Below are 283,649 nucleotides of genomic sequence, written 5' to 3'. Positions count from 1 at the left end.
AGCCATTTCCTGTAGTATTCCAGGTAGAAAGCCCAGCATACCTGTACACTTAGCTGCCTCAACCACATGCCACTACAAGCTCCTTCTGGGTCTGCTTAGGTCCTGGGAGACAAGGAGGGACAGATGATTTTGCAGGCCTAGGGTCAGTGGTGAGCAGCCCAGGGGGTGGGCTGGGCCCCCTCTGGTTTGGTGTCCACAGGACACTGAGCAGTTTCCTAGTCATTAATTTTTTTCTTTAAACTAGCAGGATATAAGGGGGCAGGTTCCAGAGCCGATCAATTGAAAAACTGACTCTCATAGCCACACTTGGGCTCCAGAGAGCTCAGGGGGGTTCCGGGTGGCCATGGCAGAGGGGCCCTGGCTTCCCTGCTTGGAGCTGGGAGAGACTTTATCGCAGTCCCCCAAGGCAGGGAAGGGCCTGATCCTTAGCTGCAGCACGGGCAGAGCAGGCGGGCAGAGCAGCCGGCTCATCCCCACACGGCGCCTTCTCAGGATTCCCCACGCCCTTCGCCAAGGTCAAAGCAGGCCTCCAAAGCAGGGCGGGCTCTACGGGCTGGAGGCCTCAGGCACGCCCTGGCCCTGCCAGCCTCTCCCTGTGGGTCTCAGAACAGGTTGCTTGGTCTCTGTGAGATGAGGAGCTGGCAAGGAACATCGCTGGTGCCAGAGGGAGAGGGGAGGGCGCCCTGAAGGAGCAAATGACAAAGTCTCAGATACAAACCTCACTGCCCCTCAGACTCCCTGGAGCTTCTGTGGCTACAGCCACCCCATGAGGGAAGCAGGGTGCCCAGGCTGTCCTTTCCTGGCTTACAGATGAGATCCCTGAGGCCCTGAGAAGAGGTGGCCATGCCATTAGAGGTGGCAGATACAAAACTGAAGCACAAGTCCCTGACTCAGTGACTGCCCCTCTGCAGCAGCTGGGCCTTAGGCTGGCCTTGGGTGGAAGAGAGGAAACAGCGCCTGTGCTCTCCCTCTACCACCTCCCTGAAACTGGTGGTTTCTAGTGAGAGTGGCCATCTGAAAGCACGGGTGTACGCACATGTACACAGGGAAGCTGAGTCTCAGAAACCAGCTATGTGCATAGCCAGTGGTTTGCGTGGGGTGACTTCAGCTTTGCTTCTCCCTAAAACAGAAATGGGTCCCATTGTCCCACTTGGTCCTCAACACCTCCCAGCCCAGGGGAAACAGAGGCAGGATTCATGGTAGGAAATCATAGGCAGCTTTTTGCACCTGTGCTCTCCCTCTACCTCCACTCCCCCATCCCTCTGTCTATCAAGGCCTTGGTCCCCTGGGATAGAGTCCACGAAGGGCCTCAGATATAAGCAATTGAATTTAAGGGGGCATTTTTCCAACTTAAAAAAAGTGTTCACCTCATCCATGTTTTCTAAGAAGCAAGACAATATGACTTACCCAAAATTAAGCATTTAAAACATTTTAGTTCCATTTAATAACCAGTTAGGAAGAGGAGGTGGGAATAAGAAAGGGGAGAGAGTATGGAATAGAAGAAGAGGTTAAGTGGGAGGAAAGCACAGATTGCATCAGGCAGGTCTAGTCAGGAAAACAACCGCTCAAGGTATTTCAAGTAGGAAGGGATTTCATACAAGGAATGAGGTGCTTACAAAGCTGTTGGATTGGCTGGAGGAGTGAAGGCCAGGGGGGTCACTGCTACCTCCAGGCTTACCTCTGGCTTTCAGAGAACCAAGAAGCTGCTCCTGCCACCCACGCCAGACACTACAGGGAGCTGCCAGCAATGGTCCTGGCTTCCTGCAGCCTGAGGTCCGTGATTTAGAAGATAAAACATCACATCTGCCAGAGCCTACCTGTCTGCTCACGCTGCCAGGGGCAGAATAATAACGCTTCTGCCTCTCATCTGCCTTCCACATGTCCCACAAGTGCATCTCACTGGTGGGACTTAAAATGTATCTGGCAAGGGAAGTTCTCAGGGTTCCAGCCCCTGCCAGAGATATAGAAAGGGTGTAAGGGCGTTGGGTCCCAACAGACAATAGCCAGCACAGAGAAAAGAGGAAAATGGAGGGAGAGAAGGGAATACCAGCAAGTAGAGGTACAGAGCTGGAGAAGGAAGGAAACTTCTGACAGATGATGGGCAGACAACAAAGGAGGCATGGCTGAGAGCAAAATAGACAAAATGAGATGGGAGAGACAGAGGACAAGACAGAAATAGAACACGGAAGAAAGAACCCTGGGGTCTCTGGGTGCCCATGGGAGTATTAGAGATAGAGCCCAGTCGTGGGAAATCCAGTACCAGTTGAAATGATGACTTATCCAATGCTGACCAGAGTTGTTTAAACTTCTTAAACCTCTGTGGCTGTGACTCTCAAACTTTATTGGGCATAGGAATCACTTGAATAACTTGGTAAAAAAATTTTCAGAGATTCTGATCCAGAAAGTCTGGGGCTGAGGCTGGGAATCTGCATTTTCAAAGCTCCCCAGGTGACACTGGGTGACATTTCAGGACTCACTGCTTTGGCAAGTCCACTGGAAGGTGGCAGTTCTCTAGGCTGCAGCAACCAAGGTGACCACCAAATGCCCCATGAATTCAAGCTTGAGGCCTGCTCGGGTCAGAGGCCTCCCGTCAGCCCCACGCCAGCCACACTCTGCTCCCTGTGGTGTCTCCAAGATCCCTTCCTGCTACGTCCCAGCTCCCAGAGAACTGATGTCCCGGTTGATATTTACCTCTAAACAAGCTAATTAAGCAATTTTTTTAGGAGCATCCATCACTCTGACAAGGTTGTTGATTAACAATCCCCCAGCCAAGACCAAAGTGCTTAATATCCCAGCAGAATGGTCAATAATGACGACAGCAGTGGCGCTGGCTGCGGCAGGACAGGTGACGGCCGAGTCTGGGCGGTGGTGCAGAGTGGGTGATGGGCCCGATTTTGCAGCCTGCTGGAGGACGGCAGGGAGGGGAGCCTGGTGCACACAGGGGCATCTCTATCCAGATTCTAGACCACCAAATGCCCCCAGGGGGTTTCTAAGGCTCTGAACGACTCTGGCCCAGGGGAGAGTGCCACACGAAAGGGGGTTGGACACCAGGACAATGCTCCGATTTGACAGCCCTGTGAACTAACGGTTGCTAAAGGAAGAGGAGAGATGGGAAAAATGACAAAATGACTGGTTTTGGGAGAACAACGTGAGTCCGGACTGATGCATCTTTCTCTTTGCTACCCTTACACTCTTATTTTAAACACCCCTCTGGCCCCTTAAGAGGATTTACTTTCTTCAGTGCTGGAAGAATGGGCTCTGTGACCAAGCAGAAGGTGATAAAACACTTCCCCCTGATGGTCACGGTTGTTGCAGCTTCAAATCCTCCACCTTCCAAAGGGTCCCGCCCACTCGACACCCAGTGTGGGCCTCAGCTCGCAGAGCCCCCAGGCAGCCCCCACGCACCACCAGGCAGCCCCCAGGCAGCCCCACTGCGCATTATCTGAGCTGCCATGTCTGTGAAATTGCTCCATCATCTTTGTCTGGCTCCATTTTGCATGGATCCTTGTGTCACTTCTGCCATTGTTCGCATACAGATTGGATGGCCTTGGCAAGTACTCTGGGCCAAGGGGAAGGAAACTGGCCCCAGCTGTGATCTCCACTCACCCTGATTTGGTCACTGACATGCCATGTCAGCTTATGTCTTCTAAGGGTTTCCAGTTCTGTTCAGCCACAAAGAAAAGAAAACAGCATATAGTAAGTGCTCAATAAATGTTAAGAGGCTGAATGGCTGAACGTGTGTAGTGTAAGGACAGGGAGCAGGTGCAGTGGGCAGAGCACTGGGCAAGGGCTCTGGAGTCTGCGGTTCGTGTCCTGCTGCTGCCTCCACCCAGCTGTGTGCCTTTGGGGAAATGGCCTTTTCTTTCTGGGGCTCCTCCTCCAAAAATGAAGGGCCGGACTCTAAAGATCTCTAAAGTCTCTCCTATGTCACAAACTTGGGGAGCCAGGTCCTAACATTCTACTGGGCAGTCATCATTGAGGGGCAGCAATTAGCCAGAATGAAAGAGCTGCTAGCAGTTCAGCAACAGCAGCTCTGCTGAGACCCATGCTCTCTGGGCAGTGTTCTCCTCCCTCAGCCTGAGTGTAGCTGCCCCTCTCAGGATGTCTGTGACAATGGAACTTAAAAAAACTCCTCCATCCACCTGGGGTTGGCCATCAGGTAAATTGGGGGACTGTGCAGCCACAGATAGTGGTGACACAGTGACACCTAGTGGCCATCTCTACTAATCACCGCCCAGCCCTGCCGTTTACACAGCAGGTGAGCTAGCCAGCGTCGGCCCTCCCTAAGGCTAAATTAGCAAATTAACCACAGTGTGAGTAGTGAGTAGTGAAAGGCCCTGGTCATACTCTCAGTCTTGCAACTCAACTGGCTGTCTGCCCCTAGTCAGTTTCTCCAACTGGGGGTTTGGCCTGACCCCTAAATCCTTCCCTTCCAACTCCCTTGTTCCCTGAGTCTCTGTCGTGGCTTCTAGTTTACAGTCAGGGGTCCTAGGCCCACAGGGGGGACAGCATAGCCCTACCTGGTAGGAGCAGCTCAGCACTGGGACCTGGGGCTGCCACCCACACAGTCGTGCACACTGCCGTCCACACCCGCCCGCACATGGCCATGAGGCAGGACCACACAGCCAGGCCACTGCCGGCAGAGGCCGCATCTGAGGACTGACTCCAGGTCGGCTGCCAAGGGAGGAGAAAGTCACAAAACCAGCCAGAAAGAAGCCCGGTTGTGCTTTCTATTGGGGGCGGGGGACAATTCACCTGGTTTTGCTCACTTTGGATAACAGAATCTTGCCCTACTGCTAGAGACTGCAGGGTTTAGATATCCCTAAAGAATGATATTTTTAACAAATTGAACTCCCTATATTTATACCACACAAACTGTGAAGGTTGGAAAGGGGAGCTGTGGGTGGAGGCTTTAGAACCTTCCTACAGGGCCCAGGTGCCCACCCCAACTTCGTGTGGCTGAGGACATAGTAGCTGAGCTTGCTGGGTCTTTCCTGAGTTGTGTATTATTCTTATCCCAGAAGAACTGGGCTCCCTGCCTCTTGAATCATGTTATTTATCACCAGTTTTTTGTCCGTGCTTATTAGTTTTTCTCAGAGTTTAATCTGTCAGTTCTGCATGGTTCCTACAGAAGACCCCGGTGCCTCCTAACATGCCAGGTGCAGACATGCCGGGTGAGGCCGTGCTGCTTCCCTCCCCTTTGCCCCTTGTGGCTTCCCCTGCCCATCACCAGGAGCATGTAGTCATGACACTTGGGAACCTTCTAAAGAAGGAAGTCATTTGTTCAGTTTGGGGAGGGAAGCTTTAGAGTTGCCATGGTTTCTGGTGGCGTTTGACAATTTTCCCTTGCCATCAAATGGTGTATATAGACAGGCTTTTTTGGAGGGGGAGAGTGGGTGAACTACCATTTTAAAACACCTACTACATAATAAGGCCCAGTCAGGAGACAAAAATCACACCAGCAATCAAATAAGGATAATTTAATATAAAGAATTATAAACTAGTTAAAGGTGGTTAACTTCTAGATTGGGCAAAAGAGGACTCTAAGAAATACAGAAATAGTAAATGTAGTAAGCAGTGCTACCTCTAGAGCTGAGGGAAATGGCCCAAAGAAGGAAGTGAGACCGTGGATGAGATTCCGATCCTGTGGGGGGCGTAGCTACAGACCACCGGGCAGTGGAGAAGCCGCTCGGGTGCCAGCGGATTGGAGCTAGAGCACACGGGGCCCCTGCTGGGTGCCGGGAAACTTGCTGGGGAAAGCACCGCTGGACCTCGCTCTAGGCTCTATGGGCAATCACACCATAGGAAGAAGGCTGGCCAGGGCCGGAGCCAGGGCCAGGAGGAGCCCTTCCTCTGCCATGCCTCGCAGTGTCCCTCTAGTGCCCTCTCCTGATAGAGCCTGACATTGCAACAGCTGCAAAGAAGAGAAGTTTGCAGGTTCCAGCTCCAGTTTTACAAAGTAAGGCCAAGAAGGGTGGTGGATTTGCAGTTGAGAGGCACTAAATTGATAACAGGCATACCTACTCTGTTACAGGCCGTGTGCTGTGCACTTCTCTAATCTCATACAATCTCATTCACAATCCTTTGAAATAAATATTATCAATAGCATTTCCATTTTAATGTTGGGAAGACACTAAAAGCTAGAAGTAACCTGTGATGAATATGCGAATAGTGTGTGGCTAGGCTGGTGTTTACATGACTCGTGTGTGACTCTAGAGTGTGCATTTGCACACCAAGCTAACAGTGCCTCTTGCAGTAACAGATGAAGGACAGGGAGATTTTGGTCTCCCCACTGGCCCCTCCTTCTCTAAGTCAATAAGCCTTCTCAGCGGTGGCTCCTGGACTCCTGTCCTTGGAGACAGAGAGACAGGTGCCCTGTGAGTGCTCAAGGCTGTTTTCCCAAACCAGAATCACTGCGCAAGCTGGTGAAGGTAGTTTCCTGGGCCTACCTCTGGCGATTTCAAGTTAGTAGATTTGCGGGGAGGAGGGATACCTGTAATCCGTATCTAATAACCTCCTCCGAAGTCTCCAATATGCTCCAAGAGATGAGCATCGATCTCCACCAGGTTAGAAGTGGAAAGTGAGGCGCAGCCTAGCCTTTGGTGGGTGGGGGGCAGGGGGCTTCATGCTAACAAGCTCTTGCGGCCCCAGCACCCACCGAAAGGTCAATATTGTACCTGATTTCTGGAATGAAAATCAAATAGGGCACATGGATCTGCTTCATGGGTGAGGAAGTTGTAACAGCTCTAACAGAGCGAAATTGATTTCTGTTTGTCCGTGGGAAATTAGAGAGCTGGGCTTTGGGACCCCTTGGCCTCTTGCCTGGCAGCCCCTACAGGCACACTTTCTGGACAGGACATACGTCAGAGCTAGAGCAGGCCAGAGGTGATCCCACCTGGCTCGGGATGGGAGCCACCAGCTTTTGAGCCTCTATCATGTGACAGGAATTGTGCTCTATCATCTCCAGTCCTTAAACCCTCTTGCAAGGATTAACACCAGAACGGTCAGATGAGGAAACTGAGGGTCTTGCCCAGGTGGTGCAGATACAAGGGGCAGAGCATGGGGTGGTGGCACTCCAAAGCCATGCTCCTTCCACTGGCCCACACGCCTTGGGAGAGGAAGACAGCTCCTGGCCCGGGCATCCTGCTGGGGGAGACCAGGCCAGTCCCGAGAGGGGCTGAGTGTTTGCTGTCCTGGGCCAGGGAGGGCTGGTTCAGCACAGGCTGCCATGAGGGCCAGAACTTGGCCAGGAAAGCCCACGAGTGTCCCAGTGGGGAGAAGGGGACGCTGATCCCAAGCCCTGAGCCTGCCCAGACACCTGGAGATGAGGGTGAGAGGGAGTGAGAGGAAGCCTGGCTGGCACCTTTGTATAGCGATCCATTCAAACAGGAATTGTCACCTCATCCAAGTTATAATACCTGATCAATTTTCCTGAGTCACAGTAGGAATGGCCAGGTGTAAAATCACATCCAGAAAAGGAAAAATTCAGAAATGTCTCAAGTGCCGGCCTGTTAATCCTATAAACCAGACATCCTCAAACTATGGCCCGGGGGCCACACGCGGCCCACTGAGGACATTTATCCAGCCTGCTGGGTGTTTTTTGCTGCTGCTAACCATCCTGCTTAGCAGCCAACTCGTCCTGGGCCCACAGTGCGCATGTGTGGAATGTGCGCCGCACTCTCCAACGGCCCTCCCACGGTCTGAGGGACGGTGAACTGGCCCCTGTTTAAAAAGTTTGAGGACCCCTGCTATAAACTCTTCCTCGTCATGCTACTCAACTGGCACAATATGCAAGAAAACCAGGTGAGCGTCAGCTGACTCTAGGCTTGTGAACACGAAACTAAAACAAGCTCAGAGGCGTCTGTGACCCTACAAGACTGTGAGCTCCTCAAAGGCAGCAGCTGTGCCTTGCTCAGGTCGGTCTCCAGTGGCCAGCTGTGCCTGTCACATGGCCCACCCTCCGTAGGAAGTTGTGTGGCCTGGTATAGAGTCAGGCAGATCCAAGCTCAGATCCCTGCCACCTCCGGGCCGTGTGACATTGGCCCTAACCTCTGGGCCCGGCTGCCCTCCTCTAAAACGCACCTTTTAAAATACTGCCTCTCGTCAAAACCCACAGAATGTACAATACCAAGATGGAACAAAGACTCTGGACTTTGGGTGATAATGGGTCAATGTGGTTCATCAACTGTATCAGATGTACCGCTCTGGTGTGGGGCGCTCATGGGGGGAAGGGTGTACAGGAACTCTCTGTGCTTTCTGTTCAGTTTTCCTGTGAACCCAAAACTCTGAAAAACAAAGCCTATTTAAAAGTGGGGAAACAACAAGTGTTGCCTCTTCAGGTTGTTGTAAGATATAAGATGTTGGCAAAGGGCCACACCTGGTCTTCAGCACACAGTGGGGCCCATGGCGGTTGAATAAGGGAGATGTCACCCTCTTGTGACCCAAAGGACGCTGATGGCAAAGTGGGATGCTCAGCTCCAGCACTCCTCACCTCCCACAGGGAGCCCCTGGGAGTGGGGACAGGTGTGAGAACTGGGGACCAGACTGGCCAAGTGACCTTGTCAATAATCAGCAGACAGGACAGCGAATGTGGCCCACGGCTGGAAGTGATAGCAGGCCCTGGCCTGGGATTTGCAAGATCAGGCCCGCCCTCCCTCTCTGGCAGAAGAACCTTCTGACAGCCAACAGAAAGGGGAAAAGACTCGGCTGTTCGGCAAAAGCACACACCTGTCTGGGCCACTGGTCCAGTGACCCCACCTGGCACACCGGCCTCCCCTCCATCTGCTTGACCCTGCCACCATTTGGGGCACTTTTCAGCGGAGTGGAAAGAGAACACGTTACTGTCTCGAGATCTGAGTTTTAGGCTCAACTCTATGGCTAACTGTGTGACTTTGGGAACATCTCTCCCCTCTCTGTGCCTCAGTTTCCCCAGGCCAGATGCCTGCCTGCCTTCTTCCACTGAATACACTGAGTTCTGACTGTGGGCCAAATGATCTCTAAGGGTCCTTCCTATGGTACTATTATTTTTAAAGCAATGCAGTTTAAGTACACTGGAGAAATATAAAATACACACAAGCATAACAATGTAAATTAAAATTAATATTTCCTTAATCACAGTTCCCAGAGATAGTGCATTTCCTCCCAGGCTTTCCCTGTTGAATCTGCATTTCTGTGGACTCTGCGGATGTGAATACTTGTTTGGAAAGTGCTCGGGTCACTGAAGCCCGCGAGGCTGTGATATGGCCCTCGGGATCCGCTCAGGGCTGGCCGGTCTCCAGTCTCCTTGCACAGGGAGGCCAGCGTGGAGCCAGGACAAACGTGGATGTGTCCTGGACCACCGCCCTTGACTTCCCTTGAGGGTCCCTCCACAGCCATACCTGGCCCCCCAGCCAGACCCTCTGCGGGCCCAGAGCCTCTGGGGGAGACACGTGATGTGCAGGAACAAGCATGAGCTTTGGTTCCAACCCTAGCTCTGCCATTTACTTGCTGTGTGACCTTGGAAAGTTACTGAACATCTCTGAACCTTTTTGTCCTGTATCTATTTAGTGGAAAGGATAAATCTCTGACAGGGTTGTTGTAAGGATTAAGTAAAATGACACAAGTCATGTCTCTAGACACATAAACAGCAGCACCACTTTATTTAATGAGGTATTAGCACTCTCATCCTTAAATAAGATAAACCGTGTAACGTGGTAGCCGGTGCCGAGGTGAGAACGCTCGCCCGGCTAACGGCTATTATCCTCATGCTTATGGTTTTCATGCCATCTTCACAGGTTTCTATGTCCTTCCCTGCGACCTCCAGGTGGCAGCATGGGGCCGTGGAACCAGAGCCCTAAGCTGTCACCACAGACCATGAGAGCTGGCAGGGCCCTTTGTGACAAAACCCTGAGCTCTTGCCATGCTGGGCGAGTGAGGGGCACTTAACATAAGCCCCTTGTCTTCATCCTTAGGACCCCACGAGGGGGCACGGTCATCCCTGGTGTAGGTGGCGGAAACGAGGGCTCGGGCGGGAGGAGCTGCTACTGGGGGAAGCCAGGAATGAAGCCCCCCTCTGCTGCCTGGGCACCTGCCGGCTTGCCAGGCCCTCCTGGCAGCTCCCGGCCTCTCACTGGCAGTGAAGAGGGTGGGGTTCCAGGAAGGTGGGGTTCTAGGGGGGGACCAGTTCTTGGGCTCCGGGGAAGGGCTCCTGCCCATAGAGCCGAGTCTCTAGGGAGTAGCCCATCAGCACAGCCCTAGCACTGGCGTATGGCTCAGCCTGGGTTATCTGGGGGTGCCTGGGAAGCCAAGGAAGGCAGCACCCCATGTCTCATTGTCTCTTTCTGCCTTTCCCAACCAGACCTCTTCTGGTCCCCAAGTAATCTTTGCCACCAGGAGCCAAAGTGATTGGTGGGAAACTTCCTCCACCAAATCCTCAGCTAATCCTCCTCTTTCACTGAACCCCTTTGGCAATCACATCTGCTGCTTGGTGACCCCTAATCCCCCTTCCCAGATGTCCCTGGGCAAGGGGCTGGGACTGCTGTGTGTGCAGATGTGTGTCCATGTGGGGCCTCTGGGGCCAGCATGTCCTGGCCAGAGCAGACCTGTGACCGCCAGCGTGTCCCACTCGGCTCCTGCTTTTCCGCCTCCCCCGAGTCCCACTTTCAAGCAGGGTGTGTGCCCAGGGGTCTTGGGATAGGGCACATTGGCCACCAGCCCCCTTGCGTCTCCACACTGACCGACTCTCAGACGGATCCTCGTGAAGTTAGGGCCTCAGTTTCCTTTCCTCATAAGTAGGATAACAGTAGTCCTACCTCAGAGGGATGCTATGAGAGCATGCCAGGGTATTACGGTCAGTGAGCTTACAGCAGCACCTGGGACATAACAATCAGAGCCAGCCGCTGTGGTTAGCCTAGACAATCTACCTGCCACCCACCGCTCAGTGACTCCAACCTCTCCCAGCGCTGGTGTGGCCCCCTGAGGGACAGCAGCTGCTCAGCGGCTGAGTGATCCGAGGCGGGGCCTCCCGGGCAGGGCCAGCTCACTGAGGGCTTTGCAGGTTCGGGGGCTCCCTGCACAGCAACCGATCTGGCTGGGGAGAGGCCCAAGAACCCGCAGCTGTGAGGAGGTACACTGAATAAAGGAGAGGTTCGAGGTGTGGCCACCCTCGGTCTGGGGCTCAATCTCCAGGGCTAGAGAGGCAGGCGGCTGAGCAGGGGCAGCTCTGGGTCCCAGGCAGGGACTGGCCTGCCCCAGGCAGGACAGAGATAGTGGTCCCTGGCAGCGCCCAGGCAGGGGGAAGCCACAGGCCCAGGTGGGTGGCAGGGGCGAGCAGAGAGGCTGGCACAGGCAGCCCCGTGAACTGGGATGGTTTATTTAAACTCTGAGCACAGTTATAGCATTGTTTTGTAACCCACAAACCAACAGGGTTCCCACTGCCCATGAGAATGAGATAAGATCAGCTCAACATCCCTGTGGGAGTTCAGGTCCCTCCCTAGATTTATGCCCACGCCCTGTTCTCCTACCTCTGAGCTCTGTATCTCTTCTCTGGGCTCCTCAGCTGTTCCCTCCTCTCCTCCCAGGTGTTGGCTTCATGGTGGTGTCGAGGGAGGGGAAACTCTCCCTTTCCCCTGAAAGTTCACTGAAAGATCAACCCACAATTAAGATTAATAAGAGAAAGATTTATTTACCATGTGAATGGGGAGAACCACAGAGTGATTCCCAATATCCCAGTGGGATCCAGATATTTTATACATGTCTTATAGAGGGGAGGGGGGAAGATGAGGAGTACAGGTAATTCTGTTTAGGGAGAATAAATGGATGGGGGAAACAGATTGACTTGTAAATCATTCTCTTAGCAAATTAAATTAACCTGGGAAAATTAAACTAACCTGAGACACAGGTATTCTATTTAATAATTTGGACCAGGTCTGGCTGCATCTTGATCCTCCGTCCTGCAATATATTGAGTTAACATGGAGAGGAAGAGAAGTCAATTGCCCCCTTTGATCTTTTGATTGGTCAGTGTGGTCCATGCAAATAGAGGGAAAGCCCCTCCAATGTTTGTTTTTTTTTTTGAGACAGAGTCTCACTTTGTTGCCCAGGCTAGAGTGAGTGCCGTGGCGTCAGCCTAGCTCACAGCAACCTCAAACTCCTGGGCTCAAGTGATCCTCCTGCCTCAGCCTCCCGAGTAGCTGGGACTACAGGCATGCGCCACCATGCCCGGCTAATTTTTTCTATATATATTAGGGAGTTGGCCAATTAATTTCTTTCTATTTATAGAAAGAAATTTCTATTTATAGTAGAGATAGTGTCTCTACTTTCTATTTATAGTAGAGTCTCTATCTTTCTATTTATAGTAGAGACAGGGTCTCGCTCTTGCTCAGGCTGGTTTCGAACTCCTGACCTTGAGCAATCCACCCGTGTCAGCCTCCCAGAGTGCTAGGATTACAGGCATGAGCCACCACGCCCGGCCTCCAATGCTTTTTTGATCTCAGAGCCTGTGATTCAAAATACTCTTTATATAAAGGAGTCATATTTTGGGGTAAAACTTCCTGAGCTCCTTCAATAGAATTCTGTTTCCTTTCTCTATATCCATGCTACACTGGAAAAAAAAAAATGAAAACAAAACTCACACTATTCAGGGTAGAGGGTTCCAGGCCTTTCCTGGGGTCATACCTTGCTCGGCCCAAAGCCCAGGAACACATCCTGCAGGGAGGTGCAAGCTCACCCTTCACTGGCAGCACAGTGGAGGTTAGCTTCTCCCAGGTCCCAAAGACAGGAGTCTGCGCCAACGTGTCCTGGCAGTTCTGTGTTAGACACGTAAGGACATAGCTTCAGATTCCTAAGAAATGTGTCTGAATGCACCTTACCGAAATCTTTCTCCTTTCGCAGCCTAGAAATCCTCACCACTCTATTCACTGGATTTTCTCTAAGGAAACTGACATGTAAGGAGGCCAGGAGTAGGGGGTCTTTCTCCCTAATCAGCCATCAACAGTGATTCAAAAATGCATTGCATTCAATTAATAATTTTGTAAATATTTAAATGGGACAATAAAAGTTTATGCAGGAACCCTCAGTACATCTAAAGCAGTAAAAACAGAGCTGCTTGGCTGACTCCGGCAGAGGTGGAGGGAATGAGAATGCCTAGGCTTGTCTTTCTCCACCACCCAGGGGGATCTCTAAGGTACCCTGGGGTGTGGAGAACAGAAAGGGAACTAAAAAATGTCTCTCGAACCAAATGTAAGGGCATTTGGGTTAACTCTTAGGAAGATAAATGCAAATTAAAATTGCACTGAGATGCTATTTTTGCTTTATCAGATTGGCAAAGATCCAAATGTTTGGGAACATTCTATTTTGGCAAAGGTATAGGAAACAGGCAATTGTATGCATTGTAGGGGAGACTCTAAATTGGTACAGCTCCTGTAGAGGGCAATTTGGCAATTGCTATAGTACAAATGTGTGCATCCTTAGGCCCAGAAATTTCACAGCAGGAATTTATGCTACAAGTTATTTCTGCACATAAGGGAAATGAGCTTACAGCACTGTTGGTAAACAATGTGAAAGGCAGTAAACAAGCTAAATGTCCATCAATGGAGAGTAGTTAAATAAATGGTATGTGGTTAAATTAATGGTATGCTTATACAACAGGATACTCTACAACCATTAAAATGAGAAAATTCTTTGTATTGATCAGGAAAGATCTTTAAAACACATATTGCTAAGTGGAAAAAAAAGCAAAAGTCAACAGATCAGTGGAAAACACACAAAAAAGTATGCTACTGTTACCAAAAACTTGGCATTTGTCCATGAGGCTGAATCAGAAGAATGAGGACAAGTCTTTTGGGGATGGAGAAAGAGATTTATTACCTTTGCCAGCAAAAGGAGGAAAAAGCAGACTATCATCTCAGAATCCAAATTTTTCCTGAACATAGGCAGAAATTCAGAGCTTTTAAAGGGTGGGTTCTCAGCTTAAGGAAATCACTGTGGTTAACTATTCTAATCTGTCCCACCTCTGCTAAAGACAAAGTTTGTGAACTCTGCCAGCCACCCACGTAGGGAGCTGGCGCCACCTGAGAGTTTTAACAAAAGACTTAACCTGCCTTAGGGATGCAGGCCAGGCTGCAGTTGCAAAAAAAAGTGGGAGTTTTAAAAAGAGTTTTAAAGAGACAGAAAATCCTCCCCCTTTTTATTTATTGCCAGGCCATTCCCTATTACATATTCCCCACTCTCAATTTTATGCTTCATGGGAGGAGGGGTGACTGCTCTGTTACACTACCATTTGTGTGGGGAAAGAATACAGAGGCATTTTCTTGTAATTACATAAAATACAGAAAGGACAATAAGAAACTAGTAACACTGGCTTTCTGTGTAGAGAACTAGGTGGCAGAAGAATAGGGAAGGGAGAATGGGAGGCAGACTTTCTATTCCATGACCTTTTAAATATTGAACCACATGATTATATATCCTATTCAAAACTTAAATTTAAAAATATATAAGAATAAATAGCAAAAAGAAAACTATTGCATGAGTTAAAAACAAAGATGTATATTAATCTTATGCTTTAACTATGCATAGAGTGATTTGTACTCTCAAAGAATCCAAAAAGTTAAAATACAAATACCATTTTTAAAGATTAACTAACACTTCTCAATAAAGTAAGATTCAAGACTTTTAAAGTCTAAAGGCTGTTGGATTTCTGGTTCCTGCTCAGGAAAGCTTGTAAAAAGCATTTCTCTCATCCTTATCAAAAGAAAAGGTCAAATAATCAAATAATCTGCAAAATGATTTTTCTTGATCTCATAAGAGAACTGGGAATGCAAGCAATAAACTAACCTAAAATATAAGAAAAAATAGGCACTTCCAAGGTGAGATAAGACAGAAGTACTTGCTTATATGTCAGACTCCAAACAAACTGAAAAGAACTTAGCTAAACTTTATTAAAAAATTCTAAGGGACACATATGGGGCCTACGTAATTGTATAGACCTCTTGGGAGCTGTAGACAAAAGGGAAATACATATCCTATTGCAATCCCTTCTCTGTGGACAACACTAGATGCTCACAAGAAAGAGTAACAAGGTGACAGACCTGAGCAAACCTCTTTCTTTGTTCAGAGGAACAGTGCTACAGAAAAAGCACAAAGTTCCTCACAGATCCTTCACCCTGTAATCGCTATTGGAAAAAACATAAATTATTGGGAAAAGGGCACAAACTCTGTTATCTTTGGGGCATAGGTGAAGACTCACTGCAGCTGGGAGAAGGGAAGAGTAAACATGGTGGTGAAGGGAAAAAAGATGTGCAAACCAATAGTCTCCTACAGATAGGGAAGGAGCAGGATCACGGAAATATCCCCAACCCCAAGACACAGGGACACAGCCACTGCCTAGACTGAAACTGAAGCAGAATAGCAGAGAATGCCTTTCATCACCTCCTGGGTCTCCAACTTCAGGCTAATAATGTTTAGTAATGAGAGCAATCTGTCACTGGAGAACCAAGAGCATGAAGAGAAATTTTCTTGAGGATGTAGGCACAAAGGGAAGTCCTAAAGCGGATAGTGGAACAGACCTTAAGAACAACCCTCTGACAAACCACCTACCACCCTAAACACAAGGTAATACAAGAGAAATTTAAACTCTGTGGTGCACTAAGGGTAGCCATAATAACTACCAGTAAAACCCAAGGCAGTTCAACTCCAGACTGGATAGATGCTCAACCCTTCATAATAAAGGCCCAGTAAAAGACAAGACATGCACATTTCCAGCCATAAATGGTGTTTACATCAGTCTCTACTGTTCTACACAAGATGTCTGACTTTCAACAACAACAAAAAAATTATAAAGCACATAACGAAGCAAGGAAAAAACCACACTTGTTCAGACAAGGCAATCAATAGAACTATACTCAACTATGACACAGATATTGAAATTATCAAACAGGAAATTTAAAATAACTACAGGTAATATGTTAAAAGTTTTAGTGAAAGTGTGGGCAACATGTATGGACAATAAGGTAATTCCAGAAGAGATTAAAACTATAAGAAAAAACAAAATTAAAATGCTAGAAATGGAAAACAAAGAGATCATGAATGCCATTGAGAGACTCATCAGTACACTTGACAGAGCTGAGAAAAGAAACTGAACCTGAAGACAAGTCAATAGAATTTACCCAAACTGAACCACAAAGAGAAAAACAAGCTAAAAACCAGAAAGAATTGCAGACCTGTGGGACAATAAAAAACAGTCTAACATAGATGCAACTGAAATCTCAGAAGGTGAAAAAATAGAGAACAAGGCAGAAACAATATTTGAAAAGATAATGGTTGAGAATTTTTAGAAATGATAACAGACACAAAACCATAGATCCATCAATCTAAGAACAGCAAGCAGGATAGAAGGAAAAAAAGGAGAAAGAGGAAGAGGAGAAAGACAAGGAGGGAGAGGAAGAGGAATAAATCTAACATTTTCAAACAGCTGAAATCTAAGAACAAAGAGAAAATTTTGAAGGTAGAGAAAAATGACATAGAGGAATGACAAAACATGTGGAGAAACACACGAAAGCTTACAGCAGACTTCTTTTCAGAAACTATGCAAGCCAGAATATAATGGAATGGAAGGATGGAAAGGAGGGAGGAAGGACGGGAGGAAGGGAGAGAAAAAGAAAAGAAAGGAAACAAAGGAAATAAAGATTATTAACCCATAATTCTATTCCCAGTCAATATATCTTTTAAAAATAAAGAACCAATAAAAACTTTTTCAGAAAAAATAAAAACTGAGCAAATCCATTGCCAACAGATCAAGGCTACGAGAACTATTTTTAAAATTTCTTTAGAAGAAAGTATATGAGAACAAACAGAAACCAAGATCTACAAAAAGAAATAAAGAGCATTGAAAATGGCATAATTGAAAGTAAATTTTCAGTTGCTGTACAAGATAATTGACTGAAGCAAAGGCAGTTGCAATGTCTTGAGTGTTTATAGCACATATATTAATAAAAGGAAAATGTAAGAAAACGTTGGCACAAAGGATAAAAGGGAAGAATCAGGAGTATATTGTTATAAGATCCTTATGGTACAAATGAAGCAGTATGATAGTATTTGAAGGTAGATTGTAATTAATTAAATATTTATATTATAAATATTAGGGTAACCACTAAAATAATTTAAAATGAAATAAAAATAATAAACCAAAAGTAGAGATAAAACAAAATAATAAGAAATGTTCAATCTGGCCAGATGCAGTGACTCATGCTTGTAATCCTCACACTCTGATAGGCTGAGGTGGGATTATTGCCTGAGACCAAGAGTTCGAGACCAGCCTGAGCAAGAGTGAGACCCCATCTCTACAAAAAAAAAAAAAAAAAAAAAAATAGAAAGAAATTAGCTGGACAACTAAAAATATATAGAAAAAATTAGCTGGGCAGGGTGGCACATACTTGTAGTCCCAGCTACTTGGGAGGCTGAGGCATGAGGATCACTTGAGCCCAGGAGTTTGAGATTGCTGTGAGCTAGGCTGACGCCATGGCACTCTAGCCAGGGTGACAGAGTGAGACTCTATCTCAAAACAAAAAACAAAACAAAACAAAAAAAAACTTATATTGGAAAAAAATAATGGTATAAAATGAATGACTAGTCTTCCACCTTAGGAGACTAGTGTAGAAGACCAAATAAAACTCAAGGCAAGCAGAAGAAAGGAAATAATGAAAGAGCAGAAATCAATGAAATTGATGACAGAAAAACAATAGCAAAACTCAATGAAATGAAAAACTGGTCCTTTAAAAAAATGAATAAAATTGATAAACCTGTAAGCCAGATTGAAAGAGAAGACCAAAATGCCAAACACATTAAATACTTAGTTATACATTTTGCAATATATGCAAGATCTGTATGTTGAAAATTATAAAATGCTGATGAAATATATCAAAGGAGATTTAAATAGATGAAGAGAATTGGAAGACCCAATATTCAGATGTCAATTTGCCCCAAATTGATCTGCAGATTTGATTCAATCCCAATAAAACTCCCTACAGAATTTTTTATAGAAATTGACAGCTGATACTAAAATTTATGTGGAAAGTCAAAGGAACTTGAGTAGCCAAAAGCAATATTGAAAAAGAAAAAGCAACGTTGGAGAAACCACATTACTTGATTTCAGTACTTACCAGATTTATCATAAAGCTATAGTAAGGAAGTTAGCACATGGTTTTGGAGGGAAAAAGAAAAAAAAAAAAATATATATATATACATATATCAATGATACAGAATATAGAGTCTATAAGTAGATCCATATATATAGTCAACCAAGTTTTTACAGACTTTTTCATAAATGGTGCTGAAACAATTGAATATCCATATTAAAAAAAAAAGGCAAAGCTCAAATTCATACTTCCTGGCCCATACAAAAATTTTCCCCAAATAGATCATAGACCTAAATTTAAAATGTAAAATTACAAAAAATCTAGAAGAAAATCTTTGTGACTTTGAGTTAGGGCACAATTTCTTAAATTCAACACCAAAAGCACGATCCAGAAAAGAAAAATATTGATAAGTTGATTTAAAATGAAGAACTTGAAAATCTCCTGCTCTTTGAAAGACACTGACAAGAAAACAAAAAGACAAACTACAGACTGGCAGAAAATACTGGCAAATCACATGTCTAAGAGATGATTTGTGTCCAGGATATATAACAAACCCTGAAAACTCAGTAACAAATAAGAAATAAGAAAATAAGTCACCCAAATTTTAAAATGGGAAGGGCAAAATACTTGAAACAAAGCAGGTGGAAATAAATACTTGAAAAGGTGCGCAGCATCATTATAAGAAAATATAAATTAAAAACATCATAGGAATGGTGGTTTGATCTACCACTATTAGAGTAGCTAAATAAAATAAAACAACCTGACAGTACCAAGTGCTGGTGAAGATGCAAAGCAACTGGGACACTCATCCTGAGCTGGTAGGAATAAAAAGAGTACAGTTACTTTGGAAAACAGTTCACCAGTTTCCTATAAACTCAAACACACATCTGACATATGATCTAGTATTTCTATTCTTAGGTATTTACCTTAGGGGAAAACATGTGCATGTATAAATCTATAAGTGAGTGTTTATTGCAATTGTATTCATAATTGCCCCGAACTGGAAACAATCCAAATGTCCCAGCTAGGCAACTGCTATAATACACTCGTAGAACACTATTTGGTGATACAAAGGAACAAACTACGGTATGTGCAGCAGCAGGGATGAATCTCAAAGGCATTATGTGAAGCCGAAGAAGCCAGACTCAAAACGCAAAACACTGTGTGAGTCTATTTATATGACAATCTGGAAAAGAAACCGGGGTTCAGAGAGGGTAAGTGAGCTGCCCACAGCCCCCCAGCTAGTTGGTGCCAAGCCTGGAACTTCTGACACAGTGCATTTCCTGCACCCCACAGCCATAAACCTTGGTAAGGAGGACGCTGTCTCCAGGGACTCCCACACCATCTGGCGTCCTCTGTGAGCTGGTGGCCCTCCAGGCAGGCCTCCCCAAACCCAGGCAAGCAGGCGGGCGTTTGCACACTCAGCCATACATTATCAGGGGTCCTCAAACTTTTTAAACAGGGGACCAGTTCACTGCCCCTCAGACCGTTGGAGAGTGCGCACTGTGGGGCTGGGATGAGTCGGCTGCTAAGCAGGACAGGCAGCTGAGGCAAAAACACCCAGCAGGCCGGATAAATGTCCTAGGCGGGCGGCATGTGGCCCGCGGGCCGTAGTTTGAGGATGTCTGGAACTGCTGTCCTGGGAGAGGCAGCTCTGGACTCCACAGTGCCAGCACAGCCCGAGTCCCACTTGGACATTGAGCACCTCAGGGCTGGGTCTTTAATCCTCTCTTGCCCTGTTGCTACCAGCTCCCAGCCCCGCCTCAGCCTTTCTCGCCGCGGTTCCTGAGGGTGTAAGACGCCTTCTGCAGATATTCTCTAGGTCTCAAGTCTGGTCCCTTCTCTAGGTACACACACACACGCACATACATACACAAACGGCTCCCATTTTTCTCTGTTCCTTCAATTCTTTGATGCCCGAATCTGTCTGTGACTCAGCTAAGGAGACCTGGAGTAAAGCGTTTCCTGACCCCCTCCTTCTCCTGGAGACCTGCAGAGGTCCTGCAGCTCTGACAGTTCCAGCCCCAGATCACGATGGCACCTGCCCACCCTGTCGGCAGGGAGTCCCTGAGCCACGCATGGGGTGTCTGTTGTTGGTTATTTAATGTAAACACGGAACCAAAGGTGCTCATTCTTGTAACAGTTCATCTCACTGTTTCTCAGGCTTGTTCTGACCATCCTGAATCTTGCTTAGATTTCCGTCACCCCCCAATCTCAGCTTCGGGTCTCCTGCAAGTGCAGTACCTCTGTTCTCGGCGACTTCATGGACACCAGGGAGAAAACTGTTCATTCTGACCTGTCCCCCAGCCCCCAGCCCTCACAGGTGTCTCTCAGCACTTCCTGTCCTGCCTTCATCCAATTTCCCCTAATGTTAATTGAGTGTGCTGTGAATTTGAAGGTAAACAATAAATTACCAGACCCACAGTTTCCTCTGCTTTTCTCTCTGTTCCTCCTGCCAATGTGCCTTTCTGTCTATCCATCCTGGTAGATAGGTCTCAATCGACCACAGTCACGGAATACCAGCTGTGGAACGAAGTCCCTGCCTTTCTGCGCGTGTGTGCGTGTGCGCATGTGCGTGTATGTGTGTGTGTGGGGGGGTATATTTACACAGAAGATGTGTGTGAGAGACAGAAGCGGAGGCAGGAAGAAATTAATAGGAATAACATGTTTTGTTTTTTTTTTCTTGGAGTGAAAGAGCCAGAAATTACATCCGTTCAAAAATATCTTGCCTCTCTCACAGATAAATATAGCATGGTGAGTAGATGCGTCACTGAACAAGACTTTCAAAACAAATCCGGGAAGAGTCACTTGAAGGGGGTACTATGCTGGCTCTCCTCTTGCTCAAGTGCTCCCCAGACCCCCGCTCCCTGCCAGAGTCCCCGGACTGTGGTCGGGAGGAAGACTGTGCCTCCTGCTTTGCTTCTGGAAAGGAGAGAGTAGCAGAAGCAGGGGAGCTACTTAAAACGGGCTGTGGCCTGAGGATCTGAGTGGCCAGATGTCTCTCCAGTAGGGAAGAGCTCGGGGGGCCATTTCTCCTTGTTATAGAGGAGAAAGCTCAGAACACGAGGCCGGCACACAGAGACGTGTTTACCAGGTGTGCTGACTGGGGGCAGGTAATTGGAGCTAAGGGTTCATGGCGTAGCTCCAAGGGCTACAATAAAACCATTCGACCCCCAGGACAGTACAGGCAGCTACCAGCAAGAAGGGACTCCAGCCCCTACCAACAGGGAGGTATAGAGGTCATAGCACCGTGTCCCAGCTGAGCATCAGCTTGGCTTAGACCAACACACAATTGATCCTCCAGCAGCCCAAAAAGGTGTGTGTTGCCATCTCATTCTACAGATAGAGAGACTAAGAGAGAGAGGAGGGGAATGCTTCAGTGATTGATCCAGGATCCCATGATCAGTCATGGCAGAGCTGGGCTTTGTCTCCTCCAAGTATCGAGGGAGATTCCTCCTGCCTCCCAGCCACTCCACATGAAGCAGGTGAGAAGTTCTGCTAACATCCAGTGCAGCCTGGCCTGTCGGCAGAAGCCCCAGCCAGCGGATCATGGAGGGGCAGCTCCTGGTCTTAATCCCTGTTGGATAGTTGCAGATCCTCCAGGAGGAAGCAGGTGGGGCCATTTTGTAGGCATGAGCATCTCAGCTCCTGACTCAGGAGGCAAGGCTCAGTGTCTGTCCCTCCAGCTCAGCTGTGGGCTAGGACACCTCTCCTACCTGGCTGAGCAACATCGCCTTTTGCTCTGGGTCCTGAGCTCTAATGAAAAGCTTCTTAACATCTGTATTCATCTGCTCGGGCTGCCATAGACTGGGGGGCTTAAATAACAGAACTTTATTTCTCATAGTCCCAGAGTCTGGAAGTCCAAGATCAAGGCGCCAGCATGGTCAGTTTCTGGTGAGGGCTCTCTTCCTGGCTTGCAGGCAGCCACCTTCTTGCTGTGTCCTCACATGGTGGAGAGAGCGAGCTCTGGCCTTTCTTCCTGCAAGGGCACTAACCCTATCAGATCAGGACCCCACCCTTAGGTCTTCATTTAACCTTAATTACCTTCTTAGAGGCACATGCCCAAACACAGCCGTCCTGGGAGCTAGAGCTTTAACACAGGAACTTTAGGGGAACTCAAACATTCAGTTCATAATATCTTTTGGAATCAAATAGGCCTGGATTTAGTTTTAACCTCTGCCCCTCCCTAGCTCTGTGTAAAGAAAATTCATGCTTCTTTTATTACTTTCTGTTGCTGCTGGGAAAAAAAAAATTACTACAAACGTAGTGGCTTAAAACAACAAAAAGTTATTATCTTATAGTTCTGGAACTCAGACAGCAAAATCAGTGTCACTAGGGTAGAGCCAAGATTAAGAACAGGGCAGTGCTCCTTCTGGCTACAGTGGAGACTTCATTTCCTTCCCTTTTCCAGCTCCTAGGGGCTGCTGTTCCTCAGCCTGTGGCCCCACGTCGCTTGGACAACGGCTTCCCCAGACACATCTGCTTTCTGACCCTGGCCCTCCTGCCCTGCTCCATTAGGCCCCCAGATAATCCAGGGTAATCTCCCATCTCAGGACCCTTAACCTGATCACACCTGTAAAGTTCCCTTTGAAAACCAATGTACAGGTTTTACAGGTAAGGATGTAAACATCTCCAGCTTACAGAACCTCTATTTCTTCATTTGTAAGGCAGGAATGATAATCTGCACTTCACAGGTCTGCTGGGAGGACTTAAAATGTTACTATTAATGATATGGCACAAAGATAAAGACAAAGTCAAGAAAGGAGGTCCATGCCCTTCTTCCCTTTTGTGTCAAGTTCTCCGGGGACCACAGAGGCCTAGCCCTGGGCCTGGCTCTTGGTGCGGACTTAAAGAATCCCTGTTGGAATAAAACTCCTGGTGGCGACGGATAGCTCCGACCTCCCAAATGCCAACACAGGGCTGTCTGCAAGTCCGAAGCCTTCTAGGCAGCAGTGGGAGGAATTTGAGCAGAAACATGGAACGGCATGTTCAGAGATATAAATTCCAAGTTATTTTTGTTGGGGAAGAAAGTCATTCCATCCACACTCCCCACGTCAGAACTGCTCGCCCAGGTCAACTTTGGCAGTGGCCCATTCCAGCCCCCAAGCCTTCCTGGAGGCAGAGGTGAGGCTCTGTAGGGGGCAGGGCAGCCCAAGCACTGTGGCCCCAGAGGAGCTATGCCTGCATCGCTGCCCGGGCTTGGAAAGGTGATGGCATCAGGTGGCAGGGCCTGTGAGGCAGGTGGTTAGTTGAGGAGCCCTGAGAGGCTGTGTCCTTTAGGGGAGAATGGGGCAGGGAAGGGCCCAGATCCCCAGAAAGATCTCGTGATACTCCTTCCACCTCAGAGCTCTCATCCAGCACAGTTTAAACCCATTTTGATCAAAAAAGATAATCACACAAAAATAAAAGGATATAAATAAATATATATAGAAGATCAATCTTTTGCTCCTGTATCATTAGAACAAGCGAATTGGTGGACACACCCCACTTTGGAGACCAACAGTATAAACTACATTTGCATTCATCGCTCTTCTGTTTCCTTGAATCTCTTATGCATTTGTTCCATTTAGTGAGCACCTCTCCTGCCAGGTAGAGTGAGTGTCACATTTCTCTTCCTGGCTTATAAAGTTGCCAAAAACCAAGAACATTTATGCTTCAGACAGTGCAAAGTGCATGGTGCAATCACTGCCGGGGCCTCATGAAGTCAGCAAACATTTCTTGAACACCTACTGTGAGTCCAGCTTTGTGGCAGACACTTGGGTTTCGAAAAGCAAGAGCTACCAAGTCCCCACGCCCTCGGAGCACCTGGCAGGGAGAAAGGCAGGCACACAGACACCACATTTCTCCCCAGCATCATGCCTGCCGGGGCAGAGCTGCGCTCACCGAGGAAGGAGACTAACCACTCTTGCAGTGTGAGAGAACTGGGTGTTGGACTTGGGCTTGACAGGTGGCTAGGCCAGAGGCAGAGGAGCCAAAGAAGAACATGGAAGCAGAGGAGGAGCATGTGCAAAAGCCTGGGGGCAGGGAGGAGACTGTATGTTTGGGCGAGGTCACCAGGCTGGAGCTCAGGGCATGGAAGGGAGTTGAGAGAGGAGGCTGGGATACTGGGCATGAGATGGCCATGGGGGCTCTAGGCAGGAAGAGATGTGGTCAGCCTGCTTCTGTGGCTTTCCCACCCTCAGGGGCCTACACAGAGGGTCCTTTTCTCCATGTAGCTTCAACCTCAGGGTCCTTGAGGAAGGGGACCAGGGGGCTGGTGAGGAGGCAACTCAGCCATGTAGGAAAAGAGGTGTTCTCAGCCCTCTCCCACCTGCAGTGCCAACAGAAACAGTGGGCCCAGGCCAAACCCAGAGATCTGGAGATCTGGGTGAACAACAGGCTTTATACACAGAGACTTGCCTGCCACCCCTGCCAAAGCCCCCACGCAATGGCCTTGTGAAGCCACTGGAGGCTCCAGGTTGAACAGGGGCTTTGCTTGGCTCTAGTCTGGGGATCTCGCCCAGGCTGCACTTGCCAGCTCCGCACGGAAGGCCTGTTTTGGGGTCAGCAGCTCCTACTGCCCTTTCCAGAGAGTCCATGGATCAGAGCCCCTTTCCCGCTCCCTAAGTTGGGAGGCTTATGGCTTAGATCCTGGGGCAAGCTCCCAGAGCCTGGTCAGCTCCACACTGGGCTGGTCACATCTGTTCTCAGGGATGGAAGCCAGGGGAGGAAGGTGTGAAGACATGGGGCCCCTGAAGCTGGAGGGGGGGCTGTGTTTGGAAACCAGACTGGGGACTATTTTAGTGTCAGCCTCACTCCAGAGGCTGGGAGGAATTGAGGGGAAGGAGTATCACAGACCCCCAGATTCAAAGGGAAGACGCCTGTCTGAAAGCACGTGGACAGGCAGGAGAGAAGCCAGGACGTACCTGCCAGGGTGAGGTCAAAACCGTTGCTCTGTATCTCAGAAAACTGAGAGAGCAGACTTGCAGATGGTGCAGGTGACACAGAGCTGAGCACGGGGAGGGGTTGCTCTTGTGTAAAAGCACCTTGAAGCACAGTTCAGGATGACCTAGGCCAGCTTAATAAACACAGGGCGAGAGGCCACGCTGGTCCACTTCGGGGTGTTCTCAACCCACAAAGCCCCAGGATAAAGTCACCCTTGGGAGTGACCCATTTCTGTGCACTGGCTTTGAGTGGTGCTGGGGCAGGGCTGGTGTCGACAAGGTCAGAGTCCCCAGCAGGAAGGGGGAGGCCTCTAGCACTGAGTCAGGAAGATGTGTCACTCCGCGCGGCAGGGACAAGCAGCAGGAGACTCGCAGTCATCGTGTTCAGAGCCACGATGGCAGGAGCTGTCACACTGCCCAGAGGGTTCACTGAGCTCTCGGGCGGGGCCAAGAGGGACATGGGATCCCACCTGAGGCTCAGATCGGGTCAGGCCAGAGGAGAGGCCATACTGGCCGATATTGGCAGTGACCCTGACCCACAGGAACCCTGCTTTGGGCTCCTATCCAGGCAATGAGAGGGCCGCTTGTGTTCTGAGGTCCCTGCCAGCTCTGACCTTCTTGGTTCTGTCTGGGCTCACTCAGCCCCAGCCGGCCTTGTCAATCTTCCAGCCCGTCACGTGATTCGGCACCGCTGTGGGGTTTCTGGGAAATTCCTTCCTGAGAGGCAGGGGAAGCAAACTGAGCCCCGGTTCTCCCCCCACCCCACCCTCTCCTCGGTCTCATGGCCTCTGTGGTGTCCTGTGAATAAGTCTGAAAACAAACCACGGGAGGGAGGGAAAAATAAGCCACTCATCCCAAAAGGCTCTCTGGAGCTCCCCGCTGCCTTTGTAACAGCGCCGTCCTGCCATGTGGACAGGGCAGGGCCCCGAAGGCCCCTTCTGTGTGAAGGGCTGAGCTCGCAGCGCCCGTGAGGACAGGCTGGGTCAGGAGTGAGGGTTCTGGTCTGGGGCAATGGAAGAACTCCCATGGCCCAGGACGGAAGGGCTGCAGGCTTCGTTTTGCAGCTTTTCCTAGCGCAAGGACAGGTCGGGGGACAGGCTCTGAGCCAGAGGCACTCGGCTAAAACCCAGTGAGAAAAGATGTGGAGATGGAGACACGCTCCCCCTCACCTGTCACCAGGACTGAGAGCAGAGAATGAGCAGCAAGGAGCTGGACCAAGCCAGGCCATCATGCCAGCTGCACCAGAGCAAGTCCTGCCAACAAGGACAACTAGCAATGATGACTCCAGTGACCAAGGCGCTGTGCCGCCAGATTTACAACAGGGGCTGTGTGGCCCGTGGACAGAATTCCAGGGGTGTGTGGGCTTAGACGGGAAAAAATTTTACATCCTGATTTTCACTGACCTTTAGCCAAAATTTAGCATTTCCTGCTATTATGAAGGTAGTTGATGACGTTTTAGCAGCATCTCTGATTTGTTGCAAGTAGAAATAAAAAATACTGTTCCTGTCACAGTGCACGTATTGCAGATATCTTAAATTATTGTTTAAGCTCATGACTTCAGAATTATGGGAGCTGCTAGATCCGTCACTAGATCTTGTTTAACTTGTTAACAAAGAAGCACCTGTGATGAGGTAGCACAGATTTGAGGTTTTGAAAAAATATTTTGATAACTGTATTTCATTTTAATTGGTTTCCTTTATCATTCTATGTCTTCTGTTTCATGCATTTAAAACTACTGCCTTCAGGAGGAAGCCTGCCTTAACAAAAGTGCTCCCTGCATAACCTTGAACAACGCCCCCTCCCCCCCCCCCAGCAAGTGTGATGGGGGCAGGGCTGCAGGGAACCAGGTTGGCCTGCAAACATTTCTTGAATGCAGGTCCAAAAAGTGAAGCAGGAAGCCCAGCATGACATCATACAAAGACAGAGTTGCTCCAGTTGAATTTGGGGGAGGAGGTTCCTTAGCGCTGCCGTACCCCTCCACTCAACCCTGCCGTCCCTCCCTCCCAGAAACTCCATGGACTTCCTAGGTTTCCAAGGAGCACATCTGCAGAACCACCTTGTTGGTGGCATAACTTCTGCTACTGCCCTGCCCCGGGGAAGCCTGGGTGCGGGAATGTCATTTACAACCCCAGTGTGAGGCCTCCCAGGTATTCCTGGAAAAGACCAGAAGAGAGAGAGGTTCCTAGCCCAGGGAGCTCTCGCCAGCAGCATAGGTGTTAAAAACACGGGCTCAGACAGCTCTAGGTTCAAATACTGGTTCCACCACTTACCAGCTGTGTGGCATCCAGCCTCCATTTTCATCTGTTAATTAGGAATAATAAAAGTCCCCACATTAAAAGGTAGTTTGGAGGATTAAATGAAAGAATGCTTGTAATGAGCTTAGTATGACCCAGCAGAAGCCCAGGAAATGGCTGCTGCCACCTGAGCCCTTTCTCTGGGGCAGACGTCTGCACCTGCCACAGCCTCCTCCCGCCTCATCCTCTCCCTCTGAGGTGTCTCCCTGACAGAGGCCACTTCCGGGCTTGTTTTCACCCTCCAGGTCTGAAACACTTAGTCCCCCCATCCTTTCCAAACATGTCACTTGGCATTCTCCGGGTGTTTGGTAGCAGCAGCGGCAGCTCACCCAGACAGCACACACTGTAGCTATTATCTAATCATCTAATAATTAGCTTGACATTTATAAAGGGCCTCGAGGGCCTTGGGATGACTGCTGTTTTCAAATGCGAGGGTACTGTAATTCTGCACCTGTGCCAGGCAAGATGCAAACAGAAGGGAATGGCGATCCAAGCTTTTGCACGCCCTCGGCTGTCCCTTAGCTATTTAAGCAGGGGCAGATTTACCCAGAAGCTAACAAGGCATACGCTTGAAGAACTTTCAACTGCACAGTCCTGTGTCTTCTGTGACATTTGAAAAAGTAGTGTGTGTGTGTGTGTGTGTGTGTGTGTGTGTGTATTTTTTAACCTAAAGAAGCCCTCTAAAATTATGTAAGCTGCAAACGCCACAAAATCTAATCCACCTCTGGGTTTAAACCCAAGCTGTCTCTCTGTCTCTTGGGTTTTCCCTGCCTGGAAGGCTACCCATCCTATCGTTGCCATTAAGGCTGGCAAATGGATTTAGGGGTGCAAGTTAAAGTGTGTGGTTGTCTTCTGGGCTAAATTTGGTTATTTGTTAGATCAGAATACAGTCAGGACGTTCCATCATTATGGAGTCAGAGTTCCCTGCACTGCCACCTGCTGGCTGGAAGACTTGGGTGCAGCCAAATAATTCCGGGAGTCCTTCCTCAACTGCAGTTGAAGCCTGCCGTGCCTGCAGCCTGAGCTGTGTCAGTGTGCTGGGAAGGCCGATGGTGATTCCAGAAACACACGAAGCATTGGGTTAGGGATTATAAGGTCCAAGACAAAGTCCCTCTGCAGCCCCTGGCAAGCCATGCATGGCACGAGGTACATAGCCTGTGTGTGCCTTACTCAACTAAGAAATAAAATGGGGAAACATAACACTCCCTAGCCAGCCTTGGTAGGAGCACAGGTGATGGGAGGCGAACTGTGACCTGGAGTGTCACGGTTCCCCAACTGCCGAAGCCTCAGGCCTTTGGGAGTAGCCCAGGGACAGATAAAAGTTCCTGCAGCAACAAGGGCAGGCTATTGTAATTTTTGTCAACTCCCAGTGACACTTCCCTTCTATTTTCTCCATATCTAATCAATTAAGCCCTAAAATTCCCACCCTGAGTATCTGTGGCTTTGTCCCCTCCTCCATCTTTTCTCATCTGGACCATAGCGGTGGACATCTAAGACAAGGCCGCCAAGCAGACAAGCTACAGGTGTGCCAGAGTCCCATTTCATCCACCCTCGCCATGCCATACCAGGGAGGCTGGGGCCTCCGGATCAGCATCTTGCAGGCTCAGGAAGCCTCATTTGGCACTCCCCGAGTGCAATTTTCATATCATCATTTTTTATGTTGCTTCTATGTGGAAAATTTGGGAAGCACCGATCTGCCAGGTGCTCCTGTCTGCCCCCTCAGCCCCGCCCTGGGCACTGTGGCCAGATTCCTCTCCATGGAGTCCAGCTCGATTGTGCAGCTCGCCTTCAGGACCATGGTCAGGACTCAGCACCATATGAAGATTACAGAAATCCATACCTGACCACAGGACTGGTGAGAAGGATCGATGCCAGGATCTTTCTCATGGTGTGGGCCTCTGAGTTGAGATGTGGGGAAGAGGTTCCTCCTGCTTTTACTCCCGGGGCCATTGTTCAAAAATTCTTCAATGTACAAGCATCACCTGATGCACTTGTGCAAATGCAGATTGCAGGGCCTCCTCCCTCCCCACCCTCACCCTCCACCCCACCAAGATTTTCAACCGGTGTGTTTTCAGCCAGACCCAGCAATGTGCATCCTTAGAAAGCATGCCGACTGTGGATGCAAGTTGCACAGACCCACTTTGGAAACAGTGCCCCGATGACCTCAGCTAGCTGCAGATTCCACCCAGTTGGCCCAAAAGGTGAAACGCCAGCATATGGGTAGGAATTAACAGTAAAAAACTGTGTTTCAGCCTAAAACCTCAAATCAAATATATCACTTGAAAAACTTCTATAAGAATAAGGGATCATTAAAACACGGAAAGTGGCTGAAAGGAAGACCATATGGACAAACCAAAGCAGCTTTGAGGAACCGAAATAAGTTACTCAGACCCGAGAACATTCTCCCAGAAAGGCAAACCACATGAAAAATATAAAATATATAAATGTCCAGAAGAAAAAGGAGATCGAGATCTTGAGATTCTGGAAAGAAATTATTTATAATCTATCACCAAGGCAGCCCACTGGGCAAATATAGCCAACCGCTCTCTAAACTGTGACGAGACGGAAGCTGTACTGAAGACATTGACTATGCATGTGGCCAAATGTGAATGGCACAAGTTCCTTTGGGAGGTTCCCAGAGTGGAGTGAACTTCATCAATGGCATTATTATCTGCGGTGTGGACGATGCTTCAGCAACAATTCCTGCCAGCCCAGAGACCCGTCCCGTCACTAGGCTGGGTGGCTCTCCGGGCTGTCACTACCTTTCCTGATTCCCAGATGGAGGCATGGTTCGGCTCACAAGAACACCATGAGCATATCAGGCAAGAGCCACCACACATTTGAAACCCAGGCCAACCTGAAAAGATAGATTGCCCTTTCACCATAATTTCATGGGAAGTTTGAACCTCAGTTGGCAGATGTTGGCCATCCCTGCCGGTTATTCCTGCCACTCTGCTCCTTGTCCTCCTTTGGCACATCTCGTGAACCATTTCATCACAGTTCAGAGCCATGCCCAGGACGGAGAGTGGAGGGGAGAGCTCAGGGACCATTCTCGGTGTTGAAAGACTGTGGCTAGATAGAGACCCAGGAGTGACTTTTAACCAGGACAAAAGCTGGGGTCCTTCCTCTTTGCTTGGACATAGTAGAGGTCAGAGAAGACTTGGAGATGGTTCTGGAAGGGGCAGCTCCATCTGGCTTCCCACATCTCATTTGGGCTGTCTTGCACCAATGGGTGGGCACTCACTGGCATGGTTTCTCCAGAGGAAATGCGGGACTCTGTGACTTGCATCACCTTGAGATCTCAGCAAACCAGATCAACAACAATGACTCAGGAAGGAGGAGGCTGAGAACCCACGTGAAGAGGCAGTTAGGGAAGGAACATGTTTTCAGCTTTATGTGAGGCTCTATTTTTAGCTGGGATAAAATATCTGCCAAGGAAAGAAATACAACAGGCTCAAAGGGCTCCTTTAGGAGGTACACCAAAAATACATCCTTATAAATAAAAAGTGGCCAAGTGTTATAATAAATACTGAACTAGAGCCAAATATTGCTATCATAGATACTCTTTGGGATACAAGAATAAACATAAAAATGTATTTCAATGTGTAATTATTGTTACCCTGGTATGATTAAAATGTTTGGTGGCCAGACTATCTAGTTTGACTTTATAGTTCAGGAACAATAATATCTTAGCAATGTCTGCTGCACGATTGCTGCCACCACCTCACTGTGCTGCGTGTTTACAACGTTCATGGGACACTCATTCTCACGGAGGTCAGCCCGCTCTGCCAACACAGGCCGCTCATGATGGTGACGTTGTCCACGTTTCTAAGCTTTCCTTTTCCTTGAACTGCAACTGACTAAAGGCAATTCCTCTTCAACTCCTGGATATGAAGAAATCCCAACCAGGACTTCTTGAAAGACTCAAGGCATGTATTAAATTAAATAGCTAAACACGAAAGGTAGCTGTTATGGGTTAATTCTCCCCACCTGGGCACAGGGTTTACCCAGAGACTGCAGCAGGGACGCACCTACACACAGGTGTCCCCGCGTTCCCAGGGAAGGGGTGGGGTGGGGGTGGGGTGTCTGGGAGTCTACAAAAGCATGAAGCCAAACAAGTCCTTGCACTCGGCAGAGAAGGGAAGCCTGGGGGTTACGGGGTATTTCGACTTTGACTTAAGTGTGTACCAGCTGTCCTGGGCCCTGAATACACTCAACGGACCAACAGTGATTTGTTGGGGCCTACAGTGTCCCTAACTCTTGGCTTCAACTACTTAGAAATTGGGGCATGAAACAGTCATCCACCAGAAGAGTTGACACTAAATCTGCATCGTGTGTCACTGTACACTGAGAGGAAAGTGAGAGCGTAAAGGTGCTACACCCAGAAAGTGCCAAGCGTGGGCGGCTGTGGTCACGGAGGGCTTCCTGGAGGAGGTGGGATGTGCCCTGGACCTTCAGGATCCTGCAGTCGAACAACTGGCCAGAGAGAAGAAAAATTTTACCGCCAATTCCTTTGCAATTCCCAACTGAACACGCCCCTCGGGACGGAGCAAGACAATCTGCTAAACTGAAAGACAGCAGGGGAGGGAAGACACGGCATCGCTGGCCGTGTCATCACGGGTCCCGTCTCCCGGGTGGAGGCCCGAGGCGCAGCAACGTTCTGTGAGTTGCCCGAGGTCGCGGAGTTAGTTGGTGATGGGGTCAGATAAGCAGGGTCCAGTGTGGCCCGCGGACTCTGTGACACAAGCTGCCTTCCCCGTCCGGCTCCGTGGAGAGCTGGGCGAGGCCATAGAGTGAGGGGTTTGGCTTGGCTCCTTTGTGTGGGCTTTTGCTTTTTGCTGTGCTTTGTGTTGAAGGGGCTAGTGAAGTAGAAGGGTGAGGAAATTATTTCTTTCCTCTCCAGTGGCAGGAGAAGGGGAAAAACCCTCCCCTGGCTGCGCCGCGTGGGCACTGCTGTGGCCCACGCTCGGGCTGATGGCAGCGTGGCCCTGTCACCCGCCTGTTGCGCTGTAGCCTCGGTGGCTTACAGCAACGCAGGGTTATGGTTGCGGAGCTTCTCAGTCGGAAGTCTCACTGGGTGGCGGCTGGGCGGCATTCTTTCTGGCATCTCCGAGGGAGAATTCCTTTTCTTGACTTTCTGGCTTCTAGAGGCCGCCTGCCTCCTTCACTGCGGCCCTGTCACTCTGGAGCCAGGAGTGGCTGGTCGAGTTCCTCTCACGTGACATCACTCTGACCCTCTTGGCTACTCCATCTTCCACTTTTAGCCACTTTTAGGGATGCTGTGACCCACCTAATCCAGGAAATAATCTCCCTATTTTAAGGTCAACTGATTAGCGACCTTAATTTCACCCACAACCCTAACATAACATAACGTGCTTATGGGTTTTGAAGATTAGGATGTGGACCTCTTTGGGGGCAGGCGCTTTGCTGCCAGCCACAATTGCCAAGGTCAGAGGATAGAATACATTTTATTTTTGAAGATGATCCAAGTGAAAAAAAAATATGTATTTTATTTAACAATCTCTTGACTTGGTTTATATTAATAATATTAAGTATTTAGAGAGGCAGTACGTGGCCTCCACTTGCATTTTTGCCCCAGGCTCTGCAAATGTTGGGGGCGCCCTGGTGGGAGCAGTGTTGGTCCTGAGGCGGCTGTTGCTGCAGCAGCTCTTGGTGCAGCGGGGAGGAGGGAAGGGCCGAGGAGGTGCAGGGGGGAGGAGAGAAGGGCCGAGGAGGTGCAGGGGGGAAGAGGGAAGGGCCGAGGAGGTGCAGGGGGGAGGAGGGAAGGGCCGAGGAGGTGCAGGGGGGAGGAGGGAAGGGCCGAGGAGGTGCAGGGGGGAGGAGGGAAGGGCCGAGGAGGTGCAGGGGGGAGGAGGGAAGGGCCGAGGAGGTGCAGGGGGGAGGAGGGAAGGGCCGAGGAGGTGCAGGGGGGAGGAGGGAAGGGCCGAGGAGGTGCAGGGGGGAGGAGGGAAGGGCTGAGGAGGTGCAGGGGGGAGGAGGGAAGGGCCGAGGAGGTGCAGTGGGGAAGTGGGTAGCAGCTTCCCTGTCTGGACACAGTTTCTGAGGCGGCCCCAGCCCATGGGCCTCTCGAGGAGCATGTCCCCTTCCTTTTCTTATCTCTGCTTCCATCCTGGTTCTCTGCTTCCCAACACTTTGCTCTCTTTACAATGGCTTTCCTCCTAAAGAAGGCAAATTTCCAGTTCTTTTTGCTTTTCACTTTTGCATAAAAAAAGAGTAGATTCAAGGAAAGAAACATCCTACTCATCCCAGCCCAGCAGTCCAGACACATCAAAGGATGCCAAGCCCTTCCGGAAACCAGGGCTCAGCTTACATCATCCTGCAGCACATCGCTAAGCAACTGGGGGATCAACATCTGTTTCCATGGAGATGTCTCATCACCACCATTCGCCAGGCAGAGCAGGGACATGCATCAGGAGGAAGGAATATGCTGGGCTGTGCCAGACAATAACAAAAGCCAGTGGCCGTGAGCAAAACAGCTATCATCGGAGTGAAAGGAGGACGAGAGACACTAACATGAGGGACAGAAGGAGGAGAGTGGGTGCTGAGCAGGGTCCGGCAGGGAGGCACTGGCCGGAATCAGGCTGAGGTGGACATCACCTGGCCCAGCCCCCTTGTTGCATGACAGTGGCCCAGAGTTGCAGAATCCTGCCCCATCTTATGCAATGGTTCACAGGCCACGCTGGGGCCAGAACCCAAACCCTGTGCCTCCCAGCCTAGGATTTGTCCCGCTTAAAAGGAGGGCCTGAAGGAGCAACGAAGCCCTTCCTCTCGTGGGTTCCAGGCAGGCACAGGTGAGTCCTGCTCTGTTTGCGCCATCCCTGGTGCTGGCCTGCCCAGCACAGTCGCTCCCAGGGATGTGGCTCCCACTCACCTAAGGCAAACCCTGTCACCATAAGGTGTGGCCTCTGATGTGAAGATGGCAGAGAGGATGGGCGGGAACTAGCCTTATAGAGCATGTGCTACGCGGTAGTCACCGTGCCTCCAGTTTATCACAAGCCATCTCAATCCTCAGATTCCTCCTGTGAGTGTGAGGGCCTCATTTTCCAGGCAACAGACAGGCTCAGAGAGATGAAGTGGTTTATTCGGTAAGGTGATAAGAATAGCAGACACTTAGAAAGTGCCAGGCATTGTCTGAATATTAATTCATTCATCCTCACATGAGGGGAGTGGTATCATGCATCAGTTAATAGGTGGCAGGGTCAGCCGAGCCCGCCGTCCACACTGAGGATAACAGCTCAGGACGGCAAGGTCAGGCACGCAGGAACGAGTTGATGGATTGGGTGTTACAGGCTGCGGAGTGGGATTGTCCCTCGTGTCCCAGAATTGCAGCCAAGAACCAAAGCTGACAGTAAAGGGCACTGAGGACCCCGCCGTTCTGAGTTCAGAAATGCACCTGCGGTGGTGCCAGCTCCCACTTGCAGGCTCAGGAGGGGAACTGCCCGCCCAGCGCACGCCAAGTGCTCGGCCCGGCTCCCCACTGGCAGTGCGGGAAGAGGCAGGGCCCCCTGGGCAGGACGGGGCTCTGGTAAGGGGTGACTCCCCTGCAGCCTGGCGAGGGGAATGTCAGAGGCGCCCTTGCTGCTGGATGTCTGCAACAAGGGAGGCCGGTGGCTTGTTCCTGGGCTGGGCCGATGCTCACTGAGCTGCAAACCCAAAGCCAGCCGTGCGGCTGCCGCTGGAGCAGAGCCTCAGGCAATTCTGGGAGCTTGTGTCTGACGTGGGGGTTCCCTACTATGGGGAAGAAGAGGATGCATAGTAGATTTCCTTGACATTTGGGAGCTCACTTGAACCCAGAGACCAGTGCCTTCTTGTCTAGTGATTTCAAAAGGCAGAGGCCTGGCAATGTGGTCTTTGCCAGCAAGGCTCAGAGTGCAGCGATGGATGGGGTGTTTCTGGGAGGAAGATGGGGTTTTGCTCCTGCGCCAGTTCTTCTGACCTTCAGAGGGTCCACAGCACCCTAGAAGGTCCCTGGGGTCTGTGTAAAGGGGTGCTGAGGTGAGCAGGGAGCAGGAGCATGATGCAAGCAGCTGGGACAGTAATGGAGCCCCCAACTCAGAGTGGGATCCATAGGTGTTTATTGCTGTTGGGGCTGAAGGTAGACACAGATGTCTTCTGGAGGGATCTAGGACTCAGCTACAGAGGGGACCGTGGGAGCTGACCATGAGCCCCAGAAAAACCTATGCAGAGACAACCATGTCATCAGCACCCCCAGCATTGGCCCCAAACACCCAGAATCTGAATGAAGCCAGGGATACCCCCTCACTACCACTGAGGAAAGGCTGAATATGTTCCCCAAACTTCCTTGTTCTCCCCCTGGGAACCTGGCCAATGAGGCCAGAGAATAAGTCCTGGGGGCTTTAAGTGTCTGAGTGGAGGAAGGGAAGAAGGAAGTTCAAAGAGAGAGAGACAGAAGCATGTAGGAGCAGATCCCAGCCCCCCTGCCCAACCTAGGAGCCACAGACATAGACCACCCTGCAGGGCAGCAGGGAGTTGGGCTCTTGATTCAGGAGGTGTTATTTTAACTGATTGGTTGATTGATTGATTGAGTCAGGGTCTTGCTCTGTTACCCCAGCTAGAGTGCAGTGGTGTCATCATAGCTCACTGCAACCTCAAACTCCTGGGCTTAAGCAATCCTCTCATCGTGGCCTCCCAAAGAGCTGGGATTACAGGCATGAGCCACTACACCTGGCTGTGAGTTGGGAGTTTTAAAATAAGCAGAATTGAATCTAAAATGCTGAAAGGAGACCGCTGCAGTAATAAAAGTGCCTGGAAAGTGATGACACCTGGCCAGGGTATCATTGAGTGGCACCATAGAATGGGTTTTACATTTTAGAGAGAGAGGGATGGGGCAGGGGGCCTTACCTTTACAGAAAAATTTTGCCAACCCTATTTATAGCCTGATTGGGGGAGAGGGCTACTGTGGACAAAAGGTAAAACTTTCATATTTTAAATTCTATATAAATGCTTCTATTGCTTGCTTTCAGCATTGTATTTTTAAGACTCATCCATGTTAAAGACTGGCATGTTTCAATTCTTTTTCACTGCTTAAATGAATATATTACAGTGAATTTATCCATTCTCCTGGTGATGAACATTTAGGTTGGTTTCTATTTTTTGCTGTAATGCTGCTAGAAACATTCTTGCCCATGTCTCCTTGTGCCCATGGCAGTTTCTTTGAGATATTTACTTAGAAGTGGAATAGCTGGGTCAGGGAATATGTACAGCTCCAACTTTATAAAATATTGCCAAATGGTTCTCCAAAAATATAATATCAATTTATGCTTCCATGCTTAGTGTTTTTAAGTTGTCTTTCCTTCATATCCTCACTCACATTTGGTATTGTCAGAATTTAAAATTTTTGCTAATCTGATAATGCAAAAGAATATCTCATCATGGTCTTAATTTGCATTCATCTGGACACAAAGAGGATGTGCCTCCTCTCCTGTTCGTACCTTTTGTTCATTTGGGGAGTTATTCTTATTTACTTGTGTAAGATTTTTATATATTCTATAATTATGGGTTGTAAATATTTTCTCCCAATATGTGGCTTGTGTTTGGCTTTGATTTTCATGTTTTGTGAGCAACAGAAATGCTTGATTTTAATGTAGTCAAAACTCTCAATCTTTCTCTAAAGTTTGTCATCTGTCTTTTTTGAAAACTTCTTTCCTGTTTCAACTTGATATAAAATTATCTTACAACACATTTTTAAGTTCTTTTCACATTTGGATCCATCTGAAAATTATTTTTTGATGTGGCAGAAAATAAACTTTTTTTCATTCAGATGATCAAATGTTACCATCCCTTGTCACGGACTTGTAATGGCACTTCTGAAATATATCACATTTCCACCTGGCTATTAATCTATTCACGTGCCAATACCATACTGCTGTAATTACTATACTTTTATAAGTCTTGTTATCTACTCAGAAGAGTTCACCCATTACTCTTCCAAACACCTGCAATTTTTGATCCTTTGTTCATCTAATTAGATTCTAATTGCCAGCTTTCATGAAAACAATGGGATTTTTATTAGGATTGTATTGGAAATATAGACTAATTAGGAGTTAATTAACATTGTTAGGCTATTGACTTCTCCCACCTATGAGCATGATGCATCTCTCTCCTTGTCTTCTTTGGTGCCTTTCGATAACTTATTTTTTTCATAAAAGACTTGTACAACTTTTTCTAGATTTATTTCTAGGAAAAACATTTTTTTTTCTTTTTTCTTTTTTATGCCATTTATAAGAGAATGGATAGCATCCACCAGAAATCTGTAACCCTCTTCCACAGCGTGTGGTTGTTGCAAAGGCAGCTGCACAGCCAGCAGCTGAGTATCTTAGCCCTCCTGGTGTCCAAGTGTGACCAACAGAATGTGATTAGAAACACAAACATATCCTCCCCTGTGTCTGCCATATGGATGCAGAGGACTTCAAGGTGTTAGGGGAGGGTAGAACCACAAGGTGGAAGGAATGAAGCCTAAGTCTCTGAATCACCAAGAACTAGGAACACTCACCTTGAACTAACACATGAACAAGAAAATTTATATTACACTGCACCATTGATGGAAATTTGATATAGCAATTGTCTTTACTCTAAGTGATGTACTATTTGAGTAAAGTTTTGGCTTTTTTTAAAAAAGTATCATTTCTACTCAATGTTGCTGGTGAATAAAAATATGTATAAATATTTTGTGTACATTTGTATAGTTTTTATATTAAGAAAGCACACTGAAGTGTCTAATAACTGCTATTCTTAGATTCTATGTATGGAGTCCTGTTATCTGTAAAAATGACAACTTTGTTTTTTCCTGTTTGCTTCTTATGCTTTTATTTCTTTTTGTTATCTCACTGTCCTGGCCAGGACCTGACATTATTATTTCACCTCTGTTTACAACAGGAATTATCATGTTTCATCATTAAGTATGGTGTTGTCTAGGGTTAGGGATGGATACCATTTGTTGAGTTAAGAAAGTTTCCTTCCACTATTAGGTAGCCAATAATTTTTATTATGAATGGATATTGAATCTTAGCAAGTGTTTTTTTCTGCATCTATTGAGATAATATTCTTTTTCTCTTTAATCTGTTTATGTAATGAGTTATATTAATAGGTTATCTAACATTAACTCATCTTTACAATCCTGAGCTCAAATTGGTCATGAAGTATTTCTTTTATATATTAGTGAATTTCTTTATCTTATATTTTGCTCAGTATTTTTGCACTCATGTTCATAAGTGATGTTTAATTCTAACTTTCTGTTCTCTTGTTTTATTGTTTTGATGGCAGGTTTGGGCAATTTCATTTAATGAGTTGAGTAGCTCATCTCATCTGTTTCTCATCTCTAGGACAGTTCGTATTTTAAAAATGGTATATCTAGTCCTGGAATCTTATAGGGAGAAGAGTGAACCTATCAAGCCATCTAATGAGAGTGTCTTCTTACTTTTATTAGGTGATTAATTTATTTAAATGTTTATTCAGGTTTTATAGTTCTCTTTGAACAGTATTTTGACATTTTCTCTGGGATATTGTTTGTCTAAAATTTTACATTTATTCACATAAAATTGTCCATAATTTTTTTAAATCTGTATTTTTGTTTTTTTCTAATATTGTTTATTCATGGCTCCTTTTTTTCCCTTGATAAATCTTGCTAGAGACTTCTCTGTCTTATTCATCTGTTCAAAGAACCCGACATGGGCTTAATTTTTCTCTAATGTGCATTTGTATTCCATTGTATTAATTTCTACTCTTAATGCTATTGTTTCTTTCCCTCTACACGTTTTTGTATTTACTCTATTGCTCCTTTTCTTATTCTTAAGTGAGATATTAGCTAATTAATTTTCAGTTTTCCTAATTTTCTAATATAAATATTAGATTTCCCTCTAATTTCCACATTAGCTGTCTTCTCCAATTTTTTACTGTAATATTTTTACTATAGGTAAGTTATGAGAATTTTCTAATATCCATTATGATTTTTTTTATCCATGACTTATTTAGGGGTATGTTAATTCCAGATGCATGGGAAGATTTATGTTATTTTTCATCACTGATTGCTAATTTAATAATGTTGTGGTCAGAGAATATAGTCAGTATGATACTGATCTTATAAGTGGTTGAGACTTGTTAGGCTTAATCCATAGTTAATTTTTATAAATGTTCCATATAAATAAATGGGTATAATGGGTATATGAATGGATAGATAGATGGATGGATAGATACAGGGAACAAAATGAAGAATGCTAAAATTTATTCTAAGAGTATTTGAGAAGAATATGTATTCCATAATTGGAGAGAACAGAATTCTTCATGTATCCATTGACATCAAATTTGTTACTGGTGCTGTTTAAATCTCCTATATCCTTACAAGTATTTTTTTTATGATCTAACAATTATGAGATGTGTTAAATGTGCTAAAGTAACTCATTATGAATATGGATTTGTCAATTCTTCTTTTACATGCTCTTAGGCTATGTCTATTTTTTCTGGTAGTACTATAGTTATATAAGATTTCTCTTTGTTCATGTTTAATTGGTATATATTTTTCCATCTTTTTCCTTTTGGAGTCCTTGTATTTTTATATGTTGCTTTGGAGTCCTTATGTTTTTTTATATTTCTTGTCAATAGACTATAACAGAATTTAGTTTCTTTTGGACCATCAAATAATTTCTATTTAAACTAGCAAGTTTAGTCCACTTGCATTTACTGAGATGATTGAGACATTAAGATCCATTTCTGGCAAAGACATGTTGGTTTCTACATCTACTGCTTTTTTTTTTTTTTTTTTTTTTTTTTTTTTGAGACAGAGTCTCGCTTTGTTGTCCAGGCTAGAGTGAGTGCCGTGGCTTCAGCCTAGCTCACAGCAACCTCAAACTCCTGGGCTTGAGAGATCCTTCTGCCTCAGCCTCCCGAGTAGCTGGGACTACAGGCATGCACCACCATGCCCGGCTAATTTTTTTATATACATATCAGTTGGCCAATTAATTTCTTTCTATTTATAGTAGAGACGGGGTCTCGCTCTTGCTCAGGCTGGTTTTGAACTCCTGAACTTGAGCAATCCGCCCGCCTCGGCCTCCCAGAGAGCTAGGATTACAGGCGTGAGCCACCATGCCCGGCCTACATCTACTGCTTTTTAATTTAATTAATTTTGTTTTTCAGCTTTATTGAGATACAATTGACATACAATAAACTGCACATACTTAAAATGTGCAATTTGATAGGTTTTGACATACGTATACACCCATAACCATCACCACAGCCAAGATAATGAACACATCTATCACTCTCCCCATGTTTCCTCATTCCCATTTGTAGCTTCTCCTCCCTGCCTTCACCAGCTCCCATCCTTGAGCAAATATTGATCTGTTTTATGTCACAATAGGTTAGTTGGAATTTTCTAGAATTTTATATATGCGTAATCATGAAATATGAACTCTATATGGTTTAGCTTCTTTCATGCAGAATAATTATTTTGAGATTCACTCATGTTCATTCCCTTTTATTGCTGAGTAGTAGTCCCTTGCATAGATATGCTTTAATTTGTTTATCCATTAACCAGTTGATGGACATTTATTACAGATAAAACGGTTAGGCTTATTTGTGCACAAGTCTTTGTTACAGACATATGTTTTCATTTCTCTAGGTACACACCTAGGAGTGCAATGTCTAAGTCACATAGTAGGTATATGTTTAACATTTTAAGAAGTTGTCATACTGTTTTCTATAGTGGTTATACTATTTTATATTTCCACAAGCTGTGTGTAAGAGTTCCACTTTCATTTAGTAGGAGGTTGTTTAATTTCCACATTTTTGTGTAGAAATGTGAGTTTCTGTTAGGGTTAATTTCTACTTTTATTCCACTGTGATCTGAGAAGGTACATGGTATGATTTCTATTTTTTTAAATTTCTTGAGATTTACTTTGTGTCCTAGGATATGGTCAATCTTAGAGAATGTCCTGTGAGCTGATGAGAAGAACATATATTCAGTGGATTTTGGGTAGAATGTCCTGTAAATGTCAGTCAGACCCAATTATTCCAGAATTTTGTTTAAGTCCATTATTTCTTTATTAATTTTCTGTTTGGAGGATCTGTCTCGTGCCATCAGTGGGGTGTTGAAATCTCCAGTGATTATGGAGTTGCTATTAATCCATTTGCTTAGCTCAAGTAAGGTTTGCTTTATGAATCTGGGTGCACCTAAGTTGGGTGCATATATATTTAAAATTGTTATCTCTTCTTGTTGAAGTGTGCCCTTCACCATTGTATAATGACCCTCTTTGTCTTTCACTCCTTTTGTTGGTTTAAAAACTAAATCGTCTGAAATTAGAACTGCCACGCCAGCCTTCTTTTGGCTTCCACTTGCCTGGAATACTGATCTCCACCCTTTTACTTTTAGTCTATATGCATCCTTGCAGGTTAGATGTGTTTCCTGAAGACAGCATATACTTGGCCTGTATTTTCTTATCCATTCAGCCAGCCTATGTCTCTTGAGTGGAGAGTTTAAGCCATTCACATTTATTGAGAGAACTGATAGGTAAGGTAGATTATTGTTCATTCTGTTGGATTGGATGTTGTTGCTTTGATTTCCCTCTTGAGCCATTGTATTATCTGGCCTTTAATCTTTGGGTTTTGGTTGTTTTTATATTCGTGAGTTTTTATTATGGTGTTCCGTGAGTAACACTGTTTTGAGAACTTCTTGTAGGGCTGGTCTTGTCTTGATGAATTCTCTGAGACTTTGCTTGTCTGAGAATATCTTAATTTCTCCTTCATATATGAAGCTTAGTTTTGCAGGGAATAAAATTCTAGGCTGGGCATTGTTTTGTTTCAGAAGAGTGAGAATGGGGCCCCAGTCTCTCCTTGCTTGTAAAGTCTCATTAGAGAAGTGTGGTGTTATTTGAATTGGCTTTCCCTTGTATGTTACTTGCTTCTTTCATCTTACAGCTCTTAGAAGGGCCTCTTTGGTTGATATTTTGGTCAGCCTGATGACTGCATGTCGTGACATCTTCCTGTTTGCATTGAATCTCCCAGGGGTCCTCTGAGCTTCTTGAACTTGTATATCGAGATTTTGAGCAAGGCCTGGGAAATTTTCCTCTATTATATCTTCAAATAGCTTGTCCAACCCTTGAGTGCTGTCGTCTTCCCCTTCTGGTAACCCTATGACCCTCACATTAGGTTTCTTCATATAATCTCTTCAGACATCTCTTATAGGCTTTGCTCTTTTCTCTTGTTTCTCTGCTCTATCTCTGTGACTGTTTTATTTAATTGGAGGGTGTTATCTTCAATCTCTGAGATTCTTCCTTCTGTTTATGTACCCTGTTCTTGAGATTTTCCACTGTATTTTGTAGTTCCCTGAATTGATTCTTCATTTCCAGGAGTTCAGTTAAACTTTTCTTCATTGTGTCTATTTCTTTAGTGAACTTTTGTTCTAGGTCATGGAGGCTTTTTGTGGTTTCTTTGTGTTGGTTATTGAGTTGTTCTTGCAGGTCGGTGAGTGTTCTTATGATCCACATACGAAATTCCTCTTCTGTCATTTTGGTTGCCTGATTTGGGTTGGTGTCCTTTTCTAGGGGGCTGGTGCTCCTCTTTGGGGGTGTGTTTTCCATTTCTAAATGATTACTTCATAAATGAAGAAATCAAGGAAATTAAAAAATCATGGAAATTAAAAAATTCTATGAACAAAATGACAATGGAGAGACAAGTTATCAAATCCTCTGGGACACAGCTAAAGCAGTTCTGAGAGGAAAGTTTATCTCCATAAATGCCTATAACCAAAAGTCAAAAAGATCACAAATAGACAATCTAATGAAATGACTCAAAGAGCTGTAAAAAGAACAGACCAACCCCAAACCCAGAAGAAGAAGTGAAATCAACAAGATCAAATCAGAACTAAATGAAATTGAAAACAGGGAAGCTATTCAGGAGCTTAACAAAACAAAAAGTTGGTTCTTTGAAAAAATAAACAAAATTGACACGCCATTGGCTAAGCTAACGAAAAGCAGAAAAGAAAAATCTCTAATAAGCTCCATCAGGAACAAAAAAGGAGATATCACAACTGATCCCAAAGAGATATAAGATATAATTTATGAATACTACAAAAATCTTTATGCACACAAACTGGAAAATGTGGAGGAAATGGACAAATTTCTAGAAACACACAGTCTCCCTAGGCTCAACCAGGAAGAAATAGATTCCCTGAACAGACCAATCTCAAGAGCTGAAATAGAAACAGCAATTTAAAATCTCCCTAAAAAGAAAAGTCCCGGTCCAGATGGTTTCACACCTGAATTTTACCACACTTACAAAGAAGAACTAGTACCTATCTTGCAGAAACTATTCCACAACATCGAGAAGAACGGAAACCTCCCCGACACCTTTTATGAAGCGAATATTACTCTGATACCAAAACCAGGAAAGGATGCAACAAAAAAAGAAAACTACAGACCAATATCCCTAATGAATATAGATGCAAAAATTGTCAACAAAATCTTAGCTAACCGAATCCAGACACTTATCAAAAAAATAATCCACCACGACCAAGTGGGCTTCATCCCAGGGATGCAGGGATGGTTCAACATATGTAAATCTATAAATGTAATTCACCACATAAACAGAAGCAAAAACAAAGACCACATGATTCTTTCAATAGATGCAGAAAAAGCTTTTGACAAAATTCAACACCCTTTCATGATACGAACACTTAAGAAAATAGGCATAGAAGGGACATACCTAAAAATGATACAAGCCATATATGACAGACCCATAGCCAACATCATACTGAATGGGGAAAAATTGAAATCATTCCCACTTAGAACTGGAACCAGACAAGGCTGCCCACTATCTCCACTTTTGTTTAACATAGTGCTGGAAGTCTTGGCTACAGCAATCAGACAGGAAAATGGAATCAAAGGTATCCAAATAGGGGCAGAAGAGATCAAACTTTCACTGTTTGCTGATGATATGATATTATATCTAGAAAACCCCAAAGATTCAACCAAGAAACTCCTGGAACTGATCAATGAATTTAGTAAAGTCTCAGGATACAAAATCAATACACAGAAATCATAGGCATTCATATACCCCAACAACAATCAAATTGAGAACCAAATCAAAGACTCAATTCCCTTCACAATAGCAACAAAGGAATTAAAGTACCTAGGAATATACTTAACCAAGGATGTAAAAGACCTCTACAGGGAGAACTATGAAACACTGAGGAAGGAAATAGCAGAGGATGTAAACAGATGGAAATCCATACCATTCTCGTGGATTGGCAGACTCAACATCATTAAAATGTCTATACTACCCAAACTGATCTACAGATTCAATGCAATATCTATTAAAATCCCATCAGCATTCTTCACAGATATAGAAAAAATAATTTTATGCTTCATATGGAACCAAAGAAGACCCCGAATATCAAAAGCAATTCTAGGCAACAAAAACAAAATGGGAGGCATTAATATGCCAGATATCAAACTATACTACAAAGCTGTAGCAATTAAATCAATATGGTATTGGCACAAAAATAGGAATATTGACCAGTGGAACAGATGTGAGAATCCTGATATAAAACCATCCTCATATAGCCATCTAATCTTTGACAAAGCAGACAAAAACATATGCTGGGGAAAAGAATCCCTTTTCAATAAATGGTGCTGGGAAAACTGGATAGCCACCTGTAGAAGGCTAAAACAGGACCCACACCTTTTACCTCTCACAAAAATCAACTCACGCTGGATAACAGACTTAAACCTAAGGTATGAAACTATCAGAATTCTAGAGGAAAATGTTGGAAACACTCTCCTAGACATCGGCCTGGGCAAAGAGTTTATGAAGAAGTCCCCAAAGGCAATCACAGCAGCAACAAAAATAAATAAATGGGACATGATTAAACTACAAAGCTTCTGCATAGCCAAATAAATAGTCATGAAAGTAAACAGACAACCTACAGAATGGGAGACAATTTTTGCATCCTACGCATCCGATAAGGGGCTGATAACTAGAATATACTTAGAACTCATGAAAATCTGGAAGGAAAAACCAAATAACCCTATTAAAAAGTGGGCAAAGGACTTGAACAGAAACTTTTCTAAAGAAGACAGAAGAATGACCAACAAACATGAAAAAATGCTCAACATCTCTAATCATCAGGGAAATGCAAATCAAAACCACAATGAGATATCACTTAACCCCAGTGAGAATGGCCTTTATCAAAAAGTCTCCAAACAATAAATCTTGGTGTGGATGCGGAGAGAGAGGAACACTCTTACACTGCTGGTGGGACTGCAAACTAGTTCAACCTCTGTGGAAAGCAATATGGAGATACCTTAAAGCGATATAAGTGAATCTACCATTTGATCCAGCAATCGCATTGCTGGGCATCTACCCAAAAGATCCAATGACATTCTACAAAAAAGACACCTGCACTCAAATGCTTATAGCAGCACAATTCATAATTTCAAGGCTGTGGAAACAGCCCAAGTGCCCATCAATCCAAGAATGGATTAATAAAATGTGGTATATGTATATCATGGAGTACTATTCAGCTCTAAGAAACAACGGTGATATAGCAATCTTATATTTTCCTGGTTAGAGCTGGAACCCATACTATTAAGTGAAGTTTCCCAAGAATGGAAAAACAAGCACCACATATACTCACCAGCAAATTGGTATTAACTGAGCAGCACCAAAGTGGACACATAGGTACTACAGTAATAGGGTATTGGGCAGGTGGGAGGGGGATGAGAGGTGGGTATATACATATATAATGAGATATATATATATAGTGAGATGTGCACCATCTGGGGGATGGTCATGCTGGAGACTCAGACTTGTGGGGGGAGTGCAGGAATGGGTATTTATTGAAACCTTAAAATCTGTACCCCCATAATATGCCAAAAAATAAAAAGTTCTACTTTCTTGGTGTCTTGACTCCTTCCTAGTAGATGTGTAGTGATAATTTCACTGCAGTGGTTTTAATTTGCATGTAACTAATAACTAATGATGTGGAGCATCTCTTCATATGTTTATTTGCCATGCAGCTATTTTCTTTGGTAAAGTGTCCATTCAAGTCTTTTGCCTATTTTTAATTAGATTTTTTGCTTTCTTATCATTGGGTTTTGAGAGTTCTTTATATATTCTGTATGCAAGTTCTTTATCAGATTTATGCTCCGCAAATATTTTCTCTCACTCTGTGGCTTGTCTTTCATTCTTTTAGGAATGTCTTTTGAACATTAGAGTTTTTTTAATTTTGAAGAAGTTATATTTATAAATTATTTTATGAGTTGTGCTTTTGGTGCTATATTTTTAAAAATCTTGGCCTACCCCAAATTTACAAAGATTTTCTTCTGTTTTCTTTCAGAGGTTTTATAGTTTTAGGTGTCATGTTTAAATCTATGATCCATTTTGAGTTATTGTTTAGACATACTGCAAGTTATGAACTAAAGTTTGCTTGTTTGTTTTATACATATGCATATCCAATTGTTCTAGTGCCATTGAAAAGTAGATACCTTATTCTCTATTTAAGTTGTATAGTCTCTATTGCTCAGTATTGAAGCTCTCACTACTCTTCACCGTGACTCTCCATCAGGTACTATAAAGCCTGGGAGAAGGCAGAGGACCTTACACTAGGCAATAGGCTTACAGCTTGGCTAATCTGCTGCCACCGGAGGGCAGGTCCCAAATACCAGCCACTTCTAAGACCCTTCTCTTTTACTAAGAAAAAGTCTTAAGACAGTAGAAGGACAGGAAACCAAGGTCCCAGGCAAATTTCTATTGTCCCTGGATGAAGGTAGAAGCAAAAGCCATTTGACATTGGATGAGGGGCAGGAAGCCCTGATACTCCCTGACTACTTCTGGTGAGTGGCAAGAAACACACTCAGTCCTGCACTGATACAAAGCAGAGGTCTGTTATCACTGGGGTTGGGAACATGGTGAGGCAGGAAGCCCTCCCCTGCCCAAGATGCCCCACAGGCAGGAGCCAAGATGTGGATGCCACAAAAGGGAGAGGCAAGAATAATGAGACCTAGGTGCATAAAGCCCACCTGAGACTAAGATGAGATCAGAAAGACCAAGAACTCCTCCTTCCCCTAACATGAGCCTTATGCTGAGTAATTAATAATAACCCTCTATAGCTGGGGAATAATATATAGAGAGAGGGTCTTCCTCTGTGGTTCAGGCATAGAAAGACATTGCTAAAGCTATGGGGGAGTAGGAACAATGAGAAAAGTCTTCTGGCACCCCAGGGCCCATACTAAATGCAAGGTAGCAGCAACCCACTATTGAAGGGATTTGAAGTATGTGTTGCATTGAAGTAAATTATAACAACAAAACTAAAATCCAGCACAACTACTGATTATATTGACTCTACCCACCCCCCATACTAATAGTCTGACAGATATAGAAAAATACCTACTTTCTGGTATTTACCTCAGTCTTTACTGTTATTCTACATACAATGTTTGGAACACAATAAAAAACTACAAAGACACACTCATACACACATTTACAAGACACACAAAAAAGCCAGGAAATAAAGATCCTATTGTAAAGAGATAAAACAATTCACAGAACCAGACCCACAGACAGCACAGATATTGGAACTATCAAGGGCTTTAAAACAATTATGATTATTTTGTGGAAAAGGCAGACACCATATGTGAACAAATGGAGAGATGGAATTATAACAAAGAGTCAAATAGAAATGCTAAAATAAAAAAAGATAAAGAATTTCTTTGGATTATAGGCAGACTATATACATCAGAGGAAAGAAACAGCAAACTTAAGATCGGTCAATCAAAAGAAATTATCTAAATTGACACATAAAGAGGCATAAAGTGATAGAAACCACAACAAATAAGAAAAGTATCCAAAAGTTGGGGGCAGTATGCATGTTAATAAGCTAACATTGGAATCTAAGAAGGGAAAGGGAGAATGGCATATAAAAATTATTTGAATATATAATGTCTAAAATTTTCCAAAATTAACTAAAGCAATAAACCATAGTTCCATAAAATGCAGAGAACCCCAACCAGGACAAGTAAAAATAAAATAAAACTAAGCTCATATAGTCAAACTATTGAAACCCAAAGATAAAGAGAAAATCTTGAAGGCAACCAAAGGGCAGGGGGGCCATACACACAAAACAAAAAGATTAGAAATACAGCAGACTTCTATTCACAAAGTCTATAAACCAGAAGCTACAAAAACAACTTTAATGTATTGGATGGAAAAAAAAAAACATGCAAAAATCTGTCAACTCATAATTTCATACCCAGTGAAAATATCTTTTGAAAACAAGGGCAAAATAAAGACTTTTCAGACTAACCCTGAGAGAATTCATTACCAGCAGGTCTGCCCTACAAAAGCTGTTAAAAGAAGTCTTTCAGGCAGGAGAATATAATATCAGATGGAAATTTAGATCCCCACAAAGAAATGAAGATTGCTGGAAATGGTAAAGATGGGAGTAAATATGAAAGACTTTGTCCTTTTAAAAAAATATATCTTTACAACAAATAAAATGTATGACAACAGTACCATAAAGAATGGAGGGAAGAAATGGAATTACACTGAGCTTCTTACACTATAGGTATAATGATGTAATGTTATTTGAAAGCTATTTATTTTAAACACTAGTGCATGACTATAAAAACAAAAAGAAAAATGGAGACTGAGTCACAAAATCTAAATTAATATATAGTCCCACAATATATACTTGATGCAATTATTTTTAAGTGAAGAAGACAGGTAAAAAAAGATCAGAAATACAATATATTTGCTAATTGCTTTGTCTGTAACAGGTGATAATGAAAAAGGTGACAAGTTGAGCAATAGAAGTATGTGCATATTTAACATGGCAAAGAGACATACAAAAAGATACTTTTAATATCCAAGGAAGTATGGTAGAGGAAAGGGAGAGGAGTAGGAAGGAAGAGAAAGCATGCTATTTTCCTTCTTATTTATAGAAAAAAAAAATTCTGTGTAAAGAAAGCTAAGGACATTATATAAAGTTTTAATCATAAAGATAAACACTAGAAAAACAATAAAAATTCACTTTCCTAAGATGAGAAGAACACAGGAAAGAAAAGGCCAAAAGGAAAAGAAAAAAAGCCAAAATGTAAAAGATAAAGTAAAAACAAGAAACATAACATAAAATTATATGATAAAACTCAGAACAAATATATTTGTCATATCCATAAGTATAAATTGGCTAAATTCACCTCTTAAGAAGATTTTTATTAATAGATCGACTTGCAGAGCAAAATTCAACTCTGTGCTGTATTCAAAAGTCATATCTAGAACAGAGTGAGCCAGAAAGGCTGACAATTTAAAGAAAAAAAGGGGGTGGGGGAACAAATTTTGCCGGGTAAGTGAAGGAAGAAGAAATCAAGAGTCATGAAACTAATATAAGGAAAGAAAAAATTCAGGCCAAAGAAAGTATTAAACAAGTCAAAGATACTTTATAATGCCAAAGGTTGTAACTCACAACTGAGGTATAATAATTATGAATATTTATATGCCAGTCAACATGGTAGCAAATTTCATACAGCAAAAATTACCAGAAAAATCAGAAGAAATTGAAAAACATATATAGTAGGAAATTTTATTTTTATTTATTTATATTTCAAAATATTAAGGGGTACAAATGTTTTGGTTACATGGCTACCTTTTATAATGCTTAAGTCAGGGCTTTTAATGTGCCCATCATCCAAATAGTGTTCATTGTACCCAATAGATAGGTTTTTACTCCTCCCCACCTCTCCCCTTCCCATTTCTTGGTGTCCAACGACTTTTACATGTCTTGTGCCCATGTGTGCCCATGGATTAGCTCCAACTATTAGTACATGTGGTATTTGTTTTTCCATCCCTGAGATACTTCACTTAGGATAATGGTCTCCAATTACATCCAAGTTGTTGCAGAAGACATTATGTCATTGCTTTTTATGGCTGAATAGTACTCCATGGTATATGTTTTCTTAATCCACTCATGAATTGATAAGCACTTAGGTCCATTCCACATCTTTGCAATTGTGAGTTGTGTTACAACAAACATTCAGGGGCAGTGTCTTTTTTTTATAAAATGACCTCTTTTCCTTTGAGTAGATACTCAGTAGTGTGATTGCTGGATCAAATGGTAAGTCTACATCTATTTCTCTGAGGAATCTCCATACTGTTTTTCTTAGAGGTTATACTAATTTGCAGTCCCATCAGCAGTGTATAAACATTCCTTTCTCTCTGCTTCCTTGCCAGCATCCACTGTTTTTTGACTTTTTAATAATGGCCATTCTGATAGGGGTAAGATGATAGCTGATTGTAGTTTTAATTTTCATTTCCTTGATGATTAGTGATGTTGAGTGAGCATTTCTTCATGTGTTTGTTGGCCATTTGTTTATCTTCTTTTGAAAACTTTCTGTTCATGTCTTTTTCCTCCCCCCCTTTTAATGGGGTTGTTTGTTCTTTTCTTGCTGATTTGTTTGAGTTCTTTTTCGATTCTGGATATCAACCTTTTATCAGATGTATAGTTTGTGAATATTTTCTCCCATTCTGTAGGTTGTCTATTTACTCTGTTGATTATTTTCTTTGCTGTGCAAAAGTTTTTAATTCAATCAAGTCTCATTTATTTTTGTTTCTGCTGTATTTGGCTTTGGGGTCTTAATCATAAATTCTTTGCCTAAGTTGATGTCTAGAAGAGTTTTTCCTACATTTTCTTCTAGAATCTTTATGGTTTCATGACTTACATTTAAATCTTTTATCCACTTCAAATTAATTTTTGTACATGGTGAGAGATACGGGTCCCGTTTTATTCTTCCACCTGTGGCTATTCACTTTTCCCAGAACCATTTATTGAATAGAGCTTCCTTTACCCAGTATATGTGGTTGTCCATAGCAGGAGATTTTAACACATTGACTGCCACACTAGAAAAAACTTTTTTCCCGTGGGACCATGGTGTTTTATTTCGAAATAGAATAAAAACTTTGAAAACAAAATGATCCTTTCTAATTTAATGAAAAATTTAATGAAAAACAAAATGTATTGACATCATTTAATCTATGTTTTTAGAATTAATTTGTTAATATTAATTGTAATAAGAACATCAATGAGTAAGATTTGCATGAACCAACTGCAGGGTTTTGCTTCACAAGGCCCTGTGCTCAAAACTAGTGTGAGTTAAATACAACTCACATGGAAGTTAATGTGTTAATTTATCTCTGAGTCTAGGGAAGGTCAAGAAAACAAACAAAAAGAAATAGATCAAGTTATGGCCATCCTTATTAAGATAAGGGGCAAGCTCTGTACCCTAATAACAGAGAACACATTTTTCCAGTACCAAGTGCACAGGAGCACTCATGAAAACCTCATATTAAGCCACAAAGAGAACCTCAATAAATAATATAGGCAATATTCTCTTATCATAATGTAATAAAACTAAACATTAATAACAATATCAGAAAAATATCCCTTTCATCTGGAAATTAATAAACTCCTTTATAAACTAGTCTTAGGTTAAAGGGGAAAATAAAAACAAATAGAATTTCTTAAAAAATCAGAAAGTACACAAATAAAGGATACAAATAAAGCAGTGCTCAGAGGAAAATTAATAACCCTTGATAGCTATGAAATATATTTGGAAAAAAATTAAAACAGATGAATTAAGATCCAACTCAGAAAGAAAGAAAAAGAATAAATTAAACAATATAAAGGTAAATATAGAAAGTGATTAATTAGATGACAGAGAAGCACAGGACCAATAAATACATCCCAAAACTGGTTCTTTGAAAAGAATAAATTATAAAATATATAAGATGTCAGCTAACCTAACTGAGAAATAAAAAAAGACACAAATAACAGAAAAGTGATGAATAAATACAGAAGAGAAAATTAAAACAATCATATGAAATACTTTGCATACATCAATAAGAATATATATCTTAAAACCTGATATAATGGAACTCAATTCAGACTGGTAATAGAAAAACTTTAGACAAATTTAGCAGAGTTTATCTGAGCAAATAATGAATCAGGCAGTCCCCAGAACCAAGACAGGGTTCAAGAGAGCTGCACCTAGCAGCTTGGGCAGGCAGTATATATAGATCTAAAAAGGGAAGTGAGATACAGAAACAGGTTGATTGGTTACAGCTAGGCATTTGCCTTATTTGGACATGGTGTGATGAGGCATTTACCTTATATGGACATGGTCTGATGAGTTGGCAGCTTGTTATTGGCTGAAGCTTGGCTGCTCTGATTGGCTGATACTCAGTTATTTATTACAAGGGTATATACTCTGTTAGGTTGCAGTGTGGTTACATATTAAGTTAAGTTGCAGTTTGCTATGTAGGAACTTAAAGTAGTAAGGCAGCCTTTAGGCCAAATTTTGTTTAACAGGGCTCAGAGGTGTTGCACGAGTAACTGATAGAGCCAAGACTGTATCCCAGTTTTTTTGTTGTTGTTTTTTTTTGAGACAGTCTCACTTGGTTGCCCAGGCTAGAGTGAGTGCTGTGGCATCAGCCTAGCTCACAGCAACCTCAAACTCCTGGGCTCAAGCAATCCTCTTGCCTCAGCCTCACAAGTAGCTGGGACTATAGGCATGTGTCACCATGCCCAGCTATTTTTTTCTATATATATTAGTTGGCCAATTAATTTCTTTCTATTTATAGTAGAGACAGGGTCTCGCTCTTGCTCAGGCTGGTTTCGAACTCCTGACCTTGAGCAATCGGCCCACCTTGGCCTCCCAGACAGCTAGGATTACAGGTGTGAGCTACTTCGTGAGGCCTATCCCAGTCTTATGACTCCCAAATCAAAGCTTCTCCAACATGCCCAACTGCCTCCTGCCTGGAGTTTTCTTGGCCAAAGGCTGGGAGGTCTGGATCTTGCCTAGGGTCTGCAGGAGGGGAAATTGTATTTCTAGAGCCAGTGAAATAAATCTCTGTGTGGAAGCCCAGCACACAGTGCACGCCACCCTGCAGCTCTCTGGCTCCACTCAACTCTGACCCCCGCCCTCACTCAGCCTCGACTGCATAGCCTGAAGTCCTCACTCAGTGCAGCACCCACTTCTGCCTGGCCACTCCCACTGCCCCTCCATGCCTGAGAAGCAGTGGTGGACATTGCTCTGCCCTCTGCGGACACATCTTTTCAGGTAAGGGATGTGCTCATGGAGATTGACCCCCCGGCCCCACCCACTTCTAAGAGCTAGATCCCAGCTGGCTGCAGTACAAGCTTGGTCTCCTCAAGAAACTGATCAACACTCAAGAAATGAGGGGTCACACTGGCATCCCTGAACCCAAGTGTGGAGTCCACCCACCAGCAGAGAACAGCAGTTCATAAGGGTTCAAAATCAAGGCCAGGCAGACAGTCACAAAAGATGCCCACCATATCTTATACAGTAGAAGAGAGCTGTGGAACAATGTGATTAGTATGATCGACTTTGTAAACTCTTTTTGCTCATCATAAAAGTAGAATGGGGTAGAAAATGAGGGAAAAACATGTCAAGTGAAAATAAATTTTTCTGTCGCCCAGACTTCTGTCTCCTGTCTCTGTCTCCAGGAGACCATCTCTATTATTGGTGCCTTCTGTATTCTTATTCTTCCAAAGTTACTCTGCATACGTATGTATATAAATAGGTTTCACATACACACTGGCACATTTTATAGTAAATTTTAACACCACGTGGAGCCCTTCCTTCATGTTCTTCATTCAATCATGCATTTTAAAGGGACTGATGCCAAAGATGCAATGATGAGCAAAAGCAAACCAGTCTCTGCTCCTGCAGAGGCCGGCAGTGGATGCAACCATCAAATGGCCACAGAAATGAAAGTATAACTAGAAGCTGAGATCCAGTGAAGGAACACCTGTGAACATCTGAAGTGTGAAGCCCAGCATGGTGACAGTCACCTCTGTCATTGTTTAAGGGACAGTCGCCTGTCAGTCGGGCCTCCAGACCTGGCCATAGACATTTTCTTCAGGTCTCTACTCTGCTTCTGATTACAAACCAGAGCTGTGACTCACTGTCCTCCACCATCTGCTGAGGAGGGTCACATGACTCAGCCCCTACCCCACCCCTCCCCCAGGATCGCTTGGAGGAACAAGACACAAAGTGATTCCATGCGACTCAGGCCTGGCCTGGCCACTCCCACTGCCCCTCCGTGCCTGAGAAGCAGTGGTGGACATTGCTCTGCCCTCTGAGGGACACATCTTTTCAGGTGCAGGATGTGCTTATGAAGATTATGTTAATCTGTTTGGGACACTACAACAAAAATGCCACAGACTGGGTGGCTTAAATGACACACATTTATTTCTCACAGTTCTGGGGGCTGAGAAGTCCAAGATCAAGGCAGATTCTGTGTCTGGTGAGGGTCCATGCCCTGGTTCATGTATGACCATCTTCTCACTGTGTCCTCATGTGGCAGAAGGGGTGAGGGATCTCACCCTAATGACACTAGTCCTATTCATGAGGGCACCACCCTCATGTCCTAATCACCTCCCAAGCACCCCACCTACAAATCCACCCCACCATCCATCACATTGGGGGTCAGGATCTTAACATACAGATTTTGGGGGGACACAGTCTATAGCAGGGAGACCCTCCTTAGAACACAAGTCATGATTAATTTCTCAGGGTGGGAGCACAGAGCTTATTCCTCCCTCTGCAAGGTCCTCCTTCATCGTACTTGTCCCCTGGACTGTCACCTCTGCAGAGAATCACAAATCTAGGTCTCTGGTCCTCTGGAATGCCAAGGCCCAGGCCAGCCTGTCCACACATTTGCACAGGGCTGTCCCCATCCCAGTACCTGAAACTCACACACCTGAGCAGGGCTCAGTGGCCTTTCCCAGCTCTGCCTCCCACATCTGCCTCCTTGAACTCCTCCACCTCTGCTCCGAGTTCCAGTCTTGAAATCCTGGAGTTCACACACCTCTCACCTAAGCCACTGTCAAAGCCAGTTGTACTTCTGAAATTCTTCCCATTCTGCCCTTCCTTCCCTTCCGTTTCAGCCTTCTTCATGTCTTCCCTTCTACAAGGATACTTTTGGGAATTCTGTCACTGGCCTCGCTCAGTGCAGGCTACAGACTTCTCACTGCTCTTGAGATATTTTCCTAAACGCAGCTCAGCAGCAATTCCCCACTCTCTGCTGGCATCACCGGAGTCTCCTTGAGGTCTAGAGGGGAGGTGATGGAGGGCAGGCAGACAACAGCAGGAGGCAGGCCCGGGGTGAGTTGGTAATGGGGCACAATAGAGAGTGGTGAGGACCAGGGCAGGTTGTAGGATGCTTGTCTTGTTTAGGGGCAGCCACTGCCCAGCCACAGCTGAGAGTAGCTGCAAGGGAATGAAGACCCCAAATTGCCAGACCTTTGAGACTTTTATGAGACGTGGGAACCCAGCTTTGTTTATGAAATCTCTTAGTTTATAAAAGTTGGTGATTAATTCACATTTGAAACACTCCATGATTATTTCCCTTATTCCTGCCATTCTGGGCCTTGCCCAGCCTGGATCCATCTACACGTTCAGCACCATCTCCACAGCCACTTCCTCCTGAATTATGGCCAAAGCCCCAGGACACGAGGCTGTTTGCCATTCCCAGGACGTGCCTTGCCCGGCACACTGCCACGCCCTCCCCTGCTGGTGCTCTTTCCTGTGCTGCACGGCGCTTTCTCTCCCTGTCCACCCAGATGCTCCAAGGAGCTGTCCTGCAGCCCCGAGACTGATCACTCCATTCTGCCCTGCTTTTGTGCCTCCCCCGTGTGTTGCACCCCGCCCCAGTGTGAGACCCAGCTGTGTGTGTACCCATCGCCCGCATGGCTGGAAACAGAGAGGGCAGACACCACATCTTGATCACAGAGCCTGCACATGGTAGGTGTCCCAGAGACATTTCAGGAATTGTGCTAATTAGAATTAAGGAAAGTGGACTGATGCTGCAACAGAGTGCAAGTTTGGGAATTCAGGGCATCTGTGTCTTTGCACGCCCAGAGCCCGCTCCTCAGCACTAGTTTCCCGGGCTGCACACCCAGCTTCCCCGAGGCGTCCGGCCCCTCGCCCCAACACAGCTGGTTGTGAGCTGGAGATCGGCACCCTGAGGAAGTTCTGAGTCACTGTCTGAGCTCTGGCCTAATGCACTTTGCAGGCTTTGTCATTAGCAACCTGGCCCACTTCTTGCTTTGCAGTCCCCCCAGTTTATGGCTAAAAACATCTGTATGAAAACGGGCCTTGCCAAAGTGTTTGCAGCTACACCCCATCCCTCCTTCTGCACCTGAAGTCCTAGTCCCTTTCCGGCTGTTTATGACTGTTTGCTGTGGAAACAGCTGGATTCATGGGCCAGGAGGGAGCAGGTGCAGAGGAACCGGGAGAGCAAATGAGTTCACGCAAGTCAGCGAGCCTGCTTCTCCCTCTGACCCGAGGAGGGGGGGACGCGGCCCAGACCAGCCAGGGAGGGCGTGGAGCACAGTAAATGCGGGCCGCTTTTCCCAGAGGTGTGAGCTGGAGGGGAAATGACCTCCAGATGTGGAGCTAAGGGTTTTCCTCAAGTCTGAAGCTGAGGTTTTAATAGTCTCCCTGTGGGGAACCAGAGAAGTCCTCCAGATGAGGTAGTTGTGTTTCTTTGCACACAGGCCTGGTCTCACGGTCCCCGCCACTGTGTGCAGCTGCTGGGCCCTGGCTCCTGCACATCACAGGCGCCTTGGCCATTTGGACGTGAGCACTGGGAAGGACACAGAGCCGTCCCGCCCGGTCAACTCCCCTGCAGGGCCCCCTTTCACCCCTGCGTCTGGTTAACGTTTAGAAGGGAAAGGTTGTTGTGAGGACTGTGAGAAAGGACTCGCTGGGTGCTGGGGTGCACCCCGCAGTTGTGAGCATCAGTCCACTACTGTTGGTGGTCGTAGGGACAGGCCAAGGAGTTGCTGGGAAGAGAAAGACACCACCTGCCATGGGACCACCGCCCTCTGGGGAATGACCTCATTCCAAGTTTTGATTCAGATCTTTCATTCAACAAGCTATATTTGGGCTCCTACTGGGTGCACAGCACGGTACTAAGCTCTGCAGGAGACAGTTGCAAGTGAGGCGTCCTGATCGTAAGATCCTGACAACCCACTAGGGGAGATGAAGCAAGTGCTGCAGGCCATAAGAAAGGAGCCCTGGTCAGTGTGAGAAGAGCACCTAAAGGGACGTAAACAAGGAGTTTGAAGCCTCATGTGTAGACACTGGGGGCGTGTTGGTGAGCAGGGTGCAGAATGGGGACGGTGGAAGGTTGAGGGGCAGAGTTTGAGTCCGTGAGAAAGGCCCCGGCAGGCTGCCTCTTCAGACACACCTGGGCACATGGCTCTGTGTCTTGCGCAGGTGGTGGGACTCCCCCTCCGTGGGATTCCTTGAGTAGTCACACGCAGCAGCTGGCAGTCAGCGAGAGTGGACAGAGGAAATGGAGGTCTCCCACTTCCGTCCAAGAGGCTGTTTCGTCATTGACGTGGAATCACGACGCAGATGCCGTCAGCACCACCTGCTTTGGGAGTCCAGCTCTGCCAGTTCCCGGGGCCAGGGTGCCGACCCTAGGGCTCAGGCCAGGCCCGGCCCCTTCTGCTCCAAGAGGAAGGAGGCTTGTCCTCCAAGCATGTAAGCATCTGTTCTCTATAGCTAGAGTCTCTGCAACCTCATGCACAGTCTTGCTGTTTCCATGTGGGAGTGGGACATCTGTCCACATTGTTCCAATATCCTTCTACTCAAGGACAAGATCCTTAGCACAGCGAGAATCTGCCCACTTTCTCCGTGATAAGCAGGAATCGTTACCTTAACCAAGGCAAGGCACAAGTCTTCAACTAGCCCCATGGTGAGTACTTTTCCTTCTCTGGAACACCCTTTCTCCAGAAGTTGAAGGGCTGACTTTGGTTGGGGGTGGAGGCGGGGATTTTTATTCCTGGCATTAGAGGGTTTAATGATCGCTTCAAAGACTCCTAACCAAGAGTTCCCATAAGGCCTAGGAGGTTTATGCAAATTCAGCTCTCCTTCCAATCACCCCACCCTCACCTCGTGCCAGGGCTTTTGGGACAGGTCAGCAGATCAGGCGCTGCTTTGACCCAGGGCCACACATCTAATGAGGAACAGCTTTATGGTCCAGCAGCAGCCATGTTCTTTTACTTAATAAGCTTCCCAGAACTGCTAATAAAAGCTCTACCCAAAGACGAGCCTCGTGTGTCCTGAACTAACTCGCCCAGCTCCACAGCTGTCGGGTCAGATGAGGCCTGGACTCCATGCAGCCTTCTTATTCCAAGCTAAGAATGTCACAGATCGCCATCAGCTGCTTGGATGGCCAGCAGCCGCCTTTGTGACCGACTGCACGCTTTTGCACAGCCCCTCGGTTGGGAGGATCAACCCCACGGCACATTTACACCTGAGGGAGACCAAGTGCCTTTCAGCGTGATCTCGTATCTCAGAAAAGCAGGTGACACGGGGCCTGTTCCACGTGGAGAGTCGCGTGTGACTGAGGTTCTGGGAGGGTCAGCGCGCCACCTGTGTCCTCGCATGAGACTGAGGGGTCACGGGCCTGAGCTCCCCACCTTCCTGCCGTCTGCATACTCTGCCATGTGCCCTCTTCAGAGTCTGGGGCTGCAAGTCAGGTGAGCGAGGACTGTGCATTGAAAAAGCTGCAACCCCGGCTGGACCTTTCCCTGGAGTGACACCAAGGGATGATCGTCAAACAACTTGGGGCCCTCAGATGAAAGGAGCCATTTCTTAATTTTCTTCACGGAGAGCCAGTGTCTGTCTTCGGTGAGGCTGCAGAGTCTGAGCCGTGTTGACCACGTGGCATAATGGATCCCTCAATTTCATTGTCGCTCGGAAGGTGGGACCTTGGTCAAGTCACTTAACCCCTCTAAACCTCAGGTTCCTCCCCTGTACAGTGGGGATGGCCGCACTGCCCACCTGCAGTAGGCTGCTGTTTGGTGGCCCCCGAGAGCCAGGCCGCTAGCCTCGTGAAGTCCCCTCCCAGACTGACAGGGGCGGCTCTGTGACGAGCTTCGGCCGAAGACAAGGCAAGTGGAGGTTTGGTAAATGTTTGCACACTGGGGTTTGTCCTTTTGGAACGTTTCTTATTAGAACTCAACCACCACGCTGTGAGCAAGGCCCGGCGGGCACATGGAGAAGCCCACGTGGCAGAGAACGAGGGCCCCGGCCAAGAGCCGCCCTCGCCACCCGTGTGACTGGGGCCATGGCAGACCTTCCGGAGACTCCAGAGCCCCGTCAGCACTGAGTGAAGCAGAAAAGTGCCCTGCGACCCACGGAAGCACGAGACAGGATGATTCTTGTTATAAAGTCACCAGGGCTTGGGAGGTTTGCCGCACAGTGACAGGAAACCCAAACATTGTCTCTTACAGTTACGATGGGGGCTCAGAAAGGTAAGTCGCGGAAAGTACCTGGCACCGTGCGTGGGGCAGAGCGAGGTTCCCCACATGTAGCTGTTACTTCTGTTGGGGCGTGTGGTGGTCACAGCAGCGGTGGAACACCCTCGGTGCGAGTCCCAATCCCATACATGTGCCAACAGGTAACAGGCACAACAATTTCCGGTTTGCAAAGCACTTTATCCACACGTTGACAACATGAACCCCTAAAGAGTTAATTAAGGGCCATGCCCAAGATTACTCAGCTCCTAAGTAGCTAGCCAGGTTCACACTCACATCTCCGTAGCCCAAGTACGGGGTCGTTTAGCTCCAAACGCTTCTTTACACCAATGACTGGGCGTGGGACGGCATGCAGCGGTCCGGAGACTTAGCAGTGCCCTAGAAAAGCTAACTTGGGATCACTTCCTAACTACGTGATCTTAAGAAAAAGAGTTAAAGCAAGTCCTGGGCTCCACATCTGACAAATGGACATCATGAGCTCGGCCCAGCTTCCTTCCTTCCTTCATGGAATGCTGTGAGATTCAAATCAAAAAATGGCTGGAAAAGGGGAATGGATTTTTATTAGTTTTCTGTAAAATTCCTTGACAGGGTCTGGCCCCTCCCATCCCCCCAGCAGGCGCACATCCTGCGCGGTACAGTTCGGGGTGCGCAGTAGGGCTGCGTGTCCCGGGCTCTGAGCAGGGGGAGCCTGGGAACATCTGGCTCCAGCGGTGAGCTGGGCGGGGGCTGCTCTTGGCCTGTGTCCCTGACCAGGCCTGACTCTAGCCCTGGGTGGGGGAAAGGTGGTGGAAGCTGCCCTTTGTCCCGCCTGACAACACCGCCATTAGGACACCGGCAGGCCCCTCCCATGGCGCATGGCCCTTGACCTTCTTTTCATCCAGCCAAGCAAGATGACGCATTGGGCCAGCCTCTCCCCCTCGATATTTTCCTTCTCGGTCTCAATAGGAAGTTTGTGCGGATGTCTCCTGAAAAGTGAATGGGGAGCACAGATCTTGGTCGAATGACATTCTCCTACAGTGGAAAGAATGACAGCCTCGCAGGCCCCTGCGTAGTAAAGACAGGAAGAGAATGAATGAACAAACCACGTGGCTGTCTGGAGAAAGTGCTCCTGGCAGAAGGAAACTCGGAGCAAAGAATCTGGAGGCAGGAGGGTACCCGCCACTCGGCTCTCCGAAATGTTGGCACCTTCCTCGCCAGATTGCAGTTAGCAAACCCAAGAAATTAACGCTGATACAAGTTAACTAATTTATAGAGCATATTCAGATTTTGCCAGGATCCCACTTTGCATTTAGTGTCGCGTCTCCTTAGTCCCTCCACTCTCCACATCCTTAGTCTGTCTTTGCCTTTCTTGACCTTGACGCTTTTAAAGAGGGGTGCCCAGCTGATTTGTAAGTGTTTCTCAGTTTGGGGTTGTCTGAAGTTTTCTCATCATTAGATTAAGATTAATCTTAATCTAAACATGAGGAAGCAAGAATAATGTTGTGCCCTTCTTGAAGGGTACATGACATCAATGTGTCCTAGGTCTGGTGATGCCGGCGACCTTGGCCCCTTGGCTAAGGTGGTATTTGCCAGACTTTTCATCATAAAGTTGCCATTTTTCCCTTTGTCATTCATGCCAGCTCATGGGGCGATACGTAAGGCTGTGCACATAGCCTGTTTCTCATCATATTTTCACTCACTCAATTTAGTATCCATCACAATGGTTCTTGCCTGCAGCAATTACTACTGTGGTGTCCCCCACATTGGGAACAGTGGTCACCAGGGGGACCTCCTAGCTGGAGTTTCAATCTCACAGAATGAAGAGTTGCAGAGAGGAAGGGGCTCTCTCTAGCCAGCCCGTGGGATGGACAGCCTCCCTGTCGGCGTGGAGGGGTGTAAACGCTTGCAGGGACCAGGCTGTGGCCGTTGTTGTTTGACTGTGGTTTCTGGAAATGGCACCGCCAGCTACTGTCCACAGCACCTGCTTAGCACCTGGGCGGTGGGCAAGGTGGCCACGGGGTTGGTGCTCTCTGCTCCCCAGGTGTGCTCAGGCAGCCCCCAGCCCTGCCTACACCCAAACTTTAGTCCCAGGTACAGTAAGTCCTTCTTTATTTACCCTCTGCACCTCGGTCTGGTTGGCTTCACATTCTGGAAGGTGGTGCTTCATAAACAATGGTGTGGGTTGTTTTTGGAAGGAAAATGTGTGTGTGTGTGGGGGGTATGCAAAGGGAAAAGCATAAAGATTACTTATCTTTGTTCTCTCCCCAGCCCTAAGCCAGGGCCTCACAGCCAGTAAGTAGTTAGTAAGTATTTGTTGAATGAAATCAACTCATAAATGACCTCAGTCTTCCAGAACATCTAAGGCCAGAGGCTGATTTTATAAACGAGGGACCAGAGGCCTAGAGAGTGGAAGACCCGAGTCTGAGGGCTTATTAGAGTTGGCGCAGTGACTGCTCATTAGAGTCACCTGGGAAGCTTTTACAGCGCCGATGTTCAGGCTGCACACCTGACCAACTACGGCAGCGTCTGGGGGTGTGGCCGGGGTGCAGGCATTAAAGCTCTGCGGGTGATCCTAATGCACCTGGCCTGAGAGCGGGCCTCGTTCGTGCTCTGCTGACTCCCCACAGGCAGGAACGCTTGCGAGGTCAGGGCCAGGGGGCTTCCGCGGAGACTGTGGAGGGAGACCTTTGGGGAGAAGAGCCTGGCATAGTTAATGCATGACCATCTGGGACTCTACTTGGCCCTGTGGAGGGGCTGGCACCTTGGCTGGAAGGTCTAGGACGGGCCTAGGAGCCTGCACTGACTGACCCCTATGCTGGCTGCTTCGGAAGTGGACTCAAAACCACTTACTGTAAGTAGTAAAAGCCTTAAGCTTAAGTAGACCTTACCAGACTACTAAGCAGAGGAGCTTCCACTGTCACTCTTGGGCCTCACAAATGCTCTGTGTTGCAGGCACTGCCTTGTTGTTCTATGACTGGCTGATTTCACATAGCATAATGTCCTCCAAGTTCATCCACGTTGTCACAAATGGTAGCATTTCCTTATTAAGGCTGAGCAATATTCCAGTATAGTCTCTGTGTGCGTGTGTTTATCCATTCATCCACCAATGGCCATTTGGGTTAAATGCAGATATTTCTTTAGACCCTGGTTTCAATTCTTTAGGAGGTTGTTAGGTCCGGAACCGAGGGCGAGACACATGAAGCCTCATGAGTAGCAAAATGCTGTTTATTTTGAGTGTCTGGGTGCAAATGGGTGGAAACTGAAAAGGCATCCATGAGAGAAAAGGGGAGAGCCTTGGGTTTTATAGAGGATTTTTCTGGGTGGAGTAAACAAATTCTTTTTAAACAACCTGGAAGGATAATAAAAGTAAGCTCCCCTCTTGCATTCCATTCCTTTATCTCCCTAGGGAACAACCACGAGGGGTAAGGGAAGCTGGTCCTTATCCGGAAGGATAGGAAAAGTCATTCCCTTATCTCTCCAAGGCCTGGCAAAGGCTACATGCCTAATACACCCCAGGAAGGGGAAAGCGGTGGGTTTTATAGGCGGTTTGGATGGAAGTTTGGGGAGGGTGAATTCTTTAAACCTAACAGATATATGCCCAGAAGTATGATTGCTGGATCATATGGTGGTTCCATTTTTAATTTTTTAAGGAACTTTCAAACTGTTTTTCATGGTGGGTACGCTATTTTACATTCCCACCAAGAGTAGTCAAGGGTTCGATTTCTCTGCATCCTTGCTGACACATACGTTTTGTTTTTTTGGTAATAGCCATCCTAACAGGTGTGAGTGACATCTCATTGTAGTTCTGATATACCTGTAGGCCATTTGTATGTTGCCTTTAGAGAAATATCTGTTCAAGTCCCTTGCTTATTTTTTAATTTTTTTTTTTTGCTATTGAGTTGTAGACGTTCCTTGTATATTTTGGAAATTAATGCCTCATCAGGTATGTGGTTTGCAAATATCTTCTCCCATTCTGTAGGTTGTATTTTCATCTGGTTGTCTATTTTTGATTTTGTTGCTGTGCTTTTGTTGTCATATCTAAGAAATCACTGTTAAGACCAATGATAAGAAACTTTTCTCCTATGTTTTTTTTCCTAGTAGTTTTGCAGTGTCTGGTCTTATGTTTGTTTAATTGTTAATATTTTGAGTTGGTTTTTGTGTATGGTGTAAGGTAGGGGTCCAATTTTATCTTTTTGCAGGTGGATGTGTGGCTTTCCCAACGCCGTTTGTTGAAGGGACTTTTATTTCCACATTGTGTATTCTTGGCACCATTGTGTGGGTTTGTTTCTGGAGAGCGGGAATACATCTATAGAGATGTATTCCTCATTGACTATTTAGCTTGAGAAATAATTTGTATATGAAAGAAATGCTAAATTATTTTCCTTTAGCACCCAGTTTTCAGAATATTGAATTGATTGACATCCTCCAAACATATCAATGTGTGTTTTTATTAATTTTTGAGAATCATTAACTTTTATCATTTTTGACATATTTCCATCTATTTCAGTTATTCTTATTAACGCTCAAATTGTTCCTCTTTGGCCAATGGGGCTTCTTTACGTTGGCTCCTGAGTTGTTTCAACTTGACCTCAGCAGTCTTTGAAAGCGTCGTTGCTTTGTGGTATCTCAAGATGTCCAGGCTCACCTTCTACCGGTCCTGCCCCAGACACAGAGTCAGCCATTTGTCCAGGAAGGCCTGGTTTCCTATTAGTGGAAAATGTCTTTCCATTATTTGGGTACTAAGGCAGTCATTACTACTGCTTGGTCATTATTTCTGAGCATTTCTCGTTTTATAAATTTATTTTTTATACATCCTATTGGTTCTGTTTCAAGCATTTGTTTTTTAAAGAGAAAATATATCATGAACCAATATTGGTACTTTCAGTTCAAATTTAGGATTAAAGGGTTTTTAACTTAACCTTTTTATTTATATATTTTCTTCTGAAAATCTTGGTTCCTAGAAACATTATCATAATTACTCATATGCTTTATGTTATAATAAATGCAATAGTTTGAGAAAATAAACTAATATTATTACTAACAGTATAATTATAAGAACAATTTAAGAATTTTTTGTAGGCTAATACACTCTTATGGATATACATTATAATTACCCAAAATAATCCCTCTCCGTGTGATTAAGCTACACCCTCGATATAAGTTAGGTTCATTTATTTCATTTTTCCTTTGACTTTTAGAGATTGCTTTTCTCATTTTTAATTTAATTTTATAATTATGTAAAACATTAATCTGGTTCCAAAGTCAAGTGTATAAGATATACTTAGAGAAGTCTAGTTTCGATCCTAGTCTCATTAATCCTGTACCCTGCCACCTGTCTTGTCCCTCCCAATACATAGCTGCTATGGTCTGAATGTTTGTCTCCCGTCACCATTCATATATTGAAATCCTAACTCCCAAGGTGACGTTGCTAGGAGGTGGGGCCTTTGGGGGGGGCAATTAAGTCATAGGGGAGGAGCCCTCATAATGGGATTATGAAAAAGGCCAAAGAGGGACCTTTTGCCCCCTCTGCCATGTGAGAACACAGCAGCAGTCATCTATGAACCAAGAAATAGGCACTCACTAGTCATTGAACCTGCCAGCATCTTGTTCTAGGACTTCCCAGCCTCCTGAACTGTGAGCAGTGCATTTCTGTTGTTTATAAGCTACCCAGTTTATGGTACAGTATTTTTTATAGCAGCTGGAACAGACTAAGACATTAGCCATTTTACTTTGATTTATATTTTAAAATTATCTTAGTTTTTAATACAAGCATATGTGTGTGTGTGTATCTGTATGGTCTCACCTTCATAGATAAAAGGCAGCATAACTTTCCACGTTGTTGTCCATTCCTGGGGGAATCTGAGGTTTGGCCAACCAGTTGTGCTGATATGAAAGGGTTCATGAGGGCAAGATGCCTAGAAATGAGGTTAGATTGAGTCAGGAGGAACCAGGCGAGGCAGAGGAGTCTGGACTGTCCAACAGTCAGTAGGAAGCACTGAGGGGTGTGCAAAGGGAGGCTCCATGATTAAACAGGTGTTGTGGCAGGATGAAGGGGTCCAGGGTGCTGAGACTGATGTGGGGAGAACCTGGGAGCAGGAAGAGCTGATTGGATGTTGCTGTTACCATTCAACTGGTTCTTTGCCCACTGAACAGAAGGAAGCCAATACACTGAATCAACAGGTATTATATCAAGAAAGAGTCTAATATTTTAAGGCAGCCAAGTGAAGAGATGGGAGAAATTTCTCCAAGCCATCTCAAGAATTTTGGGGCAGTTTTTAAAGATATTAATAGTTTGGTGGACAAAAGACTAAGGGATCAGGTCTGCTGATTGGCTGGGGATGAACTCATAGGGTTGGGAAGCCAAAATTGCCTTCTTGTGCTGAGACAACTCCTGGGTAGAGAGTCACAGGACCTGTTGAATCAGTTCCCAAGTATGGCCACTGGTCCACTTGGCGTCAGTTGGTACACTTGAATGCAGAGTCTGGAAAATATCTCAAAGACCAGTCTTAGGTTTTATTAATACAATAGTGATGTTATCTATAGAAGTCATTAGGGAAGTTACAATTCTTATGACAGCCAGGGATACATGATTCCTAAACAGTAAGCAATTATAGGAAAGCAAGCTATGAAACAGTGGCTGGTTAAGTTTTTGCTATGCCTATGCTCCTGTAGAAATCAGACTTCTACCACAGTTCTTGCCGATGGCCCTACATTACTTTAACATAGGTGGTTTCATTCCCAGACTTGCCCAGGTCTGATGCAATAGGTGTGGTATATAGAACAGAAGGGCTACCCTGAAGAGGAAGACACAGAGGTGGTGACAGCTTGAGAGTCTGGAAGGAGTGGCACTGACATAGGAAAGTAACTCCCAATGCTGGGAATCACTTGAAGTCCAAGTGAGTCCTTGGCTTTGTGCAAGAAGCAATTCAGGAGCAAGTCAAAGCAAGTTTTATTCAGAAAGTATAGAAAATCTACTCCATAGTTAGAGTAGAGGCTAGTTCTGCCTGCAGAAGAGAACCAGCCCCCATAGTTCCTTGGGTCCCTCAATTTAAGCAACTGCTTAATTATAGGTTAAACAAGGGGAGGAATATTCATGATATTTCTTAGAAAGGGGCAGTGTTTTCCAGAAACTAGAGTGACATCCTCCTTTTGACTAAATATGATCAAACCAGAAGTCTCATGGTATCAGGTACATGATGGGAGTGGGAGGTTTCCTTAGAAACTTTCATATAAGTTAATGAGGGTATACTGAAGCTGCAAGGTCAAGAAGTCATTGATTTCTCTGCCATCTTTGTTCTCACTGGTTTGTTTGTCCTGCCTCTCATCCTATTTTGATCAGGGTGGTTCAAGACTTTTTTTTGAGTCTTCTTGACTCAGTTAAGCAATGCCTACACAATTAATCAATGCCTGAAGCAGTGCCTGCCAGTTCCCTGTCTCAACACTGCACAATTCTTAGCCCGCAGTGCTGGGAGACTAAGAACTGCATCCACCAACAGGGAGAGCCATTGGAGCTATAGTGCTTATATGTCAGCGAAATTCCCATGCAAGGGAAAATGCTCTCAAGATGGTATTACTTAAGTCTGGGTGATCTGTGTGGAGGCAATGACTGAAGACTTTAGATGGACCAATTGTTGCTGCGACTGTTGGATACAGCTATGGAGAACCCTTGGGTTCCCAAATACCACCTGGTCTTGTGGAGAAGGCTGCCCAGCCTCTCAATGTCTTTCACTGAGCAGGAAATCGTGGGAATTTGCTTCAGGCTCCACTGGGAGGTTTGGGAAGCTTACTAGTTGTGGTGGACATTTGTAATCACTTGGCCATCCAGTACCAATTCATCCTATTCCTGATAAGTCTCTGATGCTTGTCTTAAAATTCATCCCTCCTCCACCCTCAGACCATGCAGGCCAGGAGAGCAAGCTCCCCTCTCTGACTCCAGGGGCTGGCGAGTAACCCAGAGGTGTAACACACATCGTATTTCTGGGTAAGGGACTGGTTCAGGAATGAGCACTGAGACCCGATTTAGGATTGCTGCTGGGCCCCTGGGGAAGCAGTCTCTCTCATTCTTTCCCACTGGACTTGAAAATCAAGGTATAGGGCTGAAGAAGCTGCAGGCACCATGCAGCCACGTGGATCCTGCAAATCAAGTCAACACAGGCAGAGAGCACAAGGTGTCTCTTTAGTAACTTACTTTAAAAATATTTTGCCATGAAGAATGGCTTGTATACATGTAGATTAGTTTCTGTCTCCATCCCAGGGTTTACTAACTGGCATTTGAATACCCTCACCAGAAATCCACCCTCCAGAGGAGGTGCTTAAGACCTTTATATAATTTGTCAGTGAAATGAGTAATGTTGAAAGTCAGTGGGTGGCTAGAAAGACATGCCCTCCTCTTACCCCTTAAACGGAATACAGGAGCCCTGCAAGCCCTTTGGCCCAGTCCTTGGGACCAGGTCTGTGCTCTTTTGGTCCTGCATGCCTCTTTCCCAGAGAACAACACTGTGGGCTCCCCTCAGAGTAAAGCTTTCACACAAAGTGCTCACCGGAGACCCTGGAGACAGAGAGGGCCACTGCAGAGCTTACGAGAATACATTCCATGATTTTTGTGTGTCTGTGTGCTAGGCACATTTTTATACATTTGTCAGGTTTTGGTCCAAGATTTGCTTTCATAGTTATGTACTCCCAGACAGTGGGGGGAGAGTCCCGCTTACCTTAGCTAAGAGCCAGTGATGCTGATATTTACATAAGATCCTGCACTTGTGAACTATCAACTTGTTCTCAACAGCCAGGCTGTGGTAAGAGATGGAGAAAAGTCAGGTTCTGATGACATTCATTGAGCCCTGAATTCAACTGTGGCCCCTGGACTCTTTCAATTACGGAGGCAGTACATTTTTTTTTTTGCTTAGGCCATTTTTCTTTTTAACATCTATGTATGAGAGAAAGAACTAACAGACCCTCTTTTCCTTAATACTACATATTGTGAGGTTGTAAAAATGTAGGAAAACAAAGTAGTACCTGTAGTTTTTAATTATTCATGCAAAAAACAGAAATGTAACACATGTGTGAACTATTTAATTCACTTCACTTTATTCTGGGGTATATATAACAGATAACACAAATCACAAACATACCAGTGGACACTGGAAACTAAGGCCATTCTGTGAGTTATTTTTAAACCTTGGTGTTTTGCACATAATGATCTTTTAAAAAATGAATTACTGAAACCAAGATTGTCTTCTGAAATAAAAATTTAAGTTAGGTACAAGATAACTTTAGGGCTATATCTGATCTGAAGCTCATTGCTTAGCAAAGCCATTTTCGTTTCCTTACAGCGTAAATGACAGCACTGAGGCAACCAATGCCTTGGCATCAAGCTCTCTTCTCCACCTGCTCTACTGGTTGTGTTTATCAGCTACAGTGACCAGTGCTTAGAGACCATTTCCCTCCCAGTGAGTAGCAAAAAGAGACTTTACCTAGGAAACATAGTGCAGAAATCTTGGAACAAGAAAAAGAAAGGGACCCGTAACTAAGGCACTGAAAGCACATTATTTATATAAACAAATGTAAACAAGTTAACACCAACAGGCTCCCTCCATTGGAATCTCTACTGAGAAAGCGCACAGGGGCACGGAGGTCAGGGCCATAGCTGGAGACCTTGGAGCCCGGGTGAAAGGGGACGTCTCTCTGCAGGGTTCAGTCTTGGCTACCAAGATGTGATTTTCCACATGGTGCTGTTGAAGTAACTAGTTTCAAATGGATTCAAGTAGAAGCTGGTATTTCCTTCTGCTCTGAGTTTTAATAGCATAACAAAAAAGTAAGAATTTTATTAGGAGTCTTAAATTATGGGTTCTTTCTAATTTTTTTTAGTCTTTTACCATGTTCTTCTAATGAATTTTAAAATTACTTTGTTTTATCACTGATGTCTGGTGTAAGAACTTGTTGGCTAACCAGTGCCCCTGCTTGTAGGTTTATAGTTTAAGTAGAATGGTTCATGTCATAAATAAACCATACTCACTTTATTTAAAACTTTTCAGAGTAAGTTTAACAATTGGACATACAGCACTGTGAGTATTTCGAACTCCACGGCATTTACCTTTAAAGGACTGGAAGGGTGCAGGGAGGAATCGAGTGCAGCTGCTCTGGGTCCAGAGTGTTACCACTCTGGGAAGGTGTGGAAGGGATAGTTCCTGAGGCCAATCACGATTATTGAAGCTAATTAATTTATATATTACATTTTAGTATCAATTTTAAATAGTTTTAAGTCCAAATCATTAACTTATAGTTCTTTAATTTTTTTAAATAAAAGAAAAAGTCTTTAACACAGATACATGTGTAGGAAAACACAAATAATTACTAATTTTTAAAAAGCCTTATTGAAAAAAAAAAGAAAAGGTACTTATTGGAGTTACTATTTCTAAATCTTAAAGCAAATACAATGTCCATTTGAATTTTGGGTAGGTAATATAAAGTTTGTATTTTATCTTAAACATGTTTTCTATGATCAAAAGAAAAAAAAAAGTAAAAAAAATAAAAAAGAGAGATTTTCCCTTTTAAAGGTTTGAGAGAGTTAAAGAGGACCTGCAATTAATAGAAGTTATACCTTGATGAGCCAGGCAGGTTTGTAGGAAGGGCAGATGGGCTCTATTACCAACAACTTTGGGGTAAAAAGCACAGCTCTTCTCTTTTACCCAGGACAAATATACAATCCTGACTGTTAAACTATTTGTTTCCAAATATAACCAAAGGAAGTCTTAAAGAAATGTAAATAAGGAACCTCTTTTATTAAGTAAAGAAAAAAGAAGTTTTTCTTTTTGTTTATTAAAAAAAACCAAACACAAACCCTAAAAACAACGAAGTTAAACAGCTAGGTTTGGAGCAGATGTGCATAATACTAATTAGTAGCTCCCAGAAGGATTAGAAACAGCTTTGGGGGAGCAGTTAAACATAGGTTGGTACATTACAGGAGAGGCACCACCAGTTAATGCTCTTCCAATAAAAATGATGTGTCAACAATGTTCATCCTCAACCAGCACTTTCTCAAAGAATCTGCTTGGAAAGTTCAGCTCACGATGTGTTTACCTTTCATGGCAATGCACGATTCAATTATTGGGTAGGTCACTGTCAAGCAAAAATGAGATGTAATGAAAGAGAAGGCATTCATGCCCAAAGAGTACATCATGCAGTAAGTAGCTTTTGAGGCTGGTTCAATGCAGAAGTAAAACTGACAGATTTGCTAACAGCTAAAGACTTTTAATTGCCTCATATTTTCTGCAGCTCTGACCAGCATCCCTATTACATGACAAAAAAAAAAAAAAAAAAAAAAGGAGCACAAGGCTCCAATAGAGTGAAAACAAAAACGACATGTTTCTTTTGCCTCAGCAGAAGATTGGTGCTGTTGGTTTGCTGGATTTTCCACTGACTCCAAATGACAGGAATATTTAGGCAATCGATCAAAAGTGGGTTTAAATATTGTTATTGAAAGAGGAAGACTATGACTAAAAGAGATCCCTTGCTATCATTAAAAAGGATTTATTTTTGTGTTTTCATTTTGGTTTAAAGAGTAAAATTTGTCAGGCCTACAGGGTTGAATAATTTAGGATAAAACATCACTGCCCTGTCTGCAAGTATTTTTTTTGTTGTTTTAATGGCAGATGTTAGATATCCATGCACATGTAGAAAACACAACCTTCCTTTTTTGGTAGGTTGTAAAAAAAACAGCTGCAATAACAGAATGTTCTTCTAAGTATTCCTTTAGAAAAAAGGAGTGACTTCATGTTATACCATTTTTATTTTTAATGCAGAAAAAGCTACATATGCCACCAAGTTGTAAGAAAACCAGCATCAAGCATGCAAGACTGAGTTGAGTATGAGTGAAGAACATGAACTATATTAATTCCTATTTTTTAAAACTCAAATCAAGGTTTCAAAGTGGGGAGTCTGGGGTTGCTCCCTAAGACACATCCAGGTCTTATCTTTCACAAGATAAATGGGAACAGGGGGTCTTCTGACATCTTGGTTAGCACAAGATTCTATGAATAATGAAGGGCTTCCTTCAAAATGTTTGAACAGCTAAAGAACAAGGGAGTTCCGGGTTCTGATCTTAAGGAAGGATGAAATGGGTCTGATTGGCACAGGAAGGAGTGCACTAAGGGAAGGAGCCTGGGCACCACCTGCCTGGGGACCTAGAGGAACAGTGCCCACCTTGATAAGGTGACCTGGACAGTTAAATAGCACATGGTCTGAGCCAGTGCTCATGAATTCCAGATCTGCCTGTGGTCTTAGAGAGTCTGTTAGAAAATAGGATTGGGTCTTTAAGAAAACCTTGTGTGTTCCTTATCTGCTGACAGCCTGATGATTGTTTAATAATATTCTGGCCCGAGTTATTTCATAACAATCGCTCCCTGCTACATACACAATATCAAAATTACGTTCAGAGATTAAAAAAAATTGTAGCAATATTTTTCCCACAAAATTAAGTGTAAAATATCTTTAACAAATAATGATGGCAGTAAGAAATATTTGACATAGTCATGCAAAAATGCATCTCAGTTTACAAAGGCTTAGAACATTTCCAAAATATCCCCTAGGTTCTTACATTGTGAACCTTATAATCTTACTTATTTTTTTTTTGAATTTAAATATGGCTGTTTGTGTAAAAAACGGTAACATGCAAGTTCTATGATTTCCAGTCCACCAAATATTCTCTCCTGCAGCACAAAGATTACAATGGTGATTATAAAATACCATCGCACAAGACTATACAAATATATGAGTAGGCACATTGCAGGGCTGAAAAGGGTCCAGTACAGAATAGAGAGCAATTTGACCACAAAGACCCTAAGCTCAGACTTGCAAGGTGGAATCACACTCTGGCCAGTAAAGTAAAAGTTCTTCTCCCCTTGATAGAAGGAACGCAGCCTCTCTTCTTTCTCTTCCCACCGCTTGTGGCACCAGAGCTGAAGGTCCTCCTTGGATGTGGGGAGGGTGTCTATTGGATATCGGTGGACGTGAAAGTGGATTTCCATGGGGAAGTCTCCCTGGAGCAGGTGCTTCTCTGACTGAGGAATGTTGTGGGGATACGCTACAGTGATGTCATGGACGGCATCAAGGTTCTTACCTAGGTTTTGGAAAGATGAAAATATGGATTGAGTGATGATCAATTTGGGTGGTGATGTTGATTCACACTGCAAGGCAGAACTGAAAACACTGAAAAACCAGGACAGAGTGAACCATGATGAACAAACAAGGGCTATAAATACCGGTGTTCCTGGGCACTTGGGTTAATATTTACTAGTTATTTTTAGTTTTATTTCCTGCTCGGTAATTACTACAAGACATTTAGAAAGAAATTATCTTCATTCACAGAAACAGTAATCTGCCATTCTAGAACTAAATGGTTAAGTCAAATTTGAAATGAGAATTTAAGAGTACAGGACTAGCCCTTTTAAAACCAACAGAATTCACTACTTTGATACCTCCTATTAATATACCTCTCTCTCCAAATAAAAACACAAACTTCCTCACCTTTAACTCAGTGTTACTATGATAGCTACTGGAAAGAAAAATTCAGCTTCAGACTTCAGTGGACATGATTTTTTTTTTATTTTTAAAAACATATCAACTTGAACTGCAAGTGAGACCCTGACCTGGTATGCCATCATCCTTAGCAATTTAACTTGGAGGCTGTGTTTTCAGCAGTCATATGCCAGATGCTGGAGAAAGAGTCATGTAAAACACGGTCCCTAACCTCACTCAAGGTGTTCCCAACATAATCAGGGAGACAGGCATGTACAATACTGTAAATACAATAGACCCACTGGGGAAGCAGAAGGGGCTAGTAAAGGAGGGGCGGGAGGGGGGTGGTGGCAGAGGGAATGCCGCAGCAAAGAGCAGAGTGCGGACGGGGGCACTGCACGTGGGCTGGAGGCACGTGGTACAGGCCCTCATGCTGTCACACTTTAGAGTTCAAACTCAGTTCCATGGGTGGTAGAGAAGCCTCTTAAATGGTGGAGAACCACTTAAGGATTTCAAACAGAAGGGACCCAGATATTTCATTTTAGCAAAGATTACCCTGGTGGCAGTGACAAGAACAATTTGGAGAGGACCAGGGGCAGAAAAGGTAGGGAGAGTAATTTGATGGCTATTATAATATAGTAGGCAAGAAATGAAGAGGAGGTAGGGGCCAAAAGAAGGGACATGTCCAAAAACGTTACGAGAAAGAACTCATGTGATACTAATCAACTGGATGTGGGAGAATGAGGAGTGAATCGGGTTTCGGCTGAGGGTACTGCATACAGAGTAGACATGGAGGTAGAGTGTTAGATCTGCAAGGGACTGTGGGATCACTTCACTGAACCCTGTATAAGTGCCGAGAAGTTGGTGCTCAAGGGCACACGGTATGTGGGTACAAAGTCTTTGAATGCCGGTTTCTTCCATACCATGTTATCTTCAGTGAGAGACTTTTGATGAGGACTTTGATTCTTTATAGAACTATGTCATGCAGACAGACGAAATCAATCTGATGACAAGAATGAGAACAGAGGTCTATAGGAGTGGGAATTGACTGGAAAGGAGCAAAAGGAATTTTCTGGGTAGCAAATATTCTAGATTAAGGTGTGGATTACAAGGTGTTTACATTTGTCAGAATCTCAAACTGTACATTTAAGCTGTGCATTTCACTTTATTTAAATTTTACCTCAGTAGTAATAATAAAGACATAAGTAACTTCTCCATTTTATCCCACAGTGTTTACCTTTTCCACTGAACTGATTAGGTTGTATTCACTTTTTAAAAATGATTCTTTATCAAGCTCATAGGCTTGTGAGGAAAAAAAAATGATTCTTTAAGTCTTCTGTAAATGCCTGTCAGTCTCCATTACTCTGTGGTTTACTTTAGGATAAGGACGAGGTTTCAAACTGGTTTCATTAGGCAGGCCACCATGGCTCATGTCTGTAATCCCAGCACTTTGGGAGGCCAACGCAGGAGGATCACTTGAGGCCAGGAGTTCGAGACCTCCTGTCACTTGTCATGCCAATTAGCCTAATCTGGACTTATACTCACATTTCATTTACCTCCAGAACTCCTCTGCAATCAGTATTTCTGCTTCCACCTTCTGCCAAAACCCTTCTCAACCGGAGTTTCTGGTCCACATCAATGTCACCATTCACCACAGCCCTGGCCAATCTCCCTTCCCCAGGGAGCACCTTCTATCTTCCCTCAGTCAGTCGGCACCAATCTCACATTGCATCTTAAAATCCTATGAACAGTGTATTCCTATGTCCCAGCCTTTATCTTACAGGTGGTTCCTGATGTTTATCGAGCAAAAAAAATACAGTCATGAACGTTTTACAAATTGGCGTCAAAATGTTAAGAGAAGTTTTGTAGTAGTAGTGGTGGTAAGAAACTAAATTGCCCTTGCTTTTCTTCCTACCTCTTGACAACCTATAGTAAAAGTGTGTGCTTGTGTGTCCCACGTGTGGTTGTGGGATAGTAATGTTCAGTATAAGTAGTAAGTTTTGAGACAAGATGGTACCACTGACAGCAGTTTTCCTAAGTGAAGCATTCTAGACTCACTGCAGTGCAGAGCCTGCAGGGCTGTGGGAGCAGACTGCCTGGGCTCTGAAGCTGGCTCTGCATCCTACCAAGTCACTCCATCTCTCTGTGGCTTGCTTAGTTCCTGTGTCCATAAATTACCTCATAGGGTTGTTGTAAGATTAAATGAAATAATATACATATATAAATGCATAATAAAATAAGATCTGATACATAGTAACTGCTCAAAATGCATTTAGGTCTTTATTATTACTGGAACATAATGTTAACATGTTAGGCTCTAAACTTTAACTTTAGCGCCTATAGTCCACAGACACCAGCATGTATCTGTGGGGAAAGAACTGCACCTGGACACCTGCTCTACACTACTGTGCACAGCACTATTCCTCTGGGCACTGGCTTTAACCTTTCTATTCAACACAAATATTCAAACTATTGTTTCACAAAATTGCCAAACATTTTTCCTCCGCCTCAAATACACAACCTTTTCCCATGCAATATTTTATCTCAACTCCCTTCATTGTCCAACTCAAATGCCAAGGGTTCTAAGAAGAGTCTTCAAGTACCAAGGCCCAGAGTGGTCTTATCCTCTGTGAATGCTTACAGCATGTCCACTGATGCGCTCGCTTACCTCGGCACTCACTTGCCATTGTGCACTATTACTAGAAGCTCAATTATCTTAAGGGCAAGGACCATGCCTTGGCCTCTTTAGAACCTTAGAACCTAGCACAATGCCCTGTACCAAAGAGGCTCCAAAAATGTGTATTTGACCAGTATTTTCCTGGTACTATCTTCTCAGCTAAAAATATGGGAGATATTATAATGCTTTCTACATTGGGTTGTGTTAACAATTTAGTGAGTTAATGTACAATGAACTCTTTGCATAGTACTTGGCACACAGTAAGTTCTTAAATGTTAGTATCCACTATAACTTCTGTAATTCAGTTAATGAGACTAACTTGCTCCATGGTATGTTTTTCAACATGAGTTCTATGAATTCTTGGTTCTGAAAGAATGACAATAATCTCAGGGTAGAGGGGCTTCACCTTATAGAAAGGCAATATTCTGTAAGTTTCTTATAAATTGCATGTTTGAACTTTGGAAGGATATAACTCAACATAATTAAAATACTATCTTTTTATATTATCAACAAGAGCAACATTTTAATGTCAGAAACTATAAATACAAAGTGAAGAGGGAACTGGTGGTGGCTAGAAGAAAGATAGCTCTGACACTCACTTCCTTGAGCTGTGCTGGCAGCCTAAGTTTTCCTTAAGCAACACAGACACTTGGAGATGTGTTAACTTAAAAGAAAGAAAGGAGGAAACTGAAAAATGTTTTTATATTTGGAGAAACATTCGACTGTCTTGATAATTTTAAATCTTAATATTAAGTAAATAAAGGTCTCCAAGTAATACAAAGCCACCTATAACTCTGTACTGCTTGAGTACAAGTGCCAAATTCTATGCAGGTGTAAGTGCTTACTTCTCACCTAACCCTATCTCTCGGCCCCATGGCTTCAAGCCCCAAGGAGCCAGTACCCCAGGAGAGTAAGCTTCCTCCTACAGAGAACAGGTGAAGAGGCTTGCATGGCTTGTGGGGTTGGTTCGTATATAGTAAGTGACAAAAATGAAATGGACAGTCAAACGTTGAGATGTGCCTTTATTGCATTAATCAATTTACAATAGGGCTAAAATAATGCATATTAGGAAAAAAATTCCTGCAATAACAAAAGATTTATACTGCCTTTAAATCTTTTGGTATGAAAACAACAGACTTTTAAATATGCAAATTAAGATGAATGCCATCAGTAAAAGCCATTTTTATGAGATCTCATTGCTTTTTAGATGGTTTAAAAATTATAATACAAATCTAGTTGCTATCTATCCACTTGTCATCTGTCTATATGAGGTTTACAAAAAGGATTTGTTCTGTTTTAGATACTATGTCTACTAGAAAGTTTCATACTTAATATTATTGTATAAAGCTAGCACTCTGTTAGAACAACCACACTTACTTGGGCCCATAGTCTTTTTTTTACAGCCTGCAAGAACAGAGCACTTGTTTAATATTTTAAGTTTTAGTCTCAGATGAAGAAGAACTGAAAGAAGCTCAGATTGAGAACTAAAAAGCTTTTGTAGTTTCTAAATGAATGTTAGAGTGAAGAAATCTTGGTTTGTGCATGCCTGCTAAAGCATCAGACCCAATTATACAGTTCAATGATAGAATAACACAAATTTTATTTTTAACCCAGTGATCTTTAGTAGAGCTCATAACAACTGAAATTTTTCTTTTCTTTCCCCATGTCATAATCAAATATAAATAAAATATACAAATATGATTTATTTTGAATTAGTTTTTAACACTTAAAAAACTAAAATACAAATAAATCTATTTCTATTTGCCAGATCTAAATCCATACATCTAACTATATATTAAGTTTTAGATAAAATAACTTGCCATCTAAGATGCATTTGTGTTAAAAGAAAAGTGCTGAGGCTGCTGATTTTGTTCATTGTTTTTCAGATTTTAAAAAAATTAGCCCAAAGAGGATAACAGTTGGATTTAGTAACTAAGCAATCATTCACTGTGCCATTTCCACACTGACATGTACTAGCACATGGCTAGTAATAAAGCTTGACAAATTGGCATCGGTCAGTTTACCTAGAAGAACAATCTTGAATGGACTCATTCTGATGTATTTAGACTAAAAGTACCCATAAGTAAGACATCTTTCAGCTTCAACATAAAAGGGTATTCATGAACCACTTAAAACCAAACTGATATTAAGGCTCAAACAATACCATTTTCTTTGTTAGAGAAAATACTGTTGTTTCCTATTAGGAGCATTATTGATTTTTCAATGTAAGTTGAATACTTACAGAACAAAAGGTGGAATCAGGTGGCTCCCAGTCCTGCTCTTATCAGCTCTATGATCTTGGCATGTTCACTATAAGCCTTGTCTGTAAATGTAGACAACAGGCCCTGCCCTCAGAGGGTTGTGTGAAGATCAAACTGAGACATGGGTTGTAAAATACTTGGAGAAGTGTCTGGCACATAGTATATGTTCAGATTATTGTTGTATAGTCATTATTATTCAGGGTAGAATAATCACCTTTAGCACTTGAAGTGGGTTTAGGTTAGGCTGCTACCCTTTGCCTTCTTTCTTTCTCTAGACTTCCTCATCCTTTGGGAGACACCAAGCCTGTTGCAGGGTTCTAACATCAAGTCCACTCCTCTCCCACAGTATAGACCAAAGTTGTTTAGAGGACTGACTATTCTGGCTCAGTGGATGGACCCTAATTTATCTCCTGGTGCATATTCCTCTCCAGCCCTACTAACTCATTCCTTAGACATTTTAGGCATATACATTAAATCCTCCCATGGCATTTAGAATTATAATTATAAGCTGATGATCTGTACTCTAGGATCATCGGCCACTTGCCCCATCTTGGATTTTTTTTTTAAGTAAGTCAAAGGTAGTACTCAATCTTTTTCTAAGTGAGAACTGTATTGGGTTAAAAAATGAACCTTCACCTGAAAAAGTGGAACTAAAAATGATATCCCTATGAACAAGCTTGCTTATCCAACCTGAATTTGGTTCTTTACAGTTTCAGAGACACATTTTCACATTTCTATACTAAATCTGTTGATTTTGTGTTTTGTATAAAAGATGAATCTTTTCAGTGCTGAATATCTCCCTTCCAATGAACACTGGTTCTCTGGACCTTCAAAACAAGTTTAATTTTCCAGATAGAATGAAAATGTTGATATGTTCCAATGTTTCACAACATTGGTATATTAACAGATAATCAAAGGCAAGATATGAATAATAGTATGTATTTGCTGAGGCTATGGTTTGAAAACAAGCAATGTGAAATTTAAATCACAGTTTTTAAAACTCTTAGAAATACAAAATGAATAACCCCAAGTGCCCAGTTATTAACAGTAGTAATCTATTATACCTTTATTTCATTGATAATTCCTAAAATTTAAAACCACAGGAAGTCTAGGCTGAGTCAATGTTAACTTCAAGATTCTTCAGTGAAAAGGTCTGAAATTTGTAAGGAGTATTTTTGATATATATATTAAAAAGATAATGATAGGAACAGTATCTCACCAATATTAACATTAAATGTACACATTAAATGTAAAGAGTGATAGAATGGATAAAAAACATAACTCAAATATCTGCTATCTCCAAGAAACCCATTTAACTTGTAAAGTCTCACAGACTCAAGGTACAGGGGTAGGAAAAAAAATTCCACATTAAATGGAAAACAAAGGCGAGCAGAAATAGCTATTTTTATATAAGATAAAATAGACTTTAAATCAATAACAGAAAAAGACACAGATGGTCATTATATAATGATAAAGGGATCCATTCAACAAGAAGATATAACAATCCTAAATATATATGCACCTAACATCAGAACTTCCAGATTTATAAAACAAATACTACTAGACCTAAGAAATGAAATAAATAACATAATCACAGTGAAGGACTTGAACATCCTACTGACAGAACTAGACAGATCATTGAGGCAGAAAATCAACAAAGCAGCACTGCACTAAAACAGGACTCTAGAACAAATGGACCTAACAGACATTCTACCCCAAAACTACAGAATACATATTCTTCTCATCAGCACATGGAAGATTTTCCAAGACAGACCATATGTTAGGCCACAAAACAAGTTTCAGCAAATTTTAAAAACTCAAAATCGTACCATGTATCTTCGCAGATTCTAGTGGAATAAAACTAGAAATCAACTCCAAGAGGAACTCTCAAAACTATACAAATACATGGAAACTAAACAATCTGTTGCTGAATGATCTTTGGGTCAATAATAAAATCAAGATGGAAATCAAAAATTTTCTTGAATTGAATGACAATGCAGACAACATGCTACTAAAATCTCTGGGATACAGCAAAAACAATGCGAAGGGGGAATTTCATAGCACTAAATGCCTACATCAAAAAGACAAAAAGATCACAAATTAATAACTTAATTTCACACCTTAGGGAACTAGAAAAATAAGAACCAAACCCAAAGCTAGCAGAAGATAAGAACTAACAAAGATCAGAGCAGAATTAAACAAAACTGAAACCAAAAAAGCAATCCAAAGGATCAATGAAAAGTTGGTTCTTTGAAAAGATAAAAGAAATTGATCACCAACTAGATTAACCAAGAAGAGAGGATTCAAATAAACTTAATCAGAAATGAAAAAGGAAACATTAAAACTGATGCCACAAAAATACAAAAGATCATCTGAGACTACTATGAAAACCTCTAAGCATACAAACTAGAAAATCTACAGGAAATGGACACATTTTTAGAAGCCCACAACCTTTCAAACTTGAATCAGGAAGAAACAAATACTGAACAGATGAATAACAAGTAGTGAGACTGAATCAGTAATAAAAAATCTCCCTACAACAAAAAAGCTCAGGACCAGATGGAGTCACAGCTGAATTTTACAAGACTTAGAAACGTGATTCACCACATAAACAGAATTAAAAACAAAAACCATATGATCGAGCGTGTACCTGGGGGATGATGTGCAGGCATGTGGACTAATTCCTTGTCTCCTGCTGACACCTTGCGGAGAATAGGCCTGATAGGGAAAAGTGGGGGTGGTAGGGAGAACCCCCAAACTGGACCCTACAGAACTAAGGAGGGGAGAGGGTTGAATCTGATCTAGCCCCTGCCCCTGGGAAGCTCTTGGCTTGTTGATGGGACAGAGAGGGACATAGCTGAGACTACCCCTCCAGGGCTTCCTGGAGGAGCGGGACCTCAGGGTAATGAGGCTGGGGAGAGTGAAACCGGCAGGAGAGGTTGGTCAGGAGCTATGAGGACATGGAATAGGGGACACCAGAGCTGTGGAGCAGCCATCTGAGGTAGTGGGCAGAGCAGGGGCTGCAGTTAGGGGTGGAGGGAGAAGCACACATGGGGCCCAAACCCGCCTACATGGCTGTTCCCTGCCCCACCCAAAGCCTACCAGGTAAACGAGGCCAATGGTGCAGGGAGGAGCCAGGTACCCAGTCCCTGGGGGAGGGAAGGCTTCTAGCCACTGGCAGCTGCCAGTCTATCACCCAGGGGGTACGGAACAGCCCGAAGTAAAAAAACAAAAAAACAAACAAAACAAAACAAAACAAAAAAACCCCATATAATCATCTCAATAGATGCAGAAAAAGCATTTAAAAAAAAACCAGCATGATAAAAACCCTTAAAAACTAGGCATAGAAGGAACAGACCTCAAAATAATAAAAGCAATAATATGACAAACCTAGAGCCGATATTATACTGAATTGTAGAGTTGAAAGCATTCCCCCCAAGAACTGGAACAAGACAAGGGTGCCCATATTCACCAGTTCGATTCAATATAGTACTGGAAATCCTAGCCAGAGGAATCAGGCAAGAGAAAGAAATAAAAGCCATACAAATCAGAAAAGAGGAGGTCATACTATCCCTGTTTGCTAGTGATATGATCTTTTTCTTTTCTTTTTTTTTTTTTTTTGAGACAGGGTCTTGCTTTGTTGCCCAGGCTAGACTGAGTGCCGTGGCATCAGCCTAGCTCACAGCAACCTCAAACTCCTGGGCTCAAGCAATCCTTCTGCTTCAGCCTCCCAAGTAGCTGGGACTACAGGCATGCACCACCATGCCCGGCTAATTTTTTCTATATATATATTAGTTGGCCAATTAATTTCTTTCTATATTTTTATAGTAGAGACGGGGTCTTGCCCTTGCTCAGGCTGGTTTCGAACTCCTGACCTCAAGCAATCCACCCGCCTCGGCCTCCCAGAGTGCTAGGATTACAGGCATGAGCCACCGTGCCCGGCTGTGAAATGATCTTATATCTCAAAAACCCTAAAGACTACTCCAAAAGACTCCTTGAATTGATAAATGAATTCAGTAAAGTATCAGGTTATAAAATTACTGTACACAAATCAGTAGCATTTCTATATACTACTAACAGCCAAGCTGAGAATCAAATCAAGAACTCAATACTATTTATAATAACTGCAAAAAACAAAATACCTAGGAATATACTTAACCAAGGAGGTGAAAGATCTCTACAAGGAAAACTACAAAACACTGATGAAAGAAACTGCTGACACAAACAAATGGAAAAACAGCCTATGTTCATGGATTTGAAGAATCAATATTGTTAAAGTGTCCATACTGCCCAAAGTGATTTACAAATTCAGTGCAATTCCCATCAAAATACCAACATCATTATTCACAGAATTAGAAAAAAACAATCCTAAGTTTCATACGAAATCAAAAAAGAGCCAAAATAGCCAAAGCAATCCTAAGTGAAAAGAACAAATCTGGAAGCATCACAATACCCAACTTCAAATTATACTACAAGGCTATAGTAACCAAAATAGCATGGTATTGGTACAAAAGTAGACACACAGATCAATGGAACAGAATAGAGAATGCAGAAATAAAACCATATACTATACTGGGGAAGCCCTTCAATAAACGGTGTTGGGATAATTGGAAAGCCACATGCAGAAAAGTCAAAGTGGATTCCTATCTCTCACCATACACAAAAATGAACTCAAGATTGATTAAAGACTTACATATAAGACCTAACATCATAAAACTTACAGAAGAAAACTAGGAAAAAGTCTGTTGGACATTGGCCTAGGCAAAGAATTTATGACTAAGACCTCAAAAGCAAATATAACAAAACCAAAAATAAATAAATTGGGCTTAAATTTCTACAGAACAAAAGAAATAATCAACAGAGTAAACAGATAATCTACAGAAATGGGGAAAATATTCACAAACTATACATCTGACAAAGGACTAATATCTATCTAGAATCTATAAGGTAAACAAATCAGCAAGAAAAAACAAATAACCACATTTAAAAAGTGGGCAAAAGGTATGAATAGACATTTCCCCAAAAGATGATATACAAATGGCCAAAAACATGTAAGAAAAAATACTCAACATTACTAATCATCAGGGAAATGCAAATTAAAACCACAATGAGATACCACCTTACTCCTGCCAGAATGATCATTATTAAAAAGACAAAAAAAAAAAAAAAAAAATTGGTGAGGATGTGGTGAAATGGGAAGGCTTATACCCTGAAATTAATGAAAATTAGTACAACCACTATGGAAAACAGTATGGAGATTCCTCAAAGAACTAAAAGTAGACCTACTGTTCAATCCAGCAATCCCACTACTGGGGATCTACACAAAGGAAAAAAGTCATTATATCAAAAAGACATATGCACTTGTATGTTTATCACAGCACAATTCATAATTGCAAAGATATGGAATCAACCTAAGTGCCCATCAACTAATGAATAAAGAAAATAAGGTATATATACAGCATGAAATACTACTCAGCTATAAAAAATAATGAAATAACGTCTTTTGCAGCAACTTGGATGTAATGGGAAGCCATAATCCTAAATGTAGTATCTCAGGAATGGAGAAACAGATACCACATGTACTCACTATGTAAGTGGGAGCTAAATGAATGGTATACATACATGGTCATACAGAGTGGTTTAATGGACTTTGGAGACTCAGCAATGGGGATGGTGGGAGAGGGCTGAGGGATCAAAAGTTACCTATGGGGTTACAATGTATACTAATCAGGTGATGGGTACACCAAAAGCCCTGACTTCACTACTATACAATTCATCCATGTAACAAAAACCACTTGTATGCCCTAAATCTATTAAAATTAAAAAACTTATAAGTTTGACGTAATAGATTTTCATAGACCCATATGTCCCTCAAAAATATTTTAAAGGGGTATCTATGAACATTTAGAAAAATATTATTTACTTGGTGGCAAGAAGACTTAAGCACATTTTGTAAAAATGGAGATTTTACAATCTACATTCTCACATCAAAATCCTATGAAAATAGAAACACATAATGAAATATAATAACCCCCTTAAAAACAAGTTTTTATCACCCTTCGATGAAAGATAAAATCAAAAGCAAAGTTCTGAACAATTAAAAAAGTAATGAAAAAGGGAATCTATGAAATATAGTAGAGGCTGTACTCAAAAGACAATTTATAATCTTACATGCTTCATTATTAGAAAAAGTGAAAAAGAGAAAGTACTCATCTTGGCAATTTGAGAGAACAAAAAAAGAACCCAGAAGACAGCAGAAGAGAAAATTATTAAAGATAAAAAGTAGTATTTTGTTAATAAAACAAAACTTAAAAATAGTGCAGGAATAAATGCAAAAGTTAGTTATTTGATGAATAAAATACTTAAACCCTATGAATCTCATTAAAAATGCATAAAATTAAGATTACAGATAATAAAGATAACAAATACAGAAGAGTTTAAAGAATTACGAGAACATGAATCTACACGTGATAAAACTGCACAGATTTGTATACAATATACAAGCTATAGATTATATGTTCACATATTATACCACATATACTACAGATTTGCTTGATAAAAATTTGCATTCAATTAAAAAATGTCAAATATTAAATTTAGCCTGTTTTCAGTAGAAATGCAAACTATTATACTTTTGCTGTGTAAGAGGGACAAAAGACAAAGGTGCTAATTATAAAGGCAGGTCAGCCTAGCAGCTAGACTCACATGCCATGTCTTTGCATAAACTCCAGGGATTTTAGAATATAAATTACAAAAAAAAAGCAATGAATAAAAACAACATAATGTACTATGAAGGGCAAGAGCTAAGTGTACTAGTTCCAAATTGTTTTCATTCCCAGGACCTATTAAGTCTTGTGCATCTGTGGATTGTGTTATTGATGACATGAACATTTTCAGTCTTTTCTTTCAAAAATTCACTGCTTTCTTTGTTTTAATTCTTTTTGCAAGACATTAAAAGTTCAACGTGAAAATGAGCAGTAACAAAGTATATTTTATCTTACTGTTGGTCTCAACAAATATGTTTAGATGTAGCCAAAACCCCTGCACACAAATCACTAACAGATTAAAAGATTAGAAGTGTTAGCAAATATATTAATTTACTAATTTGCTGGTCTTTGAAATAAATGAAACCAGAGAAAGCACATTATTATAGTCTCTATGCTCTGATGTTAGTATTAAAGATGATTAACGATGCACGTGGACATTACCATGTATTGAGTGCCTCTGACGTGCCAGGCATTATTCATTCAACAAGTTATTTTCTATAGAATACTTACTCACTGTGCCAGAGACAGCTGTAGTCATTTGGGGCACACTGGTGAACAAATGAAAGATCCCTGCCTTTGTGGAGCTTATCACTACACATGGCTACTTTTAAATGTCATAACAACCCATGAGATATTATTGCTCTTTTATAGTTGCAATATGAGGTACAGAGAAGCTAAATCACTTGCCAAAGATCACAGTACGTTAGCAGTCAGTTTTGTCTGACTCTACAGCCTTTCTACTATGTTCTCTACTTTTTAAAAACTGCATATTAAGAACAGCCATTACAGACTGACCTGGTTTTGTACCCAGGCATAGTGACCGTGAGCCAAATTACTTAATCTCCCTGGGCCTCAGGCTCCTCATCTGCAAAATGGGAATAATGCTTCTCTTAGAGGGCTAGGCAAAAAAAGGTGTTTGTCAGCCTGTTTGTAAAGGCAGTCTATTATATTCAGCAAAGAAGTCAATTCTGTACAAATAAAAGATAGTTTTTATTCAAGTTTCTCTTAATTTGCACTACATTATTTTCATCTTTCAAATACATAATGCACATGTTCCAACTAATGTTTTGCTACAGTTATATAGAAAGTATAAATTGGAGCTTATGTAAATGTTCACTATTTACTCCTGGGCAAAGCTTAATTGATTGGTCCACAAAGCAGAAGCCAGGCCCTACCACCCACTTTGCAGCAGCGATAAAAACTATAGCAGACTGTCTAAATTACAATCTTGTAAGTCTAGAAGATATATGGTAATAACAATATAGCTTACACCTATAAAATTGTGCCCCAAACCAAAGCCTAATGTTACCGTTCTCCCTACCATCTTTACTGTGTATGTGATTTCGAGGAGTTCTTTGCAGTTTCATTCTTTTCTCCATTGAGAGGAAAAGTAAATTTGGCTGAAGATGATGGTTAGGGGCTGGGCAAGTTGAGGTTAGGGGCTAGGCAAGTTGTTGTCTTCAGGAGTAAGACAACTAGAGAATAGAAGGTGAATTTCTCTGGTTGCCAGTGCCATTTTTGTCCTTCCCTTGGCCCTGGGCTCTGTCTGCATTGGGAGCCATACTGGCTTCAGGACAGCTGCCAAATGGCCTTAGGCTTGTGCCACGCCTCCTGGCCTAGACTTCTCAAATGACTTAAAAATTAAGTTGCCTTGTATTTATTTTTATTTTTGAGACAGGGTCTTACTCTGTTGCCCCAGCTACAGTGTAGTGACATCATCATAGTTCACTGTAACCTCAAACTCCTGGGTTCAAGCTATCCTCCTACTTCAGCCTTCCAAGTAGCTGGGACTACAGGCGCACACCACCACATTCAGCTAATTTTTTCTATTTGTGGTAGAGATGGGGTCTCGCTCTTGCTCAGGCTGGTCCAAACAAGTTGCCTTGTTTTTAGTCACTCATAAATCAGAACTCCCATTCAGTAAGCTTGGCCTCAGCCTGACTGAGGAACTTACTAAAACATGATTTTCTTGATAAATCAGGACCGATGCAACCACAGTTGTGTGCATTCTAAAGTAGGGGCTTATTAATTCCAAAGACCCTCTAGTTGGTGGAAGACATGGGGGAGATATTTCTGAGCAGGACTAAGACTATTCTGAAGATTTTGTTTCCCACTTCTTCCCTCCACTACCACCTGCTCTAAGAAGCAAGCAAATTAAGTAATCTACCAGGGAATGCTTTTCATTGCTTTTGTACTTGGTAGTAGAAATGGTCATAATTCACTCTTCCTTTATCTTTCTACTTACCTTACAAGACTCAATTAAATGGAGAGAGATGGTAGTGGTGGTTTAAAGAATATGGATCAATGTAGGGAATATTCAAAACTTCAAACAGCAAACTTTTAAATGCAGGTCTAATACATGTACAGTTCTTCATTTGTGCAAAGGCTGCCACTACTGGGATGAAGGGATAATTTGATGAAACTGTTACTTTTCTACTGAGAAAATAAAGCATCAGATTATGTGTAGCTCAACTGAAGGACAAGTCTCAGGCTCTGCTAAGATGGCAAAAGAACAGTAGGCTCTATTCTTAATACAGTACTTTGGGTGTCTTTTGAAGTTAAAAAAAAAAAAACTGAAAAAGAAAATGGGCCTTATGTAATTCGGAAAAGTATGTTTGAAAGAACAGACATACTGATAACAATACCATACCATTTTGAAATTTCTGGACAAAATGTGTTACACTTTGCTGCTTTTTCTTTTCCTTTCCATCTCTTCTTTCCTTCCTTAATTTATATCATACACAGACGTTAACACTACATCAAACTGGAAACCAACTCAAGTACTCCGAGCCTTTTAAAATGATTGGAACACCATAGAGGTGGCAATCTGTACTTCTAGGCTCACAATTCCCAGTTGTGAATAGGTGTAGCTTGCCGTATGCCCTTCCAGGCAGAAAACTCTTGCTGTTTTGTTTTTTTTTTTCCTGCATTCTGAGGCATCTAGAATCAATTGCTGATATAAGGGAAGGAACATTACATAACAGTGCTCTTTCTGTGTATTTTATTCCTGTCTTATACAAGAAAGGAAAAACTATTTTAAGTATTTCCCAAACTGACCAACTAGAAATTCCTCAGTGTTGATAAATTTCTCAAAGCAAAATTTCCCCAAAGCAGCAATGGTTGGAGGGGAGGAGATTTGAAGTGTGTTAAGGGTGAATTTATTTTCTAATAAACCATTGAGTTTTATCAGAAAGTAAGAGGTCAGGGCTGATAATCTAGCCCAACTCTACTAAATAACTGCTACATTTGAGCAACAGAAGGGGTGGAAATGGGATTAGGGGACTGCTAAGGTAAATTGAGTAATAAGAGGAGGTTTCCTTCGTTCCAAATACAGTATTCACTAGGAGACAGGTAGTAGAGGGGGAGAAAGTGCTTCCTTCTAGAGATCAGATCCTATGAATTGGCCTATGTTTTAGCCAGTTCAGGCTGCTATAACAAACTGCTGAAAAATGGGTGACTTAAGCAACAAGTGTTGATTTATCGCAGTTCTGGAGGCTGGGAAGTCCAATATAAAGGTGCCAGCAGATCTAGTATCTAGTTTGCAGATGGCTGTCTTCTTGTACCCTCACATGGCAGAGAGCAAAGAGATTCCATCTCTCTTGTGTCTCTTCCCATACAGGCACTAATCTCATCCATGAGGGCTCCACTCTCATGAGCTAATTACCTCCAAAGGTCCCACCTCCCAATATAACACATTGGGAATTAAGGCTTCAATATATAAATTTTGGGGGCACATATTCAGTCCATAGCAACATAAAAACAGTCATGGAAGCAAGAACTGAATTTTCTGTTTAAATTCAGTTAGAAACATATGGACAGTCAATATCTGGGTGAGTAGCTACTGATCCTGAAATTTAAGCTGGCAGAATAACAATGCATTAGGGAGGAAAATTAAATATTTTAGTGGGTTGAATGGTGTCCTCTCAAAATACGTGTATATTGGAACTTCAGAATGTGACCTTATTGGAAATAGGGTCCTGGCAGATGAAATTAGGGTGAGGATTGAGATGAGATCATAGTGGATGAAGGTCTGTTCTAAATCTAATGAGGATGTCTTTGTAAGAGACAGAAAAAGACACAGAAATAGAAGATGGAGGCAAAGATTGGAGTTAGACAGTGACAAGCTGAAGAATCCCAGGAGATATCAGAAGCTGGGAAAGGCAAAGAAGGATTGTCTCCTAGAGCACTGGGAAGGGTTTGTGGCCTTGCCAGCATCTAATTTTGGACTTCCAGCCTCTAGGATTGTGAGAAAACGAATTTTCTTTTAGTTTAAGCCACTATGTTTGTGGTAATATTTTATGGTAGCCTAGAAAACTAATACAGTATTTGTTAAGAAATATTGAATGTCAGGGATTGCTTTTCTTATAGCCTTGATTTTGGGGAAGAAAATTTCTTCTAAAGCTTTATTGTAGTTTTGGGTCATAAAGTGGTATATTTTGAAAGTAAAGAGTAAGATCACCCAACTATTAGAGATAGCTGTGTACAAAATGGAGACCTTTTATTTTCTAAATCTGTCTGAACAGGTGAATTACAGATTCCTATGGAGAATGTGGAGCTAAAATGGCAGTTATTACAAACTGCAGAGAGATCTGTTCCTTAGTGGAGGAGAGAGATTGTGGCAGTGGTTCTCAAACTCCAGTGGCCTAAGAATCATGTGAGAAACTGAAAATGAAGAGTTCTAGGCTTCAGTCCCAGGGATTCTCATTTAGATTGTATGGTCAGGATCCAATGAATCTATATTTCAACACCCACTTCAGGAGATTATGATCTGATATGAGTGGTTGGAATGGCCATAGTTGGAGAAATATTGGGTTATGGGGATGGCTCTAATAGAGACTATGGGGAGTTGTGTTTAAGGGCTGGGTTCTGGAATCAGATAAGGCTCGGTTCTTTGCCTAATTCCACTCCTCACTTATGTGTGGCCTTGGGAAATATATAACCTCTGGGAAGATTAATTGAGACAATCCTTAGTAAGTGATCAACGAATGTTGCTTACTAAAATTATTTTAAAATTTATGCTAAAAATATTTTGATGCTCTAATTCATATAATACTGAATTACTCAGTCATAATAGTTAACTACCATGAGTTATGCTCATATTCTGGGAGATTTGATTAGGGTATTCAAAAAAGTTCATTCCTACTTTGGGATACATGGGAGCGATCTTGCTAGATGTGATTTTGGATAACTGTGAGATAGCAAGAGGTTACAAAGTGAGTGTGATTGGGAAGAAAAAATTTAAAAGAATAAGTCAAAGACAAACTCTGCTGACACTGCAATTTTGCCTAAAGATCCTGGTGGCTTCTAAGTTTAGCACTGAAAATTACTTCTGCTGCATTTGGCATGCCTAGCTTTTAATAACAGAGTTACACACCCAGGCAGATTGAAAAGAGTGGCCACCCTGACCTCTACTTCAGCCCAGTTTTTCAGTCAATCCCAATCCTATATACATAAGTAAAAGAACTAGAAAGAAACAAAGAAAAGAAAAATAGGTGCTTAAGAAAGTATCCTTTTTATCAGTACCAGAATATCTAGTAAAGCTTCATATTTGTAAAAACCTTCATCAGTGGAATAATGGGGGCTAGAAGGAGGAAGTGAAAGTGAGAAAAACTGCAGATACCTAATAGAGGTTTGCTAATGCCAGGGGACGGCTGGGAGGAGTTCTAGTGGTCTGGAGCCCGACCACTACAGAGAAAGTTGTGGCCAAGTCTTAGAGTCACATGCAGAAGTAAGTTTCATATTACCACCTTTTCAACACCAGTACTCACTCAGCTGAGGCTATAATTAATAGCGGGTTTTTTTTTTTAATGTTCTATTCATAAAATTAGTACGTAAAGATATACATTAATGTGTGATCAAAACCAGTGGTTCTCAACCTTTTTCCTATTTCTAGCAGCTCACCAGGGCAGAGATGCTCAACCAGGGATTAGGTAGGAAGGTGTGCTTGAAAAATTACCTAAATTATTAGGTGGAATATTCCTGGTCTTCCTAAGTCCACATATTTAAAATAACACTAAGGAGCCATATAGCTGTACTACATTAATATGATAGCACTTGTTACCAGACACATGGTACTAGAGGTCTTAATCATTGCATTAAGGCAAGGAAAAAAAATAAAACACACATGTAAAACTGTCTTTATTCACAAACAATATGATTGTAGAAAATCTTTAGAGATCTACAAAAAAGCTACTAGAACTAGTAAGTGGATTTAGCAAGGTTGCAGGATACAAGCTCAGTATTAAAAAATCAATTTATTTCTATATACTGGCAATAAATAATGGAACACTGAAATTTTAAAGAACACCACTTACAATACCATCAAATTTATGAAACACTTGATAATTAAAAATAATATATAGAATTGCAAACTATAAAACATTGCTGAGAGAAATTAAAGACCTAAATAAATAGATAAACTATGTTCATAGACTGAAAGAGTCAATATTATTAATGTGACATTTGTCCTCTATATTGATCGACAGATTCAAAGCAATACTAATCAAAAATCCTAGTCTGCTTCCTTGTATAAATTAACAACTAATTCCACATGTAAAGGAACTAGAATAATAAAACAATTTTAGAAAAGAAGAGCAAAGTTAGAGGCCTGACATTAGCTGATTTCAGGACTCACTATAAAGGTTCAGAAATCAAGACAATGTGGTACTTGAGGAAGGCTAGACGTATAGATTAATGGAACTGAACACAGTCCAGAAACAGACCCACACTTATAAGGCCAAATCATTTCCAACAAAGTTGCTGGAACAACTGGATATCTACATGAAAAAGTAAACAAATTTTGATGTCTACCTCACATCATATACACAAATTAACTTGAAATGGATCATAAGCCTAAATGTAAAAGGTAAAACTATAAAATTTCTAGAAGAAAACAGAATATCTTTGTGATCTGGGCTAGGCAACAATTTCTTAGGGCACTGAGAGCACAAAAAATTAAAGAAGATAAATGGAGAAATTGTATTTTATCAAAATGAAACACTCTGACTCTTCATAAAACAATATTAAGGAAATGAAAGGGCAAGCCACAGATTAGGAGAAAGTATTTGCAAACCATATGTTTAGCATATTATGAATACTTATATTTAAAATATATAAAGAATTCTTACAACTCAGTAAGAAGACAACCCAGTGTTTTATAAATGGGTAAAAGACTGGAATTGGCACATCACCAGTGAAAATATATGAAAGGCAAACAAGCTCTGGAAAAGACACTTAAATTAACACCTTTACTTATTAGGGAAATACAAACTAAACTACAATAAGATACTAGTACACATTTACTATTACAGAATGGCTAGAATTAAAAAGGCTGACAATATCATGTTTTGGTGAGGATGGTGAACAACTGGAACTCTCAAACACTGCTAATGGGAATGTAAGATAGTATAGCTGCTTTGGAAAACCAGAGTTTGACAGTGGCCCAGCAACCATACTCCTAAGTATATACCCAAGAAAACATATGCCCACATAAATTCTTATAAGCAAATGTTCATAGCAGTTTTATACTTAATATCCTAAAACTGGAAACAACTCAAATGTCTATCCATTTGTGAATGGGTAAAGAGATTGAGGTGTATTCCACATAATGGAATACCACTCAGCGATACAAAGGAATAAACTACAGATATACATAGTAATATAGATAGATATTGCTTAAAGGAATAATGAAACTTAAAGGAATTATGCTAAGTGACAGAAGCCAGTGATGGATGACTCTATACTATGTAATTCCATTTATATAAAAATCCAGAAAAGACAAAACTATGGTGACAGAAAGCAGATCGGTGGATTCCACGGATCGGGGCAGGGCTTAACTGCAGAGGGCACATGAGAGGATTTTTAAGGGTGATTGGAAATGTTCTATATTTTTGACTGTTGGGATAGTTATGTAGTTCTACACACTTATCAAAACACATCTAACTGTACACTTAAAATAAGTACATTTTGCAGCAAGTAAATTCCTCTAAAAGCTGTTATTTTTTAAAGCTTCTCAAATATTTGCCCTAAAAAACACTTAAAGTGATATGATATCACCAATTTATAATATGTCTAAATAGAGTGGTGTGAAAAGCTGCTTGGATTCTCATCAAACAAAAATGTTATAAAACAAAGTATTTAGAGTTTGAAAGAAATCCAACATTTATTCACATGTACTATTTTCAGTTTTTTTGGTATTAGCATTTTATTTGAAGAAGAATGTTTTCCTATTCACTCAAATAAGCATTAACATATTCACAAGCTTCACATTATTGTCTTGCATCAATTTCCTTTCCTAGTTAATGTACAATACCTAATGATTCCCTAATTAAAGGATTACTCTAAGTGTAAGCCAACATTTTAAAATTTCTATTACCCTAATTTCAGGGTCACAGATAATAACTACTTTACTTTCTTTCTAAAATCTAGAAAGGAAAAAGGTTGAATCAACATACTTTTGAAGCAGTTATAGATAATTCAATTAGAACTAACAAGAAAAGAATAAAAAGTATTATAAGAAATGTGAGAAACAATGTATCTTACAATCAATATTTTAGAACCAGATAGCTCTAATTTATTAGATTACCACAATGGTAGCAGGGCTTCAGGTGTATCAAACAAAGCCCTACCCCACCCCTCCATCCTTTAATGCTTCCTACAAAATTCAGGGCAAATATTACTATAACAATATAGCATCTAATCTATTTGGTAGTTCAGATTCAAAGGATACATTTTGCTTTTAATCAATATTGTGACACAGAAACTCATAACACATTTGGGAACTGGCTTAACACATCCATTGCAACCTTGTTCTAACTATTCCCTCCACCACCAACCAAAACACAACAAAACAACAAACCCTTCACACACCAAAGCAATTCAACAGCAACATTCCCTATCAGCTGTGCTGTGCACATGGTGTGACAGTGTGTGTCAAAATCGCCTTTGAGCAGCTTCTAATTACTCATGCACAGTGGCTATGGATGTCAGCCTGGGCAGGACTGTGAAGAAGGCTAACTCAGTGGGGACCATGACTTTCCCTTTCTAGTACCCTCTCCATTTCCAAAGCAGGAAAGGTTCTCACTTTAGTCCTTTACACAAGCTGATCAATTGACTTGATTATACTCTAATGTGAATAGATTTCAAAAGTCCTATCCATAAGACCAGAAAGTAATCTGATTTAGTGCTCTTGATGTATTTTTCAAAGTATATAATTTACCTTTCCCAGATAAATTCTTTACCATAGACCCATAAAGCAAATAAGCCAAAATGAATTTGCCCAGTTCCTAAGGTTTTATATCCTTTCACTTCACACACTAACCCCTCTGGCTGAAGGCTTTTTGGAGCGCTGTGTCCCCCTTCCCCGAGAAACTCCTCTGAGCCTGTTAGGCAGGTACATGTTTTTGGTAGAAGTATTTAAGTTTCTTTGGATGGGAATGTAGACTAGTGGGAGTCCTTGGTAAACTACTGACCACTGGCCAAAAGCAGGCTTTCAGTACCGATTAGCAGTTACACATATTTTCTTAGTGCACTCTGTGTCTCATCTGCCTAGATTTGAGTCCTTCATGCCTTCGCTTACCTCTCACACCTCCAATACTGCCTCTGGCATCCCTCACTCCCATCCTATATCTCTGAAATTTGCACAAGCTCTTACCACCCTATCTACTCTCCTATTAATCATATGAGTTCATATATAAATACTCTGTCTTCTCTTTATTTAGATCTGTCCATGCTCATATTTAGGGCCAATCCCTCCATCCTGTGCTCTAATTTACCCCCTCTAGTCTATGCAATGATATTGCCCTAGCAATTCCTTGTTAACCAATCATTCCTGTCTTGCCCATTAACATGTTATGATTTCTCCCATCATTCCCTCTTGACCCACCTTTCCTTCTAGTGACCACTCACTTCTATGCACACTTACACAGCTAAACTTTTTGAGCTGTCTAGACTCGGTCTTCAATCCTCCCCCATTTCTCTCTTAAACCCATGCCAATTGAGTTTTTGCCCTCCCCACTCCACCAAAATTGTTCTCATCAAGGTCACTGATGTAACCTTCAAATAACCAAATCTAACTCCCTCCCTCCTGGCTTCTTGGCCACATTACTCTCTTGGCTTTTTTCCATCTCACAGGCTACTCCGAAGTCTCCTTTGTGGACGGCTGGGTTCTCCGATCTCTAAATACTGGAGTGCCCAGGCTTGGATCCTACTCATTTTTCTATCCACACTCATTCCCTAAGTGATCTCCTTCAGTCTTATAGCTTCAAATACCAAATATATGTTGATGCCTCCAAAATTTGTATCTCCTGCATGTTTTTCTCATTTCCAGACTCATATATTTGACTGCTAATTTCACATCTCTTGGTTATCTAATAAGTATCTCAAACTTAACATGGCCTAAACTGAACTTCTTCCTGGTCTTTTCCCCAAAACCTGAACTTCCCATAGTCTCTGTCTCAGTTAAAGGTAAAACTGTCCTTCCTTCAATTCAGGACAACAACTTTGCAGTCATCCCTGTTTCTTTTCATTTTCTTATACTCCACATCCATCCCATCAGAAAATCCTAGTGGTTACACCTTGAAATATATCCAGAATCCAGCCATTGTTTGCCTGCTCACCAATTTTACCTCAGTCACCACTGTCTCACCTTAGATTATTGCAAATATCTTTCTAATTAGTCTCCCTGTTTGCCCACCCACTCCCCTACAGATTTTCTTAATAGCCAGAATAATTCTTTCATGGTGTTAGTCACGACTTGATAACACCCTTTCACCCCTTCTCCCAGTGGCTGCCCACCTCACCCAAAGAGAACACCAAATATTCTCACGATAGCCTCCAAAGCCCATCGCTATCTGGCAACCCATTACCTTTCTGCCTTCATATTCTGCTGCTCACGTGTACTCTGCCCTGGCCACACTGAGTTTCCTGATCTTTGGTCACACGAGGCACACTCCCATCTCAGGACCTTTGCTGCTCCTTCTACGTGAGATGCTTTTCCCTCAAAGTCACCTTTATAGGTGTCCTAACTACCCTACATAAAATGACAGGCTTCCCTCTTCCTTGATTTTTCTCTATCAGCCTTACCAATATCTGATATACCATAAATTTTACTTATTTGTTTTTTTTCTATTTTACCCCTGTTAAAATATAAGTGCCACAAGGGTAAGAATTTTTGTCTATTTTATTCACTGCTGTATTCCCAGTGCTTTTCCAATAAGCTCAGTAAATATTTGTTTATTAAATAAATTGAATGAGCAGAGAAGGAGAAAGTGAGCTGGCTCTTCTCTCTGGGGTACTTCTGCTTGGTAGAGAGCCTAAGAATAGAGCCTTCTCTCATAGCCTGCAGTAGAAAGGTGCACTGTGAGAGACTATAGCTGCAAAGTAATTGTGATTAATGATCCCCCAGACCACAGGAGAGAAGGCAGACAGGAATTTATGCTTCTGCTCTCTGTGATCATCAGGCATTCTTTGTTAAGCCTAAGACACTCTGCAGTTCTGCCATTCTCTATCTGTGCAATCACTGCTATGTTATTGCTAAAGCACTGGTGTTCTTCATGAGTTGTCAGGCAAGCTGAGATGATAAAGTTTCAGATGATATACTGGGAAGTCAAGATCACATGTGTGTGGTGTTCACAGTAGGTCAAGGGAGCTAACTGACCAACATTAGGATAGCCACAGGGTACCAAAAGGACAGGAAGCTAGAGGGTTAGTCAGTGTGGATAGGTGCCTATTGTAGGTTTAAAGAGCTATGTGAGTTTCATGTCTTTCTCTCTCTCTCCCTTCAGACCCCAAGATAAATATTTTCTAGTTTATGATATATTTGATGTTAAATATATGGTGCTATTTTTGAACTGAAATTCTTTCCTAAAATTCTGGAATGCAATCCCCTGTGCTTTCTGTATCATATCTCTCTAATAACTAAAGAAACTTCATTAAACATGCTGGAATGCAGTCTCTTCATTAATTGATGTATTATTGTGAAAGTATTTGTTTCCTAATCAATTCTCAAGACTACACTTTTAAATAGAATCACTACCTCCTCATAGAAAGCCTTTTCATTTTTTACTGTGTTTTCTAATATCTACAGGACACATGGGAGTTCCACTAGCTTGGAAAAATCTCAGAGCTGGCATTTCCATTAGCACAGACATTACTCTGAAAACAATAATTGCCACCTTATGTTTCTACTCCAATGTATTCCCAGAAAGGTCTCTTCTGCAAATGACCACAATATTTGACCAGAGTTATAGATCATCCTCCTATTAGTTCATGTGGCCTGCTACTGGTTCATCAACCACCTCCCTCCGCTGACCCAGATGAAGTAACCTCTTCTTTGCTGCTATGCTGCTTTCAGCCCCTAAACCATGTCCAAAGCTGTTAAGAATCTTAGCCTGACTTTGCCTGTTGATCCTTTAGATGCAGTAGTGACTCCAAGGCACCTTCTCTCTGTCTTCACCACACTGATTCAGATTCCTACCATACACACTGTTTTCAAGCAGAACAGCACACAAAGAGCAGAGGAAAATGAGATAGAGAGAGAAGGGAAGAGGAGTCTACAACTTTCAGGAACCTGAAAACTAAGGATACAGCTGGAAATGGGACCTCAGAAAGTTGAGGACAAGCGAATGCCTTTCCTTCCCCCCTTCATGGCACTACCTCTTACCCTCCACTGATAGTGTGTGTATATACATACTCATCCTTCTCTGGGCCTTCCTAAAATCCCAGCTAAATTATGATTAGGACAAATCATGTAGTTTGCCTCATAATGGGCTTTTTGATATCTCATAAAAAGACAGTATTTTCAGGATATTTTGGTTGCAGCAAATTAGAATATATGCTCTAGCTTAATCCAGTTAATTCAATAACTTTAGTTATATTCACACACAACACTACAAGCTTTCTCATGAACATATAATGGGGAAGGAAGAAGGACTAAAAGGACAAAAGAACAAAAAAAAGTTGGACAAAAAGGTCAGAAGGAAAAAGATAAAAGTAGACGAGCAGGTGGTAAGGCCAGACATTAACAAAGCAAGGGAGGAATGTTGGGAGAAAGATTATTATGAAAGGAGTAAAAAGACCCCAAACAAAACTATTTCAGTATTTAGTATCTATTACATGCCTAGCATTGAAAAATAGGGCAAAAGCAGAAGGATGGTAATGGGCAAGGAAGCAATATCATTTAAGTCCAAGAAGTTAAAAAGAAAAAACCAAAAAATCCAACCTCCAAAACAAGTTATAGTCATGTCCAGGCCCTTAATTCAGAATATCTATCTATGATCTGCTTGTTTCTAATAACACTGAACTTCTGGTAAGACAGAAAAGACATATTAAATGTATTAAATCAACTAGTTGGAATGAAAATTGATTCCCAAACCCAAGTAACACAAAAATTTACTAACTCTAAGCTCTAACATTTTAATATAAAACAAAATCAGTGTATTGTTTTCAATGACAGACTGTTATAGCACTTGTGATACTCCTGAATTTAGCAGAGTGACATCAGACCTAGGTTTACATAACTATTCAAACAACAAGGTCTTAAATACCTGAGAGATCTGTGAATATAAAGATGATCTTTAATATTTTCAATCCTGTGGTTTTAAAAACAATTTCCACCAGCCCTGATACACAAGTGGATAAATCATAATAAATTAAATCAGTCTGTACTTGGGGAGCGATCTTAATCAGGAAGAGATTTAATGAAAAGCCTTAGCTTAGATGAATACTCTAATTATTATAGGATAATATTTGCCCACCAAAAAAGAATTTGTGTCAAGATTAGACAGAAACCAGGAGAAGCCAGAGGCACCAATTCAATAATGGAATGCCTAATTAAATGATAATGAAATCCTAATTATAATATATTGCTTTGCCCCACATATGATTTATTTAGCACATTGCTTTTTCACACTGTTCATTAAGGAAACCTAAACAAAATGCAATTACTAAAAATAAAGGAGGAAGAAAAATGAATTGGTAAACTAAAAGTTTTTTTTTAAAATACGAAGAAAATCAGAAGTAACAAAAGACTAATGGTTTAAAAAGTCCTGTTGCAGAAGGTGTGGCTAATGTTTAATTAGTGCATCAGAAACTGTATATTTTTGTTCTATATCCTTCATAAGTCAGTCATTGCCCTTATGTGCTTACAATTATTTTAAAAACATGCATCCATCAAACCAGACATACTGAGAAAGACTTTATTAACTGCTCACTAAATCATGGTTATGATGATTCTAGGTCCTTCGCTAGCTACAGCTGCCATGGGAGATTCAAGGACATGTAAGCAATCATAGTTTTTTGTAAATTTATAATCTAGGTGAAATATAAAATATAAACATGTGAAAAGTTAAGTAATAACACAGGAATTGAATAAAAGTTAATATAAAATTTTAAGAGAAGTGAAGTGAGTGTAATAGAAAATGAGTGAGTTCAGAGGAGGACATCACTGTGGGCTGAAATGCTTAAATAGCCTGCAAGCCAGAAGGCTATTCTGCAATAACATGAATGAACTAGTTCCTTGAGACTTAAAAGAAACTGGGTCAGGGGTCTTCAAACTACGGTCTGCAGGCCACATGTGGCCGGCTGAGGAAATTTATCCGGCCCACTGGGTGTTTTTCCCGCCGCTGCCTGTCCTGCTTGGCAGCCGACTGGTCCCGGGCCCACAGTGCACATATGTGGAATGTATGCCGCACTCTCCAACGGACCTCCAACGGTCTGAGGGACAGTGAACTGGCCCCCTGTTTAAAAAGTTTGAGGACCCCTGATGGGTCTTCAATATGGAAAATACATTGGTTTTCCATAACTACTTGATTCTATTACAAACATCAGATGTCTTTTTTAAAAGAAAAGGACAAAGACCAATTTTACAGAATAGAGTTCAAAGCCATTCTCATGAATATATGGGAACAACATACAATAAAGACAGCATCACAAATCAATGGGGGGATTATTTAGGACAGAGTGTTGAAGAAAAACAAAACTAAATCCTCACCAAACAACACATTTAAACAACTCCAGATAGATACAAACTTCCATAAATTAACCACACCTTATTATAACTTTCATTTCATAAATTTTTAATTTTTTAAAACTTTTTGACTCTTTTGTAATAACATTTGGCTTAAAACACAAACATATTGTATAATTGTAGAAAACCATTTTCTTTCTAATTCCAAAAGCTATTTTCTATTTTTATAATTTATTTTTTCACTTTTTAAGCTTTTTTTGTTAAAAACTAAGACACATACACATTAGCCTAGACCAACACAGAGTCAGGATCATCAATCTCACTGTCTTCCACCTCCACGTGTTGTCCCACTGGAAGATTTTCAGGGACAATAACACACATGGTGCTGTCATCTTCTATGATAACAATGCCTTCAGAAATACCTCCTAAAGGACCTGCCTGAGGCCACTTTACAGTTAACTTTATTTTTTTAATAACTAGAAGGAATACACTCAAATAATAATGAAAAAGTATAGTATAGTAACTACATAGACCAGTAGCATAGTTATCATTATCAAGTATTATGTACTGTATATATTTTTTGCTATGTTTTTATATGACTGGCAGTGCAGTAGATTTATACCAGCATCACCACAAACATTTGAGTAATGTGTTGTGCTACCATGTCACTAGATGACAGGAATTTTCCAGCTCCTCTATGATCTTATGGGATCACCATGATATATGTGGTCTGTCACTGACTGAAATGTTATGCTGTGCAGGACTGTACATCTTAAAGGAATTCTTATACAAGTACATAAGAAGCCATCTACAAGGATATTTACTGTGATGCTTTTGGGATGGTGGGAGTTGGAGGTTATCTGGGTGTTTGTCTTTAGGAACCTTAATAAGTGAGATGTGGAAGGGACACAGCATGGAGAAAATGGTAGTTAGAAGCCAAGGATTAGATATGTGCATAACAATATGAATGTATCTTAAAAGCAGAATGCTAAATGAAAAAGAAGTAGAATGAGATATATAACAACCCTATTTGTGTAAATTAAAAAAAATAGGAATAAAAACAAAACAATTTATAGGAACACAAGCAAAAAGATATAATACACATTAAATATATATCAGAATGACTGCCTACTGAAGGAGGAAAAAAAGGGAGTATCATATAGGGATGAAAAGGAACAAGTAAAAATGAAATAAAAGAGAAACCTTGCCCAAGACCAATAAGGATAATGTTCTGTAAACTGAGGCGTATGATTAACCTGAGGTCTTCATTAAGTAATTAAAGGTATTCTTAAATAATTAACAGACCCTTGAAACACAAATCAAGTCCTTTAACAGCAAAAAAGAAAAAAAAATCTTTAAATTAGCTATCCTATCTCCTCAAATAATGGCATATTTATAAAAGAAGAGCCAACAAACAATTTTCAAAGCAATGACATAAAAGTCAAACCCCCAATGCCATGGAACACTATAATTTTAATATACATCATGGAATGGGAAAGGAGGGGATGGTTTGTCTTGGCCAGTAAAACCTATTCTGAGGTGCAGTACTATAAATTCTGAGGACAATATTATTTAGATATCTTTGGTTTTTAAGTATATCATTTTAGTTTGGGGTTGTAAAATATTTAATATAGGGATATATATATATATATTATATATTATATATAATACATAATATATATAATATATATATATAATATATATATATATAATATCCCTATATTAAATATTTTAAAAATTTGTAAAATACCTTTTAAATATAGGAATGCCTTTGCTGTGACCTCTCAGCTTCCCTTACTTCTCACATATAAATCTATTATTTTATCCCCGAAGTCATTTGAACTCTAGGATTTGATCATAAGGTAAGCATGGTCTAGAATTCCACAGTTCTTTATATGGACTTCTCTTACAGAATTTACTGCTGTCCTAGTTTACATTAAGTGTTACTATCAAACCCTATTTCTTGGATTGGATTATATATTTCTCAACGACAGGCTGCATGTCTTTCCCATCTTTATACTCTCCGAGTTCTTTTGAACATATTATTCACACAAGGAATGATTCCTTTGTATTGTGAAGACTGAGAAAAAAGAAAAGAAACATGCTGAATGACAAATAGTATCTTAGGTACTTTCTCATATTATTTTATTCAATACTCATAATAACCTCATGAAGTGGGTCTTGAGATTTGAGACTTAGGTTGAGTAATTTTTTCATGGTTATAGAGCCAATAAGGGACAAGGAAAGGCCTGGAAGTTAGGGTCCAGAATTTAATATTGGGAGACAGTTCAGAATTTCTCATTTTCAGTTTGGTAAACTGGAGGTCAAAGAGATTAAGTGATTTTTTTCAAAGAGGTTTAGAGTTGGCCGAATAGAACAACTAAATTTAGAAGCCAGGTTTCCTTTCTCCCAGCTTCAGTTGGCTCTTTTCATTATATAAAAAGACTGGAGCAAAGTCCCCCAAATTGTTCCCTGGTATTCTCAGTAAGCACAATTTTTAAAAGTTAAAATCTGGAAGGATATAATTGGTCTTTATTATTTAAAAAGTATCTTAAAATGTTTGGCAGCAAAAGCCTTTTAGACAAACCTAAATATCTTTAATTTTATTACACTGCAAATCTAACTGAAATTCTTTCCATTTCTGAAACATATTACAAACAAAACATCAACTAATCAACATTTACCCACAGAGGAAGAAACACATGTTCTCATTGAGAATGTGTCCAATGGAAAAGCACTGGGCTATGGTATGTTTTCTTGCATGTGGTTCTGTATTGGAAAAGTTTTCCATTACTCTTCTAGGTATGATTATGAATACCTAATTCTGTTTGAAAGAATTACAGCCCACATGTGAATTTTTAAGTGGTTCCTTCATTGACCTGTAATAAAATGAGAAATGGTATGATCTATCACATTTCTAGGGTGAGCTACATTCTCTTTTATTCCAGTGAATTCACATTGCTTGGAGTAAATTTGCAACTTAATACGAATAAACTTTCTTTTAGTAAAAAAAAAAAAATCTTTTATATCTAGCCTGAAAAACAAAACTCAAAGTTTATGTAAGTAGGATGACTATACAAACTAATATTCTCTTGTGGTCCATTTATCTCTTTCCATAGTTTTATCTTTATGGTACTGCTACATATGCACCATTCTTATGAAAATCCATCAATAACTCTTGGGGCAACATTTCTTTCTCTATATATAGAAATAGAAATTTCTATTATAGCAGGTCAGCTAGCGTCCCAGTATGACTTCAAATCTCTTTAACTTGATTCTCTTCACATCTCTTTCCACATGTAGCCTCCAACTTTCTTAACCATAGGTATGTATGTGAAAATATTGGCCACACTGAGAAAGTTAGGAAAGATAACTTGATAACAAAAGTACATTCAATAAGACTCACTCAGAAACATTAGATTGCACATTTAAAATGAAGGCTAAACTTACATCCTGGTGTAGCTTTCATTCTAGAAAAACAGCTCAGTGATTCTTGGGCTATTCATTTCATACACTGCAGCAGATGTAGCTGATCAGAGGCTCACTTAACAATGCAGGGAGGTGCGAGCGGGGTGGAGATCCTGCCCTAAATTCCAAGGTCAAAGTTGGTCTCATACTAAGCTGTCTCTGCTCCCGAGTGTCCCTAAGATGTCATTCTTAATACTAGTAGTTTTTAGAATGGTTTAAAAGAAGTCATGAATCAGATGTAGATCCCTATGAATACACATACATGAGAACTAACACTTGAGACTGCCAAAAATTTTCACAGACCTAAGGAATTCATCACTGAATCATCTGGAAGCAGGAGGCTTTTAATCTCATAATTTTTAAGATGTTATTTAAACCCACCAACTTGATAAAAAATTTTATTAGATTATATAGGTTCCTCACGAGTAATTTTTGAGTATTACAGTATCTTTTGATGCTACATTGCACTTAGTTCAACGCTGATTTATTATAGACATTTAATAAATAGCTGTTGAATGAGTATATAAATGTCCTAATTGGCTTACTGAAAATATCTTAACCTTATTAACAATCATTTTCACTGAAATATCAGTAATATTAAACTATGTCTAAAAATGGTAACTTTTAAACTTATGTGGTACTCATGACTTATATGTCCTAGTCACATGGGACAATCAGTGGTAATGATATCAAACTGGCCAGAGAATTAAGTATTCCCTTTCCCTTTGCATCTTAAATATAGCTGTCCCTCTGTATCCATGGAGGATCCACATGTGTGGATTCAACCAACTGTGGATCAGAAATATTTGGAAAAAAAAAAAATGGATGGTTGCATCTGAAATGAACACATACAGACGTTTTTCTTGTCATTATTCCCTATTACAATATATTAATAACTATATTGTATTTACATTGTAGTAGGTATTACAAGCAATCAAGATGATTTAAAGTATACAGGAGGATTTGCAATAGATTATATACAAATACCACACCATTTTATACAAGGGAATTGAGCATTCATGGATTTTGATATACTTGAGGGCCCTGGAATTAATCTCCCACAGAAACCCAGGCACTGTAATTGTCTGATTTTCAGTCATGTACCTAACAGCTGCATAATCCACTCAACAAAGAAACAATATTCTCCATGGAGAATAAAACAATATTCTCCAAACTCTTATTTAAAAATTTAACTTGGGCAGGTTTAGGAGGGGCTTCAAAAAATTAATGGAAAATTCATATTATGAAAAAATTATGTGTGGATTTAAAAAAATTTTTTTGCACCAAAATAAATTCATACTAACTTGTTATAACACATCTATACAGGATCTACTTTGAGGCACTAAGAAGGATAGAACATCGATTTGAAAAGAGCTAAATTGTGAATTCTAAAACTGAAGGAAGAATAAACATTAAATTTATGGTGAAGCTTGGATGGAAGAATGGTGAAATCATTGATGTGTTACAAAAAGTTTATGGGGACAATATCCCAAAGAAATCAGCAGTTTACAACTGGATAACTCTTGTTAAGAAGGGGTAAGAAGACGTTGAAGAAGAGGCCTAAAGCAGCAGACTATCTTTGTTAATTTGTGAGGAAAAAATTCACCTTGTCTGTGCCCTAATTGAAGAGGTCCAACAATTAACAGCAGAAACAATACCCAACATCATAGATATCTCAACTGGTTCAGCTTACACAATTTTGACTGAAAAATTAAGAGGTGAGCAAACTTTCCATCCAAGGGGGTACCAAAGCCATGTGCTCATGTCAGCTGCACATAAGAGCAGAGCTTTCAATGGCAATTTTAGGCAAGTGGGATCAAGATCCTGAAGCATTTCTTTCAAGAACTCTAACAGGAGATGAAACCTGGACTTACCAGTATGATTCTGACACAAAGCACAATCTCAAATTAATGGCTACCAAGAAGTGGAAGTAGTCCAGTCAAAGCAGAAGTGGACAAGTCAAGAGCAGGGGTCACCTCAACAGGTTTATGGGATGCTCAAGGCATTTTGCATGTTGACTTTCTGGAGGGGCAAAGAACAATAATATCTGCTTATTTTAAGAATGCTTGAGAAAGTTAGCCAAAGCTTTAGCAGAAAAACACCTGGGAAATCTTCACCAGAGAGTCCTTCTCCGCAACAACAAAGTTCTTACTCATACCTCTCATCAAACAGAGGAAATTTCATAAGAGTTTCAATGGAAAATCATTAGGCATCCACCTTTCAGTCCTGATTTGACACCTTTTGACTTGTTTTTGTTTCCTAAGTTTTAAAAAACCTTTACAGAGCTCTTTTCAATGCTAATGTAATGAATACAAAAAAAATATTTAAAGAGCACCCATTTTTCTTCAGTTATTAATGTAAAAAAGACTGCACTGACATGGTTAAATTCCTAGACCCCTAAGTTCTTTAGGGAGTGACTAAATGGCTAGAATCATCATTTACAAAAGTGTTTTGAGCTTGATGGATTTTATGTTGAAAAATAAAGTTTATATTTTATTTTTATCTTTTAATTCCATTTTTCCACAAACTTTTTGAAGTCCTCTCTTATTTATAGCCAATAAGTAGCTAGAAGTCCTGAGATGATAACCTGAGCCACCTTTCATCTTGAGAAAAGAATAATTTCAGGACCCTATGGGAATTATTTTCATTTTGATCACTTCAAATGATTTAGAGCTTCCTGATAAACTTACACCTCCTCCTCATGCCAGGCAATATCACTCACTGCATGGTGGCTGTGGTGGAAGTTGACCGTATATGACTGAGGGCTAATTATAACTTCATGATGTCATTGTTTATGGGAACACACTCTTACAGATATCCTTGGGCTGACAAGAACTTAAATCTACTGAATTGGCCTAGAAAATGACAAATTTTTGCCATTCATTAAAATGAACATATGACCTCTTTGACTTTCTACATGAAATCTTTGTGAACCACCTCCTGGAACACTTCTAGCTTGAGAGTATGTAAGAACGGTGGCACTACCGAAGAGGAATGAAGAAGATGGGGAAAAGTAAGGAGTTTGGTATTAGACATATCATATTTGAGATGACAGAGCAATATCTAAATAAAATTCTCCAACCCACTTACTGGAGACATAGACAGGGTCAGACCTCAGGAGATAGCTTAGTCAGAAGCACATATCTGGGAATCATTAGTAAACAGATGATAGTGACAGTCACAATCACAGAGGTATACTCTAAGGGAGGGACTATACAGAGAGAAGAGCTGAAGGCAGATGACTGAACTTTGGGCAATGATTTTTACACAGGAGACCAGAAAAGGAAAGGAAGCCAGCAAAGGAGACCTAAAAGAAAAAAACAGAGAAAAACCAGTGTTATGCAAAAGATACTGGCAAATATGTGGGGGGGGGGAGGGGGGAAGTATAAGACACTCACAAGGGTCTAGGCACACTAGAACATATTTATTAATATCTGGATTTCCTGTAGTGCAATCATCCTGATTACTGCTCTGGGGGCACTGACTGGGACATCCTTAGTTTTTCTGTCAGGGTAGCAGCAGCCTTTTAGTTAGCTCTTTGGATTAACCACCCCTTGTAAGAAATCAGTCAGAATTCAAGGTTTTTAGGAGTTAAAAATGTAAACTTGGTATTTAAGTTGGCACTTTTAAAACATAAAAGGTCATTTAAAGGCCCTCACAAGACATAAAAGATTTTGCTATCCATTTCTCTATCAAGGCACTGGATTTATTCTGATCATTCACTCTACTAAAACTGCTATTATACCCTTCTTTCTTTAAAGGTGCAGCTTCAGAGTTGTAGGGGGAAAAGAGATGTATGTTTCACTCTTAGGAGTGGGAATTATATCATTGAGAAAATCAGCTGTCAGAATTCTTTTTAAATTTATTTTGCGAGGCTGAAATTGCCTTAATACTTTAAATATGTGAACACTTTTTAAACACTAAGACAATTCCTAAGAATAGCAATACAAAGAAAAAATCTGAAGAAATAAACTAAAAAAAACTTGCAAATTGGTCTGCCTTAGAATAAATCTGCATATAGTGTCCTGCAGTGGTACATTTTACAAAGGGAATTAAAGCCATGAAATTAACATTTTAATGAAGCAGACAGACTACTGACGTCAAGACTACTCACTGATTGCAGCTTCCAGGTGGCCTAATGAGATGAAAATGATGTTTATACCTTCAACTAGTCTAAGCTAGGGCTGTTTGGAGATTATGATTGAATTTAAATTAGAAAATACTGCTGTGTGCAAACATGTTTAGGCTAGCAAGTAGTCTTTGCAAATCTTGGCACAATAAATGCTTAATTTAAAATACTTAAGGCAACACACACATTTTGGTCTAACTTTGTTCTAAAGCACTGTCCTAAAACCCATGAGAAGTCACAGTACTTTGGAAAACATTAGACAGGCTTTATTGGAATGACCTATCTTAATTTTGTTACAGGGCCATATAATGTAAAGATTAAAAGGGAGTTTAGAGGTCCTCTAGTGTAACCTTCTACCTCTCAGTGAACATAGCAAGGACAGGGACTCCTTGAAGGGAGCCTTTTATCATTGCTGAGAGCTCTAATTTGTAGAAATGTTCTCATTACCTGAGGAAATTTGCGGCTGAAATGTATCCCCTAGGGACTTCCAATTTTTAGGTTTAGTTTGCCTTTTAAAGACAAACAATATGATACTATTAACTTTTGTACATAATAATCTTTCAAATATTTAAAACATGGGTCAGCAAAGTACAGCCCATGGGCCAATTCCACTTCTTTTTGTACAGCCTGAGAGCTAAGACTGGTTTTTACATTTTTTAAATGGCTGGGGGAAAAAGTATAATTTTATTTCATGATATGTGAAAGTTCTATGAAATTCAAATTTCAGTGGCCATAAATAAAGTTTTATTGGAACAAGGACTCATATTCACTTGTACTACAACAGCAGACTTAAGTAGTTGTGAAAATGACCATATGGCCTGCCCAGCCTAAAATACTATCTAGCCCACTACAGAAAAAGCTTGCCAACCCTGATTTAAAGACAGCTGTCAAATCTTCTTTTGGCCTTTTTTTCTCTAAACTAAGATGTCATAGTTCTAAAGAATTTGGCAAAGATTTCCACACTACTGAAAAATTTGTCATTCTAAATTTGTCCATGTTTTACCAAGTTGCTAAAGCATAGGAAGAGGGAGCTGAAGGGTCATACTGTTATAGCCCATAAAGGACACACATGACTTTGCTCGAGCACCAGAACTACTTGTGCCCTGACTAACTGGAAGGGTACTTGGGCACGCATGCTTTAACTTCCCCAGGAATGAGAGAAAAACCATATTCCTTCATAGTCCCAACGTAAATATAATTCTGGTAAGGTCAATATTAGGTTTTATACTATAGAACTAGGTAAATATTCACAGTGGAATAGTATAGTAGAAATTACATTTCCTTCTTGTTCCACTAATCATTTTGCCCTGGAGTTAATAATTGTTTTCATTTTTCTCTTTGCTTAATTTTCTATAGACTTGCCACTAGCTCATCTCCAAACTCTCTGCTAGAAATACAAATTCCTATATATTTAGACACATTAGATGATCCCATTACTTTCATCTTCTTGTGGGCATTCTTCCTGGAACCCTTATTGCCCCTCCTGTCATCAAGACTGTGATCTGGACTATAATCTTCCAGGCCTACTGCACAGCTGGTGTCCTGGACCTGGACTTTCTTTTATTGTAATAATCCTAGAGATTCCCTTCCTGTATTGTTTTCCTTGTTTCCTGAATCCTGCATTGTCATCATTTTTGGTTCACTTTTATTTTTTTTTCAGAGTATATCCTTCCGTAGCTCCCTGAGAAAAGTGCAAGGGAGGTAAATTTTATGGGATCTTGAATGTTTGAAAATGCAGATGCTGTCCTTATACTTGATTGACAATTTGGGTATGTTCAGAATTCTTGTTGAAAACAATTTTCCTTCAAAAATCGAAGGGCTTCCTCCACTTTTTCTAACAGTGTTGCCTTGGACAATGTGATACCATTCTAATTTTTGATCTTCTGATTTATTTTTCCTTGTTGGAAGCTTTTAGGATCTTTGTTTTGGTGTTGGTGTTCTGAAATTTGATAAGGACTATGATTTTCTTTCATTGTATTATACCTCCATCTAGAAACTCATAGTCTTTTTTTAAATTCTAAGATCATTTCTTAAATGATTTCTTTGATAATTTATTCCCTGTGGCAAAAAATACAACATTCAGTCAATAATTTTCTGAGTGTTTGTTTACTCAGTGCCAGGTACTGTGTCTTACATAGTTTAAGTTTCTTATATATGTTGTATTATATATTAATGCTGAGTTTCTAATACAAATTATTTCACTGAAGCAGCACAATGAGCATGTTAACTGTACTACCCAAGGTCATACAGCTAATATGACATGGAATTATAATTCTAAATTCTTTCCAATTCCAAAGTCTCTGTTGTAAATTATTGTTTCACTGTCCTGGAAAGAAAATTGTACAATCCCATTTCTAGAGATCTTCTTACCTTTCTTTAAATTTATTTGTGGTTAAGCTAAAGACAAGGGATGGGAAACAAGAGTGGAGCATATACTGAGCTAGTGTGAGTTGAAGAGCACTACTCAAAGGATCAAGGTGCTATCAAAACTTGCCAAGTAGGTGGTTATGATGTGTAAACTTTCTACCAATAGAACAACTCCTTTACAGAATTAAAATAAAAGTTGATGTTGAATATTCATAATATAGAGAGAGGAAGGAAAAAAAAGACATTAGAAAGAAACAACTGAATTATCAGTTTGTGAAAAACATTTAAAGAAATGAGACATAGAAGTGATGATTTTGGACAGGACAAAGTCTAAAACAATTCCTAGTTCAGGTAGAAGTCTAGGACAGTAAAAGAACAGCAGGATCGCAGTTAATGATGAGAAGTATTGAAAGGGTAGGTAGTGACCTCTGAAACAAACCTCACTTCTCAGCCATTTTAACAAAGACTCACTTCATGAAAGAACTTCTCCAAGGTCTCTTTTAACTGATGGAGTTGAAATACAGTAGACCTGGTAGTTTGCTGCAGAAGGAATCAACTATAATTATTTCAAGGAATATGCATTTTCCAACTTGCTGGTAAGATCCAGCAAGATACACAGTAGCAGAAAATGTTTGTGGTTTTAAAAGCTGAGCAATATACTCTGCTGTACTGTTAACACAGCTACAAGGATAATCTTTCTCAAACACACTTACCAGCTCATTATTTGTCCATGAAAGCGCTACAGGTCTTCCTTCCATTTGTCTATTTGATTAAATCTAACTACTATACCTGCCACCTGAAATCCTTCTGAGAAAAAAGCTGGATAGAAAACAACCAACCAGGCCCAGAGCTGTGTAAAAATTTTACATGCCTATAATTCTAGCACTCTGGGAGGCCAAGGCGGGAGGATTGCTAGAGTTCAGGAGTTTGAGACCAGCCTGAGCAAGAATTAGCTAGCTATGGTGGCATGTGCCTGTAATCCCAGCTACTCAGGAGGCTGAGGCAGGAGAATGGCTTGAGCCCAGGAATTTGAGGTTGCTATGAGCTAGGCTAATGCCAAGGCACTCTAGGCAGGTGACAGAGCGAGACTTTGTGTCAAAACAAACAAACAACCCCCCCAAAACCAACCAACAAGCCTTCTACCTAGCAAAAGTGAAGTTTGCTAAATGCCTCTGCCCCTCATCACATCCAAGCAGCCCAATGTTAAAGTTGGACCCAAATCTGACTTGATCTCGACTTTATTCTATTCTTTTTTGCGGCAATTTTAAAGTTTTTATAGTTTAACGATCATTTTATATTTATATGATATGCCAATTAAATTATACTATTTATAAAGAACTTATATACATTTATTAATATATCACTTTAATGGCACATCTCTGGCACTGCAATTAAAAAACTTTGCTAAATAAATGTTTTCATTAAAATTTCTATATTTGTGATATATTCTATATATTTCTATATCTGTTAACCTTGGAATTTGAAGCTTGCACTGATGACCATGATAAACGAATCTGTATTAAAATAGTCATATTCATGTGAATACTAAAAGTATTTGTTGGTGGGAAATTAACTGATCCACATGGGAATACAGGCACAATCTTGGTCTTATTGGTTTTTAACCAAAAGAAATAGTTCTGCTTTGGTTGTTTTACCACTTCAATAATTATATTCACTCACAAAGCAAACTTAGTGTTGAAAAATCATCCAAAAATACTACAACAGCTCCTGGCATATAGCAGAAATAGTTGAAAAGTGATAACATACCATATTCAAACTTAGAATCCCAAAATTTAGGCTCTCTTTTGGAAAACTATACAGACCTATTATTTGAAACCCTTGGTAGAAATATCACTTTACTATAAATAAACGTTTCTAATGTATTATTTTTAAATGTACCTATTAAGTTCAGCAAAAGCTCAAAGCAGCTGGGTACTGAGGGATGCTGGTTAAGAATGAAATAGGAATGGTGAGAATGACATTGCAATCCAGGGCAAATGTTCCATTCGGGAATGGGCATAATGTGTTCAGAAGGCATTGAGAATCCAAGTTGAGCATAATGGAGATAATTTGGAGGCATCTTTGTAGCTTAAGTTTAGTGCATGACACATAATTGCACTTAAGACATTATAATGAAGGACTAAAGCCTAAGGGAAGAAAACTTCTTGGTCTACTATAAAAATCAAGAAGAGGTCAGGCCTAGGAGAAAGACAAGTAATTGGGTAACCAGACAAGAAGGAAAGTAATCAGGACAGTGGCTATACATCAGTAATAATGAAGTCCTGAGAGCACTCCTGAGAAAGAAAAGAAACAAAACGCTGGAGAGTTTCAGTGATAAGAAATGAGTGTGTACCAGACAACAATGTGAAAACTGATTGTCTTTAAGTTTCAGGGAATAAAGGATGCATAATAAATCTCTTATTCACAAAATGGCTATGATTAAAATTAATCTTTTTTTTTTTTTTTTAGTAGAGACAGGGCCTCGCTCTTGCTCAGACTGGTCTCAAACTTCTGAGCTCAAACGATCCACCTGCCCTGGCTTCCCAGAGTGCTAGGATTACAGGCGTGAGCCACCAGGCCTGGCCTTAATATTAATCTTTAAAGAGAAGGAAAGAAGTAAAAGACAAAACCAGTAAAATCAATAGGCAATCATTTCTGAAGAGTAATAGAATTGGAAGAAATAGCTTTTAGGCTCATGATTTATGGGGGAAATATAAATATAATATATGTAAATAGTGCTTATTTTATGCCTGACTAAAATATTTGAGGATAGGAAGATTCCAATATGGCATAAATTTTGTAGACATGTTAGGCAATAAAATCTGCTTTGTTTTTTTTCCTAGAGAAAGATTAATTATGTACTGTTTCATTTCAATTAACATGGAACTCCTGAGAGGACAGGAGTAGAAAAATGAGGGAGATTACAGCTTTATACATTGCGCTGAGGAATAAGAAACCTGCCCACATGATGGTTAACCCAATAGTAGTAATTGGTCACTTTGGTGTAAATACCTGGAAACTCTGGTTCTGAAAGAAATATGTGTATGCACACACGCACATATTCACATGATTAAAGGAATCTTAGTCAAATAAGGCTAAATGAAACAGCAATACAACTTGATGCAAATTAAGAAAATAAGTAAGCCAAAAAAGGAATTCAAAATAGAGCTCTAATTAGGGATCAAACTCAACTAATGAATCATGTAATAGGAATAGATATAGTCTATATCTAGATATAGTCTTGGCAGCTTATGAACATAGAAATTGACTTCTCACAGTTCTGAAAGCTGGAAGTGTGAGATCAGGATGTCGGCAATCGAGCTCTCCCATGTCAGAAGTGGTGGGGCTCCTTTTGGAGCCCTCTTTCCCAAGGGTACTTATTCCATTCATGAGGGCTCCACCCTCATGACCTAATTACCTCCCAAAGACTATGTCTCCTAATATCATCACACTGGGAGTTAGGATATCAACACATAAATTTGGAGGGAGAGGGCCCACAAATATTCGAACAATAGCATCCATATATAAAAAAAACTTTTTTCAGATGAAGTTTATAGGCATCCTAAGATTTAAGTAATATTATGCTCAAATTCTTGATTTTTCTGGCTTACGAATGAATTCTGAAAAAGTGAAGTCAGATACTAATTCATTCTCTAGATAGTTAAATGAGCAATTTACCAAGCACAAAAAAGATATTTTCTTGAGTGTGACATTCTTTTGAAAGATAAAATATAATCAAATATTTTACTGAACAGTCAGTATAATAGTCTCTTAATAGTGTTGGTACCCTCTTAAGAATTTTAAGATTTTTTTTATTAATTTCATTTTATCTTAGGTAATCTGGACAACTTGAAATAGCATTGGATTTTCTGGTTTTTACCTTCTATGAACTGAAAGAGATTGAAAGTCAGATTGAAATTCAGATAAAGAGATGATGAACTGGCAGGTAGACTGATATGCAGGTAAATAATATTAGTAAAAATCTAAGGTACAAAATAGATTCTAACTCTTAATCTTTTATCCAACTTTCTCACATGACAAACTGCTTTTGAGTATAAATGTAAAATACATCTTAGTTTTAAAATAACAAATATGGTATACCAGGAAAAACTTATGTGAGACTTAGAACATTACCAAAAAAATTACAAAGAACATTACCAATTTAATTTTGCTATAAAGAATCATAGAAAGGTCAGCTTGGGCAACAGTGAAACAAAAATCAGTGTAAGTAGTAAGTGTAAATGTTTTTCCTAAAGGAGACTTAGACTAAATCATAATTTAGATTTAGTTTATATTTGGTTTAGTTGTGAGATTAGTCCATCTCACAAAAAGTGGATTTTCAAGTGTTGAGAATAATTTTAGAAAAAAAATAGTTTTAAGAGATACATTTACTAGGATTCATATAGTTAAAATTAACCACCAGTGAATGCTTTATCATAAATATAGAATACTAATTTTGAAGGGCTCTTTGGAACTCAAGATCCATACACCAAAATATACCGATAAAATGGATTTGATGTGAAATTAGGATAGTCTTTCTAACTATGTCTTTATTCTATAGCCACTCAACACTGGAGGTAGGAAGTTTGAGAGCTCTTTAACTTGGATTAATTAGGAAGAAGAGGAACTATTTTCCTGTTCAGACTTTTTCCAGAATTGCATTTTTTGTTGCTTCAAGTACAGTTTGTTAAAGAAAAATGCCAGTAGTACTACCCAAAGTGATCTACAGATTCAATACCATCTCTATCAAAATACCAATAACATTCCTCATAGAAATAGAAAAAATACTAAAATTCTCATGGAACCACTAAAGGCCCACAAACAGCTAAAGCAATCCTGAGCAAAAAGAACAAAGCTGGGAACGCTATACTAGCTGATTTCAAATTACACTACAAAGCTATAGTAACCAAAACAGCAAGAAATTGGCATTAAAAAACAGACACATAGACCAATGGAATAGAATAGAGAACCCAGAATAAATCCATACATTTACAGTCAACTCATTTTCAAAAAGGTGCCAAGAACAGAAAACAAGGAGAGGAAAGGACAGTCTCTTTAATGGATGGTGCTGGGAAAACTGGATATCCACATGCGGAAGAATGTGGATCTTTCACTATATAAAAACAGATTAAAGACTTAAATTTAAGACCTGAAACTATGAAATTATTAAAAGAAAACATTGGGAAAATGCTATAGTTTTTGGGGGTAAGACCTCAAAAGTACAGGCAACAAAAGCAAAAACTGACAAATGGGATTACATGAAGCTAAAATTAACATCTGTACAGCAAAGGAAACAACAAAGTGAAGAGACAACCTATAGATTGAGAGAAAATAACTGCAAACTATCCATCTAACATGATTAAGAACTAAAATATATAAGGAATTCAATTCAATAGCAAAAAAGATACAAATAATCTGATTTAAAAATGGGCAAAAGCCCTTAACAGACATTTCTCAAGACTCACAAATGGCCAACAGGTATATTAAAAAAAATGCTCAACATCACTAATTATAAGGAAAATGCAAATTAAACCACAATAAGATACCATCTCACCCCAGTTAGAATAGCTATTAAAAAATAATCATGTTTGTAATCCTAGTACTCTGGGAGGCAGAGGCAGGAGGATCACTTGAGCTCACATGTTTTGAGACCAGCCTGAGCAACAGCGAGACCCCATCTCTATACAAAAGATAGAAAAATTAGCTGGGTGTGGTGGTACACACCTGTAGTCCCAGCTACTTGGGAGGCTGAGGCAAAAGAATCACTTGAGTCTAGGAGTTTGAGCTTGTAGTGAGCATTATGACACCACTGCACTCCTGCTGGGGCAACAGAGTGAGCCTGTCTTAAAAAAAAAAAAAAATCTGGTGAGGACATGGAGAGATGAAAACACTCATGCACTGTTGATGAAATGAAGTACAGCCATTATGGAAAAGTATAGCCATTTTTCAAAAAAACTAAAAACAGAACTACAATATGATACAGCAATCCCATTGCTGGGTATACCCAAAAGAAAGGAAGGAAATCGGTATACTGAAGAGATATCTGCACTCTCATGTTTACTGTAGCACTATTAACAATAGTCAAGATATGGAATCAACCCAATTGTCCATCAACATATAAATAAAAGGCGACACACACACACACACACACACACACACACACACACACACACACACACACACACATACACACACACACTGGAATATTATCCAGCCATAAAAAGAATGAAGTCCTGTTAATTGCAGCAACATGGATGGAACTGGAGGTCATTATGTGAAGTAAAGCCAGACACAAATATCACATGTTCTCACTCATATGTGAGAGCTTAAAAAGTGGAGCTCATGGACGCAGGGAGTAGAATGGTGGATACTAGAGGCTGACAAGGGAAGAGGGAGAGAGAGATGCAGAAAAGTTGGTTAAGGGGCAAAAAAAAAAAAAAAATTGAGTCAGATAGAAGAAATAAGTTCTAGTATTTGATAGTACGGTGGGGAAATTATAGTTAACAATAATATTGTATATTTCAAAGTAGCTAGAAGAGGCATGATATTCTTAACATAAAAGATAAATGTTTGATTTATCCCAATTAGAATGATTTCATCATTATACATTGTATACAGATCTCAAAATATCACATATACCCCCCAAATATGTACATCTATATATCAATAACAACATTTTTATTCTAGTAGCAAGTTGGTAAATAACAAGTCCCACTTTAATAAATAGGTGACTATTATTTTTAATTAATGTAATTAAATATACTTAAATAGATGCTGCTAAAATGCATGCAATGGATTAAACAGTGTTACTCTGCTTAGGGAACGATCTTCAAACATGAAGTAATGCTCATTCTCAGTACAATTCTATGAACAATATAATTCATTTTGAATTAAGAATGTCACATTAATAGGGCTTTACCATACATGAATATAACAAGAAAGAATAATAATGCTTTCTCTTCAAATTGATTTTTTAATATTACTTTCTATATCTGAGTTTTGGTTCATTTCTTTGATGTTCCATCACTGTTTTTCAAAGGTGGATGTTTGAATATGGGAAAGGGATTGGAGATGAAAAAAGGGTAGATGGTATCCATTCATCCAGATTTATGTAGTACTTAGTAGGTGCCAGGTCTTGTGCTGTGATCACAAAAAATGAATGATAGCTCTCATGACATTAACAGTCTGGTAGGAGAGATAGGCATGTAAATAAGGAAATTGCTATACTGTGTGATAAAGACAGTGATGTAAAAATGTAGAAGATAAAGGGACATTCAAAGGAAGGAGTAAATAACTCCATGGTGGATGGGGTGAGACAAGGAAGTTTCTAAGAAGAACAATAGCCAAAGCTAATTTTCAAGGTGTATGAATGTTCAACTCTGGACTAGGGTAGGGTATTCAAGGCAAAGAGAAAGGCAAAGAAAGTTGAAATAGTGTAGTGTGTTATTAGTTGTTCACATGACTGCCTATGGGCTCTAGTGTATTAGGGGCTCAGATCTATGTTTTACCAGCTTTTGTATTTTCAGAGCCTACTTATAGCAGGTGAGCAATAAAAATTTTTGTAAGATTACTTCTTCTATTAGTTACCATTACATGTAAATCTCAAAGCTCAGCTGCTAAAAATACTGCTTGAACAAATACTTAGGAATAATTATGATGATGTGTTAAGAAACACTAACTGTGGCCAAGGTACTGAGCTAAGCAATTTACACAGATATCATTTATTCCTGACAATAATACAGTGAGGCAGGTATCTTCACTTTACAGATGTGATAAGGATAGTTCAGCAAGTCCACTGTCACATTCTAGTTTGGGAAGGAACTCAAACATTCTTTCCCTTAATAGCTATAATATTTACATTTTGAATTTCAGTTATCCCAACTGCTTTTACAATGTCCTAAATTGTAAAAGTAGTACTTATTTATCTGCTGATTGATAAACATAAAGCAAACTATATATCAGCTATTCAGTTTTACCTCTAAGTTGAAGGACTGAATAGGGGAAAACTTTGGAACATCACAGCAGCTCTGATGTTACAAATCATACATGTTTTTCACTTCATTTGTGATATGCAGACAAGTAATAGGTGGCCTAATAGCCTTGGCTAGCCACTTCCCTGCTGGTTTATTAGTATTAATTATTTTTTATTATTTTAATATGATATTTGGCAACATTTATTTAACCTTGTTTTATTTGTGTAAAAATAAACTGGCTTTTTTGAATGCTCAAGTATCTGAGTTTTCTATGTATATTTAATATATTTCCATGTTACTACCTGCTGCTAGAGAATTAGTTTCTGAAATGGACTGAGTTTCAAACAGTGAAACATAAGATGATCTGTTTAATGTCAAGTTTCTATCCCAGAGTAAATATGTAATTTGTTTATTCATCTCCATCCTTCATGTAAAAGCCATTATTCATCACTCCCAGGATATATATTAGGCCCACCTTCACATACGAATAGGTAATAAATAGCCTGCCTCTTGGTACGGTAAATCAAATCTTTCTAATTCAATTTTTACTTCTTAGAAATCAGGTGATTTCCCTGCCACCTATAAAGTTGCTTCAGCTAAGGAATAAGCAACTATACCCCCTATTTCATTAGAAATCTATCAAAAGCCCTAGTTAGAGTATTTTAAGGTATGATAGTATTTTAAGGTATGATAGAAGTTTAAAATACATAGCTGGCAAAAATTATTTGTAAGTGATGTTTCAAGCCACATCTTCTTCACCCAAAAATGTTCTAGAATCACCAAAAGTTTATTTGGCTGAAGGCCTTTCCTATAAGAAGGATCCAGAATTTTCATAGACACAACAGTTTCTAAAAATCTTCTCTAGATAAAAAGCCTAAGATTAGAATGACTATGGAAATGAAATCAAATGTACCAGAAAGGCAACACTAAAGGCAGATGTCCTTGACCTCTCTTGCTCATGAGGAGACATAATTATTATCTATCTTTCAAAACAAAATAATTCCACAAAATAAAATTTAAAATGCCATATGGAAGGCAGAAAAACATAGTCTGAATCATCTCTTGGATGCCGGGTTTTATTACAAGATACCCTTTTCAAACACTGGATAAATGGCAAGAAAGAATCCTGGCCTATTACTAAATATTTGTCATAGACAACAAATGGGACACAGAGGCTTGCAAGAGCAGCAGCAGATTCAAAGGGAACTAACTACAAAATTCCTGGATAAAAGTTCATCCCTTATAGTTGGATACTTAGTGTGCTTTGAATAGCAAAGATAAAATAGACACAATTATAAATAAAAGCTATCTGTATACACATATATTTTCTTTTGTTTGCTTTTAAAGAATACACACAGTGAACTAAGAATTCACTCCAATAATATATTTAAAGAACAGACATCTCATCAGTAGTTTTACAATTTAAAAATTAGATGAACAGGAATAAAACATATTCAGTTGTATGTCTAACTTATATCTTCAGTATACAAGTGTCCCTCCAAATGATGGCAATACACTGTCCCTTTTCTCCTCAACATGGAAACTTTAGTCACTCCCCTGGCTTAGGATAAACACATATTCCAGTTATCACCCTTTCCTCAACTCATCCAACTGAAAATAAACAAAAACAAGGTCAGCATCCAGCCATGTTGAAGAGTACTCTAAGACTACATCCAATAAGAACTATTGTAATTGTGTTGCAATCCTCCAGAGATGACAACATTTTGTTCTCAATAAAACTAAACATGGAACAATATTTCAATCAGAAGACATTATTTAATATTTAAAAAGTGTTTCTGAAGTTCACTGTCATGAAAAATTATGGCAGAAGGAAGCCCCAAGTAAACTTAACTGGAGTTTAATATCTGATGAAATGGAAAGCAGGCCAATTTGCTAAAGGATCAACCTGCCAAATAATCAATTTTCAGAATTTACAAAATGTACTGTTTACCAAAATCTTGTCTAACTATCAAGTTTGTAGTAATTCATAATGGAAAACAAAGACATTTTTGAAAAGCAAATTTTAAAGACTTCTGCAGTTTTATTTGACTGGATTTCAATGGGTCTTTTAATAATTTGCTACAGCTGGACAAAACTGAGGCAGAGAGAGAAGAGGAAACTTAAGGGTAAGGGAGTTTTGAGGCCTCAGACTCCTGGAGTTCTGGCTCCCAACTGTTATAACAGCATCTACAATCAGAATTTTCAGCGACTCTCCTGCCCTCTCCAACCCCCATTTTATGTTCATGAATGATATGGCAGTGGGAAAGAGGCCTCTGAAGAGATTGTTGAGGGGCACAAGCATAGGAACAGAAATTCTAAAGGGACAGAGGAGGAAAACAGGTGTTTTCCCCCAAATTAGGTGTGAGTCCCAGAGACAGAGAAGATTCTCATTAAAAGCTGAAAGCACTTTTCAGGAGGGACTTTCTTCAGGACATTGAAAGTACAGAACCACTTGGCCCTGGTTGGGGTGCGGGAGGGGGATGGTGGTTGGCAATTAAGGGGGCACATGGAGCCACGCCTTAGTCAGCAAAGCAGTGTCTCATGGCCTCTACCAACTTGTACAACTATGAGATGACCTGATCAAAGTGGCTTCCTCATATGAATTGCAGGCCTTCTTCCAGAAGGCTATAGCCTATGACACAGAAATACTTGGAAATTATTGATGGATGCTTAGAGAGAGATGCGAAAGTTTGGCAGCTAGGCTGAAGGAGGCTTCAAGACCAGGACTTTTTTGGTGTTACTATAATCTCATCTGTATCTTTAGGCTAGAAAGACTTGGGCACATTTGGAATGACTGTAAAAACTAAAAGACTGGTTAATTATCTTTTAATCACTGATCCTGGATAAAAATCAAATGGTTCCACCTCTAATGGAGTCCAGTTATTTGTCTAAAAGGAGAGCTGTTGAAAAAAAATGTTTGCCATAAACAACTGAGTTCTTCATACTATATTGTTAGAAGAGGGAGGAAATTATAAACTATTCAAGTTTTGCTTAACTTTTGTATACTTAATTTCTACTTTGTTTTATATGACTACATTATCCTACTTTCTTAGAAAAATCAAGTTAGATAATCCTATTTTTATAAATATGAAAATCTTACAACATTACATGAAGACTTCTCAAACTTCAGAACTTCAAAAGGTTAACTCAACATATCAAAGTCTGTACCTTCAGATCTTAGGATTTTAAATTCAGTACAGCTAATTTCTATTTAAAGTTTCCCTAGAGTGCTTTTCTATTTCTGAGAAATTTTACAATAACAAATAGTTACTAAAAATAATCTCTTTGAAATTACAGTAACTGCATAAGAAAGATGCTGCATTCTATATTTCAACATCATAAAAAAGCACTACGGTGTTTAACCACAAATGGCCTAGAAGTTTTATAAACAAAGAGAAACAAAGATTCCTGAAATCTCAGGAAATCATCATTCTTAGTATTAATATTAAAAGAGATCTCAGAAGTCTTCTAGTTCTATCCTGCTCTTTGTCAATTTTCCCTGAACTACTCTCAAGGCAAAGAATTTTTCCAGAGAAAAAGAATGTCCGTCAGGGTCAAGTATTAGTGACAGGGCATGAAAGGACAAAGTCTGGGATTTACAACAATGTAGTCACTTGAGAGATTGTTTATGTTCAGTGAAATCTAGGGGGTCAAGACTGACCACAAAGAATTGTGAAGTTATTGGGATAAGGATGCGGTGACAGGTGACAGCTCTTCTAAGAACCTTGCATCTGAAGGGAAGAAAGGTAGGGTGGCAGCTAAAGTAGGGGTGAGTGGTGCACAGAGTTATTGTAGTTGTATAGTTTTCTTTATTTTTTCTTTTTAAAGACATTTGAATGACATTAAAGGCTGAAGATAAGGAACCATTAATAAGTTAGAGTTTAAACACACAGCAAAGGTGGGGGTGGTGTTGAGGATAGGCAAGAAAGGCTTGAAATTGCTACTGATACTTTAGAGAATGGAAAAGCTGATCAGAGAAACAGAAAAATGGTCAGCCAGCATTAAGGGTCCTATTGAGATCACCAACTGTACTGGGTTGAATACTGTCCCCTAAAATTCAAGTCCACTGGAACCTCAGAATGTGACCTTATTTGGAAATAGGTTTTTTGCAGATGTAGTTAGTTAGGTCACGATGAAGTTATAGTGGATTAGGATGGGTATCATGAGCAGCACCCTTAAAAGAAGACGAAAGACAGGGAGCAGAAGGCCATATGAAGCTGGAAGCAGAGACTGGAACTATGCAATCATCAGCTAAAAGGGGCAAGAAAGGATTCTTCCCCAGAGCCTTCAGAGGAAGCACGGTCCTATTGATATCTTGATTTCAGGTTTCTAGGTTTCCAAACTTTAAGAGAATAAATTTCTGTTGTTTTAAGCAACGCTGTTTATGGTAATTTGTTACAGCAGCCCTAAAAGACTAACACACCAACCAAGAATTTACTTTGGTAGTAATCTGCATGGTTTGGGGTATTTTCTCCAGCAGAGCTCAAAGCCAGTGCAGGTGTATAAAAGGAAAGCAGGTGGCAAGAATCAGGATTACACCTCTACCAGGTATGTGCCACCCAAGGGCAATAGGGTAACGTGTAGAAGACAGTGGCAAGAGTATGATTCAAAGGATGGACCACGGAGTATAAATGAGATGAAAGAAAGCATGAAGGCAGGAGAATGATTATGGATAGGAAAAAAAGTATGAGGGCATTAAGGGAAAAGAGATCTTGAGAGTTAAGAACAGCCATAAAGGGAGTAAGTTATTGACATTTGGGAATATATGAGATTGTGTTATAGAGTGAGATGTTTCTATTTAATGCCTAACAAGTGGAGTAGTTTCAAAGTGAGTTAGATTCAAACTATGAAGTAGCCTAGATAATGGAGCAATCAAGAAACTGGGCTAAATGGGTTGTCATGGATGGAATAGAAGACTGAGCCAGGTGCTAAGCCTCCCCTATCCAGTGAAATGAACATTGAGGCAGAGGATGAAGAATTGACTGATATTTGCAAGGGATAAACATCGCTGTTACTTAGATGATGAAAGGCTAGAAAAAAAATCAGGATTTTATTCTAAACTCGAGTGCGTAAGTCAGAGGTGAATTAACATCTTAAGGTAGTGAGATAGGAGAGAATGAACAGCCTTCACTTGAGAGGGGCAACAGGAAGAACCATGGGATTAGGAAAGGGCTATGTTTTAATGAAGGCAATAAGGTAGCCTGGTCAACACAGGTAGATGTCTGAAAAATGAGTCCATCACCCTGATAATCCAGAGTATTTCTCATTTACCCCATATTTTTTATAAATTATAACTTGGCTATTAATACCAAGTCATTCTGATACCTAAAACTTTACCTTTATTCACATCCTTTAAGGAAGCCTAGAGTTTTTTGAAATATAGTAATATTGGTTCCTTATCAGGACAGCTATAGTTCTTCCTTTGGCAAATTTTTCCAATCCCCTAAATCGTATATGCCAAAGAACATTGTTGGAAAGATCATTGGTGCTTTATGATATGGTTGAGAAGTAAAGCACATCACTGAAGACACAAGACTTTATATTAGAGTTTAGAATAAAGCTAGTTCTTATGGATTCTAAGTACAGAGTTCTGATGGCCTTAAAAAAGATAAAGGCTGGATTAATTGCCATCTTGGCCAATTAATTTCTTTCTATTTATAGTAGAGACGGGGTCTCACTCTTGCTCAGGCTGGTTTCGAACTCCTGACCTTGAGCAATCTGCCTCAGCCTCCCAGAGTGCTAGGATTACAGGCATGAGCCACCGTGCCTGGCTGGAAAGTTTTTTTTTCTAAGCTGCACCAGTAACTACAACCAAATTCTGTTACTTAGTAAACACACTGTCCGATTATACAAAGGCAGTGAGTTAGAAAGAATTATAGCAAGAAATTCAGAGAACCCTCCAGGATACAGTCAGAGTATGTCCATATGCCATCAAGCTCTACATCATACATAGCAAAGACATTCTTTATCCTTCTTTAAGACTATGACGACATCTGTATCTATCATGCATACTATATGTTGAATGAATTTATTAAGTTGCTCTACTTATTTTGAATGCAATGGCCACACAGTACACATGGTCACCCATGGCATCTAGCACCCCACTGATTAGTACAGTGAAGTTGTCATTGTTCATGCGTGCACATTACAGTCCACTCTCCTTGGTGCCAGGTTACACTGATGTCACAAAACCATTCTTGTTATATTAACTATGGCTGGATACATTCTGGACAGACTTTGCGTACCAATACTTAGGAGCCTGAAAAATCCAGTAGGTGGAAATTTAACAGTATGGCAGAGGCTTGCCACAGAAATGATGATAGCTGGTTTGTTAAGATTTCTTCTTTTCTTTCTATTTTATTCATTTCATTTAATAATACACTGGCCTACTCTGGACAATTTCAGTAGACAGACCTGAAAATTGAGGATTTTATCTTTTCTAATCACCTTTCCCCAGGGTGGGAGTATAATGTTTTAGCATATCTTGTGAGAGACTGCACTGGGGGTTAAAGTGGGGAATCTGAATACAGGTGGATGGACCAGCATCACTGAAACAAGAAGAAAAAAATCAAGTACATGCTCTTTAGGCCTTGGGTAGTGAAAATGGCAGCCAAAGTATACTGCTATTGCAGTGATATAGAAGACTACTTTAGATAGCATTACAATGAAACAATAAAGCCCATAATCTTGAGTTTACAGAAATGGAATGAGTTATAATTGCTATTTGTATAAGTCCAAGATGGCAAAAGAGGTATTAGAAGCATTTGAGAAACTTCTGGTTTAGTTCCTCAAATGAATGCCAAAATTCTGTAAATGCAAATTAAGATCTAAATACTGAGTTTTATTTTAACAATAAGCCACAATAACATCCTTTTAATTAATACCCAATAAATAGCCAGTTATATTTGTTAGCTAATTTAGCTCATCTTAAATTTGTGTGGGACAACACTTTAGAGAAAAACACCAAAGATCTAATTAAAGCATAAAATAAAATGAGCTGGTTCATAGGGCAGAAAAATGGTCAGCAGAATACAAAGAACTGAATTATTAAAAATTTAGTCATAAAAGAGGATGACCTTTATAAGAGAATAGTGATCTGCTCCAATTTATGGAAATGGTATGAGCTATTAGCCAATGGGACTTAAGGCTGCATAAAAGTTAAGAATTCTGAGGCATGTTCCATCAAATTTTGTTACATCTAACATTTCCATTTGCTGTAATTGCTGCTTCTTTGATATTTTCATTCTGAGTTTTCCTCTCCTAGCCAAACCTTCCAGGGCCAATAGCATAAGATGCTACAATTGGTACACAAAGTTCCAACATAGCACAGTGAGTCATTGAGTGAGAAATACGCTAAAAGAAATTTTAAAGAGGAGCCTACAAGGAAAAAATTTAAAAGGGCACCTGGACTTATGGTACATTATAGCATTAGCATCTTAACTATTAGAAAAGCCAAGGTAAAAGCTACATAATAAGCAAAGCTGGATACAATAGAGATTGTGCTTGGAGTAAGCTACTAATAGTTAGAAGAATGCAAATAAGCCAAAAACTAAATACCTTGAGCCATCAAGTTAGGATAATCACCAACAAATACATTTCACTGCTATTGTGAAAAGGACATTATATATCTACATAAAATAATATTCTCCAAAGTGATGGCTGTAGGTTATTAGTCTGACAAAAAATTCTGATATACTTTCCTATAGAAGTTCACTTCTCTCTTAATACAATTTGGTTGTATTGGGTTTGCTTCATTCATTAATTTATTAATTCAGTATCTACTGAACAATTTGACACTGCCCTGGAGTGGGGGGAGAGAGGAGGAGAGGGAAGAAATGGGGGAAGAGGTAAAAATAGAGCCACAGACAGATCCAAGATTCTTGTCCCAAAGGAACTTATAATCTAGTAAGGAAGATAAAACATATTTGCAAATTATGCCATTATTTTTGCTTTTATTATTAATTGGCATGATAATTATACATATTTGCTGGGTGCAGTGTGATGTTTCCATACATACATAAAATGTGTGATGATTAAATCAGGGTAATTAGCATATCTGTCGCCCCAAGCATTTATCATTTCTTTGTGTTGGGAATATTCAAAATCCATTCCCCTAGCTATTTGAAAATATGCAATAAATTATTGTTCATTATAGTCACCCCATAGTGCTATAGAACACTAGAATGTATTTCTCCTATCTAGCTGTACTTTTGTATCCATTAACCAACCTTTAGCTATCCTTCCTCTGTTTCCTTCCATTTCCCTCCCTCTAGCAACCACAATTCTACTCTCTACTTCTATGAGATCAACTTTTTAAGCTTTCACATATGAGTGAGAACATGTAGTATTTGTCTTTCTGTGCCTGGCTTATTTTACTTAACATAATGTCTTCCAAGCTTACCCATGTTGCCACAAATGACAAAATTTAATTCTTTTTTATGGCTGAATAATATTCCATTGTGTATATATACCACATTTTCTTTATCCATTCATCTGTTGATGAACACACGTTAATTCCATATCTTGGCTATTGTGAATAGTGCTGAAATAAACATAGGACTGCATATATCTCTTTGATATACTGATTTTTTTTCCTTTGCCTATATACCCAGAAATTATGTGATTCTTAAGATGAGTTCAACTGTTGTAGGAAGTGAACTAATAGGACTTCCAGCCGAAGATATCAAGAAATGATCATTCTGAGCTAGGCATAAAAGAACAGGGGTATCTGATCAAAGGCAGAAGAGACAGCAGTCTTGCAGGTGGTGGGAAGGAGCGGGGCCTGTGTGAAGAATGTGAAGTCACCACGTTGGATGGAGCTTAAAGTGGAGGGGGGAGCTCAGACTGCATCTGCAGCCTGAGGTTGGAGGGCTCAGCAACACTTTTACTTGGTTTTGTTCAGCTTCCTTTTCTCATTTACCACAACAACTCTTCTAAACTCTCATTAATCACCTCCATCCCCTACCTATTGCACCATCATCAGCTTACCGAATCTCAGATCTGAGAGAGAAAACAGAGCCTGACAGCAAAGCATCCCTTACTTTCTCACCACCTAATCCCCAAACTAAAGTACACATTCATGCTCAACCTTGCCTCCTGCCTTAGAAAATGAGAAATTCTCTGAACTTTAATCTTCTCCCTATCCCCTCCTGATTTCTCAGAAGATTGCTGCATTAATCCTTTTACCTTCAGCTTTTCTCCTATTGAATCTTCTTAGTCTTTAAAAGTACTCAACTCCCTTCTTCATCCTTGACACAGCTTCCTCTTCTATTGACTTCTCTCTTGTCCTCATCAGCAAACTCATTGCAGGAGTCATTTAAATGGCTGTCTCCACTTACATCAATCTTCACTCCACTCAAATGTGGCTTCTGTAATCTGTTCTCTCTTTAAGGTTACCAAATACATTGTAGCCACTGTACCCTAAAGGACTCCTCCCATACTTTGTGTCCAAAGATGTTATTGGTACCTATAATCCAGATAAATTGCTGCTATCTTAGAGAATGTATATCCATTAAAGTCTCTGAGTATCCAACCTTACAAATAGGCCAAGGAAAAGATTGCTGCTGGAAAAGATTGATTCAGATCAATATTTGTGAGTATAAAATCATGACCATTTAAAGCCATATACAGAAAAGACAAGATTTTTTTAAGTCTCAAAATGATTTATGAAGACATAAATAAGACATTTCTTGAGTGATTTGTTCCTAGGAAACATCTTTGTAATTGGGATGAATCATACTCTTTCTACTATATGCCATCATATAGTCCATAAATATCTCACTCATGTATCAAAGGAGATTTAGAAAACATGAGGTGTAATTACTTCTACAGAGTCTCCTTTAAAATGAACATAATTAATGCATAAATCTCAAAATAAGACACTATTTTGAGATAACTGATAATCAGAAAGCCAATAGATTTTATTTTATCTGAGAATAAGTAGTAAACTGCTTAGGAAGATAATAAACTGTTTTAGAATACTAAGAAGGGAACAATTTACTCACCAGTCTTGGAGTATTTATAAAGTCATAAATACTACTTTCACAATTCTCACTATTTCTGATTCCTTTTATTTTCTACTTTGTTAGAAGTGATACTTCATGACAAGTAACAATAACTCTCTCTAACTTAGCTCTTGGCACTTAAAAAGATGAACTCTGGACTCTAACCAGGCCAGTCTCCACTGCTGAATAGCTAACCCTGACTGTACCCTCTCAATTTCTTTACCAATTCAAATCCTACCATTCCTCAAGATCAATTCAAAGTCCAGTTCCCTAAGCTCTGTCTCTTATTCTGCTAGCCACTATGGCTTTTCTTTACTCTTCACTTGTATATTATTTCTAGGCACTGGCTTGCACACTAACTTTCAAAATGTGTGAATAGGGAGGTATTCATCATAAATTTTTATTCTGATGCTGTCACCCGTATACCTTGAACAGAGGATATTAACCATAAGACTTGGGCCTTACCTAAGATTCAGACTATATGGATTTACAACAAAGATATTTTCTTTAGAATATTTAAATACAAACACCTCTAATACATAAAAATTTCAAGATAATACATATAGGACAAGCTTTTTATAACATGTTTCCCTTTGCCTAAACTCTTCATCAAGTCTAAGCAAAAGTCACAGTGTTTCCTATTTATTTCAGTTCTTTCTAATGTCCATCCCCCTAAAGTTTTAAAATATAAGCATTTATTAAAACTTATTTAGGCATATGAGTTACCACAGTCTACTTCAATTACTAAAGTAACTAACAATGGAACCAACATATTAAAGATGCTTTTTACTGATCAGAAAGGTTATTACTAATTTCTGTAACTTAAATTAATTGGTAAACTTTGGAAACTTCATTTGGATTGAACACTATGAATCTGTTGTGGTCACTAAGATATCATTCTGGATGAAAATAAGCAAATTTCATGACGTAGAAAAAAAATGGTCAATTCCTTTTTAAGCACTATGGGTTATAGTTTATGAGTAATTTACATGTACTCACACCAGGAATAGTATGAAGTTCCTCTCCTGAGTGGAAGCATATAACAGCTAAGTTGGTAGATATTAATAATAATGACATCTAAGATCAGTTTGCAAAAATAGGAATAGTCTGTTGTCTAGCTTTGAGGAATGCTGGTTAACTGAACTTAGTCAAATCTGCTACCAAAGAGGAGTGGTAACTATGTCTGGAAAAGGCATTGACTAACACTTCTTCCACTGTTAGTTAGCTCTTGCCATTATAAATTACCACGATCTTAATACAATGAGAAAAATACAAGAAGGCCCCTTACACCTTGCCTTCTAAGAAGGTCAGTGCTAAGGTTTATGTTTGACTAGAGCAGCTTTCCTTAGCTTGGATAATAACATGCCTTCCCTTCAAGCCCTATTCATACGTATACTTTATTACCTGACTTTGGCACTGTGGGCCATGTTTCATTTATTTTATCTTCTGCTAAAGGCCATTTAAAATTCTATAAGGAAATAGGGAAGATATAAGTCATAAATAAATCATGAATATGAATATAGGATTTTTTTTTTTTTTTTTTGAGACAGACTCTCACTCACTCTGCCCAGGCTAGAGGGACGTGGTGTCAGCCTAGCTCACAGCAACCTCAAACTCATGGGCTTGAGCAATCCTGCTGCCTCAGCCTCCCAAGTAACTGGGACTACATGCACGTGCCACCGCGCCTGGCTAATTTTTTCTATATATTTTTAGTTGGCCAATTAATTTCTTTCTATTTTTAGTAGAGACGGTGTCTTGTTCTTGCTCAGGCTGGTCTCCAACTCCTGAGCTCAAATGATCCACCCACCTCAGCCTCCCAGAGTGCTAGGATTATAGGCGTAAGCCACCACGCCCAGCCTGAATATAGGATTTTTAAATTTTTGCACAACAGCCCCCAAATTCTGCAAAACCCCAAACTGTTTTCAGGCTACATTTATACAATGAAAAATTAATCCAAAGAATTGAGAGTTTTTGGAGACAAAATCTATCACTTCAGAGAACGTGGTTGTGAACCTACAGATAAGACAAAGAACTCTCAACACAAATTTCTCACATTTACTGTCTAAAAAATTGTGTGACACCTCACACTATCAAGGGCTAGTTGTTTAAAAACCAACAAATACCCATGTACTGTAGATTATTTGAAAATACATTATATATGCTAAGTAATAAATAATCAGGAATCATAGACAGATGTTTACTTAATAACAGTACTCAGAGATTAGAGAAAAGCATTTTAGGCATCACAATCAGGCATGTAACATTAACAACAGAAATAATGGTCACAGTCAAAGAAGAATAGCACAAACACGAAGCTGGCTGTCAAGAGATTTAAGATAGCTATTCTTTTCAATAAAATATTGAAAGAAAAGGATCCAACAAATTGTAGATTACTATTTGTTCATTATAATTAAATAAGACTACAATTGGAAAGGGTCCTTATAAAACAAATATTGAGAAAGAAATGTAAATCAGTGGTTTCACTATTTTCTCTTTCAATTACCATTCTCTATTTAAAAAAGATGAATGAACTACAATTAATTGTTTAGATTAAGTTACTAATTATCACAAAATAAAACACACTAAAGTACATATTTTCTGACAGATTCTCCAAGTCAATGATCTTACTAGGTAGGATAATCCTTGGAATTCACTCTAGGTAGTTAAACGTAATATTCTTGCATTAAAGGAATTGAGGACTCATATGCTTGACTCTCCTAAATAACTTCATTAGGGAAAGGCAGTAGAATTAGAAAATTACTGACATCCTTTCAACATCTTACACTTTATGCAGTACAGAGCAGCCAGCTTATGTAACAGCACCAAACTAGTTTCAGCCCAGATTCTACAACAAAGTGAGTTTGGGTGCTTTTAGCAGTCAAATAAGTATAGGAAGCCTGTGTAGGAAGCAAAATGTATATAATAATATTTTATATAATATATAACTTTATATATAATATATAAAAATATGCAAAATAAAATGGAGAAAAGGACTCTAATTTAGAGAGTCAAACAATTTTTCAGATATTCAGTATTAATAAATGATTTCTGTATTTAGTTTCATGTTTTTGTGGAACTTTTTTTCATAAGAATCTATTTTTTAAAAGTGAACTTGGTTTCACATGTGTGCATACACACACCCAGCAAGGTTAGTATTATTTTAACATTAATTTATGGTACTTAAAACAAATATCAATTTATTTGTTATAATATCAATTATTACAGCTGGCTGGTGTTAGAGCAACAGTATATAACCCCAATTTATTAAGAAAAATACAAGAAAAGATCCTAATAACTAGAAAAAATGCAGAAAGAATATTTTGTAGAAGGAAGAAAAAAATCTATAAAGCTAAAAGAAAAAGCCCAACCTTAATAAGTAAGGAAGTGGACACATGTCCAGAATAAAAGAGGAACAAGAAAAACCTTTTTTGGACAAACCCAAAAAAGAAATATAATACATTCACAATGAAATTCCATACTGTACAAAACCAAAAAGTAAGCATAAGCTCCTGTTAAGATGAATTTCTGGATTCAAGGGTCCACAGGGTTTAGATTCAGGCTAAAATCACCTTCACTGAGAATAAATTTTGATTTTCATATGAACAGGAGGCTAAAGTATATTGTTACATACATTTTGCATATTCACCCAAAACTCTTATATATCTTGCTCCAAACAACGTTCTAGAGACATAAACATGTAGTGTACATCTGCCACACAGTGAGTTAAGAGCATCATGACAGCACAGCAATTCACATTCTCTGCTGTTACCTCTCACTTTTGCCCTCATGGGGAAAATTGACAGAGCATTTCAATGTATGTAACAATATTCTTTATGGTCAGTGTACAGTCTACGGAAAGTTATCACTCAAAGGCAATTCCACAAAGTTTACTTACAAAAGCTTCTTCCACAATTCTGAATATTAAAATAAACATATTTTGTAAATGTCACTGTTAGCATTTTTCAGTGTGTTACTCTTAAATAATATAAACATAACAGGACACCAATATTTAGACACAGACATGCCTTTTGAATGCGTAAAATACAACATGTATATAATTTTCACTCATCCATGAAGGTGATTCTAACTAATAAAAACATATATTTGAAAATATATTTATAAATGGTGCCATAAGACATGCAGTAAGTATAACCCAGGCCTGCCTTTACAATAGCAGGCATTTATTACAGCTGGCTGGTGTTAGAGCAACAGTATATAACCCCAGGACGAAATGCTTCTCCTATTGAAGAGAGGCACAGGCTGCCATAACTGTCTCTTTAGCACCATCTCAGAATATGAAACTCAATGAGATACCAATAAACCATGGAAGCATTTAATTAAGAGCCATATTTCCACACTGAATTTTATATGATCAAATGTCAAGACCTTACTCATTTATTTCTCTATTAAAGGTGTACATAATCTAAAATAAATAAATAATTCACCCCTTTATCCTTTACTAGTTAAAAAAGGCAGTATCTTAAGATAGTTATTACCCACTATGCCTCAGGTGGCCCTCTGGCACTGCCACAAATCTCACCTCTGTTGCAACGAAGGGGCCCTACATAAATTAATATCTTAATTATCTGATCTCTAGACTGAAGGTTGGTAGGGGGCATTACTAATCAGATGTGCATATGTGTATGTGAGTCACTGAAAATAGATCTATAAAAATTTGTATAAAATCATAAATTTACTGAGTACCTAAAATATTCACGGCACTATATTAGATATAAAACAAACAAGACATAGTATCTATCCTAATGGAGCTCAAAGTCCAAAGAGATATAAAGACAGAGAAAGAGAATGAGAACAAAAAATAAAATCATGGGTTACAAAAGAATATGAAAAAAGTGATTAAGATAAATGCATAGATTATGATGAGAATAAGAAGAGGGAACCCCAATAATTTGGAGAGGTCAGGAAATTATTTGAAGTGGAAAAGGCACTTGAACAGAGGGTTGGGAACAGTTTAGGAGATTAAACAGCATGAGAAAAGTGAGTCCCATTTAGCTGGTCTGAAGGGAGGGCATGGAATCCCAGCAAGAAACAAGACCAACAAGGCCACACAGACCAGGACCTGAACTTTGGGCAATGTCCACTTACTATGTAAGGCACTATTTTGTTAAGCATTGTAGAAGACACAAAAAACACATAAATCCCAATTGCTTTCTGAGGAACATACTGGCAAACCTACTGGGAGGTAGGGCAGCCTTCAATTTATGTGTGAAATATGTTAGGCTTTTTAACTTCCCTAAGAGAATCCTACTCCCAGCTATACCTAATACTAAAGCCCTTGGTTCTGAACTTAATTCATAATATAAAATATGTGTAGAGCAGATGCTTTACAAGGAGTAACCAAACTTAGTGTGAATTGATTCTCATCCAAACCTCAGAAAGCAAAATACTTTTTATGGAGAATGGTTTGAAGGAAATGCAGTCTATCTATACTTTTAGAGTTGAGACCCTGTAAATCCATATAGAGTACCAGTGTTTTGACCGTTTATAAGATTGCTTTTTCTCATTATGCCATTAGCCAACACGGATGAACACTACAATGAGGCTATGTGGATTAACCCTAAAATTTTTATTATATTTCATATAAAGATGCTGTTGAGGATCTTAGTCATGACAATGTACAATGTTCTCTTTGTGAAGAATCATGGGAGAAATTTCTCTGAAGTCTTTCAGAAATCCTTTTGCTGAGCATCTGGTTTGCTTTAATCTTATGGACTTGGTCAATGATACCATTCAGTTTCCCCTCTATAAAAGGAAAACTCAGCCAATTTTTGAATCCATATTTTATAGGAATATATAAACTTATATGTTTTGTATACTAAACTCACATCTAGTTTTTAAAATGTTTACCCTTATTTTCCCTTTACCTTGATTGCTTATGTTTTGCTGTCATTATTATATCATACATATTTGTCAGTTTAAGTCTTTATTGGAACATAACAGGGTATAAAATTAGTTTGACCAATTAGTTGATTGGCTCAAAAAGTTTACAGAGTATTACATGCTGAAGGCTGGAGATAAAAAGTCAGTGAAATAGATTTGATTCTTATGGTGAGGAAACTGAAAGTTAACAGATGAAATAGACAACTAAACTAGGATTAACACAGTAAGAAAAATGTACATATGTCAAATATTAGTAGGAAAAACATCCATATAGGGAACATAAAGCTAGGGACCTATCCAAACCCTAGGACAGTTGGGAAGGCTTTTCAAATGAAATGTCTACCTTAGGTGACACGTACAGGCTGAGAAGGAGCCTATGGCTACAATGGAGAAGGCTCAGAGCAGAGCACTGTGCATTCTAGGAAAGGAGTGTGGTTCAGTAAGGCTAGAACAAATGGTACAATTAGGGAGATGGAGGACAAGGCCAGAGAGATACGTCATAGAGGGCCTGGCAAATCATGTTAAAGGAGATTTAACATGGGAGCACTGTGAAACCTAGAGAGGATTTCGGCCAGGAGATGACACAATCAGATTTGTACTGTAACATTTATTGAGTGCTTACTATTTTTCCAGGCACTGTAATAAGTGCTTTATGTATATGATTTCAATGAATCCTCACAAGAGCCCTATGAAGTCACGTAAAGTAAGTACTATTATTATTCCTATTTTACAGATAATAAAGCTGAGGCTGAGGGAAAGTAACCTGACCAATTACACTGCTAATCCTGGTGAAACTGTAATTCTAACCCAGGTTTTCTGACTCTAGAACCTGAGCATCTATCTTAGTGTGCTGCCAGCCCCTTTTCATAAAAAGGCTTGATGCTCCAGCTATAATGTGGAGACAGGAATAGGCAAGAGCAGAATTGGAAAGACTAGCTGAGCACTTGTATGATAATTCAGGGGAGATATGATAGATGCCCAGATGAGAATGCCATTAAGAATGAAAAGAATTAACTTGAGAGAGATTTAGAAGGTAGAATCAAAAGGCCTTGTTTGGGATTTCACTGTATGTGAGAAGGCAGACAGGTGAGCCAAAAATGACTTCCAGGTTTCTGGCCTGAGCACCTGAGTCAGTGATACACACTGGTTAAGACAAAGGCTTTATAGCTAGACTCCCAGCTCTGTCACTTAAAAGCGGAATGATCTTGGACCATTTAACTTCTCTGTATCTCAGTTTCATCATGCATAAAATGGAGATGACAATACTTCCTTCCAAAATTAAATGACTAATTCATGTGAAGCACTTAGAATAATCTTGGCACATAAGCTAAGCACTCAGTGTTAGCAATAATTATTATCATCAGCACCATGGCACAGGGAATATAAAAGGAAAAACAGTTTAGGGAGAAATGACGAATTCAATGTTGGACATATTGAAGCTGAAGTGCCTGCAGAACCTTCTAGTAGGCAAAGGGTGCACATACGGCTCTGAACTAAGAAAGAGCTTTTGGACTTAGGATTTAGACTTAGGAGTCATGAGCACATGGGTGAAAAAATTTTTAATTTTTTATGTTTTCATATTATGAGGGTACAAATATTATTAGGGTTACATATATTGCCTCTGCCATTCCAAAAATATGGAATGCTTCACAAATTTGCGTGTCATCCTTGCGCAGGGGCCATGCTAATCTTCTCTGTATCGTTCCAATTTTAGTGTATGTGCTGCCGAAGCGAGCACCACATGGGTGAAAATTTAAGCCACTAACCTCATGACATGCCCAGGGAATCTCCCATGTGTGGAATGAGAGAAGAAAGGAATCTAGGAGGGCCTTATGTGGAATAAAGACATTCAAGGGACAGATAGATAAAAAGAACCTGCAAAGGAATCTAAGAAGTGACCAGAGAAGCAGGAGAAAAAAATGGAAAAGAAAAATGGAAAAGCCAATGGAAGAGTATATATCAAGAAGAATCAATAGTGCTAAATGTTGCTAAGAGGGGAAATAAAATAAAAGTAGAAAGTATTCATTGGGTTTAGAAATAAAAATATTTGTTCTTAATGGTCTAGGTCATATGCCCTTTGTTGTCATTTTAGGAAGGTAAAATGTAAAGTAGCTATTAACAAAGGTCTGTGCTAAGAGTCCTATTACTTTAATTCAGTAATTAGACTTGGAAATTTATCCTAAGGAAAAATCACTGAAATTTATACATACTTTGGTATTATTCATAAGGGTGGAAAATGGCAAATAACTTTAATTTTGAACAATAGAGACTAGTTAAATAAATAGTGGCCCCTCTATCTGATAGAATAATATGCATACATTAACATTATCCGTACTTAGAAAAAAGTATGTAAGAAAGAGGAGAAAATGTTCACAGTATACTAAATTAAAAAAACAACTTTACAAAACAAAATATAACTCTAGTTTTGTTTAATATATATGTTTACATGTTGAAAAACAGAAGAATACTACATGTTAAAAGATTTACACTTAATATTTCTGAGAAGTGATGGGTAAGACTATGAGTATCTTTATTTTCTTTTTATAATCAATTTTGCAATTTTTTAATAATACATTCTATTTTAATAAAAAATAAGCCAGCCACTGTTGAGAAAAATCAGTTCATCCATTTGAGATTTCATTATAAAAAGAAAGAAAAAGATGGAATCACAATTGAAAGAATATTTTGAGTGTCATGTTTTTTTATTTTAAAGATTAGAGAAATGGAACAGGAATTAGTAAATGCAGGAATCAAAAAAGAAAAATAGCTTTACAAAGAGGAAATCCTTTATGCAGTCTTCCATTTACATAAAACTCACAGTAGAGCCAAAGATATCAGGGAGAAATCTTGAAAAGAGATTAAAAAAAAAGCTACAAAGAAGAAATTTTTGTAGTGTTTGAAAAACTATAAACTTATTACACAGTGGAAAAGAACATGGGGTTTGGCATCAGATAAACCTGAGTATTTATTATGGTACCTCCGCTCAGCAGCTGTATGACCCTCGAGTGAGCCATTCTCTATAGGTACAGCACAAGGCAAACTACTACCAAGCTCAGGTAGAAAAATTAAGTGATTTGTCTGAGAATAGTTTAAGGGGTAGCTATAAGCCCAGGTCCTCAACATCAGACTGATTCAGCAAGTCTGAGTTTGGACCAGATTATATGTGTTTTTAAAAATCTCCAGGGTTTCTTCTGCATGGGCAAGGTAAAGAAATATGTACACAACACAATGTCTGGCACATCATAGATACTTGATAAAAGTTAGATGGTTGTTTTTATGTACAAATATAAGGCTTCTATCATTTTTTCATTAAGGTTGTCATGACTTTTTTTACTAAGCACAATGACAAGATCTGTCCTAAATGACCAGCTCAGATGTTTTGCTATTGGGGGCGGGGGAGGAGGAAGAGGACTAAAATGAAAACAATATAATTACCCTTTATGATCTACAGCAATACCATGGCATTTGAAGATTCAACATGAAGAGACCCCAAAGGTCTCTGACATATGGTAATGTATAATTTTGCTGAGGCAAATTCGATTAATTTCTGCTTCATGATGAGTAAGTCACCAGGTCACTTAGGTGATCTGTGTGCTTACCAACTCATCAGTATCCAAATCTCATTTAGGTTTTATTGTACTTTATCATCATAAATAGACAAAAGAGTTCTTCCTTGTAAAATGGCCTCAAAAGAAATCCAACTGCTAATCTACAAAGATATTTGCAAATTTGGGAAAATGGAAAAGGTCTCGGAAAATATTCTAGCAAATGTCAAAGGTCTGCTGTACAATCACATCTTTCGTAACATAAGGGAAAGGTCTTATCCTATTTCATAAATAGTTTCCAGCAATAAAAAGCCACATGAAAAGGTCAGAGTCATATAGGAGTAACATTTATCGGGTGTCGGGAGGGTGGGAGGACGGAGGAGGGGATGGGTATATACAACCACAACGAGTAAGATGTGCAACATTTGGGGGATGGACACGCTTGAAGCTCTTACTTGAGGGGGGAGGGGGGTATGGGCAATATATGTAATCTTAACACTTGTACCCCCATAATATGCTAAAATAAAAAAATATATATAAATAAATAAAATTAAAAAAAGGTCAGAGTGCATGATATATAATGCACCGAATATTTCAATAATTTGTCTGCCTTTCTTCCTTCCCTTGCCTCCTAAAACAAGGAAGGCTGTTAGAAAGGGTAAGGGAATGCAACCCTGGAAAAGGCTTGCTGACTAAGATGAATGCAATGTGAGTCATAGTAACTGGTAGCTCCTGTGGAGCATTGTTAGCCCCTCCACTACAGGCAACAGACTGGATTGTCAGTGGATAGTTGTGCACTGAGCAAGGAAGTCCAAGAAATTAAAATAGTCTAACAATGCAGTTGAAGACCAAGCTGTCTGTGATTGGGATAATGCTTTTACTTCTTAGGTAACCACCAACATTCTCAGAGCACATAAGAAATACTGTAGACCAAAATGAGAGATCCCAAAACACGACTATCAGATACTATTAATATATATGTAACTTGGGTATTAAATCTGCAATTCTCTCCCCTTGAATTCAGACTGAAGGGTTTTCTTCAGGTGTGCTGATCCAAATTACATAGTGGAAATTTTTAGTGGTTAAAATAGAAGAATACTTCATATTTAGAATACAAAATATGGACTGTTTTACTTTGAATTAAAAAGATTTCAAACCTAAAACTTAGATATATCTATATGATGACTTAGAGTCTTAATACATGAGCTGATTTACTTGAGTGACTTGATTTAGAAATGAACAAACTAAAAACATGACTATTTGAAGGCAGGAATTAAGTTTTTAAAATTAATAATGGCTCCAAACAATCTTCCTAAATATTGTCTATTACTTTATACCCCCAATCTTCAGCTCAATCAGGTAGACTTTTGCTGGTTTACTGCTCAGGTCCATACTGGCCCTAACTCTGTGCCCTTTCTTGTATTCTTCCTCAGTCTTATTCATTTTTTTCTGACTATCTGAATCACATACAATCTCTTATGTCCAAGTGAAATTCAGCTTTCTTCAAGAAGCCTTGCCTGGGCATTTCAATATAACATGATCTCTTATTACTGAATACTCTTGTAATTATTCAGCATAATATCTACATATTATATACCATAAAACTGCAGTCCCCATGGTATTGGTCCGTGGCCTATTAGGAAAACAGGGCCATGAATCACTTCCTGAGCTCTGCTTTCCCACATCTCCCCCACACCAACCCATGGAAAAATTGTCTTCCATGAAACTGGTCCTTGGTGTCAAAAAGGTTGGGGACTGCTGCCATAAAATACAGCATTTAACTGTCTTGTTTTATATAATTTTTTAGGTTTTTCCATGTGTATTATTATTATCCATACATACAGCCTATAAATTCCTTGAAGACAGGGTTATATCTTAAACAAGATATGCCCTGACAAATACATAGGGTTTTATCCTCCACCCCCAACTACTCTAACCTAATCTCAAGTTATTTCAATTGTGAATACATGTGCTGCCTAATGGTTAATTATTACATGGATACAACTCAATAACTGACATATAAAATGTTTAAGAAAATCAAATAATGAGTGGACTAAATCATTACTGTTTGAAATCAAAGAGTTATTAAAAATGAATGAATATAAATAATTTTGGTTCAGTGACTCAGAGGTTTAAAAGTATGTGATAAATGTATTATAGTTGTGTAATTAAAATGACCAAAAAAAAAAAGGCCTTCCTCATGTGAAAGCCTCCTTCCTCTAAGTTAGCAACTTCCTTTTGAGATAAGATTATTCTAGAACCAAAAAAAAAAAATTTATGTAATTACATATTGAAAGGTTCTGTGGTTAGAGGTGTGTATGAAATAAATCATCCAAGGCAAATATCTACCAGTGTAATACATAATACTCTGTGAAGAACATGCTAGGATAACTATGTTGTCTGTCTTTTCAGATGTAAGAAAAAAATATTCAACTCAACTAATACTGATTGAGGCTTTATTATGTGCTGGGTGTTCCATATCCTCAAAAAAAGGGTAAAGGAAGTATAAATACGGTAGAAATTAGGGTACATTTTTCGTAGTTACTATTACAAAAACAACATATTTGTGAAATGTTACATATTTAGTATTATATTTTATGATAGGTGTGTGTTTTCCAAGAGTTCTTAATCTTGGTGAAATATATTCTAAATAGAAGCACAGAAACTACTTTCCATTTACTTTCTGGTTAAGATTTTATCCTAAACTTGATGTTCTGAACATCTTATTTGCTGATTTGTGCCACCTGCCCAATACATGGCAGCAAAATTGAGTTCAGTTATAAGTATGAACAGTAGAGATGCTGCTTTGTGGTACTTTGTTTTAATATGCGGTCTCCAGGATTCCACTGGAATATTTATTTACAATGACCATCTGTTCTAACAGCAATCTTCCTTTATTGTCAAAAGCAGATTAAAGTTCTAAAGATCAGCAAGCTACACTAAGCCCCTTTCTGGGTCTTAGATTCCTTTTCTAAAGGGTCACTCTAGACTAGATGTCCTTCCAGGATCCTCTTCACTTCTGATCCTTAATGAAACTTTCTCTCTCCTTGTTCACTTGACCCCTGCCCAGCAATCAGAATTGCCTTCTACTCCCCTACCGATGCCCTCTTAGCTTCTGCTTCTCCCCCCACCATCATCTCAGGCAGTATCATGACCATCATCCTTCTGTGATCTGATCATTTAGCCTCTTTTTTTTTTCCTTTCAGTGAAATTGTTTCTTGAATAAAATCATCCAGCTCACTATTGTTGCAAAGGTAATAATAATAGTTATGATTTGGAGACTTTGTTAATTAAAATCATACTATAAATATAAAGGCCAAAATATTATAGTAGCAAGAGCATGGGGTATTCAGTTAGACAAACTGTATTCCAAAAACTTTGATAAGGTTCTTCCCCTCAATTTCTGCTTCAGTTTTGCACTATGAGTTAAACATTAATAATGATAACTACCACGTAGGATTGTTGAGAAGACTAACTGACCTTAGGCATATAAAACACTTAGCATAATGCTTGATTCTTAGTAAATGTTCAATTAATGTTAGCTGCTATTATGATTATAATTATCCTCATGTTTTTAAATTTAGAATTTTATTATTATTATATTGTCCAGGTCCCATTCTATGTTTCTAACTCAAGCAAATGAAATCATATAACTATATTTTTTTAACTGAAGCAAATGGAATTATCTCTGTTTCTCTTTTTTACTGATATACTGGGAGGGTGGGTGGCAATCAATCCGTTGCCAGTTCTAGCAAGAAAAATTACATAAAATGGTTGATTACTGCTTTTAGTGATGACTAAGTAATATATATCCATCAAAGTTATAAATCAGTTTGCTACTAAAATATTTTCCAGATTTCAAAACAGAGCTCTCTATATATGTCCTTTATCCTCTATGAAATAATCTCTCAATTACTCTGCTTACATTTAGGAAGATATTTATTAGCAAAAGATGTACACTTTAGCATATTTTTTTTTTTTTTTTGGAGACAGAGTCTCACTTTGTCGCCCAGGCTAGAGTGAGTGCCGTGGCGTCAGCCTAGCTCACAGCAACCTCAAACTCCTGGGCTCGAGTGATCCTTCTGCCTCAGCCTCCCGGGTAGCTGGGACTACAGGCATGCGCCACCATGCCCGGCTAATTTTTTATATATATATCAGTTGGCCAATTAATTTCTTTCTATTTATAGTAGAGACGGGGTCTCGCTCTTGCTCAGGCTGGTTTTGAACTCCTGACCTTGAGCAATCCGCCCGCCTCGGCCTCCCAAGAGCTAGGATTACAGGCGTGAACCACAGCGCCCGGCCCAAGCATATTTTTTAAAACAGAAATCCAGTCAGTGAATGTGTTCCATTACGTCAGAAATACCTTTAAAGAAATCATTAAATACTATAAAATAAAAAAACACTATTAAGAAAGAAGGGTTGAATCTAAGGTAGATGCCACAGTAAATGGTATCACATTTTTTTTTTTTATTTCAGCATATTATGGGCATACAAATGTTTAGGTTACATGTGTTGCCTTTCCTCCCCTTGCCGCCTCCCCGGAGCCAGAGCTTCAAGCACATACATGCCCCAGATGGTGCATCACACTCATTATCTATGTACAAACCCATACTCACCTCCCCACACCCATTTGCCCAATGTCTGGTAAATGTTATTCCTATATGGCCACTTAGGTGTTGATCACTTAATACCAATTTGCTGGTGACTACATGTGGTGCTTATTTTTCCGTTCTTGGGATACTTCACTTAGTAGAATGGTTTCCAGCTCTATCCAGGAAAATGCAAGAGGTGATAGTTCACCACTGTTTTTTGTGGCTGAGTAGAACTCCATGGTATACATATACTACATTTTATTAATACACTCCTGTGTATTGATGGGCACTTGCGTTGTTTCCATAGCTTTGCAATTGTGAATTGTGCTGCTAAAAACATTCGAGTGCAGATGTCTTTTTATAAAGGGTCCTTTGTTCTTTTGGGTAGATGCCCAGTAATAGGGTTGTTGGATGAAATGATAGATCTACTTGTATCGCTTTAAGGTATCTCCATATTGCTTTCCACAGAGGTTGCACTAGTGTGCAGTCCCACCAACAGTGTAGGAGTGTTCCTATCTCTCTGCATCCATGCCAACATTTATTGTTTTGGGACTTTTTGATAAAGGCCATTCTCACTGGAGACAGGTGATAGCTCATTGTGCTTTTGATTTGCATTTCCCTGATGATTAGAGATGTTGAGCATTTTTTCATATGTTTGTTGGCCATTATTCTGTCGTCTTTTGAAAAGTTTCTGTTCATGTCCATTGCCCACTTTTTGATAGGGTTTTTTGATTTTTTTCTTGCTGATTTTTCTGAGTTCTAAATAGATTCTGGTTATCAGCCCTTTACTGGATGTGTAGTATGCGAAAATTTTTTCCCATTCTGTAGGTTGTCTGTTTGCTCTCATGACAGTTTCTTTGGCTGTGCAGAAGCTTTTTAGTTTAATCAGGTCCCATTTATTTATTTTTGTTGTTGCTGTGATTGCCTTTGGGGTCTTCTTCATGAATTCTTTGCCCAGGCCAATGTCTAGAAGAGTATTTCCAACGTTTTCCTCTAGAATTCTAATAGTTTCACACCTTAGGTTTAAGTCTGTTACCCAGTGTGAGTTGATTTTTGTGAGAGGTGAAAGGTAGGGATCCTGCTTCGGTCTTCTACATGTGGCTATCCAGTTTTCCCAGAACCATTTATTGAATAAGTATTCTTTTCCCCAGTGTATGTTTTTGTCTGCTTTTTCAAAGATTAGATGGCCACATGAGGATGGTTTTCTATCTGGGTTCTCTGTTTTGTTCCACTGGTCAATGTCCCTGTTCTTGTGCCAGTTGCAGGCTGTTTTAATTACTATAGCCTTGTAGTATAGTTTGAAGTCTGGTAAATTGATACCTTCCATTTTGTTTTTATTGCCTAGGATTGATTTTGCTATATGGGGTCTTCTCTGGTTCCATACTAAGCATAAAATTATTTTTTCCATTATCTGTGAAAAATGATGATGATATTTTAATAGAGATTGCACTGACTCTGTAGAACACTTTGGATCATATAGACATTTTAACAATGTTGATTCTGCCGACCCATAATCATAGTATGGTTTCCCACCTGTTTACATCCTCTGCTATTTCCTTACTCAGTGTTTCATAGTTCTCCCTGTAGAGGTCTTTTACCTCCTTAGTTAAATATATTCCTAGGTACTTTATTTTCTTTGTTGCTGTTGTGAAGGGAATTGAGTCTTTGACTTGGTTCTCAGTTTGACTGTTATTGCTGTATATGAATGCCTCTGATTTGTGTGTATTGATTTTGTATGAGACTTTACTAAATTCATTTATCAATTCAAGGAGTCTCCTGGTTGAATCCTTACAGTTTTCTAGGTATAATATCATCAGCAAAGAGTGAGAGTTTCTTCTCTTCTGTCCCCATTTGGACGCCCTTAATTCTGCTCTAATGTCTGACTGCTATAGCCATGACTTCCAGCACTATGTTAAATAGAAGTGGAGAGAGTGGGCAATCTTGCCTGGTTCCAGTTCTAAGTGGGAATGCTTTCAATTTTCCCCCATTCAGTATGATCAGCTGTGGGTCTGTCATATATGGCTTCCATCATTTTTAGCTAAGCCCCATCTATGCCTATTTTGTTAAGCATTCTTATCATAAAAGGGTGTTGAATTTTGTCAAATGCTTTTTCTGCATCTATTGATAGGATCATATGGTCTTTGATTTTGCTTCTGTTTATGTGGTGAATTACATTTATAGATTTGCATATGTCGAACCATCCCTGCATCTCTGAAATGAAGACCACTTGGTTGTGATGGATTATTTTTTTTGATAAGCACCTGGATTCAGTTAGCTAGGATTTTGTTGAGAATTTTTGCATTTATATTCATAAGGGATATTGGTCTGTAGTTTTCTTTTTTTGTTGCATCCTTTCCTGGTTTTGGTATCAGGGTGATGTTGGCTTCATAAAAATGTGTTGGGTAGGTTTCCATCCTTCTCAATGTTGGGGAATAATTTCTGCAGGGTAGGCACCAGTTCTTCTTTGTAGGTATGGTAAAATTTGGGTGTGAAACCATCTGGTCTGGGACTTTTCCTTTTAGGAAGGTTTTAATTGCTGTTTCAATTTCAGTACTTGGTATTGGTCTTTTCACGAATTCTATTTCTTCTTGGTTGAGCCTAGGGAGGCTGTGTGTTTCTAAGAATTTGTCCATTTCCTCCACATTTTCCAGTTTGTGTACATAAAGGTTTTTATAGTATTCATAGATTATATCTTATATCTCTGTGGCATCAGCTGTAATATCTCCTTTATTGTTCCTGATGGAGTTTATTAGAGATTTGTCTTTTCTCCTTTTCATTAGTGTAGCCAAAGGCATGTCAATAATGTTTATTTTTTCAAAGAACCAACTTTTTGTTTATTAATTCTGTATAATTTCCTGTTATTTCATTTAGTTCTGATTTGATCTTAATGATTTCACTTCTTTTACTGGGTTTGGGGTTGGTCTGTTCTTCATTTTCCAGCTCTTTGAGTTGATTCATTAGGTTGCCTATTTGTTATCTTTCTGACTTTTGGATATGGGCATTTATGGAAATAAACTTTCCTCTCAGGACTGCTTTAGCTGTGTCCTGATTTTGATAACTTGTGTCTCCTTTGTCATTTAGTTCAAAGAATCTTTTGATATCCTCATTTATGAAGTAATCATTCAGCAGAAGGTTGTTTAGTTTGCATGACTTTGTGTAGAACTGAGGTTTCTTTTAGGGTTGATTTCTACTTTTATTCCACTGTGATCTCAAAAGATACATGGTATAATTTCTATTTTTAAATTTTTTTTGAGACATGCTTTGTGCCCTAGGATATGGCCTATCTTAGAGAATGTCTCATGAGCTGATGAGAAGAACGTATATTCAGTGGTTTGGGGGTAGAACGTCCTGTAAATGTCAGTCAGGCCCATTTGTTCTAGAGTTCTGTTTAAGTCCATTATTTCTTTGTTAATTTTCTGTTTGGAATATCTGTCCTGTGCTGTCAGTGGGGTGTTAAAGTCTCCAGCTATTATGGTGTTGTTGTTTATCCATTTGTTTAGACAAGTAGAGTTTGCTTTATGAATCTGGGTGCACCTAAGTTGGGTGCATACATATTTAGAATTGTTGTGTCTTCTTGTTGAACTGTACCCTTCACCATTATATAGTGACCTTCTTTGTCTTTCATTACTTTTGTTGATTTAAAAACTAAGTTATCTGAAATCAAAACCACCACGCCAGCCTTCTTTTGGCTTCCGTTTGTTTGAAATATTGTTTTTCACCCCTTTACCTTTAGTCTGAATGCATCCTTGCAGGTGAGATGTGTTCCTAAAGATAGCAGATACTTGGCTTGTATTTTTTTATCCATTCTGCCAGCCTATGTCTCTTGAGTGGGGAGTTCAAACTATTCACATTTATTGAGAGAACTGATAGGTGGGGCAGATTTCTGTTCACTCTGTTGGGTAGAACTTTGTTGCTTTGTTTTTTCTCTTGAGCCATTGTGGCATCTGGCCTTTGATCTTTAGCTTTTGAGTGGTTTTACATTCATGAGTGTTTATTGTGCTGATTTGGTTATCACATTTTTTTAAAAAATGCGTTAACACTTTGTTTGTGCCTCTCCACTCCACAGTCATGAAGAACTTTGTTCACCATGAGCTTGTGTGGGCAGATGGACACTAATTACATACAATGTGACCATCAAGCCCTCAAGTCCATGTGGTATTGGTTGTAACCTCAGAATTTCAAAAGCTAGTCAAATTAATAGGAACAACATTTTTGGCTTACTGTGCCATGTGATTTTAGATTGATTGTGTACATTTCTTTAAAATCATGGGTACCTAGTAGTAAAGAAGCTTCATTTTGGCAGGTTACACTTTGTATCTTAAAGCACATTAAACCCTTATAGGAACCAAGTGTGATACTATTTAGGGAAAGAAGTAAGAACATTATACCTTTTCTTACATAATGGTTCAAGACCTTTCATGTTAGTCACAAACAGTTTTATAACAATGTAGCAATTACCAGATGAAAGTGTTAATTAGTCCGGGACATTACCATTATATGATATGGCTTGCTAGAAATCAGAGGAGAGCACAATGTGTGAACAAGATTCTTCCACTAGGTGACTCCAGGCTTTGAAATGTTCTTGAAAAATAAACACTTTGGAACATATGGATATACAAACAAATAAATATGCACACTATAATAAAAAGTACAATTGGATTTTTATGTAACAAAAATATCAAAGCATAGACATTTAAATGGGCGTGATACCATCAATGGAATCACCATTGATGTCTATGCTCTTGCATAGACATGGCCTGAAACAAGTGTGAGGTGGTAGTATGAGCCACAAACCAGGAGGCGCAGAATCTTGAGGCTCTATCCTGGACTTGCAAGACTAGTGGAAATTTACTTACCACGTTGAACGCCTGTTCTATTTATTTAGAAAATGGAAGTAGCAGTACTTGCCTTCCTACCAACCTGAGTTACTTGGTAAAGTGAGTGGATTAATGAATATAAAATTATTTTTTAAGCTACAAAGAACTATAATGATCTGAAACAATGAGAAAATTATATTTGGTTAGTATAAGTGTTAAGACATTTTTGCTACTTTGAGAAATATTTAAAAATGGAATTATAGTCTAATTCTGTGTGTTCCAAAAACAGGGAAAAGGTTTCACAAATATTTTATTATAGTATCTGGGATCAACTTAGGATAAAAATACAGCATCACATTTCTTGAGATAAAGTATACAAAGTGCTTTATAAATTCTAAGGGACTATATATAAAGCTTAGCAATATCTGCCACTTTCATAAAAAAGTACATTTTGAGATGGGTGCTTACCTTCTCTTAAATGGTCTACAACAAAAGTAAAGCCTGTAGTTCTTGGATGTAAAACATATTCATATTTCTGAAGTCCATTCTTTTCAGCAAATTCATTACTTCGAGCCTTGCTGTTTTCTAAACAAAATAATAGACCATTAGAAGCCATAAAATAAAAAAAGATAAGTGAGGTAAGGGAAGAAGCCCAGAATTTCTTTGATAAAGATGGAAGTTAATTGTTTTGTAATTACTGAATACAGTACACTGAGTCAAATGAGAAGACATACACATTTTTGATGGATCCTTACAAAGATCCCAAATCTACTTATTGGAATTTAAAAAATTTTATAACAAGGTATTAATAGACCTTTATAAGTTTCCTGAAATTCATATTCAAATTCTTAAAATTCTTTAAAAGATTTCAGATAGTCCATATTCAATGAAAGCTGAAATAATAATACTAAACAAAAATGTTCATAAAATAATGCTTCCATAATAAAATTGAAATACTAAAATATAAAATGCTAATAAAGTAAAAGTAAAAATTAATAAAACATAAGGATCTAGGCATCCAGAAGAAATAACTAACAATCAAATCTATCAGGTCAACATTTTTTAGAAACCCAATAATTTAGGGCTTCAATGCAAAGTATAAAATCTGCCTTGCTCAGGCACAGAGCATGCTAATATTACTAACCAAAACCACTCCACAACAGAATAGGCACAAGATTAGCACATCATGTACAAACATCTGAACATGGTTTGGCTGAATATAGAGTCAAATGTATGTTCTAATTGTTGGCAAAAACTTTTTTCCATTCCATGAGGTAACTTTGCATGTTCCAAGAAGAACCAAACCCATTATTCAGCAAATACATTTGGAAAAAGTAAAGTGTTCAGAAATTTGGTCTCTCCTGGGAGAGATCATGAAATACCTTCTGATGACAACAGATGTTAGAACCTGCAATCTTCAGCTGTATCCTGAATTTATAAACTACTATTCCAAGTCACAAGAAAAATACCTATAGAAACACAATTTTACTAGGAGTAAATTTAAGAACATTGAGTCCTCAAACCTTCTAAAACCACAGATGCATTCCATAACACTACATATTCAAAGAACACTCCTATAGAAAGTATTATTTCATTTTATAAGAGAGGAATTGAGTCAAAGAATAAATACTCACAGATCCCCCGGCAAGTCAAAAGTAAAGGCCCTAAACATAAAAAGTAATAAGCTCTTCTCACATTTATTTGAGCATATCATGGACATGGCACTACAAAACAATATTTATATTATATTCAGCTGACATGGGATTAGGAAGCCCAGAACACCACAAAGATGAGTAGTAACTACTCTTTAGTTTGCTCTTCTAGTTTGTCAGAGACACTAGGGATTCTGAATACAAAACTGAACTGCTGAGAATGTGAATACACATCTAAATAATTCTAAAACAAACAGTCACAATGTGGGAAAGTAAAAATAATCAGAGACACTGAGAGATGCAGATTTTACCCTCCACCCCCACTTCATCTAGCTATGCCCAAACTCTGTTATTATTACTAACTACACTAGCATCCCACTTTCCAACCACAACCTCCTGTCTTGTCAGCTCACTCCCTGTAACTATCCCACTCAGGCACTCCTTCCATCCCACAGGACTTCTGGCTACTCTGCTGTTCTCAAACAGCTGGGCATGTTCCTACCTCAGGATCTGTGCAGTTGCTGCTCTTCACTTTGCCCAGAATGTCTTTCATCCATATAGCTGCATAGTCTTCTGCTTTGTTCATTAGACCCTACTTAACAAAGAGGCTTTTCCTAACCACCTTAAATACAATATTAATAGCACCCTATGCTCCTTCTAATACTATCTCCTTATCTTGCCTTATTTTTCTGCAAGGCATTTGTGACAACCTGACATATTTTTACTAACTTATTAGTTTATAAGCTTCATGAAGTAGGAACTTTATTTCGTATATAAAGCTCCAGGCACTTAGTAATTAAAGAAGTTTGATGTATAAGGGTGTTAAATTATATGTGATATATTTGTACAACCTAGAAACAGCTTTTCTTTCCAAATCAGGGAAATGGAACTTGAAATTATGGTATACCAATTGTGATTGTTAATTTTATGTGTCAACTCGACTAGGCCATAGAACATAGGTATTTGGTCAAATCTTATTCTAGATTTTTTGTTTAGGCACTTTTTTTTTTTAGACGAGACTAATAGTTACATTAGTAGACTGAATAAAGCAGATTACCCTTCATAATGTGAATAGACCTCATCCAATCAGTTGAAAACCTTAATAGAAAGAAGTGCCCTCTTCGTCACCATAAGGAAGAAGGAATTCTGCCTCCAGACTGTCTTTCGACTTGAAGTGCAACTCTTCTGTGGATTCTACTCTGCAGATTTCAAACTTGCCAAGCCTCCACAATCAGAAGACCCAATTCCTTAAAATAAATCTCAATCACTCTCTCTCTATACATATCCTGTCGGCTCTATTTCTCTGGAGAACCCTAAATAATATACCCATATAATAGGAAACTACCTAATCTTTAAGACACATTTTCAAAGAACAATGATGTGAAAGATTACAATCTAACATTAACTAAAAAAGGAAAAGTGTGATCTCAATTTTTATAAGAGTATGTATACATGTATATGTATGTGACTAAATGACCAAAAAGAAATGGACCAAAATTAGAACAATGTTCATTTGTGGGCAGTGGGATTTATAGCAATTTTTGTGCATACTTCTGTGTTTCTAAATTTCCCTAAATTAATATATATTACTTCCATAAAAAAGAAAAAAGTTATTGCCAACAATAATATATGAAGACAGAAAGTAAGTTATAAAACATTCTCTCTGGCTGAAAAATCCAGCTTTAAAGTTAACTGTTATAACTAAATACACCTTTTAATTAACAGATACTTTATCCAAATTGGAGCTATTTTCTTAAATCTTTCTTTCCAACTAAATACAAGTATTTGTATAATACTGTTTAAAAATTTTTTTAAACTTCAGGATCAGTCTGGTTTCTCTATTTGGCAAATAGTCTGGCTTTTGTAAGTTGGCCTTAAATGTAAATACCATTTGAACTTAAAAAAAATATGCTACTACATCATGTAATGGCGAGTACTCTGGACTCCAAAAATATGCAAGTAGATGTAAAATTCATCATCTATGAAAGAAACTGAGAAAAAATATAGAATGAAAAAAGTTTTACATATATATTTTGTAGACTCTATAAGTCTAATGTATGAACATATTAACACCTAGTATACCAGAGTAGCAGTAACACATGACCTCTTTTTCCATTAGCATTTATTTACTAATAACTTTCTAAGTTGCCATTCTTTAGTTTATATTTTGGTATTCACAAATATAAATATATCATTTCAGTAAATGGCTTCCTATACTCTATATTTATTAAGTGAAGCTGATACTTCAATATCTAAACTTAAGTATTATACATTCTAAGTATTATAAAATTTAAATATGGCTACCATTATAATAGTTCAGTTCTGAGAATCAATCAACTTACAATGATATATATTCAAGGTTAAATAAAAGGCAGCCAATATTATCTTCAGTATTATCTTCTTTGATACAACTACTTTTAGAATTTTAATCATAAACATACACTATACAGTAAGCATATAATTTAGAGATTTGCCTAGTATATCCAAATTGCCTTGTTTCATTTAGCTCATTTCTATGTGCAATAGATGAGTTAAAAATCTTTTTGTTGGTATCTGTGGTAAAAGTTTAATACCTTAATTTCCCTTAGCCTATCATGGCTCAGTCACCCATTCATTTTTATTTAAATATTTGTATAATTTGTATTTTTCATCTTGAACTCTCTCTTTTCTCTTTGGGTAATGGTTTTCATAAATTACTGTCTACAGTGTGAATTAGGATGTTCATTTACCTGTTCTCTCTTAAATTCTAAGGGTTGTCTTTTTCAGTATCAAGAATTTGGAAGAGAAGTTCATGTTCCACCTCACCATACTACTTGTGATTTTTAGACTTCATTTCTATCGTGCTTTAGTCTCTCTTCCCTCATGGGGCAGACCTTATCTACTAAATCCTTCTCTCAAATTCTGCTGTATCTTTCTTGAAGTTATCAGAAAATTAAAGGTAAATTTTGCTCTTTTGAGTCCAAGGATTCTACAGAACTGTTTCCTCTCTAATTTATTCCCTCCATCCCTCCTAGTATCAATCAGAGCACTTCTATTTTTATCTATCTTATCTGACATCCTAGATAGGAGGCTTCATCTGCAAAAAAATGACCTGTGGTTTAAGAAAGTATGAAAGCCATCGATTTAGTAAAGATGACAAACTGTACAATACTTTTGTTTTTAGTCTTTGTAAGAATTCTTTGAAATCCATTGGCATTTTCAGCCTATACAGTTTAATATTTGGGCAGATAGAAAAGTTATAAACATGTCCTCCTGTGCCCTTTCTATAACTCAATTTTTCTTCAGGAAAGGACAAAGCCTTTCCTGCCTATAGTAGGTATATGGCTTAAATATCAGGAGAAAGGTAACATTAACTTAAATCAACAATAGTTGAAATTACTTACCATCAGTTATTTTTCTTATAAGGAAGACCTTGTAAAAGGGTCTAATGGATAAATAAATACCTTGGAAGAGGACAAGAGAATATATGGAACATGCTGGAAAAACTTTACCTAAACATAATTTTATTTTATTTATTTTTTTAGAGACAGGGTCTCACTCTGTTCCCCAGGCTGGAGTGCAGTGGCGTGATCATGGCTCACTGCAGCCTCAAACTCAAGCAATACTCCTGCCTTAGCCTTCTGAGTAGCTGGGACTACAGGTGCATGACCCCATGACTGGCTAATTTTTTTTCTTATTTTTTCAGAGATTGGGTCTTGCTATGTTGCCCCAGGCTGGTCTCAAAATCCTAGTCTCAAGTGATCCTCCAGCCTCAGCCTCCCAAATCACTGGGATTATAGGCATGAGCCACTATACCCAATCTAAAACATGATTTTAAAACTAGTCTTATAAAGGTGAAAGGCTAATATTTTAAAATATATTCTGAGGCTTACAAATATAAACCTCTAGGATAGCAAGTGTGACATAATAGTGACCTCTTGGGGTTGCCTATTGTAAATTCAATAGGCTGGAAACCAGGAGTTCTGTGTCCTGATGTGCTATTGTTATCTGAGTGACCTTAGGTGTGAGCCATTAATCTTATTCGTGTTTAGTTACTTCATGTGAGGAATAAGAAACTTAGATTAGATGATTTATAAGCTCCTTTGTGTTTTAAAATTTTGTGATCCAAACCCAGGCTACCTTACCTGTGAGATCAGTCCCTTCTGGGAATATGAGGAGTTGAAGTGGTTCACGGATATCACAAAAATAATCAATCATGTCTTCAAAATGTCTCTTGTCATCCTTCCATTTCCTATGAATGAAGATATAGGCAGCAGCCTGCATGGCCCAACCTAGAATCAATTTTAAAAGTATTTACATTCAATTTTACTGCCAATATCCACATATTATTGAATATTTCAGTATTTTTGGTTTTACTATCATTTATTACTATAAGTATCTCATGATAAATTCAGCACTAATCTTGAGTTAAATAACTAACACATATACCAGAGAATACTGTGAAAGGGGTTTGATAATCTCGAGGTTTGCAGAATCCTCAAAATATCTTTTCAAGTCAAAATTAGCTATTAAAATATCAACGAAAAACTTTCCCTAATTCTTACAACTAACTTGTCCAAGAGTTTAACAATCCTAACTAAACAGACATTTTAACCAAGCTACCTACAAGAACTAAAAGAATATGTGTTGTCAGGCTTATAGAGCAGTAAGCAAAGGATTGTCCTCAGTTCATGTACATCAGCATTCTGTTTAATATCTGCCTTTCTATACTACCCAATTTCTAAATGCAACCAATTTCAATGCTAGCCATGTTTGATTTTATTTAAAAGAAATAAACTAACCACATTATCCAGAGTGTACACTGTGACTACAGTCCTTTTCCCTAGGGAAAATTAAACTTGTTACTGAAGAGGTAGACATGTTTTATATTACTGGCCATCTCCTCCTGGCACAGACAACTAGAACTGCTGTGGTAGATACTTGACTCAAAGTAGCCAATCCATGGTGTGTTCAAAAGCCGAAGTCGCAAGAAAAGCTTGGGCCAAACATAGTAAATATCTAGGTTACCCAAATGTTCTTCCTCATAAATTTCACCTGGGACCATGCAGAAAACAAACAAGTTGGTAGTATAAAGTCAAACAGATGAACAAAGAACAGCAGTAGCTGAGGCAAGATAAAGATAGCATCCAGGAATGAAGGTCAAAAACTGAGCTGAGCTGAGCTGACTAAAGCTGATTTTGATTCGTAACAAAAGGCAGTTTTAATCTCCACAAATCCTGGCCAGTCTATGGATCCACATCTTGGATATCCACGAGACTTAAGGTCTTTTATTGCCATGCATATCTTTTAATATACCGTCATTATTTCAGCTGGCAGGGATGTGTGGTGCTTCCTTGTAAACAAAGAACACAACTAAAACAATAGCTATCATCATTTGGCCAATATGATAGTACCATGTGAATATATAAAATGATCATTAAATCATTTGTCAATGATTTAAAAAACACATACATATAACTAAGACTTTATTTGGTTTGAGACAATCTAAACTAGAATACTGTATTCTATAAATATAAATGAGCAAAAACACAAAAAAATTTCACTTTAGTTTATAGGTCTTGCTGATAACCATCCAAGTATGCCTCATTCAATATATTGTCAATCACATCCACCAGTGTTGGACTTGACCCCAGGCTTGCCACTCCCACACACCTACCCTTCATCTGAGGACACCTAGGCCCACAGTGCAGCGTGTGTGGGTGGTATAGCTCTGGAGTGAGACTGTCATATACCAGCTGTTCAACCTTCAGGCCCCAAATGGAAATGAGCATAATGTTGTAATAGTATTTATTAATACCTGATAGGGGCTGTTGTGAGAAATAAATAAGATTACCTAACAGAGAGCATTCAATAATAGGTATATATCATTATTATGATTAATAAGTTTTAATAATATGTACAACATATTAAGTACTCTTTTGCCTGGTTCCTTTTGTTCAACATTTTGTCTATGAGATTAATCCACGTTGTGTGTAGTATTTCCTTTGCATTGCTATGTCAATTATATGAATATACCAATTATATGAATATACCACAATTTATTCTTTTGATGAAGATATATTGGCTATTAAGAATAAAGCTAATACAGATATGCTTATACCTGTCTTTTGTTAAATATGAGCACTCAATTCTGTTGAGGAAATACCTAAGCAGAACACCTGCATCATAGGGTTTATGTATGTTCAGCTTTAGTAGATAGCACCAGTTCTTCAAAGTGATTTTACCAAATGACACTTCCACCAGAAACACATGTGAGTTCCAATTATTATATCTATATCCTCACCAACACTTGGTCTTATGAGTCCTTTTAAATCTTAGCCATTATGATTCATCTGTAGTAGTTTTGATTTGCATTTCCCATATAATTAATGATGCTGGGCACTGTTCATATTCCAATTCCAATTCAAAATTCTACATATCTTCTTTGTGAAGTACCTCTCTGCCCATTTTTAATTGAATTGTCTAACTTTTTCTTACTAAATTCTAGGAAACAAAGTCCTTCATCAGATATATACACAGACACACACATATATAATTTTTTCCATGATTTTTGTGTCTCATTTAAGAAATCTTTTCCTACCCCGAAGTCATGAAGATGTAATACCATGTATTTTTCTAGAAGTTTACTGTTTTAATTTTTTGTTGCTGTGAGGTTTTCTTTGTTTTGTTTTGGAGACAGGGTCTTGCTCTGTCTCCCGGGCTACAGTGCGGTGGTGTCATAATTCACTGCAGCCTCCAACTCCCGGGCTCAAGTGATCCTCCTGCCTCAGACTTCTGAGTAGGTGAGACTACAGACACATGCCACCATGCCTGGCTAATTTTTCTATTTTTTTTGTAGAAACAGGGTCTCACTATGTTGCTTAGGCTGGTCTCGAACTCCTGGCCTTAAGCAAGCCTCCTGCCTTTGGCCTCTGAAAGTGCTAGGATCACGGGTGCAAGCCACTGTGCCTGGACTTACTGTTTTAACTTTCCCATTTCAGTCTATAATCTATCTCAAATGAATTTTTGTGTATTATATGAGATAGAAATTTAAAAGTCTTTGTTTTATGTATAAATATTCAATTGACTGATACTATTTATTTATTTTTTTTTGAGACAGAGTCTCACTCTGTTGCCTGGGCTAATGTGCCATGGTGTCAGCCTAGCTCACAGCAACCTCAAATTCCTGGGCTCAAGCGATCCTTCTGCCTCAGCCTCCTGCGTAGCTGGGACTACAGGCATGTGCCAACATGCCCAGCTAATATTTTATATATATTTTTTAGTTGTCCAGTTAATTTCTTTCTATTTTTTTAGTAGAGACTGGGTCTCGCTCTTGCTCAGGCTGGTCTCAAACTGCTGAGCTCAAACCATCTGCCTGCCTCAGCCTCCCAGAGTGCTAGGATTACAGACATGAGCCACAATACCCAGCTGATACTATTTATTAAAAAGACCAAAATTGTTAATTTAAATAACAAAATGTTTTAAAAGTATTATACAATAAATACATATTACTATAAAAAGATGTCAAATAATACAAAAGTAAATAGAATGAAATATGAAAGTCCTCCTTTATCACTACCATTTCTCTCAGTCCTCCTAACAAAAAACAAATCATAATCTGTTTTTTGTTAATCATGTTTAATAATTTGATGTAAATTCTTCTAGTTTTAAAAAGTTTGTTACATATATGGTTGCTGCTTTTACAAAATACAATGGTTCCAGTTGACTGGTCATAAAACACACACACACACACACAGAGACACAGGATCATACCTTCTATATTGTTCTAGAATTTGTTTTTTTCATTAACCATGTCTATACATACAGATCAACATCATTTTTTCAATAACTGTATTGTATTCTCTAATAGTAATTCTGAAACCAGTTTTCTGCTTTTATTCTAAACTTATGGACTGAGTGTTTTGTGAAATACAATAAAGTGAGTTTGTTGTACTAGAAAAATAATCTCATACATGGATGTTGTGACAATGTCACAGTAATATAAAAGTTTCTAAATACTTATTCTACTTCTGAACTTATCTCATTGTGGATCAATACTAGTTTGCTTACTCATACTGTTATAAGAATCACACTTTATGTAGCACCATTTATAATGTAGCTATACCATGGCTGACTTATCTAGTACCCTGTTATCATTTAGGCTATACCCAATCTGAGAATTTCTTATCTTCACTAGAAAAGTTTACTCTGATTCCAATAAATGTGAAAACTATTTTCTTTTGCTGGGATCTTCTTTTTATGTTTTCTGTTTGTTACACTTCTTTATGATTTCTTGTCCCCAGCCCTAGTCTTCATTTTTCTCCCCTCTTCTGTCTTTAGTTAAAATTACTTTTCCTTGCCCCTTCCCTTTGTTTTCTAATGGAGAGGTCAGCAAACTGCGGCCCATGGATCAATTCCAGTCCACTGTCTTTGTATGGCCCACAAGTTAAGAAGAATAATATTTTGTGATAATGAGAAAATTATATGAAATTAAAATTTCAATGTTTATAAATAAAGTTTTATAGGAACTCAGCCATATCCATTTGTTTATTTGCATTGTCTATGCCAGGTTCTGATGACAGAGTGGAATAGATGCCAGAGAGACAGTATAGCACACAACCTAAAATATTAGTACCTAGCCCTTTATAGAAACAGTTACCACTCTTAAAATTTTTTCACCCTTCCATTTTGAGTGAAAATATAACCTATAATTCTAACATTACTGAGTTACATAATAAATAATCTTTTCTAAATGGAAAAGTATGCTCTCAATTCTACCACTATTTAAACAGTAGGGTTTTATTTTAAATTTAAGTTTAAATTTCTTAAAATTAAAATAATAGGGGGAAAAGGGCATTTATTGAAACCTTAAAATCTGTTCCCCCATAATATGCCGAAATAAAAAAAAATTAAAAAAAAAAAAAAAAAAGAAGATACAGGTATGGGGAAAAGCATTTCTTCTGCTCTCTGAACGCTAGGGTTCCAAATAAGAACCAGAGAATGACCTGGGCTCAGTGAACCTAAACAGGGATCTGTCCCAGCAGCTCAGGTAAAAGACACAAAAAGTCACAGCAGCACAGGATTTACCAACTATAATCACTGAGCAAATCCCTTGGGATTTAAGAATTACTAAATCATGAAGAAGCTTTAAGAGAAGTTTCAGTAGAGAAGTGTGGGCAGAAGCCAACACCCACAGGGTCAAATAGAGAATGGAGCATATCTCACTGATTTCTTGTAAAGAATAAACATTTCATTTTATTTGCAAAAAAAAAAAATATATATTAATAATACAAAAAATCTATGCTTTGTCTTGTCTTGCAAGATTTATAGAAATCATCCAATAGTTCAAAAAAATTGCTGTTATTACCATATTGCTATAACATACTGTAATTGCATAATTGTTGTTAATTATTATTAAAGTAATACATTGCTAAAACTTCACAGAAACATTTTTAATTATTTAGACTTAACTTTAAAGTTTCTGCCTTAACTCATCATTTCTTATAGCCTATGTCCTTCTGTTAGTTCTCCTCAAAATAATTTTTTAAAAATGTTTGAGTCTCTGCATTCCTGGAAGGTATTGTTTTGTTCTCAATTTTGGAAGCTATTTGGCTAAAAATAAATACAATATGAGGTTCCAAATAATTTCCCCTTAGAATTTCAAAGCTATTTGCCACAGTCTTCTATTGTTTAATATGACTAGTAAGATATCTAGCTATACAAATTTGTGCAGATAACCTAATTTTTCCTAATGAGATAATTTACTTCTTTCCTCTGCAACCTTTTATGACTTTCACTTTACCCATGGTTTTACAGAATTTCTCATTTGACATTGTATCCAATCACTAATTTGATCTTCAGCTGCATCTGTCCTACTAATTGAGTTCATTTTAACAATCATATTTTTCATCTTCAAGACTTGCAATTGGTCCCTTTTCACAGCAGCCATTTTTTATGAATAATATAATTAAAATAAAAATAATATTTATTTAATGCTTACTATATTCCTGGTATTGTTCTAAGCATTTTTCATTCAATTAATTCTCAAGCAAAACCTATGAAATAGGTAAGATTAATATCCCTACTTAATAGATGAAGAAACTGAGGGACACTGAGGCCTAAATAACTGGTAAGTGGTAAAACTGGGTTTCAAACACAGGCAGTCTAACCTCAAAGCTGATGTTTTAAATCACTATACTGAGCAGCCTCTGTGCAGATACACTTGAATCTAAGATCTCCTCAGGGAATTATTAAATATTCTTCAGAGATTAGACCTTCCAATTCTTAGTACTAGACTCTCTTTAAACATATGCATTTTCCTTGAATCTTTATTAATTCTACACTATCTTCATATTTGTAAAGGATGTTCTAGACTGAATAATACTGACAAGTAGAATGTATTTCTCCATTCCAAATGATAGTATCTGTTGCTCCCTTGGGGGAAGGAAGCAATTTTGCTTTAAAAAAAAAAACAACTTTTCTAATAGTCTGTATATCTTACAGAAATTTCAGACCAATGCTTTTGAATCTTTTTTACTTCCTTTAGCTTGAATGTCCTTCTCTATTTCCCATTAAAAAAATCACAGGAACAGTCTGCAAGAGCTTTCCCCCCATATCACTATTGTCAGTGCATATTTTATCTGTGTTTAAAGTAATACTCAATTTTTCTTAATGTTCTTGAGACCCTGAACACACACATGACATTTACTTCATATTTCTATGACCTGATTAATGACAGTGTAATTTATATCTTTAAAATTAGTCTATATATATAACTTGTCTTTTTCCTATTTTTCCACCATAGGACAGTCTGTCTTTAACCTGAATTTTTCAGACAAGGGCTATGAGTCTGGCAGGTTTATAAAGATAGAATCTGTACATACTGGCATAGCTCTGCTACCACTATCTTCTCTCTAAAACTCCATTTACGTTATCAGCCACTACCTTCTTAAAGCAGGTGTGAGTAATCCCTGAGCATGCACTATTGTCCAAACCTAGTTTTCTTTGACTTTTCATTCTCTTTTATCAAGTTTTAGAGTTGGCTAGGGGGAAAAAAACCAACCCTACTTACTGGAATGTATTTTTAACATCATGCATTCTTTCTCAATAAAACATAAGGCTTTTCTTCATTTTTTTTCTTTTTTCATTTTAGAGTAGATGGATATAGTTAAGGGAATCATAAAAACATCTGCACTACTCACCTACTGCTCTAAAAACTGGACGTCAGAGATAGGTTAAAATTTATCACTGTTATCCATGTATTCATTATGATATCTATTATGGAGCAATGAATGTGACACCAGAAATAAAAGCAATGTGGAAGAGACAGACAACTGTTCCCTTCAACACTATTTTCAATCCTGAATAAAGGATGTGGAACCATAGCAGTGCTACCCACAGGTCTCTATAAAATAAGAATAAATAATATGGACAGATGCTAATTTTATCTAAACTTATATCACCAAGATGAAAAATACTGCATTTACTGAGTGTGTACTTGTGGATAACAATAGTAGTTATCCAGATAAATCCAGAAATTAACAAGTAGTTATATGTCTCAAATTTTCAATTTCTGTCAGGGTGCTAAATGCTATATAGACAAAGTTAGGGAAGACCTATTTACCCTGAGCTCACATTACAAATTAAGTAATGTTCTCCACATTCTTCTTCTAAGATTATCTCCATGAAGGTTCTGGCTTTTAAAACATTGCATGGAAGCAGACAATTTTATGATCTTTTTCCAGCAATGATCCTATTACAGTATGCTGTATCATTAGGTTTCAAATGTGCCTGTGCTAAAAATACAAGATAGAAATCAAAGTATAAAATATGAGCAAACAAATAATATTCTAAAGCAAACTTAATCTAAATATAATTTCAAACTTGAATCACAAAATGGAGAAAACTATCCTTACCACAAATTTCACTAAACTTCACAAAGGTAGAAATTATCATATAATACCTACAGATTATAGAAATTCTTGCTTTACATTAGGGACATACATATTTATTGATGGCTTTTGGTTGGCAAGATAAGGCTACTTGGTTGTGATTACAATTTGGGGATTCATGTTAACATGGGACCAAAACATTTATCTTTCATACTGTTTGAGATTTGCCATTTGATCAATTTTCTAGATGAGCCACCATCTGAGCTAGCACCTCCTGTTACAAAACTGATACCTAAACTAAGTACATTACTAGCTTTGCACACTGAAAGGACCTATAATCAAATACATCCCAGCAGCAATTGGCCTGTGGTAGGCAGAATAATCACATGCCTTTCATCCCCAAGATGTCCACATCCTAATTCTTGTAACTGTGAATGTGTTAGGTTATATGGCAAAGGAGAATCAAGGTTGCTAATTAGGTGAATTTAGGATAGGGAGATTATCCTAGATCATTCCAACAGATCCAAAATAATCACAAGTATCCTTAAAAGAGGAAGGCAGAAAATGACCCGGTATTAATGTGAAGACTCAACCAGCCATTGTTGACTGTGAAAATGGAGGAAGGAGCCATAAGCCAGGGAATGTCACTAGAAGCTAGAAAATGAAAGGAACCAGATTCCACACAGAGCCTAGAGAAAGGAATCAGTATTGCCAATGCCTTGATTTTAGCCCAGTGGAACCCACATCAGACTTCTTACCTCCAGAACTGTAATGTAATAAATTTTTGTCATCTAAGCCACTCTATTTGTGGTACAAGTAGCAATAGGAAACTAATATAGAGCACGACCATTACCCAGATTTTACTTTCTCATACCACTACTCAAGAAAAGGAACTAGGGGTCCTCAGAGAAATGCTGAGTTCTAGAGCTGGGGCAAGGAAAATAAAAGATGAACTTGCCGCACCTTGTAGTGCCTTAAAATAAGTGGTTAGAAGAAAAAAGACGGGGGTATGTTAAAAAGACACAAAAGCCAATCTTCAAAAACTTCCAATGGCCAAAACTGGAACATTTACAGCAACAAGATAAACAAGAATAGTACGAGATTATAACCTAAAGAATAAAATAAATATTGATGAATCCATATTGCTATAGTTAAATAAATAAATAACTGATGGGCAAATCTTCTTTACAGAATTGGAAATAACATATATGGATAACTCTCCATTCCTGGAGGTAGAGCCTAATCCCCTTAATACTCCCAGCCTTTGAGTGTGGGCTATTCTTAGCAGATAGAGTATGTAAACGGGAAAACAGTAACTTTACAGTGGAGAAACCAGTTACCACCTCAACCAAGGAATTAAGATTAACATCCCTAGTGTTAAGTTGTGCTGATATCATGAACCTGACATAATGAAATGAGAAGGGCATTTAACCTCTGCAGAATTTTTCCCTCAAACCCTAACTCCAGTCTAACATGAGAAAACATCAGATAAACCTAAATTGAAGGACATTCTAGAAAATGTTCAACCAATACCATGAAAAGCAACAACAGACCCACAAAATGAAGGAAGAATGAGGAAGAAAAATGGCTGAGTAAAGGTAACCTCCTGGATTCCTGCTCCCAGAGAAAGAGGCATAGATCCTGGTCTCCTACACGAGTGGATCACTCCCCGACAAGAACAGCATTGTGATGCACCAGAGAATCAGCGTAGGACACACAAAACAGGAAGAAAAAAAGGTGAATGGGAGATAGGATCGCAAACTCTGGAGAGTGGGAAACAAACAATAGAGAATAGAGCATGGGACTGCTGCACCCCCGGGCCAGTGAGTGAAGTGGGATTATACCCACATGTGAACCTCTTGCTTCCCCATGGACCTACACACCCACTCAGACAGGGACCTGCCTGAAGTCATGCAAAACTGCAGCAGGAGGCGTGGTTCTGTGGAGAGGAGACAATACTGGGAAGCTTCTTGAACTCCTTGGAACTCTGTGCCAAGACTGCAATAAATGAGGGAGGGATCCAGTCTGAACTACTGCGGGAGGTAGTTAGGAGACAGGTAACTTGCCTCTGGTACCCAGCGGATCCAGACCTATGGAGGTGATCACTAAGTAGGGGACTCTAATCTGGAAAACACTTGGGGTGAATAGGCCTGCTCAGCATGGGTCAGTAAGAGTGAGAGCTCCTGCTGGACAGGCATGAGACTGTGGGAGGGCGAAATAAAAGAGACAAGGGGGCCTCCTAATGACCCAGCACCCCAATCCGGCACCTGCCAACTCCCGAACATTCTTCTGCAGTGCTAGCACTCAAGGGCAGCAGTAGCCATTGTTGGGGTCCACAGCCCAGCCACTGCAATGTGATACAGTGTGTTGGGAAGCTCCATTCCCCCAGCCCAGGGACTCTTGAGACAACCTTGACCCTTACATGATCGATGATCAACTAGCCAGGACTGCCTTGATGAATGAATTCTGAACACTTCCCTAGTCGTGAGGAAGCTAACGCCTGCAGGATTTACAGGCTCTGGGGCACCAGGCAGACTAGGGAACCAGCTCCTCCCCCTAGCCAGCATCTTTCATGCCAAAAGTGGTAGGCTCCACCCCTGGACGTAGGGTAAAAAAAGAAAAGCCACTTTCTCTGTGATTAGTGTGAATCTGCGTGGCCTTGGCGCAGATTAATAGCTGACAGCGAGTCCGGGCGCCGTGGCTCACGCCTGTAATCCTAGCTCTCTGGGAGGCCGAGGCGGGCAGATTGCTCAAGGTCAGGAGTTCGAAACCAGCCTGAGCAAGAGTGAGACCCCGTCTCTACTATAAACAGAAAGAAATTAATTGGCCAACTAATATATATAGAAAAAATTAGCCGGGCATGGTGGTGCATGCCTGTAGTCCCAGCTACTCGGGAGGCTGAGGCAGCAGAATCGCTTGAGCCCAGGAGTTTGAGGTTGCTGTGAGCTAGGCTGACGCCACGGCACTCACTCTAGCCTGAGTAACAAAGTGAGACCCTGTCTCAAAAAAAAAAAAAAAAAAATAGCTGACAGCGCAGTGACTTTGCTTTTCAGACTGGTTTAGGTCACCCAATAGGATCATAACGCTAAGGCTGGAATTCTGCCCCAGTCAGCTGCCAACAGTGAGGTCTGTGGTCTGGGAACAAAGATCCACACAAGAGGCCACAATAGGCTCCCCAAGTAACCCCTCCCATCAGGGGTAACCTCCCAACTGTGGTGGAAAAACTCTGAACAATACAATAGCGGCTCCCCCTAGCAGCAGATCAAGCAACCATAGAAGTGCACACATCCAGGATGCCTCGTTTGTATAGCACCTATAGGAACAGAGGCTACACAGGACCTGTTACTTCCCAAATGAAAAAGCTCCAACTGATCAAGATGGGAAGAGCACAGTGAAAGAACTCTGGAAGTATGAAGAATCAAATGGAAAGCACTCTCCAAAGAGTAACACCAACTCTCAAGCAATGGTCATTAACCAAATTCAGAACATTAAAATGACAGAAGAATTTCAAATATGGATTGTAAGAAAACTCAATGATATACAAGAAAAAATAGATAAACAACACAAAGAAACAAAAAAAAAAAACAAAACAATCCAGGGCTTGGGAGAAAAATTCACTAACAAATTAAAATATTAAAGAAAAATCAAACCGAACTCCTGCAAATGAAGAATCTATTCAACTAAATAGAAAACACAGCAGAAAGCCTCAAGAACAGGGTAAATCAAACAGAAGAAAGAATCTCACAGATTGAAGATAACACCAATTAAATAAGTTAGTCACAGAGATACAGCAGAGAAATGAGAGAAAAGAGCAAAGGTTATAAGAAATGTGGGATTACATGAAGAAACCTAACGTGAGGCTGTAGGGGATTCTGGAAGGGGAAGAAGAAAACACGGAGGAGTTGGATAAGCTATTTGAAGATATAATTGAGGAAAATTACCCAGGCCTTGCTAAAAATCTAGATATCCAAGTACAAGAAGCTCAAAGGACCTCTGGGAGATTCAATGCAAACAGAAAGACACCACAACATGTAATCATCAGACTGATCAAAATATCAACTAAAGAGGCCCTTCTATGAGCTGTAAAGTGAAAGAAGCAAGTAACATACAAATGAAAGCCAATCCGAATAACGCCAGACTTCTCTACTGAGACTTTACAAGCAAGGAGAGACTGGGGCCTCATTCTCACACTTCTGAAACACAATAATGCCTAGTCTAGAATCTGGTACCCTGCAAAACAAAGTTTTATATAGGAAGGAGAAATAAAGACATTCTCAGATAAGCAAAGACTGAGGGAATTCTCCAAGAGAAGACCAGCCCTCAAGGATGTACTCAAAACAGCAATACAAACTAATTAGCATAATAAACACTCAGGAATGTAAAACCACTCATAAGATAAAGATCAAAGGCCAGATACCACAATGGCTCAAGAGAGAAAACAAAGTTCAACCCAACAGGATGAACAGAAATTTTCCCCACCTATCAGTTCTCTTAATAAATGTGAATGGCTTAAACTCCCCACTCAAGAGACATAGGCTGGCAGAATGGATAAAAAAATACAAGCCAAGTATCACCTATCTTCAGGAACACATCTAACCTGCAAGGATGCATTCAGACTAAAGGTAAAGGGGTGAAAAACAATATTTCAAGCAAACGGAAGCCAAAAGAAGGCTGGCATGGTGGTTTTGATTTCAGATAACTTAGCATTTAAGCCAACAAAAGTAATGAAAGACAAAGAGGGTCATTATATAATGGTGAAGGGCACAGTTCAACAAGAAGACACAACAATTCTAAATATGTATGCACCCAACTTAGGTGCACCCAGATTCATAAAGCAAACTCTACTTGATCTAAACAAATTGATCAACAGAAACTCGATAATAGCCAGAGATTTCAAAACCCCACTGACAGCACAGGACAGATCCTCCAAACAGAAAATTAATAAAGAAATAATGGACTTTAACAAAACTCTAGAACAATTGGGTCTGACTGACATTTACATGACATTCTACCCAAAATCTACTGAATATACGTTCTTCTTATCAGCTCATGGGACATTCTCCAAGATTGACCATATATTAGGACAGAAAGCAAGTCTCAAAAAATTTTTAAAAAACATAGAAATTATACCATGGATCTTCTCAGATCACAGTGGAAAAAAAGTAGAAGTCAACCCTAACAGAAACTCTCAGCTCTACACAAAAACATGGAAATTAAACAACCTTTTGATGAAAGATTACTTCATAAACAAGGAAATCAAGATGAAAAGCAAAAGATTCTTTGAACTAAATGACAAAGGAGACACAAGTTATCAAAATCTGTGGGACACAGCTAAAGCAGTCCTGAGAGGAAAGTTTCTTTCCATAAATGCCTATATCCAAAAGTCAGAAAGATCACAAATAGACAACTCAATGAATCGACTCAAAGAGCTGAAAAAAGAAGAACAGAACGAACCCAAACACAGCAGAAGTAGTGAAATCATTAAGATCAAATCAGAACTAAATGAAATCGACAACAGGGAAACTATATGGAAAATTAATAAAACAAAAAGTTGGTTCCTTGAAAAGATGAACTAAATTGACACGCCTTTGGCTAGACTAACGAAAAGCAGAAAAGAGAAATATCTAATAAGCTCCATCAGGAAAAATAAAGTAGAAATTACAGCTGATGCCACAGAGATACAAGATATAATCTATGAATACTACAAAAACCTTTATGTACACAAACTGGAAAATGTGGAGAAAATGGGCAAATTCTTAGAAACACACAGCCTCCCTAGGCTCAACAAGAAAGAAATAGAATTCTTAAACAGGTCAATATCAAGTGCCAAAATAGAAACAGCAATTAAAAAACCTTCCTAAAAAGAAAGTCCTGGAACAGATGGTTTAACATCCAAATTTTACCACACCTACAAAAAAGAACTGGTGCCTATCCTGCAGAAATTCCACAACATCGAGAAAGATGAAATCCTCCCCAACACATTTTATGAAGCCAATATCACCCTAATACCAATACCAGGAATGGACACAACAAAAAAGAAAACTACAGACCAATATCCCTTATGAATATAGTTGCAAAAATTCTCAGCAAAATCCTAGCTAAGTGAATCCAGGTGCTTATCAAAAAAATAATCCAGCCGGGCGCGGTGGCTCACGCCTGTAATCCTAGCTCTCTGGGAGGCCGAGGCGGGCGGATTGCTCGAGGTCAGGAGTTCAAAACCAGCCTGAGCAAGAGCGAGACCCCGTCTCTACTATAAATAGAAAGAAATTAATTGGCCAACTAATATATATACAAAAAATTAGCCGGGCATGGTGGCAAATGCCTGTAGTCCCAGCTACTTGGGAGGCTGAGGCAGGAGGATTGCTTGAGCCAGGAGTTTGAGGTTGCTGTGAGCTAGGCTGACGCCATGGCACTCACTCTAGCCTGGGCAACACAGCGAGACTCTGTCTCAAAATAAATAAATAAATAAATAAATAAATAAATAAATAAATAAATAAATAATCCATCATAACCAAGTGGGCTTCATCCTAAAGATTAGGATGGTTGAACATATGCAAATCTATAAATGTAATTCACCACATTAACAGAAGCAAAAGCAAAGACCATATGATCCTCTCAACAGATGCAGAAAAAGTTTTTGACAAAATTCAACACCCTTTTATGATAAAAGCATTTAACAAAATAGGCATAGACAGGACTTACCTAAAAATGATAAAAGCCATATATGACAAACCCACAGCCAACACCATACTGAATGGGGAAAAACTGAAAGCATTCCCACTTAGAACTGGAACCAGGCAAGGCTGCCCACTATCTCCACTTCTATTCAACATAGTGCTGGAAGTCCTGACTATAGCAATCAGACATGAGAGTGAAATTAAGTGTGTCAAATGGGAGCACGAGAGATCAACCTCTCAATATTTGCTGATGATATGATATTATATCTAGAACATCTCAAGGATTCAACTAAGAGATTCCTGGAATTGATAAATGCATTTAGTAACATCTCAGGATACAAAATCAATGCACGCAAATCAGAGGCATTTCATATACGCCAGTAAGAGTCAAATTGAGGCTGGGTGTGGTGGCTCACACTTATAATCCTAGCACTCTGGGAGACCAAGGCGGGAGGATGGCTCAAGGTCAGCAGTTCAAAACCGGCCTGAGGCAGAGCAAGACCCCCTCTCTACTAAAAATAGAAAGAAATTAATTGGCCAACTAAAAATATATAGATTAAAATTAGCTGGGCATGGTGGCACGTGCCTGTAGTCCCAGCTACTCGGGATGCTGAGGCAGGAGGATCACTTTAGCCCAAGAGTTTGAGGTTGCTGTGAGCTAGGCTGATGCCATAGCACGCTAACCCAGGCAACAGAGTGAGACTCTGTATCAAAAAAAAAAAAAGAGTCAAATTGAGAAGCAAATCAAAGACTCAATACCCTTCACAATAGCAACAAAGAAAATAAAGTACCTAGGAATATATTTAACTAAGGAGGTAAAAGACCTCTACAGGGAGAACTATGAAACACTGAGTAAGGAAACAGCAGAGGACATAAACAGGTAGGAAACCATACCATCCTCGTGCATCAGCAGAATCAACATTGTTAAAATGTCTATATTACCCAAAGTGATCTACAGATTCAATGCAATCCCTATTAAAATACCAACATCATTTTTCACAGATATAGAAAAAATAATTTTACGCTTCATATAGATCCAGAGAAGACCCCATATAGCAAAAGCAATTCTAGGCAATAAAAACAAAATCAGAGCTATCAATATGCCAGACTTCAAACTATACTACAAGGCTGTAGTAATTAAATCAGCTTGGAATTGGCACAATAAAAGGGACGTTGACCAGTGGAACAGAACAGAGAACCCAGAGAGAAAACCATCCTCATGTGGCCATCTAATTTTCGACAAACCAGACAAAAACATACAGTGGGGAAAAGAATACTTATTCAATAAATGGTGCTGGGAAAACTGGATAGCCACATGTAGAAAACTGAAATAGGATCCACACCTTCCACTTTTCACAAAAATCAACTCACGCTGGCTAACACACTTAAACCTAAGGTGTGAAACTATTAGAATTCTAGAGGAAAACGTTGGAAATACTCTTCTAGACATTGGCCCAGGCAAAGAATTCATGAAGAAGACCCCAAAGGCAATCACAGCAACAACAAAAATAAATAAATGGGACCTGATCAAACTAAAAAGCTTCTGCACAGCCAAAGAAACTGTCATGAGAGCAAACAGACAACCTACAGAATGGGAGAAAATTTTCGCATACTACACATCCAGTAAAGGGCTGATAACCAGAATCTATTTAGAACTCAGAAAAATCAGCAAGAAAAAAATCAAAAAACCCTATCAAAAAGTGGGCAATGGACATGAACAGAAACTTTTCAAAAGATGACAGAATAATGGCCAACAAACATATGAAAAAATGCTCAACATCTCTAATCATCAGGGAAATGCAAATCAAAAGCACAATGAGCTATCACCTGTCTCCAGTGAGAATGGCCTTTATCAAAAAGCCCCAAAACAATAAATGTTGGCATGGATGCAGAGAGAGAGGAACACTCCTACACTGCTGGTGGGACTGCACACTAGTGCAACCTCTGTGGAAAGGAATATGGAGATACCTTAAAGCGAAACAAGTAGATCTATCATTTCATCCAGCAACCCTATTACTGGACATCTACCCAAAAGAACAAAAGACACTCAATAAAAAAGACATCTGCACTCGAATGTTTAAAGCAGCACAATTTACAATTGCAAAGTTGTGGAAACAACGCAAGTGCCCATCAATACAGGAGTGTATTAATAAAATGTAGTATATGTTTACCATAGAGTACTATTCAGCTCTAAGAAACAATGGTGATACAGCACCTTTTGTATTTTCCTGGATAGAGCCATTCTAGTAAATGAAGTATCCCAAGAATGGAAAAATAAGCACCACATGTAGTCACCAGCAAATTGGTATTAACTGATCAACACTTATGTAGACATATAGGAATAACATTCAATCTGATGTTGGGCAGATTGGAAGGGGGTGGTGGGGATGGGTATATACATAAATAATGAGTGTGATGCACACCATCTGAGGGATGGTCACGCTTGAAGCTCTGACCCAATGGGGGGGGGCAAGGGTAATATATGTAAGCTTAACATTTGTACCCCCATAATATGCTGAAATGAAAAAAAAGAAAAAGAAAAAAAAAGAACTTGTTCTTTGCTTCAGGAAGCTGACTTTGCTCTCTGAAACATTTATGGACATTCCCTGCATAGTGCCTTACAGAAGATGAGCACTGTCATTAAATCAGGCTTTGAACAACATTTCAAGAATCTTATCTTTCAGATGCTTTAATTGGAAATTTGATTGAGCATTAAACTCAACACATATCTCCATTTATCTTAATAAAAAGAAAACTTCCTTTAAAAAAAAATGAATGAAGACGAAGGAGACATAATGACTAAAACAATGCAGTAGTCTCCATTAGATCCTAGAACAGAAAAGGACATTAGTGGAAAAAGTGGTGAAATCTGAATAAAGTCTATTGTTTAGTTAAATGTATTGTACAAATTTAATTTCTTGTTTTGACAAACATACCATGGCTATGTGAGATGTTAACATGTTTTTGCAAATTTTCAATAAACCTAAACTTATTCCACATAAAAAGTTTACTTTAGAACTGCGGTCCCCAACCCCCGGGCCATGGTCTGGTACCAGTCTATCAGGAAACAGGCCTCGCATTACCACCTGAGCTCTGCACCACACCCTACCCCATGACACCCTATCCCTCGACCCCTGGTACGTGGATAAATGGTCTTCCATGAAACTAGTCCTTGGTGCCAAAAAGGTTGGAGATTGCTGCTTTAGAACATTTATTTGTTGATGTAAACTTCTGCTTAATTAAAAATACAAATAATGGCCACTTTCTATTCTAAAATGAAGACCTAAATATTCTTACTTGGAATTCACTTACTATGCCATAATGCTGGATTGTAATGGTTGAAGATTATCGGTAACATTTCTAAGATACAGTTTTGACATTTAATTTTGGAAGAATAGTTTTAGTTCTTGGCTATATAATATGTCCCTGCCTGGTATTCATTACACAATGATGTAACACTCAGAAACACCTGATTTCAAACATCAAGAAAATATTTTATGTTAGATTTATTATATTAAGAAATACACAAGGTCTAGGAAACACTATCACTATGGACAGGGAAGAAAAAAAAAACAAAAGAAATACACAAGGGAAATAAGCCACATAGCTTCTTAAAAAAGATTATGACATATATAATAAATACAACAGCTAATTCATTTTCTCCCCAGTCTTGCAATGTTGTCTTTCTCTTTATTTTTGTTTATGATTATTATTATTATTTTTGAGACAGGGTCTTGCTCTGTTGCCCAGGCTGGAGTACAGTGAGATCATCATAGCTCACTGCAACCTCCAATTCCTGGGCTCAGGTGATCCTCTTACCTCAGCCTCCTGAGTAGCTAGGAATACAGGTGGCATGGTACCACACTTGGCTAAGTTTTGTATTTTTTGTAGAGACAGGGTCTCATTATGTTGCCCAGGCTGCTCTAAAACTCCTGGCCTCAAGCAATCCTCCCACCTTGGCCTCCCAAAGTGGTAGGATTTCAGGTGTGAGCCTTTTTCTTTAAAAATTCCATCACAGTTTACAGATAGTTAGCCACAAGAGAAAGAACTACTAAAGGCACTGGAGTCAAATTATCTATCAAAATTAAAACTTCTCTTAAACTAATCCTGTTACAGAAGCACACTTTTTCACCTTCCTGTTAGTATAAAAAAGAAAAAAAAGAAAAGAAGAAAATAAAATAAAAGCACACCTTTTAGATCATTTTGGAATGTAATTACTATCTTAAGCAAAGGAATTTCTTAATTTTCAGCAGACCTGGGGGTAATGAAAGTCCTAGAGGCAAAATGTGCTTTCCCGGCTCACATTTGGGATGTCTAGCTACCTGAAGCAGTGTAAATCCGCTGAGGTATTAAAGATGGTACACATCAACGGGACATCCAATTTAGGTAACCAATTACATTAACATCAGTAAGTGATTGATTGGATACCCTAAAGACCAGAGCCATTTCACCTGGTGGAGGAAATTGTCAACTTGCACACAGAGGGCTTGAGCTTAGTTCAAAAGCAAGCTACCATTTTAAAAACAAAAGCTCCATTTAAGTTACAAAGATCTCAATGCCACCTTAAAATTACTTAGTTCTCAATGTAATCCTAGAAAGAAGTATAATCCTGGTAAACTTCCCAGCAGAAGACTTGAGACTTTCTTCCCAACGGGTACACTCCCCAACTACTCACCACTACAAAATGGATCAACACTCATTCCAGCGAAGCAACTCTGGCAACCAAAACTACAAAATCAACAATTACAAGAATTTATGTTTCAAATACTATTAGAATTACTAATATGAAACGATCCATTATATATGCAAAAATAAACAGAGATGTATGTGTGCCTTGTAGGCAGTAGAACTAAAATGTTTAATATACTCTACTATACTTCATCTGATGGTTTTCATAAAAATCTTCATTCATGATAAGCATTTAATAAAATTTACTGAATGAGTAAATCCATGGATACTTTTCTTTATAGCTTCGTGAAATAGGGGAAAGAAAGTTACATCAGGATGCTTTTAGCTATAAATAACACAATACCAATCTAAAAGTCATATAAAACTTGTTTTATGTTTCTCACATAAATAAAGTCTGGCCCCATGGCTGATTCCGGAGCCAAGATCTCACATTCTACTCTGCCATCCTCTTGATGTCTAAGGACATCCCCTCTTGGAGGGAATGCTTATAGAAGTTCCAAGCATCATGTGCTTGAATGATAATGTCCAAAAGTAAAAAAGAAGCAACACAGTCCCTTTATCAACCTTTTCATCTTATTAAGGAGGAAAATACAACAGACTCCTCTTGTATGCCCCTTTGGTGAAGCTGCTTCAAATGGTTGTTTGACAGGAAGCTGAGAAAGCCAGTATTGAGTATTTTCATACTCTCTCATGGGATGTATACATCACAGAGGTTCATTGTTGAAATTAGTAAAACACCATCTCTGGTCTTTAGTTGTTTAGTAATAAATGGTACAACACAGGGAAGAAGTCTGTGAAATTTTATAATAGGAAACCATAAACTAATCAATTCACTAAAGAAGGCCAGGCCACCAGAAAGTTTGCTTATGAGAATTACAACTACAATATAGTTATAAGTAGTAAATATCTCAAACAGAAAGACATCCATTCTTTGTGCTTAATATATGATACAAAATAAAACTAAGTGACTTTAATAAATTTAGTACTTCTTAAAACTATATGTTAGCAATGACATCTTTATTTATGTAAATTTATACTAACACTTATAAATACATTAATGAACTATAGATAAAACTGAAAATCTGACCACAAAAAATGGATTTTTCCAATCTACATATAATCCCTGTACTGAAGCACTTTCATATTTAATAGCAGCATGCCTTATAATCATGTTTCCTTAGTGTACTGACAAGGTATACAAAAAATTTTAACTCAGTTGTTTTTACTCATGATCTTTAAAAATAAATATGCATATAAAAAAACCAAAGGCATTTAAAATAAAATTCTAGTCATTTCTGTGAGTTGACAAAAAAATTCTTTAATATTTTGGCAGACAGTTGATATTCTGAGAGGCTGAACTTAGGAATAGCTTCCTACCTGGTTTCAATTATCCTGTAAGAGCAGACCACCACAGGAGCTTCTGAGCAGCCACTCACAGTGTTTCCATGTCTTAAAAAACTGAGAATGGATGAAAGCATTCATCAGAAGCCAAGCTGTTCCTGCTGACTTCTCTCTGATCTTATTCTGAACAATCTAGATATCATAATTTGTGATTTTTCCAGTTTTCACCATTACATTATATTGCAATTTTAGAATTCCATAATCATATAACAATTTGAAACAATTAATTTGAAATCATGAGGTCATGTCAGGAAAATTTTTAGTTTAATACATATGTGGCCAATTTTTAAATCACTATCTCTTTAATTACTCTTCTTTTTATGCCTCCTAAAAGCATCAAACTGTTTTGGACTCAAGTGTGATTAATTAACGATCCCATGAAAAAAAGAAGCCACAGATTGGGTAGCTACAACTGGCATGTGCGTTTCCTGGCACAAAATCACCAGGGAAATGAACGTGTTATGACACTTTCAAATTTAATATTTCATTTCACTAAATATTATTCAATGGTCATAAAGTTGGCTAAAAGTAAAAATCTATGTGTATATCACCATTAAAAACAGCTGAAATCTATAGAATTTTTTTTTTCTTAAAATCTAATATCACATATCTTGGCAAATTCTAAACAGTTAATTTACCAAAATTCTTTACAACTCGACCTGGAACCTAAATACACATAATTAGGATTTCTTTCCTAGTCTGTTACTTCTATACTTAATTTAATAAGATAACTTTCTACTTCCAAACTCTCATCCATCTTCCAACCTGGCACTACAGGTGCATTATTTTCCTTTAGTCATTTGTAATCAAACTAAATAGACCAAATAATTATATTCTAAACATCTGGTATACAAACACTTATTTGGAAATAATTGTGAATAGCAATTTTAAATGTTACCTAAAACCACACCAAACTGTCAACAAGCTAAACTGAGTATAGTCTTTAGCAGTATATAGCTGACCACTAAGATGCATCCATTCTCTTTCTCTTATTTTCAAACTATAACTCATTACAAACTACAACTTCCCTTCCTTCCTTATCATTTGCAAACATGCTGTTTTGTTTGCTGTCTACACTTATGCCTTGCTTAATTTACTTTTTACTTCTTTGCTTTAAAGGTTCTAAAATCTTTTTTTCTCCAATTTGAAATCTGTTCCCATTAATATTTTCATTTTCATGAAATCTTAGAAAGCTTACAAATAATCACTAAGCTACAATATGTAAGCACTCTGTAAGAAACTCACAACTCATGCAGAAAAAGAAAACAGTCAAATGAAATGAAAAAGTTAAGAATGAACATTTAAATGGGAACGTAAGACAAATTTTCCCCTTGTCTTTCAGGAGGACAGGTTTGCAATGATAAAAATATATTCTAGTGCAGAGTAGGCACAATCAAGAGTGGGTAACAGAGAAAGAGAAAATGGGTCTGGGAGACACACAAAAACTGTAAGTCTAATATGGATCTCTGTAAGGCAAGGAGTAGGACAGTGTATTCACCTTCTACAAACCAATATCCAAGTGGGCCTTGGGATAGACAAGAATAATCCCTTATGCACAGGGCTCACATCAGGGATTCACAGTTTATACAGATAATACACAGAGGAGAAATGGCAAGGACTCTATCCCTACTGAATATTTAAAGGTGAACTGTAAAGGAAGAGACTGATGAATAAAAGGATCAAGCAATCAGGAGCTCAGCTGCAAACTAGGTCTCTAACAGCATAACAGAAAACAGGGCATTTTTATAGTTAGCAAAAAAAGCTAGGATTTGATAACTAATTAAAAAAGAAAGGAATGAGTCAGAGATGATCCCTGGATTGCATAGAGAAGAACTAAATAATGTCTAAATTCTGTGCCAATTCTAAAATCCTATGTTCAAGGAATCACTTTCTTAATAGTTAAAAATATTATAAATGCTTAAGAGGAAAAAGTATCCACTGTCCAACATAATGGAGTAAGACCATACCAGACAAATCATCCCTGTAGAAAACAACTATTAAATCTGGTCATAAGACAAAAGTAATCATCAGAAGTTACTGGAGAGGGAACAGAAGCAGGTAGACTCTGGTGAGAGCTAGGACTCATTTGCAGGAAGAGAGATAGAAAGGTATAAGAGTATCTTTTCCTCTCCAAGGCTATCAGCCTTAAGGCTAAATGTAGCCTACAGCAAAATAATATGGAACACAACTAAAACAGTGCTGAAAGAAAAAGGATAGTCCCAAATGTCTGTGTTAAAAGAGAATGGTCTGAGATCAAAGATTTAAGCTTCTATCTTAAACAAACAAAAAAAAAAGTAAGCAAATAATAAAGAATAGAAATGAAAGAAATGGAAAACACAAAATGGCGGAGGGGAGGGGAAATCAGTAAAACCAAAAGCTGATTCTTTCAGGGGGAAATTGGGGAAACGAATAAAATTGCCAAACTCCAGCCAGATTGAAGAAGAAAAGTATGAAATAAATGAAAGATGTCACTATAGATGCTACAGTCTATTTAAAGATTAACAGAAGTATATTATAAACTACTCGATGCCTTGGTCTGACATTTCTTTTGACAACTTAGATGAGACAATTTTTTTTTTGAGAAAATTTCTTGTAAAGACAAGTTACAAACAAGAAATACAAGAATTTAAGAGCTCTATATCAATTTTAAAAATGGAGTTTGTAATTAAAATCATTCCAACTAAGAAAACTTCAGGTTCAGATGGCCTCACTGGTGAATTTCTTTAATCATTTAACGAAGTAATAACATCAATTCTACACAAACTCTTACAGAAAACATTCAAGGAAGGAATGCTGACCAGCTCATTTTACGAGGCTAAAACCATACAAATATCTCATAAGAAAAGAGAACTATAAACAAAATCCCTCATGAACATAGATGCGAAAATCCTTTAAAACTATTAGCAAATTGAATCCAATAATATATTAAAAAGATGAATAAATAATGATCAAGTGGAAATAATCCTAGAAATGTAAGGTTAGTTTAATTAACATCAAAGATCAACCAATGCAATTTAATATTAATAGAAAAAAATTTTTCATATTTTTGAGACAGAGTCTCACTTTGTTGCCCAGAATAGCATATCATGGCATTAGCCTAGCACACAGCAGCCTCAAACTTCTGGGCTCAAGCAATCCTCCTGCCTCAGCATCCCGAGTAGCTGGGACTACAGGCATGCACCACAATGCTTGGCTAATTTTTTCTATATATTTTTAGTTGGCCAATTAATTTCTTTCTATTTTTAGTAGAGACAGGGTCTAGCTCTTGCTCAGGCTGGTCTCGAACTCCTGAGCTCAAACAATCCACCCGCCTTGGCCTCCCAGAGTGCTAGGATTACAGGCATGAGCCACCGTGCTGGGCCTCATATCATTTTAATGGATATAAAAAAAGTAATAAATGGCTAGGCACGGTGGCTCATGCCTGTAATTCCAGCACTACGAGAGTCCAAAGCAGGAGATAGCTTGAGGCCAGGAGATCAAGACCAGCCTGGGTAACATAGCAAGACTTCACATCTATAAGAAATTTAAAAATTAGCTGGGCATGGTGACAAACGCCTGTAGTCCCACTACTCAGGAGGCTGAGGCGGGAGGATTTGCTTAAGCCCAGTGGTTTGAGGCTATGATTGCACCATTACACTCCAGCCTGAGTGACAAAGCAAGACCCTGTCTCAATAAAGAAAAGAAAACCATAAAAGGAAAATCCAACATCATTTCATGATATAAGTCACTGAAAACCAGGAATAGAAGGGAACTTCCTCAACTTGATTAAGGGCATCTGTGAAAAACCTACAGTTAACATCATACTGTATAGTGAAAGGCTCCATGTCTTCTACCTAAGATCAGGAACATGGCAAGGATGTCTGTTCTCAACACTTCTACTAAACATTATACTAGAGGAACAGCCAGTGCAGTAAGTCAAGAAAATAAATAAAAGCATAGGGGTTGGAAATAAGGTAAAATTATATTTACAAACATGCAGTACATGTATGTATGTAGAAAGCTCCAAGGAACCCATAAGCATGTAGAACAAATAACTGAATTTAGTAAGGTTGAAAGATACAAAAATCCATTGCATTTCTATATGCTAGCAACAACCAATCATTAATAGAAAATAAATTTTAAAAACAACTCCAAAATAGTATTTAAAAAATATTTAGGAACAAATTTAATGCAAAATGTGAAAGTCTCTTATGTAGAAAACTAAAAGTATTACAAAGAGAAATTTAAGAAGAACTAAATTGCAGGGTGTGGTGGCTCATGCCTATAATCCTAGTACTCTGGGAGGCCAAGGCAGGAGGATCGCTTGAGGCCAGGAGTTTGAGACAAGCCTGGGCAACGTAGTGAGACTCCATCTCTAGAAAAAGTACAAAACTTAGCCAGGCGTGGTGGTGCATACCTATAGTCACAGCTATTTGGGAGGCTGAGGCAAGAGGATCTCTTGAGCCCAGGTGAGACTCTATCTCAAAAAAAGGAAAGAGGGGGAGAGGGGGAGAGGGGGAGAGGGGGAGAGGGGGAGAGGGGGAGAGGGGGAGAGGGGGAGAGGGGGAGAGGGGGAGAGGGGGAGAGGGGGAGAGGGGGAGAGGGGGAGAGGGGGAGAGGGGGAGAGGGGGAGAGGGGGAGAGGGGGAGAGGGGAGAAGAGAAGAGAAGAGAAGAGAAGAGAAGAGAAGAGAAGAGAAGAGAAGAGAAGAGAAGAGAAAAATAAACCAATGGAGAGACACACCATGCTCATGGATACGAAGGTTCAATAGTGTTAAGAAGGCAAATATGAGCTGCAGATTCAATGCAATCACAATTTAAAAACTTAATAGGCTTTTTGAAAGAAATTAACAAACTTATTTTAAAATTTTAATGAAGAAGAAAAAGATTTAAATAGCTAAAAACAATTTTAAAAAGAACTTTAACACTGGCTATAAAATTATAGTAATCATGACAGTATGATGCTGCCATGAGGACAGACATATAGAATAATGAAACAATCAACACTAATACTGACAACCAATTTTCAAAATATGTGTTAAGTTAAACTTTTAAGTAAAAATTAAATCAAAATGGATCACAGACATAAAGAAATAAAACCATTAAACTTCTGAAAGAAGGAAAAAATGTTTGTAACCTTGGGTTAGACATAGATTTCTTACATAGAAGACCAAAAGCATAAACAATTAAAAAAAAAAAAAACCTGACAAAATGGATGTGATAAAGATAAAAAATTCGGCTCTTTGAAAGATAGGTTAAAAAAAAAAGTAGAAAGGCAAAACATAGACTGGAGTAAAAAACTGCAAAATGCATATCTGACAAAAGGCCTATATCCAGAATTTGTAAAGAACTCTTATAGTGAAAGAGTTAAAGGAGAAACAGCTCATAAAAAAAGTAGAAAAGTTATGAACAGAAACTTCATAAAACAAAATAGAGGATTGGCCAATAAGCACATGAAAAGATGATCAAAATCCTTAGTCTTAAGAGAAATGAAAATTAAAACCACAATAAGTTACCACTACAAACCCAAGGAAATAACTAAAGTCAGAAAGACTGATAATATCAAGTGTTGACAAAAATGAGACAACTGGAACTCTCTCATATATGGCTGTCTTCCACAGATCCTCACTGTTTTCACTTGAAAATTTCATGTTTATTATACAGTGGCTAGACTTATGTGGTTACCAAGAAAACAAGTTAGACTAAAAGTCATCCATTGGTAAAATAAAACCTTTAAATCTGGATATGAGGGAGTAATGCATTTTGAATGCTAGTAAAGTGGTATCATTACCACACAATGGTAAAGGTTCAAAAGTTCTATTCACATTTAGTATAGCAGTATATTTAAACTCCACCTTTACCTGATAGGTATCAGTTTGACTCAAATTTAAATATAGAGTATACCCAATTCTAAAATTAACTTTAGACCAAGCATGTTTAGACAGGATCCAGGAACCACTAAATTTTCTCTTTTAATGTTATATATATACTATTTTAACAGGCTTGGCTGATGTACATTTAATTTATTTAGGAGCATATATTATAAAACTATATAAATAAAAACCTATAAATTACCCTTCATGGTTCATGCTAAAGTAAACTATCCATTAACAGTTTTAAGGATTTTCTCTTGGATGAATGGTTTGTACCCTTTTATCTTGGTCTATCTTAAATCAAACTTCAAAAAAAATGTGAGTCAGTTCAATTTGGGTATATCTTCAGGGGAAGGAAAAAGGTGAAAGAGTCTCTAATAATTTGTTATATGCCACCATGTGCAGAATATATTATCTTGTTTAAACACAATAACCATATATCATAACATAATCCCATTGTTAAAGAAAATGGAGTTTAAGAATGTTAAGTAATTTGCCTTATTACACATATATACTATGTGGTAGAAATAAATTATGAAACCTGGTCTGTCTGGCTGCAGGTTGTCAAGACCCAAGAAAGATTTAATTTTAGATGAAATATTTAATTTATTTGTGTTATAACTAATAAGTACATTGTACAAAATCAAAAGCTATAAAGAATTCTAGACAGAAAGAAAATTTCTGTACCATCCCTGCTCTATGGTCATTCAGTTCTCTCTCCAAAGCAGTTGTTTCCAGAGATAATTCAATGCATATATAAGCAGATCCATTTGCTACATCCGTTTTTTTAAAAAAAGAAATGGGTGTAAGAAATATATATACTGTTCTTCACCTTTTAAAAAAATATTTAGCAATATCTCTTGGAAATTATTCCATGTCAATACTATAGCTACCTTGTTTTTAAATAGTCTCCTAGTATTCTTCTATAGGGATACATATTTTTAACCTGTCCCCTATTTAAGTCTTTTCCAATCTTTAGCAATTACTAATAATGTTGCACTGATTTTGTCTGTCATCCAGAATTTCACATAAGACTGAATTTATCAGTAAGAATTTAAATCTAGATAAGAGTATGAGAGGTTCTGTATATAGGAATTGAAGTAATTTATACTTCACACAGCAATACATAAGACTCTTTCACTACAATCTCATCAACATAACACTGTGAAATATTTGGGTCTTTGTCAAACTTATAGTTGGATAAAAAAGATATTTCAGTTTACAGATTTTAGGTTTTACAGTATTTCAGATTTTAGGTTTACATTGATTTATCTTATTATAAGTGAGGTTGGACACTTTTTCTGTTGGAATGTTAGATTATACAAATTCTTAGCAAAAATATTAGCATTTTGTCTATGATAGGTTGTAAATATTCTTTCTGTCTCTTGTCCTTTTTTGTTATTTAGGGTATTGTTTCCTATGTGGAAATATTGTTTTTATGCAGTCAAACTGATCAATTTTGTGTGCCATTTGGATTTTATAGCAAACTTAGCTTTTCCATCATGCTTTCATGGTATGTCATATTTATCTTAGTATAAGCTAGGAAAAGGAACTTCTGATTCTCACTCAAAAGCAATGCTTCTCTGAGGCTACCACTTTTGGTCTCACAGTCTTTCAAATAATTTCCCTATCTCTTGTGCTGTGAACTATGATGTCCCGACGTGGCTCAGTATTTTGGCATTTAGTATTAGACTTTCTCTTTCTGGGGATAAATTTTTTTGTGTTGCTTCTAAGTTGTTCATGCCCCTCTACTCTTTTTATTTTTAATTGACACATAATAATTATACATATTTATGGGGTATAGAGCAATACTTCTATACATATATACAATATATTCTCTTTCAGAATAAGATGTTTCAAAAAAGAGATTAAAATAAAGTCATCTGTTATAACAGATCCACTAAGGAAAAAAGAAACTGGGATTGTTTTTGGCTCAGGGAGGAAAATAAATGGGAATGGTTTTAATGTTTAAGTAGACTTTACTAAGTTATTCTATAGTGTTAGTATGGGTACATTACATGTAAAATTGAATGAACCACTTAAAATAATGTGGGAATAACCTACCAAATCCAGGAACACTCTTGAGACTGGCTTTGAGGCAAATTTTCTCCAACCTGAGGTAGCTATATCTCATCAGACAGTTCCACAGGAACATCCAGTCCATTCTTGTCCGATGGTTCATGATAATGACACTTCTTTCTCCAGGAACAAATGCATCACCTGTTATAATCACTTTTACACCAAACATGGTCTCCAACAATGCCTAAGGGGGGAAAAAAACCAACAATACAGATATATAGCAATTTAAAGTTATTATTTCCCACAGGTAAATTTTATCATGTCTTATAAATAAATCTTACGATTTTTAATATATAAAAGTAGAGTGTTTTCCATGATTCTTGCTTTTATAATAAATCAGGGAGGGAAAAGTTAACATAGAAGAATGAGAAGATAAAAGCACTATTTCTATTTTTAATTCTTTTACTAATTTAAGTTTCTGGCAGTTTCATAATTAAAGCAAGATTTCACTGTGTAATATTTTAAGGATATAAATATATAACATTATTACATTTTTTTCTAGAAAGGATAGTCAAAAAATTTAATGCTGGGTATAGAGCTGAAGAAACTGAAAGGTAAACTTTTCACTTTATACTTTTTTATACTATAATCTTTCCTAAAACAAACACATATTGGCTTTATTTTAACAATATATCACGAATAAAACACACATCTATTAAAATACTACAACCCTGGCACCTACAACAGTGCTGGCACATAGTGGATGCTTAATGCTCAAATATTTGCTGAATTTAATTAACTTTTCTGATGGCCAGGTATATAACATATACGAAATATTTAGAAACAAAGTATATTATAGACTGCAGTCTTAAAAGTAAAATAACAGATAAGAAAACTTCATTAATGATTTTGATCTCTTATTTAAATTCTCAAATTATTTACATGTAACAAATTTCCAAGTTAATATCTGACTTCACTATTAAGGGAAAGAAAATTGTTCCAAAGGCAGAAAAAAGATAAGAAAATTAAAAGTTCTCTTAGGCAAACATCATGATAACCTTGACCAAAGTATAGCATATAAACAAACTGTGGTATAGTCATACAATAGAAAATGATACAACAATGAAAATAAATGAACTACAGTACCTGCAGCACCATGAAAGATACATACAAGCATAATTCTGAGAAGCAGAACAAAACAAAAAAAAACATACAATAAATATCTATATATATTAAGTCTATATGAGACTTTCTATAATAGAAAAATTAAGGTATTTTAAAGGTAAATATAGAGAAGGTAAAATTATAATGAACAAGGAAATAAATATGTTAACCACTTCGGTACGGCACTCACCAGCCGCGAAACCTTGCCCACAGCCAGCACTCATATTCTGCACAATAGTTTGTGCTGTGCATTGACGATGAATCCGTTTTGCTCTTGTGTGATGAGGAAAGCTAAAGCACTGAAAGCTTGTTTTACTTTACAGGCAGCTTTCCTTGTAAATCAGATAGGTAACATATACATATATGTTTTCATTACATTATTTTTAAATGTTCACAATTTTATTTTGATAAATGAAAATTTAGAAAAGTCATATCACAGCTGTTGGCTAAAGTCGAAATTCAGCTGTGCACCTTCATATCACGGCTGTCGGGAAAGTCAATGTGCGCGTTCATCTGTGGCTATCGACTGTAGTCGATACTGGTACCGAAATGATTAAAAGTCAGATTAGGGACTATTAATATCAAAAAGGAGAGCATTCTGACTAGGAGTCTAGATTGCTGGAGGGCTGACAATATTCTACTTCTTGACCAGGCTGATAGTTCCACTTAAAATTATTCATTAAAGTGTGCATTTGTGTTTTAGTAACGTTTTAGTATGTTTGCTACATTTCATAATAAAAAGCATTTTTTTAAAAAATGTCATACAAAAGAGTAAGCCTATAAAAAATATAAGAATAAACAAGATCAAGAAAAAGAGGTTTAAAAATAATATTAGCTAAAGAAATATACTAAAAAACTTTAAAAGTCAAAAATGTTAAATGTCCAAACTGTTATTGTTGAGTGTTAACATCCTGACAGCAGAAAAGAAGATAATTTTGGCTAAAGAAGCTACAGATATCCTATAAGTTCCCATTAAGTTACATTTCCAGAGCTGAGGTTCACTTTCAGCATGGATAGTTAATCTGGCACCTGTGATGTTCTAGAAGAATGGCCTCCAAGAGGTCAATAAACATGCATTCCCTCTTAAACTGTATACAAAAAGTTGTGACTGTATACATAAGTACTCTGCTGGGTAAAATGCCTGTAGTTTTCATAAAATTTCAAAAGAGTTTATAACTGTTCAAATAATTATATCCCTACTCCACAAAGTTCTCTGTGAACTTCAAGTACCTACATGGAAAACTTCCTTGCAGAGAAGATCATGGCAGAGTCCTCTATTCTTAGACCCACAGCAAGAAATATCTTTTTCTACTTGTAAGTATAAAGGGCCATCAACTACAAAGACATTATCATTGAATTATATGTTTTGGCCCAAATGATATGTGTGAAGTCACTATCCAAGGCTAATTTGGATTACCTCTACTCTACTTTCCAAATATGATACACTTTTCAGTTTTTTCAAAGAATTAGAATGTAGAATGCCCTTCACTTAATTGGTAGAAAAAGGGAGGTGATTATTAATTATGTGTTGTACTATTGAAAAGAGTTAAAAATCTTAAGCCTATAAACCCCAAACCTCAACTCTAACCCTTTATGTGCAATTTCTAATAAATTAGAAATTGGATCTATGGATCCCAATCTGCTGCTTTTCATTATGGAAAATGTTAAAATAACATTTGTTATTTTATTTTATAAATGTTAAATAAATGTTGTAAATAAATAAATATAAATTTTAAAATAAAATCCCAGATTGTGTATCCAGGGGTATCTTACATGACATTCTCTCCCTTGACATCCAGCACTCTATCTGAATAAGCCTGAGATTATACATAACTTTTTAGGTAACTAAGATCTCAAGTTCATGTTAATCATTTTTAATACCAGACAAGATTATTTACAGCTCCTACAAAGGCAGAATAATAAATATACTACACAGAAATAAAGTTGATGTCAATAAAAAACTCCAGAATTCAAATAATCCAGATTAGAATACTGGAAAAAAGATACTATTCTCATATTTATACTATTTCTAGTATAGAAGATAATAGTTCTAGCAGTAAGAAACTAATGAATCTTACAAAAATTGTTAATGCATTATTTTTTATTGAACTAAGAGTAACAATTCTCATGATTTTTACCTAATTGGTCAAAGATTTCTCCTAGAGTCAGAAATAAAGAAGTAATTTTGGAGAATCTTTTATATACTACTACTTGCTACCTCCAAGTGTTCCATCATATATGAAAACACAAAGATGAGAGGCTTCCCTCACGATCACAAAGAATCAGTTTTGCCATTGCGTCCCTTGCTCTCACTTCTTGTTCCAGTGGATCTTTATTTAGTCTGAGGTAAGAGTAAGTACATGTCATTGCTCATCTCCAAGTCTGCTTTGGCTTTTCGGGCTAAGCTTACGCCCAGCTCCACAAATCCCTAGCTATTTGAGGCCTTACAATACCAAGTCATTCTTCAAACACTGAGCACCCACTTTCTTAAGAGCAACAGTATACACAAAAATTATATTCAGTAATCTGCATCTGTTGAACACCTGTTTTGTTCTAGGACTGGAATGGGATCAGAAAGCCATGGAACAGACTTGTGCACTGAGTTGAGAGTTACAAAATAATCTCTAAATTCCCAAGGCATGATTTATGGCAAAAGAACAGAATTCCAAGTAATTTTCATAATCCCAGGCAGCAATCAGACTGTTGGTTAGATTCAGAATTTTGAGAAATAAAAATTGCTGTGGGCACATCAGGGTTTGACACTTACGGTATCGATTATGTTGAACAGAACTGTAGAAAAATGAAATGAAAAAAGCCATGCACTCCCCATTATAGAAACTTCAAAAAAAAGGACTGGTCACCCAACAGTGTTCTAGAAGGGATTTCTGCACATGGGGAGGTAGGTTGGACTAAATGACCTCTAAGTCTCATCTAAGATTCTAAAATATTTTACTTCTATACTTCATTTAGCTAAGAAAATGTGCTTATTACAAATAGCAAAAGAAAAATCTTGCCAACAAAATCATTTTAATCCACGAGACAAACATACAAAAGAGAAGAATTTGTTATTATTTCTGTGAAGCAATAATTAGTTTAAGTACATTTATCCTAATTCATTTCTAGTTGAAAATTATTTTTAACGGTTTGGGGTTGCTTAAAATAATGTATACTCATAGGGGATTAAACTCCTGAATAATAAAAAAAACAGATGTATTCTACTATTTGCTTCAAAATAAAAAATCCTTTAGCACCTTGTAATAGTATGAAATAAATGATGACAAAAAGACACCCTTGGCAGTTATTCTCCATTTCTTTCAACAGAGATTTTCACTATCTCAAAATGAGAACATCAGTTTTTCTGTAACCTAACTAACTATAAGGGACTCAACTTCTATAAATTTCTTAACTGAAAAACTCTCTTTGCCCAATATATTGTGACTAGTAAACTAAACAGGTAACAGAAGTTTTAAAAGTAATATAATAATTGTACAGTGGTAGTTGAATCTTATCTATGTGTTAAGTTCTCAAATCAGCTAATAAGGTAAAAGTAAGAAATAGCTGAAATTATCCTTGAAAATCTCAGAGGAAGGTACCTCTCAAGAGCTCAACACATTATCAGTCCAGCTTAGCCAGCTTTTTCCCCATATGGGATCAGTTTGCTATTTCTCCATCAGATAAAGTGACTGATTTTCATGTTGTTTAAAAATATCTCTTTTTAAACACAAGACTCATACTCAGGAAATCACTCACATTTCCCATTTTATCTACATGAAGCAGGGAAAATTCATTCTCTTTCTTCTCCGCCCACTCTTCCATCACCCATCTTAGTGCATGTAATTGAAGTTATAAAAATGCTGTACAGGAATGAGGTAATTCTGCTGTAATAGTAATGCTATTAGCTAGTAGTAATATTTAATAGTAGCAAACACAGTTATTGCAGAATCTGTCTGGTAACTTGTCCGGTAAACACCAGCATTTCTTACAGAGTAACAGAGCTTTAATTGTGTATATGAATGCCTAGAAAAAAGACATTGCCCTGATTCTATTACAGCTTTTAGCTGCTCTTACCAATAGAGTAAGCAAAAGTGATATGTACAACTTGTTATGTGCTAGATCTGTGACTCACTAGTCTAAGAAAGTACTTGCTCTAGACTTCATCCCCTTCCTACTTTCTGCAGAGTGGGGCAAAAAGTGGCAGTGACCCAGGCTTGACCACATAGAAGAGGCCACTATGCCAGACTAGGTGGAGTAACAAAGACATCTGAATCCTTGGACAAATGACATCAGGGAGAAGGGCTACCTTGCCAACTTGGACCTGTATGTGAATACAGTTCCATCTTATGCAAACCACCATATTTTGAATTTTCTTTGGAACAGTAGTTTGGCCTGTTCCCCTAAAATAAATATAATTGCAAATATTTACTGTGTATGTACCAAATGCCAGGCATTGTATTAAAAAGGCTATATATTATTTTCTCATTTAATCATCACAAAAACTCTCTGAGGCAGGTAGGTAGTGGTTGCACTCCCTTTTATAGAGATCAAGAAACAGAACTTTAGAGAGGCTAAGTAGCTTAGTCAGTTCAAATGACTAGAAAGTGGTAAGGCCAACAGTGAAACCAATTGTCTATCTCCAATGCCTGTGCCAATAAGCACTCTGTTTATACTCTCTCTCTAAAGAAATTACATTGAGATGGCTAACCAGAGACACCAGCTGCCAGAATGTCTCGATAGGGAAAAGTTTTAGATGAAAGAGAAAAAATAAACAAACAGAGATCGGGTGTAATCCTGAGGGAAGAATGCCAGAACTTACAAGAAGGAGCAAGTTATGGGCAGAGATCAACCCCCAAGAGGCTTCGAGTCCAGCGAAAGGGGTATGTGGAACGTTTGTTTCTCTCACCCTCACATCTCTGAAAGTAAGCAGTCTCCTGAGTTGCTAAAAAGAGACTTTCTACACCCATGAGCCTAAAAGCTGCTGCCGCCAGTAAATTGAGAGCTTCTTGTGAACAAATTATCAAGCTCCCAACCCCACTGGGGGGTGGCACTTCCCATTACCACAGACCTGAAGCAGAAGAGCAGGCACCATACTGCTTCTCTACTCACTGTGTGCCTGCCCTCCCCAGGGGCCTTCAGCCCCTCAGCAGTATGTCTTGCTCATTCCCACACAAACATTTCCCAACTCCAGCCCACACTGCAGGAGCCACAGAGTACAGTGGGTACCAGAAAATCTGCGTGACCCCAGAGCCTGTACATTCTGGGCAAGCTGCCTCCATAGAGAGGGACAAAGATGACAAGAGTGCTAGCTTTTCTCCATCCAGACTCTTTTTAATCCCTTTCCCCTCCTTACCCATGGCTGCTGAGACAGACAACTGGGCCACCACACCAGGCCTTCCACAGAGATTGAGGCTCAAACCTTTCCTCTTAAAGTCCTGCAGTGGACTAAGGGGTGCTCAGATTGTGAGCTCCCTGCTTACTGGCCCCCCTGGTGCTGCATGCCTGGTTGCTCCATCAGAGCACCACACGCCCCAAAGAAGAGGGACATCAAACCTGCTTGTGCACCCTATAGGCAACTCAGAACCAGCATGCCTCTTCCTGGCATGGTCAGGGATTGATCTTTGGGGACCCAGAGGGCAGGCCCGCAGACCAGATCCTGTACCGACAGGAATCAATTGTGTTGCTTGCAGCACAGAGGGGACATCTGTGAACTAATCTAGGGAGGCAAGGGAGCTTGCATGGGCAGAAATGAGAGGAGAGTGCACTGTGGGTCCCAGCTGCAGCATCCTGCGTTACCATACTGAAATTAGTAAGAATATCATAGTTAGGATATAGGGGAAACAATATGATTATAAAAGATCTGAACAAGACTATCAACATTCTTGGCCTAATGGGTGTTTATTGAATACCACAGCCAACAACTGCAACATATAAGAACTCATAGAATGTGTGCCAGAAAACAAATTTCAATAAATTTCCAAAGACTGAAATCTTACAGAATATGTTCTTTGACCACAAAGTAATAAAATTAAAAATCAATAACCATAAAATAGCTAGAAAAGTCCCCAAATATTAGAAATTAAAGACCATAATTCTAAATAGCCCATAGATCAAAAAAGAAATCACAAGGGTAACTAGAAAATATTTGAAACTACATGATAATGAAAACACAACATCAAAATTTATGGGATACGGCAAATATAATGCTTAGAGGGAAATGTATATTTTTAAAGTTTGTAGTAGAAAAGAAGAAATATTTAAAATTAATGACTTACATTTCTACTTTAAGAAGCTTAAATTAAAAAAGTAAATTAGATCCAAAGTAAAAGACATTACATACCAGAAATCAATAAAATAAAATAGAAAAAAATTAATAAAGCCAAAGTTAGTTTTCTGCAAAAGTTAATAGAACTGATAAACTACTAGTAAGACTCATCAAGAAAAAAAAGAGAAATAATATTAGTAACAGAAATGAATAAAGGGATACCATCATGGATGCCACAGACATTAAAAGAATAATATGATGGAATATTATGAGTAAATTTATACCAAAAACTTGATAACTAAGAAAAAAAAGAACAAATGGACAAATTCCTTGAAATATATGCCTGACCAAAATTGACAAAATATAAAGTAGAAAATATGATTAGGCCAATTTTCTATTAAAGAAAGTAAATTCATCATCAAAATTCTTTCTACAAAGAAAACTCTATATTCAGATGGCTTAACTGGTGAAATCTATGTAATATGAGGAAAAACCCAATCTTATACAAATTCTTTCAAAAAACAGAAGAGGAGGAAACACTGGACAGCTCTTTTTATGAAATCAGCAAAATACTGATACAAAGGCTAGTATGACCTTTAAATTTTTTTGTTTATTTATTCATCCAACAAATATTATTATGTGCTTTGTTCCAGGTATTTCAGCATCCTATGCTTTTTTGGCTTCTCTAGCAAAAGAGAAGGCTTTCTATAACTATTTCTTGCCAAACTTTCCTCTTCCACTGTTAGGGAAATCTAGTACTGATAATGACTTTACTACTAGTTTTTTCTCAAGCCAGGCATTCTCTAGCTTGAAAGAACTCTAAACTTTCTTGTTTTGAAACACTCATCAGGTACCACTGAACTTCCCAACACTGGCAGTTGTTAAGGCTCTATTTGACTCTTACCAATCCTTGAAGTTTTTCCTATCATATAAGGCTTTATCATCAGACAAATTGGATTTAATCTCAGCTCTGCTTAACTAATTTGCTTACATGCATGACCTTGAGCAATTTATTTAATTTCTCAAAGTTTCTATTTACTCTTCTGTAAAGTGGTGATAATGGTGGCACTTGAAATGAAGCCATTCTCCCAACTAACACAGCATCTACCACTACATGATAAACAGCATCATTACCCCTGGGTTTTACTTTGATTTCTCAAATATTTCCCAATCAACCTTCATCCAAGGAACGGGCCAGCAGCATTAGCTTGGTACTTTCCTCTTTATAAGCATAACTTGGTAGGCAGTCTATGTATAGCGGTGGGGGGGGGGGGGGTGGGGGGGACTGGCAACTCAATTTTTAAAAAACAGGTAAAGATGATTATATTCCCCTTCTTGTTTTCCTTTTCAGGTATTATACTCACCACCTCTTTAAAATGACAAATCAGTAAGCCCAGTAACATTAAGTTCTAGCTATTGCTCAGGAAAAACAAGTAACACAACACTCTCAGGAAATATAACCTGAATATTCAAGGAAAAAGCAGCTACACACACCTCACTCAATTTTTGGAGAAGGCCTTACTGATTAGCAACAACAGGGAAGGTTGAAGCCACTTTCCAGTCTCAGAGGAGGAAGGAGTATAGACTAGAATTCTACAGGAAGTCATCAGCTCAATATCAAAGGGTTGTGCTCAGAGCAGGGTGCATTGACCACAGAGAATACCTGGGTATTCCAAGACTCTACTGCATATTTTGTATGCACTTTGACCTCAACAGATGTTGGTAACCTAATCTGACATAAGAAATCACTTTGTTCCTAAATTCTGTGATTACTGGAAAGAGAATCAATCACATCAATATCACGAGTTAAAAAAAAATTATGTGAATCGTCATTGTTTTGGGGGAAAAAAAGAAACGAAAAATAAAATTAATGACAAAATTCTTCAATCTGTACCTTTAATATTTGTGCATATTACTATATGTAAAGTATACCTCAGTGATGGAAAGTAAAAAAGAAAATACATGAAGAATATGGAAAAAACTTTTAATTCTGAATATAGTTCTTAATTATGTATTTTATTTCAAGGACATGAATTAATTTTATTTCTCTATAGTTTTCATATTTCCCCTCCTTTGAAGTCTTAATATGCCTCTTATATATCATAAAAGGCTTATGTTTCTTCTATAATCCAAATCTAACTTTAACAAAATCAACAGGTTGGGTTACTCTGGTACAAGCAGACAGTCTCCTTCTCTGGTGTGTAACTTACCACAGGTAGTGTGAGCCAGGTTGCCACAAGGCGGTTGTTGATCCAGCGATACCAAGATGGGTTTATAAACATCAAAGGTAAAAAGGGACTCAGCATGAAAATGCTTCCAAAAAAGCTTCCACAAAACAGAGTGAGTATAAAGTAAATCCCTTTCCATGACATCATGATTCTGAAAGATACATTTTTTAAAAAACGTTACATTTTGTTACTATACATTTAACTGCTCATATTCAATTTCAGAATGATGCATATAATAATCTTTAACTGCAGGGCCCTAAGAAGGCTATGATAAACAATATATTAATAAGAGCACAAATTTCATAGAGCTGACCACCCCCCTTACATTATCTTTAGGTCTAACAAGTTGCTAGTACATTAAGAAATTGATACTCTCAACAGAGTAAATGTCTGACCTACAAAAAAAATGTTGCCTACTGTAAGAAACCTTTGTTTTTTATCAAGTTATTAGTATTTAACATAAAATCAGATATTTGATTTTTCAGATGTTATCTAACACAAAATCTTAAAATGTCCCAGAGCCTTTTTCTACTCAGAAATAGACATAATGGACTAAGCATTACAGAACACTTCCTAAGGGTGGCTACAGTAGATTCATTTTATCAGAGAGGGTACATTCCAAGACCCCAGTACAGGCCTGAAACCTTGGATAGTATCAAACCCTATACATACTATGTTTTTCTCCAATACATACATACCCATGATAAAGTTTAACTTATAAATTAGGCACAGTAAGAGATTAACAACAAGTTATTATTAATAAAGTATTATGTAAAATAAGGGTTTTAAAAAACAGGTAAAGATGATTATATTGAACACAAGCATGACCCTACTGTGACAATCAGTCTGATTACTGAGACAGCTACTAAGTAACTGGGGGGGGGGGGCGCAGAAAGATGGCATAGATACTTCAGACAAAGAAATGGTTCAGAGATGACTCACATCCCAGGTAGGACTGAGAGGAATGGTGCAAGATTTCTTCATGTTACTCAAAACAGTGCACAATTTAAAACTTATCAGTTGTTTATTTCTAAAATTTTCATTTAATGTCTTCAGACCAAGGTTGACCCCAGGCAACTGAATGCTAGGTTAAGGGGTTACTACTGTACCTAAAAGCAGTGACAATTAAACAGAGTGCACTAATTTTTTTTTAAATCTAGAAATATTAATTCTTTACATTAGACTCTAAAAACAACATCGTAGGCGCTTGTTCTTAAACTGGCTCTTTATAAACTGAAGGGTTAAGTAGAAGTCAGACTCTTCATTGGCTTTACTAAACTATTTGCCAAAGGATTACTCTGGGTGGGGCGCAGGGAGGTGTCTTCAAAACCAAAACATAATAGTGATCTTTTAAAATAATGTTGGAAACATGGTCTAACAGGAATAATCATGCATTTGATTTTATAACCTAAACCTTATTAGAGCAAAAATACCTTTTGCTTTGGGATGATAAAATCGTTATAAACATTAAAACTATGAAAACGATAATAGCCTTAAAATTTATATATTAAAAAAAAGGTATTCCAGAGATCAAGACCTCTGAATATTTAAAAAGAACACAATAGGAAGCCAAAATAAAATTTCAAATGTCATAATGCATTTTAAAAATGTCAAACAACAAAACAAGTCAAATCCCTCACCAACCACAGAATCCCATTTATCTGGGTACTAAGTACATTTTCAAATCTCTACCAATACTTGACTTTGTGTACAAAACCCTCTTTAAAGTACAAACAGAATAAATATATACTAAGAATTGGCCTTTGCTAAATTCTAGATATAAACTTCTAAGAAGTGTGGTAAGAAAGTAACCGTGGAGAGAAAGACCACTGGAAAGCAGAAAGCCCAACAATCCCCAGTGCTCACACAGAGCTGTGCACACATCCTCAACTTTTCTTTCTCTGAGGCTCAGGCCCTCTTCTTTGCATTAAAACACACTACTGACAGCCTCTCCCCAGTCTTCTAGCTTGAAGCTTTCCTGGAGGGGGCGGGGGTGGGGGGGTGTTAAGAACCCTACAAACTTCTAAATTCAGTGGTTCTCAACCTCTACTTCCTTTTATCCCTGCCTCCCAAATCCTGCAATGCTGCACTCTATTTGAAAACCTTATAACCACCTTTTTCTAGCTACTACTTTTTCTGCTAATTAGCCATTTAGAAACTTATCCCTAAATCCCCCATAGAGCTACACTTCCCATTATATCCATATATAACTGCTACCCCCATCAAAGGCTCTGGCATTCTTCTTCCTCACCAATTTCTGACTTGACGTGATTGAAAGAAAAACAAATTATAGTTAAAGTAGCTTAGCTATCATTTAATAAAATCTTTTCACTTTACAGTAATGAAGCTGAGGCCCAGGAAAGTTAAATTGACTTTTATAAGGGCATACAAGTTACTAGCATCATTATCTTTTCTGCATACTGCTTCTTCTATCATGCTATCTCCCTCCTGCTAAAGTGCTAGGAATCAGCCCTTAAACATGTATAAATATTTAAACAAAGACTTAAACAGATATAAAAGGATGTGTCACATGAATATATGGGGATTGTTCAGACCAAAACCAATCTGAAATTACTTTTCTATCCTACACTCATAACTTTCTTAACCTTTCAATCATTTGTTCATTTTCAGTGATTTGATAAACATACAAAGATATCCCTACTGTGTCCCAGGCACTGTGCTGGTAATTTGGGGGTGCAACAGTAAATATGACAGACAATGCCAAGCTCTCACAGATCTAATGGTCTGTACATCGCTTCCTACACTGTTAGTGAGAATGCAAAATGATGTGGCCACTATGGAAAAGTTTGGCAGTTTCTTAAAATGTTAAATGTATACTTACTACATACCCCAGAAATTCCACTACTGAATATCCAGCACAAATGGGAACTTATGTTTACACAAAAACCTATACATAATTATTTATAGCAGCATTATTCATAATTGCTAGAAACTAGAAACAACCCAAATGTTAGTCAGAGAGTGAATGGAGAAACAAACTGTAGTACATCCAGCCAATGGTATACTACTCAGCAATAAAGACAAACTATTGATACATGCAACATCTTTAGTAGATCTCAAGTGCATTACGCTGAATGGAAGAAGGCAAACACAAAAGACAGGATACATATATTCTTTAGGCAATAAAATAAGGATGTTATAATTCTAAATTGAATTTTTAATACCTCATGCAAAAATCATTCTGAATTTTAGGAAGCCTAAGGCCCTGTGAACTTAATATTTATCTTACTATTTCCCAGCATCTAACATAATGTATAGCACACCAAAACTTGGGGAGGGGCAAGGAACGGGAGTTGCCAGCTTTTGCTGGAAGAAAATCTGGTAAAATAACTGATCAATTAAATATCTAACCTTTTAAAATCCTTTAAAATAAAAAATAAAAGCCACATCACTGAAAAGTAACTACAAATACTGCAAATTTAATATCATTGTTGTGTATTCTTTGTATAATACTAATAGCTTTCTTTTACAAAGGCCATTAGGAGAATAAGCATAGTTTAAAAATGGCATACACATTTTACTGCCAAATACAGACATACAGAAATAAATTGTAGATAATCCTGAAAACTATGCATATTTCAAGTATAACCCAACAACTTTTTTTCCAAATAGCTACTTTCCTTTCAGTAAATTAATATAATCTTCACTTACCTCACTAACTTCCTAGCTCATAATCTGATTCTGACTATGATGTTTGCCCATGATGTCTAACCATCTGTGGTTCAAATGGTTCCAATACCAAACAAAAGACAAAATAGAATACATGAACCAAGACATAGCCCACCTCAATTTCTTATTCAGTTGCATACATCCTTCCTAGAGTAGGACAGTGTGGGAGGACACTCCCTGGGAAGGATAGATGGAATCCATTAAGGATATTTATAATTTCTTGCTAAGGAAGAAAACATATTTTACTTCATAGAATCTTCTTAGTCATTTTATTCACAAAACAAGTCAAGTGTTAACAACTAGCACTGCTCTCCCAGTCTAGTGGGGAAGCTAAGAGTGAAAATAAATTATTACAATTCACTGATACGTGCTGTAATAGTGGTATAATGAGATATGCAACAGGTGTTAGGGGTAAATCAAAGCAGGCAAAATGAACTCTGTTAAGAGAGATTAAAGAAGGCATTAGACTCTTGGAAGATGAGTGTTTGGGATGGGAGAGAAGAGAATATTCCAGGCAATAACATGCAGAGTCACAGAAATTTGAAATACCATAGCTTTTTCAGGGAGCCATAACTCATTAGATATTACTGAGGCATAGGGTACACACTGGGGGGGGGGGGGCTGCAAGAAACCCCTGGGGAGAAAGTGCACACACCTAGGCCACCCATAGCCAAGAATACCAACTTTACCATGTCACTAGGAGTAGGAAAAAAACCTAAAGCATATGACTCATGATTTAGAATAAATGTTAAAAAGAAAAGATGTATATAGCATGGACTCAATCAGTATACAAACTGGTTTTGTTAAGAGCCTTCTCTAGACTTCAAAACAGATAGTACAAGGGACTTGTTGGCAAAAATCCCAGGACTGACAGATGCTGGCATCAGAGGTCTATGTGCCAGGAGTGAATGATGCAACTCCAACATTCAACAGCCAGATAATCATTACCACATTACTTAACCTGGCCACCTCACTTATAAAGTAAGGAAGACAGGAAAAATTCTCTCTAAGGCCTCTACTAACACAGAAACTCTAGATATAGGCTACCCTTTGGCCACCTAATATTTGTCAGGCACTTTATAGAGGACCATTGGTATTTATGTATTTAACACCTAGAGACTATTCATGAATGACCCAAAGGTAATTTTATTGAATTTTATTGAAACTCAAAAGCTTAATTGTGAACACTACAAGGCTGATGTCAAAAAAAAACCAATCATTTAGGTAGTAATGACTCTGACCAACTATCCTGTATGCTAATGTCAAAAGGCCTCTATTCTGTTCTATTTACTTCATATGCACTTCTTGGGGGAAGTTACATGTTACGGTAGATTTGTAAATTTTAGGTTTCAAAAGGACCTTGTTATATCCCTTGATAATGCCAAGTGTGTCCTAAAATAGGCACTTTACATTCTCATCTAATCCAAACAAAAGCCTCAAAAGTAAGGTATTGATTATATCAGTAGTATTTACAGGTAAAGAAATGAGGGATTTGGTTCTCTTAATAAGCCTTTGACATTGTTTATTTATTTTTTTTCTTTTATTAAAATATTATCTTTTTTCTTTTTTGTTTTACTACTTGGTTCATTCTCATACCTTAGACATTGTTTATATTGAGAGGAGAGAAAGAACCTATAACTAAGGACATTATCAATGCAGACAGTGAAAGATTTAAAGGCTAAAAAAGTAAATAATAATAATAAAAGTGCATAATGAATTGAGCCAATTGTTCAAGCAATTGTAAATGCATTTATTCATAAGACTGGGGTCAATAAAGTACCCACAAAACTGAACAACCACATTACACTGAAGTTATTTTTCTTTCATTCTACTCTACTAACTGGAGAACTCCAGAAATTCTCCTTTTTTCAAAAAAGTAGGAAAATGAAAATTAACTTCTGACTTTTATATGTATTTATTTATTATATTTAAATACATTAAGTATAAAATATAGCTTATTGTATGTTTATATATTTATTACAATTATAAATTAAATACAAATATAAATATAAACTTGGTCCAGACTCAATAAATAAATTTTCCAATGAAAAGATTTAACACATCTTTTGTGAAATATGCTCATTAGCAATCAGCAAAATAAAAATTAAGATACAATTTTCCTTCTATTTCATTTTTAAATGTCCCTGTATAATATTTAATATTAGCAAGGCCATAAGTAGAATGGTATTTTTATTTTGCTACTAAGATGTAAATTAGTACCACCTTTTAGATAAGTGATAAGCCAGTATTTCTCAAAATAGAAATGTACATGTTTATATTTCAAGAACTCTATCATGCAGAAATACTCAAGGAAGTTCACAAAGATATGGATATAAGGTTGTTCACTGAAATATAATTTGTAATAATAAACAATGGGCAATAAAAGTCTACCATTAAGGGAAGGAGGAATCATTTTACAGTATTTTCATGTTATGGATACTAAGCACGCATTCAAGAGAAAAGATAACTCACAATGTCTGATATGGAAGGATTTCCTTGATATGTTATTCAGTAAATAAGACCAACTACAAAACACTACGGATAGCATGATGCCACTTTTGCCTTAACAAGCCAAATTTTTATAAGTGTATATATCTGTATGTGTATTTGTGTATGTGAGTAAATATGTTTCTAAGTATATAAAAAAGGTCTGATTCTAATAGAGGGGCATAGGAAGCCCAAGATTACTCCACGATAAGGCTCTCTAGAGATAAATATCCTTTCCTCTCATTCTCCTTGCACTCTTTAATCGCCTTTCAAGTGCTTCCCCTTGACTTCAACCAGCTGTAAAAGAGAACAGCACTACCCCACAGGTCCATCTCCTGGGCAGACAATGGGGTAGAAAAGGATGTAGAGTGGATCCAGAGGGCAAATAGAAAACATCTAGCAGAACAATACAGAATTAAGCAAAATGAGGTTACAAAACATTACCTAGATTATGATTACCGTTTTTAATTATACGTACCTTATAGAGTGGTATACCTGGATATAATATTACATTATAGTTGATTTTTATATATTTTTTCTTACATATTTGTTAATTTTGATAAAATGAATGTGTCATAAAAGAAAAGTAAATAAGAATTCCAAAAATCAAAAGCAAAGCCAAAAAGGTCTCCAGAGGTTCCACATCAAGATGAAATATCTAGGCAAGGCGTGGTCACTCACTTTTATTCCTAGCAGTTTGGGAAGCCGAGACAGGAGGATGGCTTGAGGTCAGGCGTTTGAGACCAGCCTAAGCAAGAGCGAGATCCTGTCTCTACAAAAAGTAGAAAAATTAGCTAGGCGTGATGGTGTGTGCCTGTCATCTCAACTACACTAGGCTGAGGCAGGAGGATCATTTGAGCCTAGGAGTTTGAGGTTGCAGTGAGCTATGATGATGCCACTGCACCACTGTAGCCCAGGTTACAGAATGAGACACTGTCACAAAAAATAGAAAAGAAATAGCTAACATTGTTCTCTCAAAAAATGCTATTAAAACTACAGTGAAAGGAATTTTTTTTAAGTCCTATACCTAACAAAGACAGGAAGAACCAACAAAAAAGAACTTTTTTTTTTTTTTTTGAGACAGAGTCTCACTTTGTTGCCCAGGCTAGAGTGAGTGCCGTGGCATCAGCCTAGCTCACAGCAACCTCAATCTCCTGGACTCAAGTGATCCTCCTGCCTTAGCCTCCCGAGTAGCTGGGACTACAGGCATGCGCCACCATGCCCAGCTAATTTTTTCTATATATTAGTTGGCCAATTAATTTCTTTCTATTTATAGTAGAGATGGGGTCTCCCTCTTGTTCAGGCTGGTTTCGAACTCCTGACCTTGAGCAATCCGCCCGCCTTGGCCTCACAGAGTACAAAAAAGAACATTTTAAAAGCTGGAAAGCAGGAAGCCAAGTGTTGACTACGTTGGCAAAACTGAAAAGGCAAAGCATAAGCCAACAAAGGAAAAAGTTGAGAATAAACATGCCGAATCCTCTGGATGCAAATGGGGATGAATTAGAGTTTGTCAAAATAAAAAGGATTAAGTGAAAACTGAAAAGTAGATTCCTAGACCCCCTTCTTTCTCCACACCTCTGGGTTAACTGTCCCTCTACTACCCCCACATACCTACATATATCATACTACTGATATTTACCTACTCTATTCTCTAGAGAAGCTGAAACAGGGTTTCTCGATTAGGAGATGCACAGGTGCAAAGATGTATATTAAGTGACTATGTATACACTGAATCTTGAATGCTGAGACCTCAGACCATCCTCCCACACTTGGCTCTCAGATGGCTGGCAATAAGATATTTAGACCTAGGCCAGCACTGTCCAGTAGAACTTACTGCAATGATAGAAATGTTCAGTAGCTGAGCTGTCCAAACAGTAGCCATTAGCTACATAGCTACTGAGCACCTGAAATGTGGCTAGTGCTACTGAGGAATTGAATTTCTAATTTAAGTTTAAATTTTAAAAGCCGCATGTGGCTAGTGCCTAACATACTGAATAGCGAAGCTCTAGGCAGAAGACTGGAAATTATTTCTCAGAGGAATCTAACCAGGATAAGAGGAAAGATGAAAATACAGAAATACTTGGGGATTCCCTAATAAGCAGCCCACCTAAATCACCCCGCAGTGAATCCCAAAGTATATAAGCCTCACCTACATACAAGCTTCTAATTGGCTTTTTAAATCAACTACTTTTTATTCTGAGCAGATAAGGATACATCTGAGGAAATAGTCTAACATGATAGTAGAGACTAAATTAAACATAAGAAAGTATACTTGAAGGAAATAAACTATTCAGGGAGAAAAAATTTCAAATAAAACTATCTTTAACATTTTCAAGAAGATAAGAAATACTATATTCAGGAAACAAGACTAACATGTTCTTGTGGTAAAATAAAATGAAGGAAAAAATACTCAGAATAAAAAAGCTACTAGAAGTTTATTTTTAAAATATATATATATATTTAAAAATTTTTACAAAAGTTTTCTTTTTCTTTTTTTATTTTTTATCCGATTCCAGTGAGCAGTGAGGAAGCTACTGGAGGTTTAAAACGGTAAAAATTAAAAACACAAAAAAAAGTATAAAGTTGAGAAAATCTCCCTAAAAAGTCAAGCAGAAGATAAAGAGATGGAAAGTAGAAAGAATCTTAGAGGCCAAGACAGGAGGTTTCATATGCCAATAATACCCAGTCCAAAAAGAGTAGTGAGACACTGGAGGAGAGGAAATGAGCAACAAATAATTCAAGAAAATTTCTCAAGACCTGGAGAAAATGACATTCCACATTAATAGAGACTGGTGAAAGCCAGGGTAACTGATGGAAACAGATGCTCACCAAGGCACACCACTGTAAATTATAGAACAGTGAAGACAAAAAACATTCTGCAAAACTTCTAGAAAGGTAAAAAACAAGTCACATACAGAGCATCAAAAATTAGATTGGTTTTGGACTTCTCAACAGCAATACCAGAAGATGAAAACAGAACAATGCCTAAAAAAATCCGCAGAAAATAATTTCCAGCTCATCGCTCTATCAATCATATGTTAGGATAATTAGTATAAAAACACTATCATACATGCCAGGTGTCAAAGTTACTTCCCATACAACCTTTTTTTTAAAGAAATTCCTATAAAACTGTCTCCACTAAAACAAAGAGGTAAACAGAGACTCTTGAAGGCAGACGATAAAGGATGACAGCCATGCATCACACAGAGAAGACATTAAGCCCAAATTGGGGAAAGGTGACTAAAGAGAAAGACTCCCTGAAAGCTATATCACCCAAATCATTGCTACTGAACAAACCATCTTTTTAAGCCAAGAATAGAATGTGCAGGTGAACCTGGCACAAATTCTACTCTGTACTTGGCTTCTTGAACATGTGCTAGTAAAATTCCTGCTCTCTCTTCCCTACTCATTTTATCTGTCATAAGTGCTCTGCTCTGACCTACTCCTGAGAAATGAAGGCAGGGCATGGTGAATTTAGAAGCAGAAAATATTTTCCCACTGGACAGCCAACACCTGCAGAGTTCTGCTAGATGCCCTGACTGTGGTGAACCCAATTTCCCAGGACTTCTTTCATGCATGAACTTGTCCACTACATTCCCCAGTAAAGGATCTGGTCCATTCCCTAGGAACAAAGTCAGACTATCACCCAGAGACTTTGTACCTCTAGGAGCCTTCACCTAATGGTGGCAGTGTTAGAGTAAACTTACTACTCACTTTTTAAAAAAAAAAAAATAACAAATATACAGAGAAATAATATATATCTTTATATATTGTATATATTTATAATCTCTCTATATACTTACATATGTGTATATATATATGTATATGTACATATAGAGAGAGAAGGGGTGTGTGTTAGTTCAGAGATATATGTACAAGTGGTAAAATTTTAAAGAAAAGCAAGGAGATGACTAACATAAAAGAATAAAAATAGTTGTGAGAACACTGGAAAGATGGCGGAGCAAGAGGAAAGGAAAAAAATCCCTTTGGTTCCAGAAAATCTCCTGAAAAAGAGGAAGGCTTACCAAGCCCTCAAAGCCACCCAGGCAAAGCAGGCACTTTTGGCAAAGAAGGAGCAGAGGAAAGGAAAAGGGCCCAGGTTTAAGCGACTGGAATCGTTTTTACATGATTCCTGGCGGCAGCAACGCGACAGGGTGCGTCTCAGACGACTAGAAGTAAAACCTCATGCCTTGAAGTTGCCGGATAAACATTCCTTGGCCTTTGTTGTACGCATCCAAAGGATTAATGGGGTGAGCTCACTGGTGCAAAAGACCATCGCGAGACTTCGCCTAAAGAAAATTTTCAGTGGTGTCTTTGTTAGAGTCACCCCACAGAGCCTAAAATTGCTACGTATGGTGGAACCTTATGTGACCTGGGGATTTCCAAATCTGAAGTCTGTCCGGGAACTCATCTTGAAACGTGGACAAGCCAAGGTCAAGAATAAGACCATCCCTCTGACAGATAACACAGTGATTGAAGAGCACCTGGGGAAATTTGGTGTCATTTGCTTGGAAGACCTCATTCATGAAATTGCCTTCCCGGGGAAGCATTTCCAGGAGATCTCATGGTTCTTGCGTCCTTTCCAACTCTCAGTGGCCCGTCATGCTACCAAGAATAAAGTGGGCTTTCTCAAGGAAATGGGCTCACCCGGCTATCGAGGTGAACGCATCAATCAGCTCATCCGCCAGCTGAACTAGACCCAGAATATCTGAAAACACAGTGCATTGAGAGCATGTGTTTTTGAGTTTTGGAATTGTGAAGTATCTTCAGAGAAGATTATTTTCACTGTATCTTCAAAGACAAAGGGAAGAGTCGGGGAAAAGACAGTCGGTTATGCTCATGGCAGGAACCTCTCATCACAGTCGAGTTCCAAGGAAAAATTCCAGTGTTTTCCACTTTGGCTGCTGCCACCTCTGAAATCACATTCCATGGAGAAAGGAGTCCTGCTTTGTCAGATCTTCTATCCTGAGGTGTTAAACATTGGTGAATGAATGACTCAAGCATGTGTATGAGGATCCCTAAGACTCTTGCAACAGTGGTCCAAGTCCAAATGCATACCTGAATCTGGGTATTCCCAGGGCTTTGTTTTGAAAAGACTTGAAATACAATTGGAAAGGAGAATGCAAAAACTCAGCTGTCTCTTTGAATCCATGTTCCAAGTTTTCATTGATGGCTTTGAGAGCTCTCAGACATGGCTGACTCTACGTGCATCTGGTGGCTTTTTATCCTAGCCTGCAACCGGTTTAGTCCCTTTCTCTAGTTCAGGATTTGAGAACAAATGACCTCTTTGATGGGTTCACACATATACTCAAAATTTTGCTTATAATTTGTGCATAGACTCTTCTCTCCATGGACCTTTGCACTTCATATGAGGAAGTCCTGCTTTTCCTAGGGTTGGTCACCCAAGCCCTGATCTTTCTAGTCTCTGGTTCCATTGTCTTGTGGAAGAGTAAAGCTAACCAAGATAGCTTTTCCCCTTCACAGTGACAGATTGTGTTGCTCCTTGCACTATCAAGTCTGGGAAATGCCCACCATTTCTCCCCCTTCCCCACCCCTCCCCTCCTGGGGATTCAGGATGGGATTTTCTGGTTTCTCTGAAGATCATCTTCCTCCTTAAAACCAAGCTCAGGAAGGAGTGAACCATTTTCTTGGTTTGGCATGGATGAACTTAGCACTATTTGGCTTTTTAGGCATCTGGCAGGCAGCTTAATTGACCTTTTTCTTGCATATTCTGGACTCCAGAAGTCCAGTTGCCCTTTGTCCTGCTGGTACTGTCGTAGACCAGCAATAGGCTTTCTGAGGATGTTAGCCTTAAAGAAGTCAGTCTGATACTGGTGGTGTTTTTTCATCAGTGTCCACTTCTAAGCAGGCCTTCACTTAGTTGCCTCAGCTTGCCATCTGAGCAATTGGTGAAGATGTGCCAGGCCTAGGTTAAATTTGGAAATAGGCTTGATCGGTTTGTTTCTGATCCTTTCAGGTCAGATTTGCTGCAATTTTGGCTCATGGGGCCCTCAAACATAGCTGTGAAATTGAGAGGTATAACAGTGCCTTAAAATGTGCCAGGTTATGAGGTAATTAATTAGGTTGGTTGGCTCCAGAGTTAACCTGTCAACAATAGAGGTTATAGATGTTACTCTTATATATTAAAACATTGTGAAATCAGATTACTTTAAAATGATGTATGGCAAAGTCCATGGGAAAAAAGCAGTTGTGAGTATGGAAGCCCAGGGCTTAAATCCCTGTTGTCTTATACTAAATATGGGAACAGTGTTTCCATTCTTGCCTGTGAAATGGAGCTAATACCCTCTAGCATGTCTGCCTCACATGGTGGTTAAAAGAATTGAATAATAGTTTGTAATTTATAATTCTATATAAATAAAAGGTTATCACAAAAAAAAAAAAAATAGTTGTGATGGGGACACACAGTTATTTACTCACAATGTTCTATTTCTAAAAGATGGTGACAAGTATGTTCACCAACAATGCTTTTTAGAATATCAATGGCTAGACTTAGAGATTTATGCCAATCTGTGCTGCATATACCATATACCATAAAGTCTTCTAATTACATGGTACATTAGCAACAATAATAAAAATGTTTTTAGTGGTCACTGCCATTGGTAGAAACAGGGAAGGAACAGAGCTTTCACTTTTTAATTCATGTACTTTCATATTACTCTAATTTTTTAAAGAATTAGCACATATTGTTTTATAATTAAAAATAATTATAAAAATTTTAAGAACAATTAATTAATCCACATTAGGATTATTTCATTGTTATAATCCCCAAATACTCTACCAGAAAAGGCTATCTTTGGGAGTCAGTTGAAACAAATATATGGAATGAGTTGATCATTTTTCCAAGACTACTCCAAAATGAATAAGCAACATGTTGATCTTGATTCAAATGACAGACAAACTCAAGTGTGAATACTGTCAATTATTACATATACAGTATATGCCTATATAATAGTCATTATTGCATAATGATCACTTAGCCATGAAAATAAAAATGTTTTAACAGCTAAAATAATCAGAGCCTAATTAGTGAGATTATTCTGCAATCTGAAGGAATTTAACTTTGTTCATTATTTAAACAGTTGAAGGCAGGCCAGGCACAGGAGCTCACACTTGTAATCCTAGTACTTTGGGAGGCTGAGACCAGAGGACCACTTGTGGCCAGAAGTTCGAGATCAGCCTGGGCAACATAGCAAGACCCCATCTCTACAAAAAATTTAAAAATTAGCCGAATGTGGTGGTGCACACCTGTTGCCCTAGCTACTTGGGAGGCTGAGGCAGGAGGAACACTCAGGTGCTTGAGCCCAGGAGTTTGAGGCTATAGTGAGCTATGATCAGGCCACTGCACTCTAGCTTGGGTGACAGAGTAAGACTCTGTTTCTTAAAAAAAAAAAAATAGTCGAAAGCAAATGCTCTTTATGCACTACTCGTCTTGTAAGCATCACAACCAGACACAAACACCCTGATTTAGTCTATTTTTTCCACAAATAAGTGAAATATTTATGAGCTGATTAATTTCTTTTAAATCCATTGATGCATGCTAATTTGCACAGTCCCATTCTGCTGAACATGTTTTATCTGCATTTTCTTTGTAACAGCTGTTGAAGAGTTTATACAAGCCTTTCTGCGTACCCTAAAACGATCCATAAATTTTTTTCAGAACTTAGCAACATAAACATATCTGTCTTGCCTGATGAAATGCTATCTATGCCTTCTTTATTTCCCCAATGAGAACTGTATTTGTTTTCCTTTTGAGCCTCAAGGACAGAAGGCTCATAACTAAATTTAACATTCAACTCTAGAAACAAAGATTATGGTTATTATTATCCCTTTCTCCTTTTACAATGTTTTATTTTTATTCTTACTAGCATTATCACATGTCTTTTATTATAAACCACTTCAAATTCTTTTAGGAAGCAGATTATTAATTAAAAATAAATAGAATGTCACCATTAGTGACCTTATTTATTTTACTACCTAAAAAAAAAAAAAAAAAAAAAAAAAGCATGGTGTTGGGAAACTGCTGGAAAATTTTATTTAAGAATTTATGTTAAAAATATTCTGAAGACAAAAAAAGTATGCTCCTTTAATAAGCAAATTATCAGAAGAAAAAAATAACAAAAATAAACCAAAAAGAACTCAAGACATCTTTCTGTATCAATTAAGCGTTTATAATGCAGGCATAGGATGCTGAAAAGATAATATATAAAGTTTACTCTGGCACTTTGACCTGTTTGGAGGGGAAAAAAAGACAGATAATAACAGGAAAGGGTCAAACTACACTGTTTCATTCCTCCTGAAATAGCAGAAGAGAATAATTCTTGCCTAGATATAAAAAGGGTCGTCCACGGTAACTGGCATGTTAGTCATAAGACTTAAAAGAAATAAAACCACAGTTCACCAATTCTGATAAAACACAATAGGACAGTAAGAGCAGAAGGAGGCCAAACTTCAGTCACAACTACCCAAAATGAAGCCAAGACGACTTCCAACAAGCAATGGATTTCAGTAAATAAGCCTGTTAATGCCCTGGGGAGAGTCTGCTCCGAGAGTTCTTCGAACTGGATTAAGGGTGGCTAGAATTATGTCAAAATGGTATTACTTACCTCTTATATCTCTTATTTATCTCTTGAGGTTCAATGAGAGATAATTATCTATATAAATATTCACAGTTCTCTAAACCCTGATGCAATTTTTTTACTTGAAATGTATTCAAAAGTTAATATATGGAAATAAGTAGAGAGTATATACTTTATGATTCTATTTATCTAGAGTTCAAAAACACATAAACTAACTCATAATGTTAGAAGTACGGATAATGATTATACTGGAGGAAGTGTGGAGCAGGTATAGTAACTGGAAGAGGTACCAGCGAACTTTTAAGATTTTAGTAATGCTTTGTTGTTTCTTGATTCGGGTGCTGGTTACACATGATGTGTTTGCTTTATGAAAATTCACTGAACTGTACATTGTGATATATGTATTTTTCTATATGTATATTATATTTCAACAATATTTGCCAAAAAATGTTTATATATTAATATAAAATAATTAAAACCAGATAATTTAGAAATAATTCAATTAGATATACACAGTTTACAGGAAGAAAATTCAAGTGATCAATAAACATACAAATGATCAACCTCACTATTTTTAAGAAAATGCAAATTAAAACAATAAAACTCCATTCTTCCCCTAGCAGATTGTCAAAATAAAAGGTCTAAATTTTGCCTCTGATGTTTTATTAGGTCATTTTATTAGGTCAATATGAAATGTCCGACTTTGAATCACAATGTTATTATATCTCAAACAAGAAGCAGTACAGTTAACCAAAGTATGCAGCTAAACTATCAACACAGGTTTGTCATCTTGATGGTAGCTTGTTTATGCCAGCGGCAAAGAAGCCTGGCAAGTAAGTGGCAGTGAAATCATGATAGATGTTTTCCATAGCTTGTTGAGAATTGAATATTTTTCATTGCAAGAAGTGGTCTAAAACCTGGAAGAAGTGGTAGTCAGTTGATGCAAGGTCTGGTGAATATGGTGGGTAACAGAGAGTTTCCAGATCCAGCCTCTATAGTTTGAGCAGCTTTGTTTGTGCAACATGTGGTCCAGCGTTGTCTTACAAGAGGATTAGCCTGTTTCTATTGACCAATCTCAGCTGCTTAATCACAAGCATTCTCATCATTTCCTCCAACTGGTTGCAGCAGACATCTGCTGTAATAGATTGACAAGGTTTCATGAAGTTGTAGTGGATAATACCAGCACTGGACCACCAAACAGACACCATTAGCTTTTTCTGATGAATATTCGGTTTTGGACTGTGTTTTGGCACTTCATCTTTATCCAACCATTGTGCTGAATGCTTGTAATTGTCAAAAAGAATCCATTTTTCATCACACATAACAATACAGTATAGAAATGGTTTGCCTTTATGTCATGACCACAAAGAAAGGCAAGCTTTGAGATGATTTTGAAACCGCCCTTTACACAAATCAATAACAGGGTACAAGGCGAGAACTGTGGTAAAGGCCTGGCTAAAAATAATGATAATAATTAGTCACTATCCCCCTGTTTGCTTCTCTGTAATTGCCACTCCAGAGCCACACAGCTGGTAGTCATAAAGAGTCTTAACTCCCCCTGTAACTGGTGTCCATAAATATTCTTAACTTTCTCCATAGATAATATCACCTTCTTGAGATCTAAAGGTAGTTTTTAAGATATCTTCCAGGCCCTGCATTCCAGTGGATCAGTCGACCATATCAAAAAACTGAACTCAACTGAAATTGTGACCCGAGGGACTGAAACAACCCAAAAAGATGATTCCTACATCCCTATAATTTTGCCCCAATTAACGAACCTAATTTCCTAGCCCTTGCCTGCCAAATTATCCTTAAGAACTCTGTCTTCCAAAATCTCAGAGAGGAGGATTTGAGAAATTTCTCCCAACTCCCCAATTAGCTCTATGTGGAATAAAGACTCTCTCTGCCGTAAAACCTGCTGCTTCTGTGTATTGGCTTCTTGGGCAGTGGGCAAATGTACCTAGTTGGGCAGCAAAAATTTCTCTTCTGATGCTCATTTAATTCACGTGGTACCCATCTATCCAGCTTCTTTACCTTGCAGATTTCTTTCAGATGGGCCAGTATCATTGGAATAGTAACGTCAAACCTTGCTGCTAATTCACGCATAGGTTGAGATGGATTCACTTCCCCGACGGCTTTCAGCTCATCCTTATCCACTTTGGTCTCAGGTCCACCCATGTGGCTCATTTTCAAGATTAAAATCACCAGAACGGAACTTCTCAGACCCTTCACATACTGTGCATTCATTAGCCACATCTTTCCCAAACACTTTATTGACATTTCGAGTTGTCTATATTGCCTTGGTTCCATGATGGAACTCATATTAAAAATAACATGAAATTTTTACTTATCCATTGGTTTCACAAAACTTGCTCTTAAAAAATGTGAAAGATAATCATAAGCCAAAACATGCATTTGAAAGAATGAAGATGTATCTTCACAATAAACATAAAACAAGAAGCGTCAAAGTGAAATGTCAGAGACAGTAACTATCAACCTTAGTACTTAAGGAAATCGGACATTTCATACTTAAATAACCTAATAAAAATCACCTTTGGTGCTCTTGTCTTCACAGCTGAAGGGAGTATAAACTGATAAGAGGGCAAACTGATAAGGAGCTATTACAATTTTGAATATGTGTACCATCATGAATTCCTCCTTAGTATTTACCCTTCAGAAATACTAAACTGCATGTACAAAGATGTTTCACTGCAGCATTTTCTGTAACAGAAATGCCATTGATTCCTATTTTTCCATGATCCTATAATCAAAGCAAAAAATGATTAAATGGTAAGTCAGAGATAACCCATATCTCTTAGCCAAAAGATTGTTTGCCACACTTTAAGTTCAAAGTAAATTTTTACAAAACAAAAAAATACTGAAAACATAACAAGATAAGAATGCTAAAAATACACTAAACTAAAACTACAATGGCACTACCAAGGATCCTGGGCCCAACAAAGGTCACTGAAATCATCATTTAATTTACTTCATAGTGTTTATCTCCATTCACTTGAAGTTTAAGCTCATGTTTTGTTTTTCCTTTCATGAGATACAGAGCTAGCTAGTAAAACATATAATTAAAGAACAAAGTGATCAAGGCATATAGACTGTCAGAAAGCAAGGAGTTTGCTAAAACAAAATCCATATATATAAAATATGTATATATATATATGAGTGTATATATATATATATATATATATATATATATAGAGAGAGAGAGAGAGAGAGAGAGAGAGAAAGCGCATGTATATAAAAGGTAAATCTGGCAGAAAACAGTTACTTAAAAAGTTACCAAAAACAGAATGGTCATTTCTGACTATATCCATGTCCACTTTATTCAAAAGCATACTCCTTAAAAAAAGGAAAAAGGTAAAATATCTGTCTAAATTTACCACGTTATTTTAATCATTTCATTTAAACAGAAAATAAGCACCAAATTAGTCCACGGTCATTAAAAACTCATGATATTTGCACTATCAGAAGGTTAAGGAACCTAGCTTATGTTCATGGTGGCACAACCAGTTATGACAAAACTAGGGTAAGACTTCCCATGTCCTGTGACCATTTGAGCGTTCTATTAGAAAGGGATCATAGAAGGCTAAGGCAATCAACTAAAACACTGAGAATAAATTAAGGCTAAGGCAGTCAACTAAAACACTAAGAATGAAATCAAGATACAAATAAGGTCTGGGCCTTGAGGAAGGCGAGAGTTCAGTCAAACTAAGACAAAATGCAAAGACATAAAGAGGCAGACCTCTTGATGTTATTTCTTATGGTATACACTGTATAGTGATTGGTTAGTCATAAGAAAGTTTTTCCAAAGTCTCAGATTCCTGTTGGATTTTGTTCCTTCTAAATTGTTTCAAACAATATGAATTATTAACAGCAAAATTCTTTTTAATAAAATGTCACCAATTTTTTCTGCACAAATAGCAAGTACACTATATTTCAACAATTTCCTGTCATTATATAAGGCTTCCTTGTAAGATGTAAAAGTTAAAGCCACATATAACCACATTAAGTGGAACACTACTATATGAAAGATCATTTCATAAAGAATGTTTAGGGAAAATCTACAATACCTCCTGTTATTTAAGAGATTAAATTCCTTGTCAAATGACTTATTATAGGACTCAAAACAAGTTACAATATGACCCAACAACTCCACTCCTAGATATACATACCTAAGTGAAATGAAAACATCTGTGCACACAAAAACATGTGCACGAATATTCATAGTAGCACTATTCATAATAGTCAAAGTGGAAACAAAACAAATGTCCTTCACTTGTTGAATGGATAAACAAAAGAGGTATATCTATCAGTGGATATTATACAACCAAAAAAAAGGAATGAAGTATTGATACATACTACAACATAGAAAACACTATGCTAAGCAAAAGAAGCCAATCACAAATGGTCACATAGTGTATGATTTTATTCATTTGAAATGTCCAGACCGGCAAAGCTCTAGAGGCAGAGAGTAGATTAGTGGTTCCTGAGGGCTGGGAACAGGAAGAATGGGAGGCGACTACTACTAAGGAGTACAAAGTTTGTTTGCATGATAAAAAAAAGTTCTGAAATTAGACAGTGGTGATGAATGCACAGCTCTATGAACAGTCTAAAAATCATTGACTTGTACACTTTAAATGGGTGAATTGTATAATTGTAAATTATATATCAACAAAAAAAAAATAATTAGCTCAGAGATTACCAAGACATGAATAACTCTAACCTACTCTACACTGGGGGTCACGAATGCTGAAGGAAAAGAGAAACTATAAGGATAACTATCATCTTCGAAATTAGAAAAAAAGAACACATGCCAAAAAAGCCAGAGGACAAAAGGGGACCAAAGACAACACAGAGTTAAATCACTCAGAATAGGAAAAAAGACTAGACAGAAATACATCAAAATGTTACCAACGATGTCCCTGCATAATGAGACTATGATTGATTATTTCCTCTCCCCTTCATCCTTTCCCCAGTATATCTTTTCATGTCTGCTTTGTCAAAGATTAGTTCGCTATAGATATATGGTTTTATTTCTGGGTTCTCTATTCTGGTCCATTGATCTATGTGTCTACTTTTATACCAGTACCATGCTATTTGTATTACTATAGCCTTGTAGTATATAATTTGAAGTTAGGTAATGTGATGCTTCCAGATTAGTGAGGTTTTTCCTTTTGCTTAGGACTGGTTTGGCTATTCAGGCTCTTTTTTGATTTCATATGGAATTTAGGATTCTTTCTTCTAATATTGTGAAAAATTACTTTGGTATTTTGATGGAAATTGCATTGAATCTGTAAATCACTTTGGACAGAATAGACATTTTAACAACACTGATTCTTTCAATCAATGAACATGGGATGTTTTTCCATTTGCTTGTGTCATCAATGATTTCTCTCATCGGTGTTTTGTAGTTATTTTTTTTTTGTCTTCTAGCATAATCATACCTTGTATTTTAAATTGTTTTCCTTTTATTTCTCCTTTATATTACAGTTAGAGAATTATATTGATTCATTTTAATTATGGGGGTAAAAAATTTTGTTAGCTAGGAATTTCATTTCAGGACACTTAGGAGAGTATTAGAAATATTAATTATGAAAGGGGGCAATGAGTTGGATAGTTTAGAATTAATAGACTAGACAATTTCAAAGGGTCTTACTAGTTCTTTAATTCACTGATTCTATGAATATTTTTAAACACAAATAATGAGACGAAGAACACTGATAAAGAGAGTGTACATGATAATTTGTGGGCAAGAATATAAATTTCTAAATTTGCTTCAGCGCTTGATTAAATAATTAAATTTATAGGAAAGCAATTAGATCCTACTGCTTAAAATGTTATATATCAGAACACTGTGTACTTTAAAGAATAGATAAAAATGTCAAAAAAGAAAATCAATCTTGTAGTAGGGACTTATGAACACAAGTTCAAAAGGAAGGATTGGCAAATATTCAGCCCATATGTCTGAATCATCAATTTAAAAAAAGAATCACATTTTATGAAATGATCATAATGTGAAATGAGCCCTGAATCATTAAGATAAAGTTAAACAGACTTAGTATACTCCTCTCTACACCCAAAACCAAGAAATTGGTGATATATTTCCAGAAAAAAAATGATCAAAAATTATTAAAATAGAAAGGTGATGCTTTGGGATCTACTTTTCCATGGGGGTAGGAGTGGGATTCAGATATCAAGAAAACATGATATCCCTTCACCAAGCCATTCCAAAAGCTACTATAGACTATATTATTTATAAAATATATTTTTAATAAATAGAATGCCTACTATAGGCCAGGCCATACACACACACACACATACATATACACACTTACACATGTGTATGTTTACTTATATTTATTGGTTTATATTTTTATATATCATAACAATTATCATAACAACCTTAAGGGTAGATACTACTGTCCACTTTTACTTATTAGGAACATGAGGTTAAAAGAAATCAAGTAACACAGAAATTTCCAACTATCAGAACTATGTATAACAAAGTATTTAAAAAATAAGCCTAAAAGCTCATGAGTGAAGAGGAAAAAAAGCTGTCAAAAATTACACAAACTTGACTCTTTAGAAGAGTTCAGCTAAACTTCACCTACTAACTTAATACTCTGTTCAAAACTATTTTTTAAGTACCTGATGCTAAGTATGCTTAGGATGTGCTAAGCACTTTCATGTATGTTATCTTATCTGATACTTCCATATTTTATTTTATATCATATTTAAGATATTTATCAGATTTGATAGTCTCCATTAATCCAGTCCATGAATAAAGAAATAAAAAACACTGATATCAATCTGTGGTGTTGTGAAAAAAATAAAAATGGGAAAAAAACAGAAATGAAAAACAGACCAGTTCTTTCTGGGGATTAGGAAGAGAATGTGACTATACAGGGATAACACAAGTTTTCTGGAATAAAGAAACTGTTCTGTATCTTAATTATAGTGGTGATTACACAAATCTATACATATATTAACATTCAAAGATGTACGCACACAAAAAAAGTCACTTACAGAAAGTTTAACTGCATTTCCTTAACAGCACAATCTAGAGGATGCTTGGTATAGAACATTCCCCTGGACTTTGTTTTATTTTCCATGCCACAGTTACAGAGTATGCTTTTAACTAATGAAATAAATGACTTCATAGAAACACCTTAGTCCTTTGATAATTCAGTTTTTTATGCAGATTCTAATGAAACAGTGGCAAATTTATCTTTCTGAAAACATCAGTAAGTTCTGTTGATATATCAACATTTAAAAATCCAAGTAATAATAATGCCAGACTTTACAAAAGTTACTGCCTTCCAAATTTCCTCATGAGTTCCACTACATGAAAGCCTACATTAAATAATGAGAAAGTCTATATTAAGTTTTACTCAAATTACTCCAGGCTCAGGAAATAAGGAGAGAAAATTTACTATCTACCTCCATAATATGCCAGACATTGCTGCATTCTCTTAAAATGTCTTACTTCACTATACATTCTCATCACCCCTGGAAGGAAGGTATCTTTCCAGTTTTACAAAGAAAAAACATGAGGTTCAGCAGGTTAACCGCAGCCCACACTTCTGGGCTAATAAGGTGGTGGTGCCAAGATAAACCAGGGCTTTAAAAATAACAGCAAATTTTAGTGTGCCCTGTAAATAAGGGTATAAATTTATCATATGTAGAAATTTATAAATGAAATTCAGAGTCAGTGAAAAAGACTGATTTGTCATCCCTAAATACTGATTTGTCATCTCCAAAAATAGATGCCTGTCAAGTATTTGCTATGTGATATAAAATTCTTCCAACCACAAAGTCTGAGGTTACACTACTAAGCCAATTTCATGCACTGGATTTTATTAGTAACAAAGAAAGCAAGCTCTTCAGTATTTCTTATTACCAAGAACTAAAAATATCTAGCATTTTAAGTCAAGAACATAATTTACTAGTGATGTCCATCATATAAGTGGTAAATCAAGCATAAAGTATCTTTTTCTCCCCCCATCTCTTAACTTTTTAGGGAGTCCAAATTTCTACTTCTAGAGTTCCAAGGTCTTTTACAATCTGGTGTCAAATTAATTTTTATAATTTCTTCTAACTACTTAGCTTCCTAACACTCCAGTACAGACACAGGTGAATTTCTCCAGTTGCCCAAGCTCAATTTATACCTTCTCATGTCTAAGCATTTGCTCCTTATACCCACCCCTTCAACTCTACTTAAGGATACTCAACCCACCCTACAAGACCAGCTTGATTTGCTCCTCCTATAGTAACCCTTCCCAAACTACTAGTTCAAACAGTTTCCTGCTTTCCCTAGAACTCCTATAAGACTTATTTGCCCATTAATAATGTACATAGTATTATTGTACTGAATTGATATTTATCTCATTATTTCTTCACATGTGCCTTATTTCTAAAGGTCAGAGATCTGTGACACCTAATCTTGTATTATCTGTAGCACCTCACACCTATTGGGTGGCCAGAATATACATATTTTTTTAATTTTAGGTTACAAATTAAAGATGGTAAATATATGTGTCGATATACATGATACAAATATCTAATGCATGTTCAATCTAGACATAGTATTTAGTATTAGTTTCCCTTTGAGAGCAAAAATGTTCAAACCACATGTTCATCCTTTTTGCAATTAAAGCTTCCAAGCAGAGAAAATCCAATGGCAAATACTGGTATTTCCTTTTCATACCACTAATTTAAATTATAAAAAGTTTACTGTTTATTATTCGGTCATATACATTTCTCTCCGAAAGTCCAGGCATACCTTCTATACATAACATATGAAATTTGTGGAATACTACCACAAATGCAATTAACAGGCTAAAATTAAGGCATAAACAACCATGTGGTAACTGTAAACAAAAATTATTCACTCTTAAAAGATTGAAAATAAATCTACAAGCAAAATATAAATAAAAGCTGGCACTAAGACCACCTACTAATCTTTTAAATTCTAGTGGGTTACCCATACACGTACTATATTAAATTATAGGAGTCAAAAATATAGTAAATCATAAGGTCACTTAGTTTAACAAGGCAATATAACAATAGTTAATAGCAATGGTTCTGCAGCCAAACCATATAGACCTGAACTAACTCTATTACTCACTATACTAACTATGTAGCTTTAAAAGCAAGTAACTTAACCTCACTGTGGCTCCACGAGTAATAACAGTACCTAACTTATAGTGTTACTATCAGTATTAGGTGAGTTAATATATGTAAAGTGCTTGGTATATAGTAAGTGCTCAATAAATTACTAGTGAATTACACATGGCATAAATATCTATTGTTTTCATTAATTTATTTTATCAAACATGTACTTCATCCATGGCCAAAGAGGAGACAATATATTCACAGATTTACATGTGTTTACCAGATATACACTGTTTTTCCTACCTATTTCACTAGATGAGTTTCCTACCCTTAGAAACCACACTTTCTAATTTAGGACCCTCTACAACAGCACTGTCCAATGGAAATTTAATGTGAGCCACATAACTAATTTTTCTTCTAGCAGCACATTTTTAAAAAAGTAAATAATATGCTCAAGCCAATATGTCCATAATGTTGTCATTTCTACATGTAATCAATCTAAAATAAGTTATTAACAAGATACCTTACGTTTACTTTTTCATACTAGGTTTTGAAATCTGGTGTGTAATTTACACTTTATAGCATATCCTAATTCGCACTAGCCACATCACAAATGATCAATGCCATGAGTCTAGTGATACCATATTGGACAAAATGGTTTAATAAACTTCTGCACACAGAAGCGTGTGCTGCATACTGGTGACTCTAAGATTAAAAGTATGAAATTTCCATGCAGTATTAAAATAAATTTGTTGAAAACAAGTATCAAGAGTAATTCAGATATTCTAATTTAAGAGTTCAAAATCTTAGACTACTATAACAGGAAGCACTTCAAGGGCCTAGTTTCTTGAAAATCTTTATTTTCAAAATGAAGAAACCCAGAGAAGTAAAGTAACTGACTGTATCAGTTACCAGGAAGATCTACTTTTTGAGTCCTAGGCCTTTCTACAATGAACCTTACTCTTCTTGGAAATCAAGCTGAAGCCTGTGGTCAGACTAGCCAGGTTTGGATCCCAACTTGCCCACTTAAAAATTGTGAAACTGTTAACCTGTTACTCTACAGTTGTAAAACTAGAGGTGATAACAGCAGTATCTACACATCAATGAGTTGTGAAAATCAGATAAGTTAATATATAATATATAAAGAACTTGGCATAGCAACTGGAACATAGAACACACATAGAGTAAATATTAGATATTTTTAGTTATTAAGAGGAGACTGGTACAACTAGATTAAGATACATCTGTTTGTATTTAGATACAAATGCTTCATGTAGAATACAAAAGTGTGACCAGTTTTTTGCAATATGTCTTAAGTGTAATTGTGAGTTGCTTATACACAAGTAGCCAGAGCACTGACTGGCTCTCTTCAGGCCAGGCTGAGCTCGCAGGGCACTTCCTGACCTGTGCCTGACACAGACCACCAAACAGAATTACCCTTTCTTCCTTGACCAGTTGAGACAGAGCCAGTTCTTTCCCCACTGCATTTTCTGTATATGGAAAGAAACTGTGAAAAAGTTCTATTTCTTGTAGTGCAAATCCCTCCCTTTCCTCCTCATTGGGTCTAGAGAGGTAAAGAAGATAATATTGTTTGCTTTTATTTTACTCACATCTTATAAGTTACATTCTTTGCTTAAAGCTTACTCACTTGAGTGGGTGGAGAAGGGAATCCTGCTATCAAGAGCTACTTCTGAAATACAAAATTTGTCTTTAATCAGATTAAGATACTTAAGTGAAGTGTTCTCAACTCCACACTAGAATGAGGTCTTTGATAACAGTATGATGGAAAACTGGTCCTATGGCAAAGATGATTATAGATTGAGAGAAAACAATTTGATGGTTTATATAATACAAGTTTAGAGTCAATAATTCTAAACATTGTAACAGAATCCAAAAAATCTCCTTCAGGTTTAAGGAAGCTACCTTTAATGAGCATCATTTGTTAATTCCTTATGGAAATATAGTAATGGTGTTGGAAAAAGACATCAAGGACAGAATTCAGGGTTGCTGAGAACCTAGTACAATATGTAACGCTGAACTCTAAGACCCTTTCTAGCTCTAAAATTCCCAATATCTAGAAAAAGGGATCTAAAAATTCATGCAGCCTAGGTAGGTATCTAGGTGTACAAAAGAAACAGTTATTGAGTGCTAAGAATTATTTTCAGAAAAAAAAAATGAAAGATAGTATCTAAAAGTCAGAATCTGAAAAAGTAAGATCCAAGGACGGCCAAACTGTTTTGAACATAAACCACTGAAAGGAAATAGAAAGCAAGCATGGTTCCAAGATCAGTGCTATGTATCAGGCAATTGCCATGCTGGTGAGGTATGTGGCTGCACAGTTAGCACAGTCTAAATTGCAAATCAATCATTATAGAGCATGAAGCCAACTTTACTTTTTCCCCCCAAGTTATAAATGAATAATAATCTACTGTTACTTTAGCAGCAAGCTATGAAGACCACATACAAGACCAGATGTGCTGGAATTTTTAAAACATTACAGGAAAGTAATCTGATACAAATTTACTAATGTTCATAATGATTATTGTGCTTCACTGTCTCTAGTCCTAATTGAAACATAATTCACGTAATTTACTCTAATTAATACCACCACCACCACCACCACCACCACCACCACCACACACCCAAACATTTCTGAAGAGAGCAGTAAGGAAAAGAGGGTTTTTCACTAGATTAATTCTGAAGACATCTAAAGCTTTGACAGTTTTTCTTTTTAAGAGCTTTATTGAGCTATAATTCACATTCCATAAAATCCACCCATTTAAAGTATACAACTCGGGGAGATTGTCAAAAATGGCGGATTAGAGATGATCTCCTGGCACTCTGCTCTTGGAGTGGGAGGTGAAGAAAGCGGCCTAAATCACTCGAGTGGGTAGTTCTCCCACAGAATCAGCTTCACGGAATTGCAGGGAAGCTTCGAGGGGCAGCAGTGCCGGGAAAAGGAAGAAAGTGACTCGGTGGATTTGCTGTGAAGTTCCGAGAATCCAAGTGGTACTGTGGGGATTGGAGTGTAAGCTGGCCCGCTCAGCGGCCAGCCAAAGGGCTGTCTGATCCATCCTACAGGGGGATGACTTCTCCTTCACCGACCTCCACGCCCACGTAAGCAGGGAAGTGCCTGAAGACAGTGTGAAGAGGTAACATGGACAGGCAGGCAGGTTGGAGAGGAGGCAGGAGCAGAAAGTAATTTGAAATCTCCAGGGCACGGTGTAAGGTTGCCTTTGCTGAGAGATCTATAAGCACCAGGGGCTTATGCCTCGCTTGTGAAGGGACAGAAAAGTGAGGCAGTTTGCTCATATGACTAAGTTGCCCAGTGGACTCGGGTGGTGGCCCAAGCACTGCAGAAGGGAGTGAAAGCCATCCTCCGGGACCCTCCCCAGGGGTCTCCAGCAGCCCAAGCCCTGCCACTGATGGGGATGCGCCAATAGTTTTCACCCCTTAGTGGAACTTGTCTGCGGACCCTAGTCGCTTGACCTCTGCTGGTGAAAGGTCAGAAGGGGGGGGTGAGAGCCATCCTCTACAGACCCTCCCCAGGGGTCTCCAGCAGCCCACGCCACACCACGGCCGGGGACACGCAGATAGTTTCCACCCATCAGTGGAACTTGTCTGCGGCCCCCAGCTGCTTGAGCTCTGCCAGTGAAGGGACAGAAGGGTGGGCGAGAGCCATCCTCCTGGTCCCTCCCCAGGGGTCTGCAGCTCCTAAAGCTCCATTGGTGACAAACGAAAAAGGGATAGTTTTCACCCCTCAGTGGAGATTCTCAGTGTTCCTGGCAGCTCAAGCACCACTGATTTTAGCTCATAATCCAATCCCTGCATCTCCGATCCTCAATAAAGCGTCCAGATGAGAAAGAACCAGCAAAAGTTTACAGGAAACATGAAGGACCAGAGAGAAAAGTCACCTCCAAAGCAAAATACTCATTTTCCATTGTCTGACACCAACTTACATGATATGAGTAAACTGACAGAGGAAGATTTCAGAATATGGATTGCTACAAAACTGAATGGAATTGAAGAGAAAATAGAATCACAACATAAGAGAAACCACAAGAACAATACAGGAAATGAATGAAATATTCTCCAAAGAAATTGAGACTATCAAGAAAAACCAAACAGAAATTCTGGCAATGAAGGAAACAATTAAGGATCTCCATAATTCAGTGGAAAGACTAAAGAACAGGATGGACCATGCAGAAGAAAGGATCTCAGAACTTGAAGATTATGCCTATGCTCTAAACAAATCAGAAGAAAAGGAACACAGAAACAAGAAACAAGACCAAAGTTTACAGGAAGTGTGGGATTATGTTAAAAAAACAAATATCAGATTGACTGGGATTCTGGAATGGGAAGAGGAACATTCACAAGGGCTCAAAAACTTATTTCACGGAATACTGGAGGAAAATATGCCAGGCCTGGCCAGAAATTTTGATATTCAAATACAAGAAGCACACAGAACTCCTGGGAGACTCAATGTGAAAAGGCAATCACCTTGCCATGTGGTTTTTAGGCCACGTTTACTGACCAAAGTAAACGGGAAAGAAACAATTCTCCATGCTGCAAGACGAAAGCAGCAAATGACCTATAAAGGTAAGCCTATCAGACTAACAGCAGACTTCTCGTCTGAAACCTTACAAGCCAGGAGGGATTGGGTGCCTATCCTTAATCTTCTAAAACAGAACAAAGCCCAACCTAGAATTCTTTATCCGGCAAAATTAAGTTTCATCTATGAGGGAGAAATAAACTCCTTCTCAGACAAACAATCACTGAAGGAATTTGCAAAGACCAGACCATCCCTACAGGAAGTTCTTAGACCCGCATTTCTAACCAAACAGGGCAGTAGACACTCCTCAAAGTGAAATCGTCAAAGAATTAAAGTTTAAACCTCGAACTAAATGATGGCTCAACGAGTAAAAAAAAGTAACAAGTCTTCACCCAACAATATGAATGGTAATCTCCCTCCAATTTCAATCCTTTCAATAAATGTAAACGGCTTAAACAGTCCTCTGAAGAGACATAGACTGGCAGAGTGGATAAAAATTCACAAGCCTAGCATCTGCTGTCTACAGGAAAGACATGTAACCCACAAAGATGCCTGCCAGCTGAAGGTCAAGGGATGGAAAACTATCATCCAGTCAAACAGAAGTCAAAAGAAAGCTGGAGTAGCTATACTATTTGCAGATAATATAAGCTTTAAAATAGCAAAAGTAAAAAAGGATAAAGATGGCTATTATATAATGGTGAAAAGGAAGATCCAACAAGAAGATTTAACAATTCTTAATATCTACGCACCCAATAAAGGAGCACCCAATTACTTAAAGCGAATCTTGTCTAATCTAAACACCTTGTTACATAACACTACCATAGTAGCAGGGGACTTCAACACTCCATTGAATGGTCTGGATAGATCCTCCAAACAGAAAATAAGCAAAGAAATAATGGACCTGAATAAAGCCCTTGATCAAAAAAGTCTGACAGATCTCTTTGGAGCATTCCATCCAAACAAACTTGAATTTACATTCTTTTCAGCAGCCCATGGATCCTACTCCAAAATTGATCACATCCTAGGCCACAAATGAGATCTCAGATCTCAAAAAATTCAAGAAAATAAAAATTATACCTTGTATCTTCTCTGACCATAACGGAATAAAATTACAGTTCAATTACTATAGAAACACCCAACCCCTCACAAAATCATGGAAACTAAATAATCTATTACTGAAAAATTATTGGGTAAACAAAGAAATTCAGGGGTAAATCAAGAATTTCTATGAACAAAATGATAATGGAGATACCTCTTACCAAAACCTGTGTGATACAGCAAAAGCTTATCTGAGAGGAAAACTAATAGCAATTAATGCTCACATCCAAAAAACAGAAAGCTTAGATACTGATAACCTAATGAATAAGCTTAAGGAATTGGAAAAAGAAGAGAAAACAATTTCCAATCCTAATAGAAGAAAAGAAATAACAAAGATCAAAGCAGAACTGAATGAAATGGAGAACAAGAGAACTATACTAAAAATCAACAAAACCAGAAGCTGGATTTTTGAAAAGATAAACAAAATTGATGGCCCTCTTGCTAGATTGACAAGGACCCAAAGGGAAAGGACTCTAATAAACTCAATAAGAAATGAAAAAGGAGAGATCACAACAGATACCAAAGAAATACAAAACATTATATTTGACTATTATAAAAAACTATATGCCCCAAAACTACAGAACGAAGACGAAATGGACAAATTCTTGGATTCATACAACCTCCCTAAGATCACGCAGGATGCAACAGAATTCCTAAACAGACCAATCTCAAGCTCAGAAATTGAAGCAGTAATTAAAAACCTCCCCAAACGGAAAAGTCCTGGGCCAGATGGCTACACTTCAGAGTTCTACCAAACATACAAAGATGAACTCATACCTATACTACAGAAACTATTCCACACCATTGAGAAGGATGGTATCCTTCCTAACTCATTCTATGAAGCCAATATCACCTTGATACCAAAGCCAGGAAAGGACACAACAAAAAAAGAAAATTACAGACCAATATCCCTCATGAATACAGATGCAAAAATCCTAAATAGAATTTTAGCGAATAGAATTCAGCAGCACATCAAAAAAATAATTCACCATGACTAGGTGGCCTTTATTCCAGAGATGCAAGGATGGTTCAACATACACAAGTCTATAAATGCAATTCACTTCATAAATAAAATCAAGAACAAAGACCATATGATTCTGTCAATAGATGCAGAAAAAGCATTTGACAAAGTCCAACACACCTTTATGATAAAAACTCTTAACAAAATAGGCATAGATGGCTCATACCTTAAACTTATCAAATCCATCTATGACAAACCCACTGTTAATATCATTCTAAATGGAGAAAAATTGAAATCTTTTCCCCTTCAATCCGGAACTAGACAAGGATGCCCACTATCTCCTCTCCTATTCAACATAATGTTTGAAGTCCTAGCAATAGCAATCAGGCAGGAGAGGGATATTAAGGGCATTCAAGTGGGGGCAGATGAAATCAAACACTCGCTCTTCACTGGTGATATGATATTATACCTAGAAAACCCCATGGACTCTTCCAAGAGACTCCTAGACTTGATATCTGAATTTGGTAAAGTTTCAGGTTATAAAATCAATATATACAAATCAGAAGGATTCATATATGCCAAGAACCATCAAGCAGAAACTCAAATCAAAACTGCAATACCCTTTACTATAGCCCCAAAGAAAATTAAATATCTAGGAGTATACTTAACGAAAGATACAAAAGATTTATACAAGAAGAACTATGAAACACTAAAAAAAAAAAAAGAAATTGCAGAAGATTTAAACAGATGGAAAAATCTACCTTGTTCATGGATTGGTAGAATCAATATAGTTAAAATGTCAATATTACCTAAAGTGATCTACAGAATCAATGCAATCCCCATCAAAATACCATCAGCATTCTTTACAGATCTAGAAAAAATAATTCTTCACTTCATATGGAACCAGAAAAAACCTCATATAGCCAAAGCAATCTTAAATAAAAAGAACAAACTGGGAGGCATCAGTCTTCCTGACTTCAAGCTGTACTATAAAGCAATAAAAGTTAAGTCAGCCTGGAACTGGCACAAGAACAGAAGCATGGATATCTGGAATAGATCTGAGATACCAGAGATGAAACCATCAGTATATGGTAATCTAATCTTTGACAAAGCTGACAAAAATATACACTGGGGAAAAGAATCACTCTTCAATAAATGGTGCTGGGAAAACTGGTTAGTTACATGAGAAGAGCGAATCAGGATCCCTACCTCTCACCTCTCACAAAAATGCATTCAAGATGGATAACAGACTTAAACTTAAGACATGAAACCTTAAGAATCCTAGAAGAAGATGTTGGGAAAACCCTATCAGACATTGGCCTAGGCAAAGAATTTTTAAGGAAGACCCCCAAGGCAATCAATCACTGCAGCATCAAAAATAAACAAATGAGATCTGATCAAATTAAAAAGTTTCTGCATAGCCAAAGAAACCATCAGTAGAGCAAATAGACAACCCACAGAGTGGGAGAAAATATTCACTCTCTACACCTCTGATAAAGGTCTAATAACAAGAATCTATCTAGAACCTAAAAGAATTAACAAGAACAAAATCAAACAATTCCATCAAGAAATGGACATCAGAAATGAAAAGAAACTTCTCCAAAGAAGACAGAATGGCCTGCAAACATATTAAAAAATGCTCAACATCTCTAATTATTAGAGAAATGCAAATCAAACCACAATGAGATACCACCTAACACCAGTAAGAATGGCCTATATCAAGAAATCCCAAAACAACAAATGCTGGCGAGGATGCGGAGAGACAGAAACACTATTACACTGCTGGTGGGACTGCAAATTAGTGTAACCTTTGTGGAAAAGAATTTGGAGATACCTCAAACAGCTATAAATAGAAATACCATTCGACCTTGCAATAGTATTGTTGGGCATCTACCCAAAAGAGCATAAGACATTCTATTATAAAGACATCTGCACCCAAATGTTTATAGCAGCACAATTCACTATTGCACAGTCATGGAAACAACTTAAGTGCCCATAAATTCATGAGTGGATAATTAAAATGTGGTATATGCTCACAATGGAATATTACTCAATCCTAAGAAATGACTGTGAGCTAGCACCGTTTATGCTATCCTGGATTAAGCTTAAGCCCATTATCCAAAGTGAGGCGACACAAGACATGGAAAATGAGCCCCACATCTACTCGCCATCAAATTGGTACTGACTGATTAAAACTATGATTTTCAAATGGTGGCAATCCTCACCAGGGATTCGGGGGTGGGGGAGACCCAATCTTAGGGATGTTGCGAGCATTTTAGAGGGGAAGGGCATAACTCTCTCCCTTCTTAAGGAGAGGCAAGGATATACAATATAACCAAAATGTCAAAAAAAAAAAAAAAAGCAAACAAAAAAGAAAAAAAAAACCAACTTTTTATCAGGTGGTGGGCAGGCGGGAGGGGAGAGGAGGAAAGGGGTGTATGCTTACATGGCGTGTGTGGTGCACACTACCCAGGGATTGGACACATGGGGGGAGGGAGGGGAGGGCAGGGGCAATGTTTGTAACCCTAGCAATATTTGTACCTCTATAATATGATGAAATAAAAGGAAAAAAATAAAGTATACAACTCACTCTCTAAATTCACTCTCTCACCTTTTTAGTATATTCAGAGTAGTGCAACAATCACCACAATTCATCTTAGAACACTGCATCACTCTCAACTTTAGCCTGAGGAGCACTTGCGGTCCCCTTCATTTGGTCCCCCTAGTTAACAGCTGTTTCTTCAGGTAGCCACATGGTTTCTATTTACCTGGCTAAGCTCAAAGGTCACTTTCTCAGAGAGGCCTTCCCTGATCACACATTTTAAAATTGTAACATCAGCCCCATGTAACACACTTTAAGCACCATCTATATTGCCTACTGCCCACCCAACCCCTAAGTCCTCACTTTATTTTTCCAGATACTGATCACATTTAGCATTTCAAATGTTTTACTTATTTTCTGTAAACTCCAAGATGACAAAGATTCTTGTCTGTTTTATTTACTTCTGTACCCCCAGGGCCTAGAATATGACACACTATAAAAGTTTAATGTTTGTAGAGAGAAGTGGCTACGCTACTACAAAAGTCACTATGTTTAATTTATTAAATTATGGATTTTCTATAACATTTTTCTCCTTTATAATGAAGAAAGTCTAACCAGAGAAACCTAAAATAAATGGAATAACCAAATTTAACACCATTACAGACTCTAACTTCTATGCTTTAAAGATTTGTTCCCACCTTTTCATTCCTTCAAGTCTTTATTCAGTGCCTTAGCTATGGACCCTGGGGAATACAAAATAATTATAAGACAAAGTCATTTTCTTTCAAGGGTCTACAGTCTACGGGAGCAAGACATATATAAAGTAAATGCATATTGTCTTTTTTTCCTGCCTTTGTTTTTGAAGTTTTTTGTTTGTTTGTTTGTTTTTAAGTGAATAGAAAATATCTAGTAAATATCACAGAATTTGGGGAGGGGAAAAAATGATAATATGTGTGAACTAGAACAGTCAGGAATTACCTCATCTAGGAAGCAGTATTATTAGAGTAGATGTAACTGAGGTAACAAATAGACTCAAACACGTAACAGCTTAACACTATAGTTTATTTCTTGCATATTTAACAGTCACAGGGTGAAGAGGAGGCCCCCAGTTGGTGGGGTAGCTCTTTTACACAGAGTAGCTCAGGGATCTAGGCTGCTTGCACTGTGGCTCTGCATTTCCCTAGTTCCACATCACGGTACACATCAATCCAGCAGAAAAAGAACACGGAAGAACACAACATACTATTTCCACTCACATTCCACTAGCCAGAACTCAGTCACATGGGAAACAAGAGCTAGCTCCAAGTTTAGGAAGAAGAGAAGAACAAATTCTGGTTGGATAGCTAGTAATCTCTGCCACAAGGAAATGAATCATGAGGGGTATGTGGCATGTAATCAAGAAGGAGGGAACCACATGAACAAAAACAGTCACATCAGTGCTAAGCAATAATGTGCTAGAAGAGTGAAAGGACAGGTCTGGCTATATTCTGGGGAGCAGTGAGAGAAGATAAGGTTGGTTCCATCAGTGGTTCCCAGATGCTAAACTGAAGACCAATCCCAATATGTGCCAAATTTTCTACCAGTCTACAATGAAGTAAAAAAAGATAAATACAAGTTTATAACTTGTTCATCATGACAAATTAATATTGTTATATATTTATAATTCAATTTTGTATGACTTACATATAATGTGATGTCATAAAATAAGAATTTCATGCTTTTTAACATTAAAAAAAGTTTTTAAACAGGTCAGTTAAGGTTGTTAAAAGTTCTTTCAAAGATAATGCTCTTTCCTGACTATAAAAAAATTCAGTTTCCTGACTATGAAAAAATTCACTCTTTATCCCATAGGCAATGGGGACGTACTTTAAATTCCCAGCTTATTAGATATTTTTAATGCTTTAATATTTTCTAACAAGCCTGTATTGCTTTGGAAATAAGAAAATACTTAGTCCTATATAGTCAGAAGACCAAATATAAGAAATGAGAGTTACCTGAGTGTAGGCAGAAAGGCTTACCAACCCACATATATAAACTATATTCAAAATACGTACTCAGAAGTTTAAAGAAAGTATTTGATTCCTCTGAACCCAATTTTAAACCCTTAAGTGGACATATAACACATATGAAAAATATTAACCCCCCCCCAAAATGTTAAGAAAGTAGTTAATTAGCAAGCTAAAAAAACAATCTGCTATAGCATTGATCCAAAAGCTACTTTTCTAAAACAACTACCTGTAACAACAACAACAACAAATGGTACAACATACTATTTTTCTAATTACTTATTATAGGTTACACAGGAAAATGTTTCATCACCATTAAAAATACCAATAAAGAAAGCAAAATGCTCTTTTTACTAGGGAAACTCAAATGTCACATTCAACTACTAGATGAAAAGAATTTTATTTGGAATAAAAGAGTGTTAAAAACTAAAGAAAGTGAACAGTTAGGAACTATTTATGACCAATAGGAATATGACTTATTAAAGACAAAAGCTAATTCCTACCCTCTAATAAAATCATAGTTCCATAAAAATGACTTCTTACACCTTTCTCTCTACATTCCACTAATGGCAAGTGTTGAAAAAAATGACACTGCACAGCATGCCTCCTTAAAAGGGGAGAGCAGAAAAGCTGTACAAAAAATTAAAACTGCAAATGCCATTTGCTGGAAACCTGGTGTACTGCTTCAGTAAGCTCCAAACACTCATGTAAAGGTTAGCCATACATCTTTCCAGTCCATTTAGAACTATTCAGCTAAAGGGGGCACCAAACCAAATGAAGCCAACTGCTCATAGAAAACATCTGCTGATAATTTCTAAAGTTAATGGTTTCAAATAGTAGTATGTATCTCTTATCATGATGCTTTCCATGGAAAATATTCGAGTATTCATTGGTGAATGATCATACTGAGTTAAATGGAATTATTATCAAAAACCATTAGTACCATATAGCAGTCTGTTAATGTTTAGATAATTTAGTCAAGTTCTGATGAACTTTCTGCTTAAGTGAGAGTTACTGTTTTTTTAAATACCATTTAATTTAAATACATTCTAAATCATACAATTAAAATACAATATACCATTACCATAATAATAGCTGAAAAGTTATTTCTACAAATAGAATTATCAATAACTGAAATTCAATTTACCACACATATGTTGCTAAATGTATAGTCACATACAAATGTACACGTAGTTATACACTCTGGTCATACTAGTTTTGGTCATATTAAAATTTGACGACTAAGGATTTATAGAATATATGGCCAAGCTTTAGCTTTCCCCTAAGCTCTAGACAAAGAAAATGAAACTTGATCAGCATTAGGGATTCTATACTGGACAACACAGCTCTTGTCCACAAATACTCTGCTGGTGCTATTATCTTAAAATTACAATATTGGTTAATGGCAAAGCCAAAGTCATAATGACACTGAGAAGACACAAAAAATTTTAAATGAGTATCAAAACTAAAGTCACGGAGTACAGTGAGTAAATAAACTAAAAAATAATACCAGAATTCATTATTTCCAAATGAGACCTATACCGTTCAAAATGATTGATTTTGGAAGGCCACAATACTTACTCCAACAACGATATCACTTACAATATTTATAGAATTCCTTTGTGTGAAGGAAATCCCTGCAGAACCTTTAACACCTTCTGTTGATTATCCTCAATAAATGCTAATAAATGCTCAAACTCAGAAAGTGGATTTGAGTTTTTGAAACAAAAAGTCACATGGGGCCTGCTATAGAGAATATGATGGATCACCAAACAGGGTGATTAATATTAGTATATTCGGTTAAAAATGAGATGTTAACATAAGGCAATGACATTAATTTTCTTAAGAGGCAACCTGGAAAGGTAAAGCCTCCCAAGGTGACTGCTCTGAGGCATATTTCTCAAGTGGATATCAATGTAACTTAGTTTTACAACTATATATCATCTGGTCCATGCTCTCATTTTACTAATAGAAAATGGGGCTGAGTACGGTGACTCATGCTTGTAATCCCTGTGCTTTGGGAGGCCGAGGCAGGAGGATCACTTGAGGCCAGAAGTTCAAGACAAGCTTGGCAATATATAGTGAGACCCCAACTCTACAAAAAAAATTTTTAAATTAGCCTTGTGTGGTGGCATGTTCCTATAGTCCTAGCTCAGGAGGTGGAGGCAGGAAGATTGCTTGAGCCCAGGAGTTCCAGATTATAGTGAGTATAATGATGCCACTGCAATCCAGCCTGGGTAGGAAAGTGAAACCCTATCTCAAAGGGAAAAAGGGGAAAACATGAAAATGAAGTTTCTAAGAGGTGAAAGAAATTGCCCCAAAACACTTAACTAGTGGCAAACTGGATACTAAATATCAGATCTCCTAATTCCTAGTTCAATATTCATTCCCTTTCACTACATAGCCTATAAACTTTAAGGCTTGAGAACAAAGTAGAATTGCCTTTAAAATCCATTAAGGGTTTTAATTTTAAATTCAAGTTAAAACAATTGGTAATTTCCAAAATTCTGTAAGAATATGCAATTTTATTTTAAACACACATACACAGCCTCAGTGATGCCAATTCCAACTGTCATATGGAAAAGACAAGAACAAAATGCAGAAAAATCAATTAAAAGGATAAATGATATGGTAGTCCAAGCCCTAAACTAGGTCCGGTTTGCAAAGCCAGCCTTCTTACAACTCAATCAAAATGTACTGATGTGATGATGGGCTGTCATCATTACCATTTGATAGCACTTATTGAGCATTTACTATGCCAGACACTTTGCTAGGCACTTTTGCTTGCATTACTCTACTACACCAACTCTATGGAGGTGGGCACATTGTATCCCTATTTTAAAGATAAAGAAACTGAGATCCAATGAGGTTAAATAATCAATGTCACACTGTGTGGCAGGTTGTTATTTTCCAAAGATGGTTATAAAAATGTCTCCATATCCACATGTTCTCCTTGTTTTTAACAAACATTTTTGTTCAGGATAGTTTTAGACTTACAGAAAAATTATGACAATAGTATAGAATTTCTATATATTCCATACCCAGTTTCCCTTATTATTAACATTGTAAATTAGTAGATACATTTTTCACAACTAATGAAGCAATATTAACTAAAGTCTATATTTTATTTAAATATCCTTACTTTTTATCTCATGTCCTTCTGCACCAAGGTCCCATCAGAATACCACATTACATTCAGTCATCATGTCTCCCTAGACTCCTCTTGGCTATGACAGTTTCTCAAACTTTCCTTGTTTTGGATAACTGAGTAAATGGAAAAGCTGAGACTAGACCCTGGGTGTGTCTTACTCCAGAGATTGTGCTTTTTAACCATGCAACTAAATAATTCCTGCAATCTAAACTACTCGTCCTTAGATTTCAAAAGGTTTATGTGTTGGTTAATGAAGTGGGCCTGAATTGGCAGACAGATCACATTTGCAAAGTAGATCCTACAGCATTACTTGATCTTCCTGTAACTGCACTAGTTCACAGTATATTCAAAAGAATATATGAATTTTGAGCTGTCATGGTATATAAGATGATGTGGCTCCAAAATATACATGCCATCATTCCCAGTAATGGGACAAAGCAGGCTATGTATTAACTTCCCCTTAAATAGCCACACACCCTTTTCACAATGTTATGGATTTTAAAATATTCAAATAATTCCTATTTACTTTCATTCAATGGCAGGAGTACTTATAAAATATTATTAGATTTATTATACATATTTTAGGACTAAGTTGTAGCCAGTGCTAATTATAACATGCCTGGAAAAAATTTAACCTACAGTGATTAAAATTCTATTTATAAAGAAAAAATCTAAACCACAGAAACAGTGCTTAGTTTAGAACAAGAATATGTGCATAATTGCCAAATGAAATCTCTATTTAAATGTCTATCTTACTGAAACACTGTAATTACAAAAAATCAAAATGAATTTCTAAGTATTTCAAGATAAAATAGTCTTTGCATAATTTTTAAGGCTTATAATTACTTTCCTGAAAAGGTAAATACTTCAAGTTTTTATTTATAATACTAATTCTAGAAGTTAACACAGATTGAACATTCAATGGAAGCCTCCTATGAAATTTAGAACCTCTCATATTAATGATCAAATAAAATGCCTGTCAACTTCATCTCCAAAATATACCCTAAATCCAATATTTTCCATATTTTTTCATTACTATCACCTTAATCCAAGCCATCATCTTGTTTGCACTACTACTGACTTCCTCTCTTTCACTCTTAGTCAACTAACACTCCAGGTCCTTTCTACATACTGTGGCAAAATCTCAAAATGTGAGTCTGATTATATCCTTTCCCAGTTTAAAAGCCTTAAATGGCTCTCCATTGAGCCTAGAGTAAAAATCAAATTCCCACCAAAATCTACAAATCTTACATGAGCTGCTTCCCATGCAACTGTCTAAGTGCACTGACTACCACTGGCCTTTCACCTACATGCAAAGTATTCTCTTCTGCCAGGTTCTCCAACAGCCCACCTCAAGGCTTAATGCACTGGAATTGTCTTGTCAGACTTTTTGCTTAATTAGCTCCTTTTCTTCCTTTAGGTTTTTGATGTCAGCTTAACATAACTCCTTAAAGAAGCTTTCACTAAGGCTGACCACTATTTAAAGCAAGCACCCCTCAGTAGCTATTCTCTGCCTCAATCTCAAGTGCTTCACTTATGGCTCTCATTACAGCTTGAAGTTAGTTTAATTATTTGTCTGTTTTCTTATTTTCTACCTGTCACTCCTTCTAGAATCTTAGTTCTAGAGTTCACCAGTTGTGAGGACCATGTTGATATTGTTTACTATTATACCATCAGCATAAGACCAAGAACACCTCAAAAGAGCTCAACTTCTACTTTTATATTAAAGGCTTAATATATTAAAAAGGGGGGAAGTCAGATAAATTGCTATTACCACTTTATATATTTTTCAGGAATTCAAAAGCAGGTATAACAAATACAATTCAGTTGATCAAAATGTCTTTCAATTATTTGCCCTTTTGCTACTTTTGAATTTATACAGGGTCCTTTCCTACTTAAGAAAATAAAAATATAACAAATATAAAAGCAGAACAGAAAAATAGTGTCACCTTATATTTAGAGAGTATTTTTTATAGCCTTCAATGTGTGTTCATATGTTTACCTCAACTGAAATACGAAACGCAGGCATTATTTCCATTTTATAAACAATCACTAAGGCTCAGAAAGGTAAATGAGCTAAAATCACAGAGTTTTAGTGATGCAGCTGAGGTTTGAACCCAGTTCTCCTGGCTCCCAATCTAGACAGTCTTTTCTTATTTCTTTTATTCTTTTACTTCTTTGTGTACTGCTTTGGTACACACTTTTAGCCTTTTTGTAACCGAAGTATACAGTAAAATATACAAATCCTATGTATATAATTTGATGCATTTTTATAGTCTATGTACCCAGATCAAGATAGAGAGTATTACCCACATCCCAGAAGCCTCCTTCATGCATCCCCCTTCCTAATCATTAATTATCCTCAATGGTAACCACAATTCTGACTTCTATGACTATAGTTAGTCTTACCTGTTTTTAACTTTATCTAAATGTAATCGACAAGTTTATATTCTTCTGTATTGGGTTTCTTTTACTTAACATATGCCTGTGAGATTCTCCTATATAAATAAGTGCGGCAACGATTTCTTTTTCATTGCTGTGTGGTATTTCACTGTATAAATATACTAAAATATATTTATCTATTCTACTTTTTGACATCTGTGTATTTTTCAGGTTTTAGCTATATGAATTATAAATATTCTTATTTTGTAGCTGAAGAAACAAAGGCCCTCAAAGAGAAAAATGACTAAGTCAAAGAACCAAAGCAACTGGGCAACCCAACTAAACCCTGAGAGGCTTGATTTCCCTTTTATTACATGACACAAGTCAGCAAGTCCATTTGACTCCTAACATAAAGATTCTTTTAATTCTTGTAAAAAAATGAAACTAAGTCTTAAGTTAAAAATACTATGCCAAATATTATTGTAGTTTCTGGTTACCAAAGTTACTTCATTAAAAATTTTTAAAATAAATTTCAATGTTTAGTGTAAAAGTAATTTATTTTTATACATATCATTATTCCACAGAGATTTACCTAATTTAGTCAAATAAAATTTTGATTTCCAGATCAGAAATGTATCAAACTCAGAATTCAATCAAAATACAGACAGAGACAACAGTCTCAACTTATTGGCAGGTAGCATTCCAAAGCTTTGCATTTAAGTCAGTTTTTTGGACTCCAGAATGCATTTTCTCATAGGAAATATATGATACATAGTGATCAGGTTTTCAGATTAGCCTACAAAAGCTAACCTCACTCAAATGGACCTCAAAATAGCATTAATAACAAAAAACCGTGTTTCCCGAAAATAAGACAGGATCTTATATTTATATTTCCTCAAGGAGACACCCTAGGGCTTATTTTCAGGGTATGTGTTATTTTCCCCTCAAAGCCTCAGCTTGCCGCACGCACAAGATGGCCAGGACCTGACGGGGAAGTCGATCTTGTTGGTGGGGCTGCCCGCACCTTTACAGTCACCTCTGGGATAGTAGCTGTCACGATGGGGTGGCAGATGAGAAGGACTGCTCATCTTCTTTACCACTCGGTATGGGTTGTGCAAGATACGCTGCGTAGCCACGCCCATCACTAGGTCTTATTTTCAGGGTAGGGCTTATAATGAGCAAATGCTTAGAAATCCTGCTAGGGCTTATTTTATGGGTAGGTCTTATTTTGGTGGAAACACTGTAGTCTTTAACCACTACGAATAAAAACCTGACATGGAATAATGACTTATAAAACTATCTCCTAATAACCCCAATCTCCTATGTTATCTCTCATAAAGTGTGGGAGGCCCACTGCAAACGCCTCTGTGACTGGCTTATGCCTATTTTTTTTCCTTCAACACTCTTTACTTTATGTTCCCAGATCCTAGACCACAGAATTCAAACCACAGAATTTCTTAATTCCTAACCCTTAAATAACCCTTTTGAGATTTCCACTGCTAAAAAAATTTAAAAAAAAAAAAATACCTTTGAGAGGGGAGAGATAGAGAAATAAACAAATAGAAAATCATAAAACCTCAAGAAAGCTTAATAAAATTTGTTCTATTTTCACCAACAGACACATGGAGTCAGATGGGATTTTTCTAAGCTCCTACTTTCATTAAAATATTCTTCTCTAGAGCCCTATTCAATCCTTCTAGACTTTTTAAAATCCTAGGCTGGGTACTTCTGAGTATCTCTCCATCCATTAGGAGAGCTTCCTATTCCATTTTTTCTCACATTCCCTCTTATTTCTCACTTACACCCTAAATGGAAAAAGATACACGCAGAACTAAAATAAGAGAGAGATGAAACCTAAAGAGTAATCGGGCCATTAGGGTTACCATGAATCTGTAACTTGTTTATGTACTTACGGATTATACACAAATGCTTTGGAACAAAGGAATAAATTTTGCAAATGGACACCAGACAAGTTTCCAGAAACAAGAAAAATCAACCTTAAATATTACAATATAACATTCCTTTGTTCTTCAAGGCTCATCTTTCCAATAATTAGACTGAAGATGTATCCTATATTGTCTCTATACAACAAACACTGACCCGAGTACCCCATAAATAGATACAATCCAGGGAATCAAAAGGCTAGCTCGAACTTAAGTAAATTAATTTATCTACATATGGGAAGATCAGTTTCTATTTAGTCCAGGTGATAGAAACTAAAAGGACAAGAGCTATTCTACTCTTAAAAATAGGATGGTAAATGACTCAGAAAACCAAAAGAAACCTAAAAGTCATAAACACTCTAAAAGAATTATTAAGCACAGGAATGAGCAAATTGATTCACTAAACTCCAAAGAATGGATGTTTTAAAGAAAGTAAGAAGGTAAGATTGTGTCATTCTCTCGAATAAGTCTTTAGAAAAAGTACCTTATGGGCCAAAAATTTAAATAAACTGAAAAATTTAGGGACAAATTATTAAACTACCACTTCTGTGATTGATGCTAACAAGAATACTACACACTTAAGTGTAGCAATGTAAAGATATTGTGTCCAAAAGTGATTTATCTAGCTTAATATAGGCCACGAAGTATCCCGTCAAGACAGCTGACAACCTGTAAACAACTAAAACTTCCCTTAATCTACACTATTATTTTACATAAACTGGTCCTGGTTCTACCATTGACTGGGTGACCTTGGGCAAATTATTTAACCACTCTGGGTCCCTATTTCTGCACTAATAAAATAGGACTAAAAATGGTACCTATTTCAGGATTATTGTGAAGATGAAATGACAATGTAAAATGTTTTGAGCAGCTCCAGGAACAGTACAAATGTTCCAATGTAGGTTAGCTACTATTATTTTCTCCTACTGATGCTAAGTTACTTGAAATCACATCCATGACCTACACTACCTTTGAAACTTTCATAACCCCCAGGACAGTGTTAAACACCCAGTGATTGCTCAATGTTTTTTGGCTGAGGGATTAATGGTTTATATGGAAGCTAGAACCTTGAAGCTAAAGGAGATTTTACATGTCACCTGGAAAAGTTTCACTTAATTCAACAATCAGACTCGTAGGGGATTAGCAAATCTTTGCTTGAATACTTCCAGGGACAGAAATTTGCCATATCAACAAAGCATATAGGAATGCTTCTAATTACTAGAATGTTCCTTGAGATTTCATTATACTTATTATTGCCTTTCAAAAATGTTTCTGAAAGGCTGAATTCACTAGAGGGCATCACATATTAGGAGAAACTGTATCAGAAAGACCCATTAAAAGAAAAGAATCACTCAACATCTATTCTGGCTAATAAAAAAACACCGTGCACAGTTGTATAAAACATGTATGCTAATTTAAAAAGTATTCTATTTAAACATTCATCGAAATGTTCAGAAGGAAATAAAATGAAGATTCTGATGAATTAGGTCATAAAATCTTAACACTTAGATATGTTGATGTAAAGGTAAGCAATCTAGATTATCATAAACCCTGTGTTCTTTCCAACCCCACCAGACAGCCTCCTAATAACTTTATGCAATTTTAATAATCATATGCTTATAAAAGAAAAGCATATATTGGCCGGGCGCTGTGGCTCACGCCTGTAATCCTAGCTCTTGGGAGGCCGAGGCGGGCGGATTGCTCAAGGTCAGGAGTTCAAAACCAGCCTGAGCAAGAGCGAGACCCCGTGTCTACTATAAATAGAAAGAAATTAATTGGTCAACTGATATATATATAAAAAATTAGCCGGGCATGGTGGCGCATGCCTGTAGTCCCAGCTACTCGGGAGGCTGAGGCAGAAGGATCACTCAAGCCCAGGAGTTTGAGGTTGCTGTGAGCTAGGCTGATGCCACGGCACTCACTCTAGCCTGGACAACAAAGTGAGACTCTGTCTCAAAAAAAAAAAAAAAAAAAAGAAAAGCATATAAAACCAGATTACCTTCATTATTGCTCCTTGCAGCCAGACTCAAAGTCACCACCAGCTAGCTATCCAAAAGAAAGACACAGTGCCAAAAAGAAAATTATCAGTTTCTACAAGACTAGCAAGGAAAATCTGAACCTAGACCTGTGTATAACCAATTATATTTAAAGCCAAATTATTAAAAATGTTCATTCACTAACAAGGTAAATGGTACAACTATAAAAGTTCATCAGTCTCCAAGAGTATTCAGAAGAACTGTACTCAAATACCCGTGATGTATGCCTATAGTCCCAGATACTCAGGACACCAAGGCAGGAATATCACTTGAGCTCAGGAGTTCAAGTCCAGCCTGGGAAACACAGCAAGATCCCATCCCTTAAAAAAAATCCTCTAACTATTGCAATTCACAGTTAACACAGAGAGAAAAACATGATGGAAAACTAGGAAAGATTTATAGGACACCACTTCATTTTATCAGATTCTGTTTGACGGGAGCCATTTTACAACTCTGTAAGTTACAAGTAACTGAGAGACATACAAATTCTATCCTATCGAGTAGAGAATTCAGTTGATTTCTCTAGCCTCTCCCCAGCTTCACCTTCCTCTACAAACCAGTTTTGTCTCCATTTGAATCCATTTCAACATTCCTTTACTTATCATAAATTTGTGGGTTACTTTACTTTTCCTTTAAACCAGTTATGCCATTTGTCTGATTCTCTCATGGATTATAAGTTAAATAAAACTCTTAATATATGTTTATTTTTATATCTGCATAAATCATAATATATTTAAATTCACTAGACAACTTTCTTATTATTGGTACGACATTGATACTTAGATATCAACACAAAAAAAGATATTCGAAGCAGTGAATGTAAAATAGACTGGAAAGGTCCATCTTCCAATGCAAATTAATAAACAGGCCTTAGGCTTTTGAAAATTAATCTCTTGTGAATTTCGTTGGTATGAACTAACTCATGAGGACTGGATAAAGCTAGGAAATCAGGTTTCAGAACCTGCAAAGCCAATATTCAGATTGCAGATGATGGTAAAGACCAGAGGTGGGGAATCTGCGGCCTTAAGAACACATGTAGCCTTCTATGTAGGTCCTTAAGTGTGGCCTTCTGACTGAATCTAACTTTTACAGAACAAATCCTTTTATTTTTATTAACACATTTTGTCTTTTATATTTTTATTCAATTTTTAAATGAATGTACTTAAAATACCAAAGAATAAAATAAGCTTCAATGAAATAATCCTCCCAGATTTATCAGCACTATTAGAAATTCAGTAAGCCATAAGGACTAAATTGATAGCTGCTATCCGCATGATTTAGTTCTAACTTCCCTGACTGGTACCACTACTGCATGCGGCTGGTTGGCGAGAGTTTATGGGGGTTAAGAACATCAGTCTGTTATCAGCTTTTGACAATGGTGCACTGAATTTCTGTTTGAAGTGGAATTTGTGAATAGTTGCACAGCTGGACAGTATTTTTTAATTCTGCCTGCTTAACAGTCTATCATGTCTAAGAAGACCAAGAGAATTCTGAAAGAAGGAAAAAAAAATTTTTAATGAGGATTGGGAATTGCAATATTATCTTGTTTCTGGTAAAGATAAGATGATTTACTTGCTTTGTGATACTATAATAGCAACATTTAAAAAATTCAATGTTCATTAGCATTATAACACTCATAAGGACCACAAACATTTTAAATTAGAGGGAGAGGCATGCAAGGTTGTACTGCAAAAATTAATAGATGAAAAGCAAAGACAATTCTTTCAAGCAGGAATAAGACCTGGAAATAATGCCACTGGAGCAACTTATAAAGTAGCTTATATACTCAGGGGGAAAAGGCAAGCCATTCAGTGATGTACAAATTGTGAAAGAGTGCACTGTTTAAGTTGTAGGATGCTTAGACCCTAATAATGGTTCAAAGTACAAACAACTGCCTCTTTTAAAGAAAACCATACCTTACTGGCAGCATGACTTAGCCTTCCATTTAATAGAACAACTTCATACAAAACTTCAAAAGGTAAATATACATTATTCAATCACTTTGGATAAATCAACTGTTATTACTGCCTCTATGCAGGTTTCATACTTCATTCAGGTCATACAGAAGATTTTCTTTACTATGAAGAGTTATTCACTTTAGGAACTCTTGTGAAGAGAACACAGGGAATAGATATATATCTTCAACAACTTTCAAGATAAATGTTGTAAAGTTAGACTGAATTTAGTAAATTTAGTGAGTGTATGCACCATCAAGGATTTATTGCACAGATTTAAAAAGACTGAATTTAGTAAATCTAGTGAGTGTATGCACCATCAAGTGTTAGAGGCAAGGACCCTCAAAGACCCTCAACTCCCCTATGACTCGTCCTACGCACGGACTTCGCCCTGGAAAATTCCAGCTATAGCTCCAAGAAGAATGCATTCCATGACGTGCTGACCACGGGATGCTCCAGGGAGTGCTGACTGCAATTGTTCCTGACCACCTGCCAGGTTGGAGATGAGTAACCAGTCAAAAACAGGATACCGATAAGACGCTGATTGGGGCTGATTAACCCAGACCCAAGCCTCATCGTCGCCCCACTCTATTTTTTGTTTCTACTTCCTTGTTTCTGTATGCTTATAAAACCTACTAAGAATCTAAGTAAAGCAGACCTTGACAACCATTTGCTTGGTCTCCTTCCTTTCTCTGGCTCATCTCTTTCAGGCAAGGTTCCCCTTGACCCCCGCGAGTAACAGAAGGTCCCGCGGGCCGGGACAATCAAGGATTTATTGAACAGATTTAAAAAAGTATTAACAGATCCAGATGCTCTCATTTCTTTTCATTGTATCTTGCATCAGCAAAATCTCTGTGCTAAACCTACTATTCATATTTTAAGTGACACTTTGCAACAAGTTTGACTTTGAGAATCATGACATCACACTCAAATTAGTACTTCAGCCTCACCTAGTTGATAGCACCAAGGCACCTAAAGAACTACAGCTGGAAATGATTGAGCTCTCAGTGGATGATATTTTAAAGTCATTGGTGCTAAGAAAAATCCAATTGAAATATGGAAAAAAGCAGTGGAATATCCACGCCTTAGGCAACAAGCCCAAAAAATGCTTTCTTGCTTTTCAACCACTTATTGCTATGAATCTACATTTTCTTACCTAACCCAAATCAAGATGTCCTTAAGGTCACAAATGACTGACACCCATCTAGAGGATCAACTGAAACTGCTGACCTCCATGCTGCAACCAAATATTCAAATGCTCTCCAACAAAAAGCAGACACAATGAAGTCATTAAAAGGTTAATTAACTTTAAAATTAACAAATAGTTTTCATTTTTTGAAATTATTAAGTACACAGTAGTTAGATTTTTACAAAATAATATACATTTTTAAGTATTTCTAACTGAAGTTTCTTAAATGTGGCCTCATTTGATTATAGCTAAATTAATGCGATCTTCCAACATGAAAAGTTTCCCCACCCATGGTGAAGACAATGAACACTAGCAACCACAACCTGCTGCCCACTCATCTTCATTCCCTTTAAACAGTTAGAACAGCTAAAGAAAATTGTCAATCCAACAGAAAATTCCTCCATAAGATAGAATAAGTTTGGTAGACTCTTCTATAGAAAGTTCTCAAAAACTGCAATCCCTTTAAACACATCTATTTTCATCTACCCATTCACAAAATAGGTAAATTTTTATGTCACTGAAGAAGAAATCAACACAAAAGTCTTTGTGTAGTTTCATAAAGAGTATAATTATAAAGAATTATAAAGGAAGTAAAGAAATGAGAAATATATTAATGACAAAGTCAAAGAGGATGTTCCAGATGCAGGTGACCCAAATCAGAAGTGCGTAACTTCTAAGTCCACCAAGTTCTCCTCTATCTTCCTGCTTTCTTTACCCCAAAGATATGATCAAAAAATATCATAACAGATTTCAATTCCTTTTACTAATAAGAGGCATACAACCTGCCCCCCTTGTTCAAAATTGTCCCTCATATACTCATATTCATGTCTTTCATGTATATTATGAAAGTTACATTTAGACATACATAACTGTGTCTTATATATACATAATTAACAAACAGAAATATCCAGTTCCAGTCCAGGCAAAGTAATTCCCAAGATGAAAACCTGAGGCTATAATTGTCAACTACACCTGTTTTGACAGTAAAACCAAATAAACAAAGTGGAACCCTCTATTCAATGAGGTCTGAAGGTTTTAACTCCTTTTCCATAAATGTTCTCTGTATATTCTTAACCATGCAAGCCCTAAGTATTAATACAAAAACTATAACTATGTTAAAATTTCTCCTGTTCCTGATATTTAGAGTACCTCCCATAACCTAGCAAAAATATGAAATTAGCTTCTTTAAAGTTTTCCAATTAACTCCATTCAGAAAAATTTTAAAGATTTGATTAAAAAGAGGAGGCATTATGAAAAACCCATAGTTAATATCATACTCAGGAATGAAGGACTATAGCTTTCCCCCTAAAATCAGAAAGAATACAATGCTTTCCTCATTGTTATTCAACATTGTAAGAGAAGTTCTAGCCAGAACAATTAGGCGAGTAAAAGAAATAAAATTTATCTAAATTGGAAAGGAGTAAAACTATCTCAATTTGCATATGATATGACTCTGTGTATAGAAAATCCTGAGGAATCCACATAAATACTACTAAACTAATAAACAAATTCTGCAAAGTTTCAGGGTTCAAGATCAACACACAAAAATCAATTGTGTTTCTATACACCAGCAATAAACAAACCGAAAAAGAAATTAAGAAAACAATTCCATTTACAATAACATCCAAAGGAATAAACTACCTTGGAATAAATTTAACCAACGAGGTGAAAGACTTATACATTGAAAACTATAAAATATTGACAAAAGAAATTAAGGAAAACCTAAATAGAGGTATGGAAGGATATCCCATATTTATGGATTAAAAGACAAATGGTCAAAAGCATATGAAAAGATGCTCAATGTCATCCTTCATTAGGGAAATGCAAATCAAAACCACAAAGAGATACCACTACAGAACCCACCAGGATGGGCATAATTCAAAAAATGGAAAATAACAATACAGGTATACAAACCTGAACCCTCATATATTGCTGGTGGAAATGCACAATGGCATTCCTCAGAATTAAACATACAATTAACCACATGATCTAGCAATTCTCCTCCTAGGTATATACCCCAAAATAACTGAAAACAGATACTCAACACAAATACTTATACACAAATGTTTATGGCAGCACTACTCACAATAGCCAAAAAGTGGAAACAACCCAAATGTATATCCATGAATGAATGGAAGAACAAGTCATGACATAAATATACAATGGAATATTCAGCCATAAAAATAAAGCACTGATACATGTGACAAGTGGATGAACCTTGAAAACATTATGCTAGCTAAAAGAAGACACAGAAGGTCACAGATGGTATGATTCTATTTATATGAAATTCAAAATAGTTAAATGCATAGAAACTAAATGCAGATTGGTGTTTACCAACGATTGGGGAGAAGAAAGCAGTTAACTGCTTAATGGTATAGAGTTTCCTTTGGGAGTGAGAAAGATGTTTTAGAACTAGATAGAGGTGGTAGCAGCAGAACACTGTCAATGTATGATACTAAATGCCACTGACTTCTTCATTTTAAAATGGTTAATTCTATGTTATATGAATTTCACCTGAATAAAAACCTCAGCCATATATCAAATGTCATAGCCTGTTTTTTTTCAAGTATCCACAGTAGAGGTCATTTACAAAAATTTATTGCTAAGTCATAATGGAAATTTCAATTAATTTTACAGATTACAGTTTCTGATCAAAAAATAATGTAACTAAGAATTAATAATTAATTTGAAACAAAGAACTCTAATGATTTGGAATTTTTAAAACTTCCTAAATAACTGAATTAATGGAAAAAATTAAAGATACAAAAGCCTTGGCCAGGTGTGGTGTTTCACTGTAATCCTAGCATTCTGGGAGGCTGAGGCCAGAGAATTGCTTGAGCTCAAGACTAACCTGAGCAAGAGCGACATACCAAAAATAGAAAAATTAGCCAGGAATGGTTGTGACATGCGCCTGTAGTTGCAGCTACTCAGGAGGCTGAGATAAGAGAATCGCTTGAACCCAGGAGTTTGAGGTTGCAGTGAACTATGATGATGCCATGGCACTCTATTCAGGGAAATAGAGTGAGACTCTGTTTCAAAAAAAAAAAGAAAAGAAAAGAAAAGAAAAAGAAAAAGAAAAAGATACACAGACTTGTAGTTCTCAATATTTGATGTGCATCCAGATTACCTGGGGAGCTTATTAAAAACAAAGAAGCTCAGGCCCTACACCCAGAGACTTTCAAATATGTGAAATTAAATAATTCAAATTTAAAAGTGTTGGAACTTCAGATTATTCTCAACCTTGAGAGGAATGTGGCATGCAGCTGCAATTTATGCTTTTTTTTCCCCTGTGAATAATTAAGAACAAATACCTCCAGAGATAAGGGCCCCCTCGGATCACTACCCCTCCTCACAGAGTACTAAAGTTATTTTCCTTGGAATGTAGCAATCTGTAACCAATCAAATTACTATAATGTATGCACCAGTCTCCTATGGAAAGTGTTGTAATCCTGATAAAATTTCTCTGTCACTGCCTATACAAGTGAAACTTTAACTTCTCCACTTTGGAATGTTCACCCCATTCATTTGGAATAGGTGATCCCAGGTGGCTATCCTCAAGCTTTGCACTTAAATTCTATACTTAATCATATTTTTTGAATCTCATTATTCAAGGTTGACATATAGTAGGTCTAAAGTGTAGCTGGACTACCTACATTTTTAATTAACCCTCCAGCTGAGACTAATGCTCACCAACATTTAGAATCAAGCAACAGAATATTTAGAAAAAACATAAAAGACATCATATATCAAAAATAATGGGATTCATACAAAGCTGTATTTAAATATGCTATACAGAATAATAATTTAAATAAAGAAAACATAAACTAAGCAATCAAATTAAGATTTTAAAATAAAGGTATTATTTTAAAAACCTAGACAATGGAATATGAATAGAAACATGGATGGTAGTAAAAATGAGTAGAGAACACAGAAAAACAGAACTTTAAATGAGTTTGGTTCTTTGTGGGAAAATTGACAAAGTCCTGAAACTTCTAATAAAATAAAGAAGAGTAAATATAATGAAAATTTCTTTGTTTAATAAAGGGGAGACAGCTAACTTTCCCTTCTCCACAGAGTATACAGTAGTTTCCTATGGCTGCTGTTAACAGACTACTTGGTGGCTTAAAACAACAGAAATTTATTCTTATAAGCCTGGAAGCTATAGTCCAAATTACTATAACTGGACTAAAGCAAAGTGTGAGCAGGGGCTGCACTCCTGCCAGAGCTCTAGGGGACAATTTATCTCTTGCCTTTTCCAGCTTCCTGTCAGAATGCCTTGAACTTGGGATCGTATCACTCCAGTCTGCCTCCATGAACACAACGCTTCCTCCTCTTGTGTGTGCGTACAATAATCTCCCTCTGGCTCCCTTTTATAGGGATACATATGATTGCTTTTAGGGTCCACTCAGACAATCCTGGATAACTGCTCCACCTCAAGATCCTCAATGTAATTACAAAGACCCTCTTTTGCTATATAAATAACTTTTCACAGGATCCAAGGATTAGGACTTGGACCTCTTTTAGAAAGCCACTTTCAGGCTACAACTGGGCATCTACTTAAAAACCTAATTAAGGCTAAACTTTTCCATCAGGAATTAGATACTATCTTAGTCTCCAGATTCACAATGCAAGGTTACAAACCTTCTGACCCTGGGCACTGTAAACACATACTATTGAAATTAACTGTTGGGACTCTGAAAATGATTCCCCAAAATGAAGGCCTCAGAAGCACAAGTTTTTCTCTGTCATTCTCCTGCCCTCCTGTCTTTGGTCCTTCATTCTCCCCTGAGGCTTGCCAGATAAACTAATAGCAAAGAGCAATATTTTTACCCACCTTTCTGAGTAAAAACTAGCCATGAAGAAATTACCTGACCCCCAGCAAGTGTTACAGCGATTGACCAGGGAAAGAACCAAGCGGCACACAGAGGTTCGGAGAATCAAGCTTTTATTTCACTGAGGGGCTCGGAGGGGCATACCACCAAATTCTGAGTACTGCTTCCTTATTTCTCTCTGGTCTTATACATTTCCTGGGTCACACACAATCAACCAACTATGAGCATGCAAAATTATCCAATTAACAGTGGAATTAGTAGGATCAGCCATAAGCTTCACATGTATCCAATCAGCAGTGGATTTTGCCTCAGGGCCCCCAGGCAGGGGGGCCTATCACTATCTTTTTTGAATATAGGTTAAAAGGTCCCCATTCCAGAGAGGGTCCTTCCCCATTCCCAGAAGGAAGAAATGGTACACACAGAGGCCAAAAATCTAAACAGCCAGGCCTTGCTGGGCTTCCCCACTCAGTCTATTACCATGAGCCTATGCCTCTTTATCCAATCTACCTAGCTGTCTGTAATTTGTTGAACCTAAGGATAAAAATAGACAGTTTCCCCTGTTATCTTTAGGTCTTCATTCTGAAGGCTCTTATGTCTTATAAAACTACAATCAAATAAATTTGTATGCCTTTCTTCCTAAATCTGCCTTTTGTCAGTGATTTTCAGCAAACCGTCAGAGGGCAATGGGGACGTTTCCCCTTGACCCCTACCTAACTTGGGAATCTCATGATTTATACAAGAAACTCTCACAGAGTTCATCTATTTGTCTCTCAAAAATGCAAGAAAAGTTTTGTCTGTTTTACTAATATCAAATGAGTGAAACTGTGCTCAAATTTTGTAGTCTCTCTTAAACTACCTACATGCATGTATCTGACATGCATAATCATTAAAAATGGAGTTTTTCTCTCTTCTATATTTTTAAGTAAAAATAAGTATTTTTTTATTTTTAAGTAAAATGGGTATTAACCAACATGGTCACCCAACCTTACCACCTAGGTTGGCCCTAAAATAGCTTTTGGTTCATTCCAAACAACTCTAGCTTCAAAGAACAAAGATTCAGCACAAGTTCAATTAGTTAAAACAGTATGTGGAAACTTTCAAGACTTGTTTGGGGACAGGGAGTAGACTCTGCCTTCAGAAAAGATCTGCTCCAGATAAACTGAAGGATTTGTTGTCATCAACACCACCTTCAATTGATGCTCAACAATCCCCTTCATTCCTTTTCACTTATGGTATTTCGGAGTAGACGGGTCCTCTCCCCAATCACAATTCTCAAAATCCTACCACCTCTTCAAGACCAAGTTCAAAATACAACTGCTCCAATAAGCTGTTTTCCTCTTTTGAACCAGAAGCATTTAATTACCTGTACTACTCAGTCAGCATTTGGTATTTTTATACTGACATTCTTTTCATAAATTCTGACTTTTCAATTATACTTTACATATAACAAAAAGACACAGTTCCCTCTTCAATGCAATTCACTATAGATACAGATTGAGTGGCCCACCCAAGAAACACAAAGGAGTTTATATTCTTTGTTCTATATAAAGACTGAGACAGCAATATTAATTTAAGCCTGTTAGACTCTGGTGAGCCTTGAATGGCTGCCTAAGGAGTTTGGGTTTGACTCAATAACTTTCACAATAACAACAAAGAAAATAAAATACTTAGGAATATATTTAACTAAGGAGGTAAAAGACCTCTACAGGCAGAACTACAAAACACTGAGGAAGGAAATTGCAGAGGACATAAACAGATGGAAAAACATATCATGCTCATGGATTGGCAGAATCAACATTGTTAAAATGTCTATGTTACCCAAAGTGATCTACAGATTCAATGCAATCCCCATTAAAATACCAACGTCATTTTTCACAGATCTAGGAAAAATGGTTCTGTGCTTCATATAGAACCAGAAAAGACCTCAAATAGCCAAAACGACCTTAAGCAATAAAAATGAATCGGGAGGCATCACTTTATCAGACTTCAAGCTATGCTACAAGGCTATAGTAACCAAAACAGCCACAAAAACAGAGACATAGATCTATGGATCAGAACAGAGAACCCGGATATAAAATCATCCTCATATTGCCATATGATCTTTGACAAAGACAAAAACACACACTGGGGAAAAGAATCCCTATTCAATCAAAGGTGCTGGGAAAATTGGACAGCCACACATAGAAGACTAAAAAAGGATCTGTCACTCACCACTCATAAAAATCAACTCATTTAAACCTAAGACATGAAACTATAAGAATTCTAGATGAAAACGTTGAAAAAGCTCTTCTAGATAGTGGCCTAGACAAAGAATTTGTGAAGATGACCCCAAAGGCAATCACAGCAACAACAAAAATTAACAAATGGGACTTGATTAAACTAAAAAGCTCTGTACAGCCAAGGAAACAATCAATAGAGTGAATAGACAACCTAGAAAATGGGAGAAAATATTTCCATGCTATACATTCAATAAAGGGCTAATAACCAGAATCTACAAAGAACTCAAACAAATCTGCAAGAAAAATATCAAACAACCCCATAAAAAAGTGGGCAAAAGACATGAACAGAACCTTTTCAAAAGAAGATAGACTAATGGCCAATAAACATATGAAAAAATACTCAAAGTCTCTAATCATCAGGGAAATGCAAATCAAAACCACAATGAGATATCATCTAACCACAGTGAGAATGGCTTTTATCAAAAAGTCCCAAAACAACATGTTGGCATAGATGTAGAAAGATAGGAACACTTATACACTGCTGGTGGGACTGCAAACCATTACAACCTCTATGGAAAATAGGAGATTCCTCAAAAAACTAAAAGTAGACCTATCATTTGATCCAGCAATCTCACTATTGGGTATCTCCCCAAAGGAAAAAAGTCATTTTTATCAAAAAGACACACGTGTACTTGAATGTTTAGTGCAGCACAATTCATAGTCACAAAGACATGTAATCAACTTAAGTACCCATCAATACATGAGTAGATTAATAAAATGTGGTATATGTCTACTATGGAATACTATACAGCCATAAAATGGTGAACTAATACCTTTTGTAACAACTGGATGGAACTAGAGATCATTCTTCTAAGGGAAGTATCAGAAGAATGAAAACACAAACACCACATGTACTCACTATTAAATTGGAACTAATCAATCAACACCCATGTGTACATATGGTAGTAAAACTCAACAGAAACCAAATAGGTGGGAGGGGGGAGAGAGAAGAGGACGAGTAAATTTACACCTAACAGGTACAATGCCATGCTACCTTGGTGATGGGCACACTTACAACTTCAACTCATACTGCATAAAAGCAAAACATGTAATTAAAACATTTGTACCCCTGTAATATTCTGAAGTTAAAAAAAAAAACCTTAGGGGGGTGGAGTATGGGTTTTATTCTGCAGTGATAGAGAGTAACTAAAAGTTTCTGAGCTCAAAAATGATGTGATAAAAGTTTAACTTAGAAAAAGCAGTCCTTAGTCCACAAGTGCCAGATTAGAGGAGGGTAGTAACATCTACAGAAAGAAAGGCAGTTGGCTCAATATAAAGGGTTAAGTAAAGGGCTTTAAAATCAGAAAACATTAAGTTCATCATTTCCTTGCTCTGTGACCCTGGGCAGTTATATATAACTTTACTTTCCTCTATGGGTAAAACAAGAATGAGAAAACCAGGTCTTAACCCACTTGGTGAGTATAACAAGAAATAACACATGTGGCACACACACCAAATGCCTAACAAAGTGTAAGCACTCTGACACAAATTTGGTGTCCTACAATTCAGTTTAGTTCTGACACTATCTGGAGTTAGTACCAGATTCCACAAGTTATAAAGCAAGGTCCCCAACAAGACTGCTCTTACTTCAGAAATCCTCAGGCTATCTGCACTAATGTCTAACTTGACTGCAAATTCAGGGGTTCCCAAAACCTCCCTTCAGGTGCAATAATTCTCTACAACTCACAGAAATCACTGGAAGCACTGAACTTAATCACAGTTTCGTCATAAAGGGTGTAACTCAGGTAAAACCAAATGGAAAAGACGCACAGGGCAAAGTCTGAGGAAGACAGTAGAGGGAAGCAAAGCTTCCATGCTCTCTTGTTAAGAAATCCAGGTGTCTTTCAGCTGTTAGTGGCACCAAAAGAAAAAAAAAAAAAAAAAAGAAAGAAAGAAATCCAGGTGTCACCCTTGCAGCATATCAATGTGTTCACAACTGTTCCAGGGCTTTTCTTCGGGGTTTCATTACCTAAGCATGATTAAATCACTGACCCTGTGATTGAGCTTGCTCTCAAGTTCCTCTCCCTTCCCCAGAGACTGGGGGTAGAGCTAAAATCCCAACCCCAATCTTGGTCTGTCTGATGTAGACAGCTTCTCCCTTGAAACTGTCTAAGGGCACACCAAAGTCACCTCATGAGCATAAACTCAGGTGTGGTCAAAGGGACTCTTGTTATAAATAACAAAAGATATACTTCCATCACTCAGGAAATTCCACAGGTTTTTGAAGCTTATTGTCAGGAACCAGGGACAAAGACCAGATATATTCTTTATTATATCACATGCACAATAAATAGAAGCTATTATTTTAGAAACCAACTAGTAGACTATTGAAATAATGCAAGTATAAAGATAAGATGGAAAAAATCAAAAGCATTAAGAAAGAAGAAGCAATAGAAAAAAGGCTTTGGGTGAACAGGGGTCAAATTGTCTATGAAGGTTCAAGCCTGGACAATTAAATAGACAGTAATAGACATATTCTGAAAGGAAACTGAATATGGAATTCAGAATGAATTTAGTTCTGGACAAATTAAGGCTGAAGGCAACAGCCAGGAATTTCAGATGGACACTGGGCAGATGGAGATCATGAGCCTAGAGATTGGGACAGGATATGGCCAGAATCAGCTGTCAGAGTTATCCACAGAGATAAATGCTCCCACCTCCCCGAACCCTCACTGCTCCAAAAGGAGGATACCACCTAATGGTGTCATATAAGTTGCTACATGACCTGTTAGAGTTAAATAAAAGTCAGTTACTACATGCAGCAGAAAATGTAAGGACTGAACTCTAGAACACATTCCATTTAATATTCTGGACTCTACACAAAATAGTGCCTAATTTTCGACATAAAGATTCAAAAGAATCATATGACCAAATGCCAAACAGAAATGCTGGGTTTTGTTCTTTGATAGAAATATACCAATTTATTTTCTATCAACAGGAAACTTAGATCTCTTCAACAGAAATAAATGTTTATTTTATAATGAAAAGGTTATGAGGCAAGCATTAGAACATTTCAACAACACCACATAAACAGGAACGATTATGATCAATTTAAAAAGCTTTGTGTTCAGATACATGAAGAAAGATAAAAACCACAAACATGGAAACCATTACACAGACTTACCCAAAGCTTTTACAGTCCTGATTTCAGAAGGTACATTCAGTAGCTAGTAACTGCCTTGTTAATTGCCCATGGGTTCAGTAGCATCACAATTTATTTTTCCCTGGAACACAAGATATCATATCCTCCTTTTGTTGCCAGCTTCCCAGAAGAGAATCTCAACTCTGTCTTTCAGCCTGTGAACATGACAAATGGGAGAAAAAAGAGAAAGCAGAGTTTGGGAACAGTGCACTGGGCTAGTCAAATGGTTCATGGTACTAACAGGTTATAATGGGCACAGGGAACTAAAACACTCCAGTACTGACTGGATTAATTCACAGGCAACTCAGGAAGCCAGGGAACTATGCTGGTTGTAGTACTTAGAACAGGAATGCCAGAACAGTGAAGTGAGAGCCCAATATGTGTGCCACCCCTCAGGTTCCAGGGAGAGTTGGAGACTGAAATGTTAACACTGGCCGGGTCCTTGGAGCTTCTGCTTCTCCCTGATAGCAATATCCTAAGTCTGAATATGAATAGCAAGGACAAAATCTGAGCCTACATCCCAACCCAAGAAGAAATGGCTAAGGAGCAGTTCCTTTCCCCACAATCTGTAACACACAATGTATGCAAGTTTCAAAGATGGCTAGAGAAACTCAAAGACCTTCCTAAAGAAAGAACGCAGGCATGACCACATTCTCCTCACTCCCTGAATCATGATACCAAATTATAAGAACCATTTTATTTTGCAAAAAACTTTAAAACATATTTGTACTGAGCAGACTGTTGCTTTTGTTTATAATAGTACTTAATTTCCTTACATCAAAATGTATGTTACTCAGTTATAAATGTAGGTATCTATTTATACATAAGCCCCTTATGGTTCACATAGTAGACTCTGCATTGAGGCTTATTTTCATTATCCTAATTTAACAGTAGCTGGGAATGTCCTTGGCTTAAACCATCCCCCAGTTTGCTCCAATTATACAACACACAGGAAGCCAACATCTTCCCTTGGACCAGGCTAATTTCTGGGATACTTAAAATCTCTCAGCCTCTAAGGATCCCCTCTTCTAACTCAACCATTTCACCAATTCTGTTCCACTTCCACCCACTTTCACCTGCTACACCTAAGTAAAACATTTGTAAAATACTGAGGGTCAGAGAGAAAGGTCAACTTAAATAACATAACCTTGAGTTATCTCCCTCTTCTTTGATCACCCCTACCTCCTAACTCACCCCAAAACTGCCCTTGAAACCTCCAACAGTTATTTCTAGGTTAAACGAAATCTAGCCCTTTCTGGTTCCTACTCTCTGAAGAACATTACACATCTATCAAGGTCCTTGGCAGCTATTTATATTACTTCCTATATTTAAGGCAGTTTTAGCCTTCCATTTATCAGAACCTACCCTCCTAATTGCTTTAAAGCAGAAAGCTAGGCCGGGCACAGTGGCTCATACCTGTAATCCTAGCATTCTGGGAGGCCGAGGCAGGAGGATCGCTTGAGCCCAGGAGTTTGAGGTTGCTGAGAGCTAGACTGACACCAAGGCACCCTAGCCTGGGAAAGAGTGAGACTCTGTCTCAAAAAGAAAAAAAAAAAAGTTTCTTACCCTGTTAAGCCACATTTCCAGCCCTAATGCTTCTTCCTAGTATAAATCCAGGCAGAGCAAGGTCACCTCAATCACTGTTTACTGAATCAAATGACCAATGACTTACCAGATCAAACTCTACATTTTCCTTTCTCAGAGCAGCAAGGTCACTGCATATTAAAAATGCCATCCTCTCCAAAAGCAACTATTGTCAGTTACTTCATTCCACTCTTTACAATTATTGCTAATGAAACTTACTACCTAACAACTAAGTGAAAATTACACATCATTTTTTTAACAGATTAAGAAACTAAGTTTCAGGAAGGTAAAATTAGTTGCCCACAGCCTTCTAAGTAAAAATCAAACAAAATGCTCACTTCAGCAGCACATATACTAAAATTGGAACCATACAGAGAAGACTAGCATGGCCCCCAAGCAAGGATGACACTTTTAATAAATTTTTTAAAAAAGCAAAATAAACCATAGAGTTCTTATGCTATACATGGTACTAGGAGAAGTGTGTAACTTATAACACTGCTTTTAATCCTCACAATAACCATGGAAAGAAAACAGCACAGTAACCTCTTTTTATAGTGGTAAACAGATTAAAAATTACAATTCCCTGGCCAAATCACAACACGAGTTAAGTGTTACAGCTGTAATTCAAGCCCAGTCAAGCTAAATTCAGAATTCAAGTTGTTAAAGATAACTAAAACAAAAGAATAACACTGTGTCTCTAATACAAATACAAAATCAACACAAGTCTATGACTTTAATTAATTACTTAATTAATTAGGGAACAAATATGTTTCAACTGGTTCAGAAGAGAATCCAAAGAGCAAACACTTATATACCCAATGTAGAATACTGAAACAAATTTGCTTAATAGATACAAAACTGGCTTCTTCCACAAAATAGGAAAGCAATCAACCGTATTTCAACTGTTCTTCCAACCAACAAAATTCCTTTGCATGTTTAAGGAAAAGAACAATTTGTATTACTGTCTGTTACTCACAACTTAGAAAATTGTAAAATAAATCAAAATCAATGAAAGGTATAAACCCCATAGAATTAGATAAAAAGGAAAAGTGCTCTAGATACTTTTCCACCAAAAACACCCAGCAATCTTTTTGGAACATTATAGACTCAAAAGTTTTCTTACATAGATCTTAACCATTTTGCCTTTTTCTTCTTCGTCTTTAAGATAAGGATCCACAGCTTCCAAGATCCTGACAACCACTAAAACAAACTGAGTTACTGAGTTTTACTCCATAAAACTAATCTTTCACAAAGATAAATTTTTCTCTGCCATGTACTAAACCAGAAGTTTAGATTTATTATGAATTTATATCTAAACGCAGAAATAATTCACTGAATTGTCAAGCTTCTTACAAGATCTAAAACTAAAGAAAGTTTGGTTTTACTGAACAAAGATATACACAAATAATCTCTGAAGAAATAAAGAAATAGTTGTCACTTCCAAGTAACTAACCCAAAACTAACTTAAGTGTGTCTTTCTGGACAATTCATGCATCTTAATTTCTGCCTGTTTTCTTCCATTAAAAAGCAATCCTAGTCCAACTTCCGCCTCCAGCAAGATCAAGTAGATGTACTTTTTCCTAACTGCTCCAGCTTTATATAACTAAAATCCCTGGGCACCACATATAAAACAAACTTAAGAAGACTCTGAAGGTGAAGATAAGGTGGACCAGCTAGGGACCTAGGAACTCATGCAACAAGAGAGTGGTGAGTTCCCTGGGTTTTATTTTTGCCTCACACCACAGATGATAAGCTAAAAAAGCCAGGAATGCAGAAATGCCAATAGAGGAAGACAAAAGGGGGAGGGGGGGAGCCCCTGCTTAATGAACCAAGAAAAGAGCAGCATAGTGAGACATACAACTTTTAGACAATAACCTGCACTCCAGCCAACACCACAGAAAAAACTCTGGCCTGCTTCCATACACGACAGCAAAGTCCAAGTGGGGAGCCTAAATTTGCACCCTCACCAAGCTGTAATGTTGTGCCCCAACCTGCCTCTCAGATGTTCCCCCAGCCCTTGTACCTGCAAGGGTGATACCAGAGGTCAGAATTTCTTACCTGCCAGATGGTAATAAGACTCCCTTCCCCTGCCAGGTAGTGCCTGAGATTCCCATTCCCACCCAGCAGTAATGAGACACCCACTGGAGTGGTATTAGAGGAGGCCTAGTAGGGAGTCAGGGCTTTCACCTCACACCCCAACCCCAGTGGTGTCAGTAGAGGTCTAGAAAGGAGCTGAAACCCCCAGCCCTGCCCACATGTAATGAGGAGGCCTGCTTTATGTGCAAATGGATCAATTCTTCAAAAGCACAGACTTACACAACTCACTCAAAATTAAATGAATAATTTGAATAGCCCTGTAACTATTAAAGAAATTAAACTCATAATTTAAAACCTTCTGAAAAAGAGATTTGGCCCAGATCATTTCATTAGAGAATTCTACCAAATGTTTAAAGAATTAACACCAATTTTACACAATCTCGTCAAGAAAACAAAAGAGTAGGGAGCACTCCCCAACTCATTTTACAAAGCTAGTACTAACTACCCTGATGCAAAAATCAGAAAAAGACAGTATAAAAGAATAAAACTTTAATAGTACATGTAGTGAAAAAAAAAAGAGAGAGAGAGAAAGGAAAAAAAAAATAAAACTACAGACCAATACTAGAATATAAACACAAAAATTCTTAACAAAGTATTAGCAAAATAATTCAACAATATATAAAAATTTTAATTTAGTCCAAGAATGCAAGGCTTGTCTAATATTCAAGAATCAATCAATGTAATCCATAATATTAACAAGCTAAGGGAAAAAAATCACATGATCATAACAATCAATACAGAAAAATCATCTGATAAAATTCATTACCTATTCATAAGAAAAACTCTCAGAAAAAATAAAAATAAAGAGGAACTTCCTCAACTAGGTAATGAGTATCTATTAAAAAAACCTACAGCAGACATTGCACTCAATGATATAAAACCAAATGCATAATGCATTCACCTTATGATTGGGAACAAGGCAAGGATGTCCATTGTTACCACTTATTCAACTTAGTAATGGAAGTTCTAGCTACTACAAGAAGGCAAGAAAAGGAAATAAAATTCATACAGAAAAGAAGAAGTAAAAGTGTACCTATCTGCAAATGACATTATGGTTTACATAGAAAATCCCAAGAAATCTTTCCCCCAAAACCTCCTAGAACTAATAAGTTCAGCAAGGTTGCATGATACAAATTTTTTTTAAATTGACTATATATATTTAAAGTGAAAGGAATGGGAGAAAATCATCTGTGATAAGGAACATGTATCTAGCATTATATAAGAAGTCCTACAACTCAATAATAAAAAGGCAAATAACCAAATTTAAAAACAGGCAAGGTATCTGATATTTCTCCAAAGAAAACATACAAACATTAAAAATAAGTGTTGTCAAATGCTGCCATATAGATGAATTTTGAAAACATTATGCTAAGTGAAAGAAGCCAGTCACGAAAAACCACATATTGTATGCTTCCACTTATATGAAATGTCAGAACAGACAAATCTAAAGAGAAAGTAGATTAGTGGTTGCCTAGGGCAAAGGAGAAAAGTTTTGCAATATATTGATTGTAATGTTGTATTACAGTTTTGCAAGATGTTACCATCAGGAAAAAACAAGGTCAAAGGTATAGGAGATCTCTAATCTAATAATTGCATGTGACTCTACAATTATCTCAGAATAAAAAGCCTTAAAAAAAGAAAGAGTATCCCCAAGTACTCCTGTATAATAAATCTACTTATACATAGAATATTACTATTTTCTAAAAGGAAGTAGGTAGTAGGGAAACATATATTGAGAGGAAGAGAAAGGAAAAGATTGATTCCAACTTTGTGAACTTTAGGTAATTAATCAAGTTTCTTCACCAGTAAAACACAGATTAAGAAATAAGACTGTGATAGATGGAATAATGACTCTCAATATATACCCATGTCCTAATCTCTAGAAGCTGTAAATGTTACCTTAGGAGGCCAAAAAAATAAATAAAGACTTTATAAAATGTGACTAAATTAAGTATTTTGAGATGAGAGGATTATTTTGGATCATCAGGGTGGGTCCTAAATACAAGCACATACTATATCCTTTTAAAAGGGAGATTTGACTGCAGACAGAAGAGAATGTGACCACGGAAGCAGAGGCTGGAGTGATACAGCCATAAACCAAGGAATACCAAAAGTCACTGGAAGCTAGCAGAGGCCAAGGAGCAGACTCTCCTCTACAGCCTCTGGAGGTAGCATGCCCCTCCAAGACTTTGGTGTTGGCAGATTGGTACTGATTTGAAAACTCTGGCCTCCAGAACTCTTGAGAAAATAAATTTCTATTGTTTTAAGCCACCGCACTCATGGTAATTTGTTATAGCAACCATAGGAAACTAACATAACTACCTCCCCATCTCCTAGGAATGTTATAAAGAGCTATAATAAATACGTATGGAAATGTCGAGATGTCTGAAGTACAACCACAAAAGAGAAAATCAGACACAATTTTAGAGTTCTTAATTCAAAATAAGAATATAACACCCCAAATTTTGGGGAGTTAAAGAAATTCTAGATAAAGAGAAAAATAAAGCTTTGGGAACAATTATATCCAATGTAGACTCGGTTCCCTAAAGAATAGCCTACTCAATAGACAAGAACTGTTTATCACAGTAGCTCTAGCAAAGACTCAACCTTGATTAACTCTGACTTCAAGTATATTTCTTCTCTGAAGGAAAGATAAGCAAAACTGTGCTGGTTTCACTACTACCCTAAATAAACTCAGCAAACAAAGGTCATCCGGCACTCCCTGGAGTATTCTAGATTATTTCAATCCTGCTTCTCCACTGCCTTCCCATTCTTAGAAAACAGAGCAAACACAATTCTTTCTTTAATTTAATCCAGTGGTCTTAATAAACAACCATGTTAAAAATACAACTGAAATCTGAATCCGCAATTACATTAACAAAGATGTTAATCTAGCAATTTACAAACTCTCCAGTTTGAGTACTACATCATAAAATATATTAAGTGTATATTTACAGCACAAACAATAAACCTGAAAATATTTTTTTACTGAATTTCAGAATAATGTAATGGAACATGCAAGAGTATTAAAAGAGTGCCAAACAATCATTATAACAAACAAAAGGGGAAAGAACAAAAAGGATATCTCATTTACATCTCCCTCATTATAGATAGAATCACCCTAAGCCACTATAGTAAGCTAAATTCAGCATGGATATTCAGAAATTTTGAACTTATATTCAAGACATGCTATTATTCAAATAACCAATCCCTCACACTTAAAGCCACATTAGTACAGTAAATTTTAAATTTACACTGGATTAAAATAGGCATTATAGCATAACCGTTAACAATACAGACTCTGAACTAAACTGCCTTGGTTCAAATGCATGTCCCTTAACCTCTTTGGGCCTCAGTTTCCTCATAAGTAAAATGAGGATAATAATAGTACCTGTATTTTGGCTGGGCATGGTGACTCACACCTGTAATCTTAACACTCTGAGAGGCCAAGGAGGGAAGATCGCTCAAGATCAGGAGTTGAAACCAGGCTGAGCAAGAGTGAGATCCCGTCTCTACTAAAAATAGAAATTAATCGGCCAACTAAAAATATATAGAAAAAATTAGCCACGCATGGTGGCGCATTCCTGTAGTCCCAGCTACTTGGGAGGCTGAGGCATGAGGATTGCTTGAGCCCAGGAGTCAGAGGTAGCTGTGAGCTAAGCTGACGCCATGGCACTCTAGCCAGGGCAACAGAGTGAGACTGTCTCAAAAAAAAAAAAAATAGTTCCTGTATTTTCCTCAAAGTGGAAGCTATGAGGATTAAAGGAGTTAAAAACTTAAAGCATTAAGAACAGAACTCAGTATGTAGTTAAGCACTCTATAAACGCTGCTATTTTTATTATTATGTATTAAAAGAGAGGATCACCATTACTACCTATGGACTTCATAACAGCTTCATAGTTGCCATGCTTACCTTTCACCATAAAAAACTTGGAGGTGATGAAATCTCAATGTTCTTTGCACTGAAGGTATTGATTTGTCTATTTCTCTCCTTCTCTACCTAGTGAGCTCAAGGACAGGAACCATGTTATATTCAACTCTGTTCCTATCACCAAGCTCAGGCAGGTGTCTAAAAATGTTCAGGGAAGTAAAGAAACACTGGTGTTCAAGCACTCCAAGTTTCCATCATTTTCCTTCCTAACCCCACACAGGTAAATATTTATTTAAAGGCTGCACAATATAAAGAAAAAATAATTCTAAGAAAATATTTCTATTACAAAAACAGGACAGCAGAAAGAGTAAGAGCCACAGCCAAACTTGCCTTCTGCAAGATATTTAAACATTGTTATAAGGGAAGAGTCTGTCAGAGTTAAAAACAATCCTTTTACTCCACAATGCCAGCCGCACAGAGCTGCAAGAGCTGTTCTTCTTCCCTCATCATTCTTATTCCCCTCTCTCCCAGCATTTCCTTCCCTGCGACACCACGACTAGATACCAGCTCACCAACATGCCATCTGCCTACTCTATGACTTCTCCCAAGGGAATTAACTATATACACTTACAAGCATGTAATCTCTTATTTGAGATGGAAAACTAAGGGTAGTTTCTCTTTATTCCTAACAGTAACCCACTTCCTCTGAGGAAGTAAGCAATTGAAGTTTTCAGAAACCTCAACTATGAGAAGACTGCAGATAAAGTGGTTATTCATCTACTGTCAGCTTTCACTGATGGCTGTCCCTCAGATGTCCCTTCCATTTGCCTTCTGGGTTATCACAGTAGGATCCTAATAGCCCTACTGCCATATGGAGAGGACCAGGCAGCAGTATGAATTTAACTTACAAAAGCTTTTTGGGAGAATTACCTCACTGCCACAGGGAACTCACCAAAGACTTTTCTTAGCTCTATTATTACATTCAGAACCTTGTAGCCAAAGGAACTGCACGTGACAGTCTTTATTATCTAAGAGCAATTAGTGTAGCAGGGGTAAAGGCCATGCAGTGACTTCTCTTAAACAAGGACCACATTTCAGAATGATGAAAAAAAGATTTAATTAGAATTTTCTCCAAAAAAAAGAAACAATCAATATATTTTTTATAATATGTCATACATTATATTGTATTGTATTTATCAAAATTTAGGTTACACTTGCAACAATGTACTAATTCTTAGGACAAGGAACTAATCAATTGGTGGAGGCTATGGGCATAATTTTGTGACCAAACTGTACACAAACTGTAAAACTGTATATGACAACCTTGATTTCACATTTGCCTCTTGCAAGATAAGTACATAAGCCATTTTAGAAAAAAAATTTTTATCTTTTTAAAAATTTTTTTTTGTAGAGAAGAAGTCTCACTATGTTGCACAGGCTGGTCTCAAACACCTGGCCTCAAATGACCCTCCTACCTTGGCCTTCCAAAGTGCTGGGATCACAGGCTTGAGCCACTGTGCCTACCCAAAAAATTATAAATTTTATCATTTTCCCCTGGAGCCTCTCATATTCCTTTTAAATTCTTTAAAAGCACCTCTTTCAACATACCTGGTTTTGCTCATCAAAACATCAAGCATTGCTATATTCTTACTAGAGCCTCTTATTTTAAAATCAAAGTATAATAATGTACATACAGCAAAGTACACAAATCTTACGTGTGCAACTTAAATTTTTACATATACATATTCCCATGTAACTACCACTCATCCCAAAATATAGAACATTTTCAACATCCCAGAAGATTCCCTCATGTCCTTTTCCAGTTATACTACCACCAACACCACCAACACCGTGGAGTAACCACTATTCTGACTTCTACTACCAGGAAGTAGCTGTACTTGTTTTTGATCTCCATTTAAATGGAATCATGCAGTATGCAATCTCATGTTTGACTTAATAATATTGTCTATGAGATCCAACCAGTTGATATGTATATCCATAGTTCATTCTCTTTTATTGCTTTTGTAGTATTTTTACATATACATATTCCCATGTAACTACCACTCATCCCAAAATATAGAACATTTTCAACATCCCAGAAGATTCCCTCATGTCCTTTTCCAGTTATACTACCACCAACACCACCAACACCGTGGAGTAACCACTATTCTGACTTCTACTACCAGGAAGTAGCTGTACTTGTTTTTGATCTCCATTTAAATGGAATCATGCAGTATGCAATCTCATGTTTGACTTAATAATATTGTCTATGAGATCCAACCAGTTGATATGTATATCCATAGTTCATTCTCTTTTATTGCTTTTGTAGTATTTCATTTTATAAATTTCATTTTATAAATATCACAATTTATTCATCCATTCTACTGCTGATGTACATTTGGGTTATATTCAATTTTTGGTTATTATGAATAAAGACACTATGAACATTCTTTTACATGTTTTTTAGTAGACATTAGTTTCTCTTGGATATACCTAAGAATGCAATTTCTGGATCATGGGTAGGAGTAGACACTGCCACAGTTTTCCAAAGTGACTGTACTGTTTTATACTCCTACCATCAACATGTAAGAGATCCAGCTGGTTTATATCCTTGTCAACATGGGCATTGACCATCTTTTTAATTTTAGCCATTCTGGAAGTTATATAGTAGCATCTCTTTATTGTTTTAATTTGTATTTCCCATTGACTACATGTTGATTACCTTTTTATATGCATACTGGCCATTCTGATATCCTCTATTAAAAAGTACTACTTCAAGACTTCTATGCATTTTTAAAATTCATTTTCTTATTGATTTTATACACATACACATATATTTTTGGTATGAATCCCATGTCAGACATATGAATTGAAAATTTCTTCTTCTAGTCTACATTTTGCTCTTCATTATCTTAATGGTGTCTGTAGATGGAGAAAAGTTCAATTTCAATGAAGTCTAAAGGCAAATTTATCATTTTCATGGTCACTGCTTTCTGAAGCAGGTTTTTAAGAAACCTCTGCCTCCTCTATTCACGAGTTCTTTGATTTGTGCTTATGGTTTGAGCAGTTCTCCACCTTGCTGTGACTTCATGAAATCCTGTATCTTTGGCAAGGCTTGCTCTTCTACCTTGCAGTTGATTTTCACTGCATTCATGTTATGTTGGTGCTAGACAACTCAAGTGGTATAAATAAGTGGAGATCAATTTTACAACTAGAGAATTCAGCAGTGATTATTTCCATATATAATGACTTCTGTACAAATATATTAAAAACCTAATGTTAAAAAAAGTTCTAATGTCCATTAGCTTGGCATTTTCCCCCAAACATGTTAGATGATTCTTCCTATCCTTTTAAAACCAGTCACAAGGAACTCCCTGCTCTATCATTTTTTCCTAAATTAGTTAACAAAATCTCCAATTTCCAACCATTTAGTTAGAAAAAAACAAACAAATCTTAAACACTACTAGCCAAGCAAGTGTTCCCCTCCCGGACCCATTATCTTTACACCCAATCAATCCTACACTCTGCTTTCCACATGTGTATAGAATCTGAACTCTGTTCTGCCACAGCCAATGCCCTGGTTCTCTCCCTCACCATCTCTTGTCTAGAGTATGGAAATTTTCCTTAACTGATCTCATCCTTACATTCTATCACCAAGTCATCAAAGTTGCCTCTAGAGAACATAAAGTTGATGTTACTCATCTAATCAAGATCCTTCTTATAGTCCCCACTGCCTACAGGGTAAAGTCACTCTCTTAGCTGAAAATTCACAACCTGGCCCTAACCTTTCCTGGTTTCTCTCCCAGAAACTCCTACAGTACTCTAGTCTGACCCCTGGACATCATGTGCTCTCACTTGTCCTGGCTATGTACTGCTTCCTCCTACAGTTAGAAGCCCTTTCTCCCTTTCTCCTCCAGTCAGCTCTCTTCCTCTCTTGACCAGGCCACTCCAGAAGAAGCAACTGTTCCCTCTTATGTGCATTTCCACACCTCTCTATACCCACAAATTTGAGTTCTTACATTTGAGTTAATCATTTATTTGTCTCATTCACTAGTCTACAAACTTCTGGACCTGGGACTTCTCCCTGAACTCCTCAAGGAAGAGGTCAGGAGTTAATCTTTACATTCCAAGGAGTTGGCAGAGCTGTTCCATAAAGGTTAAATGAAAGAATGTCCCAGCCACTTTTACTCATGTCATCTATTTTCTATAAATAAAGACTGGAAAAAGTAGTACAAGTATGTCAAAGTAATGAGCCTAACCAAAACAAGTTTTCTTTGAAAAGTCTCCTAGCAAATCATTCTTTTAAAACATGTAATAAAGGCAAAAATCTCAATTATTGATTTGTGTTTCCTGGTAGAGATTAGTCACAACTATTTGTTTTAAAAGACCTTTTTAAATAATGGGCATCCAACGTAGAATGAATATATCACTTAACCAAAGTAACTATAGTTATCACCACACACATCACCACTGAATGCCAATGGAATAAATCATGGTTATTATTTATACAACTAAAAGATCACAAACAAAACTACTCCCTTCAAATTTTGTTCCTGTACTCCCTCTTAACCCATAGCACTTCTGTATGATACAGGAGGATGGTATGCATGTTAGTTAAGAACAGAGGCTAGAATCACAATGCTAGTTGTGTGATTTGAACAAATTATCTAAATTTCAATGTGCCCCAGTTTCTTCATCTGTTAAATAAAGATAATAAAAGTACCCCCTCACAAAGTTGCTGGGTACCTGAGTTAGCACATATAAGGCCCTTGATACGGTGCCCGGCAGAGAAAATGAATGCATAGTTAATAAATGTCAACTATTATTACCATATTTTTAACTTTCTATGTTTTCATTTTTATTTTTTGAGACAACAGTCTCACTCTGTTGCCCCAGCTAGAGTGCTGTGGCGTCAGCCTAGCTCACAGCAACCTCAAACTCCTGGGCTCATGCAATCCTTCTGCCTCAGCCTCCCGAGTAGCTGGGACTACAGGCATGTGCCACCATGCCTGGCTAATTCATATATATATATATATATATATATATATATATATATATATATATATATGTGTGTGTGTGTGTGTGTGTGTGTGTATGTATGTATGTATTTTTTTAGTTGTCCAGCTAATTTCTTTCTATTTTTTTAGTAGAGACAGGGTCTCGCTCTTGCTTAAGCTGGTCTCGAACTCCTGAGCTGAAACGATCTGCCTCCTCCCAGAGGGCTAGGATTACAGGCATGAGCCACGAAGCCCGGCCTATTTTTAACTTTTTAAAGCCCTTTTACATATATTGCACCCCTTACAACAGTGCAATGAGATTATATGAACAAGAAATCCCCCCTTTAAAGATAAGGCACTGACAGAGAAGTTATATGATTACCCTAAGATATTTTAAGTGGCAGAGTATGGACTAGAAGCCACACATAACCTCAATCCCAGGCCTAACTGACCAAATCTCCATGGATCTAGTTCAGAAGAAACATTCTTTTGGATTTTCCCCATTGTTTCCTCCTAGTTGTCAACAAGCAGGCCTAACGATCTGGTGGGTGCTGAAGACTCTGATACTTGGAGAAACAATAATAATAATAAAGACCTAGTGGAAACAGATGAACCACACTTTTTGCTGAACTCGAAAAGGTAGAAGCCTCACTTTCATGGTACCTGACACAGAGTTGGCACTCCTGACACAGGAGCTATTGATGACTGAAATACAAAGTGCTATTGTGCTTTCTCAAGCACAGAACAAGGTACTGCTCCACAAAAATCAGCTCTGCTACCAAAAACAAGTCACTTAATATTATGCATATCTGTCACATCAAAGCACAGTGACAACAGAAACTTAAAAAAATTTAAAGAATTTGCTTTTACTCTCAAAAATAAATAAGTTTTGCAAAAAGGACTTTCATCAAGACAGTTTCTGAAAACTAGTTGTATTTCATGACATGATGTTTCTTTGCCCAAGTGACTGATAGAAATATTTTATCTGGGTAATGTCTTCGCCAACACTTATCTTCAATATTTTCTTCAGACTTAAACTAAACCTCAACCCCCAGTCTTCTCTATAGCCACATGCACACTGAATACAGTTAATGAACTTCAAAGGCAGATGCAATGCTTCCTGGGAACCCACCTCTACCAGGGAAGTACGAGAAAGCAAAACGTCTTCACAACCACATCTAAGTTCCTTATCTTTTCATTTCTTCTCTCAAATGGCCAATTAGAAGCTAAGATACACCTTAAAGATCAGACTTGACATCAGCCCCTGGCTAAGGCCTACCTTTCGTTTCGTGGCACTACCACTCCTGGCACCTACAGGCACGTCTCTGGGACTCGGAGAATACGAAGGGAAAGCAGTTCTAGCCCCTGCCTAGACAGCTTTCGTCCAAGCCTTGCACGTGGCGGCCACTTGGGACGTTTCTGAACATGTGACTTAACCAGGGCACAGCTTGAGTGGTGTTTGGAGACAGTGATGCTCCTAGACCCGGCAAAGTCGGAGCAAGAAGGTCTTGACTTCCCTTTTGTAAATACCGACAGAGCACCCGGCCCTTCACACTGCACGACTACCTGCCCTCGCCAACCCAGCTCGCGCGGCCCCTCGGCTACCGACGCCTCCTCCAGCCTCCAGGAGTCACTTCCCCACACCTCCTCTCACCTGAGCCGGCTACTCCACCACCTGTGCCGGGACCCCAACTCCCGGTCAAGGGACCGTTACCGGGGGCTGCAGTCCGGGGAGGGCCCATGGCTCAGGGGAAAGAGCCCGGGCTCCAGCTCCCCCGACGCCGCCATTTTCCCTGAGCCGTAACCCCCACCTGACAGTTCCAGCCTCCCACCTGTCACTGGCAGGGGACTCCGTGCGACGCCGTGGGGGGCGCGAGGACTAGCCTGGGACTCCGAAGGGGTCACAACCTCCGGGCAGAACCCGCCGCTAATTCATCCCAAAGCGAGGAGGCGTCCAGCCGTCGCCCTAGTAATGCGTCCCGGCAGGCTCCATTCTGATTGGCTGTGGATGTCGTGACGCAACGGCGTCCCCGGCTGCGTGGGAAGAACGGGTGCCCGGCGCCCCGCCCCTGCTCTGCAGCCCGGGGTACCCCGGGCGCCCGTCTTAACGTCGGCGCCCGTCTTTGAGGGCTCTTTTAAAGGGCCCGCGCTTATTTCCTCATCTGGCCTGGAGAGGAAGAACCCACAGAGCGGAGGGCTGTATAGGCAAGAAGCAACAAAGTAGGAAATCAGCGAAGGTCATTGTCCCAGGGAACCTGATACTTCGTCCAACCTCTAGAGTTGCAAATTGGGAAACGGAAATCTGGAAGGTTAATTTACAAACCTAATTTTGTTGCTCCAAGTCACAGGGCAAATGGGCAGTAGGACAAGTTCTAGAAGCCAGGTTCCTGAGGGCGGCTCAGAGCTTTTTCTAGCACGGGCACTTCTAGGTACCTGCTCCCTCCTGCGAGCCCCCAGAGTGTTTTCATCACAAACCTCTTTAAAGGTCCTCCTGGATTCCTACTGTGGTGTGTCTGTCCCCTAACCTACTGAACGGTGGGGACTGTGGTTTAACCTGTTTTCATTTCTCCTGAAGATGCCTTCCTCGTGTTAACCTTCAACAAATACTGAAGAAAAGTCTTAAAAATAAACAGAGCACACATCACACACAGAGCATCAGTCATTCATGCATGTTTATATATTTTATTCGTTTATTCCACAAGGCATAGGGAAGGCCGAATATTAAAAATAAGTATAAGGTTCTTGTCTCCACAGAATTTATAGTGTAAGAATACTAGACTTCTAGATTTGGGATGCATAGCTTCAATATAGCTAAATTATACACCCAAATTCCCTGTGAGCACAAAGGTTCCTGTTCTCTCCTAAATCAGCTCCACAGTTTCTCTAACTTTGTTCAGAAACATTTAAATATTTAAAATGTGCTGTGGGCCAGGCACAGTGGGGAGGCTGAGGAGGGTGGATTGCTCAAGGTCAGGAGTTGGAGACTAGCCTGAGCAAGAGCAAGACCCCATCTCTACTAAAAAAAAAATAGAAATTAGCTGGACAAAAAGTATATATATATATATATTTATATATATATATATATAAAATTAGCCAGTCATGGTGGGTAGTCCCAGCTACTCGGGAGACTGAGGCAGGAGGATCCCTGGAGCCCAGGGCACTCTAGCCAAGGCAACATAGCAAGACTCTGTCTCAAAAAAAAAAAAAAAAATGCACTGTGAACTAAAATAAAATCTTAAGGCTCCTCCACGCCCACCAGCTGACTGAATGAACCTCCTCCCGGCCAAGGGGATATCCTAAAACTAAATTGCCTTTCAGGAGGAGGAAGATCAGACAGGCCTCATCATGACCCACCTCTTCTTGGAAATAGCCTTTGTTAACTCATTAACAAGCCTAAGGCTATGCAGGACAAACCTGCAGATCCTCAATTTACAGAACAAATGTCTGTTCTGTGGCTTATCTCTGATTAACAGACTTCCTTATCTTAAAACACTCTAAGCCTTTAGATAAACCTTCATGTCTTCAGGCAATTAGGAGAGTCAAAGAGCCTTTAAACCCACGTATAACCTATAAGACACCCCCCCCCTTTAGAGATGGCCTACCTTTTAGGGCTAAACTAATGTATGCTTTCCATGTATTGATTTATGACTTTACCTGTAATTCCTGTCTCCCTGAAATGTATAAACCAAACTGTAACCTAGCACAGAGGGACCCTTGCTCAAGGTTTCTTGGGTGTGGCTCCAGGTCATGGTCTTCAAATTTGGCTCAGAATAAATCTCTTTAAAATTATTTTACAGAGCTTGGCTTCTTTTCTGTTGACAGTTCTAAAGTTGCATCAGAAAATGAAGAAAAACAACAGAGGGAAATACCAGAAACAAAACCCAATTCTGCCAATTATGTCAGTGATGTTAGGCCTCATTTTTATCTTTAAAATGAAATTATTAGAATAAAAGATCTCTAAATTCCTTAAAAAAAAAAAAAAAAAAGAGTTGGCATGGCCATGATCCAGAACCCTAGTGGGCTACACTGTGACTCTTCTTCTAGGACTTGCTGCAATCTCCACCTAGCATTTCCTCTGCTACAGATATCTCTAGTATCTTGAAATGTGTCAGGTGACACAGCCCAGGAGGCAGGGCTGCTTATACTACAGACTGCAAACTACTAAGCTGAGCACTACTCATTACTAATTGCCTTCCGTATCAACTGCTAAATGGTTAGGAACAGTATTTCTAAGCGCAAAATATCTGATTCCTTAAACTCTAAGAGATCTACCAAGTGCTATGCTTCTTTCTTAGTAGCAAAAGGTCCAAGGTGCAGTAACTTGTTCTTCATTTTGGAGGAAATATCCTGACAATCCTGACATGTCCTAGACCATTGGACCACTTCATCATTCAAATAAGGTCTGTATTTTAGATATTGTACCAAGATTGTTTTCTTTGTTTTGATATATGTTCTATGTTTACACAAGATGTTAACATAAGGAGAAGCTGGGTAAAGGTATATGGAAAATCTTTGTATTCCTTTTGCATCCCTCCTAAGTCAAAAATTATCTCAAAATTTTAAAAATAATAATTATTTTTAAATATTGTCAGTGTAGCAAGATCCTGAATTTTTGTGGGGTTTATTTACCCTGTGAAATGTCCACGTCTCCTCAAGGCATCAAAGAGTAGAGTTATGCACCCCATAACAATGTTTCCATCAACAACAGACCTCATAAACAATGGTGGTCCCATAAAATTATAATACTGTATTTTTACTATACTTTTCTATATTTAGATATGTTTACATACACAAATACCATTGTGTTACAATTGCCCACTGTACTCAGTAGAGTAACATGCTAGGAGCAATAGGCTATATCATATGGCCTAGGTGTGTAGTAGGCTATACCATCCAGGTTTGTGTGAGTAGACTCCATGGTGTCTGCACTGTTACAGCGAGTGTTACAGCGACTGACCGGGGAAAGAACTGAGCAGCACACAGAGTCGGAGAATCAGCCTTTATTTCACCAGCAGGCTCAGAGGGGCATGTCACCAAATTCTGAGCCACGCTTCCTTGTTTTTCTCCGGTTTTAAACATTTCTTGGGGTTACACACAACCAATCAACTATGAGCATAAGGAGTTATCCAATCAGCCCAATCTGCAGTGAGTTCAGCCATGGGGCCGGGGGGTGGGGGTTTTTCCCTGTCAGCACAACAATGGAATCACCTAAAGATGCATTTCCTGGATTGTATCCCCATCTTTAAGTGACGCTTGACTGCATTTGCACTTCTTGCTCATCAGATCTAACATATTTTATTACCCATCACGATTATTTTATCATGATGCCTGATGGTCCAGGTCCCTTTGGAATATATTATGACAGAAAACAGGAAAATTAACATAGCCTTGGAGCAAAACTGTACAAGTAGAATGATATTTGTCCCATGTGAATGTTATTTTCCCCTGGATGAAATATTGTTTTTGTTTACTATTTTAGTTGGGGTGAGGCGGGAGAAGGCAGTTCCAAGGACTTCCACATGGCCTTTGCTACGACAATAGCTCTTTCCCTGCAGGCTGAGGACCAATGTGAGGTTTCTGTCAACTGCTAAGTATGTCCATTCCAATTACACATTCAGGAATCAGAAAAATGGCTGCTAAGTCTGTAACAGGACCCACTGAGACAGACCTGGATGGAGAGTACATTTATTATGTGAATCCCATAGGCCCCTACTTTAAAGGGCACCAGGGACTGCACCAGCTAGTGCATCCCCTTTCACCTACATCTTTCTCTGGTTCAACAAAGGTAAATGCCACAGCATTCCAGGCACTATCGATGCTCCACTTATAACTAGTTGTGTGATAATGGGTCCTCATTGCTGTCCTGCCATCAAATGATCCATCTCCAGAGTTCCACCTTTTGTGTCTGCTTCCTAGGATCAACTCTCTTAGGGAGACTTCCTAGAAACACAGCCTGAACAGGGATCCATGTGTGATTCTTTTTTCCTTGAGAAAGTGCCTTTAAGAGAAAGAGTATGAAAGAAGCAGACTAATAAGATAAAGAGAGAAAAGTTAAGTAAAGATATGGTCCCAGCTGGAAACCAGCTTCAGCCTGACCCCATGGGGAGCTCTGGAGTATGAATGACCCCATAAGGTTGTTCACCTTTGAGGCAAGGGGGTTGATATTCCTACATTACATTCCTGTATCAGTTATTGACTGCAAGCTCTCTAAGGGTGGGGGTACAAACCCAGCTGGACAAGGCAGCTCCTATTTAGCTGAGGGGAACCCTCTGGAGAAAAGGGCAACTGTGAGTCATTAGCAGCCAAAGCTCACAGCAGGGAGATGGGTGCCCCATCTGTTAGGTGCCCCAACAGTATCCAGTCCAGATACATCATAAATGCTAAATCAATGTTAGCTTTTTAACAGAATACATACATGATTCTCTGTGCCTAGAATCTCTGTGAGGGCTACAGAAAAAAAAAAAATTGCAATAGTTGCTCCTGGGAAGAGTAAACTGACATATCACTGAATTTCCCTTCTGTACTATTGGAATTTTAGCCAGGTGTATGTATTACCTTTTAATTTTGACAAGGAAAAAATTAAAAGCTTCTTTTATGTGCCTATGCCTATAAGCTTAAGAAATGGTATTAACCTGCTCTACTGCCCAGAAGGGTAATTTTCCCCCAATTTCTGAATCCTTCCTGACTCCAGCAACAGAGCATCATAGCTGATTAACTGCTCAATCTCATGCACCATTGATTTAATAGTCACATTTAATAGGGCACTCTCTGTAATGCTCAGGGAGGCACCATGACAAACAGGAAAACCCAAGTCCTAGTCCTTATTGTACTTTTGTTGTTATTGGGGTACTCTCTATGCCCATGTAATTGCTTCCTCCTCTTCAAAATGTGATAGTAATAAGGTAAAATATGTGCTCAGTAACAGACCTCAGAAAAGTGCCAAATAAGCTGCTGCCAATAAAATTGGAACAACTCTTTCCAGTGCTAATGAGTAGAAGGAACACGCAGCCCAGTGCTGGCAAGGGCCACAGGTCCTTAACTGTAGGCCTAGAGCAATGCATTTCTTATAGCTACATTTTCCCCATTTGCAAAAATCCCTACAACTAAGACTTAGCACTAACTAATATCATTAGATACCCAGTGAGATTCTGGAATTCAAAAGGCATTTGAAATTCAAGATTTTGGTTTCCTAGGAAGTAAGCCATGTCTTTGGTGGTTCAGGAGTCTTTTTTTTTTTTTTTTTTTTTTTGAGACAGAGTCTCACTTTGTTGCCCAGGCTAGAATGAGTGCCGTGGCATCGGCCTAGCTCACGGCAACCTCAAACTCCTGGGCTCAAGCGATCCTACTGCCTCAGCCTCCCAAGTAGCTGGGACTACAGGCATGTGCCACCATGCCCCGCTAATTTTTTGTATATACATTTTCAGTTGGTCAATTAATTTCTTTCTATTTTTAGTAGAGACGGAGTCTCACTCAGGCTGCTTTCAAACTCCTAACCTCGAGCAATCTGCCCGCCTCAGCCTCCCAGAGTGCTAGGATTACAGGCGGGAGCCACCGCACCTGGCCAGTTCAGAAGTCTTGATGCTAGAATGAGTGGCTTGGAAGAAGTGACAGATTTGTGTTAAGATGGAACAGTAGTCGAATCTGATTCTGATTATTCTCTTTTTGCCCCTCCAACCCTCATCTCCACCCCCCAAACCCGGCTTTATGCTGTCTTGTCCAGCTTGCATCTCCTGACTCCCTGGTCTTTTGCATCCGGCAGGGTTCAGCCAATGGGAGGCATTGGCAGGAGCCTGCAGGGTAGGCAGAGAAAGAGATCAAGGTGTGTGTTCCCCGAGTCTCTGTGGGACTGCAGGGTGGCAGTGGTTTTATACTTCGGCTGAGGCCACAGCTCCTTATCTACAGCTCAAGCTCACTGAGTTCTGAGACCCACTACCTCCCTTTGTCCCTTCAGGGAGGGCCCACTCATAGTCTAAATTATTATACGGATCCTTAGAGTGCTTCATCATCCTCTGTCAAATTTCATTACCCCTGATTGTGCCTTTGTAATAGTCCCTTCAACTCTCTTTAATTGTCCCTTTTGTGCCAAATTTGTCATTTGTTTCTTGCCAGAACCCTGACTGATATGTAGATCGACCAAAACTTCATTTAGACTAAAAAACTAAAACTACCAGAAAGTAAATTTAGAGCCCTGGTGATGAGCCACTCATCCAACATAGACATAAACATTTCTCCCGTCACTGCTCAATGCAAATCTTCTGTATCAGGAAAGAATGCCTTCAGCTATAAATAACAGCAAACCCAACTAACAGTGGCTTAAACCACAAGAGCAGTTATTGTTACTTAACTCAGAGTGTAGAGGTAGGCAGTCTCAGAATTAATTATGCAACTCGAGGCTGACATCAAGGACTTGGGATCTTTCTATCCTTCTGCTCTGCCTTCCTTAGCATGTTGACCTTAAATTTTTATGTTTATTGCCTTGTGGCCACTAAGATGGTTGCCACAACTCCAGACATCACGGCCATGTCCAAAGGCAAGAAATGCTGAACAAGGAAAAAGGTGTTCTCCTTGTGAGGCTTTGTCTTTTCATCCAGGAAGAAAAATCCTTCCCGAGAGCTCTGCAAAAAATGTCCCCTGCTGTTCAATAAGCTGGTACTTAGTCATCTGGCCACATTTGTCTGTTAAAAGTGTGGAAAAGCAGTAGTAAGGGGTGGCAAAAGAAAGGGGACTTGGGAATAGCCATTAAGTAGCCAACCCACAATGTCTGCCACATCCTATGCCACAAGTGAACCCTCTGCCCAGTTCCTCTCTGGGGAGTTACTTATGCTGTTTTTCAGTAAGAAATGGCTGTTATCTTTTCCCTGTTATTTCTCTAAATAGTAATGACCTTTAAGGCTGAATTCTGATCTCTTCAACATCTATTTGTGACGTCATTAAATTACCCCCGATGACCATGTAACCAGTCAGAGATGGCCATCCAGAAACCTCTATTATTCTGTATTCTTGATGGTCTGGCACATGGGGCCTTACTGACTGGGGAGGGACTGCCTGCCCCAGGGTTAGCTAATTCCTACGGAGAGCACATAATTCTCCCAGGAGTGTACTTTTCGTAAGCAAGTTAGCCAGTCCAGAGCCCACCCCCCCACCCCGCACCTCCTCTATTCTATAGTCCCCTGCCCTAATCACGCCAGGACCAGGTACTAGACAACATGGGGCAGCACCTGCACCCCAGACTCTGCTGAACTTAATTCAAATAGCCAACCCTAAGCCTGCTTACCATTCCCTGCCCATGCCTTCCTAGAGAAGCCACGATAAAGTCTTTTCCCCACATTTTCGTCCTGCTTCTTGTGCATTCTGGCCAACCTTGGTGCTTCCCCATGGCCCCACATGGTGTGAGGCACACTCTCCTCCTGAGCTGCAACAACGGTCTTTTAAATGGAAGTTATTTCCTGATCTGTTGGCTGCACCATACCTAAATAATAATAAAGCCTATATTTTAAAACAACCCCCTTCTCCAGGCTCTACTTCTCTTGGTGGGTTTCTAACTGTCTGCCTTCTGTATCCAGGGACCAGCTCTGAGGGGCTGTCCGTCCTGGCCTACAGTTGTTTGTATCACACCGCCCTTTCCTAGAGTAGGTGCCTTTCACCCATAGTCTTCCCATCAGAGCTTCTCCAAGACAGGAACTCTGTCCCGGCTAATATTCACCATCTCTAGAAGTATAACTTATGTTATGCCAAAGACTATGTGTTTTCGGATTTGAGGAGAAAGGAATAAGGGGGATTGTAGAAAAAGAACTCCATCTGCTGTAAACTAAGTTACTTAATTTTTTGTTTAATTTTGCTATAACCCAAGAAATATTATATAATCCTCATTTTATAGATATGAAAATGAGGCTTGGTATATTAGTTTCTTATTGCTACCTCGTAACAAATTAACATAAATGTCGTGGCTTAAAAAAACATAAATCATCATCTTCCAGGTTTAGAGGTGAGAAGTCCAAAATCAGTTTTACTGGGTAATGCCAAGGTGTTGGTGGTGCTGGTTCTTTCTGTAGACTCTGAGGAGAGACTCCGTGTCCTTTATTTCTCAGCTTCCAGTGGCTGTTTTCAGCACGTGTTCTCTGGCTCTTTCCTCCATCTCCAAAGTGCATCCCTCTGACCTCTGCTTTTAACATCACATCACTTCCTCCTCTTCTGTAATAAAATCTGCCTCTGCCTCTCTCTTAGAAGGACATTGGTGATTACATTTAAGGCCCACTGGATAATCCAGGATAATCTCCTCATCTCAAAATCCTTAGTTTAATTGTGATTGCAAAGTTTTTTTTGCCATGTGTGGTAGCATTCCTGGGTTACAGGAACTAGGCCCTGGACATTTTTGAGGGCTTTTCTTCAGCCTGTCTCACACTGGGTTACACTGGGCTAAAATCAAGATGTCTGCAGGGCTGCATTCCTCCCAGAGGCTCCCTGGGAGAGTCCATTGCCTTGCCTTTTCCAGCTTCGAGAGGCCACTTGAGTTCTTTGCCTTGTCGCTCCTTCCTCTGCCTTCAAAGTCAGCCATGCAGCATCTTCAAATCTCTCACTGAAAACTCCAACCCTGGTCCATCGTCACTGCTCCTTCTCTAACTTGGGCCCTCCTGCTTTTCCCTTTACCTGAATAGTCCAGGCAAATCTCATCTGCAATGTCCCTTTTGCCATGTAAGGTACCATAGTCACAGGTTTGGAGGATCAGGAATAGATGGGGGGGGTGCATTATTTCTGCCTACCACACTCATACAGAAAACAGCTCCAACGTTGCTGGGGCTTAGGGTGGGAAGGTGGAGAAGGGAGGGGCTGCAAAGGAACAGTAGAACACTTTGGGGACAGGAGGGTTGTGGTTGTCACTGTGGTTGTGATTACTCAATTGGGCGATGGTTTCATGGTGTGCAGATGTCAAAACTTAAATTGTACACTTTAAATATGTACCGTGTGCTGTATGTTAATTATGCCTCCATAAAGCTGTTAGAAAACTAAATGAGGAAAAAAAAAAAAAACAAGGCCCAGAAATCTTGGCCAAGTTTACAGACTAGGCGATGGTGTAGCCAAGCTGCACAGGCAGGTTGGTCCATGTGATGCTGGAGCTATGTCTGTGCCTGTGATGGCGCATCCCTTCCTTTCTTCTCCCTCCTGTATCACTGAGAGGATGATACTTGCCCCTTAGGAGTCAGTACACGGTAGATGCTCAATAAATATTCATTTCCTTTCCTGTCCCCTCGCAGGCCTACTGACTAGCCAGTGTCTGAGTACACAGGAGCATATTCTGTTTTATAGAGCCTGAAAATCATTGTTGTGCTCATGAGAGAGGGAGAAAGGCATCCAAGAAAAATACCACTTGGAGCCAGCAGAGTAGTAAATAAGCCTTGTCTTCAGGTATTCTCAGCTGTAAATGTCTCAGGCTCTAAAATGCAAAGGAACACACAGGATCAGATATAAACATATTATTCTCAGAAATCTAGGCTGGTTCATTTTGTTGCCTGGTGATGAGAAACAATTCCCAGGAACAAATAAGAGGAGGCAGCATGTGGAAGCCGCCCCGTGGGTACAAACAATGATATGAATAATGATTGTTGTACCCAAGGTCACGAAGCTCTTTTGACTGATGCACCATGCTTGGGCTACAGTGGGGAAAAGGAACACAACAGTACTCCCAGCTGGTCAATAACCGAAGTCTGTTTCCAGGCTTTCTTCAAAAGGAGAAAATGTCATTTGTGTGTTTTCATCATTTGCCATCTATGTGTTCATATGTTTACAAATCTTCTATTTCTATATAAATTGAAAATGTCTTTGTATACATTGAAAATGTCTTGGAAAAGGTCCTCATGTCCAGTTTCCTCTGGAATTCTTCCCAGGATACTGTTTACCATGGGTGCTGTATCCTTGATGGGGCTGCCCTAGGCTTCAGATTCAGATTATAGAGTTCACCGTGGATTCATTTCCTATTTCTTGACCTCTATCTGTCTCTCCCACACAAGGACATGCCTGTTTCATGATCATTTGCAGTTTATGTTGGCCACATCAATCAACTTAGGGAAATAGGAATAAATAACTCAAGAGTATGATGAGGAAAAAAAAAGAGGGGAGAGACCAGCAGATGTCTTAATCCCCAATTTGTCCTTATAAGACATTATCTAGTTCATAGACCTGTGGGCAGGCTACCAATATAAGGTGAATTCAAGATTTATAGTCATGGTTTTATAAGTAGTAAGTATAGTAGAGAGCGCCAGATGCAATCAAGTTCCACTGCTACTTATCAACTCTATATTTGAGGCAAATTAATTTAACTTCTCCGTGCCTCAGTTTTCTCATCTGTAAAATGAGAATAATAAATATTTCCTGCTTTGTGGAGCTGTTGTGAAGTAGATGTAGTAGATGCTTAGGAAAGGGCAGTTGCATTCTCTTCTTGTCTTCCTGCTCCCATCCATCTTTATCTAATTTGGCTTATGAATGTGCTCCAGCTGAATGCCTCAGGGGAGATGAAAATGTGACTGTCAATCAGCCTAGAAAGAAAGTACTTGTACACTATGACCCATGGAGACCATTAGTCCTCAAAAGCACTAAGACAGTGGGCAGTTGTGGGCTACAGCCATATTTTGGCACTGAATCATGTCCTGTTTTGAATTGTTCTCTAATTGTTTCAAGTTATTTCCCCTCTCTGAGATTCAATTTCCTAGCTAGTTATAGCATGAGCTTGAATAAGATCATCTTTAAGCCCTGTCTTGTCCTTCTCAGTTCCCTTTCCCACCCATATCCCTCTATTGGTATAATAAAAACTCCGTAAATAGTAACAACAATGGGGAGGTAAGCAAAGCCCCTATACATACATCAAATTCTCTACAATGTGATATCAAGGTGCCTGGCTGCTACCCAGAACACTTGGTACTCTGGACCACCCTATTACAAAGCCATCACTGATGACACTCAACTTAATCCCACCCTCAGAGAGCATTAGATGACAAAAGAGGAACCTCTGAACTCCAGGGATTCAAGATCAGCATTTAGAACAGTTCCACTAGAATAAGTTGGTTCAGATATTTGCAGCTTCTGTTGCTTCCCTTAATAAGGTGGCTGAAATGGTCACACTTTGTGCTTACTCCCAAGAACCGTGGTTCTAAACTCTAGCTACACATCAGAATCACCTGGGGAGCTTTTAAAATAGCAGAGATCATAATTGTATTGGTTTAGGATGGAGCCTGGGCAATGGTATTTTTTTAAAAGCTCCCCAGGCAATTATAAATGCATTCAAAATTGAGAATTATTGATCTGGGTCAGATACTGGAGTGTAATTATTGGGGCCACACCTGATTTTCTGAACACACCTGCAGTAGCTCAGTGGCAGGCTCTAAGTAGGACAGATGTTGAATGAATAAATGGATGATTGAACAAATAGGTATGAGATAGTATAGTGGACTACAGGCCAGAAAACCATATCCCCAGCCCTGGCCCAATCACTATGTAAATACTGTGCCAGCAATTATTTCCCCTGAGCCTCAATTTATTTTCTTATGAAAAGGTGATTATAGTACCTGCCTTATCCTATACACAGAATTATTGTGAAGATAGTGTATATTAAAGTGCTTTATATATTTATATATTATGTAATTTTAAGAAATTATTAAAAATAAAACATAGCCATCCTAACCAAGTGGATTTTCTAGCAAACCTGGAAACATGTATTAATGCAGGAACTGCCTGGAGAGCCAGCGTGGGAAGCAGATGCCTCACTGGAGCCGTGTGGTTTCTGTTCCCCTGGGCTGAGCCCACCGTGACTACTCTTCTTGGGGATTGCAATAGACTAAATGTTTGTGTCCCCCAAAATTCATATGTTGAAGCCTAATCCCCAGTGTGATAGAATTGGAGGTGGAGCTTTTGGGGGGTGATAATTAGACCATGAGGGGGAGCCCTCGTGAATGGGAATTAATACCTTATAAAGGACACCCCCAGAGAGTTCCATTCTCCCCTCCTTCATGTGAGGACACAGCAGAAGGCACCATCTGTGAACCAGGAAGCAGGCCCTCACCAGACACTGAATCAGCCAGCACCTTAACCTTGGACTTTTCAGCCTCCGGAACTATGAGAAACAGATTTCTGTTGCTTAGAAGTCACCCCGTTTATGGTACTTTGTTACAGCAGCCAGAACGAACTAAGACAGTGATCTTTAAGCCATGCTGGCTGACCAGCATCCCAAGTCCTGCCAACAAGCCTCGAACCCCAGGTCCTGCTGTCCTCCTTGGTTGCCTTTGTGCCCCTCTCCCTGTTTCTCTGGACAGTGTTGGCCCAAAGTGGGTGCTCAGTGGGTGCATGAGTGAATGTTCCTGGGTGTCTGGCTCTGAGTGCAGCTTTAACATATGCCTGTGTCTTCTTTGTTTTGGCAACTTTCTGGACCACCCATCTACTGGCTTTGGAGAGGTTTCTTGTAAGAGGCGTGAGTCTGCTGGCTCCTCAGTTTGGATGTTCTCTGCTGCCACCTGTGAGAAGCCCCCTCCCCACTGCCCACAGTAAGCTGCCCCCTATTAGCCCAGCCAGGCCTTGGCCCTTCATGAAGGGGTATGTGGAATTCAGACAAAACGCATGCTGTTTGCCCAGGATCTCGCTGTTTTTATTATATTTTTAAATAACTTGTTTTTCTTATTACAAAATAACACATGTTTGTTTGAAAAAATTTGGAAAAGCCAGGCCAGCAAAAATTAAGAAAGTACAAATCTTTCATAAATCTAAGAGAATCATTGTTTCATGTTCCTAATTTTGTGCATGTGTGTACACATGCCCACGTATGCGTACACATGTAGAATAATGGAGTCATCCTCAACTGGTGACATGTAGTCTGCTTTTTCACTTAACAATGTCTCACTGCCTTAAATGGTCATCTTGCACTATTATTTATGCTCATTTCCATGTGTCCACTTCTGCTGCCATTAATTGCTTACAGTTATTTACAAACCGAGCAACATAAATGACAATAAACCGAATTAATCAGCCTGTTGGGGGGCTTTTCTAGCTAGCTGGTGCCATGGTAATCAGTGCTTTGACCAGTGGTGTCTGCTCAGATACAAACTCTACATCCTCTACATCTTATAAAATGTTCATTTCATCAAGAGCTCCAGGGCTCAGCTGTAATAGAAACAAAGAATTTACAGAGAAGCCATACTCTTAAAACTGCTCCAGTTTCTATGAAACTGGAAAATTCCATTGCCATAGCCAATGTCAACAGCACAGGCAAGAAAGGAATGTAGGAATCTAAAGGAAGAGAAGAATTCCATTAACAGACTGTGAGTAACTGGCAAATATTCTGTGAAAATGACAAGAAGGCTCTGGCTTCCAGCATCCATCAGGGTTCATTTGCCCTCCCTCCAGTGGATAAGGTAGTAGCACATAATACAGGTTTGTGTAAAGAATGAACCTAGGCTAGGTTTCAGGTTCTGGCAGCGAAGTGACCAGCTAACAACATCCTAGGAAGCCTCCCAGCACTCCCCTGGGGCCTTGTCCTCTAATCTTATAATGCTCCTTGGCCAAGTGCCCACCTGCTCACACCTCCGGCCACCTGGTGATTCCTACAGACACTATGCCTCTTAATGGGGAGGGCGGTGGCTGCCCAAGGGGAGGAGGTGGGATGCAGACAGAGAAAAGTGAGCAGGAATCCCATGCATCGCATATCGCACAAGGAGAGATTAAATTCCGGTTCCTTGTACAGTTATATAATACTTCTCACCAAGATTATTGCAGAAGCCTCTGAACCAGGCTCCATTGTTTCCTGGTGCATTTCTTCCCAATCCATTCACCAAAATGCCACCCAGAGTAATTTTCAACTATCTATCTAGTTATATAACTTCTTGCTTGAAATGTTCTCTTTTACTATTTATGGAAAGCAAGTAATACTTGCACATTGTTTAATCAAACAGAGCTGGGCATGGTGGTGCACACCTGTCATCCCAGCTACTCAGGAGGCTAAAGATCAGTTTGAGCCCAGGAATTCAAAAGTAGCCTGGGCAACGAAGTGAGACACAGTCTCAAAATGAGAGAAAAAAAAAAAGATCAAAATAAAACAAAAACAGGACCAAAGGGCTCCTAATGAAAAATAATAGTGCCTTGTTTCTTCTATCCCCTCCTACTCCCTACTGACCCTACTCTAGTCCTGGCTATCAAAAGCAACTTCTAAATTTTTTTTTTGGTAATTATTACACTTAGCTTCATATTTCTAAATATTATGCTTATATTGTTATTTCCTGACCCTTTGATTTTAAACTTCACAACTGTCTCCTTTTTACATAGATAAAGATTTAAAAAATTTATAAACAGCTTTATTGAGGTATAAGGGACATACAATAAACTGAATGTATTTAAAGTATACAATTGGATACATTTTGCCATAGGTATATGCCTGTGAAACCACCAACACGATCAAAATTGTGAACATATCCAGCATCTCTGAAGGTTTTCTCACATCCTTTTCTAATCCTCTCCTCCTTTTCCTTCTCTACCACCATCCCTAGGTAACCACTGATATGCTCTTTGTCATAGTTGATTAGTTTGCATTTACTAGAGTCTTATTTTTTGCCTGGCTTATTTCATTCAATGTTATGGTCTGAGATTCACCCATGTTATTGCATATGTCGATAGTTCATTCCTTTATATTGTTAGTAGTAACCATACAGTAGTAGCCGTAGCCCACTGTATGGATATACCACAGGTTTTTTTTTTTTTTTAATCTATTCACCTGTTAATAGACATATGGGTTTTTTCCAGTTTGTGGCTATTTCAAATAAAGCTTGTATGAATATTCCTGAACACATCTGTGTATGGACATCTGCTTTCATTTCTAGCGAGTAGATACCTAGGAGTAGAGTAGCTGAATTATATGATAGATGCATGTTTAATGATTTAAGAAACTGCCAAACTCTTTTCCAAAGTTCTATCATTTTGTATTTCCACCAGCAGGGTGAGAGTTCTAGTTCCTCTGCATCTTCACCAACATTTGATATGGTCAGTCTTTTTCATTTTAGCCATTCTAATGTAGCTCTTGGTTTTAGTTTGCGTTTCTCCAGTGGCTAATGATGTTGAGTATCTTTTCGTGGGCTTATTTGCCATTCTTATATCTTCTTTGGTGAAGTGTCTATTCAAATATTTTGCCCATTTAAAAAAAATTGACTTTTTTTCCTTACTATTGAGTTTGGAGAGTTTGTCATATATTCTGATTATAAGCCCTTTATCAGTTTTGCAAAGATTTTCCATGTCTTCTTATTCTCTTAACAGTGTTTGTGTATGTGTGTGTGTGTGTGTGTGCGTGTTTTTTGTCCTTCACTAGAGACATGGGCTCCCTCTATAGCCCAGGCTGGAATGCTGATCTGCAGGGTCCCAATCATAGTTCACTACAATCACAAATTCCTGGGCTCAGGGGATCCTTCTGTCTCAGCCTCTCTAATAGCTATGGTCGCAGGTACATGCCACTGTGCCCAGCTAATTTTTTTTTTATTTTTTGTAGAGACAGTGGTCTTGCTATGTTGCCCAGGCTGGTCTTGAACCCCTGACCCCAAGGGATCCTTCTGCCTTGGCCTCCCAAAGTGCTGGGATTACAGGTGTCAGCCATCACACCCAGCAAACAGTTTTAAAAGAATGGAAGTTTTAAAATTCGATGAAGTTCAATTTATCAATTTGTGCTTTTTGTGTTGTACCTAAGAAGTATTTCCCTAAGTCAAGTTTACAAGTTTTTCTCCTATGTTTTCTTCTAGAAGTTTTATAATTTTAGCTTTTACATTTAGGTCTGTGATTCATTTTAGGTTAATTTTTGTATTTGGTATGAGGCATGGGTCAAAGTTATTGTATTTCTTTGCATATGGATCTCCAATTTTCCAGTCTATTTGTTGAACAGTCTATCCTTTCTACAATGAATTGCCTTTGTCTCTTTCTTGAAAATCTATTGTTCCTATATGTGTGGGTCAATTTCTGGACTCTATATTCTGTTTTATTGACCTATTCATCTTTTTTTACACCAATGCCAAATATATTTGATTACTGTAGCTTTATAGTAAGTTCCCAAATTATGTAATATTAGTTTTCTCACTCTGTCTTTTTTTTTTTCAAAGTTGTTTTGGGTCTTCTAGGTCCTTTGCATTGTCATTAAAATCAGCGTGTCAATTTCTACAAAAACTTCTGCTGTGATTTGATACATTGAATCTTTATAGTAATTTGGGAGGAGAATCAACACCTTAAAATTATAAATCTTTTGACCCTTGAGGATTTTATTTTATGACCTCTCCACTCCCTTCTTCTATCCTCCCATTTCTATTTTTAGTAATATCAATAATCAGTATTTGCATAATTACACAGAGCCAAGTAATATATTAAGATAACATTTCTGTTTGGGCTTTTTGCCATCTGCTGTTCAGAACACCGATAACATTTCTGTTTTTGAATAGCCCTATGGGTTTTTCTTAGTTTATAATTGCCTCATTTTATAGTTCCATAATTTTACATAAACAAATCTAATTCTCTTTTTATACTCTGTAACATTATCTACTTTATTCACTACTCTATTAGGTCTACTTTTGTTTCCCCAGCTTCAGAATAGACCTGTCACACAGCCCTCCTCCTTTTGCATTTTCTCTGGGCTACTTTCATAAGGTAGATCCACTATTTCTTGAATCTCATGTTTTACTTTTTCTTGATTTATTTCCAAAGTTGATGAAGCACATCTTCCGGTCATTTTCTAACAAGGAGTACGTGGGAGGTGAGCTTTCTGAATTTTTACATTTCCAAATTTTGTAAAACTTATCAGTTATAGTCTAATTTCCCCAGCTGCTGTTGAGAAATCCAATGCTGTTCTGTGTGTCCTTTAAAATTCATTTTTCTGTATACTCAATGAGACATTTTAATCTGGGCATTTATGTTCTTTAGTTCCGAGAAATTTTATTGAATTAGTTAATCATTTCCTTCCTTTTATTTGTTCTGTCTTTACTGATATGGTTGCCAGATAAAATACAGAATGTCCAGTTACATTTGAATTTCAGGTAATCAGCAGATACATTTTTAATAAAAATTTGTCTCATGTAATATTTTTAGTGTCAATATGTTCCATGCAGTATCTGGGACATACTTATCCTAAATAATTATTCATTGTTTATCTGAAATTCTGAAATTCAAATTTGAACTTGTCTTATATTTTTATTTGCAAAATCTAGCCAACCTATTTACTGAAATTCTCTTTTTTGTGTGTGTCAGTCAGAGTCTCACTCTGTTGCCCGGACTAGAGTGCCGTGGCGTCAGCCTAGCTCACAGCAACCTCAAACTCCTAGACTCAAGCGATCCTCCTGCCTCAGCCTCCCAAGTAGCTGGAACTGCAGGCATGCACTACCATGCCCGGCTAATTTTTCTATTTTTAGTAGAGATGGGATTCTCCCTCTTGCTCAGGCTGGTTTCGAACTCCTGAGCTGTATATGTATATCCTGTATATATATTTTTAGTTGGTCAATTAATTTCTATTTTTAGTAGAGCTGGAGTCTCGCTCTTGCTTAGGCTGGTTTCAAACTCCTGACCTTGAGCATTCCATCCACCTCAGCCTCCCAGAGTGGTAGGATTATAGGCGTGAGCCACCAGACCCGGCACGTCTGACCCATTACCTCTTGTTTCTGTCTTCACCAAAGTATAGTCACAGTCCGGCTGGCTGTTACAGTTTTCACCTGTGTCTATGCTACTCTCTCCAGGGGTCCTCAAACTTTTGTGTGGTTTTTTTTGTTTGTTTTTTAGAACAAAGTGTCTTTATTTCAAGACCACCATAAATTATTACTTGTCCCAAGTCAGGTACCAGGGATGCAAAGACAAATAGAATTTGCAACCTCTTCTTGTAGAGATCACATAAGAATAGAAGTTATGTTGTTTGATATAAATAGCTGAGTTGAAATTACAATGGGCTGGAAACTAGAGGGCCAGAATTCTGGTGCTGACTCTGTAGCTTACTGGTTGTGTAAGCTTGGCTCAAACTTTTTAAACAGGGGGCCAGTTCACTGTCCCTCAGACCGTTGGAGGGCCATTGGAGAGTGTGGTGCATATTCCACACATGCCCACTGTGGGCCCAGGACAAGTCAGCTGCTAAGCAGGACAGGCATCGGTGGCAAAAACACCCGGCAGGCTGCATAAATGTCCTCGGCGGGCGGCATGTGGCCCGCAGGCCGTAGTTTGAGGACCTCTGCACTCCAGGACCACATGCTTTTCCTAAGCAGAGAACCATTTCATTTCATGATCTCTGCCTCCCTCCACCCCACTGGGCTCCTTGCACGTAGTCTTGCACGTAGCAGAACTCAGGAACATTTGTTGTGTGAGCTCAGTTCAGTTGGCTGCTCACTCGTCCAGGTAACCTCCTGACCAGTCTGTCTTTGACAGGAACTGGTCGATTCTGGGGGGAAATGATGAAGATACTGTCGTGCAAACTATAGTTGAGGGAGGCAACCTGGTGGTAGGGCCAGTGGGTCACAGGGATGGAACATAGTGGAGTGAAGAAACAGTCAGAAGATGGCAAGGAGGGGACCAAAATGCCAAAGAGATGAAGAGTAAAGAAGCCAAAAGGGGATTGCTCAGGAAGCTTGCCCCATTCTCCCCACCTAGTTCAGGTGATCCTCTGTCTGTGCACAGGGCCTCCTCTGAGTGTCTCTGGTAGAGTGTCAAACCCACTGTATTTCACCTTTTATTTCCCTGAGAGCAGGGCTGGGGTCTATTCATTTTTTTTTTATTCTTAGGATCTGTGATACTGTGATATAGGAGCCAGAGCTCCTGAAACCCTTGTAATTTCATAAGTGATAAGAGTGATAAAGGTGAAGGAACTATTTTGTTCTTCATAACAAGCCCCTTTCAACCACACCTCAGTTTATGCTAATGAGGTGACTTTTGGAAAGCCCCTAAGGATGTGGGTAGGTTGCCAGGGGAACCAACCATGTGATTAGAAGGTTGGAACTTTCAGCCCCATCTTTGGGGGAGGAGAGAGGGGCTGGAGGTTAACTTAATCACCAATGCCCAATGATTTAGTCAATCATGCCCACGTAACAAAGCCTCCATGAAAACCCAGAACAATGGGGTTCAGCACATGGAAGTGCTGGTGTCAGGGCGTTCCACCAAAACCCACCTGTTTCTCTTATCCCCGCTCCTAAATTGAGCAGCTACTAATACTTGCAGTTGATGAGGTGATTTTGGGACATCTGATTGGTTGACTACTATGTAAATGAAGTAACTTTTGGGACATACTTCTGATTGGCTGACTACTATGTAAATGAAGTGACTTTTGTGAAAACTTGCCATTGGCTAACTGTAACCCCCCCAAAAGGTATAAAACTAAAAGAAAACAAAAAAGGGGCACTCAGAGTTTGGTGGCGGATATGCCTCTCTGAGCCCGCAAAATAAAGCTGACTCCCCAACTCTCTGTGTGCAGCTCCGGTTTTTCTTCGGCCAAGAGCTGTTCACACCTGCTGGAATGCTGGGAGGGTGGCATGCTTGGAGAGCCCTGGAAGCTCAGGGTTGCCTCCTTCCCCACACACCTTGCCCTGTGCATCTCTCCCACCTGGCTCTCCTGAGCTGCAGCCTTTTCTAATAAACTGGTAATCTAGTAAGTCAACTATTTTCTCAGTTCTGTGAGCCATTCTAGCAAATTACTGAACACGGGGAGGGGGTTGTGGGAACCTCTGATTTATAGCCAGTAGGTTAGAAGCACAGGGGACAGCCTGGACCTGCAGCTGGTGTCTGAGGTGTACAGGGGGCGTCTTGCTCAGCTGAGCCTCTCGCCTCTGTGGAATCTGATGCTCACTCTAGGCGGATGGCATCAGAGTTGAATAGAATTGAATTGCAGGACACCTCACTGCTGTCTAGGGAGCTGAAGTGTTGCTTAACGTGAGGGGAAACCCGCACACATGGTGTCAGAAGTGTTCTGTGTGAGTGTAAAAAATACAATTCTTTCTCCTTTTAGAACCCAACACAGAGCCTTCTCTAAAAGTGCTAGAGTGGATGGACAGAGAGGGAATGCTGGGTCTGCTGTTCTGGGAGTTGATGGGACTGGGCCACAGAGCTGCCCAGGCTGCTGTTACCCCAGCCGTGAGTCTGGCAGGCGCCCTGGCCTGCTGGCTGGTGGGGAAGCATTTCAGGCTAAAACAGTTTGCGTTGAGTCAGTTTGTGATCTAAAATCCAACTGTACGTTATGTGGTCTATGTAGGACGTGAAAAATTCTTATCACATAATGTTACATGACATAGGGTAGTAAATTGTATGATTATCATTATGTAAAAAAAAAAAGAAGGCCAGGCGAGGTGGCTCACGCCTGTATTCCTATCACTCTGGGAGGCCGAGGCGGGTGGATTGCTCGAGGTCAGGAGTTCGAAACCAGCCTGAGCAAGAGCGAGACCCCCGTCTCTACTAAAAATAGAAATTAATTGGCCAACTAAAAATATATAGAAAAAATTAGCCGGGCATGGTGGCGCATGCCTGTAGTCCCAGCTACTCGGGAGGCTGAGGCAGGAGGATGGCTTGAGTCCAGGAGTTTGAGGTTGCTGTGAGCTAGGCTGACGCCATGGTACTCACTCTAGCCTGGGCAACAAAGTGAGACTCTGTCTCAAAAAAAAAAAAAGAAAAAAAAAGAAGCATAGAAAAGATGTGT

The 283,649-nt window shown here is 38.7% G+C and overlaps 2 protein-coding genes, 1 non-coding gene and 1 pseudogene across 10 annotated transcripts; 2 read left to right on the top strand and 2 right to left on the bottom strand.

The window, feature by feature from the left end:
- Positions 1–68,745: 68,745 nt before the first annotated feature.
- Positions 68,746–263,040, bottom strand: LCLAT1 (lysocardiolipin acyltransferase 1). Of its 8 annotated transcripts, XM_076000647.1 has the most exons (9): positions 262,825–263,040; positions 249,860–249,975; positions 248,426–248,598; positions 194,278–194,385; positions 190,455–190,623; positions 180,867–181,065; positions 152,440–152,586; positions 147,132–147,248; positions 68,746–72,799 (listed from the first exon to the last, which is right to left on the bottom strand). In XM_076000647.1, exons 4-9 carry the CDS (start codon positions 194,298–194,300, stop codon positions 72,300–72,302), a joined length of 1,155 nt encoding a protein of 384 aa, XP_075856762.1. In that variant the 5' UTR covers positions 194,301–194,385; positions 248,426–248,598; positions 249,860–249,975; positions 262,825–263,040; the 3' UTR covers positions 68,746–72,299. The 8 variants fall into 8 exon arrangements, with proteins under 8 accessions (XP_075856762.1, XP_075856763.1, XP_075856760.1 ...); XM_076000648.1 differs by lacking the exon at positions 249,860–249,975 and having other exon boundaries at positions 262,804–263,040; XM_076000645.1 differs by lacking the exon at positions 249,860–249,975.
- On the bottom strand, positions 135,341–135,447 carry LOC142870262 (U6 spliceosomal RNA). Its single transcript, XR_012918695.1, has one exon. It is a non-coding gene; the product is annotated as a U6 spliceosomal RNA (small nuclear RNA).
- LOC105884455 (large ribosomal subunit protein uL30-like 1) lies at positions 200,593–203,047 on the top strand. Its single transcript, XM_012788360.3, has one exon. It carries the CDS (start codon positions 200,603–200,605, stop codon positions 201,344–201,346), a length of 744 nt encoding a protein of 247 aa, XP_012643814.1. The 5' UTR covers positions 200,593–200,602; the 3' UTR covers positions 201,347–203,047.
- Positions 250,358–250,452, top strand: LOC142870312 (uncharacterized; annotated as a pseudogene).
- Positions 263,041–283,649: the final 20,609 nt, after the last annotated feature.

This window comes from Microcebus murinus, chromosome 3, assembly GCF_040939455.1.
Source record: "Microcebus murinus isolate Inina chromosome 3, M.murinus_Inina_mat1.0, whole genome shotgun sequence".
NCBI classification, from domain to species: Eukaryota; Metazoa; Chordata; class Mammalia; order Primates; family Cheirogaleidae; genus Microcebus; species Microcebus murinus.
This window is presented reverse-complemented; position numbering and strand designations above follow the sequence as displayed.

Coding starts and splice junctions, on each gene's coding strand:
- LOC105884455 (XM_012788360.3), top strand. CDS start 200,603: ATGGCGGAGCAAGAGGAAAGGAAAAAAATCCCTTTGGTTCCAGAAAAT.
- LCLAT1 (XM_076000648.1), bottom strand. CDS start 194,300: ATGCAACTGAATAAGAAATTGAG. Junction 190,624..194,277: donor CAACTGAATAAGAAATTGAG/GTGGGCTATGTC, acceptor TGTATCTTTCAG/AATCATGATGTCATGGAAAG. Junction 147,249..152,439: donor AGAAGGGACTGATCTCACAG/GTAAGGTAGCCT, acceptor TATTTTGTTTAG/AAAACAGCAAGGCTCGAAGT.